This window comes from Columba livia, chromosome Z (genome assembly GCF_036013475.1).
Source record: "Columba livia isolate bColLiv1 breed racing homer chromosome Z, bColLiv1.pat.W.v2, whole genome shotgun sequence".
Lineage (NCBI taxonomy): Eukaryota > Metazoa > Chordata > Aves > Columbiformes > Columbidae > Columba > Columba livia.
In genome coordinates this window covers 52655277-52943634 of record NC_088642.1, presented here as the reverse complement: position 1 = coordinate 52943634, position 288358 = coordinate 52655277, and the positions used below count along the sequence as shown (strand labels likewise).

The 288358-nt window shown below is 41.1% G+C and overlaps 3 protein-coding genes and 4 long non-coding RNA genes across 12 annotated transcripts in view; 2 read left to right on the top strand and 5 right to left on the bottom strand.

Annotated features, from left to right (window-relative positions):
- Nucleotides 1–40607: 40607 nt before the first annotated feature.
- On the bottom strand, nucleotides 40608–69601 carry LOC110363000 (uncharacterized). 2 transcript variants are annotated; one of them, XR_010468941.1, is made up of 4 exons: nucleotides 65880–69601; nucleotides 63785–63976; nucleotides 61403–61544; nucleotides 40608–60869 (listed from the first exon to the last, which is right to left on the bottom strand). It is a non-coding gene; the product is annotated as an uncharacterized LOC110363000 (long non-coding RNA). The 2 variants fall into 2 exon arrangements; XR_010468940.1 differs by having other exon boundaries at nucleotides 40608–61544; nucleotides 65880–69598.
- Nucleotides 69602–72151: 2550 nt separating this feature from the next.
- On the bottom strand, nucleotides 72152–101068 carry LOC110363008 (uncharacterized). Of its 3 annotated transcripts, none has more exons than XR_002420810.2 (6): nucleotides 100067–101068; nucleotides 95457–98928; nucleotides 92221–95320; nucleotides 92001–92106; nucleotides 91594–91733; nucleotides 72152–91474 (listed from the first exon to the last, which is right to left on the bottom strand). It is a non-coding gene; the product is annotated as an uncharacterized LOC110363008 (long non-coding RNA). The 3 variants fall into 3 exon arrangements; XR_010468939.1 differs by having other exon boundaries at nucleotides 95289–95320; XR_010468938.1 differs by having other exon boundaries at nucleotides 92001–95320.
- A 16234-nt stretch (nucleotides 101069–117302) lies between these two features.
- On the bottom strand, nucleotides 117303–143278 carry LOC110363011 (uncharacterized). 2 transcript variants are annotated; one of them, XR_010468937.1, is made up of 4 exons: nucleotides 134762–143278; nucleotides 126086–126240; nucleotides 125633–125967; nucleotides 117303–120452 (listed from the first exon to the last, which is right to left on the bottom strand). It is a non-coding gene; the product is annotated as an uncharacterized LOC110363011 (long non-coding RNA). The 2 variants fall into 2 exon arrangements; XR_010468936.1 differs by lacking the exon at nucleotides 117303–120452 and having other exon boundaries at nucleotides 122256–125967.
- A 70-nt stretch (nucleotides 143279–143348) lies between these two features.
- DAPK1 (death associated protein kinase 1) lies at nucleotides 143349–235424 on the top strand. Of its 2 annotated transcripts, XM_065045831.1 has the most exons (26): nucleotides 143349–143489; nucleotides 143914–144064; nucleotides 187616–187837; nucleotides 197582–197720; nucleotides 198923–199052; nucleotides 199336–199384; nucleotides 199533–199559; nucleotides 199982–200134; nucleotides 200279–200324; nucleotides 201917–202006; nucleotides 203240–203332; nucleotides 204852–204971; nucleotides 206320–206418; nucleotides 207240–207338; nucleotides 208496–208594; nucleotides 210111–210308; nucleotides 211261–211458; nucleotides 214683–214781; nucleotides 218571–218648; nucleotides 221419–221641; nucleotides 223595–223783; nucleotides 225630–225827; nucleotides 227999–228134; nucleotides 230557–230677; nucleotides 232188–232376; nucleotides 233005–235424. In XM_065045831.1, the coding sequence occupies exons 2-26, from the start codon at nucleotides 144003–144005 to the stop codon at nucleotides 234235–234237; spliced, it is 4290 nt and encodes a 1429-aa protein (XP_064901903.1). In that variant the 5' UTR covers nucleotides 143349–143489; nucleotides 143914–144002; the 3' UTR covers nucleotides 234238–235424. The 2 variants fall into 2 exon arrangements, with proteins under 2 accessions (XP_064901903.1, XP_064901904.1); XM_065045832.1 differs by lacking the exon at nucleotides 199533–199559.
- LOC102090484 (uncharacterized) lies at nucleotides 235269–259946 on the bottom strand. The gene is made up of 5 exons (XR_272279.3): nucleotides 259653–259946; nucleotides 254347–254500; nucleotides 253108–253379; nucleotides 249721–249883; nucleotides 235269–244814 (listed from the first exon to the last, which is right to left on the bottom strand). It is a non-coding gene; the product is annotated as an uncharacterized LOC102090484 (long non-coding RNA).
- A 4539-nt stretch (nucleotides 259947–264485) lies between these two features.
- Nucleotides 264486–270004, top strand: CTSL (cathepsin L). Its single transcript, XM_065045830.1, has 8 exons — nucleotides 264486–264692; nucleotides 265139–265274; nucleotides 265630–265752; nucleotides 265838–265993; nucleotides 266306–266530; nucleotides 268068–268236; nucleotides 268617–268734; nucleotides 269580–270004. The coding sequence occupies exons 2-8, from the start codon at nucleotides 265149–265151 to the stop codon at nucleotides 269677–269679; spliced, it is 1017 nt and encodes a 338-aa protein (XP_064901902.1). The 5' UTR covers nucleotides 264486–264692; nucleotides 265139–265148; the 3' UTR covers nucleotides 269680–270004.
- Nucleotides 270005–280701: 10697 nt separating this feature from the next.
- The window catches only part of LOC102090122 (fructose-1,6-bisphosphatase isozyme 2), a 21461-nt gene continuing 13804 nt past the window's right edge, over nucleotides 280702–288358 (bottom strand). Inside the window, exons 6-7 of the mRNA XM_005508042.3 lie at nucleotides 284230–284349; nucleotides 280702–281049 (exon numbers count right to left, since the gene is read on the bottom strand). Coding sequence (XP_005508099.1) covers nucleotides 280855–281049; nucleotides 284230–284349 — 315 coding nt within the window. The 3' untranslated portion in view covers nucleotides 280702–280854. The remainder of the gene's footprint in view (nucleotides 281050–284229; nucleotides 284350–288358) is intronic.

Below are 288358 nucleotides of genomic sequence, written 5' to 3'. Positions count from 1 at the left end.
CTCTTACGGTGTCCTGCAAAAGCAGCTCTAATTTGTGGATCCAGAAGATATTAGGCTGCCTATAAGGGGTAACAGTGACAACAGCTCCTGTGCTACAGGTAGCTGGAAGTATTCTTCACAGTCTGGAGAGCAGTTTTACCATCTTTACTATAAAGAACTGTCCCTGCAACTACTACTGCTGCATGCAAGGTTTATTTCCTCAGGCAAAACAGGACTGAATGTCATGCTTTTAACTTTTAATCTGTTTCATAGGTTTAAATAGATAGGCAAAAAGGATTATTGTAATGAGTAAATACTATAGTCATGATTTCCAAGGTTCCAACTCAGCAAGCCATCCATCATAGCATATGCTCAGTGTCAAGCACATACTAAATTGGAAAAACTGAAGAGTATGGTTTCAGGCTTCACTGAACTAGAGCCTGATTGAGTCAGGATAACAAAAAAACACCTCTTGCCTGGATAAGAAAGTTTCTATTTTTTTTATAAAAATGTCAGTGACAGTAACTTTTCATTAAATTCATATGGTAATATTCCCGAAGATCCCTTCATGAGATACAGATGGATAAGGCCATTCTCTTCTGCCTTTCAGACAGCTTTAAAAATGAACAGATGCTGGTCAGTTATGTGCTTGATAAATGTATTTCATTTTATTTCCTGCCATGCATAAAACTCAGCTAAACCCTATCTGTTCGTTGCATGTTGAGGCAGGGTATGCATCGGTGTATCTGTGTGTATATATTAATGGATAAACTTTATCAGCCTATTTTACATAAAAACAAGAAATGCCCCGGTTTTCAGTTTATATTTCACCTCTCACTTCATGTATTATTTTGCTCTGTTTTTCCCAGTTTCTTTAACAGTATAATTTATTTTTTCTTTCTACATCCTCTCCCTGACTCTCTCTCCATACACCTCCATTACTTACGCTTTCTTCACACCAAAGTTTTCCTTTTTTCCTTTCCCATCCTTCACTGCTACATTATACAAGAATTTTTTTCCTTCTTGTCCAGGCACAAACACCATGTGCATCCTGCAAACACTTAGTCCAGCTTCTGCTGCTCAGCGGTGGTGGTCTCTCCTCTGTCATCACTGGTCACTGAGCTCAATTAAAGGTGTGGAATCCATGAGCAGCTGCAATATACAAGGGAAGGGAAGGGAAGGGAAGGGAAGGGAAGGGAAGGGAAGGGAAGGGAAGGGAAGGGAAGGGAAGGGAAGGGAAGGGAAGGGAAGGGAAGGGAAGGGAAGGGAAGGGAAGGGAAGGGAAGGGAAGGGAAGGGAAGGGAAGGGAAGGGAAGGGAAGGGAAGGGAAGGGAAGGGAAGGGAAGGGAAGGGAAGGGAGGGGAAGGGAAAGGAAGGGGAAGGGAAAGGAAGGGAAGGGAAGGGAGACAACCACTTCAATGGACAAATGTAGCTCTGACTGACTATTTTAAATTTAAGAGTCCCTTAGACAGTACAGCAACAACAGCTAAGGAAGGTGGCACACACTTGTTAAGCTTCTTATGAAAGAAACTGTGGCTTCTTTCTACGCTTCTCCCCTTTCAGCTGCATTCATGCTGTTGGTCCCAAATGTTTGCTCAAGAGGAACCTTAAATATGCTGTAAATCCAGGGTTTCAACAATAAAGTCTGCATCTCTTGGAAATGACCTTTCGACTTTCTCAAATAAGAAAAAGATTTATGATGGAGAATTTCTTGGGCTTGGCCAGGCATTGAGTGTAACATCTGGCCGTATGGAAAATACATGCTGTGAATCTTGAGATGAAGAGTTGGACATTGAGAAAGATTTTGTCCTTAAATGTAACTCACATTTGTCTTCCACTGCTAGCTTAGAATCATCTCATGTTAACAGTACGTAACCTCAAATTCTGAATTTTGCTCTTTAATGAAAGCTACACCTGAGCTTGTAATGTAACTTCTTACCAGTTCTTTAATGCCCAGATAATATTTCTTGGGTATTTTTAGCAGTTTTGCCATCCACGTAAAGTGAAGAGCACACTAGTATATGTAATTATATACAAATCTCACTATATTCATGTTGACTTGGGAACCACTTCCTACTTCAATATTTTTAGGAAAGTTTCCTCTCCTTCAGGATCTCTCTCATGCTCTTCTGAGTCCCTCTCACTCTGTTTTGTACTTCTGTGAGAGGCATTTCCTATCAGAGCGCACAATTTATTTATTCAGGAAAGAAAAGGCCTCTCCTGGTCTTCCAAGCATTGGTAGTGGCCTCTGGTACTCTGTTTCATGGGTTATATGATCAGGTATTGTAATACTTGGGTCTCTATCTTCTAAATGTTTTGAAAATGGGAAAACAACAAACAAACAAGCAAACACTTGAAAAAAAGAATGGTGACTATCTAAGATGTTTAAGATGTCTGCTTTAAAAATGTTTCTCTAGGTTGTATTTGCTACTGGAATACTAGCACCAGCTTTTAAACCAAATAACATTACTGTCCTCCCTCCCTTTTCTTGGAGACTCAAGATCCATTTAACCCACTAAACTGCTAATATATTTTACTAAAACTCTTCTTGTAGGGAAAAAAATGACAACAAAATTGAAACCTCCAAAAACACATTAGCCTAGGGAAACTAAACAATCTTTTGTCTGAGCTAAAAACGTTCTAGAGAGAGTGCGGAGATTTCAGCTTTTAACTGACAGCTATGAGAAGAGTCCATTTTTATCATTTTTTCCAATGATGTACTAATGAGAAGAAACAGTAAAATAAAAATGACTGTGCTTTCACCCTACAAGAAAGCAGCTGGCCTCATTTATTTGATTTATGCTAAGGAAACACCCAGACATCGGCCTGGGACTTTAACAAGAAACAAAAATGCTACTCAAAACCCAAAGGCAGACCTCGCTAGCAGACATCCCTGTTTCCTGCCTCCAGCAGCTCCCCAAAACAAAGCAGATATTCATCCCTGCCAGCAGCCGTCCCTCATGTTCCCCATGGGCAGGTCTCCCGCTGCCCAGCACCACACCTTAGCCCCCACCTGCCATGGCCAAGGCCCTCCACGCATGGCAAGGGATGCACCATCCCCCTGGTCTCAGTGGGAAAACCCTGAAATGTCCCCAAATGGCACCAGTTCCTCTGGACCCCTGGCAGGGTTAGCAGGGGCTCCAAGGGAGAGCAGGGCTGGACCCTGTGGCTGTTTGGGAAGAGTCAGGGAGTGAATGAGTGGCCGGGAATCACCTGAGTGTGGGCAGGGACGAGGAATGAGCCAGGAACTTTCCGGAATATAGAATATATCCATTCCCTTTCTGGATTCTGTGGTCTTAGGCCACTTGTATGTCATCTCTCTGCTGCAGGAATGAGCTTCTCCTCAGCTGCTGTCTGCTCAGCTTTACCAGTGCAAGAGCTGCCTCTGCTGTGTGGTTGTACCAGGTTACCTCCATAGCTGTCACTTCCCACACCCCTCCTTTCTTCGTCGATGTATTTTGGCATTTCCTGAAGCCATTCCTGCTGTGATGCGCCACAGACCCTCCCTTCTCGGTCACACTTTGAATCCCAGTCCAACAAGACTGGGGCTATTGTGGGACCCCAAGCAGGGATGCTGGCCAGCGCTGCATAGTATCCCGTAGCATTAGGCTTGTGATTGCCCGTGTTGTCTGACACAGTGGAACCCACAACTCATACTGGGCCATGAATATCACTGTGAAAATGCTGAATAGTAATACTAATAAACAATAATAATGCAATTTGCCCATAATTTGCAGTACCTGCTCAAACAGGATTTCATGGGAATACTGACTAGGAATCAGCTCAGTTGTCTGTTGAAAAACAAACAAAAAAACCCCAAACCAAAAAACAAACAAACAAAAGCAGGAAAACAAAAACAAAAACAAACACAAAGAAACAAACAAAAAAACTTGATGCTCAAGCTGATCAGCATAGGAAGGCTAAGAAACAGTCAGAACCAAACACACTAATGCTCAGCACGTTGTTCTGCAGCAGAGCAGAAGTGGTGTCTCCAAGGAGCTCAAAGCTTCTCAGTTTCTGTCTTCTGAACTAGCAAGGAATGCTCCCCTGTCCTTCTGTGGCATCCATTTGAGGGTTTTGGCTATGCTGTGCATGATGAATGTTCAGATCATTAGGACAAATTCCTGCATTCTGCATCACTTGGGTGAGGAGTACGTTTTCATCTCAAGGTGTTGTGTTAATGGGTGTATCTGTCACTAACAACACAGTATCATTCTGGATCTTTAAGCTTGAACTCTGTAGATCTTCCATTTCCAATTAGAGTAAACATTGCAGTTTATTTTTGTTCTGACTAATAACATTTTCTTGAATTAACTCTACTCCATTTTGACTAAATGGAGACCTGAAAGGCGTTGTGCAGATTTGTTACTTCAGGAAAGGTTTTGGCCAGGTTCACATCTGAGAACAAGTTGAGACTGAAATTCAGGTTTTGTGGAAGCAACTGCTGTCACAGATTTAATCTCAAAACTTCAGGTGTATCCAAATCCCTTCTGAAGTATTAAAGATCTGACCAAGGCAGCAGATGGGGACTATTGCTTTGGATTTAGACTAAAGGCATAATCTTGGAATTACATGCTCAACACATTTAGTATCAAATAACCCCATTTAGGCCTGACCATAAATCCCAGTTCCAGAGCACAACAACAACTCAGTGAAAGGTCTGGAGTCTCATTTTTTTAATGTGGGCAAGCAGCTGATTCTCCCTCCCTCTCCCCATCTCACATTTTCATTCTCATAAATATTTCCATTCTAGCAGAAATTTTTCCCAGAAAAATCAACCTCATAGCAGACACTCAACATTTCAGCTTGAACTCTTTGGCAAAGTGATAAGTAACTGAAAGCAGTACTTTTTAATGGGAAAAAGTATTGCACAGCAGTCTCTCTACCACTCATTATTTTAATCTGTTTGTCTAGCTGTGGTATTGCCAAGCTGTTTATTACTAGAATATTTAGAGCACTGGCTAAATGTCAATTACTTCCCAAGCCTTGCTGCAAAGATTTAGCAAAATAAAAAGGGAAGGTTCCCTTCCCTCGTGCTTTTTATGTACAGGTTTGTCATCACAGGCAAAGCACCTTGTTAAAGTGGGGATGGAGATGGCCTTTGGGAAGCTCAATAACTCTCAAGAACCCCAAATGATCAATCTGAAACACATTTTTTCTTCTAAAGGTAGAGATATTTTCACTTTTCTTCAATTTTTACACTGACTTTAAGAAAGAGTTGGGTAATACTGTGCTTAATGGTGTTATAGTTACACATGCTAAGACTAGAATAATTGAGACTCCTCCTGTGACTATAATCTGGATTTCCTGGCTGTGTTCCTACAGCTCATGCACTGGTGATGGAATGCGTTACTCACAAACCAATTAGTGCATCTGAATTTATACATCATTATTAATGTCTTTGCTTCATGCCAAAATACATTTGGTGTTTTACAAGGCATGAAAGTGGGCAGTGCCTGGCCTAAGGAAAGGTTGACACACACAGTAGATACGTTGGCTGGAACAAAGCTGCTTTAATGATTGATGGAAAAAGTACTTGAAGGAGAAACAAAGCTTCACTGCTTGCCAGACATAATTAGACAAGAAACACAAGAAAGGCAATTGTGTGTCTAGATTTTAGTGGGTTAGGACCACTCAGAAATAGGTTTTCAGTAGAGGTACCTACGCTTATGTCCACACCAGATCAAGAGAGGTGAATTCAGATGGGGCCTGATGCAGGGGAGAGTTAACAAAAGGATAAGGTAGCAAATCAGTCCCAAGTGAGAAAACAGAGAGGCTGTGGCCTCACAAAAGTCTGAAGTGTACCAAGGCACTGGAAGGCTGAGTGACAGCTGGGGCCCTAAAAAACAACTGGAAAACTGCTGCACATGACATTCAAATGGTGGTTTAAGGTACAGAATAACGTCAACAGAAGAATTCATGGGGAGAAAGAAGGCATGGATTTGTTTAAGGCAGAATCTAGATGGAGGTTTGTCACTCAGATGGTGTGAGGCTCTGGGACAACCTTTCAATGGAATGTGAAAGCAAAAAGGGCACAGGGCTGTGGGATGGAGCCTGGCCAGGTGTGAGGGAAATGGTATGGTGTAGAGCCCAGGGAAGAGGAACCAGATCTGCTGGTTCTCCCAGTGCTATATTACTTTGTAGCAACCTGTGGGAATCACTAACCTGTCAAACCATATTCTCTCGAAGGACAGGGGATATTGTATAAAAGATGTCTAGTTCTGCTCTTCCCAGTTCCAGAAAGACAAGGAACTACTGGAGGGAATCCAGCAGAGGGCTACGAAGATGACAAGGGTACTGGAGCAGCTTTCTTATGAGGAAAGGCTGAGAGCTGAAGAAGACTGAGGGGGATCTTATAACTGTTTATAAATACCTCAAGGGTGGGGGTCAAGAGTATGGGACCAGACTCTTTTCAGTGGTGCCTAACAACAGAATAAGAGACAACGGGCAGAAGCTGAAACACTGGAAGTTCCACCTCAATATGAAGTGAAACTTCTTTACTTTGAGGGTGACAGAGCACTGGAACAGGCTGCCCAGACAGCCTGTTGTGGAGTCTCCTTCCAACCCCAACCATTCTGTGATTCGGTGATACGAAACCTCTGTTTCATGTATTGTATGTGCTGCAGGCAATACATTACATCCAAATTTCAGTGTTTCCATCCTGTGTGCAAAGGGTACAACTCACTGGTTCATCTCATAATACCAGCAAGATTCTAATCCTATTTTTACCCCTAAGATGCAACTTTTTTTATAAACTCTGATTGCCATCATCTCAATTTGCATGTACCAAAGATCTAGTGCCAGTTTGCTAAACTTGAGGGACAGGTCTGAGGCAATCTCTTGGACCTTTTCACCAGGTCTGTTCTGCCTACTGGTGTGTAGTAAGACTCAGGAGTGAGACTAATAACTACCTCTTTCTCTTCTACTTCTTCTGCCTTTGTTGGAGGCATTTAGTCTTTCACAAGACATATGAACTTTGATTTCAGCTGTTGCTTTCTTGCAAGATATAAGAGAAGTTGTATGCCTCGCCTTCCTCCATATTAACCAGGGATGGTTAGTCACAACCTCTCCTTCCATTAGCAGATGGGAAAGAATCTTGTTTTCAAATATTCACCTAAATATTTCATTTACTGTAATTAAACTTTTCTTTCAGTGTCCTTGAAAATCAAATAAATTAGCTGAAGTTACAGCATATACTTTCTTCCTTGTTGCTGGTAAAATGATACCACATCAGCAGAACACACTGTGCTAGAAGCACTCCAGTCCCCTGAGAAACGTTTTCACAGTTATCATAACATGCAGTCAGCACACACGAATGAAGAATGAGGAAAGCTAAACCTAAAGCAACTCCAATATTGTGGCTAGAGAATATATATAAAAATCTCTTCTAAAACATATTGCCTTTGTTTTTACAAAGACCCTTATCCTTTAAGATTACTGGCCAAATAAAATGTCCAAAGTTGTTGTTCTTTTTCTTTTTATTACTGCTTTTGCCAATGAAGACAGATCTACGTCTCATTCTTAGTCACCGAGTAAATGCTGAGTGAGTTGGATCCCTCCATTTTAGCCAGCGAAGGGTGCAACAAGACATGATGTGACCTTGGTCACAAGGCTGTGGAGCATCTCTCAGCTGAATCATTCTTTCTCTTTAAAAAGCATTGGGCAATGCTTTGGGACTCAGTGACCTGCAGGGACACTGATTGAACTGATCTGCTTATGTGGGTGGGAGGGAAGAAGGGCAAGTTTTACAAAAGACAAGTCTGTTAAAAAAAAAAAAAAAAAAGGCAAAGGAAAACCAACAGCCTACCATCCTACTGCAAAATATGCCGGAGGGTTTCAGGGCTTGGCCTCCTGAAGGCCCTGAAATTCTGCTCCAGCCATAAACATGAGAACAAGTCAAGCTCTTCGTGGTTTTGGCTGATCCGAGCCATGTTTAGTCTTACTCTATCTCAATCACTAGCTACCTTTTAAAAATAACATTTTGTGGTTCCAAAACATCTTTAGTTAATCCTTACTTAGTTTGGAAAGGAATTATATTTAGAAGGTTGCACATGTCCATGTGGCTTTGACGGATACTCTCTTTACTGTTCTCATCCATCATAAATTTTCTTGAACTACAATATATAATGCTCCAGCATCAGGCTACCAAACACTGGATTCTAAACTATATGTTTTTTTGCTTTCAGGGGAAACTAGATCCTGTAGTAGACACAAAATACTAAAGTCTTGAAAATATGCCAAGTTGATACATGAATGTTCTTGGATCTTCTCCATAATAGAAGTCAGAGGCATCAGTGCTGCTTACCACGCAACTAAGGAAGAAGAAATAAAAAAACTAAAATATTTCAAAGATCACACCCACAAATGTCTCTGGAAAAAGCCTGACATTTCACATGGAGATGTAGCTGTTCTCTGAAGAACAAGAACTTGGCTTTAATTACTGAATGTAAGGAAAATAGTTTCTGAGATTAGTTTCCAATCCATGGGTAATTGAAATAAATCCTTTAAAATGGTTCATTCCAGGACATCTTCTGCACTCTTTTCTCAAGTGAAATATTAATTTTCATTTCTCATTCCCCTCTCAAATTAGAGCACTCTGAGAGATGGCAAGTCTTGAGAAATCTGGTCTCAAATTCTCTTTTTATGCTTCTTAGGCAAACACTTCTTTATTTCCACTTCACCTTTTAGATATCCCTCTGAATTTTTTAACTAATCACATTATTCCACAACAATATATTTTTAAGCACAGTTGTTATCATTTCTGAAGAGAGAACTTTTCTCTTGTGCAAAGAACACATACGTTGCTTAAGCCTCTCTGAAGATCTTAAAATAGGCTTGCATGATGTGTAGGATAGATGTTATAAGTAGGAGAAAAAACTTAAAGCTGAATGCAACAATGCCATGCTAATCATCTGGGGGTTTCTTTCATTTATATTATGGCTAGAAATGTGTATGGTCCTCTCAAATAACTGCTTTCCAGAAAGGGCCCTGTGGTTGTTGTACATTAAACATAAGAGCTCTCAAACCACGCTGTCACTTCTATGATGATGGCATTTTATGGGAAAGACATAATCACATAAAATGCCATCAGCCAGACCTTTGATTTGTACCTTCACATTGCATTTGTGCTGGAATCAAGTGATTAAACAACACATCTGATTGATCATGTGGATATGTGCTAACGTAGATAGCATGCACACATATGAGGCCACAGAGAGAAAAAAAACCAAACCTGTCTGCACATAAATTTGTGGGGAGCAATATTATAGAAGCCAGACCAAAACCAGCTACAAAAAAGTTTGCAAAAGTTTGGCTCTAAGTATTGTGAGATTTTGTTTCCATAATTTGTTTGAAGAGCAAATTAGAGTGGCCTACACATACAAACGCATAGGCATAATATGCAAAGAGCACAAACCCAAGTCTGTTCTGTGCTGTCTCTGCAATTCAAAACAATTCAGTATTAAATTCCAGAACACATGCAATTACCCAAAACATTAAAACCTCGGGGAAAAAAGTAGAATTCTCAAATTCTCTGGTTTGCGAATTAATTTCCCCTTCTCTTGTTTCCACCAAACAACTGGAACTAAGGAGCAATAAAACTCAGGAACTGTCATTGTAAGGCATTTGAGTTTCTCTGCTGGTATATGATAAGCAGGGGAGAAAGGAGGGAAGAACGATATCAGCAATTTCCAAAGTCATATGCTGTTTCTTATATTATTCAAACGAAGTTAGTTAAATCATTCCCAAGAATGACTTTACACATGGTGCATGGCAGTCACTTCTGCAGAGAAGTGTGATTTGTGCAGCCAGCCATTGTATCCGATGCCACAAGGTTCCGCTGCCTCTGCCCACAGCACCCAGTGCAGAAGCCGTGTGAACAGCACTTCAACCAGCTGCAGCAAGGGGTGCAGACCTAACAGCTAAAATGTGCTTCAGTAAACAGGAACTATGACCTAGCGATTTAATGAAATATCCATAAATATCCATGTCTCAGTGTACATGTAGATTTTTAATATTCTTTATGTATTTATTGCTTTTCTCTAATGAATTAAGATGAGCCCCTGGGGCTTCCATGTTAGCAAGTCTTGCAGCCAGATGCTGGTGCTACTGTAACACCCATCTGAAGTGAATGCTTCTTGAATCAACTTCGCAGTAAAAGTCTAAAATCAGGGGTACTGTCTGTTTTGGCATCTTCTTTATCTCAGTAAGTGGGATTTTTCAGGTGTTAGGCTGCTATCCTTGTAGAAGAGGGCAGCCGAGTTTAGTTCCAAAGTCAGCATATATATTTGGTATTTTCCATTTTTACAGTGCACAGGAAGTTATTGTGCAGCCATTGGATAAGTTGGATTTAGGAGAGGATTTTCATCCTCAAAACATGTACATTCCTGGGCTGTAAAGGACACTTCCACAATGAGTCAGTGGGATACAGAGCCCTTTTGTTTACCAAAGACTGGGAAATCATTTCATCTCAACCAACAGCCTCGTTAGTGACAACATCCTAACTCCTTCTAGCAACCAAATGGTTTTTCACAGCAGGGCTCAGGCAGTAATTTTCTCTAAGGAACCCGCTAATATTTTATCTTGTTAGAGGCCATTCATCTTTACATTTAACCTGCCCCATACAGGAGGTAACACAGAAAATATCTGCAACTGGAACACAGCCAGGTAAGAGGTAAGATGCCTACCTTTCATAGCCATATTTTAATTATGTCCAATTTAGTCAGCTGCTGAAATGCTAGGTGGAAGCACAGGTTAACATGAGTGGATTGCATCCAGGGAGAGCAGATGTGAGAGAAGACTAAAGCCTGACACATCATATCCTTAGCATCACACTTTAAACTCCCAATTTTGCTACTACTGACAACAGCAAAGCCTGCAGAAACATACCTCTGAGTTTCAGCACTATTGAGTCAGAAGGTCTGCATGTAGACGAGGACACTTATTTTGTCTAACGTCATGAAAAGGAGGAGGCGAACAGCACACTTCATGGAGCCAGGACTTGGAGACCATTGAGTGCCACCTGCCTCCATTTTACATGTTGGTGGAAAAGTTCCTGTTCCTAGTGCAAACCCCTGTGCTTAAATCTGGTTATGTCAGGTTTTTTGGGCCTTGCAGCTCAGCAGACACTCTGTCATATCTCCTGTAAAGAAAAGAGTTCCTCAAGAGTGATGAATTTCGATCTAAGGAAGGTGTGACACAAGCAGGGTTACCCATTACCTTCCTGAAGCTTGCTTCGCTTTGATGTCCATTTAAGATCACTCCCCTCCCTCTGAAATGCTGTTATATGTCAAATGTCAGCGACTATCCAGATCTTGATCTTCATTGTATTTGCATTGGAATAATCCCAGAGGGAAGAAAGGGGGAGTGATTTGACAAATGTCAGCAGTAAAAATTAATAACATTTTATCAGAAGTTTTAAAAAAAAATTGCATCAAAAGACAAAAACATGGAGCAGTGGAGGTTTAGTACCAGATAGTGTTCCTTCAGATATGTACACAACACTGCAGCTTGTGATTACACTTTTCTGCAACTTGATTCAGAAATCTGGAAGTAGGCGGCTGAGCTGATGCTTCCCATGAGCCAGGTGAACCAATAAGGACATTTCATTATTCACCTTTCTGCTGTTTCCACCAAATGACAAGAAACCAGAGCTGCTTAAGTGGCCACATGGCCTCCCACAGGTCTGTGCAAATTCATCAGCATTTCTTGAATGGACAGTGATCAAAGCAGAGATTTGCTCCCTTTACACTGAATCAGAGAGGTCAGTCATGGAGAGACATCTGTACTGACATCTGAGCTCAAGTACCAGCAAGCTTGCACCAGCTTTGCTCTCCAGCCACCCAAGCACCGCTAAGCACACCAGTGAGGGACAAGAGCATCCTTGAGCAGGGCTGATACAGCTGCAAAGAAAGAAGCATCTGTGTTGAGGAATCAGTAGGAGCTGAAGGAGAAGGCAGAGCAACCTCAAGAAGGTAGCCAAGAATGGGGAAATGATAATATGGCAGCAATGGGGCCAGCAGGGCATGGGAGGGAGGCAAGACCTGGGGCACAGCAGGGATGCTGGACTTGCTGGACTGTGAAATGAGAGGAGCAGCTGGGCAACCTGGGCCCAGGTCTACTTGTGCAGTTTTAATTCATCTGGGTGGCAGGTGGGTGTTGGTGACAACAGCGTTGCAGGGCCAGTCACAGGACTGGTGAGGTGGTGGCTGGTCTGGCTTAGAAAGAAAAGGGAGAAGCTGCATGGTGTGATATAGCTTTTCCCCAGTCTTACTAACTGTGGAATTATCCATGATCCTTGTGTATCTTTAAAGAGTGAAATGGTTTAATTCAGGGAGAGGGGTTTGTGAGTGATGTGAATTTTGAGGACTGGTATGTGGCAGAGTTTAAAATGTTGTTAATTTATATAATATCAGGAATTAGAATGTAGATCTACATCCATCATAAGCATTCTTTGACTCCTACGTGAACTTGGCTTGTTATTTTTAGATTATTAAGATCAAACCAGTTCTCCAAACACACATATGTATCTGTGCTTACCTAGTCTATACTCAGTTACTGAGCACACTGCAGCACACAGATACTACACATTCCATTATGTATATATGCACTATATGTTATGCTCTATTTTTGTATGAACTCATTCTATAAACATATTTGTACGGGGTGTACACAGCATGTACGTAACTGAATACCAAACAGTATTGCTGAGAGCAAAGAGTCTTTGGGGATTGCACCTGTTTGTACAGGGATATAAATGTTTCTTTCCCAACTTACAGTCTATCCACAGATTGCCATTGAGAATTTGTTCATGATTTTATACTCTGACCACAAAATTGTCGTTCTTTTAATGTGCTCTTGGAAAAAAATCAAGACTATATTGTGGAAAAGAATCTAGACATGGAAATAACTTAGACATCAAAACTATTCCAACTCTCCCACTGAGCACCTCTTTCCTACTTATTCATGTAACCTTTCTCCTACTTAGAGCAGTTTTAAATTAAAACAAAAATGTTACTTTAGGAAGTTATGTACCCTATAGTTGTGGATAAGAATTTATTTTTCTTTTAGATGTCTGGTCACAAAATAGCTCCATTAAGGAAGGTGTCTGCTGAAGCAAATATCGTAAAACATACTCTACATTCTCAAAGTAGTATGTGTTAATAGTATTAGGTGATTATGACCATGGTGAGATGAGCTTTTGAGAGAAATATTTGAGGGCTGCCTCACAGAGGACCTATTATATCCCTGTGTTACCACACCAGCACTCCTGATGAGGCCTTTTGGAGCAACCCAGGACACCAGACTTGGAGAGGAAGAAGTTGCTTCGTAGCCATGGGTACAAGATAATGTAGCCCTTATGTCATGCATCACAGCATAAGAAATGTACTACCTTTTATTAAGATATGAATTAAGATATGAATTATGGGTGTTTCATGTACCTAGCAATTACTGATCCTGTGAAGCCAGTTTCCACTAAGTTTCTGCACCCTGGGAAGAAATTATGAACAAGTCCTCATACAAAGCCTGGCTGTGCTCTCCATGTTTGTGCCTTGCTCTGCATTTATGCACTGGAGGAATGGCAGCCCTGTGCTTGTGACAGTACCCAGACATGAGAGTGCTGGTGCTCAGCAGGACTTGATCCACTTTAACACCCATGCAACTCCCCCAGTCCCACAGACAGGGCAGCAATGCAGACACTGCAGGTAAAGCCCAGCGATTACAGGCTCCACTGCCAAAGGTCATTTTCACCAGACTCACAGTATTCTGGGACACAAAAGAGTGAAGATAGGTATGGCAGAGCTAAATTTAAGTGTTTTCTTCTTCCTAATGCCAGCCTCCCTGTCCTGTCCTCCTTCTGCTATCCACCCAGCCTAGCCTGAGTTCAAGAAAGGTGTACGTAGACAGAGTTCATCTCCTTGCTTGTGCAGTTTCTAGCAAGCTGTTCTTTTATGTAGTTTTATTACAGAAGAAATATCCATGCTACACTAGTAATCAGTAATGCCTTCTGTCTCCCTAAGGAAAAGTTTAGAGAGTAAAAAGTACACACGATGCCTTCTCTCACCTCTCCATGCTCACAGAGGATTTGCAGGGCTAAAACCGCAGAAATTTTGGAGATCCTGGAGTTTAGTCTTTTGCATCTTTCCAGGCCCGTACATTATGACCTGTCAAAAGTCAAGAAAGAATTGCAAATCTGCAGACAATACAATTAGTATCCTTTCAAAATCACCATATTTTCCTAAATTATTTTTGTACTAGCCCATCCCAGGAATCCTCTGTACTTTCCATTGCTGGGTAATGAGCTTGTTTGCTTTCTCTGCAAAGATACTGTGGTTTGATTTTTTTTTTTTTCCTGCTCTCTGAGGCTGGTGTGATATAAGAAATTAAGTCCAGATGAGCCACATTTGTGTTAGAGAAAGCCTATGCATATAGGGAAGCTTTCCATATGTCTGGGCTCCTCTGGGTGAGGATTCCAGTCATGTACATAACCCTGGTGAACGTTGTCAAACCGATAATCCTGTAATACCTGCCAAACCCCTCACAAAGTGAAAACATTGGTCTTTGAACTTGCTGGGTGCCTCTTGCAGCATACTCTTGATCTGCACATAAAGCAGCTGCATTTAAGGGAACACAGTGTCTTGCTGGAAACAGCGCCATGGTAACATACAGGTCTGAGCTCTCTGAAAGGCAGTGAGAGAGAAAGCAAAAGGCAAATGGCATAACAGATGAGAACTCTGAAACAAAATTAAATGTAGAGAAATGTGAAGATGACAGCAATTTTGCTGACAACTGTAGTGCTGCTGGGAAGCTGTCTTCTTGTATTACAGCACAGAGCTAAGCATTACAAATACCAGAAAATACTACTTGGCAGAACACACAGTTCTGTTTATTCATGGATTTATGGATTTTTTTTTTTTTTTTTTTTTTTTTTTACATATTATCCTTGGTGATACTATATCAGATTAAAATGCTCAGGAGCTGATATTTTGCCTACTTACCCTGAGTTTGGTATGATTCCTTTTTCTGAGGTATCCCAAATTCGTCATGGTGTGTCGGAGATGGAATCAGGCCTTCTGGGTATGAAATGCAGGTGAATTTGTGGTGTAAATATTTGTCCTTTACCTAGAATCACAGAATCACAGAATCACAGAATCACAGAATGTTTGGGATTGGAAGGGACCTCAAAAGATCATCTAGTCCAATTCCCCTGCCAAAGCAGGAACACCTAGATGAGTTTACACAGGAAGGTGTCCAGGCAGGTTTTGAACAGCAGAGGGTTTCTCATTAGAATCAAATTAGAATGCAGTGGTCCTCTGGCAATTCATATTCCTATTCTGATGCATTTATTTTCTTCTGCTGATGCCCATTCCTTCTTGTATTCAGTACCACAAAAGTGTTATTTTTCAAATTATATATGTTGCTGCCACAATTAGAGGCCCTGGAGTCTACATGGATTAAAATTCCATGCTGTGAGGTGTTATACACAGTAAGTTACAGTCCTGGTCCCAAAGGGTTTCTAGTCTAAGTTGACATGACAGACAAAGTGGGGAGCATTTTCAAGTGTTTGATATCCACACTGTCTTAGGAGGCTAAAGCTCACTGAAAGGCAACAAACTTGGGACTCTGTTACTTTTTACACTTAAGATTCATTGTATGTGCGCCCTATCCAATTCACATCACATGGCAGAGTAGCAGCTGTCAAAGACCCAAAACTTAAAATCCGTAAAACATTCCGAAGGATTTTAAAACTACTTTGAATGTTACTATAGTAGCTAGTGTGCCTATTTAGTCCTCCAACATCTCATTTGTCACAATCACAGTTTGAAACAGTTGAGTCAGAAAAGCCTTTACTGTACAGTATTTTTTCCATGTTCAATGCGAAAAAAAATTCTTCCTTATATCTAGTCTGAATCTTCCTTCTTTTAGTTTAAAATCATTACCCCTTGTCTTATTGCTACAGGCCCTACTAAAAAGTCTGTTCCCATCTTTCCTACAGGCTCCTCTTATAGTACTGAAAGGCCACAGTAATGTCTTCCCAGAGCCTTCTCTTCTCCAGTCTGAATGATCCCAGCTCTCTCAGCCTGTCCTCGTAGGAAAGTCAATAGTGTATAAAATAAAAGCTGACTTTGCAGAAGTCAGTGCTGCAAAACTTCGCTTTGGAAACAGGCCTCCAACTGCTAACAGCGATAACTCCGCAAAATACAATCCCTGCTTGTACTTGCAGGGCTCACAATTATACTAAGTATATTGTCATCAAATGCAACAAAATGTAACTGAAAATATATGAAAACACATTCAAAATATGGGGTTTTCATACCTTTCATACCTTTAGAGGTACACACCATTAAATGTCAAGTAATATTAAGCAAACAGATAAGCAACATGTTTAGGCAGGATTTTGAATGGCTTCCTGCCACTGCTTTGCCCCTCATCTAGAAAAGCTGCTCGCTAAAAGGCAGCACAAGCAGCCCAGGGCAGGCCTATAGGCACATATCTCATGTCTCATGCTGAAGATCCAGGAAAGTACGCTGTGTTATCAGTACCATGGAATTACTAATTTGTGATTTATCTTTTGTGAAATGATGGTATAAACAAAAAAAAAAAAAAAAACACATGTGAAAGAGGCCAAGTGGCAGTAATGGGAGATTTTAACTACCAGCCATCAACCGGTATATTAGGAGAAGGAAATAAACCGGAGGCTCGTGATGTCTGGTTTTTGACTTAATACAGAGTATACATTAAGTGTAAGAGGCTGGAATAAAGCCCGGGTTGCAGACAAGGGAGAAAAAGGTTTAGGCACAGTCAGGTGGTTGGGAAAATGAGGAAGACATTTTTCTGCATCCAATTTCTTTGAATCTTTGTTATACAAACACAAATGGATGGCACAGTTACCCAATATAATATTAAAACAAAACAAAACCGACAAAAACAAAACAAAAAGCCCCCCACATTTTACCCCATCCACAGCTAAAAGAATAAATTCTTTCTTCCTTCCCTGTGAATGCACTGTGTCTGTTGGCTTGTCCTTTCAGGCAATCAGTGTCTCTCTCTCATTCAATTTTTGCTGATCCAGGTTTCAACATTGCATGTTTTGAAGCAAGACATGGCATACAAGTACCCCACTGGATGATTTCTTACAGAAGTGTTGCATTAGATAGCCAGAATAAATAGAGTGGAATGGGATCAAAGTCAGGCATATATTGACTGTAGCATGGCTACCTAAATGAGAATAAATGTAGGAAGGGTTGTCTAGTAGTTGGAGCTGGAAATCAATCTTTAGGAACCCTGGACTGCATATATGATTTTGCTGCAGTCCTACTTCATGAGTTTAAAATTATGCATCAGCTCTATCCCCTTGTTTACTCTCTCAGACAGAGTGACTGTAATTGCTTTGTAAATTGTTTCACATTATTCAAATACTTTTACTATTATTTGAGTTAATGTGTAGAAAGCTAATGCATGATGAAATCTGTCCTTACAATAAATCATGGCCTCCACACAGACGTATACTATTTCCCACAAGAAAAATTAGTGACACAGCACACACATACATACTCAAAACCCTGGGCAACACTAAAATTCAGAAGGTTCATGCAGGACTCAGTGAGCTGAGAAGACTCTTTCAGTCCTAATTTTTCTGTCATATATTTCCTGTATTTTCTTTAAGTAATTGAAGGTAAGGTTTTCCCTGGGAGTGCAGCTCACTATATATATTGATGACAATTTCAGCTCCAGTGGTATTACATATAAAGAACATGGTGTACGAGTTGGTCTGAAGAACAGTATTTGCCTCAACATTGCCATCAGGGAATTGGAGAACAGATGCCCTGATAGAAAGAACTGTACAAGGACTTGGAGAGAGGCCTGAGAGAAAGGCATTGTACAGGACTCTCTGACCTGGGACCACAGGTAACAATAGCTGCTGTCCAGAAGATGGATTTCACCTGCTGGCTCAGCCAAACTTGCCCCCCCTCCTCCCTGTTACTATGGCCGATGAAGAGGAGCATGCACAGAGGCTCGCAGAGGGTCTTGAGGTCACCCAGTGGACAAGTAAGATAACCCTGACCACGAGACGGTGCAAGCGCAGATGGGTTCTGGCAAGCAAAGAGGGGACTTTTTGGGCCTGCTCAGTTAAGTCTGGATTGCAAAGCAAAGGTGGAAATTGGCCTCAATCCATGGGAGAGGCAGGTGAAGAAGCATATAAGATGATTCCCGACTGAACATTGGACAGATCTCCCCACCAAAGGATCACGGATCACAATGGAGGACTGGCAAGAGGCTGCCTTGGGACCTGGGACCATAGGGACACTTCTGGACCTGTGGTGGTAGCTATTATCCTCTTTCCCCCTTTTTTCTTTCCTTTTTTTCCACTTTCTCTATCGAGTGCCACTTTACAGGCAAAAATAATAAAATATCTCTGTTTGATTGAATTATAACCCCTTGGCGTGTTGGTCACCTTAATTTTGCACTTCGAGATCAAGGTAAACAAACTATCATAAGTCCATCACTGAATGGATCATGATACATGGAATCACAGAATTACAGAATGGTTTGGGTTGGAAGGGACTTTTGAAATCATCCAGTCTAGTCACTAGATCCATCCAACCCTACCTTGAACACTTCCAGTGGTGGGGCATTCACAACTTCTCTGGGCAACCTGTTCCAGTGTCTCACCACCGTCATAACGAAAAATTTCTTCCTTATGTTCAATCTAAACCTACTCTCTTGAGTTTAAAAGACTGTTACCCTTTGTCCTGTCACTATAGGTCTTGCTGAAACATCTTTCTCTGCCTTTCTCACAAGCCCTCCCTGGACCCTTCTTTTCTCCAGGCTGAACAACCCCTACTTTCTTGACCTCTCCTCACAGGAGAGGTGTTCCAGCCCTCTGATAATTTTTGTAGCCCTCCTCTGGACCTGCTCCAAGAGGCCCATGTCCGCCTTATGTTGTGAGTTCTAGAGCTGGATGCAGTAGTCCAGGTGGGGTCTTAGGTAGAGGGGAAGAATCACCTCCCTCAACCTGCTGGCCATGCTGCTTTTGATGCAGCCCAAGATAAAATTTTCTTTCTGGGCTGCAAGTGCACATTGCCAGCTTATGTCCAGTTTCACCCACCAGTATCCCCAAGTAATTCTCCATAGGGCTGCTCTCATTCCCTTCACCCACCAGCCTGTATTGATACCCATGGTTGGCCCAACCCAGCAAAACGTTGCATTTGAACTTGCTGACTTCATGAAGCTCACATGGGCCAGCTCCTCAAGCCTGTCAATGTCTCTTTGGTTGGCAACCCTCCCTATAGTGAATCAAGTGTACCACTCAGCTTTGTGTCACCTGCAAACTTGCTGAGAGTGCACTCAATCCCACTGTGTGTGTCACTGACGAAGCTATTAGTCTCAGTACAAACCCCTGACCACTCATTACTAGTTTCTACTTTGACATTGAGACATTGACTATCAGTCATCCAGCCAGTTCCTTATCCACCTAACAGTCCATGGGTCAAACCCATATCTCTCCAGTTTAGCAGTGAGAATGCTGTGGGTGACCATATCGAAGGCCTTATGGAAGTCTAGATAGATGATAACTTCATCAAGAGACTAGGTATGAGAAGATAGTACAGGGCTCACATATTATTTTGAGTTTATTCATTCTCATTTCTGGAGCAGGACAGAGATTCACTGATACAACCTGCATCTCTTAAAACAGGGATGTCCATACCTTGTTTTCTTGTGTGCTGCTATCAGAGGAAGTAGCAGCAACAGATGCCATGGGGTCTATGCCGCATAGGTGTGTGTATAGGTTGAGGAATATAGTTGCTTGGATTATACATTTCTAAGCCCACCTTTAGTAGCTTCAGGCACAAGTGCTGTTAATACAGTTTCCAAATAATACCTGTTAAAACACGTTGCAGTCTATGGGAAAGAAGGAAATCAGTTGGGTGATCTGTAGAAGCTTGAAACATTGCTGGCTCAGAATAGTGAAGGTGCACTTAAGTGCTCTTAAGTAAAGATTTGCCCTTTTCAAGGCCATCAGCCCAGCTTGACTTTTTTTTTTCCCTCAGGACTGATTAACTGATTATAGGACTGGTACCAGAAAACTCTTTTTCAAGAGCCAACGTTCCTAACTTGATAAAAAATTTCCATATAGACTAGATTTGTTTTTATGTAACAGCTGCATGTCCCAGAATCCAGAGCATGGTGTACAGTATCCAAAGACCAGCTGTAAGGAAGACTCTCAAACTACCTGTTTTCCACATGCTGAACTGTGGAACATGTGGGAAGTCTGTCCTGCACGTCAGTATATCTTGCTGTACCTAGCTCTGCCAGTCCTGGGACTGTAAGGCACAGTCTGTGATTTGGTTCAAGAGCTTGTTTGAACAACTTATAAGCTGCAGATAAAGCAAAGCAGTGGTTCTATTCTTCTATTCCTTCACTTTCCCATTTTTTTTGCACTAGTGGCTGGGTTTCCCAGCTGTGACTTGAACCAAAGAATCCTCAGCAGCCTGGTGCAGTCCTGAAGTCTCCCATGGCTCTTTGTGCTTCACCTCTGTCACTTCTGTCAAGCAAGGGACTCTTCACACTGCTCTGTGTTGTTGGTGGTTGTTTTTAATAAGCACTTTAAAACACCTAAACCTGGGACTACTTGATTTTATTATTGGTAAACAATCTTGGGTCTGGCTTCACAAGCATTACCCTTCCAGGCTGATTACGTTTGTAACAAAGGAACTGACTTCATTTTCTTACACTAGTTACATCTGCACTCACACTGTCAGCAGCTATTAAACATCAATGTTAATCACTTAAAGTTTAATCCACATACTCAGTGTGGCCACTGTGGGTGACATCCTGTACATGGCTATATTTTATGGCTTCTCCCTGGGGAGCTCTCAGGTTAGGCCAAAAAATGCTATTGCTTGATGTTTAACAGCTTGGACATTATTGTGGAGCCTGTAAAACCTCACCCCTGCTGTTATGTGGGTTCTTCAGCAAATCTACGATCAACACATTATAGCTGCAAAACGTTTTTCTCAGTCAAGGTAGTTGTAATCTAAAATAAATACTTAAAGGGAATATTTTGAAGGACTTTTTTCTATAGATGTTCACTTGTGTCACTGGAGCAGTAAAATTGTTTTCACTGGTGTTTTTTGGCTGGCTACCTATAGTAATACAAATGAGAAGACAAAACTGCTGTCTTTGATAGATGCATTCACGTTAATCCTTTGAAAACTGCTAATTCGTATATAGCTCAGAGCTGTAGCATGTCAGCAAAGGAGAAGCACTCAGTGTTAATGTTGCCCCTTGTGATGCTACAGTTAATTACTGTGGGTGGAGTTCTGCTGACCCTTATGCAATTAGTGACTGGCATGACTTTAACCACAAGTTAGGTCCACAAGTTCGTAAGTAGATTAAAAAGAATTCATTTTTGCCCCAGTTCATACCCCTTTCTACTCTGAATTGAAAACCGGAGCAATTTCAGAAATATTTTAGTCATGGTTTGCATAGAGGACAGCAGGCCTTGGTCTAGCAAACTTCCTCTCTGGAGAAACAGAGATTATGTTTTCTCATCACAACTGCATGACTTACATATTAATGACAAATCTGTAAAACCACAGAAAACTCTGCTCGTTGAGCTACCAACAGGCTAGGGAGACATAGTGGAGCAAAACCTAACTGACATGGTACCTGTCAGCTTGATGCAAAACCAACAATAAATCTATCTCACCCCCAGGAAAATGTGATTTGCAAAGCAATGGAAAGTCATATAAGATAGAGGGCCACAAAAAACAAACTGACAAACACTTTTATATAGCATGTCCCTGTCTGTGTAAGATTATGTGCATATTCCATGTGGATACATTTTTTGCACAATGTGGGGCAGGAAGAAAAGTCATGTATGAATACAAAATCTTACATATATACAAACATATACGTAGGCATGTATGCGTGTTCTATATATATGTGTGCAAATGTATGTATACACACATATGCCCAAATTCCTCAGATTTTCATCAGAACGGATAGTGCTGCAACATGGCCAGAAGAATACAGCAGAAGACAGGGTAAGGGCTATAGAAAAGTACTGCCTCAGTGAATACTAGGTACTGCTACCTGACTTACAGAACCAGACTTAGTCTGTTCTGTGCAGTTGCGGGTGTGTTCACCCACACTCAGTGGCAGATTCATAACTGACGGCTGAAACTGCTTGTGTAAAACTGGCAAACTGAAAGAAACAGATAAGAAGAGACATGTCTGAGTTCCCTGAAATGTGCTGCAGAGCATGAGCTTTCTGTGTTTTTCTGGTAACCTGTGTAACGAAGAAGGTATTTCTTCTAAATAGACTCAACAGGGAAACCAATGTCTTGCTGTCTGTTAAAGTCTCTAAGGAGACTGAAATCCTCAGAAAGGGGCAAATTGCTTCATTCCTCACAAGCAACTGCTTCATCACTACCTTAAATGTCACAGCCATTCACTATGCCACTGTTGTGGTAAGTATGCATAGAAAGAAGAGGAAAAAGCCAACACTGCTCTACAATACAGCCCAAGGCATGTTACACCATCACAGGAAGAGACAGAGTTGGAGTACTCCAGCTGCAATCAAAATCACTGGAAACAGCACGGAGCAGCTACCCAGCAGGGCTGGGTTAGCAGAGCAAAACATTTAGCAATACATTTAACTATCATTTCTTCGTACTATTTTTTTTTACCGTCTCCACTGAAAAGTATGAAAATATTGCCATATAAGTAGATCTAATGTGTCCTTCATCTGAGCATAGTACCAGCACCACATTTAATACAGAGAAAATGAAGGCTAAAAGTGACTCTTGGCCCAAATAAAGTCAGTGGGAGCTTTGCCACGGCCTTTAGAGGACCAGCTTGTTACCATAGGTATTCAGCCTGGGTCAGGATAACCCATTCTTATTTATGGACTTTATTCATGAACACATTTTTTTCTTTAGCGGTTAGAGTGTGTTGAAAATACTGACCTTCTGAGCTAAAGAAAAGTGAAAGGGAAAAAAAAAAAGAGAATTAAAGTGATTTGTGTGCATGATAAAAGTGTTTTTCTGCAGTAACACAGCATGAGGTCAACCATTACACAGGTTGCATTTGCCACTTTATATCTCCTGCCAGACGAGTACAATCCAGGGCCTGTTACCCCCGCCTGCAATACTGTTTCATAGTTATGAAGTCATGACAGCTGTGATTGCCAGTGTGGAGAATAAAGTCTGTGGAAAAAGTTTGGATAGGTTCCCACTGCATGCTGGCCAAAAATAAGTTAGCTGGAATTAAAGCATAAGAGGAGAAAGCTAGCAGGGGGAGAAAAGCAAGGGAACCTGCGAACATTTTAGATGAGGACACAGCCTGAGCCACAGCAGCTCCAGGATGAATCCTGGCTCAACTCCCATCTCTGTGGGATCTTGGAACTGATAAAAAGTTAGAGGTGTAACAAGAACCCTTTTTGGCCAAGTGCGTCCTACCTCATGGAAATTGGTACTTCCCATTTCCTGCCTCCCCAGAGACTCACAAGTCATTTGAATTAATTTCACTCCCACCTTAACAATAGCTGCACAAACACACCACCTCGGTCCTTGCACCTGAGGAAACATTTTATAGGATCTATAAACTTACAATGTCCCACTTGAATGTGGTGAGCAGGTGCTAATCAATAATATGTTGCCAACATTTAAACAAGGGATCTGCACAGACACAGTCTCCCTTAGCTGTGACAAACGCCACTGCTCTGTCCCCCTATGGCTTCAAGGCTGTGTTCATTTGCAGAGCAGGATTTTTCTTCTTTCCTTATTTACCATCTGTGGAAAAAACTTCCCTCATGTCTTCCAAACAAAGCAACAATGCTTCGCAAATTAATAGAAAATGTTTCTATTTCATTTGTGAAAAATAACTCAAGGGTATTTAGAAGAATATAGTGTTCAGCACGTACAGGTTGGTTCTGCATGTTGGTGTGGAGATATCCAAGATTGCCAAGATATTTTCTTTTGCACCTGGTAACTTGCATTGAATAGGATCTTCCCACTCACCCCTGGAAGCAGCAAATGTGGTGGCCCAACAAGCATGGTAAAAGCTCCGAGAAAAGGGATCAGACAAAAAAAAAAAAGGACAGGAGGACTAAAACAGAGACCAGCTATTACATTTTGAGTTCAACCAAGACACTTATGACCATATTCAAAGGGAAGGTTGTAGTTCTGCCTGACACAGGGAGAAGAGCTTTGACTCATTCTCACAATGATAATTCAGAAGGGCCTAGTGACGTTTATTTGCATGTCTCAGAAACTATCCCTTGCCTCAAAACCTCATTAGACAGCGATAAAGTTCACTAGCACTGACCCACCACTGACAACAACAGCAATGATTTTTTTATTTTTGTTGTTCCAGCTCATGTGGGAAGAACTCATCTTCCCCTTATTTAGAAATAAACTTTTATATTATGAAACTATCCACTATGTTAACACAGAGGCAGACTCAGACTGTTTGAATTTTCTAATCTTTATTTGTTTATCGCTTTAAAATACTTGAATCCAGAAAAAAAATAAGATTAGAAAATTAAACATGGTGAAAGCCGTATACAAGGGTAAGATTAGAGAAAGAAACATTCCCCTTCTGCCTGTCTTCCCTGAGCAATTGCTTTACCACCCACAGCACCTCCTTCTGGCAATTGCATCAACTCTTGGGAAACAGCTAGTCTACCATCAAAAGACTAGAAAATAAGGAGATCAATGGGAAATTTTAAATACTTGTTAAAAGCTTCTACTTCAATGCCAGTTAACAGTCAGGGGCTCATGCAGGCCTTAAGGACAGGTATTATAAGAAAACATGAACCGCTGCTTGCATTTTGAAACTGTAGACAGCAGGTCAAGTAAAAGTCACTAACAAGGCTGAAGAAGTATTACCAAGGACAAAGTTTGACCCACTCTGTAGCTGTAACTACACAACAGCCATTGAACAGGTAGATACTCTAGAGACAAAGCCAAACTGACCGATGTTAACAAGCTGAAGGATATTTTTACTCGCTTTTGCATCTAAACAATGCATTAAATGCACGTGCCCATACCCCTTTTTTCTCTGCTGCTTTCCTTCACCATTTTTCCTTTGTTTTTTAACTCTGTCCTAGCTCGCACCTTTGGAAGAGAAATGGAGTCCCTGAAGATTTTATTTATTTGTAATTAAGATGATTCTCAGTCTGACAGATCAGACTAAGAAAAAGACTGGAATGTTACTTGCTCTGCAGACCCTTCCTGTTAATCACAGAGATTTGTCCTTGGAATACTTTTTCATTAAAAAAAAATGTCAGTAGTTTGAATACCTTTGATTTACGTGTGACTACTGCTTATCTGAGTCTTTAACATTACAGCAGAAGGAAGTTGGGTTGAAGAGCCAAAGCTATTTTTCCTTGGGGCAGAGGAGAGGGGGTTGGGGTTGAATGAAGTGTAGCCCTTGGTGCTTGTCAAACCCACTTTGTTTTTTCCTGTCTTAGGAGATTTTTTCTGTATCATGGCTGCTCCTCTGCTTCTGGGACTGGTGTTTTCAGAGGGAATTTCCTTACACAGACACATGCAGGCACTGTAAATAGAGGTGAACGTGATCAGTTGCTGTATGCGACATGGTCCAGTTGTATTTACTTAAATTAGAAATCATAGGCGTGCTTTCCCTCCCTTCCTGTTTTCCCATTGATCTCACTTTTGTGCATTGTACTTGCTGCACAGCTGCCTGAACTCCAGGCCAGCATCAGCACTGCAGCTGATCAGCATGTCCTTCCCACTGCCAGATCCTGGTTAGGGTTTGGTTGAACTGCGTAATGCAGCTGAAGTCAATAGATGGATCCAAAAAGTAAGATAAACCTCCTATCTTTTCCTTACATGGTGTTTTCTGGCAGTGTACCAAAACATTAGATCTGCATGTTTGTTGTCATGCATTGTGTGCTGTGGGACTAAAGTCTGTTGTAGATGTGCACAAAGCAATAAGACAAAGAAACAAATAATCCAGGGAAAGGCCATCAAATCAAAAGCAAAAATCCTGCACTCCTTCCTGTGTGAAGGAGAAATGAAATGAACAAAACAATTTTTATTTTCCTCGTCCACCAGAAGGAACCTCCAAACTGACTGGATTTCTATTTGGAGGAAGAAATACCAACACTAATTTATTAATTGTTTGCAATGTCTCTGGAAATGGTGGGCAAATTCCTTCTGCTTTTATTGTCCAGCCCCATGAGGGGTGAAAGGAGTGCAGGAAAGGGCACCAGTTATTGTGACTGGCAATCTGAATGTTATGATATATGCACAAGCAAACAAAAGAAATGCAGAAACATTGAAAAATGGTACAATGGTGACAAGCAGAGCTGGACCCCAGTTTGCTCTGTTTCAATACAGGCTACAGGTTTTACCTGTATTTTAGATCAATGTACAGCCATTACCAGAATTGTGCCCATGTGACTCTCATTTCCAGAGTCATAACTCTCATTTCCAGAATCATGACTCCAGAGTCATGACATAAACCTCCTTTAGAGATTATACTTTCTATGCAAAACTCTAGTGCACTGAAGGAAGACTGAAGTCTTTTTTCCTTTAAAACTGCTAGACAGCAGAGAAGAAAAAGATCCTGTCAGTGTGCTGTGAGCTGTATACTCATTAGTGACTCTGTCCCATGAGCTGCCTTCTCTGGCCCATATCCAGGAAAGCACAAAGTATACATTTAATTTTCAGCATGTGTGTAGAGTCATTAACTGCAAGCACATGCTTACATGCTTTCCTGATTGCTGCTTTTGGTTCTGCTATTTAATATAAAAGGCAGCAGTGGCTTTTAGGGGCTGAGAATGTTTTGGCGGTGACCTAAATGAAAGTGCTGAAACCTTCCCACTACATATAGGAATAGCAAGACAGTAACATTCTGATTGTCATGATACTCCTGCCTGAATACTGTACTTTGAACAAGCTTTGTCAGGCAAACCTCTATCTGTTTGCACACATGTTGATTCATGCTACTAAACTGGGTGGCACGAGGAGAAGGGAAAAACTAACTGGCGTATTTTCAGCAAATTACACACACTTTTCTCACTTCAGACAATGCAGCCATCCTGCAGCTGTAAAGAAGTTACTCTTCCTTAAAGCTGTAGCAGTGTTGTAGTAATATAGCCTAGTCCAATTTCGACCCTGACATCCTCCTGGCTGCCTCCAGGCATGCATCTGCCTTGTCCCGGTTTGGTGTGGGTCTGCCAGGAAGGAAGAACCTTCCTGAGACTGAATTGCTTATTTTGAGACCTTCCTCTGCAACAGTCTCAGTGAGGAGCTCTGCAAACATTATTTCCCCTGTGTCTGTGCCTGCAAGTCACCCTATGGCGAGTCATGTAGGGGAGACATGTGAAGTTAACTCCTGGCTTCAGCAAAATGGCAAAACACAGGAGGAATTAAACTTCATCTCACTTTCACACTTTCGTCGGTGTCATTAAGAAAAGACAGGTTTCTTCTTTGTATGCCTCCTTCTCAAGTTGATACAAGTACATTATTATGCCTACTTCATCTGTGAAAGACCAAGCAGAGACAGTTTAGCCCTATGGCCACACACCAACATGGTGGCAGATGCAGTGGGCTTGTGCCCAAGGTGTTAGACAGTGTTGTGTCATACAGGGTCTGACAGGCACTCAGTAAAGGTGGGTGCCTAAAGCTGCACAGGCTCATCTCCATTTACAGGAGCTGCCCATCCTCTCTCTTTCGTGGGCACTGCAGGTGGGGGCTGCCCAACCCCCAGCAGATTTCGTGCTCACCACTTAGCGATGCTCATGCCAGCAGCTTCTGGGCATGGAAAGGACTGTGCTCAGGGACTGACCTCTCTGGAGAAGATGCTCTGCACTAGCATACTCACTGCCAGCTCTGTCAGAGGGTTGCAGAGCCAGGTAAGTGTAAATTAAGTCATAGGTTTCCTTTCCCCAAAAAGAAATCTAGATTTACCGTGGGGATTTGGAGAAAATTTCAAGGTAGGGCTGAGTTTATAAAACTCGTGCAGAAAATGTCCCAATATTGCAGAAGAAGAGCTATATAAGCACAAAGTTCAAGCTCAGAGGTTGAAGTTCCACAAGCATTTAAACTGTTTTTTTTTTTAACCAACATTATTTGTCTCATGTATGGCATATATACGTTTCAAAGTAACCTCATTTGTACTGTTGTGTAATAAGAAAACATTGCACAGTATTGGAAAAGGAAATAGTGATACACTGTATGTGCCTGGTATCTTTTGAAAGTTCTCTGGAGCAAAAATAGGCACAGGCACTGAGATTTACTAAAATGTGAGTCCTTTTTGAAGAGGCCAACTTTACTAATGAGATGGCCTGAAAACCAGAGACTATCCCTTCTGGCATACATGTATCACTTGAAAGCCAGTAACTTTTGATTATCTCAGTATTCCCAGAAATTACATTAAGCTGAAACACAGCTCCAGTTGACATAAGTGTCAAGTATATATTGGGACCTTTTAATGCTAGAACAATAAGCCGGCTTTATTGCAATGATTATTGGTAATATGAGGGTTGTTCTGGTATTTAGTCATAACTACATAAAATTATTGTTTTTCTGCTGTAATCAATGGCTATGCAGTTAAAAAAGACCAATAATAAATTTGTAAGTAATTAGTGACAAAGATTTCTTTTGTTGTATATAAATGGAGTAAAAGCCTCAGGCTAATTTTACCAGCATGTTCATATGATATCACTTCCTGAAAATACATGAAAGTTGGGTTGTTTTTTTTTGAGAAAAAAGTACATACACAAAGCAGAGGCTGTCCAAGTTCTACAGAAAAAAAATGAGCTCAAGAAATATGCTGGGTTTCTACCTCAGAAACCTGATTTAATATTGAGGTCATTGAGAGAATTCAAGTTAAAATGCTGTTTCTGTCTTTACGCAAGGCTAGAGAGCATTTCTTTTTCAGTGAGTAGCCTGCTTACAGGACCATAATTCAATAGCAATATTTTCTGAGTCACTCCATTGATTTGGCAAGACTTTGTTTTCCCTTTTTTCCACACTGTCATTTTACATAGATTGAAGCCAACTGTGCTCAACCTCTGCTCTAAATTACCAGTAGGCAAATCTGAATCAATTCAGCTGATTTTATAGGCTATTCTACTGAGTTTACAGGCTTCACTCTGAATTCACCCCAGCACAGCCAGATGCAGAATTCGGCCAGTTTTATGTTTGTAGGAAAATGTAATTAAGCATGACAGATGTGTTTACGCTAGAAAAAATTACTGTACTGTAAGAAAGATAGCAAAGATAGTTACACCACTCCTTAAAATCCACAAAGCATTTTTACTATGTTCTAAAATATATTGTGACTTTTTCTGGCTTGTCCAGATACACCACAAATTTTCTGAAGGATTTCTGAGCTTCAGATGAGTTCAGACTTGTGACCGAACTGAAAAGTTTGGGTTGGATTTTTTTTTGTTTGGTTTTGGTTTGTTGTTTTTGTTTTGTTTTGTTTTGTTTTTCCTGGCAGAAGTCTCTCATGTCTTTGGCCAACAAACTTATACTTTCTTTAGGATTCTGGATGGAAATGCCACTAAATTGCTTTTTGCATGGGAAACTCATTTTGTTCTTGCGTATTTGTGCAGAACAGTGTCAAATTTCCTGCTAGCCCTTGAGCTATTCAGAAGAATGTAAGAACCAGCCCTGATCCAACCCCACAATCAAAGTGATGCCATTAAAACTGGCTACAGTGAACTTTTTTCAATTCCTTCTGTACTATCTGGATTTAGCTAGCAACAAAGCATCTGAAATGCTGTGAAGAAGGTTAAGAGGTCTAACAAAATTCAGATGAGATTTCCCATCCATTCCTGTAAAAGCATATGACCTTTTCATGATACTGCTGGACAAAATAAATTAGAGCAAAGATGTGAGAACTCCCAACTTTTAAGTGTGATTCATTGTTAGTTATGAGACCCTATGTTTTCTTCACAGGAGTCATAAAAATATGATTTTGAAATCTTTAGCAATAATACCAAGTGCCTGAATGCCTCATGTCATATTGGCTGGGGTGATAAGGTGAAACATCATTGTGACATTTTTGGGTCACTGAGCCATTCTTCTAAGTAAGATTACAAACTGAAAACATTTTTGCGATGCTTCTGATAAGGAAGATGAACAAGATCCTAACATTTAGTCCAAGGTCTCTTTACATAAATCTTTATTTAACTGCAAAGATAATATTACCCCTCCCAGCATGCACTACAGGTCTGTAAAGGGCAAGAAGGAGGACCCAGGTAACTATAGACTGGTTAGCCTCACCTCCATCCCTGGAAAGGTGATGGAACAACTTATTCTTGGCACCATCTCAAAGCATATCAAGGATAAGAGGGTCATTAGAGGCAGTCAACATGGCTTCACCAAGGGGAAGTTGTGCTTCACCAACCTCATAGCCTTTTATGAGGACATAACGAGGTGAATAGATGATGGCAAAGCAGTGGATGTGATCGACCTTGATTTCAGTAAAACATTTGACACAGTCTCACACAGTATCCTTACAGCTAAACTGAGGAAGTGTGGACTGGACAACCAGGTAGTGAGGTGAACTGCGAACTGGCTAAAGGAAAGAAGCCAGAGAGTTGTGGTCAATGGGGCAGACCCTAGTTGGAGGCCTGTATCTAGTGGAGTGCCTCAAGGGTCAGTACTGGGACCAGTACTATTCAATATGTTCATCAATTATTTGGATGAGGGAATAGAGCGCACTGTCAGCAAGTTTGCTGATGACACCAAGCTGGGAGGAGTGGCTGACATGCCAGAAGGCTGTGCTGCCATCCAGCGGGACCTGGACAGGCTGGAGAAAAATTTAATGAAATATAACAAGGGCAAGTGTAGAGTCTTGCATCTGGGCAGGAACAAACCCAGGTTCCAGTATAAGTTGGAGAGCAGTGTAGGGGAAAGGGACCTGGGGGTCCTGGTGGACAATAGGATGAGCATGAGCCAGCACTGTGCCCTTGTGGCCAGGAAGGCCAATGGCATCCTGGGGTGTATTAGAAGAGGGGTGGTTAGCAGGGGTTCTCCTCCTCCTTTACTTTGCCCTGGTGAGACTGCATCTGGAATATTGTGTCCAGTTCTGGGCTCCTCAGTTCAAGAAGGACAGGGAACTGCTGGAGAGAGTCCAGCGCAGGGCAACAAAGATGATGAAGGGAGTGGAGCATCTCCCTTATGAGGAAAGGCTGAGGGAGCTGGGTCTCTTTAGCTTGCAGGAGACTGAGGGGTGACCTCATTAATGTTTATAAATATGTAAAGGGTGAGTGTCACGAGGATGGAGCCAGGCTCTTCTTGGTGACAACCAATGACAGGACAAGGGGCAGTGGGTACAAACTGGAACACAGGAGGTTCCACTTAAATATGAGAAGGAACTTCTTCTCGGTGAGGGTGACAGAACACTGGAACAGGCTGCCCAGGGAGGTTGTGGAGTCTCCTCCTCTGGAGACATTCAGAACTGACCTGGAAACATTTCTGTGTAACCTCATCTGGGTGGTCCTGCTCTGGGCTCTGGCAGGGGGACTGGACTAGATGATCTTTCAAGGTCCCTTCTGATCCCCAATATTCTGTGATTCTGTGACTACCAGGGGTCTACGGACTGATGTCAAGAAACTGTTGCTCCAAACATTCCATTTACCCAGGTACCTTTCACGAGAATGCTTTCTGGCAATACACCATACACATCTTCAGTTTCTTCTACACTGTTTCCCAAAAAATAAGACCTACCCCAAAAATAAGCCCTAGCATCATTTTTCAGGATTTTTGAAGATGCTAAAGATATAAGCCCTACTCAAAAAAAAACCCCACCTAGTTACAGTTCATTTAAAAAGTCAATTTAAATAGTGTCCAGGTGACATATATGTAAAAAAATAATAAGTTTTGGAGCAAAAATCAGTATAAGACCCTGTCTTATTTTTGGGGAAACAGGGTAGGTGTTTGGATACAGAGCCATGACATAACACAGCAAAGCCATGCTTCTCAACCTAAGTGGTTTTTTACCCTAATTGTCTGAGCTATACATCTCATTTCTGGCCAGAAAATAAAGTATATTATAAAATATAGTAAGACAAATAGAGACAACTTTAAACGTAAGAATGCCCCACTCTTATGTGTCATTCTGAGCACTCACTACTGTAATGGCACAGGTCTACAGCAAATGCTGGAAGAAGTTTTATGGAAAATGACATTAGGAATTAATGACCAGCATGGGTGGAAGTACACTAAATCATGCCCAACATAGAGACAATTACTATGCTTGTAAAGAAGTGGCAAAAACATATTCTAAGTAAAGGAACAGTTCTGGCAGAAGCATCAACTTGCTGGCATAAACACATCTACCCCTAAGGGCTTTGACCATCAAAGTGTGCTTCCAGTCAGAGCTTGCACCCAACATCACACCTCCCTTTATTCTGACTGACACGATTATTTTGGTTTAGGTCTATGATGACTATCACAGAAGGAAAATTTTCACACTCTTTTACAGGCCCTAGTGATTGCTGAGTAGTGCAGAATTTTCAGATGTTGAATGGTAGTAGATGTACAACCATACTCATGACTATATCTGTTTTCTTTATGGCCTTAAACCCCTGTTCATCTGAGTTTTAAAATAAGGATAGATTAAATATTCATATAATTTAATCGCTGCTTCCTGGATACGTTGGAAGGTATTGTGCAATGCTAAAATCAGGTCTCTTGTGATCTCAGAAATAAATTATTACCCTTGCCATTAAGACTCCTGCATGCTGATGGCCAGGTCATCTAGCACACTCAGCCTTGCCACTGAGAAGGTGGCAAGAAATGCTGCAGAAAGAAATGTATAAGAATATCAGAAGAAAGATCTCACTTGACATCTCACAGATAAATACCAGTTTGAAAACTGCTGGCGACTTCAACCGAGCCACAGTTTGTGTTTCTCAAGAGCAAAGAATTCACTTGAGCTGCAAAACCCTCTGGAAAACACTTGACTGTGTAACAGGCGATGGAGTGCAGCCCCTGGCGGGTCTAGCGAAGGGCCGGGAAAGAGAAGGTGCCTCAGCCAGGCCATAGGGCCGGCGTGCCTGCACCAGCCACAAACTGGTGTGTGCAACTGCTGGTTTTCATTAGAGCTGCCGCAGCAATGCCGGGCTCCCACGCTCTGGCAGAGATTGGGGAAGAGAGCTGGGTCAGTGACGCAGTGCCCGGCCAGCACAGGGGTCCCGAGGACATCACTTCTCACTTCTCCAGCTCCCCTGGCCCACTGGAGGCTTCTGAGGCTGCCCGTCTGATTTCTCAGAGAAAAGCAAGAGTTAAATGTTATGAACCACGATTTTGGAGCTTTCACAAATAAATAAAAATAGTATTAACCGAGAAGATTATTTGTTCTGTGTCACATAACGCACTGCCTCCTTCAAATTTTTCAACCCTACTAGTCAAATACCTTACTGGAGCAACAGGAGCCGAGACATGTTTAGAGTTTGCCACCAGCTGCTGCTCTATTTAGTTTCTATCCTAAACTTGTTTTGGCTTCCAACTTTCTGAAGTCTACAAAAAACCCGCAACACCTCAAAAAACAGGCATCTGAGTGGGAGGATTTAAAGTCAAGGTAGATATTTTTCTACCAGTTTTGAATGGTGTTAGGGATTTCCAGAATTGTTTTGTTTTTTTTTTTAATATTTTGTCAGCATGGAGAAAAAAAAATAAACAAAAAGAAAATTAAAGTTAATGGGCACTTCTGGCTGAAATATCACAGTGAATTTCAGTGTTCACTTAACTAATCTTAAACAACGAACACTATTAATGTTTTATTGTGTTGCTTAAATACATTGAAGAGCATCATGCTAGAGAGCTTTGTACCCATGATGAGTAATAATACCAGAGCGGCAGGTTTTCCTCTGGAAAAAACCTGTCAACTCTTTTTCATGTGAAAATGCAATACAAGATATAATAAAATATCTAGGAAGGCGTCATTATGGAAAACTGTGCCAGATTCTGCTGTCTGCCCAGGTGAATTGAGTTTACAGGTCACTTGAGAGGAGCATATGATCAAAGCAACAGCAGATGGTATCTACAAAGTACAAACAGAGCCCTCTCTCTTGGAGGTAGTTTATAGGCAGATCCTAAGTGCTTGGGTGGGTTTTGTGCTTATTGGAGTAGTTTGTTCCTAGGGACCTTATGTATGGCAGAAGGCAGCTAGAGGGGAACAGGCTGCCCAGGGGTGTTGTGGAGTCTCTTACTCTGGAGACATTCAAATCCTGCCTGGACACATTCCTGTGTAACCTCATCTAGGTGTTCCTGCTCCGGCAGGGGGATTGGACTAGATGATCTTTTGAAGTCCCTTCCAATCCCTAGCACGCTGTGATTCTGTGATCTCCATCATCTAGCAACTGCCTAATGACTGCTCAGGAAGATGATGGGTAATGCAGGTGTACAAAATTATCCTCTTGCCATCTTGCTAGCAAATAGGGAGTATGAAAGTCTATTTGCATTGAGAAAGCCATAAAAAGAAATCCAAAGTGGAGTGATAGTGCTGAGGTCATGCTCCGCCTCACTCCCAACTTCAGAAGTTACTGACTTCATAAATGAAAGTGAATATTGAAAATTTAATCTCATCTGTCCCATTCTGATGCCTGCAGCTTCTGCGAAGACAATTTCCACTGCAAGCCTACAGGAAAATCAACAGTAGTGTCTACACGATCCTTCCCTATCTAGGCCACAAGTAAACTAAGTCTAAGTGAAGGGATGGAACACCTTCTAAGGGGAGAAAAGGGTAAAAATACTTCTTTGAATGAGCTGTAATCACCAATGATGCTAAAAAGTATGTGTATTTACCTCTTTGGCATAGCAAAAAAACACATCTTGATCTTGCCTCAATAGTACCTGCTGTTAAAATCTGGTTAAAATTTTCATGAAAGAACCCAAAACTTATTCAGGACAACTGGCCTAAACGAAAGTAAGACAGAAAGGTTAAGAGATTGTACTCCAGTATGCATTCAAAATTCTTTTGAGCTGGTGATGGCATTAAAGGACCTATTTATTAGAGCCACAAGTGAATGCCACAGATTCCTAAGGAGAAAAGTGGAAAGCTTATCAGCTCTTCTCTCTTTAAATTACATTGTGGGGAGATGGGGAGCAGGAATTGTCAAGGGAGCAATGTGAAAGAATAGGCCCTGATCCAGTGTGATATTTTCATCCTTTCACATAACATCTGGGCTCCAGATATCCATTGGTACATGTGAGTGACTGCAGATGCAGTTGCAGAACACAGCAAGCATGCATGGCTTGATCTGGGGAATTTTGGCAAGGGGATCTGGCAGAGCCTAAAACCGTCATGATTTACTGAAAATTCATTTTCAGTCATGACTAATTTCATTTTAAATCAGCAGGATTTTTCTTTAAAGTTTATTGGGTTTAGCCATTGATCCAGAGAAATTTACGTTTCTGCAGGTATTTGTACACTCAGCTTAAATCAATATTTCTTCCTTCCTGTGAGAAAATGTGGCCCATGTGTGTCATTCTAGAAATACTAAAAAGAGGAACTGTCATCAATTTGTCCCTAAATGAACGTGCTCTCACTGAGGCCCTTGCCTTCCTGTGATGGCTAACAGAATGAGTGAGCAATGAATGGTAGCAACTAAGGTATTTAAGAAAAATCACAATTTTTTGTCATGCAGGAAGGGAAAAAATGTATATATTAGAAGATAAATGAGTGAATGAATGTCAGCAACAAAAGATCATTTGCTGGGTAATTTGAAGCTGACTTCTATGAACACCATATTTATGATCTCTCCTATTTCTTGAAAGACAGCCCCTTCTTGCCTCAGTCAGTAAAAAGTTATAATAGTTTTATAAAAACCCTTCAATTTCCTTTAAAACAGGCATAAATGAATACCTGAGAAATACAGTTGCCAAAGGCCAGTAGGATCTCAGTTTGGTAAAATTTTTCACTTCTCTCCATTCTCTTTACGGCACCTCTCTCAGCATTTGGAGATGTGTGTACCTATGTTTGCTCCATGAGCACAGGCTTAGATTAAAACCTGAATGTGTTTCCTCAAGATTGTCTCTGTGTTGAATGGTTTCCGTTTGTGGTGTGATTCACTTGAGCAACAAAGAAGATCCCATGCTACTCAGTTAAAATACCAGTCTGCCATTACGATTTACTGTATCAAGCATCCCACAAGCATCTGTAGAAACAGGCCTGGCATTCATCTTTCATAGGACCACGTGTTTCTTTGCCTACTTATCCAACTCATGTCAGCCCACTCCCACTTGGCCCACAGTGTAAAACAAGAATTAGCACAATAAAGCAAAATCAGTTGCAGATATGACAGTAGCAAGCACAGCTCTTTGCATTTCATGAAGACATGAAATTTCCAATAGAGTTTTCCTAGATTAGTCTCCATTGTCTGAGGTAAAGTAACAAAACAGATTTTGGAACATGCCTATTAACTGCTACCATTAATGCCCCCGGTCTGCGAAGTAAGATATGTGTTTTCTGCTCATTTATTAAGTAGTGTTTTTATGTGATATGCTTCAGCGTCTAATAGGTAACTAATGTATCATGTAGACAACTCGTCCACACTATGCTGTGACATTTATTTTACAGTAATTTAATTATATCATCTGAGAGACATCAACCTGTTGCAGCATCCTTAGAAATTCTGAAGCAAAGGAGTTAGTTAGGAACCACTGCCCTGCACAGCTTTCTAGTCTTTGATACTTGCTATTACATCTGTAGGCTTCCAAATGAACTGGAAGGCTTAGGAATATAATTTGGTGTCCTGAAATTTTTTTAGGAAAACCAGCATGTTTGAACTGTGGTCACAGGACATCCTAGTTCATTTGTCCAAGTTACTTTTTTTCTGAAGTGTAACTGGAAAGAAAGGAAAAAAAAAAATAAATTGCAGCTCTAAGCACAAATGCAGCCACTTAGAAACATATCCGTCCCTGTTCCATACTGTTACTACTAATTTTTACATGAAAACCTGTAAATTACCAGGTACACATAAACCACAGTACAGCTGCTGGCAGAAGTACAGGACTTGCTGCAGCTATAAAAGCAGCCTAGACACATTCAGGTAGAAAATTACAGTTCCTAACCCCTCAAAAGGTGAGTGCAATCCACTCCATACAGGGACCTATGCAAACACTTACAGCACTAGTCTCACATGGGGCCTAGAGGCTTGAGAGGCTTGCTCTGCTCAGGGTCAAAACAGACCTTCTGCCTCTGCATTTGAAGGTTGAAGACATGGTGACCTGAGCATTTCAACCAATTTTGTATTTCATCTGCCATTGGTATCCAATGAGTAGTTTTGACTTGCTGCTTGCAATATATTCTGCGAGGCACTATGGTCTTTGACCTGAGGATGAATACTGCAGACACCATGCTGGAGAAAGACCTCCTTGGTTACTTCATATGCTGACTAAAGAAATCACCTCCTATAAGCCCTATAAATGTTGCAATGTTGTCCTTTCTTTCAGTGGGGGAGACCAGATGTGTGCACAAAGAGCAAATTGGTGCAAAGGGAAGACTCGGCTATTTGCCAGGGATAGCAGAGGGTGCACATCTCTCTTACCGCATCTTTTTTGGTGTGATAATCTGGAGCCAGATCTCCCTGTTACAGCTGGGTAGATCTTGGCAGACAAGTAAAACTGAAACCCCCTCTATCTGCAGCATGAAAAAGGGCTGTGTCTTATCAGCTGGAGGGGTTTCGGAGAAGGTGGTGGAGGGAAATGCAAACAGCACGCCTTCCCACAGCCTCTCAGGCAGCTCCACAGCCTCCCTCCTCTCATCACTCTTTTAAGTCTCTTGGGCCACTGTCCAGTGCATATCTGTCTGCTGCTTAACAAACTCAAGCTGTGGTTTTCAGGCTGATAAATAATTATGCTAATTAACAGGTTGGAGGAAAATGTGATGTTATTTCTGTGGAATGTTCTGAGAGGCTGGAAACACTTAACTGCAAAAACGACATGTGGTGAAATAACCAATGATTTGCTTAAGAAACCCACATCTGGTATGCCTGCTAGAAACAGGGGTTAATAGTCTGTCAGGGGCAGGCGGTGGCAGTGAGTAGCCCTAGGATAAACAAAAAAGCCTTAACGGCAGGAAATGGGCTTGTTCTCCTAGCATAAGCATTTACATTGGCTGCTAACCAGCAAGAGATGTAAAAGGAGATGTTTAGTTTACACTTGGAAAAAAAATAAAGAGAGATGGAAACAAACAGTCTTTTGCATTTTGTGTATCTGTGAAAAGGAATAAGAGCCACTGAGGGTAGCTAACCATGGTAATAATATCTATGCTCCACGCTCCTGGAAAGAGTCATAGACTCAGCACAGTCATAAAAAAGGAGAAGGATTACTTAATTTATTTTTGTATTATTGAAATAACTGTCAGACAATTACACGTATGACTAAGTGACTGCTCTCACCGGAAAAGGGCCGCGGGGGAGGGAGCAGGGAGCAGAAGAAGACAAATCAGAAAACTTGGTTAATTGATCCAGGCTGATATCCCGATTTGTTTTTACAAAAGGATTAACCCTGATTTTCGTTTTGAGGATGAAAAGTCCAAGTGCCACTTGTGATAAGAAGGAAGGCATTCCCACTTGCCACTATGGTAGTCAGGAAAGGAATCTGGACCACAATCACAGGAACCCACCCTTGCATTGGTGTGGCATTGCTGCAGCACCTAAAAGTGCAAAAGAGGAAGCCACATTTTAAGATGGGATGAAATGTAAATAATGTACTCATTTGACGAGATTCAGATGAAGTGCTCTGTGTGTGGCAAGCTGAATCTGTATTTATAGCAGTAAAAGAAACACACAAGACGCTCTGGATACACCAAAGACCATGAATACTACATTGTTGGTTCCTAATTTTGTTTTAAATAAACAGACAATGTTCTACCTTAGGTGCTGTTTTTCTGCTGAAGTGGTGCAACACTTGCAAAGGTTGCTGTTATATCTGAGTTGTATTTTTCACACAAGAAAAGACAACACCTCAGCAGATGTTGGCAGCTTTCTGTTGCACACTGGACTACTTGACATCTCAAGCTAAATTTTCTTTTATAGTCACTTTCAAAGATGTATATTATCTCTTGTCAAAATAAAGAGTTGTGGTCTCTTTCCAGCCCAGAGAAATATGGTAAGTGCACATTATCACCATAACATCTAAGTTGCTTTCTCTTTCACTACATTAGTGCATATTACAGCCTTGCAAATGACAGGCTTTCACAGCCTCATATTTTAGTGTCATGTCTTGTTTTATAGCGACATCATGTTTTCTCTACTGATCCTAGCATACAGTACCAATGTGACCCTGCAGCTCTGCAACATCTCTCACAGCAGCAAGATCTCCTGGCCACATGTTGATCCCTGAGGTGGGAAGCCATGGCAATAAAATGACTCAAAAGCCTCAATTATCAGCAAAAACAACTAGTAGTGCTTAGCTCACATGGATGCAGGTGGTACTACCCATCCTCCACCGCGTGATGTGTTCTGGTCTGAGGCTGTGGCCTCCCATTTGAGAGTTTAATGAATTCTGGTGGTTTTTGATGCTTTTCGTTGAGCACCCAAGAACATAGAAACAGTCTGTCTTCTAGCTCTGCTTCCCTATGAAACAGCAGATCAGAGGAGGTTGCTTCTAGAAAACAACACATGCCAGGGAGAGGCAACCCCAGCGGTGTTTCCACTTGTCCTCATGTTGTGCCCTCAGCTTGCAATACCTACCCATGGGTTCACATATACTTAGGCTGTGCTTTAAACCATCAAGTGAGTAACATGAGGCTAGAATTACTGCAGCCTTCCAGGAGCAGAACCGGAGAGGGGAAATAATAAAATCAGTGCTTGATTTTTTTGCTCCTCTGTGTTCCACTTCAGTCATGTAGATAGAAGTGAGACAGTCCATTTTTTAAAAGAAGACTAGGGCTCATTTGTGAATATGTCACTGTAAGAACATAAATAAAGATAGAGCTACCAGCATGAGGAACTTCTGTTACCAGAGATTGACCTCCTGTGTCTAAATGGCTAGTGATGACATGAAAGAGCAGGTGACAAAAATAAAATATGTTTTAGGAATGGCGATCAAATCTTAACTGAGTTCTTGGAACTTCAGTATGATTTTTCTTATTTTGAATTCTGTTTGAGTTGCCTTTTTGCATATTCCCAGTCCAAGCACACCCATCATCCTTTTTCTAGTAAGAAAAATTCTGTCTGAAGAAGAGGGCAAGAAAAATATGTAACATAAACATTGTTACAGCAGCAGAGCTCAATCATTAAAATTTCAAATTTAGTTGCGTATTTTTCATTGGAAGTATTACTCAAGGAATACAGCTATTCACTACAGGAAAAAAAAACTCATTCAACAAGTAGCTCTACTTGTCTCAGTTTTTCATAGTACTTCCATAAACATGGCAGAATGGTGCTCTAGTGTGATTTGGTGCAAGATTTGCATAGTTTCATATGTCTTCTGCATGACTTGGATGAATTTTGAGTGAACTGATCTGCAAAACTCTTGCGAATCTTCCACAAGCAGCCCTCATGCTCGCAAACAGGACACAAGAACAGTCCTCAAGCTCCACTAAAGTCCCTTGAGCTTGTCCCTATGGGGAGAAGACCCCATGGACAGTTCCGGAGGGGCAACTGCAGCCTTTCTTTTCTCCTGTGAAATACATGTGGGGATGTTTTATTTAGTCCTGTATACAGTGAAGGCAGAGAGCAGCAAGTGAGGACTCACCACCAGACCTTGGCACCCCCAAAGCTTGCCAAGAGTCTAACCAGGGCCCCAGAATCTGACTGCTCACTGTGTTAATTTCTTCCCACCAGCCCTAATTTAGCTAAATTTAGACATATGATCGCGTATCTAGGTTTGGGATCTAAACTGAAATGTTATGAATGTTTTCCCCTCCCTCCCAAGATTACGTAGACTACAACTAACATTTGGATCTAGTTCTAAACATGGGGTGTTCATATCTATTCCAGTTTATCCAAAACTTTGTTGATTTTAAAAAATATTCTACACAAGAAAACAAATAACACCAAAAAAGGCTTTTTTTCCCCAGGTCTAAACATTTACTTCCACAAATTATTTATGCAAGGTTTTGCATAAATAGAAACTTAGTAAGCTTCCAATGTGTTACCAAAACAAACTTTTTCTTCACAATGCACTGTGGTGGAGCATTTGATGAAAATTATAACAATGTCCTTTATTGCTTCTCTTTGGAAAGGTCTTTCCTTCAGGAACGGAATTTACGTGTTTGAAAGAAAAGCGGCAGGAAAAGCAACATTATAGGGACAATCAGGGAAGCTGTTCAAAGGAGTACCAATGTTTTTTCCTAGCAGATGATATGGAAAGCAACCAAACACTGTTGGTTTTAGACTGCATTTTCTTGACATAGATCCCACATTCTCTTCTTCCAAGAGAGATTGTTTTATGCTGGATAACATGAGGTCAAACAGTCTTCTAATATTTTTACAATAACCAACCATGACCATTCGGAGTATTTTTCATCTGCATTAATATCCAGTCTTTTAAAAAGATTCTGGCATGCCTTTGGCCTAAAGAACTTCCTGTGATAATCAGCACCAGAACTGAATTATGCGTTGCTGTCAAAAGCTATTTCTTTAACCAATATCATTTTGCCAGTTTGTTTTAAGGTCATTAACCATTATTCTATTCCTAATATGCCTGAACTTCATTTACAACCACAAAGATCTCATAATTATAAAAGAATAAATGAAAGTGCATTCATGAAAGTACGAAGACTGAGTAGTGGTTTACACAAAAACCTAACCACAGAAGCAGTTACTCGTTTTGGGACAAAATGCTAGTGTGTGTGAGTACATGTAGATATGCACAAAAGTATTTGCATGGGAATATCACTGGGAGGTTTCTTTACCACACTTTTCATATCAAGTCCTTTCACTGCATATCAGTATCTACATGGATGTGAAGTAGGCAACTGCATTTGTTCTATGTGCACCTACTACAAGCACTATTTAAATCACAAAGTTTATTGTTCAAAGGAGGAAAGCATCTTGTGCCTATCCTTTTACACAGTAAGTGCTCCCAATTGTAATCAGAATAAGAGATGTTATGTCTCTGAACAAACCCCAGGTATAGGTGAATGTTCCCACTGATCATTTAAATAATAGTGTTTAACTATGGTGTGATGTGGTGTGATGGTGTGATGATGTGATGGTGTGATGGTGTGATGATTTAATGCTTGCAAAACACCAGGTTTGTGAGTTCTGGTGAGAACTGGAGCTTGACTGTGCTATGGCTTTACTTAAAGCCATGAGGCTGACATGCTGGCTACTCTGTTACACTAAGCATTGTGCCTTCTCTGTACTACTGTGGGAAAGCAATCTGAGCTGCTTCCTTCCTTTTGCTCATTTTGAAGCTTAAAATTAAAAGAGATACTCCCCACGCACAATTACTCTTAACATTAACGTGAATGGCATATGCACCTAACAAGTGAAACTAGATGCCATTCCTTGCATTTGCAGTTTAGGTATTGCGAAAATCATGTTTCCTTATTAAGCTGGATTTTTCAATGTCTAATACTTTAAATAACCTGTTTTCAAAAAGGTTATTTTCATTAATATTTGGCCATGTCATACACCACCATGGGGACATGTAAAATTACTGTCTCCACTCATGTGCAAAGTGTATAAGCAGCTGGTAGAATACTCTACTTCTTTCTCCTGCAGAAGACTGGTTTTAAATTTTAATCATTTTTAAATGGTAGCATTTGGTTATATTTAACGCATATTGAGGGTTACTGGTGAAACAAGGCCAAGAGAAGTAATTACTTAATTTAGATTTTCATTAAAATACTGGTAGCAGCATCAAGTGTATTCTGGTAAAGTTAATATCACAAATGTTCTTAAATCAAGTAGGCACATTTGGGGAAATTATCAGGAATATAAAGGAGCTCAAGCTGAAATCAGAAATTATGGCCCAACATGTTTAGATTGGAAAGTGAGTCCCTCCATTTACCACATCCCAAACATCCACCTGAGTCTTGGCACATCTGGGCAGATCAGAGCACTGTGACACCAGGATGTGACCCTGTTCAAAAAGAGCCTCCTTTATGGGCTGGGGGGAGTTCAGTGCATTAATCATCTCACCCTGGCCTCTGTGCACTGTGACCATTTAAAGCTTTGCCAGGTACCAGCAATGACAATGCTGTGGTCGGTTGTCTTCCTGAAAATGGGCTGAAACTCTTTGAAACAGAATGAAAAACCACACTGATATTCAGCATCTAACCTGGGAATTCAGTAAGGCCTTTTCTCCGAGGCTGGGTGAAAATGAGCCCCAGTGATGGGGGATCCCAAAGGCGGTGGGGTATTCTCTCACATCTGCAGGGCCTGCTTTCTTTCTCGGCCATCTGCTTCCGCCTATACTGCCATGACATTATTGAAATGGCAGTAAAGTTTTGAATGCAGTAAGAATGCGTTTTGTTTTGTTTTCCCCCTGGAACTCCAAAAGTCACAAAAAAATGCAGGTTTTGTGGGGGAGGGAGAGAGAGGGAGTAAATCCCTGGGCAGACATAATCTTTTCGTTAGCCCCTTGAAGCTAAGAGTAAGAGCAGCTGTTGAAAAGTGCAACTGTCTTTTCCATACATGATTAAATATAGTTGAATATCAAGTCCTATCATCAAGGGGTCAGTTAAATGTAATTTCTTTCCGCTCTGCATATATGCACAGAGGGAGCTTAAGTCCTCTCTCATCTGGTTTCTTCATCCTTAAAAGAAACAAAAGCGCACTGTACGGTATTTTCTAATTTGATAGTATCTTTATGGGATTTTAATATCCTCCTTCTTGCCAGCTACAAGCCAGACCAGCAACAACTGCAACTACAGTTATGAGCTGCAGCTGTTTGGGGCCTGTAAAGGTCTATCTACAGCCTGGAAATTTCCAGTCAGTCCAAACACAGGGCAGGATCCAGCACCGTTAGCTGAAGTTCAAACTTCTGCAGGCAAAACATCGTCTACCGCCGTCAAAGTGCTGGCAAAACTGAACCTGCTTAAAGCAAGCAGGCCAACAGTGAAAGGGGTAGGGGCAGCCAGCTGTCGGGTGGAGAAGTATTAGTCACAGAATCACGGCTCCCAGAAGTATTAATCACAGAAACTGCGCTGTCAGCCAGGGAAAATCCCATCTGCAAAAGCTGCTCTGAATGGCCATCGTAATGATTGGCAAGGGGCAGGATGTGCATGACAAGCATGGAGGATTTAGGAGCTCCTCTGCTGGGCAGAGCTGTTCTTTCTCCTCTTCAAGGGGCCAGAAACAGTTTGTGACTAACAGCAATGACAACAAACTTGGGGGAGTCAGAGTAGCTCTTGAAAGATTCAGCCATTATATTCTTTGGTATAGCTTATAATATACATAATATTTGCACAGAATTTACATTACCATAGATACACATTTCCCTGTGAGAAGCTTCAGTTGCTTTGAAAAATAACTCTGATAACCACCAAATTGAGTGAACTGTGTGTTATAACACAGCCTTACATTTTGAGCCTTCTTCTGAAGCTCAGATGCCTCTCTACATCCTTGACATGACAACTATAACACCTCCACATGTTCCCAAAGCTGGGTAGAGAGAAAAGTAACCTTCTTCCTGATTTTTCAGTATTAAAAAAAAAAAAAAAAAAAAAAAAAAAAGTTTAAAACATCTAATCATCTTCAATCACTTCTATCATGAGGGTGTTTTTTTTTTATTATTGCCTGGGTTGTTCATTTCATGAAGCTTTATCACCCTATACAGACCATCTTCAACTCACCCAGTGTGCTGGAAATGCTGGCAAGAGATTAGCTGTTGAGGCTGGCACATTAAAGATTAGGAAAATACAGAAGGTTTAGCCACTTGCTCAGGTGGCTAAAATGTTTCCTGATCTTTGAGACTTAGCTTAGCTTACAGCTCCTACCTCAATATATTATTGATAGTGCAATGTAGTGCAGTAATGCTGGTTGTGTCACCAGGGACAGGTCCATCCTCCCTTGCCTTGGTTGATAATATCTGTACATGCAGTTTTGCTGAAGAATTTGAATCACTGTCTTCTGTTGATGGCTCTCACTTCGCAGTGAAATCAGCTGAAAAAATATTCAGGTAACTTAAGATACAAAGACGAATTTTCATCATGAGGATGAAGCAGCATCATAATTCATTACACTTCATTAAGCCTGATGCTCTTTCTGTCGAATGTAATCTGTACCTGCTCAAAGGGACAGCAGTGAAATTTGATGGTTTTATACTAGATCTGAAAAACACAAATTAATTTTAATTCCATAATACCATTCTGTGGTTACTGTTAAACTTGAAGGAAGGATTATGGGAATGAAAATATGTCATTCTGTAAACCAGAGACCTCAGTCAATAGTATTTTAACATTAAATCTCTGCTTATTCAATGTATTAGAGGTAATGTCTTTGTCAAACAAGCTCTTTTTGCCTGAAGGTTCAGCATTAACACTCCCTTAAGTCTCTTTTAAACACAGGTAGCTCGGCACCCTCATCCACAATAGCTTTCATAATTGCTTGGCTTCACGCGACAAACCATGCCTTTGTTTCTGCCCTTAACCATTCTTTCATCAGCTGCTGCTGTGCACATTAGACAGAACACGTGAGGACAGACAAACAGACTGGAAAAGTGTTTTGTGAAAATATGTTGAGACAGCTGCTGAATTTTAAGGGCTTGTCTGTACCAGGCAAAAAGGTGCAGCAGAGAACCAGATGGTTTCAAATGCGATGCAATCCTTGCAAGTGCTGGTATGGTACACAAGGATGCCTCAGAGTTGTTTGCAGAGATCAGCTGTATGAAAACACTGTGAGGGCATGGCTGCTGTTGCTTCTCCCTCTGTGTCCTGTCCCTGGTTAGTCACATTAGCTGAACTGGGACTGCAGCCCAAGCAGACTTCTCTCTTACTTATTTATTTACTTATGACCCTACCCTGCTCTGTTTCACAGGCACTTGATATCTCTCCCTCCAAAATTTCAAGTTGCTTTTTGCCCATTTGGGTGTAGTGGTTTCATGTAATGGGTCCAGCCAGGTATTCAGCATCCTTTCGTCACTTTCCCAAGCTTCCCTCCATGGGTAGCAGAGAGACTTTGTGGCCTGGAGTGGAAAGGAAATAATGAACACTCATAAATGTTTTCCAGTGGTAAGTCTCTCTGACCCTTTGGGTGGTGACACCCAACAAGACAGGACTGCAGAAGCCACCACTCACTCAGAGCACACCAGGTGAATGAGACGCTGAAGTGTCCACCTAGAAGGTAAGGAAGGGCTCAACATAGGGCCCATACTCTAAATGCCTGGAGCAACAGGGACACTGGCTTGAAGCTCTAAGTGTGGCATTGCTTCATCCTTCATGTCCCTATCACATAGCGATAAACTTTTCAGTTACGTTATAATGACATACTATTTTTCAGGAGGATCCTTCATTGCACAGGTCAAATGAGCACAAGTAATGCTCTTCCAGCCCCAGCTCAAATACTCTGCTGGCTTATAAAACACTAAGAATCCAAGAAAATCCATGAAGAAAGCACCACATATATACACTTTGCCATGATGCAGACAAACAAAACTTTTCACTGGACTTTGATGCCGCTTTCTCATTGTCTCATCTTTTTTCATGCTGATTTTCTAGCAAATTCCAAATTCTGTGAATTATAGAATCATAAAATCTCGGAATTATTTAGGTTGGAAAAGACCTTTAAGATCATTGAGTTCAATTGCAAACCAGACACTGCCAAGTCCACCAGTAAACCATGTCCCTAAGTGCTACATCTACACATCTTTTCAATATCTCCAGGGATGGTGATTCAGCGAGTTCACTGAGCAGCCTATTCCAAAGCCTGGAAATAATTTTCTTTTTCACTATCCCATAGTCATACTTTTCTTCTGAATAGTCTGAATGTTAGAACATCTCCTTTTGAAAAAGCAGGTACATTACAGGATTAACTTCAAAGTACCAAGACACAATTTCCGTGTTGGATCCAAGATCTAGCCATGGAATTCAGTGGATTATACTGGCACATTTTTACTGACTTTATTTTGAATGGGCTCTAAACAAAACTGCTTCAGGCTAAAAACATATTCCAATCTTCTGAAATCAAGAAATGCTGAAATGGAACTCTTGGCCATCTTAAATAAAAGCTCGGAGAACTACTTCAACAACAAATTCAACAACTTAGACCAAAGAGTCCTACTACCAGGCAACAACATCAAATCATATGTTATAAAATCCCTTTTTGAATTGCTAAAATTATTTAAATAAAGAAAGTTTAGCATGTGGTTTCAGACAAAAATATTTATCACCTAGTACTTTTTTGTTGATCAGCATCCAAAACCAGCAGTACAAGCATATCCATAGATCAGATGCATAGGCTTCTATCAATCTGACACTATTCTAGGAGGAAGCATCAAAACATATTTGGTAGAAAATAAATAAAATCTCCTTTAAACAATAACTAGACAGGTTTATCTAGGCGCTTAACACTGGTAAACTAAGTAGTATGGGAATTTAGTTCACAAACTGTCATAAAAGCCTTATCCTAATAAGCAAAGTGGCTGAAGCAGATATCTAAAATAACAGCATATGTCAACACACCATAGTGAGACATGCTATTTTGATTTATACCTTTGATTCCTGCATTATTAGATAAAGTAGAGCATTAAAAAGCATTTTCCTGTTTCTATTGCCAATTAAATTGTTTAACAGAATTTATAAAATGTTTGAAATATTCATTTTAGTAGCTGTTATCTGTTATTGCTCATGCACAATCTAGGAAGGTTAAGAGAGTTTCATGCCAGAGCGTTTTTAGGAGGGGGAAAGTTATTTTTCTATTACTTATAAGTAATGTAAGTTCAGAAGGAGCAGAAAATAATGAATCTGGAATAACAGTTTGTTTAATAGCTGAAAGAACTGGTTCTGGAGCAGTTTTGGTCTAAGATTAGCTTTCCTTTTTTTCTCTGAATCAAAAAGAAAAATTATGTAAGCTAAACCTGAAAGGTAGATATTTCAATCAGAAACATAAGACAATTTATTCTCACATGGATGCTACCAGGTATACCCACGTACACTTCAACTGTGTTTCAAACCATCTACGTGATCTCATTCAACCTATTATAATCCAGCCACATCTCTGGAAATATTAGTAAATAGTTAACTAGTTAACCAAAAGAAATCAGCATATTATTGCATGCAAAAAAAAAAAAAATCATCATTTAAAAAGATGATAGAATATGTGCACATTCATTTGCAGGGTAATTATTATATAGAATTTTTTACAATAAAAAAGGTATATGAAAATAAGTCAATGTCTGAGCTCTTTGCAATGACTTTGGCATGTCCTTCTGTCCCAGGTTTGGCTGGGATAGAGTCAATTTTCTTCTTAGTAGCTGGTATAGTGATTTAGAATGAGAATAATGTTGATAACATGCTGATGTTTTAGTTGTTACTAAGTTGCACAGCCAGGAGAGCTGACCTGAAGTGTCCAAAGGGATATTCCATACCTTATGATGTCATGCTCAGTATATTTTTTGGAGAAAGAAGAAGGAAGGGGGGCATATTTGCAGTGATAGCATTTGTCTTCCCAAGTAACCATGGCTCATGATGGAGCCCTGCTTTTCTGGAGATGGCTGAACACCTGCTGCTGATGGGAAGCAGGAATGAATTCTTTGTTTTCCTTTGTGTGTGTGCTTGTGGCTTTTGCTTTACCTATGAAACTGTCTTTATCTCAATTCACAAGTTTTCTCACTCTTACTCTTCCCATTCTCTCCTCCCCCTTCTCATCAGGGAGGAGTGAGTGAGCAGCTGCATGGGGAGTAGTTGCTGGCTGGGGTTAAACTCTGGCACCTTCTCACTCTTTTCTCCAGCACTCTGCCTTTGGGGCTGTGTTTCTCTTGTACTTTATGTTGTATCTGAGTTACATGGTCTTGCAGTGCACCAGTCATTGTGCAAGTTCCAGTGGCAGAGGCTCGTGCCTCCAGCTACACTCCAGGTACCTGGTACAAAGCATTTAATCTGTCTGTGTAAGTGTCTGGATTAAGATAGCAGGAGGTACCTGCTTTCTTGTCCCATTGCTCCTCCTGGGCTATGCTGGGATGACCCCAGAGGTACCCCGAAAGCTGGTGCAATGGGCTAGCGAGGTGATGAACCTTAACTCTGGCTCCAGGGCTGCACTCTCACACCATCACAGGCACAACTGTGGGGTCATTGCATAGGACAAAAGGAGCAGTGGCAGCGGTTCCTGCAGAATACTGGAGAGAACAAGGATGTTGAAGTTGCTGATGTGTTGTGGTCACAATGATCATGAAGTCTAACCATAAGATATGATAATTTATTGCTGTGCCACCAAACTGCAGCCTTCAAAACTTACTGGATAACTTTTTTTTTTCACTGCTGCTCTCAAGACGGTCACTGTTCAGTGGTGACATCCAGAACACATATCCCAAGTCCTCCCTATCCTGGGTGAACTGCAAGTGAAATATTTCACTGTTTTTGTCTTTTGAGGATTATTATTGGCTCGTCAGGCAGCTCCACAGCATACACAGTGGGACTCTAGCTGCTGTGGTGAACACGCTTCCCGTGTTTGCTGCTCTGGTCCAGTGGGACAGCACAGAGAGGGAAATACACATATTTATATGAACGTTGGCAAGGGTTTCTAATGATGTGTGGATTTTAAATTGGTATAATGACTTCAAACTGTTTGGTGAGCTAACTCAATAGATGCTGCTCTTATTCAAAAAGTAATTGGAAAAGAAAAATACTTAGAAAATAACTCCACTTGGCTAGATGGTGTTAGCTACCCTCGTCTTCTTGTAAACATGCTCTAGGTCAAAGTTGTTTCCCAAGCAGAATGCCCTAATGAAAACAGGCAACAAGTTTGCTGCAACAGACAGGAGAAAAGGAGGTCATCACCATCCTGGACCTGGTGGTTATGACACACCCCGGCACACCACTCCGTCTCTGCCCTGTCCCCAAGATATCCCTGCTTGCTGTCTGCAGGGCACGCAAGAAATCAGCAGCAAAAAAGCACATACGTGCAGTCACATAAACACATAAACACTTTCACTCACAGTAGTGCTCTCATTATCTGGCCATTGGAGGCAGTGAAGGCTGAGACAGGAGAGACGTTACAGGATCCTGTCTGTCTAGTGCATTCACAGTCCACTCAGGCTGGGAATGACTTCCAGATGTCAGCGTGCTGCAAAAGTGCCTCCAGCCAGCAGCCCGAACCCTTATCAATCACACTGGACAACACTGGCACCGAGCGGGAGGAAGTGGTGGCTCATACAGACAGAAAAATAAAAAGTGTATGTGATCTACCTTGAATCCCTGATACGAAATCTTATTTAAATGCCTTTCTGAGAGAAACCACTGTTAAAGGGTTAACTGGTAAATAAAGCAAATGTTTGGATCTTTTTGCGTTGGCTTGATTATGATGTTCCAGTCAGCAGAGATATAAAAGTCTGCATAGACAGTCATTTTGATTTTAAATGGCATGGTTCAGGTTACCTTAACTGCATGTCACAGATCAGCTGAAGCAATGCTGAAATAATCAGTATCCACACCACCAAAAACTTCTGTATGCAGACAACTCCTATTAAGAATTATGTAGGACTTTTTTGCGTGTGTGTAGAAATAACATTCTTGAGGTCACCTCTTTTTTGTGAACAACTTTTTCACACTAGCATTTAGAATCAAGACTGAAATGAATTTTCTGTAAGAAAGATTGCTTTTTTCCACTTCATGTTCAGGTCCTGCCTACTGAAGGAAATAATTTATTCTTCTAGTGATGATCTCCTTGCACCCCATGATTTTTTGAGCACATCTATATAACTGAATTTGCCTCCTAATTTTTCTCCTACAAAACTAGAAATCTCTCCCTTCACTCTCTCTCTTTTTTTTTTTTTGTTTTAAATAGGAACAGCACACAAAACCTTTTCTTTTCTATTTTTTCCCCCCTTAATGTATAGCCCTGCCATAATTTTGAGCCTTTTCTATGCAATACCACAGAGTATAGAGAGATACAGATTCCTCCTTCAATTCACTTGCCCAGTGCTGCTTTTGAGGGATTGATTTATTTTCTTCTGGCAAGTCATTTCAATAATTTACTGTGTTGTTTCTATAATTGTAGGTATACGAACCTATTTGCTGCAGAACGTGTGTCACATTGCAGCTCACACCTGTTTGAACTGGCAAGAAGTGTGCAGTTACACACCTACCCGGGTCAAGCTCTTTGTTGCAAATGTATGCTCATTTTGAGGCTAAGACAAAAGCTTAAGGTATTTAACAACCTGAAGTTGTAAATTGGACATCCTTCAGGATTTTTCAAAAGCACACAGGCATAAATCTCCCACTAGATGTTTATCGGCATCATTAAGCCCCTAAATTACATTATAAACTTGTTGCTTTGGCTTTTTTTTTTTCCTTAGCAAATTACTTACAAAACAGTCCTGCCTTTCCCTGAATGTATTACTTCCAAGTATGCACCAAATGCTTTGGCAGAATTATGTTCATGCTTCAAGCTATTTGGAAAATGTTAATTTAATCTGCTCCCTTTTTGTTATTCATGTGGGCAGCCAGTCACGTAAATCACATGTTATCATTTCTGCCTTCTCACTGGCTGCCTTAATGTCTTTACCAAGAGAATTATGAGCACCAAAGGCAATAAGCAGCAAAGCCCAGGTGATTCACGGCTGATAGGAATTTGAGGATAACGGTTATTCCTGTTAAAATTCACTAAACTTGTAGTTGATCTCAGCATACTTGTGGCTTCCATGTCTTTGCATCTAATGTAGCCCCTGTCTCCACAAATCACAGCTACTGCATGCTTATCCACAGGAGTGTTTGCCAGACACTTTTCTTTTACTCTTGATTGCTTCACCTGACTGATGGTCCAATAAAGCCTGCATTGATGAATCTGGACACTAAAAATTAGTGCCTTATCCTGTGTTTTGGAATTGAAAGAAATATTTAGATGCCTGTGTATACACTTAGGGTCTTAATGACAGACTTACGAGCCTCCTGGTAATTCAGTGTTGAAGTCTAGGGTGTACTGCCTGGACATATATATCAATTAATTCATTTTTATTACCAGATTTAATTTGAAACTGTATTCATTTCTTACTTCTTGAAATTGACCAAGATAATAAAAATTAACTAATATCCAGGCAACAGTTAGGCACAAAGCAGTGTTGACACTTTGTGGTGAGAAAAGCAAATATTTACTTCATTAAAGACCTGCCAAGCTCACAAATTCTGTGAAAACATGAGATTTTAGTGAAGTAAGCAATAGATTTTCTTTCACAAAAATAGCATTCTAGTAATGCTTGGTTTTCATGGGAGCTCTTCACCAGAATTGCAGTATTCTATTTTACAGAGAAAAAGAGTACTTTTGAAGAAGTGCTAGGAATGACTTGTCTCTTTTGACTAAATTGGAAGACGCGCACATACATTTTTGTCTGTCCTGTGGTTTTTCAAAAGACTACATCTATTTTTTAAATGTTCCAGGCTTGGTGCATCATTAAGATAACGAGGGCTCAGCTTCCCCAGCATCATTCCCTAACTCCTCTGGCACAATATCTCCCTTCAAAAGCTTCTGAAACCTTATTCCTCCGCACAAGGAGGCTAGGCGAAGAAGAAAGGTGCTGCTCTCTTTACACTTGTCTGCTGTAACCACATTTTACATCATTCTGCTTTGTTAACTCTTTGCAGACATTGGGGGAGGGGGATATTTTTGTTTAGGGAATTTTTACGTTTTATGACCTTTACCCATCAGATGCAGAATGGCTGACCTCTCTTATACCAGGGAATTTTTATGTTAGAGCAGAAGGGTTTAAGAAAGTGAAGAAAACACAGATTTCTGTTTTCTTATCTATTTGCGATTGTCTGGGTGAACACATCATCTTTCTGACAGAACAACATCACCTATGAAGAGAGTCAAGAGCAGCTGTACAGAGGTAAAAGAGAGACATTAAGGCAAGCCAGGGGAGCAGAAGGGAATTTCATTTGTTCATATTCCTCATTTCCTGTTTCAAATGTTTTTTTAGCCCTTTAAAATTACCAGGCAGACTGCCTCTGCAGATTGGTCAGTTCAGAGCCTCTCTGTAAATCAGGTCCTTCAGGACCACAGTGCAGAAACCTCACTTCAGCCTAATTCAACAGCCGAAAGTTTGGCAAGCGCAGACGCAGCCCCTTTGCCAAGGGTCTGTGGCCCTCATCAAATAAATCACCACCACTAATGGACAGGTGAGGACACTCCCACCTACAAGAGGGTTGTGTCTGAGGAGCAGAGTCCAGGGTCTATTTTAACCCCAGAAAGGCTGGTCAGGCTGGAAGTGGAGATGTGGAGCAGTGTAGTTGGTCCAATGACTTCTGCTGTGGTTTGGGGACTTAAAGAGAGGTTTAGACTCTGACCCTACCTGCCCCACATCACAGACTCCAATGTTACCACTGGATAAGAACAGAAAACATTTTGATGATGATGTGGTGTGCCTGCAGTGACAGCAGAAAGGGAAAATGAAACTCTGCAGTTCCATGTCTCTGCAAAACACAGTGTCTCCCAGTAAATGTACAGACCACTGCTATCTTCCCTATTGCTCACCAGGCCTGAGGAAGAAAACTTTTCTATCCCTGTAAAGTAATGCTCTTGCCAGAGCAGCCAGGTACATGAACAAGCTACATTTTGGCAAGCAGAACTGCAAAATTCGTACCACACTGGCTGCTTCAAGCTACTTTAGTAAAGGCTTACCAGCTTGCCAGCCTCATGGTAAATGCGAGGTGCATATGCTCTTTTTGCCTGAGGAGTAAACATGCCAAATTGCATGCAAGGGGTAAAACAGGTACCATGTAGCAGGGCACATAATAGGCAGATGTGTCCATGAGCCTACAAAGTGAGTCCAGAGTACCCTAAAAATTTGGCTATGTTTGTCTGTTAAAATCAGATCACTTTGATGTGGCCACTCACTGCATTGTAAAGCTGTAGAAAAACAGGCCACTAGCAATGTATACAGAAAACGTTTGGTTCAGTTTCCCTGGCTTTTCTCTACCTGCCTCAGTTCAAATTAGATGATCTCTACAGCTATTGGCTTCATTCCATACCATACTACTGAGCTGCTCTCTAGAGATATTTGTTTCCAAACCTCAAGTTATTTCCTTTAAATTTAACCTAAATTAAGGAGGCAGAGAGGGAAAAGTATGTGGTGGTTTTGTAGCAAAAACACTGTCCATGTTCCAAATTTCCCAAGAGGTTGTTTTTTAATTAAAGTGCAGCAGTTCTGGAGAGGAGAGTAGAAGTGCATAACAAAAGCCCTTCCCCAAACCAGTACCTCATTTATTTTGCTCTTTAGGCCTCTGTAATTCTACAAAAGCCTCTGTTGTATGATAACTGTCCTAGCTGTAAAATCCGCACAGCTGGTTTAGTTGTTTTTTCCTCTAAAGATTGGCTTTTGGAGAGTGACCAGGCCAGCTAAAAAGGACAAAGCAACTCATGAATATGATTTTACAGAAATCTTGGTGGAAGGTGAGTGTGATCCTGCCAGGTTTCTCACAGGCTGGAAGCCTGCAGCAGTTTCACAGGAAACATGGAAAGCCAGCCAGGTCCCTTCTTTCAGCCCCACACAAAGGCACATCTGGCCTTGTCCCAGTCTTTCTGCCCACAGCCCTAACCCTGTGCAATGTCCCAAGAGTGGTCAGTGAAAGCCGCTCACCTTCCCTACCAAAGCACCAAGCAGCATGAATGAGGAGGCAGGTGGAGATGAACACCATTGCCACGTCAGGCAGGTCTCTGACATCCCCTCCAGGAGGGGAGGAAGGAAAGAAGAGCCTTACTCCCTATACTGTTAATGCACTGCTACGAAGAAAACTTCAATGCCTTTACTCAGCTGGCCACTGAAGACCTTCCCTCCTGCTTCTCACCAGCTTGTTTTGCCATCTGTGTAGCAAATACAGGCCTCCAAAGAAAAACAACTTGCAATGTATGTCTACTTAAACTGCTGCTATCATCTACAGAGCTCCTCCTCTGTTTTCATACATATATATGTATCCATTTTTCGGCCGTGTAGTGACTATGGCCTTTATTTTCACCCTGCTCTAACTCCATACCACAGTACAAACTTTTACCATGTAAATGTCTTCAGACCACCATTTCCACTGTCCAACTCACACTGTGAAAGTTTCCCCCCCTCCCCAGCACATCTTAAGGTCACTTTCATCAGTTCAAACACTGATTATTCATTATATGAAGTATCTGAGCTGCTAGCCGATGACAGCCAGGAAACCATAAGCTGCCTTGAGGTTTGTCTTCCTATCAGCTCCTGCAGCTGGGTGATGTGGGATTTTTTTTCTGCCATTGAAACTATTAAGTTGCTGCAGTTTGTTTGGTTTCAGCTTACCATAATTGCTGCCATTTCCACGGCTGATTTGGGCTATATTTGAAGTTGACATACAATACAAAGTGTGCTGCATGTGTAGCTGCTCTCCATGTGTCAAGAAATTAGAGAGGGAGAGTGTGTGTATATGTGCGTGTGTGCATATATATAAACATCTGCCATGTAGCTGTCTTCTACTTACTCATGTCTCTGAGGGGTTTACTCTACCGAAGGCAACTGACTATCTTAACTGCCCTTGCAGTGATAATCATTCAGGTTCCTGCTACTGGGGAAATTAATTTTGGTTGGGTGGGAGCAGACACCACAAGCAGGGGAGAAGTGGGATGACTAGCAGAGGCTATTTAATGTATACGAGTTACAGGCTGCAGGTCTCAAAGATGTCAAACAGAGCTGCATGTGGATGTGCAGCCCTTAGAGTGACATTTGTTCGTGGTCCTGAGACTCTCACTCCTTGAGGCACTGTAATTCAGTGCAGTCTCAGAGCTACTCTTACCACAGGCACCCAGGCCGCCAGATATTTATGGCCCGTGAACCTGGAGGGAACCCTGGCCCAGGAAAGAAAAGGTGATGGCTGTCATGGGAGACGGGGTTGTCCTTCATTGGAGCTGCTGGCATGGGACCTTAGAACAACCAGACAAAAGTCCTTTGTTGAGTGACTTTCGCTGTGTCTCAGGTCCTCATTTGTAACTGAAGATAACAAAGATGCTGCCCATCACTTTTGGCCATGTTTGTGGTGCAGGCTCCTTCGGGGAACGACCCCTTTCTAGTATATGTGAATGCATTACCCAGTGTGACGGTAAGAAGGCACCGATCATAACTGTGTTACATGGTACCTGAAGAGTAAACAGTGAAACATACTGCAGTATGTTTGCACTAATAGAAATGGGACAAATAAAAGTAAGGTGGATTAGGTTTCTTATTTTCCATTAACAAAAATATTTACAGTTCTTCTCTGAGTCTTACCTTCCCTATGCTGACCTGCATGGATGATCATCAGAGTTTGTCCCTTTTAATCTCCAGCAAGTACTCATATGAGGCAGAGAGGATGAAGGAAGCCACAGGCTTTTTTGGAACCATATGAGGACCAGAGGAAGAGAGTGCTCATGGGTGCAAGGACAACTGTTTTCACTGAATCTCTTTTTTTGTTGTTGTTGTTGTCCCCAGCTTTGAGCACACCTGGAAGGCACAGCAGCATATCACACAGCAAAAATAAACTAGATAGGAGATGGAAGGGAGCAGTGTAAAAACATGATACATTGGACTAACTGTAGTGGGTCAACTGGAGGTGGTTTCTCATGTGTGTCTGAAAGCCCTGCCCATGGTAGTGATAGGATGCAGGCTGCCATGTTTTACTTCACACTCTGGTTTCCCTTGTTGGGAAGAAACAGTTATTTCATGGCAAAGAACTTAGCCAGAGGTGGATGCTGCACTGAAATCAGGGGTCTCACTGTCCCAGTGTCAGTGGTGGATGTGCTGAGTGTGAACCCTTGTGCCTGTCACCCTCTAGCCTCACACAGTGCACCAGGGCAGGACTTCTGGTGATTAACATGGCCAGTAGTAGTTCTGCTTAAGTTGACAGCAGCTGTACATAGGTCTCCTCTGTGAGTGTAAAATTACTCAGACTTGGAGTATGAGGAGCAGAGGGCACACGTCCTGGGTGAGTGCTGAAATAGCCCAACACCCTGCCTCCAGCCCTGGCCAAGAGCAGATGCCAGTGGAAGAGCGGAGGAAGAGGACAGGAATACAAGAAACAAGTGGTTATACCTCTGAGGACTGGTCCTGGCCCCTGAGCAACCATGGACACAGAGCTGTGCCATGAATCACAGAACCACAGAATGGTTGGAGTCAGAAGGGACCTCTGGAGATCATCTAGACAAATCCAGCTGCAAAAGCAGGTTCACCTGAACAGGTTGCACACAAATGTGACCAGGGAGGTTTTTAATGTCTCCAGCGTAGAAGACTCCACAACCTCTCTCAGCAGCCTGTTCCAGTGCTCTGGCACCCTCAAAGTAAAGAAGTTTCTCCTCATATTCAGATGGAATGTTCTACATTTCAGTCTATGCCAGTTGCCCCTCATCTTATTGCTGGGCACCACTGAAAAGTTTTTCTCATCCTCTTGATACCCTCCCCTGAGATATTTATAAGCATGAATAAGATCCCCTCTCAGCCTTCTCTTCTCCAGGCAGAACAGATCCAGCTGTCTCAGTCTTTCCTCATAAGGAAGATGCTACAGGCTCCTAATCATCTTTGTGGCTCATCACCTTACTCCCTCCAATAATTCCTTATCCTTCTTAAACTGGAGAGCCCAGGACTGAATGCAGTACTCCAGATGTGGCCTCACCAAGACACAGTAGAAGGGGAGGATGACCTCCCTCAGCCTGCTGGTGACACTCTTCCTAATGCACCCCAGGACACCAAGGACTTGCTGTGGCTTGGGCAGCCGGAGGCTGGAGGCTGAACCCCAGCTCTTCCACAGAGGTGAGCTGTTTTGCATCCCTTTATCCTTTTTTTGATAATTGGGATAATTGGACCTTGGCACCTTGGCCAAGTGTGTGTTTTGAGATCCATGGGTTAAATGCTACATAGGGGCTGAACATTGGTGTATATCACAGTGTACCATCGTATGAGGATGCAAAAACTCAGGGCCTGGCTCCAGACCAGTTCAGATCTCCCAGGTGAATCCACATACTGTGTCACGTATCATCACTCACATGCAAGCCTGTGCCCCTGATCCCACAGATCCCATCCCCTTTCATGCCATCACTCCCTGGTCCTGCATTTCCTTCCCATCTCCAGGCTGCTTGCTGATCCTGCTCCTCCCTGCTGCCCTGCCACATCAGCCACCCCTGCCCCGGCAGCCTATCTGCCCATACTGGCCAGAGACACAACGGGGTGCTGATTACAGGCTGCTTTTTATGTGTGTGAAACCTGAAAAATGGCTAAGCAGCAGTTAATGTAACTGTGTGAGTTTATTTCTGTTTCCAACTATCCTCTGACTCACTGTTTCTCAGGATTTGCTGAGCTGCAGAAGCTTTGCTGATGGACAGGTGTCTTTGGTAGATCAAGGACTTGAGCATAACCACCCCCAGGATGGGGATGGGACCAGTGCTCCCTTGCCTGTCTTCCCCCATGCCAGGTCTCTGCTGACACAGCAGGTACTGGCACCACCTGTCTGTTCAAATTACACTATGGGTGCCAAATGCAGGTGACAGCTACAGCTCTGTCTAACATAAACTCTCCTTGCCAGCATCACCTTTGCCAAATCCTCTTTTTTCCCCACTCAGATAATGATTTACTTCGGCATCTTGTGATATACCACCTGAAGCCCTCCCTACCACCAGAACTGCAGGAGCTAGTCAGGAATGTGATCCATTGCTAAGGATGTATTTTTAAAGCAAAGCAATAGCATATTCTATGTAGAGAAATGATTCAGTTCCTTACTGTAAGCAGCTTTTGTTGAGCTGAATGAAATAACAGGTCACAAAGCCTTTTGTTTTTCAGACCATTCTGCATTTTTGACCCTTTAGTCCCCTGTCCAGGCTAACACATTTTTGGAAACACTACAGAGGGGCTGTAGACACTGTATTTGCTGACGCCAACCATAATCAGAAGCATTTGACAGAAACAACTGCTGGCAGCCACAGTGCTGACTGTGGAAAAGTGTAGTGGATGTAAAGGAGTTGCAGTAACAAAGGCTGAACTAAAACAACAACGAACAACCCCCCATCGCATTTCCAATCAGTCTGCCATTCACAGGAGGCTCTCCGTTGTGCAGCCCTCCTTCCCCACTATGTCCTTACAGAGGTTTCTCCGAGTCTACATGCTCAGGGTTGAAACCTCAGCTGGGCACAGGTTGCACCAGCCAGAACAAGGCTCCTATTAAAGAGGCTGGGGGGCGGCCACCAACCTACGGTGCAGATGTCCTGTAACGAGTCAGATAGCATTCCCACACATCACAGAGAAACGGTGATCTCCAACAGCGTGTCATCTGGGGTTTCTCTGATTTTTTGCTGCTGCTGTTGTTCTTGGCCACATGCTCACCCCTGCTCTGGAGAAGAGCGTGTGGATCTCCCTCCACTGGTAGCACAGCAGATGGTTCATGGTAGCCACAGCCAGAACAAGCTGAGCACAACAGCTAGGTCTAGAAGAGCTTGGCTATTTTGATTTCCTGTTTAAAAAAAATAAAATAAAATATATATTTTCTTTTAATTATTTTTTTTTTCTTTGTTGGGGAGGGAAGAGACGTTTTCTTTGCCTTAGCAGGAAGTGGTTGCAAAAATAAATGAAGATTAAGGAGATTAAACTGGAGGGGACTTTTTCAAGCCATGAAAGGTGAAATACTTAAGAATGCCCTGGCTGAATTTTGTTCCAGAGAGAGCAGGGGATAAGGGATTCAGTTCTTCAGATAGATTCATTTCACTGCTTGTGGCTCTAAAGTCTTTTCATTTAGGGGACAAAAAGAAGAAATAAAGAAATCTGTGTGATGAGGGGAAACAGACTTTGTAAAGTCCTACATCTGAAGAAGCCAAAAGCCACATGTTGAATAGAGGTAGGGCACAAACCATTCCTGCATTGATATATTCATAGTTGTCTGAAGGAAATCCTATACGTCTTCCTACAAATGCCTGTATATTCACCAGTGTTTTCTTCAAGCAGCAGAACCAAAGTAAAATCCATCCAAGCATTAGGATTTTACCACAAAGGCGCTGTTCAAAATAACAGTTTCAATGAATCATCTCAGAGGAATCTACACATTTTTTGATTACCAAGTGCTGGGTTTTTTGCAATTTTTTTTTCTTTTTTTTTTTTTTTACATCTACCTGTGTTAAGAAATGAGCATAATAGGCCCAGAGGAGTGTAAATAAATATAAAATAGTCTGGAGTTACATGTTAGGAGCTAAAAATGAAATCTAGGGCTTACCTCAACCTGGTAACACATGTTAAAACTATGACTGTAACATTAAAATGCGATTTTGTGTTATCTACAAGTTACATAATACAAGCAGAGCAACCTGCAGCAGAGACTTCTGAACAGGGGACAGCAGGGGAGAGAGGTGATGACACACAATCACCAGTAGAGCGTATTTTAAAATTATAAATTAGGATTAGAGAGTGAGTTATGTTGGTGAATGTCTGTTATGGACCATTGGGTCATGAAGAGGCAGATGAGGCCTTCTTTGGTCAACTGGAAGAAGCCTCTTGTCTGCAGGCCATCATCCTCATGTGGAACTTCAGCCACCCCAATAATATTCCAAAGAGTAATGCAGTGGGGCACAACCAATCCAGGAGGCTTCTGGAGTGTGTTGATGTCAGCCTCCTGGCACAGGTGATCGAGGTGCTGATAGATGGAGATACTCTGCTGAACCTCATGCTTACAGGAAGGAAGAGCTGGTTGGGAATGTGAAGGTCGGCAGCAGCGACCATGAGATGACCGCAGTGGAGTGCAGGATCCTGAGAGGAGAGAGCTTCTCAAGAAGTCTGGGTAAGTGATGGGTCAGGGGCATTTAGCAACACACATATAAACACCTGAATTGAGGAATTAAAGGAGATGGAGCTCAGTGGTGCACAGTGACAGAACAGGAGGCAACGCATGCAAACTTAAATGCAGGAAATTTCACTTTAAAAACCCCACTCATTTACAGTTGATCAAACACTGGCAAGGTTTCCCAAAGAGGCTGTGACATCTCAATCTTGAAAATACCAAAATTTGTCTGGAAAAGGCCCTGAGCAGCCTGCTCTGGCTGACCCTGCACCACCAGAGGGGGTTGGACAAGACAAAGTCCAGAAGCGCCTGCCAGCCTCAGACCTTCTGTGACTCTGTAGAAAAAGGTTTCTCAGGAAACCTTTTCCATAGTAAGTCAAGATCTGACTTCCTGGAAGTCAAAAGTTGCATTAAACGGATCTGACTTAAATAACTTTAAATATCATTTATTAAAAGAGCAGAGTTCTGCGGTTTTGCAGGATTGCAGGAATGCAATCTTTACTCACAAAAAACCTCTAGTGAATTCCCATAAATGAACATGTAAAATTGCTTCTTACCATAGCAGAACTGTAAATACCTGAAACAATAAGGTTATACTCATGGTAGAGTTGTTAGAAACTACTGATGGAGGGATATCCTAACGGCTCTGCTCCCAGCCTCTCCCATTTGTATCAGGTTGCTCATTCTCCCTTGAGTAAAGTCTAGTGGCATAGGTTGGGCTGTGGAAAAAAAAATATATTCTTAGTATGAACGACTCAAGAGTAATAGAGTTAAGAGTTTCTGAATTCAGCATGAAAACACATTAGATCAGGAATTGGTGACAAATCCTACTTCTCCAATGTCAGGTGCATTGAGTAATGTCTGGAAAGACTATGATCCTAAAACATGCGTCTGGACATGTCAAACCAGCTTAAATATCCTTTCCATAGTGTGCAAAAATGAAGTGAACTATTCACTTCATTTAAAAAATTCTTCATACCCAAATGAAGCTATTACTTACTGTGTTGTAAACCTTTCCATTTTTAACACGAGTGCTCCCAGCAGCCGTAGTTTGCTTACTATAGCAATAACTTGAGGCAAGAGGCATGAAGCAAACATTTCTTCTTACCTGCTTTTTTAGTGTGACAAAAAGGATTTTTAAACACTGAAGTCAGGACAGTTTCTTTGTGTCTTGATTTGCATTTGTTATATGCTTATGAGAGCACTACTGAATTTTGCATGGGTCAGTGGAGTCTGGACAGCAAATACGGTTTTATTCCCTGGAAGTACCTATACTTGGATGAAAGCTAAGCTATCTTTGATCAAGTGTAGCCTGAGTTGCACTGCAGGTAAAAAAATTGAATTTTGAATTTTACTTCACATCAGTACAAATGACATGGAGAAAACCAACTATGGGCTTCAAGGAGTGTAAATAATTCCCCAGATTTAAAATGTCCCTGTTTGGATATATCAAATGCTCAGCACCTTTTCCATTTGCAGAAGCCATGCTGGCATCTGCCTAGATGGCTTTACCATAACTCCAGGAGATCTCTGGTGCAGCCAGTGCCATTGGAATACATAAGTTTCAAATCAACCTGGATATTCACTTAAGTGTTAACATTAGAATTTTGAGAGTGACTCCTAGAACATCTGTGAATCCAGTCTAAACTGCTTCAGTTTTACTGAGCTGTTTGCATAACTAGAGAAAAAGCAGTTTACAATAGTTCATGTAATTTCAAGAAAAATGGCAGATAAAAACTACAGGCATCTAAGATCATATTTATCCAGATCTGTCTTTCTGACTGCTTTTGTTTTGTTACTTTTTCTAATTTCTTTGTTCTTCTATTCACTGCAAAGTCATCCTGCCAAAAATAAAATCCCCAACCTCCATTCCTCCCCGCAAACAACAAAAATAATTTTCAAGCCACAGGACTAGTAAGCATTTCAATTTAACTGTATGTGGTAGTGGCAACTCTGCAAACTACCGTGTTTTAAAACACCTCAATGCTCTAGAAATAATCTGCAGGTATATCTAGAACACTGCTGCTGCATGAAATTTTTCACACACATCTCATTCTCTCTTCACTCTTCCCCATTTTCTCATTTGTACATTTGTGTAAAGCAGGTTAAGCAACCTCCAAGCATATTAAAAATATATGTGCTCATTTTGGTTCCACCACCTAGAGATTTTTTCTCTCTTTCTGACAGAATGTGAAAGACACAATTCTACCATTCATTTTAATGAAATGTCAAACATTTTTATCTGCAGTAGCTCTTCTCCCCTCCAAAACCAATTTATTTTGCATTTTTGACATATGAAGCAAAGACAAAGCAAAAGCTTGTTGTTGCTATCATGTTTCAATCAACAAGAGGTTTACTGTATTGTCAGTTTCTCAAATGGAAAAAAAATAATTCCAAGCCAAATTTATATGATTTTAAGACTCACTTTTTTTGTGGCTTGCTCTTACTGTTTTAAGCTCTGTTCAAGAAGACTATTTAAATATTTGTCTGTGTGCTTTGAATAGTTCAACCTAGTAAAAATATGATCAATCTTCCTCTCCTGAATCCTTTTTTTTCATTCTCTTCTAGTTTTAAGGTTCAGACTTTTCATCTCATAGCAGTGATAAAAAGCAGGGCATTCCAAAATGTACATGAAATATTGGCGTATACGAAGAAACTAGGTAAAGAGCTTCTGTTCTTCATCACTCCTTACAAGAAGGCTTATATGAAACTGAATGATCACAACAGTACTGAAAAAAAAATGCTGACACAAGATGAGATTAAACTGTGGGATCTGTTTTCATAGACAGACCCGAAAGTCCAAAATGTAACAACTTTCAGAAAGGGCTAGATGCTTATATAAACTTTGAAAACATCAAGGACAAGCATTTGGAAGAGGTATTAAAACATACTCTCCAGAGTTTAAGCAAAACTATTACTATCAGTAATCAAGACGATGCCTTGTCTGCAAGTTTCTTACTTTCATCTGAAGCATCTGGCACTGACAGCTCTCAGATGTGGGATGCTTGACGAGATGGATGATGGATATAATCCAGCATAACAGTCTCCACATTCCAGTTCCACTCTATAGAGGCTACTAGGCATTTTTCTCCTCCATGTAGAACCTAAAATTTGCCCTGACAACCTTCTGCACCACCCTGTCTCATGGCACCTATAACACAAAGCAGATTTTTACAAGCATAGTGTTATAAAGCACAAAGGTGCAATACTAAAAATTAAGTAAATTATTACACCCTTTATACCCTTTTCTTCTTTAAAAGAGATTCTCATTACAAAGAGCAATAGTGAAAAGCAAGGGTTAATTAATCAGGTTTTATTCACCAATACTATATTAAAAATAATTGAAAAATTAGATTCTTTCCAGAGATCCTGGAATCAATGCTTGCAGCAAATATTCTTTCACAAGCAATCCTTTTCTTGTTTGTTTGGGGTTTTTTTGTTGGTTGGTTGGTTGCTTGGTTTTGGTTTGGTTGGTTTGTTTGTTTGTTTGTCTAATAGCGAACATTTTAGAATCAGTATTTTAACCCAACATCAATTTTTAAACTTTAGGCCCTGACTTTCAGCTGATGTGACTCAACATGTCTGTATTTATCTCACCAGAGTCATCACAAACCCGAAGAATCAGTAGGAACCTCCAAAGGTGCCTGGACCCTGTCCCACCTGAATGACTGAAGAACATAATTCCCAACATGTGCTTGTCTGAGCTCTTTTTAAAGATGAAACGCCCACCCATGATTTCACCCTCACACACCAGGTGTCTCGGTGCCTCTTCCATTGCTTTACAGTCCTTGACATCCCCCTGAGTTACAGAAAAGCCAGGTCTGGGGCAGAGCAGCAGTGGATTTATCTGAGGCTGCAATGCTTTTTGACAGCCTAATAAATGTTTCCTTGCCTGTTTTAGTGATGCCAATATTTCCTAATCCTTTAATAGAACTGTGTAAAAAAAAAACAAAAAACAAACAAACCTAAATATTCCATTTTCTGAAGAACATCTGGAATGATTCTAAAATTTAAATACAATCTTGGTAAACTTAATTGAAAGCCTTGCCTTCTCCAGTGACACATGCTTTCTGTCTGCTGCAAAAGAAAAGGTGGAAGTCTCTCACAATACAGTGTTATTCACAGACCTCCAGATCTGGCTGATCCTGTCCTCAGTAATATTACACACATCAGGACGCAGATCAACTATAAAGCATTCCTTAGGACAATGGCTGCGACGAGCAGCTGCTTTTTAAATAGAAAATTAAGGTTATTCCAGACTTTCCCTCAGACATACAGTAACGAGTCACTTAGCACTGCATGGCAGGGAGGCAGGCGGTTATGTGAGATGCCTGGGAGAGCAAGAGAGTACATTATAATGCTGGGAATTTGAAAAATGCCTCAGAGATAAAACAGAGGCTACACACACATAGAAACAGGCAGTTGTGAAGTAAATTTCACTATTATTTACCAGGGAGGAGACAGCTCTCCACAGCTCTGTGGGAATGGGCTCCACAACCTGTGAACATTAGGGGCGGACAGAATGTCATGGGTGTCACTGCAATGCAGGGACCCTTCTGCCCTCGGGACCATTTGCTCAGTTCCAGTTAAGTTGTACATTTTGATGTCTTTTACATTAGTGCTTTAGGGAGGGTCAGAAGGGCACTGCCACTTCCCACCCCTTGATTCACCACGGCAAGGGCAGTCCCAGAGGGCACCAGCTGGTTTCTTTTGGGTTAAAACTAGACCAGCAGATGCATCCCAGGAGGTCATCTAATGCAGTCCAGCCACTCCACTACACCTTGTCTGAAGCAAAATCCCCCACGGACATAGCCAGTGGGCTCCTGCACTCTAGTTTCATTTGGCTGGTCTGATCTTCCCATGTTGCAGTACTTGCAGCTGCTGGAATTTTGTCACCTGCAACAATCCAGGCAGGTAATGTGAACTTACAGAAGACTTCGGTGGACAAAAGACTAGTCCTCATTCACCATTATCAGCACTGATTGCTACAACTTCAGAAGCATCACAAACCAAGACACAAGAAAGATGAGTAATGACATATTTTTGCTACTTACAAGTGATCCATACTTTCCCATTGACTGATCTCCAAGGGAGGCTTGTGCTGTTTCGCAGCCTGCAGTGTGGTGCAGTTAAAAAGTACATTTTAGCCATCACCTCAGAAACGTTCCCTTTTGCTCTTTTAGGCAGACAGTGTGATTGAACCAGATGTGTGTGGTAGACCCTACTTCGAGCAGAGGCTGTACTGTGTGACAACCTGCAGTATCCTTCCCTCTTCTGCAGTGCAAAGAATAAGTTTTACTTCTGTTTCTCCTGGCATCATTTTAGTGGGTCTTGTGCAATAGCCCAACATTGTTGCTATGGTTTTCCAACATTGCACGGAGGTTCTTCAATTTTAAAACCATGTCGTCATTTATGAAAACAACAGATCCTTTTATACTTTGCCATAATATGTTTCACATTTTCTTTTACATGCATGTGCCTTAAAAAACAATTCAGTACCAAGCATATATCAGCTGTCAGTATCCATTTAAAGATATCCTGCTTGAGAATATCAGGATGTGCATGGTACAGTATATTTAGACAAAAAACATCCATATCCTTTACACAAGAATCATTTGTGGTCTCTCTTTTTTTTTCACCCCATTTTCCTCTTCCCTCCCAAAATACAGACCATAGGGTGCATATCTAGTTACTCACTGCTACACAAAGGTAAACTCTGCATTTCCTCCCCAAGCACCTGGAAGCTGGCCAGCCCAACCAGGGCTCCAGCTGAACCAACGGCAGAAAAGCTGAATAAACCAATCACAACAGGAAATAATAAAGAGGAAGTCCATGTCTATCAGTATTAATTGTAAGGGCGTTGTTTTTAGGAAAGGAAACCAACGAGCTGGACAAAGAGAAGCACAGTGGTGCAGACACCTGCCAAGGCATTGGCCAGCAGCTGGCAAAGCCCTGTGGTGGGAAAGCAGAGCATGGGGAAGGACGGACCCTGCCTCCGGGTGAGCACAGTGGCTGGTGATGGCACTCTTTGTCATTCCCAGATGTTAATGTTGTAGCCCACCACCACTACATCTCTCAATGACAGGCAAGTATACCCCTGGCTTTCATCAGAAAGGGGCCAACACACACCCTTCCTTCCAAGGTCCCCCCACTGAAGCAGAAACAATGACCAGAAATATCTCTGCTGCAAACGGATTGCTTTACATCTATCCTTTTCAAAACTGCAGCGAGCCACGGGCATAGAGAAGCGCTCCTTTAATTTTTCTTCACTCTGCATCCTCTGAGGGAAGAGTGCCAAGGCAGCCTATACCAGTCCACATCTTGCTGCAGATGGTCACAGGGCTGCTGCTTGGTGTCGGCTGAGAGCAGCAACAGGTGCATGGGACACTGAGGAACTGGGCAGGGAGAAGCTATCCCAGTTTCAGCTACCCAAGACACAGGGACAACAGTGAAAACTGGGTAAAGACCTGGCCCAAATCACTGACAGGGATAAATGCAAATCGGACAGTGCATCTTGCTGGGGCAGAATGAGGATGCTGTGCCCTTTCCTCAGCATCTGTGAAACCATTCAGCCCAAAATGAGAAAAAACTTTAATATGTCTGTGTTTCCATGGTTGCATCTTTTTAACTATAAACACTTCATGCTTTAAAGATTTAAGGAATGACCACGTTACACTGACAGTCTTCTTTTAAGGAAACCCCGTAAAATACCAGTAAGTTTAGTTCTGCCTAGCTGTTTTGTTGCTACTTTGAAACAGGCCGTAAGCTCTACTGAACAGTCATTGTCTTATCTCCCACAGGGCCTGACATAAAAATGGAGTCATCACAAAAATAAATTATGGATTATTTTTGCAGAAAATATGTCAGTTATGTACCCTTGCAATCAGTTCCATTAGGGTTTCATACTCCCTTTACCCCTTGATTTCTCCCTGCCTCCCTCCCTCTTTTCAAGAGAAACTTTAAAAGCAGTAAATGGCAGGATTCCAGGGGTTATGTTACTGCCAAAAAATAATTTAAAAAACAAAAGAGAGACACTGCAAGCTAAAAAAAAAAAAAAAAAAAGAGTGGGAAATGCATTCCCTCTGCATCTGGGACCTTAGATCTTGGCAGAATAGCTGATGGTATTTTACCTTGAAAATGGCTTTCCATCTTCTCCCTCCTGTCTACCAGACATGGCCAACTGCACTAAGCTTTTCCATTTTCCTACTACAAGAAGAGACATAAAACTTCACTTCTGCAACTGCAGCTTGCTGGTTTGTAAGGAAGAGATCCAACCTACTGTAAAATCTGGTTCACACACTCTTCCTAGGCTTCACATGCTATTCATTTACGGTAGTGAGATTGTGGCTAAGCAGTGATGTGGAAAACTAGCTTTTAAGAAGATTTTGGGGGGGAAAAAAAAAAAAGGATCTGTTTACAGGAGCGTTGCTTCTGCCACTGCGTAGTTGAGTGGATACTTTCAACAAAATTACTGTTGTTTATTTTTACAGCCTTGTCCTCACATCCTCTAAAAACTGTTGACTTTCACGGCAGCACTCTGGGACAGGCGTAAAACAAGTAGGCGGGAGTTAGCCCCAGCCATAGCCTGAGCTGAGCCTGGGAAAGGCCGGGCATGCCAGGGCAGACCACTCCCTAACATCATTAGCAACAACTCATTGCAGAAATGTTTTATACCCTTGCTGACCTTCTCTGACTCTTTTCCAGCTCTGCTGCACCCTTTGCAATGTGAAAGAACTAAAACAATTGGAACACTTATGGATTTAACTGAATGGCAAAATGATGCTGTTTGTTTTCTCCTCTAATAACTGCTACTATTTTATATGCTTCAACAGTCACTGTTGAGTACCGAGATGATATTTTCATGGATCTGTTGTGTACCCACTGTTTTAGTCGAGTTGTAATGGTCAGCCCAGAAATCAACATCTAACAGGTTACTTTATGATCATTTTTTTCCCAGATTTGCATCACTTTATTTCTATCTACCTTGAATGCCATTCATCAGATCCTTCTATAGCTCTTTACAGCTGTCCTTCATCTTTGCTGGTTTGAGTAATTCAGTTTCAGCAGCAAAGTTTTTTATCTTGCTGCTCACTGAACAAAAAGAGTGCCACCACAAATCACCACTTAATCCCCCTGCTCACCTCACTATGTTCCAAGAATTGGTGATTTATTCATATGTTCCATTTTTTTACCCTTTATCAAGTTTTTATCCATGTAAGCATCTTCTTTATTATGTTGGGTTTCTTTCAAGCTTTTGGTGAAAAAGTCTGCCAAAAGCCTCTGGAAATCTAACAATAACTGGCCAATGGGATGACTCTTATCCATGTGTCTCTAAGCCTCTTTTAAGAATGCTATCAGATTTGTATGGCCAAGCTTCCTTTTACAAAGACCATGTTCACCCTCCCCAAACTGCGGATTACTCAAGCACCAACCAGTTTTATTAAGCATGCCTCACTGGCAAATCTTGCCATGTTCTACGAAAGGCTAAGAAATCAACAGGCCTTTGACCACACATTCAAGTTTGATAAATCTAGAGATTTCCAAATCCAGAGCTGAGAACAAGGGCCAAGGCTGGTATCCTCGTGGGAAAGTCCTCTTGGTTTAACCTCTTCTGTACTTCCAGATGAGTCTCTAAATGCTTCCTACCTCTCCCATGGCTCTCCAGCACAGACAGGAGGGGTGGCTGGACAAGAGGTCCCAGGCTATTTAAGGGGCCAGCTCTACCCAGCAACTTGCAGAATGAACAGCAAAGCATTTTCATTATGATCTCCTTGAGAAATGCATCCTGGAAGCAAAACCAAAATCCAGCTGTCAAACTCTGCATTGGTACTCTCCAGATAAATCTAAGATGTAGCCTCATGTAGCATTATTGAAATAGTATTGCATATTGAAATGGTATTGAAATAGTCTAATCAACAGTGACATTGCAAAGGTTGCATCACAATGCACTTAGGAGTAATTAAATGCAAAATGGGACCTGGATTTCTACTTGATTTTCTTGGAGTACAAGCAGCTGTTTAGGTTGTCCATAAATGGCCAGCAAACCTCGTCAAAGTCAGCAATGTTTCTCCTATGACCAACAGCTGCAGATTGACACTCAGAAGTTATTAATATTTACTCATTATTTACATTATGGCTGTCTCTAAGACCCCACCTGAAAATCAGAAATCAGGTCCCCATCATTTTCACTCCTGGTTAAAAAAAAAAATAAATAAGAGACAGTGTGTTTGCCTGGAAGAGCTCAAATACACACTTACCATGGCGACACATTTGCTTCATGTCTCTGAGAGATATTTTATGTACTGTGTTTTCATATTTGTTCCTGACTTGCCACAAGTGTCTCTCTATATGACAATACATCATGTCTCTGTTTTCCCTCAGGATCTTAATAATGTAAAACTTTTTAGGTGTGTTTGGTTTTTATCCAAAATTTTCCTTTAATACATTTTTTCCAACTCTCAGATGCATAATTAAATCCACCTTAATAATAAAAGGCACTCAGTCTTTTTTTTTTTTTTTTGTTTCAGCTGAAGCATACAAAACAAGGATTTAACTCTTCAGTAGCACACTTGGCTTCTTGAGGATGTATTTGTAATGCATCAGCTTTCCAACTCAAATAGGACACAGCTCAAATTTCTGTGGAATATGTCTTTACATAGCAACAAGCAAATATTTTCTGTCAGTGAAAGAAGAGTGGATACAACGAAAACAAATGAAAACTGAGCCCTGACTCGACTCCACCAACTTGCAGATTTCTTCCCTGAATCCACCTACTAATAAAAAAGAACCAGACTAGTTGAATGCCTCCAAAGAGCATTTTCTGACAGTGGCTGAGCTGCAGAACTAGAACAAGACTGAGCTTTTCCAAAGGGTGCTCCTGATGTTAAACTCTGAATGTCTGAGGTCATTGTATCGATCCTGCACTTTTAGCACTTCTGAAAAACTTTTGTAAATACCAAAATACAGAGAAGTAACATAAAATGTAGACACCCATCTTCCAAACTGGCTACATGGGATATTAATCTTTCAGAAAGATCTGAATTCCCTTCTTTTTTTTTCTTGAATTCTCTGTGCCACCGTTTCTGTCTCCTCTGTCTCCATCAAGTCTTTCCCCATGGTGGCTGCATCTGTGAGCCAGGGGGTCGGCACTCTTACATGCACTGCAAGGTCTCAGCCTTTCCACCCTTCTCACCTGGGAGCCGGGACATTTCCAAAGCCACAATGGCCCTTCTCTCCCTTCGCTTCCACCATCGGTCTCAAAAGTGACATCCTGATAGTTTCTGGGGAAAGCAGCTGTTCCAGGACGTCACTCCCACGAGGGAGGCACTGCCTCGGCCAACTCTGCCAAGCCCTTTGAGGATCCTGGAGATTAACACTGAGACATTGAATACGACTTCATATTTCACAGGGAGCCAACATAATGAGTAACAAACCGCAACGACACTTACTTGGCAACCGATGTTGCCCAAATGGAAGGCTGCTCCACACAAAAGCTCTTTCCATGTGGCAATGCTTATTTCTAAGCATAATTCATACCGCTACCTGGGGGCACAGCACTGGTGTGCAGCACCAGTCTCTGGGTAAGAGGGGGCACCAGCAACCACAGCTGGAGGAGAGCCTGGAGGAATTTCCTGCTGTTGCTGCCCTGAGTCCCTTAGCAGCAGATTGCAGGAGGTGTCTGCAGCCCAAAGAAATAAATTGGGGGAAAAAAAAAGTAAATATGGTCATCGTGTCTGGCATGTCTTCACAGTGTTCTCCTTCTTCCATCTGTGTTACTTTCCTTTCTCCAGCATTACCGACAGCCAGGTGCTGGTCCCAACTGTGTGAGAGGAAATGAAAGTTGTGTGTCCTCTATTTTAAGAACATGGTCACCCAGACATGGCAAAGCATTTTCCTAAATGTAATTGTAATGGAGCACACTGGTTTTTAGCTATTCCTCCACTTATACTTGAAGAGCATTTGGGTTACATTCTCTGCTCCAACTACTGATTACTGAGTATTTTAAGATACAGTGATTACATTACACAGCATTTTCTGTACACACGCCCAGGCTTACAGTGAAAAGACCCTTGAAAATTATCTCCCCTACCATCCTCCCCTTGAATTCTGCAGCATTTTTCTTCAAAACAAGTGACAAACCCATTTATTCATGGTCACACTGATACGGGGGGGGAAGAAAACTGGCCATAGTATAGCTGCCTTTCTTTGAAATTTATTTCAGTGGTATTCACACTACCTGTGCATAAAAAAGAAAGATGTAAAATAGAGAAATCACAGGATGCCTAATGAAGCCCTTCTAGCATATATAAAATCAGAAGTGCTGGACTCTTGCACAATTTTTATTTTATGTCACAAACCACAAAGCAGAGTTTTCCCCTGTAAATTCACAAAGGAAGGATGGACAATTAACTATACAAAAAAGTGACAAAGGTCAACATCAACAACACCCAGAAGAAAAAACAGAAAAGCCGCAGCAGGACTGGCTGGCTGTCCCAAGCATAATATATCTGAAAGGGAGAAGCAGTCCTAAAGAGAAGATGACCTGGGATGACACATTTCATTTTATATGCCTGATTCCCCAGGCATTTCAAAACAACTTAGACACTGCTACCAGCATGTCTTTAATCCTGTCAGCAATAGTTTGCCTGCCTATCATTTGCTTTCATAGAATTAAACATGTTACAAATGGTCCCCTCTACCTTTGCTCCTGTGAGTTTTGTTTTTAATGCCATAAGTGCCTCTTGCAGATTTGTAGCACAAGCATCTGCACACGCATTAAGGTGTGGTATAACCACCTTAAAAGTGCTTCCTGTTTATATGCCTTTTTATTTTCCAGTGATATTGCCAACCAAGCATCAAAGAGCAGAGATAAAAACCTCTGCTCCTTGAATTCCTGGTGTATTCCTCCCTGCCTCATTACACACACTGTTGAAGGACATGATAAAGCTGAGCTGACCTGCTTCAGTCTCATCCATCAGCACAGGCACAACTGGAAACAAGCCCTCCTGGAGCAATGTCAGCACTTTCATTGACAGCAAGTGTAAACTAAACAAGGGCAAAAGGCAAAACACCAGAAAGTCCTATTTGGTGTCTGAGAAACCTCTTTGCCTCACTCTTTTAGCCCTCATGTGATGCAGTTGTCAGCAGTAAGCAACAGTGCATGCTGAAAAACAGAGTGCCCATACACCCACTACGCCATGTGCCTGTGTCAGCATTTACAGAACAGTTATTTTATGCACTGGTGGTGGAGACATGCAAAAGGTTTGAGAGCTGGGCTAGATTCTCATCTGGCATTATTGTTTGACGTAAACAGATAGGCACTGCTGAGCATCAGCTGAATCCAGGACATGGCAATACTTCAAATAAGGGATGCAAACACAAAGGCTTTCTCGCTTTCCTACACAAATATAAACAAGCATTAGTGCCTTTACTTTTCACTTGTTTAATACTCTTTCATAAAAATGATACTATCCATCCTACACAGTCCTTCACAGCAAGACAAATCCCCAGGGGAGAAGACTTTTCTCAGTGGTTTTGGCTCCGTGTACAGGTTTTTCCAAAGCACAGGAACCCATGTGGTGGTCCAGGTGTTGGGGTCCTGGAGGCGTCTGTATTCACCCTAGCGGTAAAGAATAAGGAAGGGAGAAAGCAAAGTCAGTAGATGTATTTGAGGCTCTGTAGGTTCAGTTCGCTCCTCAGGCCAGGTTTGTCTCTGTAATCTATCTGGGCACCTGCCCAGATGAGTTTGCCAGGGTGGCAGGGGTGTGAGGGGTAGATAGGGTCTTTTCTCCTAAGCAGCCTTACTCCCCAGGTTAGCTGGGAACCCCCTATGGACCAGAGCTAGTCTTGTACCAAGCTGGAAGGGGACACCATCACTCCATTGCACCCTTCCATGCAATGAGGCAGAAATCTACCTACCGTGAGGTAGATTTCCTGTGGTGTAGAATATTCATTTTGTTGGTCTTAATGGACACCATTTCATTCTCGATGAGACTTCCCCCCTCATGCTCAATTGAGATGATACTGATATGGTCAACACAAAGTAGATGCATGTATCTTCTAAAATCTCACCACCAGCACACATAACAATTAACTAGGGCAAAGCTGGGCTGTTTTCATCTGATACGAACTCATAACTCAGCAAGTTTTCAGGGTCAGCTTCAAGTTTTGCCCAGCCCTGTAGTCAGCCCTAGCCAGATTTCCAAACACCATCATTTGCAGGCACAGAGTGCATTTTTCAGATGGGTGAGGCTGAGGCAAATGCAAATGTAAGCAGATATGATGAAGATGTCCAATCGCAACTGTGGCTGTGTTGCGGAATGCTATCTGTACTGTGCAACCAGGAAAATACATATAAAACCAGCACGTAAACACATAGAAACCAAATGAAATTGTCAAGGAGTACATTTCAAAGGCCATCTGCTCTGGGTAGGCAACCAGTGTAACCAAAAGCTGACTACTGTATTTGTTAAACAAAATGAACCACAAGTGATAAATGGGGAGAAATCCATAATTTCATTGAATCACACTCGACAGTACTCAGAGTGTGTTACCGTAACTCTACTCCTTTCAATTCTGACAGCCAAGTTTTATTCACTACAGGCACAGACTGCAGATTCAAAAGGAGAACTCTGTTGTGACAAATTATTTCTGACTTTGGGAAATACATTGAGCTACAACTGTTGCACTGAAGTCACAGCCACTTACACGACAATTCTGCTACTTTATCTTCTAATTCCAGGGAGAGGGGAGTACTTAAGCCAGTGAGTGCATTCTTGTAAACTGCAAAGCCAGTGCAAATTACACAGTGAAGTCTGGAGAGGGGCATAACTTGTTTCACAAATAAATAAACAAACAACATTCTGTTCTCTCTGTGGCTGCTAGAGTTATTATGAAAGTCCAAAAACAACAGTGATGCTTTTTACCATAAAATTATAAGGCAAGAAAATGGATTTAGACAACAGCAAGCATCTTAATTGTATGTTTGTAAACTTACAGGCAAGCTTTTATTTGACAACAGCTTTAGTTCAAATACCATAGCTCATAGAAAGCCCACATTCTCTTTTCCCTTGTCTCCTTCCTTCCATTCTTCTCCCAGCGACATACCATCAGATAAAGCTGTGCTTACCAGGAGGGCTGAAATACATGGCAAAATTTCGCAAAAGCCATCACTCCACACGAATTTCGACACTTGGATCATTTACTGGGATGATAATGTGTCAAAGTATCATGGCAATACTCCAGCACAGTCCTCATACAGTCATGAGATTTCCAATAACAGAGTTTCTTCAAACTTCTCGTTTAAGAAGGACACATATTAAAGAAATAAATAAAGAGGTAATTTGGGTCAAAAAAATAATGCCTTGTAATTTCTACTTCATATCCTAAGGGAATTTCTTCCTTTTAAAGATGTTTCTGCAATTCGTTATATAAGGAATAGCTAATAATTTTCTTCACCTTCTCCAGGCCACTCCGTCAGCTCAAAAGAATACAAAAATTGCTCTGCTCATTAAAAAAAAAAAAAAAATTACAGATTAAAACTTCCTTCAACTTGACAGCTTGTATAAATATTATCAGTCCCTGTTCCCTGTTACCTGCATTTCAGCTTGAGAAAACCTTCACTTCCTCTGAAAAATTAAAAGGTTATTTATGTCAAATTCCAATTTTAGAGAACAGAAACTTCAGGAGAACCAGAAGCTGGTCACCATCTGCCGAGTGTTCAATACTCGTAGACATCATCTGTTAACACATGCTTAACTTCCATGTGTTTGTTGCGTTGCACGTAGCTATTGACATGATGTTTCCTTTGTAACACTTTTGAACTATGTGGATTTTCATAAATCAAACACCAACCCATCAGAGAGAACAGAATTACTTATGACAAAAAGAAAGCATCTCTTGATGTAAGCAGACTACAGAAGGTAGGAGGTCTGATGTTCAGCTGATATTTAGATGTCAACTTTAGTATGATTTTGGTTGCCGTCCAACATTTAGGTGAAAACAGATAATACTAAATATAAATAAGTACCTATGTTGGAAACCAGCAGCTTAGCAGTGATAAAGAAACACTTCATCTAGCTGCATGACAAAAAAAAAAATGGAGAAGGAAAAATAATTACTACACCACATGGGAAAAGAAAAGAGGATTCCTCTCCACAGTCAGATTAAGTAATATCAGACCATGGCAGGATTTCTCTTATCCCATCAGCCATCAGAAGTGTCTTGTTCCATTAAGGCAGTGGATGATAAATCTGAATTCTTACTGAAGAACTGGAAAGGACACAGGAGTCCCTTATGTTTCAAGAAGGCTCATGTGTATAATTTCAAATAATACAGAAAAGTCACCAAGGTCACCATTGGCAAGTCCAGGTTAAGAGAAGTAACCATTCATCACCTTAAAAGCAATAATTACTCAGGCAAAGGTTGTTGGTTGGAATCCTCAATAATCTGGTGTTTTGCATGGATGCAAACTGCTCTCTCCGAGCTTCATCTCCTGGAAAGACCAAGAGCTTTTCCTGAAGTTATTATTAGATTTTTGAAATATAGGGCTGGTGGGCTCAAAAGTAAGCTTCAGGTGCAAATGTGAAATGAGAAGAGTATCTTGAGTTTGCAACTCAGTAAAGCACTTTGAAATTTTATGTTATTTATGACTGAAAAGTAATTCAGGGAATTTCATATTCCTGATAAGGTAAAGGATCTAGGGGAAATTAGAGAACAAGCCTTACGCTATACTGCATGGACAACATTTTCTGGGAATGACTGATAAATGAAATGGCTACATATGATGCATGCTCATGGTATTTTACACTTCCTGCGGCTGATGATAACACAGAAGTTGAGAAAGCCAGCTAGCCTAGGCAAACCAGGAAAATAGGTCAGACTTAGTCAAAAGTAATCAGAATGCTTTGCTCCACAACACTGAAATGCAAATTTCACACTCTGAGCTTTTTCATGACATCCTAGGTGTTACCCACTGCTATTTCTAACCATATATGAACCTCCAATACAGCCTGAGACTGCATCAAATTATGGGAAAAGTCTGCCTCATCCACCTGCAGCTCTTAAACCTACTGTTAGCTCGCTGCCACTCCCTGCCTTGGTGAAGGGAAAAAATAATTCTGCGTCAGTTCCTCCTGGGCTGGGATCCAGAGTCTGGGTGCAGCTTTGAAGGGGCAAATGCACACAGCTGCAAGGGACAGGTCTGAATACAGTTTTCTCATCTCTCTTTCACAGGCATTTATAATTACACACACCCCCCCACTTCAAAGACACAAGGATAGGTACAGTGGCACAACTGCACAGAGCAACTCCTAATGATCATCAGTCAGTATGGTGGCTTGTGCTTTTGGTATCAGTACACCCAAAGCTATGACCTCACCACTGAGAAATTTTAGGTCTCCTTTCCTACAGGAGAGAAGACAATTTAAGCCAAGGAGGCCTCAATAGCTAACCTCAGGACAAAGTTTTTAAGAAAAACAATTCAATTCCTCAAAAGCCTGATTTTCCCCCCGCTTCATGGCAACTTCTGACCTCATGTCTGGAGGTGATGGATGAGGTGAGACAGAGCCATGGGAGAAGACCTGAGGATAGCTGCCAGCGTGTTACAGCTAGCAGTCATTAACAGGCAAGGTTTCCTCAGAGGGAAATAAGAATTATTTCAAATCAAGAAAAATAAACACCAGAAGAATCAGCTGCACAGAGTGGCTCATGTAAAATATGAATGTGGCCAAAGTTTGCAAGTCCAACGGGAATCCAACTTTGTGAGCTTACCACAGAAAAATGCAGGTCCCAGCCTTGAGCTCTTACAAAAGCGCTAAAATGAAAGAGTAGAGCCCTTCCTAAACATACAGAGAAAACTGCATAAATGATTGCAGCCCACAGCTTGCCAGGCAGTTGCCCAGTACCAAGATGCTGACCGATAGCTACCTATCTGCAGCGCGTTCTTTATTTGTCCGGCACAGGGAGCAGAGAAGGCAGGAAAAGTAAAATGTGTTCACTGGCAGATGCTAAAGTGAGACTCTGGTACACAGAAAAGAAATCCCTCCTGGTGTTTGTTTTGGCACTCATAGTTTCAGCAGACACTATTACAATCCCATCCACATGCAAATCAAAACTGCAGCTACACATATTATTAAAACTCCAGGGCTGATTGCTTTCCATGTAGCAGTGTTCCTAGCGTTAGCAGAAACACAAGCAAACCTGTTCCGTTAGCAAAGATTTTTGTTTTGTTTTGTTTTCTCATTAAAAAATACAATAGCATTTTCTCTGACTAGAGCAAGCCGGTTGGTTTCAATCAAGGGGAAGAACAGAGGCCTTCTGAACGATAGTGCTGGGTATTCGAAGTTGAAGTCCCAGATCTTTAATCCCCAGGCACTGGAGCCTCACCACCTCATTGCCCAGACCTTGCAGAAGTGAGCAGGGTGCCTGGGAGAGGCAGATGACCCTGGCCTAGCATTAGAGCAGCACCCCACAATAAGGCTTCTTGAAAATGCTGCTGAACCACAGTCAGCTAATTCTCTGCACAAGAACAGTAGATACAGGGGTGAGAGTAGCTTGCCTAGATACTCCAAAACCAGTTTTGTGTATATTAGAGTGAAGTGGCACCACAGGCACATATTTCTGCAGCTTCTTGGTGGCTGAGATCTCTGGTTATCCGTGCTACTTCCAATCCACAAGTACCAGCTCATTGACACTGATGAAGGCTATGGATGCATCCCAACTGCAGGCCTACCTAGCTCTTGGCAAATCCCTGTGGGACCTCACTCTGAACCTCTACGTTTCCCCATGCCATGGAGGTGGGGCAGAGAATTTTCCAGAAGTGCAGAAAAGTCTCCTTTCAGCTTTGCACAATCCACCTGCCCCAGCCCTCCTCCCAGACACAGGTAGCAACGCTAACAGACAGCAGTTTTTCCTACAAGTCCTCCAGCATACAGAGCCCTCTGCTCACAGCAAGAGCTGCTGACCTTGGACCCTAGAAATAGCCATTGCATGTAAAGCACACAGCTCACTTACGAGCCCTGTTATTTACACTGTCATGCTGCCTTTCTTTCATCTCACTTAAAATATGCCTTGTTGGCTGATTATCCTGGAATATCACATGCGGTGTGGTGTTAGTGAAACAGTGGCATAAAAGAATAATATTCGTCACACGTGAATGAAAAAAATCACAGTCTTTCTTGGTCAAAGTAACCCCAATGTTTATTTACCAATGTCAAACACTATAATAAAGTGCTGCTTTTCTCCTGAAACATTTTCTACACTTTGTGTATACAGTACTGGGCACATGTTTTATTTTACATGCCTTGAAGCCAGAGTGTGTTGTGTTATTTTATGTTTTGATAGCCCGTAGTGCTAAAATGAGAGCAAGTAATTGGTCTACATGTGTTAGTGTATCCACAGAGAGCTCAGTCTTTCTCTTATGAATGGAAAGGTCAAAATCAGAACCAGTGACTCAGGATTTTTTATTCTTTTGGCCTGTAATTGGTAAGAAGAACTCAAAACACTCATCTCTCACTTGTGCAAATAAAAGCTGCTTTTGGAAAATGTATTTACTCATGTCTGTTTCAAATAGTGAATGGCCCAACTACCTCCTCAGCAGGTGTTCAAGCTGACAACATGAGCTGGCAAAATCTGCGATCCTTCTACTGATCACAGTGGAATACCTTTGATCTCCACTAGCTGAGCAGCTGCCTTATGAACTAAAACAAACTGCAAAATCCCAGGCATAATATTTTTGCAAAACTGATGCCACCCATAACATTGTTTATGGTTTACATGGTTTATATGTTTATTATACAAGTAATTATATTTTCTATTTTCCATACCAAATGTGCATGCTTATTCTCCTTTCAAAGTGCTATCTAGAACATTTGGAGACCACTGTGTATTGATTAATTTTTCAAACATGACACCTTCAGGACGACATATGACAAATTACTTCTGACTTTTCAAAATGAATCGCCTTGCCCAATGAAATTGTCCAAGTCTGTACCCTCTCCTGGTCTGACTGTACATTGTCCTTTACATCAATGTCAAATAAGCACAAATGCAGTCATCAAGACTTGGGAACACTTAGAACAGTCTTGATATTTGTATATCTTGATGCATCATTTGCTTTACCATTGCCCTTCTCTTTGCTTTGGAGCCACTTGTGATTTGCACTTGAAACAAACCATGCAACCAGTTCTACAGGCACAGTTGTGTTCCCTGTGCACACACCATCAGCTGACACCAACAGCCATTGAAGAACAGATCCAAGCTCTGCTGAACCAACAATACACATGTCTCCACTGGTTTTGCAGACACAGTTTCATGCTCATAGCTGTATGCATGCATTTCACCTCTCTCACTGAGTAATGTGTTACCCAGCTGTTTGCTCTGGAGGAAGCAGATTCGGCAGTTTTTCACTCTGTATTGCTGGACCTGGTCCCAGCTGAGATTTTTCACTTGCTAGTGCACTGATATCTGCTTTACTTTAGGAAATCTTCTGCAGGTATCACTGAGAGCCAAGATCCTTTTTGCACAGGGAAGTCTGGGAGTAGGTATATAAATCTGACAAACAGCTTCCCTTTGTACTCCCCGAATGCTGTGATTTACTGTCACTTTCTTACTCACAAGAACTTTAAAAGACAAATATAAGAAAGGAACAACTGTTCCACATTAATCACTGACCAGAACTAAATATTTTAAAAATCATACCACTACAAAATGGTAATTTTTTTTTGTTTTTTGTCAATCTAATGGAAAAGTTTGCTGAAGAGCTATCTCTGTTGATGCTTTACACCCAATACACCTCCCAGTCCCCTACTAATAAAGAAACAAACAAAACAAAACACACACACCCCGCCACACACGCACACACACAGCCCCCACCAAACAGAACCCTACAAGTCCAGCAATCTCTTTAGGAACAGAGATCCAAAAAGTTTTAGGCTTGTTAGAAATAATCATACGAGCACTACCTCAGTCTACCCAGTATTTTTTTTTCCAGCACAATTGCAGAGTTTCCAAAGGAATACAGCAATGAAAATATTTCCATGTAATAGGATTGACATAAGTAGTTAAAATTTCCTGTACTACCTACCCATAGGTATTAAAAATAAAACCAGACAATTTCTTTGCAGGTGGCAAAGGAACTGGTTTATATTTGTCCAATCTTGCTAAAATACATGTTGCAAATATTTATTAAAAACTATTAATTATTTGTGTTTTCTCATTAGCCCCTTCTGCTCCTGTCAATGTATGCGTAAAGGCATTTTCTCTCAAAACAGAAGAAGATTTTTGCTTTCCCATCAGTTTTCTTCCTACAATATTTTATAATAACAGGCACAGCACCCACATGACCTCATTTCAAGCTACCTAAAAGCATTTGGAAAGGTTTATGTCTTTAACTGTGCTGAGGTGCCTGGTTTGGCAGAGAGGGTTTCACGTGAGAGGAAGAATTCTTTTTACAAATTTAAAATGAAAATGGTTTTGTACTTTAGAGAGCTAAAGAAAGCAGAGCTGTTCATTTCCATATTTCTCCCTTTAAAAAATCATTAAATGGATGACATATTTTACAGTGGAGTTGGTCTGGTCATAACATGGCCAAACGTATAGGAATATTTTCATAATACAATTAAAATAGCCAGGTTGGAAGAATATAGAGCTTTTCCTGACCTAAAATTAAACTGGGACACATTCAAGAACTTTTATTTTTTACTTCCACAGATGCCAAAACAAATAACAATAGGACACTACTAATCCATCTTGTCGAGCTGTTCCTGACTCGTGGAACTGCCTGTTCCAGTCCTTCAAATAAAGACGCAATTAACCTGTGTTTAACAACAAACCTTTTTGATGGATGGCTCCCAGGACAGCCTATGCTGTTGTTCAGTGGCACTGGGAGTAAAAACACCAGGGGCACTTCCCGGGTAAGTCACAGCATATCCTGAGCCCAGCATGGGTTCTCCTTACATACAGGCCCTCCAAGACCACCGTACCAGAAAGACGACCAGGACCAAGGCATGTCTGCACCTCCTACAGGGCCTCTTGAGGTCCTATTTCCCAACAGGGCTTCCCAGTGTTTTGATTTCTCCTTGTAATTACTTCAGCCCTGCAAAGTGCCACTAGACAGTATTGCCTAACCATATGAAGACCCTCTAAATCAAATCCTAATCCACATGGGGGGCAGTCACTACTGCCACAGTCTGGGTTTCATGACCCTCATGTTATCATGGCACCACCGTTTGCTTTTTTCTTTCTCATTCTCTTCACCTTTGAAAACCAACCAACCAAGCAATCTAAACTGTATACTGGGGACTTCCCACGTGGAGCAGGACTGATGCACCTCTTCTCCGGCATTTGCCCAGCAGGTTTCTGGGCACAGCGGGGCTTAGGGGCGATGCCACTGCCCTCCAAAAGCCAAGTCGTCCAACCTAAAAACTCTGCCCAAGTCCACTCGCAGCCTGCATTTCCCTCTGGCTAGAAGAGCCCTATAGCACACAAACCAAAGCCACGCTGCTGAGCCCGCCTACCTCCCCCACTGCTGCACCTTAGTGTTGCTTACAAATGTTTCCCCTTGTCCTTTAACTGTTGAAATCTCTGCCTGTGGGGGAAGGGGGAAATCCTCACCTTCCTAACTCAGCCATAACCAACCAGACTCCCTTTCAAAACGGATTTCTTCAGACTACAAAGCTCTGTGCATTTCACCTGACTAATGATATCGGAAATCAGCATGCAGCGTCCCCTGCAGCATAATCCCCGCGGCACAACTCCTGCTTCCCGCTGCGCCTGTCTCCTCACTGACCCTCATGGTGACAACGAGCTAGGCGAAATAATGAACCTTAAACAAGGAGGGGAGAAAAAAAGCACAAAACCAGGAGTGATCCCACTTAGTGGTCTGTTTGTTCTCTGAGGTTCAAGTGTACTAGGAAAAGCGGAGAACTGCAAAGAAAGGAGGGAGGAGGAAGAAGAAAAGAGGATAGGAGGGGAAGACAAGGTGCCAGAGACCAATAAAGCTTACTCTACCCAAATATATCTTGTCAGAATTGTTCTCATGGGCAGAGTAAGCCGATAGAGAAGGAAACTTTCAGTTAGATGGTTAGGAAAGACAGCTTTAAATTATTTTACCTAAAATAATTTCTTCCTTCTTAATGTTCAAAATGAAGTGCACAAATTCTACTGTAAATAAGAAGGAAGTTGACAGGAAACTAACTTACAAGCCAGATTTATAGAAATCTCCTAGCATGACAAAACAACATAAAATAAATCAGTGGCATGGAGAGTTCAAGACAGTAACAAGATTTCTGACAGTGCTATGTGTGAAAGCAATCCCAGTAACAGAGGCATTCCAGACCCATACAAAAATTCAGTTATTGTTAGTAGCATTGAAAACCCAGAAATATGCAGTACAACTTCATCTTATAGGTGAGAAAATGCCAGACACAAATTTCTCTTCTATCACAAGCAAATATTTTCCATTTCACAAAAAAAAAAAAAAAAAATCATAATCCGAGGAGGTTAAACAGCTACTAAAACAAGTCACTTAAAAAACCAAACCAACAAACAAAAAAACCACACACACACAAAAACAAGCAAACAAAAAACAAATGAACAAAAATGCTCAAACGAGGACCAACAGATAGCCAGACAAATGTCAGTGGGTGCTGGGCTGGGACAGCAGAGTAGAGCAGTGGTGGGAGGAGGCATCGACATTACATGGGGCTGGCGATTCTCAACATCAAATTACGAAGAAAAGGGAGGCACTGGTGCTGCCAGCCTCAGGGGTCACACTACTACATTGCTGGCACCAAAGCTGATGCCAAATTTATACTACACTTACCAAGGAACAGCCAAAGTAGGAAGCGTGTAATAAAGCGTCAGCCTAAGTGGAAGTGAGGTTTTTCACAAACTATTAACAATACTGGCAAAGAAATGTAAAGAAACATAGCAGTAAAATACAGTACTGAAATAAAATTTGGGCTAACACAAGATAATGACAAGAAAAGCTTGCCACTGAATTTGGATCACTTGGCAAGGAACATGCAAAACACAATGTTTAATTAAAGAAAGCCAGCTGTAGGCTAATCCATCTAGGAATAAAATTAGGCAGAGGCCATAGAGAGAGGATGGGGAGTCTACTCTGGAAGTAGCAGCTGAAAAAGGTTTGAGCTCCTGATGGCTAATAAAGTGAATGTGGCTTTCCAGTTCAACACTGTGGTCAACAAGTGTGATCCCTGGATATGCTAAATGAGGGGATTTTGACAAGAATCAGAGCAGTCTCTGCTGGCCCTGTAATATATGTAACATTCAATACTAAAGGCAAATGGTGTCTCCCTTATTGACAGAAAAATCCAAATTATCTGAGGGAAATTTTGACATAAAATTAATATAGACTACATAATTTTCATATACTGAAAACAGACAGCCCTATCTGCAGAGCTTTTAAATTGACATTGGTCTTTCACTCTCATGCTGCTATCCCACAAGTTGAGGGGCTGGCTCATATCTGCAGTACAGAATCTTTTCATAGATCAGAAATAATATATGAGTTACAGGGACATCTTAAAATACTTCAGCAAGGATCTGGGATGAAAGGATTGACATGTAAGGAAGCAGTAAAACAATGAAATATTAATATGTTGGCTAAGAGATTACAAGGAGAGCAGGACATAAAGCCACCTATAAAAAAGTTGGAAGAGTTTAAGTGCAATAGCAGAAACCTTATTTTGGAAAATGCAAAAGCAGGTAAAGAGAAAAGTGAGAAAGGAAAAGTCAAGTTTCTTATCAGGAAATATAACTTATCCAAACTATGAAAGTCATTAAATTGGTGTATCTACTGACCACATGAAAGATACATTTAAAACTAGACAAGTAGGAATACATGGCAACAAACAGGCAGAAGTTATTGGAAAAACAGACAGGGGACTACAACCCTCCCTACCCCCCAATTTCTCTATCATATGATCCTATGAATAATTAGGTCAGATGTAAATTTGGTTATATGTACACTGGGGATGGATAAATAGGCCAAGACTCAGACTACATATAGGGACAACTGAGATTTTAGGAACAGATTTCCAGGCAAGCAGAAACCTGTGCAAACTACAACAGGACTAAAAAACCCCAAGAAATTAAATGAGAAGAGCCTCTTATTGAAAGAAGAATGTAGAAGTTACAGCTGCAGCTACCACAAAGGAAGGCAGGAGGAGGGAAGCAGAAGGGAGGTCAGACACCTTCATGTACCAAGCACATCCAAGATAAGGAAGAAAATTAATACCCAAGGTGATAAGAAGAGTATGTAAACATAACATGAAAATCAAGTCTGCTGACTCTAGCCTTTGAGAGAGTAATGGTGTAACCTGCAAATAAGGTATGAGAGAGGGAAGTGTTAGGCGTGATACCTCAGGGAACAGAGAGAGCTGAGCAGATGAACGGTTGCATCTTCTGGGGCACAGCTTCTTCTCCTCCCTGCCACACCAGGAGCTGGCTCTGTGCCCAGTAAAGCTCCCCTCACCAGGGTTCTCCAGTGGCTTTGCTGAAAAAACATGAGGCTGCTGTGGCCTTTGCACACATGGGGTTGCTGTGTCAGGAATGAAGTCCCTTGCTGACACCAAATCACACCAATAAAGTACTGTGCAGCCTGCAGCGAATCAACTGAGTGCTAATCCCCATTCTGGAGCACGGTTTCAGCGCTAGGTGCTTCTCAGGCCTCACATGCAGGAAAAGCAAGATTTTTCTACTCATCCAGAGCATTCCTTGTGCTTCAGAAGGCAGTATTTCATTGTCACATGGACAGTTTCTGTGAGACAATGAGAACAGAAGGAAGCTCTAATGATGTACCTCTGATACTAGGTAAAATGGTCAGAATAGGAGGAACTTTCTATCTGGAGACAGGGCTTGGGTAGTGACCACAGAGCAGATGCTGACAGTCACAGCACAATGACAATCATCTTGAGTGCTGTAGGTATTAAGTCCATATCAAGACACTGCTCTAAAGTATAGGAGTTGACTGGTCTGCATGGCCATGGCCAGTCTAATGTCCTTGAGAGCTTTGCTGTGAGAATCAAGCATTTACTGTGTCATCTCCAAATGCTCAGGATGCCTTTTCACTGTCAGGGAATGATAAATGCAGAATAATCATTCCCTTTGCCAATGCTGTGCAGAGGTTAAAAGTGAGGTAAAACACAAGCCAAGCAGAGCCATCAGCCACTAAGCACTACAAAAGTTTGCAAAAAACCTACTCGTTGGAGCTGTGGTGTCTTAAATAGTTCTTGGTTAAGCCACAACAAATAGATATCTCTGAATAACCATTTTCTTAATAGCTTATTATAGTCTCCCATGTAGCTTTCTAAAACATCTTCTGGAAAATGACACACATTTCACAAGTATTTCCAAATCCTGATACCCTTAGTTCAGAAAATGGAACCTAGCTTCTCTGCTGATAAAGCAAAATGAAAGCTGTGAACCTCCTCTCACAAAAGCTGATAATTTGGGTCAATCTATGCTGTGAGAGATTTGTGGCATATTGACCATTGTTCAGCTAAGAAAACATTTTCAAAAATAGTGTCAAAGGCAAGGTGTTCAAAAGCACTTAGTTCTCTTTGAAGTCGATGTCCAATCTTCTTCTAATCCTACAGATCTCAAAGATTCCCTTCCCTGGCATTTATTTAATCTGATAAGTATGTCATGTGGAAAGCAAATACCTTTCACAGAACACACTGTATGTATTTTGCCAATTAACACACCCCCATCACCATTAAATGGTCCAAACAGGTCAAATTTGGTCCAAAATATCCTTCATCAGAAACACAGTACTCCCGAGTCTGCATTTCAGACAGTGTAATCACACACATCTTTGCAAAGAGGAAACTAAATATTACCCATGACAGATTATCAGTCCCAGAGGAACACAAAAGAAGACTTTGTCCTATGAGCCATGTGTCACTTGTATGTCATTTTACTTACTCTGTACCACAACACACAAAAAAGTAAGAACTTTCAATTTTAAAAAATGAAATAATTACACATAGCTTTTGTGATAAGAGATTAAATGCTTCTAGTATGTTTTGCAGGATGGATCACTGAACTTTAAACAAAAATTGTGAGCTTGTGAATGCAAACATAAAGTAAACTGAAGAATACAATTACCCAGTGACAGATTCCCCATCTAAAACGAAATGAGCATGCTTAAAATGGCTGGGTTTGCAGGGCATGTATTAGCTCCAAAATAACTTTCAGAGTCACTACAGCCTATCTGCAAAATAGACAAGAGACAGCTAACAGCTTAAACATTTTCTAGAGAATTCACAAGTAAATAAAACCAACAAAAAACACAGAGCAGCATGCAGAGGGAATGAAACAGGGAAGCTAGAATTTTGAAGAAAGACAGAGAAACCTAAACAAGGAGAGGGAAAAAAAATCCCAGTGCTATCAGAGCAAAAATCTCAGTGGATGAGGAAATTAGAATACGGGGGTGGAATGAGAAATTTCAGTCAACACAAAACATCCAAAGCATTGTATTAAGAAATGCCTCAAAAACGCACCAGCCCCACTATAAAAAATAATGAGCACAGAATGCTGGATTACCCAAAACCAAACCATGGAACCAGACATCATAATAACAAACCCCTCTCACTACAGCAAAGCCACAACTTCTATAAATTGTCCTACATCAAAAAATGGTACAGGTCTGTTCCTACAGATTTCATGAAAAAATGCCTTCCTTCTCTAACACAGGTTAAGTGTCTTGAGGCAAAGTAGAAGCACCACTCTTGCAAATCAAACAGCTGTTTAACATTGCGTTTTAACAGAAAAGAAGGCAGAACAAAGACCAAAACCATAGTAAAAACTATTCAATTCAGTTGTGCAAAACTTTAGCAAAATTCGTACCACAGTTTCCATATCTCTAAGATTATTTTTCAAGGGAGGAAGGAGAAAAACAACATACCAGCTGAAAAGCTTTACTCACAAAATAACAGAAAAAAATACACAAAGCAACAGCTAAGGGCACAACAGAGTTATATGCCATCAATATTCCTGCAAAGCAGGTTGGACTTTACTACCTTGATTTCTACACACAGACAATAAAACTTGCTTTAGCTCATCGGCCGTTCTCCCTGGGGAAGAAATTAATTTCAATGAATACAAATTCATTTTAAATGGTCTCATTATTTAAACTGGGTTTTGGATCATAGAATATGTCTCTGTGAAAAAGCTCTGCTTCTCTTTTATTTGAAATGTTCATGGAGTCTTGGCACTGAAAAACTTGGTATAAGGAGGCACTAGTTCTTCTGTAGTTAAGGTGATTATTTCCTTTATAAGGCATTATTGATTAATATTTTTTCCAATCTCAGTCATCTCTAAAATATCTGAGATTAATTTGTGAAGAATCTTGTGTAGGTGACAAAGTTTTGGACAGAAAACACAGTGATGGGGACACTGGTTAATTCCATGCACTAAGACTTGACAGAATGAGCTAAAACGGAGTGCACGCAACATGTCAGTGCCTATCTCCTTGTCCATCCCAATAACCAGTTCAATAACACCTGAAAAGGTTTCACCAACAAGAGCATGAAGAACTTGAAAGGTATCACTCTCACTAACAAGAGGTCAAGTAAAGCAGTATGAAGCCTTGAAGATTTCAGGGAAGGAATCAATGGGTAAAGAAGGTAGTTGTCTCTACCACAAAGACTCTCAGTATACCATCACACCTATTAAGATTGTCAACCTACTATGAGCAACAGATCTTTGTAAGTAAGCACTCTATCAGCCTTTTATTAATCAGCTCATTGGCATAAGCAGTCCTATTACAGACCTCCTCTAGACTATAATCCCAGATAAATTCCAGGGGGAGAGAAGAAAATGAAGCAGTGTTACCCCAGAGCTCTAGGAAGCATCTTGAGGAAGAAAAGGGATTTATTTTAAACAAATCACACCTAGTAAAGCCAAGACTTTCAAAAATTGACACATATAGACCATGTCTGAGGACCCAAATATATATCCTGATTTTCAAAAGAGCTGAGAATCCACCGGTAGGTATTAACATAAAAGGATATACTGGGTGTTCAGTCCTTCGGAAATCAAATCAATGCTGGATGTTCAGCTGATCCTACAGGCCAGCAATAGTTGATATTCTGTGTAATGATGGTGGTTGTCTTTTCTTGCTTCTGTATCACAATGTCAGAACAGGTAGGTTGGTTTAACTCCAAATGCACAAGTACAGTGTGGAGTCTGCACCTGAATGTGCCAAGCAACAGGACAATGCTGCCCGCTTAGGCAAAATCAACTCTTGTCTTCCTTGGGAGTCTTCCCGTGGTTTGCACATTTGAACAAGGCAAAAAGGAGTATCAAAGACCTATCATGGGAGATAAAGTTATCCACCATGATTGCAAATAACAGCAGTCACGAGGCTGTTACTTCTTCACATACAGGTATGAGACAAAGTGGAGAAAAGGTCCTCAACTTTCAGACACCATGGCCAGCACTGCTAGTACAGTACACTGGGGCAGTTAGTTGCATTGAGCCTGACTCTTGGCTAATTACACATGCCGAGTGGCATTCCCAGGCATAGAATGGGAATCAAACAGACCACTTCTGCAATAGTCAAGAGCATACAAAGAGTCTCTTGGAAATGGTCCCTGGGTCTTTTGAGCTGCCAGGCTGTGTCCAGGGAGAACATTAGTTGCAGCGGGCCAAATCTATGGCAAGGAAGGCTCTAACATTCTCTGACCACAAGTAACCTCCCGGTGGCTGGGAAAATTGCAGGCATGCCTGAATTTCATAGCATAGACACAGTTAATCGAGTCTGTCTAGGCTGTTCTTGAGGCACTGCAATTTGGTAATGGCAGGTGTACATGGACACAAAAGTGCGAATAGGCTGTAAAGACAGCCTGTAGCTCAGGAACAGTAATGCAAGTTCTTTTGGAGTCAGACAGAATGGCAATTCCTGTCCATATTCATCAGTAATAGAGAGACCTGCTCCGGACATTTTAATGGTCTCCTTTCACAGAGAATTCAGGAACTTCTCTCTCTCTTCTAGCCTTGGACTTCATGAATCTTCTTAATACTTTTGAGAAAAAAATGTCTGGTGTTATAGCCAAGCCAAAGACTCTCCAGAGTCTTATCTGTTTTGACGATAATCTGTGGCACAGGATCATGCTGAACATATTATCCACATCAATCAAAGTACAGAGACATAATTAAACTAGAAATAACAGTATATTCAGAGTGATTCCATTTGCTGGTAATGAAAAATGTGTGTTATATGGAATGAGAAAGCAGGGAGTAGCAGTGATTAAAAATAAAAAGGATTCAAATTTGTGCAAATGGACTTTTACATCTGGAAAATCCTAGTTCCATAATGAAAGTTGTTTCTTGCACTGAGTTTTCAAACCAATGTCCAGGCTAAATAGTGCCTGGACTAAAGTAAAGCATCTTTTAGGGTGCTCCATCTGCCCAAGACTACAGACAGTGCTCTCAGTTCTCTTCCTAATACTAGCGACTGCCACGCAGACTGCCCTGAGCAGACAGTGGCAATGGCATGTCTGAAAGCCAGAGTATGCTCTCCACTAATGACACAAGGATGTCTCATCTAGTATTTGTTAGTCAACTTGTAGAGGAAAATTTTGAATCCTACACAGTCTCCATAGATCTCCCCGGATATTCCTCAAAAGAATGAATATCAAACATGGTACCATCTTTTCCTCCTCAGGCTCTGTTCATCAGTGAGATTTGGTTTACTTTTTTCAAAGTCAGGTAAAAGATTTGAGCTAGAGAATAGGTAGATCAAGCAGACCTGTAAAAGTGACTTGTGCAAGTACTTCTAAATGCTAATCCAAGTTGAAAAGAGAGAAATAACTCTCATAAATGCATTTACTTCTGCTTGAATTTTTTAAGTAGCATCTTCACCCCACTGTTTTGTAAATATGCACACATGCACATACTTGCTTAATCCTGTCATCACAGCCATCTCGTCACAGCTGTGAAAAGAGCCAAACAGGTTTCACTCTTTCTCAATATTTATCAGCACTTAAATTGCCATCTAAATCCCAATTACTTAGTTTTTATGACTGATATTGATAAAGGGGGCAGAAAGAACACAACAGGCTCTCCAGCACTCTGCTTGAGTTCACAGGGCTGCCAGTACAGGAGAAAATATTCTTGAGCTGTTGAGAAAATTGGTGGCCCAGCCACTGCTGGAGGATTCCAGTCTTTAAGTCCCACAGTGAGCAAGGCTTTCAGAGCTTTAAATATGTTCTACTAGTTGTTGTGAAGCACTTGTGCTGAAGGAGGCTTACTCTGGGCTACACAGCCTCCTCAAGCAATGTTAAAAATCTTACGTTTCTCATACAGAAGGAGCCACTCTGACTCTTTTTAATCTGAGCCCAGGCCTCAAAAAAACAGTCTTGCTCTCTGTGAGAAACACCAGCCTCTTCTGATATTGGAAGTTAAACCTCAGTAATCAGTAAGGAGTTAAACTGAAGCAGGAGGATACTTCCAAGATAAACCAGTGTTTATTGGATGTCTGGATTCAAAAAGCCAAATCTTCAGTCAGCTGCTTGACATTTCCAAAATCCAAAGCATGTCGTATGTGTGTTTCTATCTCCTTCCTGCTCTTTGCTGCCCATTCAGTTGTGCGATAGTATTCAGTGGTGGTTGTAGAAGCACACTGGAAAACAGAATGCAAAAATTATCTTAATTTAGAGATAGCCTCTTCTATGACACCAGCCTCAACGAAGGGGCATCAAACTCCAGGGAACAACAGAAGTCTCAGATCAAAATCATTACCATTGAAGCCAGACACCCTGAGTCTTTCTGTGTCTCTCTGTGTTTCTAACTCCTTTCATCTTCTTAAGCATCTTCTTCAATTGCTTGGTTTCCAGGAGGCCAGTTTGCCCATGGCCACTATAGTGTTGCAATGCATGAGTCTGGCACATGTTAACCAGAAAAAAAAGAAAAAAGGAATTTTTCATACAAAGTGCTAAAAGTTTTGGATATCAAGCTTGGTAAAACTGACAGAAAAATATTTAACCGTAAGTACATTTGTTCTATGGCATTTTGCAGCCATATCCCAACATCCACAAAAGCCCAAGGATTGATTCTAAGAGAAGAGACTCCAAAACGACAAGGAGAACAAAGGAGAACAAAGTCAATATTTTTTTAGTTGTGTCCCCTTACCCATAAGCTACTCTTACCTGTATGTTGGGGATGATGTTGGTGCAGCACGGGAACATAAAATGGATGTACCACCTGTTTGTGACATTGAGTCCTTGTATTAAAAACCCTCTCTGCTGTGATAGCCTGGGGAAAGATGAAATCTCATTGATCCTCCAGTTGTCCACTATTCAGTGGCTTTTCTCCAGCTGCAGCTTTTTCCTTACTCTTTATCTCCTTTCTCAGAAACTTTTTACTTACAAGAACAGAGTGTCCAGGTTCAATAGGATTGTTGTCAAATTATCCATCATCCTGGGAGGGGCTAATGAGTGAATAAGATCGTGTTCACTCAGATGTGTAAGATCTTATGAATAAAGAAACAGTACTCAAGATCTGTATCTTAAATGGTCCTGTTTATTCAGCTAAAAACTGGCTCACATTCTTAATTGAATTTAACATTTATACACAAGTGCAACAGAGAGACATATGCCACATTAAGGACCTCGACAATAACTGATTGCATTCACAACTCCATGAGGTCTTTGCTTTGCTTGGTCTAGTAAAATAATAAGCTTTGTTTATTTTCCTGTGTGGAATCAAGAGATAAATGTTGTAGCATCATCTCTGTCATCAAGGCATGGCTGTCAGGGATTCATCCTCTAAATAACACAATCTGACCCGTAAGAATGCGTCTATAGGCCCACTGCTGGCATGAGCACACTGTTTGACCTTTCCTGTGCAGAATGTAGCAATTTATACAGTAATGATTTTCATGAACAACTGTGCTATGGGTTAGCAGAGGTATTCACTTACTCATCTTTCAAACTTTGGCTGCTGGGCTGGAAATTCCCAAATGCATATGTCAATATTTTTTTTTATCTGATAAAGCCAAGATAGTTGGCATTAACATGGTGTTTTTCTTACTACTATCAATGTAAAACACTTCCCTAGAACTGGAAATGGACATGGTACACTACAGTCCTAGGAAAAAAAAAAAAACAAAACACATGTTCCCTGCTCTGGGAGAACTGGAAATTGAAGTCATGCATGACACATACATGACACATTTTGGCCAGTATTGGTTCACTTCTCAGAGCACTCCAGAAACACTGTTTATCAGCCTTCTGGTTACTTGTTTAAGTATCTTCCCAAGGCGAGACTTAATTCAAAAGCTGGAGACTATTAACACATTATTCTCTGCAGCAACATCTTCCAATATCTGTGGCTTTCAGTCATCAGAACAAAGTCACACATCCTCTGGTCATGAAATAACAGCTTCAGGATCACATATACAACCCATCCAACTGCAACAGAGCCACCCATCTCAATCTCAGGCACTCATTTAGATTTTAAGTTGATTCTTCTCCTCAGTTCTACACTTTTGGTACAAGAAAACAAACTATTACATAAAAGACAAACAATTGGGCTATTTCTTTTTTTTTGAGAATCTAAGATTTCTCTGCAGTTTCTGCTTTTGACTTAGACAACTGATTCTTCAGGCTATGAAATAGCTGCCACATTTAACATGAATGGCATTTGGCTGGCAAAGAGTGCATTACTCACAAATGCCTAATACACTGGGCATATTGTGTTTGTGCCATCTGGGAGAGTAAACAGTGACAGGAAATAAGTACAAACAGGTGTTAATGTTAGCCCCTTAAGGGTCATTAATGAAGTATAGCAACTGACAGCACTGAAAAAGCCCCCACACAAGTCCTGGCACCTTGAATGGAGAAGGTAGGATCCCAGTGAGTGTGAGAGTGTATTAATTTGTCACACACACAAAAAATCTGTTCCTGATTGCATCTCCTCTACATGACCTCCTTTATCCTCTTGCCACACCACGTAATTCAGCTGAGCTCCTCTTGAATGCTCGTTCCTTTTCCTCTTTCAGGCCTCAAGCTTTTTCCTTACCCCAGCCAGCCAAGACAAACATAATCCTGAAATATCACTCTTTCTCAGAAAGCCTACCACCCTCTGAAGACAACTGCACATCTTCATGCATTCCTAAGAAAAGAAATTCTGTCTCAGTTCTTCTTTAGACATTTTCAGAGCCATTTCTGTCTTCACCAAAATAAACAGCCTCTGGCTTCAAGTATTATAAGTGATCTGAATCACAGTACGTCACTGTTTGCCCAGTGCACCTCCAAGGTTACTTCCTCCATTCCAGAAGACACCTGAGAAAGGGTGTCGGACAGTGACACTGTCTGCCTTTACAACAGTATCACACAAATCCAGACTAGGGAAGGTCCATTCTACCACGGAGAAACGCAACACATACCCTGAGACAGTCTCACAGGTGAATCTGGCCTGATACATAACCAGTCACATTCTTTTGAAAACACCAAAGCAGAATGTGTGGAGTATTGCCCTTTATCGTCACAAAAGCTCACTAAATTTCCAAAGCAATGTAAATATTTACACAAGGTCACCCAGGAAAAGAATTAACAATTTGTAGTAAACAATGAAACAAAATAGACTGATCTCCAGCCACTTCCCTACTCTCTGTCCCATCCTATGCAAAAAGAGGACCTTTCCCAAAAGGCCTGTTTTCAAACCAACGTCACCTGGCTAATATGCAGAGTTAACAGCACCTCAGAGGAACCTAAGACAGACAGAAAAGACATACAAGGAAGAAGAGGTTATGGGGCCCATATCTTCAGAAGGGGGACACTAAACAATGAGTTTCACATTGCAGAACTTCAGACTCTTTCTAATTCAGGCAAGTAGTGTTAAAAAGAATACTGGTGGGCATGTAAATTCAGCTATTCACTAATAACAAAGCTTAATTGCTGAATAGACTAAGTGTTTCCAAAGATTCTCATTGATTTTGGCTGGTGTTCAGGATTGGGAAAGTGAGAATGTTTTAAAGGCCAGAATATAGTTCCGTTTCTTTATGTCTTTGTTAAAAGGATACCTGGAACAGAGTCACAGATATATTTACCCAATACAAGAGATGGCCATAAAATAGAGAAATGTAACAACAGCTTGCAGAGAACTGCTGTCATTGTTTAACCCTGCAGAGCTATGTACAACACTCCACACCTGCAATCTTTTGGCTTTACACCAGTTTGCGTCAAAGCCCCACAGGATCAGAGATGCAGCCAGGCCAAATTCTATTTTGAAACGAAAGAAAGTAAAAACAGTTGGAGTGCATTTGGCTTATTCAGGGGAGTCAATAGAGTTGTGCCTGTAAAGACTGTAGCCTCAAACCTCCAGGAGCTGGCCAGTACGAAATGCTTGTTGTCACTTGAACTGAAACAGATGCACACTTTTTTTGCACTGGCCATTTTTTGAACTTAAGTACTTACAAACTATTAGGTCCTTACCTTTCTGTAAAACTGCAGCTTACCTTTCAGTTCTTCATTAATTATAAGCAGGGGAAAAGAAAAAAAAAAAAAGGAAAAAAAGAAAAAGAAATTAAAAGGGGAAAAAAAAAACAGAACTTATAGGAAATTGAATAAGCATTTAAAGACAGAAATCTGTTTAAATCTTACCATTGCCGTAGCTAAGAAAACTCTGATACCTGGTTTACTTCCTCTTTAAACAAGGTAAGATTTATCCTGCATCAGTCTTTTGGTTTTCTTCAGTTGATCTTAGAACCTCTTCTCCCTCTCCAAATCTGTATTAAACTGAGCAAAATCAAACACACTGCAGTCTAAAAACTTCAGTTAGGAGCTAAGAATATAAGGTCATTGAAACGTGGCCCCTTCATGCATATGCTATCCTGCTGGCTTTAAGTACATGAGTACATCCTATTTTTCCAAACAGCCTCTGCAAAATTCTGGGTGGAAGACAGTCAGTGTGGGAGTGTAGGAAAGCTCTGAAGTAAATAAGGCTGCTGTTTCCAGAATCCCTGAATTATCTGTTGCTCAATCTGGAGGTTTCATAGGAAATAAGGTAAGGGAAGGAATGCCTGCACATCACAAATCTGGAGTGCTTCACTTTGGAGTGTCAAATTTCTTTTAATGTTATTAACTTTGCTCTTTTACTGCAAAAATAGAAATTCCAGGCCATACAGATTCTCAGTTTGGGCTAAAAGAGCACTTGCTGATGCTTGTGAATTGTTAAACCGGGTAAGCCAGTGAAGGAAAATATGAAACATATTTTGCCAGTGGATTTGACAGCTCTTTTCTGGCCATGGAGGAAGACACTGATTGGAAATCCTACATTCAACTCCAGGTTCTGGCAGGAGACATTTTCTACCTGGGGAATGGTCCTTTAACAAGCTCTTTATGCTGCTTTGCCCTGATGCTCTCCCTTTTTCCAGTAGCAGTGACAACTATCCTGTCCCAGTCTACCACCTCTTTTAGTATCTTATCTGGAAAAGGCCCTCCACATACACAGTGGGCACAAGTACTGGAAGATGCTCATCCTGGAACTAAGTATTCTCTGCCATTCTCTGGGCCTGACAGCAGCGTACAGGGCAGCTGGAGTGAGAGAGGATGCAGCACCCTCACTGCAACTGAGATCTCTTGGCTAAAAATAGCTTTGTGTTCTGAAAAAGCTTTTAATGAGCACATATAAATCAAGCTTTTTCAAATGTTCTAACCTGGCCAGATGGAGGTACAGTCATGCAGGCTAGAAAAACCTTCAGCTGGAAAAAGCAGTCTCTGTGCCACATCAAAAACCTTTCTACAGAGCACGCAGCTCTTCTTAACAATAAAAAAGGATTTGTTTATCATCCTGAACATATTCCGAGAAATGACAGCACTGTTTGAGCTTGAACTTTAGATATGTATCAGCCCAAAGCAGATATGTAACATGGAAAATTTCGCCTCTGAAAGATGTTAAGTTTTTGGCAAGTGAAAACAGTGTCTCATAGAACAGCGGCAGGCATCTTGGCAGTATAATGTAGCTGAAGAAACTACTGTTCAAAAAAAAGCTTTGTTACAACTTGCCACTGAAAAAGTTTGTGTAATGTATGTTTCAATGAAAATTGTGACACACACTTTAAAATGTATAGGTAAAACCGTCAACAATTGGATACCAGAATATATACATTAAAGTAAGTTTAAGCACAGAAATAATGATAGTTGGCCTTTACAAATTAAGCCTTATATATGTTGAATGCAAAGATAAGAGATCACCAGGCTCATTGTGCACATTAATCAAGTGGTCCACTGGCAATGTGCCCTGTTTTCATCAATGTTTTGCAATATACTGTCTGCAGCTTTAATACATAATACTCTTTCACACAGATCTAAAATGAGGGATCTCTCCTATAAAGCAACATAGATTCCTTGTGCAGAATTTGCACTTGATTTCTCAAACAAGGATTAACCATCTCTCTTCTCAGCAAATGTGGCCATCTTGTTTCACTTAGTAAAAATTTGAAAGCCACTAGAAAACTTTTATCCATTGCAGAATTGCAATTAATTTCCTTGATATAATGTATTATGTGTCCTCCAGAGTACATTTACACAAATATCTAGTAATTATTTTAAACTAGCTAGGTGAGCACTGGTTAGAAACCAGGTCTAGACACATCAATTGAGATCTCATACCCAAACTGCCTGAAATCCTGCCTTATAACCAAGACAAAAAGACTGGACTTTCTTTGTTATTTTGTAATTTGGGGATGTTCAAGCTAGATTCACCAGTGAGGCTCAACAAAATCAAAGACCTATCATTTTGTGAAGCAGCAGTCCCTTTTTTTTTTATGAGAGTCAAGGAGTCAAAGTAGACAGAGAATTCAAGAAAGGGCAGAAAGGCCTGCAAGGGCTGATTTACTTGAGAAGCTGGAAGGAACTTGCTTCTTGTGACCTGTAGCTGGTGAATCAATGATTCAAGTAAAAGTAGCCTAATTCTCCCCAATAACTAAGACAGTAGTAAATTCTAAAGGAATGAGAGTAACTTATTTAGGGTGGTACAAAATGGTATAGATAGGAGTCACTGGCAATTGCCTCAGAAATGCCAGCAGTTTATGGGCATAGGAACCGGACATTATCTTCTTGTCAGAGAGCTGAACTGTCATGGTATAATGTAGACAAAAGCATGTGTTGGCATAATGTAGAGAAGTTAGATCCACTATCAAATGTGTTGTTTCTTCTCAATCATAAAGTAGAGGACACCGGTAACTATCACACACCACTTGCTTGTAAGATGTGTTATCCTGGCTCCTGCATTAGGCTGCCCTGTACACAGAGCTTCACACTGAAGGAAGCCCTTTTAGATGGTGTAGTCCACAGCTGTCATCTAAAACCCTGAGGTCACACTACTTCATATGCTGAGGGACGAAGTCCTGGACAGCCAGCCTTCTGCAGTCCTGCACCCAGTCAAAGAACACTAACATTCACTTATAAATAACAATAACATGACATGAGCACAGTTGAAAAACTTGAAAACTAATCCAGATACATGAAATTGCAATTAGAACAGGACCCTTATTGTTCAGGGAGGCTGAGTGCCTGGAAAAAGAAATGTGAAGTATTCTGTTTAAATTCTGTCCTTAGTTAACAATGCCACCTGGACAAAAGTTTAGCTAAATCAAACAGACTAAAGAAACATCTGTATTCGGCAGCAGTACATCCAGAATATGCCAACAGCACCACGTTGTGGATTAATAGTGATTGCTCTGTAAACTCATAAGGTGGCTTCCCAAGCCTCAAATCAACCATGGTAGAAACAGAAATGTAAATACCTCTCTCTATATATATATATACATATATATATCGTTGAATTAGACCAATTTAGTGTTATCAATTGTATAAATTTAGCACACAAGAAGTTAATTAACTACCTTACCTTTACAGTAGTGTAACTGAGACTATAAATTGGCTTGCTTAGTTCAGGTATGCCCTCTATTAATTCCACATACATAATTTCCTTTAGCATCAGTGAGACAGGATACATGTGCTGAATTCAGAACAGATGCTTTACACTGCACCAAAATGGGAACTTGACTCTCTGAATGGCATCTGTAGCTTTCATTAGTGGTAGCTGCAGCAGAATCCATGAGAGGCATTTCTGGGAGAAATCAGAAAATGTAAATAGTTAAGCCAATTTTCACCTGAATTCCTTGGGGTGCAAAACCAGGCTACAAAGAGCTTTGCTTCCTGCTCTGTCAAGAAATCAGGGATGAGGCCTAGAGATGAAACTGCAACAACATGAGCAACTACAAGATCTCCTGTGTAGACTGACTGTCCCCTATGATAGCCTGCTGGCTGGAATCATTAGTGAGTTGAGATGAAGGTTCCAGCCAATAATCCCACCTGATAGAGCTCAGTGGGATATACGAAATATTTCCTACTTCCCCAACTCTTGCTACACCAGCTTCAAGCAGTGAGTCCATCACAAATGAGTGCAGGGCGGTGTGATGGTATGCTGCAGTCTCTCTGAATCCCATGGGGCATTTTGCCAGAAAAATAAGGCATTAAGGTTACCACTTGCACGATGCTCAACTGCAGTTCATAACGCTCAATTACCTTAATAACCCAGGGTATGATTCTATACCATTTGAGGCGCACTGTTACCTTCTGAGGTCCCAAAATCACATCAAATATGACAGCAAGGAAAACCCATTATAACACTAGATCATGTGGCTTATTAGTTTCTGCCCTTAAGTTAGAAGGAAATAGACAAATGAAAAAAACAAAACAAACAAAAAATCACAAAATATAAACCAAAACAAACACCACCACCACCCCCCACAGAACCAAAACACATTTGATTCTGGTTTCAGTTTGGAGGAGAGTGGCCACCTCTTCTATTTCAGCTTGTCTCTGTTCCTCTGATACAAAAATAAAGTTACACTAGGTCTCACGCCCCATAAGCATCTCTCCTGTTACGATACAACTGCAAGCCTGGGCAGTAAATCAAAGAGACAAAATACCTTGCTGTGACTGTGAATACTTACAGAATATTGGCAGCTCTCATCAATGTTAGTGTTTGATCCAAGTTTTTCCAAGAAATTATCTCTATTTGCTTTACTCCGCACTTTAAGGTAAAAGTTGCTAAGAATTTTTCCTAGTCTGTGAGGAGAAATATCTAGGAGGGGGAAAGAAACCCAGAGGAATTTTTTTTTTTTGCCGTCTTCATCAGGCAAGCAGATTATTCTGCTCCTTGGCCTATTTACTGTTTCCCCAAGTGCAAACATGAAGCTTACCTTTAGCTCTCATGTAAAACCTGAAGACAGAATCTTCTACATCGGGACATTCACAGAATCATAGAATGTCCTGAGATGGAAGGGACCCACAAGGATCTTTGAGTCCAACTCCTTTCCCTGCAGATGACAACCTCACAGTTCAGACCATGTGTATGAGGGTGTTGTCCAGTCTCTTCTTGAACACTGTCAGGCTTGGGGCTGTGACACCTCCCTGGGGAGCCTGTTCCAGTGCTCCACCACCCTCTGGGCGAAGAATCTTTTCCTAATGTCCAACCTAAACCTCCGTGGCTCATCTTTCTGCCATTCCCTTGGGTCCTGTCACTGGTCACTAAAATAAGATCACATCTGGAATACTGTGTCCAGTTCTGGGCCCCTCAGTTCAAGAAGGACAGGGAACTGCTGGAGACAGTCCAGTGCAGGGCAACAAAGATGATTAAGGGAGTGGAGCATCTCCCTTATGAGGAAAGGCTGAGGGAGCTGGGTCTCTTTAGCTTGGAGGAGACTGAGGGGTGACCTCATTAATGTTCATAAATATGTAAAGGGTGAGTGTCATGAGGATGGAGCCAGGCTCTTCTTGGTGACAACCAATGGTAGGACAAGGGGCAATGGGTACAAACTGGAACACAGGAGGTTCCATTTAAATCTGAGAAGAAATTTCAGTGAGGGTGACAGAACACTGGAACAGGCTGCCCAGGGGGGTTGTGGAATCTCCTTCTCTGGAGACATTCAAAACCCACCTCAACACATTCCTGTGTAGCCTCATCTGGGTGTCCCTGCTCCGGCAGGGGGATTGGACTAGGTGATCTTTCGAGGTCTCTTCCAATCCCTGACATTCTGTGATTCTCTGAAGAGAACAGATGAACTCCTGCCCCTCCTCCTCCCCTTGTCAGGAAGCTGTAGCCGCCATGAGGTATCGCCTCAGTCTCCTCTACCAACCTACGCACTCCCTTTAGTCATCTTATTTTCAACGCATCCTTCCCATCTCTTTCACCAGCAACGTGTCTGCGGCACCACAGGAGCGGACTCGCTCCGGGCGGCCCTCACGGGGGCGGCGGGGGGAGAGGAGGGGGCAGCCGCCCCCTCCTCTCCCCCCGCCGCCCCCGTGAGGGCCGCCCGGAGCGCCCTTGGCACCTCGGCTGGCCACACAACCGTTCTTCATCTCCTGCTACGTGTTAGCGAAACCTGCGCCCCTGTCAGCAGGGGATATGGGCGCCCATGCAAGAAGCACCACCGCCTCTCCAGCAGCTGCCCGCCGCCATTTTAAACGCCCGCGGGATGAGCGGCGGAGGCTGCCCCCCTGTGGCAGAGGTGCCCTCGCATAGGGGCAGAGCAGCGGTTAGCGGCTGCGATGGTCGGGGTTTTTTTGTTCCAAGTAGTTCTGTCTTGGTAGTTAAGGTGAAGTGAAACGCTTTAATGGTTGGGTGTGAAGGCAGCAGTGAGCTCTTCAAGCCCGGTTGCCTGAGAAGGGCAGCGCTTCTGGCGGGAGCGCTGCTGACGCCTTTGGCGTTCTCGGCGGTTTTCTCTTCTCTTTATAAAAGAGGCGACAAGGGAAAGAGCATGTAAGATCCCAGCTTTCTGAACTTCTCCATGTAAATCACCCTCCAGGTTGTTCTGGTCGTCTGAACTCCCTCCTAAGGACGAAGACAAGAAAAAAATTATGCTAGTGTAGTCAAGAGTCTAATTTCCTCCTCTTTCCATGAGGCACACAGCTCAAAACAGATTAGTTTCTGTTTCTGCAGGTTTGTTGTGTTATAGCAATGTGTTGAGTTATATTTGGGAAGATCTGTGAAGAACAGTGTGGGATAAGACACCTGCACTCCTGAGATAAATGGATTTTTTTTAATGGGACTTCGTCAAGATGACAATAAATCGTTCATTAACCTGGCCAACTATAATTAAATGCAGTGGCCAGTTGTTCTTTGGTATCAAAGGAAAGAGCGTTAATAAGTCAGTGAAACCCATCTTCTCTCTCTATTAAGGTGTTTTGTGTTTTGGTTTGGGGTGGGTGGATCATTTTGTTTTGTTTTCCCAGAGAGTTTTTTACTGTAGTTTCTGTATGACATACAGGTAATGCGTAAGCCATCTGTTCAAGCAAACATCAGCCCAGTGAAAATTCACGGTAATGTTTTAGGCATCATCCGAGTTATAAACTTAACAAATTATGAATCTGAATTTAACATTGCTATTAAAGTTTAGCAATTCCTAGCCATTAGCAAAGCACCTGTTGTGCTGCTTTAAAAGTATGTGCAAATGCAAGGCAGACCAGCAAAGAGTTTCTTGTTGGTGTACAACTTAACAGTGTCTAGGCTAGAAAGATTTAAGCAGCCTGTTTCAGTGAATCAGTTTCAGTGAATGGCTCAACCAAGTAATCTTGAAACCTTATCTGTAATTTCCAACTCATATCCCTCTTACTTTGTCTTCCCCTGCAGTTCAGGTTCCTCCCTTGCTTTCACTATCATAACCCTGAGTATATTTTATGCAAGTTTCCACAGCAGCATTTCTTTACAGTTGCTAATTAAAGATCCCTCTGAATAAAGCCTTCTGCTTGCACAGTTAGAGTGCCCCTGTGAAAAGCCCCTTTTGTGGGTGACCATCTTCTTGTGGGCCACAACAAAGACAAGGCACTGCAGAAAAAACACTCAGTTTTACTTTGTAGCCACTTGGTTTGCCTCTGTCTCAAATTAAGTGGCTGGATTACATTAGCACTCCTCATTTTCCAAGTATAACCCTCTAGTGGGGTGAGTGGGTCTGTCAGAGAGTAAAACTACAGCACACTCTCACAGCAGCCTTTGGCAATGAAGCAGACAATGAAGAGTGGTCCTAAGAGGTGCCAGCTGATTAGGGGTGAGATAGAACTCAGGTGACTGGGAATATAATTGCTGTCTGCACCCCAGCGTTCTGAAGTACTAGCATTCCTATTGCACATTATTAAGAAACAGGCCCAGAGTGATCCTTGCATTGGTAAACTGTAAATCAAACACCGTTAAGGTTGCTTGATTTGCCTGAAAAAAAAATAAAAATTCTAACCCATGTGGTTTGTTTACCTGATAATCATTTCCTGAAGACTATTTCTTGTCCTGCCTATGCTTAAACTTTCCCCTGTATGACTGGTCACCTTATTATGCCAACATCTGCATCAATAGCGGAGAGGCCGTGTCCATCTGAGTGCATGTGCTTGTGTCCCTGCTAGAGCGGCTGAATTTTCTCCAGGGATGCACTGCCCTTGAAAACAGTGCCACAGCAGTGTACTGTCGGAGACCGTACTGCGTACTGAGACACTACTGAAATCCAAGGCTTACATCTGTAGAGTTGTATGGATCAATACTTTATGCTTGTAGCAGGAGTGTCATAGAAACAAGTTGCTGTGGAGATACCCCAGATTCTCTGACAAGCGTTCACCCGTGGAGCGGCTCCTTCGGAACCCTCCTGAGAACAATTCTCTGCTTCTGTTGCCATCATTCTTCATGTCTTGCTTACAGAAGTTAATGTGGGTATAGCACAGTCAGTACTGCAGCCTTCATTCATCCCAAAGGCAATCATCTCTGTATTCTCTTTGAGTAAATCTCCAGGGATGCATAAGTTCATCATAATTTACATTCACTCTTGAACAGCATCCCTGTAGGGTTATTGGAATTGCATGTTATACTATTTGAGTCATCTTAGCTCTAGCTGAAGGCCACAAAACTCAAAAGTTTGCTTGATATCAGCTCTTGGCCTTCCTGCCTTGTGTCAAATTTTGCTGTTAAATATATCAATGTAAAACAACTTTCGGCTACAAGTGAATTATGCTTCTCATACTCTGATCTAACGAAGAACAAGCATGGACATACGCATTTTTTTGTCATGTCCTCTGTATATAAGTAACATTTTGGACAAGAAGACTCATGCATGTGGAATATAAACTCCTCTGGCTTTGTTTTTATTTTCAGTGTGAGTACTCATGCTGCAGTGATTTGATTTTGGCATATGGCTGCAGGATATTCTTTAATATAATTCAAGTCAATGAAGATCCTGGAGTAAATTCAATTGTAGTAGGACCAGGCTTTGAACAATGTCACTCTGCAGGTGAGGTGACAGAATAAAAGGCATTTTTGTAGAGCCAGAAGCAAGCAGTCCAATCCATGAGTCTGCATACTGAACACTCTGACCCCACTAACAAACAATATCACTGGCAGAAATCAACCTGGATTATTTTTCCATGCAGAAAATTAATGAGAAAATCATAAGCCTGCTGACAGACAATCTGTGAAGAATGAGAATGGTGAAGCACATCATATTAATTATTCAATATAAACTGTTCACCCTGCTTTTCCAGAAGGCACTGTCTTCTGCCTTCTGTCTTCTTTTTTGCTCTGCCTGCACCAACCTCAAGTCCTGGCTGCACAATGGTGCAACTGACTCCGCTGAAGCCTTTTCCAGCCACGTCAGCTTATTACATTCACAGTGTAATATTCAGCATCCTCATAGTTCAGCAATTTTTGTGCTTATATCGTGTCTACAAAGGCAAGATGCTGAGGAATATGAAAAATAGAAGAGCACAACTGTGGGACAGGGAGGGTGCAAGGAGCAGGCTCACCTGTAGATCTACAAAACCAGTAGGAAGATGAAGCTGGCCAAGAATCATGGATTATGATCAGACAGTTCTTTTAAACCCATACATGTGTCCCAGGAATTTCAAGGGAATAACCTGTGTGATTATGCTTTTACACGCAATTAAGGGTGGATTGGATTCTTAAATTTCTGCATAATCCAATAAAGAAAAACAATCAAAAGCTTTGATAAATCCCCTGCATTACAAGAAATCTTGCAGCCTAGCTGATTTACGCAAAAAGCCCCTTGCAATGACTGATGCTCATGTTTCATAAGTGTTCCCTAAAGGCCATTATTAATGAGCAGAGAGTTCAGCACAGGCAGATGAGAGACTCACAGTGTGGAGCTGTTTTTCTGAAAAATCTTGCATGATTATTTCTCCCCTTGACCATTTAATATGACTGACCCAGTCATCTCTCTGTTGCTGTGTGTCCTTGCCTCCTTGCCCTTCTCAGCCATGCACGATGTGGAACAGTATATGAGCTGACAGCAAACCTAGATGGATGTCTCTCCACTAGCATTGTTTGAATGAGCTGCTTCAGCCATAAGACTTCTGTTTGTCTGTCAGCAACAGACACTGTAAGTATACATACTTCTGTGCTCTTACTACACTTCATGCTGCAATTTCATGGCCTATGGTTAAAAATAATATGCTCTCCTTTCAGTGAAGCCAGTCAGCCCTTAGTCCTGAGTCTGCATATTGCAAGAGAAGCTCTGCCTTGAATGTGATTGCTACTTGTGCCAGGAGAAATACCAGTGTACACTGTAATTGCAAAAGTGACAGATTGCTTTGTGCTGAACAAAGTCCTCCTCCACGTTGCTAGCTGTGTGCCAGGTGTGTTTAAAATTACTACAAGTTGTGGTGTTTGGGTTTTTTTTATCTCAGAGGTTCTAAATCTTTGAATAAAAATAGCAGTTATAAAGTGGCCATATTGATTTCTCAAGTGATACCACACTTTCAAAAAGGGATTCCTCAGACTATTTCCATGTTTCCAGGCAACCTTGCTGAGGAGAAAGAAAAATTAAACATTGTGCTAACAGATTGACCTATAACTTTGACAGCTATTTTTAAAAAATGTAAATCTGAATTACTGTGCCCAACAGCTTCATTCAAAATCTATGATCTCAGCTACTATAAAAGTTTACTTCATTGGAAGTGAAGGCACGAGTAGATTCAGTCTGGAGAGCACAAAATTGCTGACATTTAGTTCCATTTTAATTTCCGATTTAGTGTCTGTCTTCTACAGACACTTTGGAGTTAAACCCCTGTACAAGTGTGATCAGTCACGAGTGGGGACAGGGGAACAGCTATGAATCCAGTGTCTAGATCAAACAGAAGTCCCTATTCCCTCCAACACAGGAGGAACAAACATCAGTAGATGGTTCACTACATCCACAGGAGTTTGTTTCCTGGGAAACTTACTCTTTCATTCTTCTTAGATTGAACTGTTTCCTTCTGCCTGCTGGCTTCCTCCCCTAATTTTTTTGCTGTGCATACACAGCTTGCCAAATAATCCCCTAATTCCTTTTGGAATGAGAAAGCCCTTCTGCCTGTTGCCTTAGTTGGTGGTCTTATTGTTTCAGCTCTGTCCCTGTCACTGTGTAAAGTCCTGTAATTGTTCTTTGTGCTGAACTGGAAATATGACTGCTTAACATATGTTATAACCGCGTCTGTGATTATGAGCTGACATAGGTCATTGTTAACACTGGCCAGAAGGATGCTTATACTTCAGACCTGAAGAGTAAATATTTGTGGGTAACTAAGTTTGAGCCCAGCCAGCCAGCACCAGTTCCTGACCTGTCTCAGGGGCCAGGCAGGGCAAAACAGGAATCAGGAACCCTAGTTAAGGCTAGGCTCTTCCCAGCATTGATACAACTAGAACATTGTCTCAAACAACAGTATTAGCTATTACACTATACTGTCCTATATCAAAAATGTAATATTGACACATAATGAAATATTTTTTTCTGATGAGCACTCGATCAAAAAAAATCATCTGGAATACTATTTGTTGTACTGGAGTGTGGGTCTCAAGCATAGCTGATCAGCACCAAAAACAGTGAGTCTGATTCTGTTCCTTCTGCCCTGATGGCAAAATTCCCATTAAGTAAACCCTAGGTGATTTAATTAGCACCCGATGAAAATTCGTATCTGCTCCATCTTGATCTGCATAACTTCTAAGTCTAGCTAAGGAATGGTAAGATAATTACTGAATGCGAATGTGCTAATAACGGTGCTGCTTGGGAGCAGATGTCAGTGAAGATACACTTCACAAATCTCTGTAGATCTGTTTCTGGTAATGTCATGATACAATTTTTTATCCCTGTTTTTTGTTTGTTGTGGCAAAATTCCTCAGCTTTTCAGGATTTCAATATCTTACCTTTACGTGTTAGCAGAAATCTGCCTTTGGCGTATTGGATACCAGTTGTGCCCTATTATATGTATCATGCTTTGGTAGACATAGCTGCAGGGCCTCCACACTGAATAATACTTCAGAAAATAAAATAATCTTATTCCTGAATTATTATCTTCTCTGATCCGTGGCAGTGGATGATAAGAGGATGTACAGGTCTCCTCTTCCCTCTCCTGTGATGTGACAGCTTACAGCTGCAGGTCCTGACACTCAGGTGGGTGCCTCGGTTGCTCGTGTGCCAGGATACTCCATTCACAATGGTCCCTTAGCTGGTGGTATTTGAAGCTGCTCCTGGGATCACATCTCTCCTAATATATTTTAGCTGATGTTGTGGTTTAACTCCAGCCTGCAAATAGAACTATGGCCACTGCTTGCTCACCCTCTCCCCTCCCTAAATGAGATGAGGGAGAGAATCAAAAGGGAAGGGAGAAACTTGTGGGCTGAGATAAGAACAGTTTAATAAGACAAGAAAAAAAAAAAAAAACAAACAAAAACAAACAAACAAACAAACAAACCTATATAAGTCATACACAGGCAATAGTTAATGAAATCTGGTCCCATGCAGCTGATCGCAGCAGAACAGAGATCTGGACCGCAGTTTGCACTCAAACACAATCACACCAAACAGCCAGTCCTGGAAAAGAAAGCACACTTATCTCAAACACCAATCCCAAAAAAGAGCAAAAAGGCAAAAGTCCAAAACAGCAAAAGGCAAAAAAATCCCCTGCAAAATGGCAGACGAGTGAACTAACACAGAACTAGGAACTGCCAAGCTGAAAAAGCCATCTCCAGCTATATTCCAAGCATGATGCTAATGGTAAGGAATATCTGCTTGGCCAGGCTGAATGTCAATCTAGGTGCTGTCCCACTATTCTCCCTCCCAGCTGCTATTTGAACCTGCAGCTGGAAAGCTGAAAAAATCCTTGGTCTCCTTGGCAGCAGCCAAAACATCAGTGAGTTCTTGCATTCTTTTCATACCAACTCCAAAACATAGTCTGGCTACTGGAAAGAAAAGCATAGGAAGTTGAGATAACATTAGTATGTTATCACATTATTCTCATACTAAATCCAAAACAAAAGACCATGATAGTTATTACTACTAAAAAGAAAATATTCTAACTACTATGAAGAAAAATAACTTGTTCCCTGCTATACCAGCATAGCTGAGAATCTGACTTACATTTTTTTTCACCTCCTTTTTCTCTGTTCATGAATAGCCTGTTTGTAGTATCAGAGTGTGGCAACACCTTGATCTTTCTTTTCTCTTTCCCCCTACCTTATGGAAACTGAATTAATGTAATTGCTTCCAAGTAACACAATGAATGAATGTGTAATATGACGATCATAAAAAGGAACGTGCTTTTCATTATTCCAAGAGAGAAACACAGATTTATCTTTTAGCCCTGGATAATTTAAACCACTTAAAATAAGGGTCAATTTGGTGGCTATGAAAGCTGTAATTATTCTACCCTCTGATAAAAGGGATATACCAGACTGTTGAGTTGGCTGGATGGCTGCGTGTTAAGACTTACCACACATCATTAATGAAAGCAGAACAGGAGTATAAGCTACATGTTGGGGGAGGTACTTTGGAAGAGTCTTTTCAAAGGACAGGTTATCTACTAAGACAAGAGCAGCAATACTTTTGGTGCTTTTTAATAGTACTGTTTATATAATTATCAGAACATTAATTCAGGAATGAGCGTTCTTGCTTAAGTGGCAAGGCAGGATGAGCATCTGATGTCCATGAGTTATCTGGATATGTGGCACAGAAAGCCCTCTGATTAATCATAGCAGAATATTAAATGTCCTTCATAAAAAGCTGTGCTTTCATGTGAGCATGGAAAAGTGGGATAACATATTTGTGCCTTATATGAAGTCAAGATCAATGATGATCATCTTCTTTCCTAGGTTGAAATAGAAACTGTGAATCTCTTAATTGCTTTTAATACTGGGCAAAAGGTTTTACATTTTTTATAAAACCATAGAAGCTTTCCAAACCATTTTAATTGCATAATAGTTCTGTTTCAGTAGTTATCATTTTAATTTTCAAAACATAAAAATAACTTGTGAAGAGCTGGAAGTGCAAAAATAGGCTTTGCTACTTAATACTAGTGCTCCCATGGAGAAGAAAATTTGGTCTGCAACATGCACAAGACAGCCGTAAGACATTAACACAGAGACTGAAAAGGTGAGAGAGATATTTCCAGTCTGTGGAAATTCCTTTTCATACATTTGGTATTAACTCATACAGGCATGTAAGTAGAAGCCAAGGCCTCTCTCACCTCTAAGTTTTGATTTTAGCATGTACAGCCTCACTTTAGATATATATGAGGTTGGTCCGCAATTAAACACATAAACAATGGCCTTAACTTTCCAAGGCTCCCTTTTAATGCCAGTGGAAGACACTCGTGTCTCCTAAATATGAGTCCAAATGTGTAGGAAGTTCAGCAGTCCAGTGGTACCCAGGACAGATGTTATCCAGGCAGGCTGAGTGCTGGAAGGCCTCTGAACCACTCCCTGAGCAACGCTTTGTTTAGACAGACTTCTTCATTTTGGAAAAGTACAGACATAGTATTGAATTTGCGGTGAAGATACTTCAGGTGGGCCTGTTTCCAATAACTATTTTGATGTATGTAGGAAAATAGTTTTGTTCATCCACTCTGCTGTCTCTATCAGTAATAAAGAGGCTGGTGGGTGGCAGAGCAGCACATTGCAGGGCAGGAACCAAGCAACACGGGCAAAGAACAGACAAGCTCAGGCTGAGGCAGAAGTCCCACAGAATCACAGAATGGTTGGGGTTGGAAGGGACCTCTGCAGATTATCTAGTCCAACCCACTTGCTATAGCAGGTTCACCTAGAGTAGATTGCACAGGAATGTGTCCAGGTGGGTTTTGAATGTCTCCAGAAGAGGAGACTCCACCGCCTCCCTAGGCAGCCTGTTCCCACACGAAACATGATTCTTAAGTGCATCTGTGTGTTTGGGATTCAGAGAAAATGGTACTTTGCCCTGAGCATCTAGTTTATTTCATCATTATTCTGAACAGGCTGCTTTAGTTTTAAGTAAATTATTTTTTAAAACATAACTTGTGATTTTAAAATAATGTTTTCCTTTCATGTCTTACCTGCTTAATGAGACAAAAGATAGGCATAATAGTAGATTTCCTGAGATTCTGAGACAGAAAAATACTGTGAGATACTATGTTGGCTATGTCTTCTGAGGACTTATTGTGTACAGCATAGCATGAAGCACTTTCACTGGGAGACTTTGTGTCCAGTCTTAGTTTTGCATGCTGAGTATAGCAGATTGAAGGTTTTCCACAGAATTTTTCTGTCACTGGAGCATTAGGTATTAAACTAAGCCCCGATTTCCCTGAAATAAATTCAATTTCTGTGTTAAACACTGAAAATACTAGCTCTTAGACACTCTCATCTGTATAATTGCAGGAGGAATATTTTAATGGACATCCACATTTTTCCTTGGTACAAAAACCCTGTTCTGGTTTTAAACCTTAAAATATAAGAGGTTCTTTCATATCTTTGTCACAGGCAGCTGAGTTTCTGCACCTCCCAATTTCTGTGGAAAATATGAGCTTGAGTCATAGTCTATGTCTTTTTCTTTCCTTCTCTTGCTTAAAGACTTTTTAGTTGTTCTTCCTACTCTTCTTTATCCTGCAATATGTGGTACCTGGCAGGGTGCTTTAGTAGCAGAGAGGAAGAAGTTCAGCAGAAAGACTGAACTGGATGCATGTAACAGTCTACAGTGCTTTTTAAGGGAGTAAGAAAAAGCATCTTTCCATAAATAAAAAAGATCATTTAACTGAGAAGTTTATTCTATCTTGAAGGGAAATCAGTATTTAAGGAAGGAACAGAGCTACATTTCTGTGGGGTGGAGCTCTGACATTGTACTGTATGCTTCAAAAATGTGTTTACAAGATGTTTCTGTACAAAAATGCCCATGAAGAACAGTTACTTTACCTTGCACTAGCCCTGTACACAATTGCAGTATGCAGGCTGCAGCCCTTAAAGCAAGAATGCCCAGATGCATGTGGAAAATGCTACAGAAATTCCATTTGTCAACATAAATCATCAGAGAAAATATGTCTTATTAAAACAATTTCAGTAATGCTAAATGACTTTTTCCAAAGGTTCATTTCTCGAGGTTGTTTCAAAAGCCATTAAACAAGGATACTCTTTTTCTCTCCCAGTGCTGGAAACTGTAAATTTCCAGTAAGCCATGCATTGAGAAATCCACTTAGAGAGATCATCAGGAGCAAAATACACAGGTGTTCTTGGACAGCAGCCTTGCCATGCAAGTACCGGTGCTATATATTTAGGTTGAACTGCAAAATGGAATTTCTAGTTTCACTGAAGTTCTTCAAAAATATCAGAATGATATTTGGAAACAGATTTTCTGGTTTTGATATAAACAAGAATTATATATCAGAAAGGAACCAGCAAAATAACAAGAAAAAAGCTTATAAAAACCCTAGAGATAATAGGAACAAACTGTGTGTGTATCACATCACATATCCTTTCATATTATATTATACTATATTAATTATCTGAAAGCAGACTCTGAACCATATGACCTTGCCAACTGCCTACAGTTAGAGATGCAATTACTCAACTCAGTGATCATTTTGAGAGCAGAACAGCTATAGGAGATCCTGTACAAAATAATAGATATTAATGACAAAAAAGGGGATGATTTAACAGACATACTTTGATGTTCTTGCCTGGGCAATACGAATCAAATGCAATAAGGTATGGCTGATTCATTTCCAAGGGAAGGATGCAGTCTTAGAGATCTGCAGCAAAGTTTGTATTTTGAAACCAAGAATTCCCAAATTTATGTAGCTGCAGCTGAAGACACCTCACTAATCCAGTAACCTGGATCTTACTTGCTGGAATTGTCATGCTTTTCCCTTTAAAGAAGTTGTAGTTAATGAAATTAGACTTTGACCTTCAATATTCCACTTACATTAAAGATTCCTCAAAGTCCTATGGGGAGGAAGGCACAATTTATTGGATAAAAACCTACATGGTCTGATTTGCAGTTCATCTAAAGAATTTCATGCCACCCACTTTCACACCGTAACAACACAGCGTACCTTGCAACAAAGCACATAGACTATAAAATGAAGCCAGAAAAAACAACAACGCTACCTAAAAATATGCATGTATTGAGGAGTGTGGGCCCACTGAAAAGACTGACATAACAGAAACATGCCCCTCCAGTAATCTCATGGCTTAAAAATTACTTGCATAACATCAGCTGCCATTGCCAATGGCAAAGAAATGTTACCACGACATTTCAGTTGTCCTTTTTTATTCTTATTCTTATTCTTTATTCTTATTCTTATTCTTATTCTTATTCTTATCTTATTGCCTTTAGGCCATTTAAGAAGCCTTCAGTATAAGTTAAACAAAAACAAGCTTTGGCCCATATAATAGCAGACAGCACTTTGTAAATGTTGCACAAATATTCTTTTATTAACCCATACAGCAGACTTCAGAGGCAAGTAATTACTTGTATCATTTGATGTTCCAGAATCTGCAGTATCTGAGAAGGACATTTTAATTCCTAGCTGAGGACTTTGGTCTCTGCTTTGCAGATTCACAGTTGTATATCCAGTTTGTCAAGGCTAGAGGTGCTCATACAAGAATTCTACACATTAATTCTCAGAAACTTAAGGAAATTTTGCATGTAAATCACCAAATGAGTGTGCAAGGCTGCTTACGACTGGGTTTAAGTCTAGATTGTGATACACAAGATACGAACACCAGCATTCCTATAGCATTTTCGTGTTTATTTCAATGTCTTTCTCAGCTGACAAGCATTTTAGCCCATATTTTGCAAATGGGCAAAAGAGCTCTGTTTCTCCAATAAATGGCAATTATTGGTGGTGTTTCTAAAAGAGGAAAAGTATCAGCTATAATAGTCTAAAATGCTCTTCATCTTGATTTGTAACCCTTATCCTCAGCATATACAGCTCTTCTTTTCACCTTCCCTGTGCTCTGTCGTGTGAAGAGAATAAGCGAAACTATCTTTATGTTTCACGAAATTTGCAGTTAGCTTTCCCAAGGCAGTTGGCTAGCCAGTATGGAATATTAAAAAGAAACCACCATGTGACACACAAAACAGTTTCAATAGCTTTTGTCAGCTGTGGAACAGGCTGTGACTAAAGTTTACTGCAGAGATCCTGTTGAAGGACTGGCAGAAAGTTTTTCTTTGGAGCTGGGCAGCAAGATTACAAGTGACACAACCACAGCGGAGCAGTTTACCATTTTGGTAACTGTTTCAAACCTGAGTTAGGTTTCACTTTGTTAAAACAAGCCTTGTTTACATCTCTAGTATTACATAAAATTGGCCAGGGACCATTCTCTGGCCTTGAGGACCAGAGGCGTGGCTTGGCTTAAATCCTTACAGCTAAGCCCTCTTATTTTTCAGAGTTGTTTATCTTCATCTGTACAGCCCCTTGAGAACATTTAATGTCCTATGGTTATTCCGAGGCATGCCAAGATACTGCTTTGGAAAGAGCTAGCTGGTGGCAGCCAGAACCATGTTGTGGATCTCAGACCAATGTTCATTCTAGACACACATGCGCCAGCCTTGTTATGTGTGCTGAATCTGGCATAACCTTTTTGACCCAGATCACACTCTGTAAGTGAATATAGTATATAGAGCTGATGCAGTATATATAGTGAATATAATATATAGTTCTCTTTTTTATCCTTTTGTTAAAATATTTTAAAGTGTAAGGTAAAAAACTAAGCCTGAGAAGGAGCGACATCTACTAATCTTTCCGTTTGTAACCTTTACAGTCAGACTGAAGGTCATAAAACTGGCAGCAATGGCTTTTCAAAGTATCTCCCCAGGGTAGGAGCTATTTGGCTTTAAAGAGCAAAAGTGGATAACTTCCCCTGTTAAAAAAACCTCAGGGCAATCTTGCACAATTTTGATGTGTTAAACCAGAATTTTGTGGACACATACAAGCTTTCAGATGGGGGTATGAGTACCTGTGTAATAAATTCTACCCTTCAGAAAATGGGCATGTTTCCCTCACCTTTTGCAGATCCTTAGAAATAGTCCCTAGGTCTTCAAGGTTAAAAAAGTCTTATAGGACTAGACTAGACGAGACTAGACTAGACCAGACCAGACTAAGGATAGGATAGCATAGCATAGCATAGCATAGCATAGAATGAATAGAATAGAATAGAATAGAATAGAATAGAATAGAATAGAATAGAATAGAATAGAATAGAATAGAATAGAATGGAATAGAATGGAATAGAATGGAATAGAATAGAATAGAATAGAATAGAATAGAATAGAATAGAATAGAATAGAATAGAATAGAATAGAATAGAATAGAATAGAATAGAATAGAATAGAATAGAATAGAATATTTCCATTGGAAGGGACCTACAATGATCATCTGGTCCAACTGCCTGACCAATTCAGGGCTGACCAAAAGTTAAAGCGTATTATGAAGGTCATTTTCCAAATGCTACTTCAACACTGACAGGCTTGGTCCATCACCCACCTCTCTAGGAAGCCTGCTCCGGTGTTTGAGCACCCTCTAGGTAAGGAAATGCTTCCTCATGTCCAGTGTAACCCTCCCTGGCACAGCTTTGAACCCTTCCCACACATCCTGTCACTGTATCCCAGGGAGAAGAGCTCAGCACCTCCTTCTCCACGTCTCCTCCTCAGGAAGCTGTGGAGAGCAATGAGATTGTCCCTCAGCTGCCTTTTCTCCAAACTAGACAAACCCAAAGCTCTCAGTGCTCCTCACAGTTCATACCTGTCAGCCCTTCCACCAGCTTTGTTCCCCTCCTCTGGACACATTCAAGGACCTTCACATCTTCTTATTCTGTGGTGCCCAGAACAGCACACAGTTCTCAATGTGAGGCTGAACCAATGCTGAATATATCAGGATAATCAACTCTCTTGTCTGGCTGGTTACACTGTGTTTGATGCCCCCAGGATGCAGTTTGCCCTCCTGGCTGCCAGGGCACAGGGTCTCCCTCGTTGGCTTTCTCAGCAGCACCTTCAAGCAGGAAGAAAGAACAGTGAGAAACGAGAACCTCCTCCAAGTGCAAGAGCACAAGAGCCGATCTTGTGGAAGATGAAGTTCAGTTCGCGAGCAATGTTGTACCAGTGCTGACTGGTATTGAGCTGCTGCCAACCAGCACTCCCAGGTCCCTTTCTGCAAGGCTGCTCTCCAGCCATTCCTCTCCCAATTTGTACTTGTGCCTGGCATCACTCCACCCTATGTGCAGAATCTGGCATTTGGTCTTGTTAAATCTGATCCCATTAATCATTGACCAGTGCTCCAGTCTAATAGTTCCCGCTACAAGGTCTCTTGTCCGTGAAGAGTGTCAACAGCACCTCCAGTTTTGTGTTGTCAGCAAATTTGCTAATGATGCATTCAACTCCTGCATCCAGGTCATTGGTAAACCTGTTGAACAGGACTGACCCCAGAACTGAGCCCGGAGGAACATTTCTGGTGACTGGTCACCAGCCAGATGTAGCCCTATTGACAGCTACCCCTGGAGCCCTGCCATTCAGCCAGTTCTTCACCTAGTGCACCATGTACCTGCTCATCCCACAGCTGCACAACTTGTCTGGAAGCATGCTGTGAGGGACAGTATCAAAGGCATTACAATCAAACCATTTGAAGGGCTAGGAATATATGACTACATTGGACTGACTTTTCAAACATATTTTTCTGAATTAGCAAAACAAAGAAATCCTCATGATTCATCATCCATCATGTTTAGTTAGGTGTTCTTCCTGACGTTGTGCTGGGAGCAGGGTCTGGCAATATTTTTCTCAAGGTGCTTAGCTTTGATATTTTTTTCTCAAGGAGCTGTTTAATATCTGGCTGCCCTTTCTTGTTTTTCTTGTATATTACTGACCAAACAGATGCTCTGAGCCAATCTGAACACTCAGACAGATTTTGTTGGTGTTGATTCTGAGAGGAGAGATGGTGTATGTCTGTATGATTCAAGAACAAACAGGAGTTGATTTGATCTCAGGCATTAACTAAGGCACTGTGAGAACTGCTGAAACACAGGACTCCAGAGCATGTCTCTGTAGGAAATAAAAAAGCCTTCACCAATTATGTAATAGAAATGGCTTTTCAACACTAGCAGTGGACTTCCTTCATCAGCACTGTTCTCCATGCTTCCTTTGCATTTCTGATCAAGCTGTCAGAAAGCAGCAGGTTTATTTAATATTTTCCCTTCAGAATAAGATTCCTGTTTTCCTATGTACTATTTTCCCTTCAGAATAAGATTCCTGTTTTCCTATGTACTCCTATGTACTGCAAAACAAATTCCCTGATTGAAGGTACGAGATGATTAAGCTACTCACGAAAGAAGGGCCTAAAAGCATAAATAGCACCTTTTGTTGTGTCACTCTGACCAACATAGTAAAAGCTTCTGGCAATATAAATTTCAATAAACTACCAAGGCACCTGGTATATTCCATTATATTTAAAAGAGCCATCATTCTCCACAGTGAAACAGACAGATGAAAAATTGTTTCAGAAAAGAAGTTCAAGACATTTTTCAATGCCTTTGGTGTCTGCTCCAGAGTCCCATTGCAAGGATTATGCTAAACAGGCACAGTAAAACCCTGAGAAAGAGAACACAAGATCAAGCTCAGTCTTCATACAGAAAATAATGGCAACTCTGCACCAGCAATTCAAGAAACTATGCATGCCATTAAAATAAGGCATTCCATAATGTTTGACTTTTGCTGATCTGTTCTCCCTCTTTGCTAGGGCTATTGTAACAGAAGCTCATAAATATTTGAAGTATTGCTCTTTTACCAGTTTTTCCACAGTTTTCTCTTTGTAACCTAAGTTCTTATGATATTCAGGTCCTCTGTCATGAGATATGCCACATGCCTGGAGAGGAAGAGCAACACAGCAGCCTTGGCCCAGCACTTTCTAGTGGAGCCCATGTGAGCATAGCTCCTGATCGGCCTTCCATGGCTGCAAAGCAGTGTGTGTTGTGGTCCCCTGTTGCCCAGGGTAGCCAGGCTGCCCTGTTGATGTTCTGCTGCATTTGGCAGCATCCACAGAACAGGAAAAAGAGTGTGACTCTGCAATTACCAGAATTACTCTGGCCGAGGCAGCAAATATTTCTGTTTATCTGCACCTTTCCAGAAATCAGCTGGTGTTCACATGGGGTACAGGGAACCTTGTACATCATAAAAGGCAAGGTCCTGGACATGGAGACAGCTTCAGAAGTACAGAATATGGAACAGGAAATATGGGGAATGGAGGAAGAGGTGCATGCATGGTATTGAAGTCATGGTTTAGGGCAAGGCAGGAAATTGTGGGTGAGTGTATGGGGTCTGAGACCAAATGCTTAGTTTGGAAAGATGCAGCATATGTAGCTAGGGATGATAGTATTTGCTTTTTTTCACAAATATCTGTGCAAGTTACATGCCTTAGCAGCAAGGGTTGTTTGTCAGCAGGGAAGTAGCCCTTGAAAGGATTTTGCTCCCGTGAGGTTTTGTCTAACCTTTCTCCCATTGTTGTGGGCAATGACCCAAATCAGGAGAGATGATGAGCACTGCAGCATGACGCCCTCTAAAATCACAGCTATTTAATGAGAAAGTAGTCTACAAAATGCAAAAATAGAATAGTGACAGTACAAGTAGAAAGTAAAGCAGTGTCCTTTAATCTATCTGGATATGACTACATGCTCAAGCTACATGTTCTGCAGAAAAAGCAATTTATACCATGTAAAGCAGAAGCACTTATGTTGAAAGCAAATTATTTGTATGGCTTTCATCTCTCTGCAACATCAGACCTTTCTTGCACTTTTATCACCTTACTCTTCTGAATTACTTTCTGTCCAGTAGGGTTTTTCCAGAGCAGATCTGTCATAATAACATTTTGTATTGACGTGTACAAAGAATTTCATTTTCATTATAATATCTCTTGAAGGCAAAGCACACACAATGATGTATTTTTTTCCTTTTGCCTGCGTTTTTTAGCAATGAATAAAATGCTAGACACAAGTATGACACTGGTAAATCTTTAAGGGAGAAATTCCTAACCCAGTGAACATCTTAGTCCTTGCATCCATCTATTAAACAATGAAGTATGACATGTGTGGTAGCTTGTGGTTGGAATTCTATGTAGAAGAAAACCTCTTGTAGAATATTACACAGAAATTTCCAGGTAAAATATAGGAGCTTGTAATTCTGTGACTTTTTTTTTAAAGCAATCAAGCCAAAATACCTAGCCAAGAGACAGGCAAATGTGTGCCTGAACCAAGTGGTCACTCTAAAAATGGAAAAGTTAAAACTGGGCCAGAATGCAAAGTTAAGTGGTGAAAAGGCACAACGGTAGTTACTGTTACCATGGTTTCTGCTCAACTCTGAAGGGAAGCTCTCACAAGGCCTTCACACCTCCAGGCACGTTGTGTCAGGACAGTCAGGGAACTGCTATAACTCTTGGGACACTGCCAGCCAGAAGCCTCTGACACCTTGGTTTCTGCTCTCTCTCCCATCTTGTAAAATTACACATTTCCTATGGCCTATTTCCTATGGCCTGCTGCCGGTGTTGATATCATTAGGGGAGAACTACCGTCCTCAGAAGTGCCACGTGACGACTGACAATGTGCTTTGCCTTCTGTTGTTGTTTTATGTGCATCTTCTTTGCTTTATGAAGGAGAGATAAATGGCTCCTACAGCAGTTTGCAATAATCCGTGCTAGCGTACAACAACCTCCAAGGAAGGACAGGACCAAAAATCAAGAGCAGACCTCAGCTAGCCTTCCAGAAAAAAAAAAAAGGCACAGTCCAGTGTTTAATTTCTAATGTGAAGTGTAACGCCTGTGTTGTGAGCTGGGTGAGTGGGGACAGAGCCCAGTGAGGGTTCCCTCTGCTAACAGAGACCCGCACAGGGACATCCACCCAGCCAAGCACCTTTAACAGGCTTGAGGAGCACATTGTAAAAGCTGGATTGTGTGCCCTTGTTTCCAGCATGTCCACATTTCCAGCCTGGTTTGTAGTCAGCCTGCTCGGATCTCTCTGCACGGCCCTTCCTGCAGCTCAGGGAGGTGGGGGCAGGTTGTGGCTCCTCTCTGGTATCCTTCAGCTTCCTCAAATGTGCACAGACTGTTTTGCTGGGCTGAGTTCTACGTTTGGCTATTTGTAATTTTGGCTTTCTGGCCTTTCAGAGAAAAGGCTGGAAGGTCTGGGGTGTTTCAGTTATACAGTCCCTCTGAGTTTTTTAGGAGAAGATTATTCTTACCATCTTACCTGCTTGGTTTTTTTTTTTTTTTTCCTGGAGTCAGCATTCTCTGGCAATATTAATAAAGTGAAAACACTTCTCTTCCCACATCTTAACAAAGTCTGATTTCAAAATATGGCCTTGTTACAAGCAAATGCCTTCCAGAATGCAAGCTACTAGCAAACACAAGTTAGAGCAATGGGAATCAGACCAGTTTTTAGAGCCAGAGCTTCCAAACTTCAGTTCTTGTGGCACTGCTTCCTGGAAAATAGGCAGAGTGAGCACCACATAACAGAGTTAATTTGTAGCACAGCACCTTTTATTTAACATTATACTTCAATGAAAATGTTCATTAGCAAGCCACATGCAAATGCTTCTTTGCATGCTAGTGAAAGGCTGAGTAGTTTTTGAGGAGAATTTAGGTGGGTAGGCAGGCAGAGTTTACTACCCAGTCAGATCCCTAATGCTGCTCCATCTCTAAATGTAGATGGGAGAGAACTGCAGGGTCTATTTCATGGCTGTTAGTAAAGCATGGCAGGAAACAGAGGATCCTCTTGTCTTATGGTATTAGCATGTAAAGTTGAGTAGGTTCCTTGCAATGGAATTTTTTTTTAATCACAAATGCTCACTTACAATTTTCCAGCCTTTTTTTTTTTTTTTTTTTCTTCTCAGTATAGGCAAAAAGCATCCTGGGGGCAAAGTAAATTTCCCCAGCATCTTGGCTGACAAAACAGATACTCCATTATAAAATGAGATCCCGAAAGGGAGTGGTTCTCTACATATTGATTGCCACAAATACTGTTCCAAATATGCTGGTTACAACCATCACCGTCTCCTCTCTTAAAGACAAGGAAAGCAAGTAAGAGAATATTTACTTGGTAACCTCTGATAACTCTGCAGGCTGCAGGATGGTGGCTGAGGAAGCAGGACATGGGACAGTGACAAATACAGCAAGAATTCTTGAAAGAGAAGGATGGCAATAGCAGAAGAGCTGGTCCTGTCCTATGTAATACCACGCTGTGTTTGTCAGCATACATTGCTGGACCACTGGTGTCTGCACAGCTGCTGATGTATTTCTCTTCTTGGCCTTGCACAGGGAACAAACTTGGCTCTCGAACTTCTGTAAGAATAAGAAAAAATGTCTCTGTCTGTGTATCTTAAAATAAACTGATCCCTTTGATTATGGTAGAAGATGTTGTTTCCAGGAGGAAGAAAATAAGATGTCTTGCTTATTTTATAACTGAAGATCTGTGATAATAAGGAAATACAAACAGCTCTAAGTGGGCCCTAATATGCTATTACATTTTTTGAAAAATGACTATGTATGAAATTCACTATCATTTTAATTGAAAGACAGTATTTTTCCTGACAGCTGCTGCACTATATGTACTTGCAGATCAAAATAAACCCATGTTCTCGGGTTAAAAGATTCTACTAGCTTCATTTTTCATGAAAAATTATCTTACCTCAACAGGAAACAAAAAAAAATCTCTTGAATGTGTCACTTTTTGATATCAAACTGTGTTGAAAAATCTCAGTGGACAATATTTGAACCTATGTAAAATGCCCATACTAGCTTTTTTTTTTTTAAAAAAAAAAAAAAACAACCTGCAACTTGTGCTTCCCTGTAGAGATTTATGTGCAGCAAATCTCAAAAAACAGAAGGAAATAAGTATGCCTAAATACTAGCTCAGATACAGTACTATTCTGTTTCTAGTGTGATGATTAGAATGCCAGAATAAAAGCATTTACTTAATTTGATAGGAGTATTGACTATCAATGTAGAGGGCACAACATAGGAAACAGAAGCAGCATTTGGCTGTGTAACTCATTCTTACTCAAATATCCTTCTGGAAAAAGGAATAATCAGTAACTCAGAGGAGAATGTCAATTGTTCGAAGGTAAATTAACTCAGCCTCAGTCCCTTATAGTTTTAAAAGCAAGCTTGACACAATTAATTAAATATTCACGCTCCAAAGCAAGGACTTGTGAAGAGAGTTGAAGGAATGCATGCCAATGAACACTAATGGAATTCAAAGCATTTTCTCTGATAGAAACTGTTAATCCTACCATCTTTAATGGCAGGGTTATAAACAGAGACAGAATTGCGCAGCTGGTACCTTATGATAACAGACAGACTGAATGATGGAGGATCAGATAACCTCCATTTGTAGAAGGGAGGCCCAAAAGTGAAGAAAAGTAAAAAACTACCTCGTGTCTTTCTAGTAACCGTGCTTTCAAAGAGAAACCTTAACGCTGATGGTTGCAGAGACTGTTTGGAGCCCAAAAGAGAAGGTGCAGAGAGTTGATGCTGCACATATTTTCTTCCCGCTAACAGACAGTGTCCACAAGACAGGTAAGGACCAAAGGATCAAAGGGCTTATTCTCTCAGTTCCTCATACAGGAAGGAGGCAACAAGAACTGCTTACTGGGAGAAGGGAGAAGGAGGCAGAGTGAATAGAAAATGTTGTAGGTCTAGAGAGAAATAGCTCTTCCTCAGTTGAAGAAGTACTTTAAAGCATGGGATGAGGAGTATTTTGGACCCCTGGTCTTTTGCATCCTTCTCGCCTTTTAATGCCTGGAGATCAGAGCACTGTCCATGTCCAGTGAGCTCTGATTCAGGCAAAATCTCAGAATCTTACTGCTATTTAGGATTTTCTGAATTCAAGCAGTACAAAATAAAACAGTACTTATGTAAGAGTTTTCCAGTTTTACATTAGGATTATTAATGAAATGTTCTATTTACTAAAAGTAGCAACTATAGGGCAATAATCTGCCACTCAGTAGAGATCAACATGACTCTGTCCTTGTGTTTTGTTTCTATTCATTTACTCTGACTTCCACACAGGAAAAAGTGTAAAGGCTTTCTTATTTCAGGTACCCATGTTCTTCCATTGTATTTATACAATGAAATGCATAGAAAGACAGTATTCAAAAATTCATTTACTTGCAAATAACACTCAGTATGTTTAGGAAGATCCAACATAAGCAGATAATAACTGATCATAACTGTCTAGTTTATTACATTAGTCTACTAAATAGTCATTCTATCCTGACAGTAGGCAGGCTGTTGTATCCATATGTTTTCAATACGTAAGAATATAACTGAAATCATACCTGAATTGAATCCTGTTTTATTGTGAACTATTTCTGTCATATTCACCAACCGTTGCTTTAGATTTTGGAAATAAATACTCAGCATGAAATTATAGCACGAAATAATCACACAAAAGTTGCCACTTCACAATCGTCCAACCACTGTTTTCCAACTTTTGCATCAACAATACTGTCTGTTTTGGACTTATGTATGTTTTTTGTGTATTTCATGTACTTTCAGAACAGCTGAGCGCCATTAACATGCACCTTTTCATAAACCTGTACAGCAAACCAGTGAAGAAAATAACAGCTCTGAATCTCTAAGATAAATCCTCGCTCAAGAATATCTGGGACTTGTCCTGGACAGTTTGTGCACATGCTTTGCTGTCCAGCTATCCCTTTTCTGCCTGTTAAGTCTGCAGTGGGATCCACAGTTACTTTGCACTGCAGAGGTCATTGGCTAAGGAAGCAAACACTTTGTGAGACCTGCTCAGATAGTCAGCCTTAAACCAACTCTCAGCTTTGGACTTGTGGCAGAAGATTTTCTCTCTTGTCTTTGTCAGGACCTGTGAGGAGGAGGAATGCTAGTTACCCTGCTGTACTTTGCTTCTTGGGCATTTTTAGGGTAACAAATACCTCCTGCCACACAACCAACTGGATGTACAGGGCAGCAGGCTTGCTTTTCGAGGCTGTGACTCCCATCCCTTCCCTCCAGGGAGGCTCGGAAGTGCCTGTTTGCAAGCAACACGCAAGGCAAGTTTTTTGCAGAAGCCCTCACCGACCTAGCAGTGCAGCTCTGCTGGTCGAGGTTAACCCTACATGATCAAATGTATAATAATTTGCAGAAAAGCAAGTCTTGTTCTACCTTCATTTTTGCCTTAAGCTACCAAACAAGAACTCATGCAGAGTTCTTTTAGAAATAGGGAACAGTTTTTCATAAAAGACATGCCTCAATATGTCAGAAGATCTTAGAAAATGGCAAGTGAGCAGTTTATTTCTGCCTGCCTACATAAAAGACCTGCACTCAGTGCTGTGCCTGACATTCTTTCAGACCTGTACAAGCACCATGGTGGTTTGTTTTTTTGTTTTTTTTCTTTCTTATCAAAGGAAGCACAAATTCAACACCAGGTTTTAAGCTGTGGGCTTTAGGCCATGACAATTTTTGAAACATACTGAGAATTGTAACAACAAAAAAGATTATCCCTTATCCTTCTGCAAACCTGAGTTGAAGTCTTTCCCTAGGCTACAAGCAAACATGAACATGGGGCTCTGATCCTGTTTTTCCTCTTTTGCATACATCACAGAGCTGTTGCAAACTAGCATGACTTGCAACTTCTGTCAAAGGGACCAAAAGCCAGAAAAGAAAGGCAGTTTGTAAAGGGCAGGATTCAGCTGTAGTGAAATGCCCTGGGGAAGGGAAAGTGGGCATGGAGGGCAAAAGTATAGTAGAAGGGACATACAAAGTAGTTGCTTGTTCTGTGCCTTCCGTCATAAATGTTTAGTCCTTTTCACATAACCAGTTTCACAGAGGTTGTATTTTTTAATACTTCAGTCAACATCCAAATCTGTCCTGGCAGCAAATACTGCAAACTGCTTTGGATTACAGAAATTACAGAAAACTTACTTTCAAATTCTGCCTGGTAGCATTTAACTATTCCAAATATGAAAACATGTGACAAACATGAAACCATCTGGACACTAAAAGAAACTTGTTAGCAATTTGCCTGAGAGCATCAATGCTTAGCCTTGATTCTTTATGTTCTGGGCAAACTACAGGGTTAGGACTCATGTCTGGCCATGCAGAAGCTATTTGTGCATCAAATTGGATGTGCACTGCTTCATAAGTGACACCAGCATTTTGAAAAGAAAAGGGAAAAAAGCTGCTAGATTATGCATTCTGCAATTTATTTGACTCTTGGTTTCATGTTCTGGAAAAATCTAAACTTGAGAATATGCATGTAACTATTAGGCCCAATACTCAAACCTTTTCAGGTTTTCATGTCCCAGCTGATTTCAGTTACACACCTGAAATACACTGGAATGGGAATCCACAAGTCACAAGAGCAGAATAGTTCTGAAGAGTTGTAAATGGTATTTGATAAGGAGTAAATGGTATTTGATGGGAAGTTTAAAGGGAAGAAAAAAATGCCATAGTAAGAAATTTTTAGCCATTTGCCCACCACCAGAACTTTCCCTCTCACAATCTTACACCCGTCAGTAGAGAACAGGCTGAGCTCATGGGAATGGCTCTTCTCCTTATTTCTTACCCACCAAGGTGGATTAAAGGCTGCTAGAAATATGTTTCACTCTTTTGTAACATTGTGTTTCTTTGTAAGTAACCGCTGGTGTTGCCATGGGGATGGTATACAATGGTGAATGAGAGTAAAGGAGATCCTTAGATCCAAAAGTAAAATCTCTTACTAATGTATCCATCACAAGTTTGAAAAACATGCTGTGCCTTTCCCCATCACTACCACTTGTCTCTCTTTCCTGTAAAAATGCAAACCAACTGCAGGATTGCATCTTGGGTCAATAGTGAAGACAGAATATGCTAAGTATTTTATTTAAAAGGCTGTTACCATGAACTGAGTAAACAAATCTGATGGTATAACACTAGAAGCAACAGACGGGAGCAGGAAGACCCAGTTGCTGGAGAAACAACCGCTTTCTTCATATTGTGCAATCACATCAAGACACACCTGGGGTATCATTTCTTGGAAGTCAAACCAACTGCTGGCCATGATGGGAGGATGGGAATCATGTGCCCCAACCACCACCAACAAACCTTTGTCAGCCTGGGGGCCAACGCCAAGCACAAACACTTTCATTGAAGATCTCTCCTTCCCTGGCTGTTAGGTCTTCAGACTGTTTTGCCACCTGGCTGAACTCAGCCGGGAAAAATATATAAATAACCCAGACATAGAACAAAGCAGCATCTAGCAATACACAGACATGTGCAGGGGTTTGAGCAAACCTCTAAACAAAGTCAATAGATCTCAGTGTCACTACAGCCCGAACAGCTAATTGTGTCTTATTTTCCATTGCACACATTTAAATAGGTCCTACACTTCCCTGTAGGCACTCCTCAGTCACTGATTGTTTCCCCAGCAGGAAGCAGAACCTTTGTGGCATACATATTATCTGTGTTTACACAGTCACACAACTTAATTACTGACCACAACAGCATTTCTTTCAACTGACTACCTTTCTTACATGCATTCCCCTTCTCCAGCAGGATGGTTTATGCATTATGTGTATTAAGACGTCTTCTGCCAGCCTGGGACACAGGACTTCTTGAGCTTGGATAGTGAGAGGCTAATGAGTGGCCCACAGTTTCCTAGGGTGTCAGTTTCCTTTCCACCTCCTCAGAAGCAAATACATATGTCTCAAATCATCTCCATGGAAGACTGTTCCGTTGCCCTTTCCCACTTCTCTGCTTCTTGTATCACATAGTTGTCAGCACAGAAGGGTACAGTGCCATCCCCCATGATTCTGTGAAGTTCAGATCCATCAAAAGATAACAGAGCGTTGGAAGTCTGCTGTAAATAGAAAGGCACTGAGTTCACTGCTAGTGAATAACTCCACAGTTGTAAAGTATTTGTCCCAAAACAACAACTAAGATTAGCTTTCACAGGAGGAAAGAACAGGGTGACTCACCATTGAAAGGCAAAGGTACTAATCAAAGGCAACTTCAGCAGCGCTGAATGCAGTTTCCTCAGCAAACGGTATTCTTTCCTGCTGGGAGAGAAGTATAGAGCCTAACATGCTCCACCTCATTTGGAAGTGAACTGCATCTCCCAGCCTGCGTTACACTGAAAGTAGAAGAAAATACAATGTAAAAAGTGTAGTCCAACTGAAAGGAGAAGGAAGCAGCAGCTGTGTGTTGGAATAAAGGATATAAGCTGTCTAACAGATACCTGTGGTGGTAGTTCCCCCTTACTTCTAAGTACCCTGAACCAAATGACGGAAAAACTTTACTTATCAAGCCTAACTACAGGGAGAAATGCTCTGCTCCAACAGCCCTGTGAATAGGCATCAGGGGTCTGTCACCAGCAAACCTTCTCCTACAGGTTAGAAGGCCGTCACAGCCTCCAGGTCTAGAAACAGAAAACAACCACAGTCTCATCCTGGAAAAGAAAGACCTTTGCAGCTCTGTCCTTTCCACTTCCTCATCCTACCTAATGAATGAAAGCAGATACTTGTTTTCATGAGGCAAGGCTTGTCAGCTCTTTTCATAAGTGTCAAAAATACATGAATTATTTCTGTTATTGCAGCCTTTAGCTACATTCTCCCCTAGCAACTGCTCACAACAATCAAGAAGGGCAAATGTCTGAATTAGAAAGAACAGGAGAGGACATCACCATTCTTTTTTCCTTACAGAAGGTCTACTGGGGCCTTTTAAGACCTACGTAGGAGGCTCTGCTGAGGAGAGTGATGTCAGAGTTGAACCCTGGCAACCATGGGTACTACTTCTGTTATTGTATTCTTTTATCCAGAATCTATACAGGAAGGTGCTCTCTCTTTTATGTTCTGCAAACTGGATGGTGTTGTGGAAACACCAGAAGTAACCTTCTATGTCAAGAACATCGGGTTGGCTGTTGTTCTTTTCTCTTCTTATGCTGGAGAGGCCAAATTCATTCTTATATGAACGCTAACATGAAAACATGAGGTTTGATGTTCTGATTAATTAATGAATGCTGAACTGAGATTGATCTTTGTGTCCTTTACAACTATATCTGAGGCAAGGAATTCCCCAAAACCAATTTTGCTGTCAAAACATGTATAACCACTATGGAAATCTGCCTTATTTGATGGATTTGTTTTTGTTACCAGCTTCCTGGATACCATATACTTTGTTCATGAGACAAAATTTTTTCCATGGTCCCACCATGTGAATATCACCAGTATAAGCACCTGTTCATCTGCTTTTCGTTTATCTGACAGTGGCGTTGCTCCTGTGTTTCCCGTTAGATTCATAAGTAACCAGCTGCTACAGTGTGCCCTCAATCTGTGGTCAAGGACACCAGCTTCATATGAAGCAAATAGGGTTTCCAGAGCTGTAAACACATTATACCTTCAGAGTGACTGTCAAATATCAGGAGAAAAAAAGGTCAGGTATATAGTACTGTTGAGCACTGTCAGGTCACTCTAATGAGCCCTGTTAACAGATGAAATCAGAGATCAGGAATTCATCATTATCTTCTGGAAATAATGACTGGAACAGCAGGATTAAAATAGGAAAGGACACAACATGCTTTGTATGAGGTTTTTCCCAGAAAATCTGGACAGATGCCCTCAGTCTTTTTTCTAATGTCTAATGTCGCTGAAAAGAGGAAGAGGATCACAGCCAAAGCATCAGGTTCCTTGACAGACCAAGGGCAGTTTGTAACTGATGGTCTAAGGCTGGAGGAAGGAAGCACGGGGCTGTACCAGGCTGCAGCTCTGCCCTGGACTGCAGGAGGGACCAGGCAGCTCACTGAGCCCCAGCTGAGACAGAAATAGCCTCTAGCAACTGAAAATTGGAGGGTATGGGAAACTGAGCAAGACGAAGAGAGTCAAATGGGGTAAGAGAGAGGTAAGACCAAATACACTATAGAAATAAAAGAAGAAAGGATAACATGAAAGAGACTTATACTGTATTAGGCTCCTCTAGATAGTGCACTTGTAATTCCAGAGTGAAGAAATGCCAGCCAAGTCAGCAGGAACACATATAACTCCCTGGAAGACTTCTGCCACTTTTACCAGTTCCTCAGGATGTCCCTACCTTGTTGAGGAATAAGAAAGGTAGTTCAGACTGTAAGGAACTACAGCTAACCTGCCACAGCTATCTACAATATTTAATAAATACAACTGATGCAGTAGATATAACAGACACCCCCATGTAGGTAAAATTGCGTGAGCAAAATGTTTCTTTTAGCAGTTTCGCATTGAGGTGAGGGGGAAAGAACTGTGGAAAAAACAGAGCTGTGACCACACCAGAGTGCTCAGCAGTGAAGTATGTTGGTATTTCCCTGGAAGCAAAACACTCAGACACAATCACTGCGTTACTCACATCTCTGGCCTCTCTGTTAACACCACAAATGAAAGTGTCAAGTGTGGAGGTGGCTTGCACACTATATAATGCCAGGACTAAAGTTTAACTTCCTATAGGCCAGCTGGCCTGAAATCCTTAAACTGAGGTTAATGCATGCATATGTGGAGCCACCACCCATCTGTGCACAGGAATGCATAGGGCAATCTTTCTTGTAGCACTGACAAGAACATATATATTTGTCTCTGGGTTCTGTAGTTGTGGCCTTTTTTCTTTTTTCCACCTAGAATGATACTGCGTGATCTTCATCTTTACAGTTCATTTCTGAAATCTTGTGATTTAGCACTAATGTCTGCAGTATCAAATGTAGGTTCTTGTCAAAAGGCTGTATTTTGATTCAAGACTACGAATGTTCAAGTTCCCAGCAACCACAAAATATTCTTCATCCAGAGAAAGATGCACAAATGTCTCTGAGGTTCTTCTATATTTATAGGAATTTTTGCTTGGTAAGGTTATGAGCTTTTAAGTTAGCTTTGTCTTTGCAGTAGGATTTGTGTTGCCATAGATCAGAACCAGTAACTTACATTTTAAAATGCTCTACTGGCTTATGAAATCTTATAAGATACTTGATGTAATACTCAAGATAGTCACTCAGCCCTTCCTTTATTTTAGAGAAGTCACCATGTTTTTATTGGCCTATACAGATCTTCATGAGTTTAATGTATGTTCTTCATTCTCAGGCCAATACCATCTAACTGCAGTGGCTTTAAGAACTGGTTATTTTCAGTTTTGAAAAAATGCATGAACTAATACCAATGACAGTAGAGAAAATGAAATAAGTAGGAATGTATGGCTAGCAAGTCCTGTTCTGCTTGGTCATAATGATGATGCACTCTTTCTCTCCTTGTTCTCTTCTCTGTGCAATATTTGACACTATGGTAGATTATCTTTTCACAGAAAAACTGTTAATGAAAGCATTTTCTCTTGCACAGAAGTTTCAGGGCCAAATGGAAACAATAGCTTGAGCAAAAGTTATAAGCCCAAAGACTTGCACTGCAGTTATTCTTCTACATGTCATTGTCTTTCTGTGTTCCTGCACAAGAGCAAATGCCAGCACCACCTTCTTTGTGTTTACTTGTCAAAGCAGAGGGCAAAAAAGCCTCATTACATGAATCTCATCCCTTTGCTTGCTTGGTGGGTCTGGTTTGGACTCAAGTCTCCGTTCCTTAATCCTACTGCAAATGGTAATGAAGGAGGGAGGAAGTGGGGCCTGGTGAGAAGTGTGTAGATGTAAAGGCACCTTCTCCAACCTGAGAAGACGGCAGTGAGCATAAGCAAAGTAAATCACTTATCGTCAGGCACTGAAGGAATTTGTGTTCTCCTGAGCCACCTCCTTTTCAGCGGTGCATGCAGTGTGACCTGGTGAGCATAAAGAGGAAGGCCAGCCACGCAGCATTACTCTGCGCAAGCACAGTAACTCCTTAAATTCTTTATTAGAAAAGCACACTTGGGAAGGATTGTTTTAAGTGATATTTCTTTGTTTTCTGTGCTATTGAAAAACTAAGCATTTTCATTATTAAAACTGCATAGATGTCAGAAAACTCAGTGTGTGCTAATGCCTGTACAGGCACCTGGCACAAAGCAGTCCCCGACACAAAGGACCCAGTACAAAAGGAGAGGATCCTTCCCCAGTAACTTTCGCTGGAGCTGGTGGGACTGTTTCTGCAGTCCTTCTCTTCACTGCAGTGAAGAGTGGAATGGCAGGCCCCATGCTAGCAGCATATTTTATATAAACAAGTCACAGAGGAGCAAAGATCGTGATTCATGGAGGTTGCTATGATACCTTAGTGGGGTAGATTCAGTGTCATTCATAGGAGCACAATCCCTGAATGTACAGTAGGATTTCCTTCTGCAGCCCACAGGCAGAGACAATTCCAGCACTTACACTGCGGTATGTATTAAAACCCACCAATCTAATAATATGTCCATTTGCTGACCCCTAAACAGCACCCAATGCTGCAGTAGTGTAGCTGTGTCATATAGTGTGGAATATATTGCTGTTTGGAGTTTGAAATAAGAGTAAGGATCTCATTTTTTTTCTTCTTTCTACCAGGGTAAAGCTGCAATGAATCCCCCCCATTACAGCAGCAGTGCTGGGCAAGTGCACCACCATAATGGAATTCAGGTTTTGGATTGCCTTGTGGTCCCAGAGGAATGCGAGCTATGTAAGGCAGACTAAATTATAACTTCTAGTAGTCTAAGATATGGATGGTGCTTTCTAACCCTTAGGGCCTACTTCCAGTGCCCCAGTAGCTCAAAAACTAGCATTTATGGGAAATTCCTATGGATTTTAGTAGAGAATGACAAGCTTTCTATAGAATGCTTAGAACAACCCAGAGATCATTACAACAGGTATGTAATTCTCCATTAAAACCTATTAGCTCCTAAATTTACCTGAAATCTTGCTGACTTCTTCCCTGTTCAATTCAATAAGGCTTTTCCATAGAAAAATCCTGCACCTTTGTTGCAGCCTACACAGATACAAGACAGAGTAAGTCTGTATTGTTTAACAGGAGGTGAAATTGCTGCTTTTCCTTTCTGGTATATACAAGGTGGGAAGTCTCTGCTGCATAAATTCCAACCATTTGATATGGAACAAAAGTCAGTTCATAATAAACACAGCTTGTTTCAAAAAAGCATCATTGTAAGTTAGGCTTAACTAATAGGAAACTAAAAGTACTCCACAGTATTCACAGAGTTCTCTCCAATAACTATCAGCCTTTGAAGAATACAGAGGGTAGATTTATGCCTGCCATAAAATTATTGCTTAGGGTAGGTAGGTAATAAGCAGTTGAATTTAGCTTCTGGTCATTAGCATTTTAAAAAAAAAAAAAAAAAAAAAGAGGAAAAACCATTCTAGAAAAAAACAGTATGAAGTTACTGTCCAAATACACAGAAAAGCCGTGTTCATTTTAAGCTCCATTACCAACACAAAGGGACAGAAGAAGCTGCCACCCCGCTGCCGCTGGCAGTGATGCCAAGGCTACAGATCACTTCATAGGGGCCAGAGGGCTTGTGAACAGGAAAACTGGTAGTGGTGTTGTGTAAACAAGAAGAGCAAAGAAATATGGAAGATAGACACCAGGCCAAAAAGAAGCACAAGATTGCCCCTGTTCTTTAGGCAGCAAGAGCTCTGAGACTGATTTTCACTACTTTGGTGTCACAAAAATAAAATTCAGTCACTCTCTGTCCAGATATAAGTGTTGTGGTTTCTGTAAGCAGAAATTATGTGGTGGAAGCTTGTCTCCTGGACAGAGTCCTTTGACTGCAAATTGTTAATTTATAGGCAAGACACTTGAGGAGAAAAGCAAAGACTGATCTCGGAAAATTTCTCAGCACCACTGCTCTTTACATATGGATCTGCCAGCCAGAGTGCCACATCTCAGTAAGACTTCTGAAGCTGACTTCCCTGCTTCCCCTCTCTTCTCATCTCAGAACACCCAACACATGCTAAGGTTTGTTTGCAGCCTTGTTTGACAGCAAAGATGAGGAACTGGATGCTGCAGAACTAAGGTCAATGCCAACCATATTGCAACAGAGGTCCCCAACCAGCTTCCCAAAATGGTCCAAAGGTGAACAACGCCTGGCCACCTACTTTCCTATACACATATGCTAAATATAGTCAAAGTATGGGACAAGAGTTTTTCAGCACCTTCCAGTCTAGTAGGTGCTTCTAAACAGAATTTTAAATAGAACAGCATCCTTGTCTCCTCCTGTCTGCACATCGGAGGGAAACGCCCTTAGGTTCCCCTCTCTGTATTTACCTTGTCTTCTGTCAAAATGAGTCCCTGATTCTCTTTCATTTCTTCTCTGTTTCTTGTTTTAATTTTGAGTTTGGTTGGTTTGTGTTTTGAGCAAATTAGTCATACAGAGAGATATTGCTTTGTTTGATTCAATGCCTCTTGCTGTAGTCATGCTGCCTGTCTTCACTAAATTTGTAATTTGGCTATCGATGTTATTGATGTTTCCAGAGGTTTTGTGCATGCAGCTCAGGGTATCTCACCGCAGCAGAGATCTCTTTGGCAAGTATAATATGTCAGAAACAAGGTGTGAAAAAATTAATTTTAATATCATATGAAAAGCCTGCAGATATTGTAAAATACATGATCAATATAGTGGAAAAAAAATGTAATTGTGCCTGCTGTAGAGCTAAAGTAGTGTAAACAGGAGTGTGTAATTGAAATGAACATCATGTCTGAGCAGAGAAACAGCAAATGTGATTACCATAGTGCAAGCGTTAGGAAAGCGGGGTGGCATGAACCCTAAAAGAACAAAATAAGCATGTCTTGAGGGTAAACAGAGGAGCAGATCTCGGGTACGAGCTAATCCTTGGCTAATCAAGCTAGTAAAACCCGAAGAGAGAAAGAAACTGAGAACTGGTCACTATTCCTTGTACCAGCAGCTTGCCTCCCGCAGACTCAAACTGGTGATGCCAGGGGTTTGGCAGGCGACGCTGGCATGGAGCCACACAGCATTCATCTGGCTCCTGGATTGCTGTTTTGGCCTTCTGACGAAAGCCCTTACTTCTTCCTGCAGAGGGTTGAGTAGCACTGCTCCTTCATTTAATGTTACTGCCGAGCTTAAACCTTTCTCACACAGAAAATGTAGAAGATTGCTTCCTCGATCACCGATTCACCAGCCCAAGCCACTGCAGTTCCCAAAGTGAAACGCTGCAGGCGGAGTGTCTTGTAATGGCCATCAAAACCTACTTCAGTGGCTTTAAGTAAAAGTAATTATTTTCACTAATTCTTTGTTTACATGGAATAGAAAATGGTGTGGACTGAATTCTGACCTCAGTTACACCTTGTTAAACCTGGAGAACAGTTTAATATCTGTAAACGGAATTCAAGTGTGGTCTGTAGACTGAACACACCACAAGGATTTTTGCTGTGACTTCACACCAAGCCAATAAAGCTAACACAACAAGACTTTATTTCATTTAGGGGAAACGTCTGTGGGCCACAAACACTTATTTTTCATGCTTACAAACACTTCAGTAATAACACAAATGAATAAAATACAAGCAAAAAGGATAAAACGTTTGTTAAAAATCATATTTCTGCTTTTGTAATACTTTTGTATTGAACACTATTTAAAAAAAAAATAAAATCTGTTCTTTGTTGCCATAGCAATAGATTCCCAGGGTGAAATTATATCATACTGCCTTTCTTCTAGGTTTCTGCAATGTGCAATCACCACCCACTCTCCTTCATTACCGTCAATAATCAGCAAACCCTCCCCACCCCCAGCCTCTATTCATCTGCATGTTTTGGGATAGAGGATGTAATCGTTATTGTTTTGACAGGCATAGGGAAGGAGAGTGAATTCTCAGCGTGCTGAGGAAGCACAGGAGGTGCTGTACGAACTGCCTCCAGCCCAGTCCCAGTCCCAGTCCCAGTCCCAGTCCCCTCCAACGAGTTCCGTGAGCGCTCGTGCACCCGCAGCCCCGCACCTCTCCCGCATGCGTGCGGATGCCGGTGCCAGCAACACAACACTGCACAGCAATCTGCTGGGAGGGGTGGGAGCAAGCACCCACGCTAGCCTGGCATTGCCAAGGCCATGTCCAGTTTGAAGGATGAACCCTGATTTCCTGAAGTAAAATGCTATTGCAATAACTCAGTGTGCCACCTCACCCTTGCACCACAACCACTTCAAAGAGAACACCTCTGCAGTAGATTGACAGCCCAAGCTGAGCTCGCAGAACACGCACCATGGTCTGAAGAACACAGTGTAATGTAGTTTAACAGGCTCGTACCAACACACACACACAAAAAAAACACACCAAAAAAACAAACAAACAAACAAAACCACACAAAAAAAACCAACCAAACAATAACAAAACACACAAACAACCCAAAAAATCCTGGCCTCCGTGTAATTATTCTGAAATAATGTACAGTTACCACTCTCTTGCTGAGTATCTAGCCCTGCATTTAGTTATGTGGATATTTCTCCAAGGTTAAATTCACACATGCTTTTTTAACACTACATCCCCAAAATCAAAGTAACTAATAATTCATGTTAAACACTCACCTTGTTTTAGTTATCCCGGTCCCATTGCTTTAGAGGACCGGGCCAATTTATTCTATTGATTTACACTAGCTGAAGAATTAGCCATGGATAACTTTATGACATCTAACATTACTGAAGATTTTTCTCTTTATTTGAAATAGAGGCTAGTGTTCTCTATTGTTTCTCCACATCCTCACCACTTAGAAAAAGCAATGCAACGGCAGACCTACCAAGAGCACTGAAGGTACACGAGCTTCCTCCTCCTTCACTTCCAGTTCTTTTTCTTCAGCACTGCTTTTGCTCCAGAGTCAGAGGTCCCTGTCACACGGCTGAGCCACCAACCCACCCACCCCCCTTGCTGAGATTCGGAGCTGCCTCTCCCCTTGAGCAACATTCACCAGGTTTTCAATAGTGATTTCTAGTTTCTAATCTGAATTGCTTGGTAAGTCTTTGTTGTTCTTTCCCACATCCTGACTACATCTTTCTCTCCTTAGCCAGCTTGTATAATATTTTTGTTTTCTAAATATTGGTATTCTTTTGCAGAATAAAAATTGTTTTTTCTAATAAAAATAGAAGTTTCTACTTGGCTAAACACAATGTACTGGAGGGAAAAAAGTGGTTTGCACAGTATTATGCATTAGGTCTTTCCAACAGCATGATAGCTGAAAGTCTAACGAAAAAAAGACCTGCATGACAAACTCTTTCTCCTTGCCTGTCAGTTAAATTAGCTACTAAATACGGTTTCAGGTACAAGACACGTCATTGTTAATGCATGCCTTTGTTAATTCAGGAACACGATGTTTTGAATGCTTACTGCCCATTTACTAATTCTTTATGGATACAGCAGTATCTGTTTAAGCAATATGCATATAAATACTGTATCTTTTTTGTAATGTGAATATGAATTAATCATTATGCTACTTTTATGAGGAGAATACTAAAATAACGCTCTGTATTTTAATGGACAAACCCGTGCTACTCTGTCTTAAAGTCAGAAGACTCTGGATTTGAAAAGCAGTCCCTTTATTTAAGCATTTAATTAAGAATTTCACCCTTTGTTCTGCAGCGTGCTGCATGCTTGGGTGCTCACTTGGCAGAGTAATTACCAATTCTCCAGCCTGCACCTATATGAGCAGTTGTCTGCTCCACTAGATTCAGAGTACACAACGCTGTGTCTGGCACCTGGACCTCCAGATCTGCTTTGCCAAATCTCAGCTATGGGTTCCTGCAAGAATTTTCCATCCTAATGGCTGACTGTGGCAATCACTAAGAAAAAATGCATTGTTTTTTGGCAATGACAGCAGTAGCACCACTTGTCACACCTGTTCTGTTTGTGGCTGATGAGCCTCGAGGGTATTTGGAGAAGGAAGGTCCTTGACTCAGGATGTAAAATCCTACTGGGACAGTTGAGCACACAGGCATACAGCAGCCTGCTTTTCATTTGAAAATCACACAGTAGTAAAATAATCACCAAAACACAGAACAAATAACCTATCCATCCTTGTAGCTGAACTCATTAAGTAACTTGTTCAGATTTATCTGTTATAAAATAATAAATCAATTGAAGGGATACAATATGAAATGAATTTAAGGCATACTGGGAGGGATTAATTCAGCTGGGAAAATGGATTCTACACCCCTTTTAACATACTCTGCATTATACTACTTGTGAAGTGCTTGCTGTTTGCTGTCCCCATCACAGTTGCATCCTGCCTTGCTTTGGAAATTACTATTTTGGCCCAGAGCCCTTCCTCCACCATGTTTACTCCCAACAAAGATGTGCTGTCAGGGCAACTGTCACAACTCCCTTATCCTCAGCAGGCTATTGTAGCCATCCATAGCAAGGTGGAACTTACTTAGGTTTTGTTACCTTAAGCTAACAAAGAAACTAGGGGAAATAAAGGGAGGGCCAGGGAACCAAAATTCAGCAGGCAATGGCTAAGCATCACAACCATTGCTCTTCACACCCGCTGAAGTTAGAGATCAACCTCAGAAACTGGCATTTCATCAGGACAGTTTTTTCTATATACCACAGGGAACTTCAAGCGACCGGATTACAATACTTGAACAATATACAGTATCTCTTAATCAGCCAGCCAAGATTAAGTGTCACTTACACAACAGAAGCCTCTTGTACTTTTTTCCATGACGTTGAGCTTGATGAATCCACCAGTTTGCTAAAGCTTAGTTATGCTCCTACCTATCTGCATGGCATGCACACAGAAGCACTCTGCAGGATCTGTGTGTTGTGGGCAGTACCTGGGCAAAGGGATCATATGCAAAGGAACGTGAGCACAAACCTCAAATTTCTCTGCAGAAATTACAGCACAAATGTTTCATTGCTTGCTGTATGTGTAGGCAAGATAGGCAGATGGAATGTATGTGCATGAAACATGCCAAACATGATTACTCTATCTTGCAAACACCCCGATGACAACTCCATGCAGACGTACTTAGAGGTTCATGCTTAGGGATGTTTTGGTTTTGGAAATGCCCAAATACACTGAGTAAATGCTGCAGAACAGTCAAACAGACCTTTTAGACCTTTTTTTTTTTTTTTTTTTTAATATGGTAATGATTTCACACATAGGCATTTCAACAACAGCTGGAGAGTGCTACTCTCTTAACACTCCCCCTGTATCTGGTCAGGGTGCCAGGCAGCTGATAAGTTCATCCCATCTCATTATTTTCAGACTGCTGCTCTTGGTTCCCCAGTATTTTGAGGAACCTGTATCATGTACTAATCCAACAAAAGAAATCTCCTACACTTTCACCTTTAAATATCTCCTGCTGTATCTGTTCTGGTTTAGCACAAGTCAAGACTTGCACTATGAACTATTCTCCTACAAAAACTATGATAGGCACATGCAAGCACCAGTATGAAGACAGAGTTTTGGGTCAGCACACTGTACAGATTTTGAGATTCCCTTGGTAAATGTTCTTTCAGAACAGCAGATGCTACAATGCTCACTGTAGTAATGAGATATTTAATGTGGACTCCCCACCACTGTATCTGGCATGCCATAACTACTGAGACACCCTCAAAGGGAAGACCATCACATAGGTGTCTTGGCTCATGGGCGCTGACAGAGGCAGTCTTAGGGACTAACTGGAACAAGGAGTTAAGCGTTAGGATACTGTGCAATTCAGACTGATCCCGCAGACATCCTGCATGTACAGTTCAGTCATATTTAGCTAAAAAGAAAAAATTCCTGCCATAATTAATGGCTTTGGGGTTAAATGCTGTATCCAGCCTGCACTTCCAATGCCTTATCTGAAAAATGATTACACTAAATACTACTCAGCATGTATTTCTAAGGATAAAGCTATGACTGCCATATTACTGTACCATGCCAAAGGAATTTGAACCCACAAGTGGCTTTGCCAGGCAGCGAGCCAAGGCCAAGTGTCAGCAAGAACGTTTCCCTTCTAACAGCTGACATCGGCAGGGAAGCGGTGCGAGAGGTTTGGCTGATTACAGCACCAAAAGATGCTGCCACAGGCGCTGTCCCACCAGCCTCCTCTGCCCTACGCGTGGTTTCCTCTAAAGCTGGTTCTCATCCTGGCAAGTGCAGTGAGTGCCTGTTCCACGTCTACAGGCATAATTACTTAACAACCCTCACTGCCACTGAGGTGTAGCAAAGGATAATTAAAGCAACTGATGTTTGCAAAGCTTTTGGGGAGTGTTTAATGAAAGTCGTTATATAAATTTAATTACTCTTATCAACTTTTTTCCTTTTATATACCCACTTTGATTTTTTTTGTTTGCCTTATGATTCAGGTTGTAGAGCATCTCTTAGGAAAAGAAAAAAGAAGAAATAGACATAAAGACAGGACAGCAAGTGCTACCTCATCCTGTCATAAATTACCTCTGGAAGCTTACTAATCTGAGTAAATACGTTTTCATAGTATCATATATTACTGATAGGTCTGCTGAACTTTTACATTTCAAAGCTGAGCAATGGGAATTCTAGTGCATATTGTGCAAGAACATGATGCAAAGCCTGTTGTTTTATGATAGTAAATGTTATAAATTGTTATTATTAATCATGCATATCACAATACTGAGAACTCAGTCAAGTTCAAAGTTTATAGCACAATATACTGTACAAATAAGGCTTTCAGTTTCCCTGGAAAACTTTTGAAGTAGTTTGAAAATTACCAAGGACTTCCAGCAAGTGCTTTCTTCATTTCTTCTTTCAAATGTAGGTTTGGAGTATTCTTTGGTCTGACTGAAGCAAATTAACCAAACATGCTATTACATATTTGATTGGTTTTGTTTTCACAGAAAGCCAAATTCTTTGAGCCCAGAATTCAAAATCAAAAATCCAAAGGACTTTCTCATGCTACTTTAGAATACATATTTTGTCTCCTGGATTATACATTGTTATATGCAACATAAAGATATTTTATATTATTAGAAGTAATATTTTAACTAAATGTAAAAAATTACACATTTACCTTACTGAAATGACATGTTAACAAAATCTTTGTCAAAATGTTTTGACTTGAAGTAAACCTTCTTTTACAGAGAGAAACAGTTCTGCTAAAAATGTAATCATTTGCAGTTTGTCTTCTACTAAATAAGTACACAATAACACAAAGACCAAATCTACATGAGCAACTAGTTACAGGAAATCTAAGTCAAAGAGATGTAATTGATATTTAATTCTGATTGTGGTTAGTGGTTATCCGTACACCGTTTGTCAGAGGATTTCATAATCTTAATTCTGCTGCAGGGAAAGACTGATCCACTGTAGATCCTGTGCACTGAGTCTCCTTTTCCCATTGACTGCTTGACCTCTCCAGTGGAGTAGAGCTGCCTTGCGAGGGCATTGTCACAGAAGGAAAGGCATATGGCTTCATAACCCAGACTCCAGAAGTGCTGTGCCCATGCCTCTGGCTTTGGGCTTTGATTCAGGGAGATGCTGAAACATACGTGTTTAAGCCTCCACATCATTCAGAGAATCTGCTGTTCACTGGTCCAAGTCAGGCACTCAATAGCCTTGACAAATAGAGGCTTCATGGGGCATGTACATAATATGGGCCCCTGATGAATAAACACATGAACTGGCAGATTCTAGATTAGCTGTACCTCTCTTAGAGGAATTAAACACGTTTTGTTTTTTGTTGGTTTTGTCTGTGGGGTTTCTTCTGGGGGGAGGTTGTGTGTGTGGTTTTTTTTGGTTTTGTTTCATGATGAACTGACATAAATACCTAGAGAATGTAAGAGGCACTAGTCTTTCTGTGGTGCTTTCAGAAGAGCGATGCTGGTAATTTTCCATAAATTTGACTTCTATGCGGCTTCCTAACACAGCAATTAAATGAACTTTAATAATTTTTAACACAATAGTGAGGGTTTTTATTGATTTAAATGCTAAGGAACAATTTTTCCAGCCTGCAAAATTTACTCTGCACCAGTTAGTCTAGTGACAGTGCTTAAAGTATTGTCTTGTGAAGCTACAGATCCTGCCTCCTTTCTTTGTCAGCAGCTTCAGGCCTTTGTGAAAGAAATCGATGGATTCAGTCTATTTTCTGAGGGATATGTTCCCTAACCACAGAAGTCACTGGCAAATCTGGAGCTCCTTCTATAGGAAAAATGCTTTGCGTTTACCAAAACTGAGTGGCTCTGTGACACTAATGGTTACACTCCCGTCCTGGTGTCATCCTTCGTTGTCTCTGATAGATATAGAAGAGCAGCTTTCAGGGGCACAAGGCAAATTAGCCTTGTGAGAAAATAAACTAGCTATGAAAAACCTATGAATCAGCACAGAGAACATCACACACAACCCATGAAATTGCTTTCATAGTCATATTACAAAAAAAAATATGCTCTCTTAAAGAGAAAACTATCCACAGAAGAAATAATAGCCAGCATAAGGTAATTCATTTTCTTTGCCATAATTTGTATCTTGCATTATCAGGAGAGATACCTTACCTGCATGACAGAAACAAACTAGACAGTAATCTTGAAAACATTTATCCTGATACATTACACTTAATATGCTTCCTTGTCTATTAACTTTATGTAGAAACGGCTGTGCATACTCAGTAGCAAAGTGGCTGAAGAGTGCTATAAATCACTTGAGCTGCAGAAATAATGTAGCTTTCCTTTCACTTAACACCGCTTAGGAATACAGATGTTTTCTGCAACTTTGTAATATTTATTGAGAAACAGAATGCTTGTTTTTCTACATAGCAAAATATACATGAACCACTTGACATCGTAAGCTGCCAGGCACCAATCACTCTTTTGAAAACACATTTGTTGTTATTAATCTTGCTTCTGATCCTGTTTCACACTGAAATAATCTTACTGACATCAGTATAACTCCTGATTTACAACAGTATAAGTAATGGGTTACACTCACTTTATTTTGTGTTATGTTACAATAAACAAAAACCAGCTTGAAATCACAGAAACACGAAATCATGGAGATTTTGCTACTGAGTTTACTGGAGTTGGATTTCATTCAATGTGCTATCAAACCTGTAAACATAAACCACAACTACAATTGCTGAATCACAACCGACAGGAATTTAAAATTATTTTTCCCATTCACGACGCGTGTGATCCAACACCATTGACATGGAAGTTAATGAGCAATTTGAAAGCATAGCAACGGGGCTGGGTTTTCACCCGGAGTAAATGTTCCCAGACTGCAAGACGAGTGCCACCGGGAGGAGGCAAGCCCTTTCAAAGTGGACTGCATCAAACACAACCAGTTGAATATTTCTCTGAATGAACAGGAATGGTGCTTCAGCTGGCAAACGTCTTCTTTTGCACCAATATGTGCCATGGCACACTGCGGCTGTCTTGAGTGGAGCGTGAGTCCTCCTCATGCCCACAACATGGTGACATGTGTTGCTGCTGCACACAAGGGCATTCAAACACAACTCCCAGGTCCACCGAGGGGCCTGAGCAACAAAATTCTGGCATCCCAGACCTAGATAGACAGGTGGCAGGAGCAAGACTTCTCCCTTCTGATACAGTCAGCAAATGAAAGGGAAAATAGAAATATTTTAAGTAATGCAATTTTCTGTTGACCCTATGCATCTCGGTAATTATCTCAGTTATGCTGTAATGATTCCAATGTGCGCCTGCTCTTACTTGAATCAATAATGAGATTTCAATTGCTTCAGCTAAAGCAGGGCTGGGTCATAAAGAGTAATTCTGAACTGCATGTTTGAGAAACGCTTGCAGTGCAAAACACATACAACAGATGTTTCTCTTGTATGAGCTCAGGACCATCATAAAAATACCAAAACAAAGAAGGGAAAACATCTGAAGGTCAAGCAAGGTTAGAGTGTTTCAAATTTCATGGGCTGGATCCAGCAATTGTCCTCATTTCCAGCAAAGGAACCAAAATGAACTTTTGAACCTGTATCCAGCATTTGTTAAAAACCTTGAGCTATGTTGAAAATCCAACAACCTAGAAGTGTGTGAGCCATGACTTTGAAAACCTGAGATAAATACGTAGAAGATGGGCTGAAGACAAGGCACAGCATCATACCCCTGCATGTCTGGCTATAAATCAGGTACTGACAGACGCACAGTTCTGACTGTAACTCGGTCTGAGGAGACACAACCATGCCGCCCTCTTTGAAGATGGCTTTATATAACTTCACATCCAGCCATCCATTCAAATTCTCCCCATTACACAGATGACATCAGTGGAGGTACAAAACTTTCTGACACTTGCCCAAGGTGACACCATGATTCACTCTGAAAATTTCAGGGCTTCTGTACTTCTTGCCCTGTACCCGAAGAAGACCAGGCTCCCTCAAGTGCTAAATCAAGTAGGCGTAAAATCATACAACTGCTTTGAACTTCTTTTCACCTTTGATGAGCAATTCTCTTTCTGAGACACCTCAGAATTTAAAAGCTGTTCTGTTATCATGTACTCACTTGAACCTGAACAACACGGATAGGGGGAAAGTAGAGCAACTAGGAAAAATCTTGTTTCCAAAATGTAAGCAGTGGCTGAAGCTCCAACTTGGCATGGGACCAATACTACTGAAAACATCGCTTACTGGGAAAGCAGAACCTGAGCAGCAGCACATGCGGAAACAGGAAACGTTAAACCAAATAAAAGGTGCAACACTCTGCAGAAACAGAATCACAGAATGTCAGGGATTGGAAAGGACCTCGCAAGATCATCTCGTCCAATCCCCCCGCCCGAGCAGGAACAGCTAGATGAGGTTACACATTAATTAACAACTTAAGATACTTTGTATTTTTAAATAAATGATCATCATTGTTCGCTGGTGCTAAGAGAATACCTGCAAACTCTATTTCATCGCTTACTTCGAGAAGCGCCCGCAAGCACGGCCGGTGCCCGGGGCTTCCCGCGGCGGACACGCTCCCGTGGGGCCGGGAGCGCCTGCTGCGCCCGGGGCAGCACGTCCGCACGGCTGCAGCGGCCCCAGGCACCCGCCGCTGCCCATGGGGCCCAAGGCAGGTCCTGCCGTAGCGGACGCGGGGCCTGCGGCGGGTGCCGGTGCTGAGCGCCGCCGCCCCGCTCTGTCCCGCAGAGGCCGCTTTTTGGCAGAGCAGGGCGCCAGCGGCGGGGCAGGCGAGCAGGGGCCGCCCGTCCCCGGGCTGCCCGCAGCCCCGTTTCACCCTGCCGCGGGCCGCGGGGAAGGCGCGGGCGGCGGGAGCGCGCACAATGGCGGCGCCGGGACACGCCCCAGGCCCGCTGCCGGGCGGGGCGGGGCGCACCTGGCGGCGGCGGCCGGCGGCGGGGCAGGGCCGGGGCAGAGCCGGGCCGGGGCAGAGCCGGGCGGGCCGCGGCGGAGGGCGGGGGGTGGCGGGCGGCTTCCCATTGGCCGGGCGGCGGAGCCCCGCGCGGCGGCGTCGCGCAGTGCCTGCGCGCCGGCCGGGAGCGGCCGCGGCGCTGTCGCCGCCTCACAGGTCGCGGAGTGTCCGCGGCGCCGCGGCGGCAGCTGCAGCAGCGGGTGAGGGGCGGGGGACGAGGGACGAGAGAGCGGGCGGGGGGAGCGGCCCCACGCGGGGGGAGGAATCCCCGGCTCGGCATCCTGCCCTCGCTCGGGGTCAGGTGCGGGGATGCCAGGGGGCTCTTGCCGCAGCCCCGGCGGCCCGTCCCGGTTCACCGGGCAACGGAGCCACGGAGGAATGCGGCGGGTGGGCGGCTGGGCGCTGGCGGCCGTGACGGCGACTGGGCGGCGGTACGGCTGCCGGGGAAGGGGCGGGGGGCGCCGCTTTCTTCTCCCGCCGCCCGGGCGGGGGCAGGGAGGCGCCCTCCGGCCCGCGGTGCCGCTTCCTCCGCGGGGGGAAGGGCGAGGGGCGGCCGCGGCAGCAGCAGCAGGGGGGACGCCGCCCGACCGCGGCACCGGGCGTTCATCTCCGCGCTCCTTCCAGGGCGCGCAGCCGAGCGCCGGGCGGCTCCGGGGCGCTGGTGATGAGGGCGCCGAGCAGGGACTGAAGCCGGCGGCGGCGAGGCGGCAACCATGACGGTGTTCAGGCAGGAGAACCTGGAGGAGCACTACGAGACGGGCGAGGACCTCGGCAGGTGGGTGCGGGCCGGCGGCGGGTTTGGGCGGGAGGAGCCGCCGCCGCTGGAGATGCCCCCGCGTTGCCTTTCCACCCCTCCGAGGGGCCCGAAGACGGGAAAGGGAGTTGGGTTTTAAGCTACGGCGTGTTTGCGCTTTTAATACGGGTCTGAGGGGGTTGTGGATTTGGGCGGTTCCGAACTGGTACCTTCTCGGCGTGGTGCTCGTCCGGGTGTGGTGCGGCGGTACCTGCTGCTCCGGGCCGCGGCGGATGGGAACGCCGGCTGCTGCAACCGGGCGGGTAATTGAGAACGTGGTGCGTTTGTAGGACAGAAGTTTGCTTTGTGTTGGTGCCGAGGGGTTCCGTTATGTGTTACGTGTCGGTTTTGCTTTGGTAACACGATCAAAGAAGTGGGAGAAACTCTGTGTTTCGCCAGTGGCCAAGATCGCTGTCGGAGCTGCAGTCGGCTCGGGGATGTGTTTCAGGCGCTGCAGATGAAGTGCTGCCTGCTTGAACCTTGGTTCTTGAGTGCTGTGTGGTGATCTCTTCCGACCTCAAGCTTGTTTTTTTAGTGCTTTCCGTGTTTTAAACCTGTTAGTTTAACACTGAATTGTGTTATGTGCGAGTCCTTTTATCTTTCTTCTCCCTCTTTACAGGGGAATCTGATGGCATTTGAGCACACCAGTATGGCAGAATCCTTTTCTAGTGTTCATCTCGGCAATTTCAAAGCTTAGGATCAGTGTTTAATTACCACAGCGCAGTGTATGTGGGGCAAATCATCTCATGTCTACTTGGGTGTCCCTTTCTGTTGAAGGGTCCTGTAGCAGAAAGCATTGTAAACATGTTACTGTCATAGACAGGAACTTAAAAATACAACACTGTTTCTTATTAAAAAAAAAAACCAACACATTATCAGAAAGTTTATTGGGCTGTGTTTAAAATAAACTTTGCACCATTTATGTACAAGCTTGTTGCCATTACTCTTACAGGTACGTGATGGATGTATTATTTTCACTTAGTGTTCTGGGTTGGCTTTCTCATACATCTGGAATGACAGGCTGTGTTGGACAGTGAAGTTACGTTAACTTATTGGATGTCTTGTAAGAAAGACATGTTATCATGCTAAACTCTCAAGTTTAGGTTGTGTGGTCTAAATATTTTGTTTGGACGCATAAAATTGTTGGATTTGATTTCCATTCTTTTAGGCAACAACATGTAAAGTGTTCTGAAATTCAGTTGTAGGTTTCTGGATTCTTCAACAGAGAACTATACTTGTGCTTATGGACAATGATATGTGATTTACTTATAGGAAAAAATACAGATCTAGAAGTCACCTGTTGTGTTGGGTTTTTTTTAAGGTTCTTCAGGGAGAAGATGATGTTAGTATGGTAATTTAGAAAGTGTTAAGGTTTATATAATCTCTCTTGTATTTATTTTAAAGGGTCAACGCAGTGTTAGGTCCCCAGTACGTATTTGTGAAATAGAACAATTGCCCCTAGACCAATTACATGCGAAATATTTAAATATATGGGGATTTTTCTGAACAAACGAGCTTTGGAAGTCACATGTTAGCTTCAGAACACTGTAGTGAAGACCAAGGGTTTCATTTTTACAGTACAGGGAAGTGCAAACACTGAATAATGTTATATAGTAAAAAACACCAAAGGAAAAAAAAATCAAATTGCCAGAACATTAAGGAGTGGAGTTCAGTAAAAACCAGATATATTAATGTGATCAGTTACAGACAAAGTATTACAGTACAGAGTTTGTTTTTATTCATCTTAATGCTATGTAAACTTGGCATGCAATCTAAACCTATAACATTTTAAGAATTTAAAAGCGTTGATTTTTTTCTTGGGAAAAAAAAAAAAAGTAGAGAAAACTGGATGGTAAAACATCGTGAAATGTTTGTCAGGGCTTTTGCTTTAAAAATGGAATGCAGTTATTTAAAAGGGCCAAAGCTTTCACTTCAGCATCACTTTGAGAAAACAGGATTATGCCACTGCCAATTGTTGCCATAAAAGCATAAGAGTAAGCAAATCTCTGGATAGTTGTTGTATGGTTTAGTTCAGTGGTGGTTTTAACATCTTTTTAAGTTTAAAATCTCCAGGGTTGATAAAATACTCTCTTGTAAATCCCATCACTTTCCATTCCTCTTTTACCCCTTAGGTAGGTTTCTCACCGTTGTGTTTGCATATAAATGTAGTTGCAAATGACAACCCTGAGGCTCAAACTCAGAAAGCAGTGAATATTTAAAACACCTTTGACTTTAATTTTTTTTGTGTTTATTTGGGAACCTGAACTGTGATTTAATACTTTAGGTAAGTAATGATGAAAGGTTTCATTTTGCAAAGTAAAATTATTTTTCCCCTTCTTAGGGAATAATGCGTCTATTTCCTGTTACTTAGCTGCAGCTGTGCGGCAAACAAGCTCAATAAATGAACAGATTATTTTTTATTGACAGAGCAGTGTGTGTGAATAAATCCTGAAGTTCCTAGGCCAACCTGCCTTTTGAGAAGACTCAGTAAAGATGCAAATACTCAGAAATCTTAATAATCTTACTATTTTCCCTTGTAAATGATTTAGCGCTCTTTATTACCTTATAATCTGTCAGTAACAGGAATAACAAATTGTTTGAATAAGAAAGTGGTCTAAGAAAGGTTTATTGCAGAAAGACAACTTTGGGTTGTGTAAATGAAAGTTTTGTTTAAAACCGATAAAGGTGGTTTAAATATTGCTTAACATAAAACCTAGACTCGTTGGAAACAAGGAGAAGGGATAACGGTGTGCCTGGGCTGAAAAAAAATGCACTTCTTCTTTTTCTGGTGTTTCACAGTGCTTTTGCACAAGAAGTAACAAATAGTCCTCATGTTTTTACCAAAATGTTTCATTCCATTCTTTGGTTTGTTTTGATTTACGCTTGGGGAGAATAAGAAAAAAGGAACTTGGGATTGTGAATACTGACAGGATCACCCTTATTTGTCTTGCCTGTATGTGATATCTTCTGACACATTCATGGCTGATCAGGTTGGTTTATCTTAAGCTTTTGTACCAAAACAGTCTTGTAGTACTTGTGGATCAAATGTTGTTTTCAACACAGAACATACAAGAAGATTCTGCTCTTGATCATCATGCACTTTGCACTGCATACATGTTTTTCTCTGCCTTACGTTTTTCAAGTGATGTGTATTACTTACATTGTTCAGATGCAGCCTACGTGCAGATGTGTTAAGGAATCACCTAACCATGAAATTTCAAGGGGTGGTAGAGATCATAATGAAAGAGCAACAAATCTATTAAAGCTATTTTGTTCGTTTTCATTCTGCCTGCAGTTGCAGGTGGTGTGACTGTGCATTTTAAATACCCTGCTGCAGTGCGTTTACTTCAGTCCGCCCAAAAGACGGGAATTCAGGTTCATTAGTATTAAAAACCTCACCACGGTGAGCACGCAAGTAAAGAGCTTGGAAACAGATCAAACTAATCAAAATATTTTTTCACCCTTCTGTGACTGGCCTTTCTCGAGAGTTGCCACAGTACTGTGAGAAATGCAGCATTGCTTAAATGATTACGGGGAGAGGTACCCAAACAAAGCTATGATATAGATACATACTGTGTCTGTTTGTATGAACTGAAGGGATTTAGTTCCTGTTCTTACAAACAGCTCCCTAACCCCATTTGTTGTTTTGTTTATTTCTTCAAACTTTTATGGGCTTTCTACAATATTTTCGGATTGTTGAAATAAAGTTTTATAATTGAAGAATGGTATTTGCATTGCACTGTGGTTTGCAATTTTTAGATACCTGCTGATGCAAAAAGTAGGAAGAGGTATCTAACAATTTTAAACTTCAAGCTTATTTGGACCTGTTTGACTCAACAGGGAAAAACTTGCAACTGGTTGAATAAAAGCTGTGATGAATCTTGTCAGTTTTGGAAACCGGTCTTTTTCTGTTTGGTAGCTCACTAAGCAGAGACGCTAACAGTAAAAAGCAGTAAGTTAACCTTGCTATCTAAGATATCTAATCGCTTTATCAGTTGTGAGAGAAAAATGCATAGGGAAACATGCTGAAGATACTGATAAGAAAGAAGAAGGAGTTGTGCCAATGTGTATTTACAATCTGAAAAATGTTCTTTTACCTTTGAGTGTTTACTGAAATGAGACTTTTTTTTTTTCCACCCCAGACACTGGAAACTGATTTCTGTAGTAAGCAGGGAGTACGTAGGCAGCACATATATATATATATATATGTATATATTATATATATATACATATATATATATATATGTGCACACGTTATTCACGTATCAGTTTTCAGAAATGCTGCTTTTTAGAACTGCGAAGGCTGTCCATCATCTGTCCACACATTTGCAACTGTAACTACATTGTGCTTCTGTCTTGGGAGGAAGATAAAAGCCATGAACAAAAAATACTTGGATGGCAACTAGAATTTTACCTTTGTGGCACTTTGCAGGCTTGACAGCCTAAAGTAATCTTGCTGGCTAGCCGATGTACTAAAATTTGTGTGAGTGTTGTCAAGTTCTGTGGTGAGATCTATAAGATGTGAAATTCTTTTGAGGTGATACTTCCTTTCAAAATGGTCACATTTAAAACCCCTGCCAACAGTCTTTATTAATGTTTTAATGTAACACTTTTTACTATGAATTATCAGATTAGAAAGTCGTATGGGGGAGGAAGGAACAGTGTGAAAGATGGTCTGGTAGGGCTAAAAGTATTGCATGTAAGGTATCAAATTTTTAACTGTGATACACTGAAATTTCCAGTTTTTGTTTCCCTTGCCTCATCTCCATTGCTCCATTAAAAGGCATGTGTTAACCTTTTTCATATAGAGATAAAATGGTTGAGCACTGAAGATATAGAAGGTGCAAACCTCTGTGGTAGCAGTTCCTGCGTTATTTGTACCAGCAGAACAATAAATACTGCAAGTACGGAACTCACTGTTTCTATAACTACATGTATGCAAATTCCATTAGGACATGATAATTAATTACAGTAAGCTGAGATTTTCAGGGACAAGGACCTGGGAAGGAACCCTGAAAATGCTGGCCACAAAGTCACTGTTTGAGCAGGAAACTTTGTTGGTTGGTGGCTTTGTGTGCTTTTTTTTTTCTTTTTTCCCCCCCCAGAGTTGAAAGTAATGAAATTCAGATATAGCAAAGAACCCTTTCTGTGCTGTTTGTTAGCAATGTAAATGTTGTTTCAGTTGTGTCCGCTCTCAGAGAAGTTGGTTATTCCATGCTTGTTCTGTAAGTCCTGGCCCTGGCGGTTGCGTGGGTACTGAAAAAGGTCTCTTAACTGAAAAGCATGGTGGGAGGAATTATTCTTCTGTCTCTCAAGTCATTTTACCTCCCAGCCGTGCCTCAAAATGCCTCCTTTTTGAAACGCACAATAACCTGCAAGCTGCTGATTGCGCAGGCTGCAAGAGGCTGTCACCACACAGTGCCACTGGTGACAATTACTGCCTTATAAAATGTGCTGAGAGGTGCGCCGCATGTAAAGCACAAGGGGTGCAGATGTTTTTTGGGTATAACTGCTTGGTCCTGCGTAGTTTTATTTCTCACTCTGGGGGAGAATAATGCCTGCTTTGTAGGTCTTTTAAAACGATGTGTAATTAAAACTAGAGCTTGCTGATTATTCTGTGCCTTTAGTTTAAATGCATAGATCTTTGTAAATCTAAACTCATCAGGAAGCAGATAAAAATGCTCGTCTTTGATTTCCCTTCCAGCCAGGCTCAGTAAGGCATGCTCAGTACTGGAGCTGCTATATTAGGGGTGTGTTGAAACTTTAATTCCATCTTTCCATGCTTTGCTTCTTTGTTTGTAGATTTTTTTGGTTTTTTGTTTTTGTTTGTTTGTTTGTTTTTGCGTGGGGTTTTCTTGTTGTTTGTTTTTTTTTTTTGGTGTTTTTTTTTTTTTCCTTCCCATTATCTCCCTTTACAGATGTTAAAATATGTCACTTGTTCTGCTGGAGCTGTGCATACTGGACAGAAACTGGCCCCTTTAGCTTAGGAAAAGGGAGGCCAAGGCTGCGTTTTTATGAGAGCTGTGTGCCAAGCTCAGTCCACGCTGTTGGCTGAAAGGAGCCGGAAGACTTTCCTCTGCTGTTTCTGTATATAGTGCTGTTGGTTGGTTTTGTTTTCTGATGCAGCGGTGCTGTCAAAGGGAAAAATATACACCTTATATCTAATTTATGGCAGCAGTGCACACTGAGATCAGCTGAAAGTAGTGTGAAATCTCAGCCTGTGTGCAGTTATGATTGCCTCCATAAATCGGCCTCAAGTCAAATATATAGGAGGGACACAGATAAAGAGTCACATTACTACAAAGGCCGAAGACCATAAACTGACAACAAGGAAGTTAAGGTGGAAATTGGGAGAACGATGGATGATGCAGTTGTTCTAGAATAACCTTGATGAATTGTCGTTCCAGTTGATCACAGGCATTCAACGGCGTATCAGTTTTTGGAGGAAATTGCGTATTTCCTGTGAGACCCACAGCTGGGCTTAACAGCTGGGTGTCCTGTTTTTAACTGGCTTGATTGTCGAACCTGTGCGACTTGTTGGTACAAATTTATGTTCTGAAGAGAGTGTGCCAGTTAAAGAAGTGGCTCGGTGGTTTCTGTTTCCTGGATGGTAGTGGCTTGCCCAGGAGCTCTGTCTCAAATAAGGCTGTTGTTTCTCAAACTGTATTTTTACCCCACTGCAGGAAGACAGGTGACACAAAGGAGGATTATCCAGCACACCTGAAAAGCATTCATCAAATTACCGCGCAGTGCAGTAGATCCTATTTAACCATCCCTATTTCGTGGCTGAGCTAGGCAGAAGCTGAAAGAAGTGAGGACAAAGCCTAAAGATTTTCAAGCCTAAACTATTTCATTGTGTGTCTTCATTATGCAATGAATTTTGGAGTGACATAAATGGTGTGAAATTTAGTAGAACAGGGCACAAGGGGCTGTGCGAAGGAGTCTAGCATGGGTGGTTTCGTTAAACTCTGAGATCTCATCACTTAGGGGGTGACACAGCACAAGTGGAACCTGCACATGTTTTGGCCAGTTGTTGGGCAGCATTCCTGTTATGGAGCAGGCTAATAGCAGAGACGAATTACAGAGGCAGGCATCTTCCTATTATCTTCTGCAGTATGTTGCTATGTCTTCCTTTACACAATACTCACAGTGCTCATCCCTCCAATTCAAAGAGATTGGAACTGTTTAAAGTGAAGAAGTGATGCCAAGGTGGTGAAGCTGTGGGAAGAAGCTTTTTAAGAGAGGAGACTTAACACTTATGTTCACAGATACATCTGCAGGCTGGAAGTAGAAAGGTTTCTTGCCTCCAGAAGAGTGAACTTAGGGACTTGTCTTTGAAATGAAGCCAATGTGAACAGGGAACCTAAATTGTATCAAGACTGAGTTGTAAAATTAAAGGAAAGGGTTGCATGCTACTGTCCTGGAGAAGGAGGAAGCCGGTAAGGATACACTCACTGTAAATACCTTTGATCCATTTTAACTCTCTCAGAGCTTCCAGGCATACTTTAGTCCTTGAGGATGTTGTCATTTTGTACTAAAGGGATTATATTTTTAGTGTGTTTGGTGGGCTATTTGGTTGTGGCACACATGGATGCTGGGAACAGTGTCTTGTAACAGATGCGTTTCACCCAAATCCAGAATAGTTCACATGGTTTAAGATTGCATTAAAACAATGAGTAATTCACATGATGGCCTGCAATGTTATACTCTTGGTTTTGATGCTTTATTTCCTTCCCCTTATTCCTTCTCGATTACACAAGCAGATGTGACAGAGTTTCTGCTTCAAGAGGCAACATTGCTCAGGAGGAAACATCATTGCAGGGCTGCCTGGACTATGTGCATGTGTTGACCACCAGCAGCAGGGCCCTCGCAGTGCAGTGGTGGACCAGTCTTTACTGGAGCAAGTCCTCCCCAGTACCATCTGCCTGCAGGTGCGAGTCCATTTGTTTGTTAGGAAGCTTAGATGGTCTTCCCTGTATGTTAACATAAAGAAAAATATCTCTTACTGGGTGGTCACAAACATAAGAGGACATATCCAAAGTTTGGATATGTCACAATCAGTGCAAATTATAATTATGGGTACAACATGATTGAAGTGTATAGTTAAATTGAATTTTGTGTTAAACTATGCAGAGGAGTGAGCCTTCGGAAAGGAAAATGATTGCTTTGGGCAGCAACGTTCTGTCTATGTGCTTCTTGCTGAAGTAGGGTGCTAAGTTAGCCTGTAAACAAACTGGCGTACTGGAAATATTTGATTTCCACTTTATTTGTGAGCAATTATGCTGTGTTTCTAAGTCTTCACGAGTCACTTGAGCCTTGCTTTCTGTCTGGTATGTAGACAGGCCTCTGGGCTCTTGTGTCTTTTCTTGGTGTTCTCTCAAGTATCAGTAAGTAGTTGTTGAGGTACTGGGTAGATGTGCCTGTAGAAGTGTTTGCTGAGTACCTGCTCATGTGCCATGGGAACTGCCAGTGGAGAGACGTTTTCCCCAGGTCACACAGTCTGTTGAGGCTGTGGTCGTTTGAAATTGTTATTCTTACAGGACACAGAAAAGACGTTCATTTTCTGGAGGCTTTGACTTAGCTGTCTTGTGATTACATAGAAGCGGTCTCTCTATCTCTTATTTCTCTGTTTTCTGAAATTTTTAGTCTTGCTGTCTACAGCTTAAGAGGATTTGGTTTCATTGCTGAGATGGTCCTTCGTAATCCTGTATCTCTAAATGAGACTAAGAAAGCCAGTGCTTAAAACTTAGAATCTTATGTACTTTGTGTGTCATGTGTTATTTGGTACTGCCCTTACTTTGCCTAGTTATGTAGGCATAACTAGGTGGAGCTAACTTTTATGTTGATAATATTGTATTCTATTCTGGCATGGTTTACACCTAAATTGTTCTGCCAAGTTTAACAGAGTTTGAGGTGTGGGCTTTTTTCCTCTTCATCCACAGAGGAAAATAATAGTGCGTGTTTTACTTGAGTCTAACAAAGTTGTGGCTAACAACTCAGCACTTTCAACAAAACTGGCTGTTTATGATTTCCTAAGGAGACTGTTTTTCATGGGAGTTTTTACATGGGTGTCTTGGATAGCAATACATTTTAGCTTTCTTTTGATATCTTTCTTCTTGCTGACTCTGATTCCTTTGTTGGGACACTTGTCTCCTGTTATGTTTAATGAAGATGATGTAGATGTAATCCCAGGGATGGATATTTCACCTTGTCACATTCTGCTTTCTTTACCTTTTTTTGTTTGTGTGTGTGTGTTGGTGTTTTTTGATTGATTGGTTTGGGGAGAGGCGGGTCCTGCTAGCATGTATTTCAAACACTTTGGTGTGGTAGTTAGGACTTGTTTGGTATATTATCTGTCTGGCATTATTTCCTGATCTCCATGAGCACGGCCGCCTGCGCAGAACTACTGTTGATTCCTTGGGGAAGGAAAGCACATCAGGGAATGGCTTAGTTCCTTATGTCTCATCTTTTCTCATTGCTTTTTATTTGAAAGGGCCTTCGGATACTATTTACTTCACATTCCTGCCTAAAAGAAGGATTGCTTTTCCTTCTTTTGTCGCCAGTTATAACATTAACTGGAGGACGAACCATTCCAAATTATATCTTACACAGCTGGTCCGGTTGTGCTGGGTGCTGGCCCGAGGCGCCAGCCCGCGCAGTAGCGCCTGTGTGCTCGGTGCCGGGCAGGGGTGGCTGGCTGGGACCATATGGAAGAGCTGCTCTGAACTGGGATGCAAAACCTGACTGTCCATCCACCCTGGACAACAAGACTGGTGACTGCACAGTCTGAGTATGTTTTCCCGCGGCCGCAGCCGTGGGGTAGCCAGACAAGCCGTCCTTTGCGGGGAGGTCATAGGGTGCACCATGGCATAATTTTTATTAAAGTGCTCTAAATTCCTAAGTGCCCAAGCTTGTCTGCAAGAGTGAGTAGTTGTGAATAAAGGCTGAAGAGCTGGGGAAGCAGACAATTATTTGGCTGTGAGTAGCAGTTCGTAAAACCACGAAGTATATGGACAGTTGCTAAGGCGCTTGGTATGAGATTTATGTATGTCATACAAACTGTGCTTTGTTTGTAATGCTGCGTCTTCTTAAAAAGCTGTCTCTGGTCAAGGGAAAGCAGTATTTTCATCACTGGCTCAATCTTTCTGGCTTAAATCATGTGTTTATAGATTGTATTGCTTGGTGAATTTCTCATGTATTTAGCTAGCATCAAATTAATAATTGGAGGACGAAAACCTGGGAATTTCCTCACACAAAAAGTGACTTTGCTGTCTTCTATGGAGTACAAGCTTAAGGTTGTACGTTTCTCCATGTGCTCCGGTACTGGAAGGTTAGTGAGATGCTTGTGGACTTCACAGTGATTGTTCATACCTGATGGGAAGTAATGAAGTGTGGTGAAATCCATTCCACATCTTTAACCGTATCGTTTCTTGGGAAAGCTGAATCACGACTAGTTTGGGGCTCTGCTTCTGCTTTTCAGTGGTTAGATTTTACCCTTTTTCTAGCAAGTGTTTGATGAATACTCCATTACCACATTAAATGTTTTTTCTAATATACTGAAAAAGCAACATTTTCTTCCATTAGCATCATTTAATGTGTCTAACAGGTGCAGCTGTGCTGTGAATGTCATACATTTGTGTATTTTTATTTGTGGCCATTCAATGTAGTTATTTTCCAGAGTGGCAATCTGCATAGAAATGCTGCCTAGAGGCACACTGTTATTGCTTATTAAGATCATAGGTCATATGCTGTAAAACAGGGAGGTTCTGAAAAGGTGAAATAAAGAGAAGTTGCTCATTATGATGAAAGAGTGAATGGCATAACTGAGATCTGATAAGCATTATCACTGGACTCTTCCTCCACAAGCTGAAGAACAAACACCCTCTTTGAGTGTGCTGCAGAAGAGAAGCAGAAAGCTCAAAACATTCTATTTATGAAACATAGCAAAACCAGTCTCTGGCATTACCAAAACTGAATGTTTGTTCTGTTCTTTTGTTTTAATATTCAGCCCAGACTCCTGGTTTAAGAATTTTGAGCAAGTGGTAACGGAGCTTTTATGTTCAGTTCTGAGTCAGATGTACATCACATACATCTTTTAACATTTAGCAAGACTGGCTTGTGATTTAATGTTAATTGCTGAGCTGGTTCACGAATCTCGTGAAAAGCCCAAATGAAGGGGAAAATGAAGTACTAAAGAACAACAGAAGCATTAAGACTCGAACTCTGACATTAAGTACTGACATGGTATATTATGTTCTTTATTTATATGGGTATGTACTTAGGCATTGATCATTAAGTACCTATGCGTGCAAGCTGCTTTTTAGTACTGTAAATGGCAATAAGGGTAGCACTTGCCTTGAAAATCTGCATTTCTCTGCATTACCCCACCTTCTTTCTGGCTTTTTCTTTTCCATCATAGATGTAGTTATTACTTGAACTGTTTACAAGTGTGAGCACTCTGCTATTCATATTATAAAATGTTTTCTGAAAAGGCTTTAGCAGATGTAGATGTGTACAGACCAAATGGTTTTCAGCAAGCTCCAGCCCAAGCATCATTAATAGGAAATGGCTGGCATCCAGCTGCCTTGGAAGTTTCACAGCCATACGTATTCCCCCAGCTTATAAAATAAATACCACTACATCTCAGCACAGACTTCACGTTGGTATTTCAGACCACCCTATCTATGAGTAGACTTCTGTGTGAAGCATTTTCTTGAGTAATTGCTTGAGTAAATAGGATAATACCTAGTTCTTCGCATTCTGTAGTTTCATCATCACTTAAGTGCTTGTGTTGAGGGACTTGGAGCATGGGACCTTTTCACGTTTTCACTTTTTTGTTGTTATTGTTTTTACCATCTCCACGTTTTACAGGGATGATATATGTGTGTATAGACTGAGTTAACTTTCATGCTGGTTGTGTACATCTTATGTTTGTCACAATATAACTGACACCACATAGGTGTATTGACAAAGGACCAGCTCCAAAGTCCTCTAGAGCAGGTTACTACCTTTCCCCTTTTGTTGCAGTGTTATCAATGCACAGGTCAAAGCTCAGTTACTTGGAAGTGTTCCTAGCAGGGGATCCACAGAATACCAAGGTTTGGTCAATCTAACACTATACCTGTGTGTTTTGTGACCTGTGGAGAGACAGCGAGAATGTGAAAGTGTGGTTGAGCACTGCTGTCGCCTATCTGCTAGGAAGGGAAGAGCTCTTGAGCTTTGCAGTATGGCTTAGTTTTGTATTAAAAATACAAGTTAAAAAAAGAAAAAAAAGGGAGATTGAACGTACCATGGAGAAGACTGTGTACAAATTTAAGCGTTCAAACTGTATGCATAATACCTGTACACTTAGGCCATCTCACTGAAAAGTAATCATATGGTAAAATGAGTTTTCAACAAGGACTTATGAAAAACTTTTTCTCTCTCAAGAAGTGAGGAGTTTTACAGCTCTTAAAGAGACCAAGTCATAGCACTTAGATGTTATGCTTTTGCTTACAAAGGAAGAGCCAACAGCTTTCCCTTCCCTCCCCCAATAATGTTGTAATTGCTGTTCCTGCCTAGGCAATAACTGCATCAGAGAGCAGGAAAAAAAAATAGCGTCTGGCCATTGCTCAGCCTCTTGTATAAAGTTTCAGTGATGTTGATAACTTGCATTTCTTGTCTCGTCTACTGGCACAGTGACAAGCACGCATGTCTGGTGTTACCCGGACTGTACGAGTGAATGCTGGATAGATAATATGAAACTGAAGACAGAGCTGAATTGTTTATATACACACAGGAAGCAGGGAAGGTTTTGTCTGTGCCTGTCTGGTGTTTGCCTCTCACCCAACTATTCTAACCATTCAAAGCACTATAAAATGCAGGAAAGAGAATTTAGTTCTTCGGCTATTTTCAGACTTAAATATTTCGGTCAACTTCCTATAGCAATCTGTAAAATTGTTAGTATGTCTTTGTTTTGTGTAATTTGTGGGTTTTCAGGAGGAAATCCAACAGCAGCTAGGAAACACTGATGTTCTTCCTTGCACCATACTCTGCGTACTATTAACTTCAATAATCCTTAAAAAATTCACACTTGATGCTGAAGTTCTTTCTTATTAGCAAGTGAATTTTACTGTCACTACGCTATTCCATAGGCTAGAATGGATCATGAAACCTTCAGTAAAGCTTCCAGCTCTTTCAGTGTGCCTTCTCTTCTGAACATCTGCTGCCAGCATAGGCCCAGAGTACTTTATTCATTCAAATTTGCATTCCAAAACCCAGATCTGAATAGGAGAAAAAAATCTGACATCAGAATTCCTGCTCATGCAAGAGAAATTGTTTTTTAAAAAAATCAGAATTACAGAACTCTCTAAAAGCATGGAATATCTCTTTGTTCTGGTTAACAGCAACAAAAATCTGCTTATTTTCCAGACTATTAAGCCACATCAATCCATTGATAAAAGTGTAATTCAGAGTGAACAAGACAGTACTGGTGAGCACATTGATGTACAGTAGTTCCTTTTTTTTCCTATTTGCAGCTTGTATCTTGGAACAACATTTTTTCTATTTGTACACCGATGCTAGTTTTTCAGAGCCAAGAATGTTTCTTTCATACACTATAAAAGTTCCAGCAATGGTGCAACCGTTCTGGCAAGGGCTTTGTACATGCTTAAGAATTTAAATAAATCGTTCTACTTCTTTTCTGCCTCATCTCCTCTCCTGCAAGCTTTCATTCCTTGACCTTCAGCTGCACTATAACTAATTTTCAAGAGCACGATTTGACCTAATTGCTTAGCAGAGTATGATCGTGGAGAAATCACATATATTGTCTGCTAACCCTGTGATCATAACTTGTTTAAATTCATGTGCTCCTTTGAGAGAAGGCGACCACATTGATGGAAGGAAGGGTGGTGTGCTGGCACTCTCTGAGGAGGATTTAGCAGCTAGCTACAAGATCTCTCCTTTCTCTTTCTTCCGTTGTCTGAAATCCCATTGTTAGTGCCATCTTTTCTTCTTGAAAACCCTTATGCTTCATGCTGCATGGCACTTAAGAAAGAAGGCAGCAACTCTTGAATCTGTGCCTGGTTGAATCATGAATCCGTATTTTCTCCAAATGAAAAGTACCTGGTTGTGCATTCCTGCATGTTGGTCCTTAAAAGGCTTATGTGCAGGCACAGCGGAAATTCTAAATGCTTTGATGATTTGGAAACAGTTAAATGGTAAGAGACCGTAAGACAAAGTGAAGAGGAGATGCAGTGGTATCTGTTAAGTCCTTTGTACTGGAAAACTTCAAAGCATAGCAACAAGCAGAAGTGGTGGGAAGAGAGGGAGCACAACTGGCTCCTGTCCGTGTGGTGCCTTCCTTACCTGCACGTCGCTGAAACCTTCAGCCATCTTTTCAGTACTGGTGGCACTTTCTCTCTGGCTATCAGGGCCATCTCTAAAAAAACCCCAAAGCCATAGGCTGCCTCAGAGCAAATCCTTCATCTGTTGAAACCTGCGTTTCCTGCTACTGTTGGTCACAGTGATGAATGTGGGTCTGCACTGTGAAAACTCTTAACATGCTTCTCGTTCAAGCTGAGCATAATGGCAACATAAATGAGAGTCAAGTCAAGAGATGTTTTCTCTGACTCCTTTGTGAGGCAGATGGAAGTAAGTTCTGAATTCCTTGCATGTGTCTACTGGTACTGAAACAAGTCCCAAATTAAGCGGAGATGGAGGAGTTTTTCTAGCCTATGGAATAGTGTAGTGACAGTAAATTTCACTTGCTAATAAGAAAGAACTTCAGCATCAAGTGTGAATTTTTTAAGGATTATTGAAGTTAATAGTACGCAGAGTATGGTGCAAGGAAGAACATCAGTGTTTCCTAGCTGCTGTTGGATTCCATAGCTAAATAAGTTAATTGTGAGCTATTAATTTTTAAGTTTTCAGGGAGGACCAATTGTGCACCTGTAGCAGACTTCTCTATCATTGTGCATCTCCTGCTGAATTCAGAGCTTGTCTGTTCCAGCGTTTGGTAGTATCTTTCACGCTTTATGCCTCGAGAAAGAAAGCTGAGGTGGGGGAGCTCTTCTGACTGTCATTTTCAGTTAAAAATTGGAAAGCAAACTACATTGATTTTTTTTTTGTTGTTGTTGTTTGTTTGTGTTCCAGTATTAGTAATCCCATTTTTTCTGTCTTTTTTTGTAACTACTTTAAATATATATATTGAGGGTGGGAGGGAAGGTGACTGATCCTTCAGATGTCACACGTGAACTGTATGCCATGTGTTGTGAAGGATGCATTTCAAATTAATATTCTTTTTATGCAATTTTATGGGCCTGTAATTTATACTGTAAGGTTTTACAGCCCAAGATCCTTGACTATACAACCTTAAGCCCTCCTGTATTAGGTAGGTCTTTTGGAGGTAATGAGAGTTAAAGGTAAATGAGAATATATTTGTGTGGGATCTTACTCATTTTTTTCTTAAAAACAAGGGTGGAGGGGAAGAGGAAAAAGACTTGGTGTGGCTGTTTGTGGGGACATACAGGATGTATGGTCTTTGGGTTCCTGTACTTGTTTTTTCTTCCATTTTTACCCCACACATAGATTGTGTTATAATTGGCATGTTTCAAGAGGTCTTGTGTTTAGTCAGCTGCATAAAATGGCTTAATAATAAAGTTCTGTTCCCTCACCCAATTCTCTTTCTCATTTTGGGGGATTATGAATTTTTTAAAGCCTTTGAAGCTGTCCCATTCGAATGCAGCTTTCTTATATCTACTTTTCTTATATCTACTATATCTATAACATCACTATGTTATCTTTAATAACGTTTATGTGCTTTTTGTGCATTCTCAAGAATGATAAACTCTGCTGACAAAAGAGGTACTGCACAGAAACAGTTTCTTAGCTACAGCTGAAACACTGGAATAAATAAGATAATGTGATGCTTCTTGAACTGAGAATTGAATCCATTCTTTAGGTAAAGGGATGAGCTTTATGAATATGGTACTTAATATCACTCTGGTGGTTATAAAATGTGCATGCATGTGTTTGGGTGGCAGGTACCTGCATGGAGGTAGCAGATAATGCACATTTTTCACATGCACCAGGTAGCCTTATGCTGGAGAGCAGGTTTACTCTGGTTTTACAGTAGGTGTATGTGATGGCTGTGTGCTTGTGCAGTGTGGAACAGGGCGCTTGCTCTGACAAAACCGAAGCAGAGCTGTAAGTGTTGGGTGCTGCTGCCCCCCTCACCTTTTCAATCGCTTCCCCGTGTTTCAAGGCTGCACAAAGAGATGCTAGTTAATCTTTGGAAAGCTTAGACCAGGTTGTTAAGTATATTTGACAGCTTGTTTATATGTGTAGTTTTGTTTGGATCAATTGTTTTCTACCCTTTCTTCTCCATTCTCTTTCTTCCTCATTGTATCAAGGTTCAGTTGCTTCTGTATGCTGTCAGAAACAACACATCACTGCATTCTGGCCTATGTCTTGGCTGTTATCTTGGTTTCCATTTGTTTTGTTTGTCTTCCACACTTTGCCAGCTAGTGTCTTGCTTCCTGCTGCCTGTTGGATTTTTTTTTTCCTTGATTTTATCTCCAAGTCTCAAAATTTACCATGCTGTGCTTATTCACTTAAACATGCAGAAGTTCGCATTTTTCAGGATATTCGTAGTCATAAAAGGATGGCAACGTCTTCAGTTTCAGTCTACAAGTGTCTCCATTTGTGATCTGCTCTTTGCCTTTGTCCAGCATCCTGACTGTACCATCTGCCTCAGAGAGTTGTCTTGTGTGGTTCCAGGCTCACCTTGATACATGGTGAACTCTCATAAATCGTTTTTTCTGGGTTTTTTTTAGGGTAGTCATGGCCATTTTGGCAGTATGTTACTGGAATACTATTACTTTGGCTTAAAAAGCTGTTAAAACAACAGTGATGCTGGGATCATTAGTATCAGAAGACATCTTACAGTGAATTCTTGCATCCATCTTAGTTAACATTGCTAATTTTTAGGATTTATCTTGCTTATGCATATGTAACTCCGATAGAAAGTTTCATTGCTCTGTAGCCATTTAGATTTGTTTATTCTGAAAATCATGTGGTAACTTTTTTTTAAATAGGGTAAGAAGATGTTGAGAAAAGAATTAACATAATTGTCTTAACATTTTTTATCTTCAGGTACTTTTGAGAGGCCATTGAAGGTCAGTTTACTGTCTCTTGCTATTTTCAATAGCTGCATAGCTTTCAAGCTCATTTTTAGGTGTTTAAGATGTGCAGTCTTTTGCGTTTTATGTTAGAGGAGGTTACTCTGCATGTGGTTGAAGAACTCTTTCACAGATGGGTCTGTAGTGTGGCCTAATTATCTGATTATAATGAAGCAACTATTGAATTAATCTCTTTCTTTGAAGACACCAAAGTTGGTCCTGTATACAGTCTCACTGTTGTCCGTACCAAACTTCCTGCTGAAATTCCCAAGACCCCAGGCTGCACAACAATACTTTTCTGGGACAAGAAAACTGCGTAGTTAACAACTAGATATTTGTTATGTTATGCATTTCTGCTGGGTTTTAGGTTACAGGGACAAATGTAGGTTTTGACCATTCTCCTCACTTGAAGTGGGGCCTCCACAGCCATAGCAATGTGACCCTTTTGTTTTCTGTGGAATTTGGATATAGTTTGCCAGCAGTGAAAGCTGCTGAAAATGTTTGATATTAACTGCACTTCTTAACATATGTAGTTTGGTGCTACTGCTGGAAAGTTAGTCTAGCAAAGTGCAGTGTTTTCAATTCTGTCCTCTCAGCCTTATAATTCAGTGAGGAAGTCATCTGCAGGGAAAATTTTCAGACCTCTTTGGGGGTTTTTTGGTCTGTATTAATTCAAAACAGTAAGCTTATATTTCGTTTTAGGTAATCCATATCTTTAAATGCCCTACATAAAAATAAAATTTGATGTTTCCAAAATAGTATCCCAAATGTAATGAAGTAGCTATAACTTATTTCAGTTTTATTTCTTAATCTGACAGTAATTAATTTTCTGTAGTCGGAAGAAACTGAGCACTATGGAATAGTACTGGAGCTTCTGACTGAACCCATGTAACTCTTAGTAAATCACTCGTTAGTCACATCATATCGCATGACAAAAAAATCTCACCTTTGGCTTCGGGGGAGCTCATATGCCACCTCCAAAATATTTCCTCTGACTTCTCTGTCTAGAGTCAATGCTTAGGATATGACTGGCCAAGCAGAAGACTTGTGTTAGAGGTTTTGCTATGATGAATGAAAACTGAGAAGAAAATGAGAACTCCATAAGTATTTGTAAGCAACCTTTTCTTGTTGGTTTGTTGGTTTTTTTAATAGTATAAAATAAGCTGAAAACAATATTGGATATATGTATGTTCTCGTCTGCCTACTTTTCCAAGGTCTCTTCTGCCTCTTTTAATCTCTTCTGCCTCTTTTAAAGTACTGTCTTTCCAAGTCTAGTTGCAGGGTACAGGGCAATGTTGGCTTGACAAATTTCAGCTCACTGTTACTTCATCCTAGAACTTGTGGTAGCACTTTCCTCCATGACTTGTGTGAACACTTTTCTTAAAAACTGTCTTTTAAACCAGATCATTGGGCATTAATGGTTAGAAGTAAATTGTGATTTTTATAAGATCAGTTGAAGAAGAGGTGTGACAACAGGAACAAGTAGTTGGGCGTGCAGGTGGATAGATAAGGTGTACAAAAACATTTTTGCACCAGTTTCACCATGAGACAGAGGAGGAACATGTTGGACACCCCTTCTGCAGTCCTGTATGCTGCAGAATTGTCGCTGTGCTAGCAGTCCAGCCCAACAGACATGTAAAGTGTATGATGTTACTGTGAAGATTAAACTGAATTATGGAAAAATACTATGATGGGAAGATGATGATAAATTGCATAGACTAGTTTCCTGTTGTTGTTCTTCATAGTACTGCTTTTTAAACTAATTTTATGTCCTCTCCTGATTTACTGAAGATGTTTGTTTAATGTGTGGCCTACATAAACTCTAACTTTGGAGCAGAGCTTTAGAAGTCAAAACAGCTACTGCTTGCCCTGCTTTCATCTTTGGAGTTCCAGTGTTGGCCTGTTTTGTGTTGCCTTGGTGGTGCTGACTGAAGGTTATTTCTTCTGCTGGTTATGTGGCAGACAAGGAAAAGAGTTACAGCATTATAGCACAAAAAATCATGTGAGGCTAGAAAAAGAGTGACTATTTCTTGGTAGTGGTCTTGTTTCCACGTGGTTGTGGGTTTTCTGTAACATCTTCAGAAGAGGGCTGTGTCCCTTGTGCTCACTATAATTCCATTACCCTTTTGTTCTTGTGGTCATGAGAAATCTATGCAGAAACACAGCTATTGCTAGCGGTAGCATCTATAGCCTGCTGAGCAAAGATCACGTCTTTCACGTGGGTGCAGCTTCAAGCCATTCTTGTCATCTGGTTTCATCTTATCGTCACTTTCTCACTGTCTTCATTCAGCACCACTGTGAAATGTTTGTGTGCAGGGTTGTTTACAGCTGCGTGGTAAATTTTCAGCTTCCTGTAAAACTGCTGCTGCATTGCATCTTCCAAAAGGACATGGATTTTTGAGGAACCTTTTGTTGAAAGGGGTTTGTACTTGCTGTGAAGACAGTTTGTGTCTGCATCTGCGGCAAAAGTTGTGTCTGGACACTTGCAGCAATGCCTGTGCTTTTCCTGTTCACTGCCAAGTGTAAGCCTGAAACTCACACACCTATCAGGATTTCACCTTGTTTACTCAAATATTCTTTGAGACAAAGCTCGAGATAAACTTCCTCGGATGCTGAAGGGGTTTTTATTTCTGTGCTTTGAGAAAGCTTTCAAAAAGAGCAATAAATATCTTAGGTTGAACCTAGTGAGTGCATTGGGAGTGACAGTGAATTTAAGTCTTGGAGGTGTTATAAAGAGGTGAGGCTCACTGGTGTGTCTGTTGTTGTTGCCAAGGTCATGAAAAGCAATTTGGAAGCTTTTCTGAGTCTTTGGCTGTGATTGTACAGTTCCAGATGGGAAGGTGTTTGGGGATTCCGTGTTCATTTGACAAGACTTCCGTGTCAAGCCTACAAGTTGATTTTTGACTGCCAACCCCACAGTAGTTGCTGTGTGCTATGGCAGCTGAGCTCTGCTCTCGGTCTCTGTCACCACCAACATGCTGTCACTTCAGCTACGTTCCTGCCAGCTAGAAAGCCTTACAATTACTCGTGGAGTAACACCTGTGCAAACTCCTTAATTGCAAGAAAAAATTCACCAGTGTCACTCTAGGAAAAAGAAAGAGAGCTGTCTTTATTTGGCAAGCTAGTGCTTTTCTACTTCTGGCAATCCTTCTTAGTTTTGACTTTCTTTTTATTTCCGTAAAACTCGTGTTGCTACTGGCACATTGTTGGTGTTCAGCTGTGAGGAAGCTGTGACACCAAACCAGCTCTTGCTGAGAGTATGAGAGAAACACCTGACCTGTGCGGGAAGGTAGACTTGACATAAAATTGTTTCTCTGCCAATGCAAACTTGGGTGCCACCACATTTTCTGGATAGGCTTACCAACACCATGGCTGGCTTTCGTTAATTTTTTTGTGACTGCTGAGGAGTGTGCCGCATGTATTTGCTCATATCTTGGCACAGTGGATGTACTGTACAGGTTTCCATAACAAAGCAGTGACAGTCCATCCAGAATGCTGTTTGCACACCGTCACTCTTGCCTTGACATGTGAGGCGTTTCACCCCCAAGCATGAGACAGCTGAAGAAGATACCAAGACTTTCTGGGCTTGATCTCTTTGGGCAAATGTGGTTTGGTTTTTGGCCCCATACTCTTGAACTACATAGCGATAGAGTGTGGCTATTAGAAACGACGCATACCAGGACGCAGACAGAAATTCACGCAGAGGCAGAGATCTTGTTCGGGAAGGAGAGCAGAGCCTGGCCAAGCTGAGAGCTGACCTCGGCCTAGGCTACCTTCTTTATGCACCATTGACAATTTATAGGATTTACAGGTACGGGCCTGGACTAAGATGTTTACAAAAAGGTGCTCTTCCACTAATTGTCATTAAGAACGCACTAAACTCATGTGATGTTTGTCTCTCTTGTTTTTCTACTCATTCACAGACCAGGCCCAAGGACATTCACACATCCCATGCACTTGGGGGCGGTTGTCTGGCCTGAGATACCATTCTCACGAGTCTGGGCTATAACTTTTTACAATTACAAGAAACGTACTTCAAAGTAATCTCTCCAAGGCCCTTATATATTATTATGTTAGTATTATGTCTTTGACCATCCAGATGGTCATGTTAGTATTGATCTTCCTTTATCATCCAGGTGGCTGGAACCGCACATCTTGCTTTCCCACATTTTACTTTCCAACAATAGAGGGATTGTCCCTGTTGTGCGAGGTGCATGCTGCCCCAGGGCCAAGGGCCACAGTCTCACCAGAGCAGCCATGCCAGTGGAGAGCTGCCCATGGGACACACACTGCATTCCCCAGTGCTCTCTGTGGTCACCCTAGCACGAGGGAGCAATTTGGGGCCAGTACCAACCCCATCTGTGTGCCACCTCCTTGCTGCTGGTGGAGGGGCCTGCTGCAGGACCCCCAGGGGTGACACTGGCTCCCGCAGCTCTCCATCCACACCGAAAAAGGGCAGCATTTTCTGGCATCCAGCGTTTTGGCACTTGGTGAAATTGACTGAGCAGCCAAAGCAGTTTTGGGAACACTGTGGGATAGAGGGATAGCAGGCCTCTGATTTGAAAGGGAGAGTTTTGCACCCTGAGCAACTGAGAAGCAGAAACACGAGGTTTTCCTGAGGCGGGTTGCTGAGATGGCATGAATAGGGAGGGAGCCATCCTACGAAACACTGGGCTGTCCCCCAGGTTCACAGATCTGCACTCAAGTGCTGACCTATGGGGCAGCCACTGCTGCGTTCCCTGTCTGGGCATGAGACCTTTACGGGAGGTTAAACAAGAAAATGCTGCTCACCAGACTCTGCCTCTGGCAGCACAGGTTTTCTTGCCAAGTACAAGAAGGCCATCTTAAAAGACCTCTTTCCCCACAACAAAAAAGGACAATTAAAATTTGTTTTTCTTCATCAAACTATTCTGCAAGGTCAGCTGTAGCAAATGCACCACCACACTGATCTCTTGCTCTCTTGTGGTTCCTCATTGACACTTTTTCCCCTTGTAAAGAGCTGAGAGAAGCCCCCCATCAGAGCGATTTTTCTTTGTCTGACACTATAACATGAAAAGAACAAAATGAAGCATGACACTGGGGGAGAGTGCATTGTGCTGGCCTTCCTGAGACAATTTGTATTCAGCTGAGGAGCTGGTGGCAGGAAGGGCAGGCTGCGTTCAGCTCCACGGCATGGGGATACGTGCACAGAGCTGTCGAGGTGCGTGGTCATCAGACATAAGGCTTTTTACAGATTCGTGCTTCTGTGAAAGAACAATAGCAGTCCCTGCTACAAGAAACCAGTCAGTGCTAAAGAAACCTTATTCCTTGTAACATTTCAAGTAGATGCAACTTATGCAGATGAACGCTGCTCTATGACAGAAAAAAGGAAGTAAATGCGTAAATGGAATGCATTCTGGAGGCCAAAATAAAATGCCTCTGTGAACTGGCTTTGCAAAAATCAGTTTCAGCTCTGCTTTCAATACCAGAGCGTGAATCATTTCTGTCTGTTTCCTTGGGGAATACACCTTCGTCAAGATGGCAATAGATACAAGAAAGATTCAGGAATTAGTGTTGTGTAATATTTGAAGTCTTTACTTGAAAAGTCTGTATCTAGAAAATCAAAGATCAAAGTAAGCTGTGGCTTGTGAACTGAAATACTTCAGGATTGTCTGTCATTTTTTCCATGTGCAAAAATTTGTAGTAACTAGAACAAATATATCTTCCATAACGCAGGCTGTCTCTTGAGGGCAACTAGTTGTATTAGAATACCATGTAATACAGAAACATCTGACCAGAACTTTCCAAGGAGAGCTTTGATGCAGAGTTCAAAATTAATCAAAAGCTCTTCGTACCCCTCCAGCATGTCAAGAGCACTCCTCCCTAAGCTTGTGAAATCTGTTAAAGAGTTAGCACTTTTGGGAAGTTAATTTCTTGTGGTATTTTTGAGGAAGTCATGGCAGAAAATACCTCTTGAAGGATGGAGGGAGAAGTGCTGTGCAGAGAAGGTTCATTGGAAATGCTGAAATGCCGCTGGGCGACTGGTTCTGCTTTTTCCCAGGGCCCTGCCTGTGTTCAGCTGGGATGCAGGGAGGCCCCAAGTAGAGGTGAGATGGGGAACTGAATCTGCGAGCCCACTGCTGGTGGTAGCAGTGGGGAAGAAGCACAAATGCCCTACGTGCTTGTTTGTAACTCTGCAGAGCAGAGCACAGCTGAGGGATGGACTCGGATACTTCTCTCTGTCAGGGTGCTACCGTCTCTTTTGCCAGCTTGAACTGGACAATACCAGCTTTCTGGAAGAGTACTCTTGTTAAAGCTTCGTTTACAAAGTCATTTGTGAATTCAAAAATAGTTGCTTTATTTTGGGGCTGTGTTTAGACATGCTTCATCCCTTAACCAGGTGTCCCCAGGTTATACCACTTGTTTTATTTCTGATGTAGCATTGCATATCTATAATACATAAAGCAAGAGGGTGGAGAGGGGCAAGGCCAGGTTATGTATGACTGTTTCCAGTTCTGCAGTGCAAAGGTCTGCAGAAATGCCTCTTGATTAAGACCATAATTTCTAAAATGTTTCCTGCAGTTTGCTCACTCCTTTGCTCTCAGCTGTTGTAGCTGAAGAAAGGATTTCAAGTGCAGCTTGCAGTTACTGTTATGCTGATGTCCGTGCAACTGCACTTTTATTCTGATGTCTAGCTATTCATCTGCGTAGAAAGAGCTGCGTCATTGAAAGATGGAACTGATGCATGTGAGTCTTTTGTAGACTGGCTGAATTATTGTAGAAAGTGAAACTTTTGCAGTGCAATGTTAGTGATTATAAATACACAACTGCTTTGAATAGCAAATCTCCTGGCATCCTGTTACTTAAAAACAAACTTAGAAAAAAGCTCTCCATTTTGGCACAGCAGCTGAATTTCAAGAAGCAAATCTTTTTAGTAATGCTGATATGGAGTTGGAACTCTTCTTTTTTCCTTTTTGTTCCCCCCCCCCCATTGTATTCTTGTTGTTGATATTAATTGAGCATACTGCTTGTATTAAGTTGAATATATGCACTGCATATCTTAAAACAGTCTCTGACTTTTCCTTCAATGTAATAGTTTTCATAGCTTTCACAAAGATCATCGAAGTAGGCATGTGGACTTTGGACTGCTTCAAAATACTGGGTGCTGAAGTAAGAAATCGAGCTGTTATTGGGTCAGAGCTTACAGGAGCGGGTTTCTGTGTGCTGCATCCACTTGCAGATGCGTGGCTGAAGTAGAGGAGGTGTTCCACACCTGGAGAAGATCACTGAGAGATAGCTACTGCTTGGAACAGGTGGCTGCCTGCACTGACATTGCCTTGCAGCATGGCCTCAGTCCTGCTGTGCACAAGCAAGGTGCTTTCTCTAGCAAATTTAAGCTTAGGAGCTGTGCAGTAGATAAGTATTTCATCCCAAGTCCAACTTGGAGTGAAAGTAAGGCACCACTTGCCAACTCTAGGAACCTTAGCCCATAAGTAAGTTGTATTAATATTAGAAGCATGAAAGAGCCCCAGATCATGGGTTTGGTGTAAGTTCTGGCTGTTACAGAGTACTGCTGTCTCCAGAGATTTAGTTCAGATGACCTTAAATCTGGATCCCTACATCTTGCCTAATCTTCCTTAAGGCACAGTAATTTTTCTACCTACATGGAGTAAAATACAGATTTAAAGCATTTGGAAAAACATGCATTTTTAAAAATGAGCTGGTTTATATGAGGTATAAAGCTATAACATGATGACATATCTAGAAATCACTTAATCCATTTCTCTGTTTCAGAAGAAGATTAACTCAACTGCCTATAAGTGTAGAAAAAATGTTTACGCTCAGCATAGCAGCACTAACACTGAAAATGAAGCTTTTAATGCTCTTTTCTTAACTAAATGCATATTGCTGGCTTTTTCGTGATGGGTCAAATTAAGTGCCTGTAGGCAGAAAACATGTTAGAAATCGTGCAAGGAAAGAGATGTTTTTTGAGAGGAATTGGATGCTTTTAAGAATGTGAAACACTTTTAGACAATTTAAGAGAGCCCACAGATGAATAAAATGATGATGCACCTGATTCTGTTATTAATTTGATACAAGCTTTTTAATTTTTAGGGATCTTTTGTTATTTCTCATTTTTAGGTTCTGTAAAAGTTAGCCAATCAGACCTCCAAAGACTTGACGTTTTTTTCTCTTTTCTCAAATTCTGTCTGTAAGTCTGACTGGAATCCTCGTTCTTGTTCCACGGGGAGCACTCGTGCAAATAAAATGCACACTTAACCTGAGCCTGTGTAATTATTCAGCAGTCATGCTCCAAATTTGGAGTCTCTAGTGCTGCACAACAGCACTTTCAAATCCTACCAAGGGGGGAAAACACTGTTTTTAATGAAGGGAGCAAAGCAGCTGGTTTTGTCACCAGCGGTTTTCATCCATTGCTTTGGCAAGTACACTGTGATTGTTTTTGTAGCACAATATTCTAAACCGAAATATTTCCATGTTGAACAAAACCAATACCAAAATAACAAAAAGCAGCTATCTGTTCGGCATATTTCTATGTTTCCACAGAAAAATGCATAGATTGAGTTGCTAGTTCACAGGTTTTGTTTCCCCTGGAAGGAAGGGGGTTGGAGAGTTTTGTGTTACGTTAGAGAGTCATGGAGGTTTGTGTACAAATGGTTAAAAAAAAAAAAAGCTTGTCACCGTTTTATCCATCCAGCTATTGAATCAGTACTGTGCACTCAAATTTGTCTCCAGCCCTTTCTGTCTTTGGAGTAACTTCTAAAAAATATCTAGATGCTGTAAGTTAGAGCTATATGCAGTAACCCAAATAAAAATTAATGTGCTGTGTTTTCAGATAATTATTCTGTGTAGTTCAGTTATGGTGAGACTGTTGATACCAATACCTAGAATGATTGGGAGCGAGAAAGAAAGGAAATAAAATACCTGAAGAAAACCAATAGAAATTATGTTTACATCTTTGGAAGAGTAGTGGATTGAAACTGGGAAAGAGATGTGCAACTTCATGCATAACAGAATTCCTGGAAGTGAAACATCTTGTCAAATACAGGAACTTCAGATGGTTTGTACTTCAAATGGGGCAATACTTAAAAATGGACTGTCCTGGGCCCAAAAGCAAATGCATGGGTAAATGTCCAAGAATTTCCTACTGAAATACCATTCCCTAAGGAACAGAATTTTTTTTTTGTGCATGTGAGATGGGGAGGAGGGAAGAATACAAGGGTGGCCGGGAAGGCAGATACTTTCTATATTGATGCTGGTTATGTAGCAGGATTTGTAAATTAATCCTTTTGCCAATGCTGCAGATTGATGGGTAACCACATGATGTACCATCTGCCACTTAGCTGTTAAGTTAAATTTAGATTGTTGTGCATATATGTTTTTATTTTTTATTCCTTAAAACAATTGTTGCAAGTGTTATTCAGCTGTCCAAATAAACGAGTAAATAGCTTTGAAAGATTTGTATTTTTTAATGAGGTATGTAGCAACTTTAAATATATAACTTACATTTTACTCCTTATTCCTTTGTTTACATTATAGTAAAGAATTTGAGACAGTGTTTTGACTTGAACATAGTATGAGTGCACCTGTTTCATACATCCGTAGTTGAAAACTTAGTAATTTCTGACTAGTTGTTTCTCCCTATGTAATAAGTAAGCTCTACTGAATGTTAAAGGTACTTGCAAAGTGTGAATGCCATGTGCGGGGTGCAGCTTTCTGTTTCATCCAGAAAGGAAAGATAATGGTCAGGGTTGTTTTTTTTTCTTTTCCCAGGTGTGTTTCTTCATTGTGCTTTGCCATTTTATTGCAAAGGTAAGCTAGGCAAGTTGGAAAGAAACAAAGTGTTGTGCTCAGGGCTCAGTATTATGCAGCAAGAGGGTGTTTGGAGAGGGGTGTCTCTTCTAGGGGAGACTTTGTGGGGAGTGCTGGTTAATTTCTTTAATTGTGCCTCAGGAAGAGGCCTGAGTACCTGGCCATCCCACTGGAGTCAAGTGAATATGTAAGGACAGGGAAAAGCAATAAAGAAGTGAACAGAGTTGGAAGGAGTGAGGAGGAATTTGTAGTTTTCCCAAGTTATGGGCACCGTGGCTTAAATGGCTGGATCTAGTGAAGTACAGGAGAGGTGGACTGGAGACTGCTGAGGCTGGAGACTAAGGTGGAGATCTTAAACATCTGGATTTGAGGGTGCTCAGTGAGGAAAATAAATACAGTGTGCTGAGAGTTGTGAAAATAAGGAGCAAGAATGAGAAGAACACCTTTCAAATATATTAAAAGCGTGCAGCGAATGGGATGAAGAGTACTAAAGGTGGTAAAGAATAGAGATGAAAAGCCTATGAATCCATGCAACTGATTAAAATTAAATTAATCAGTATTTAAAAAAATGCGAAAGGCAAACAAGCAGCGTTTCGTGTGCATTGCGAAACTTTGGCCAAGAAAGACTTGGAGCAACACAGCCAAACGAGCGGTGCACGTTGCACGGCGTTGCCACAGCGGGCCACCCGGTGACAGCGAGCCTCGTTAATCAGATGTGTTGTAACCAGGAAATCAATTCATGGTTGGGGTGAAAGAAAGGAAAAGAGGATGAGTAGTAGGAGTTGCCATGCTCCGAACTCTCTTAAATATTCGACTTGTCAGTTTTGTTGCTCCTGCCGTTATTCCTAGTCAGGATGTGGAGTAAATTCATGAGGCGGTTGCAGCTCTATGTTTAAAGCCATGAAAGGTTTTATTCAAAGGTCTTGACTAGAAAGCAGACACAGTATTAAATTTAATAAATGGGAGCTATTTGCAGGAGTCTTCAAGTGTTTCCCAAAATGGTTGTACAGGTAAAAAGTTTGAAGACTTCTGTGTGAGTGCTTAAATCTTCCAATGTATCCATCAGTATTAAGTTGACACATTTACACATGTTTTGTATGAGATTGTTCTGCATCATATCTCGATCATAAAATAGTGATTTAATGTGTGGGTTTTTTTCAGTTATTTTTCATTTGAATTGTGCAAATCCATCTTTTATTTGCTATGAAAAAGAAAATTATAAGGGTTATTTTAATTTAGTTAATTAATTAATTTAAGAAATTGAACACAGCCTGGGAAAGCAGAAATTAATTTTACAATTACCTAAACTGAGGGAAATTGAGTCACAATTTTTTTTTCCCTTAAAAAAGATGAAAAATCAATAGTCTTAAATTCAGCTTATCATTTTTAGTGTAGGATATAGAAACACACAACTTAGGCAGCTTCAGAGGTTAAGCTTAAGGACTGTGCAGAGGCTTTAAGATGTATCTTTCTTACAGAGCATTTTCTTCTGAGCAGGCAGCTTTTGAAGGACTTACTGAAAGCTCTGTTACACCACTGAGTTATCTGCCAATTTGAGTTTACGGATGTTAACTATTATGTCAAGTCCTGTGTGTACTTTTTTATTTAATGTTTTTAAACAGTGATGAAATGCTGTGATAAGCTTTGACAGTGCCTCACAATTATATGCTTTGTGTGGCAGTTGAGTTTAGATAATAAATATTTGTTGAAGTATTGTATATACAGGAGACTCCTGTTTGGTTTGTACAGAGCTTTCAGTTCTTTGTTGTAATTCCCATATTCTTCTTCCTCATTATTTTGAATTAACACCGATGGTATCTTCAGACAGAGACAAATTCTTGTTCAGTTCAGATAAAGTCACCAGAGGTGATGTTCTTAGTGTGATTTGTTTGTGTTAAATTTGTCATACATGTTTCTGTTTTAATGCTTGGTTATAACTTAATATATATGCCTTTATTTTGGGTAATTAAAATGTTCTTGAACAACATTTACTTTTTCCTATACAGTAATGTGTGAAGCATCATGACTCAAGTACTTACCTAAACTTCCCTTTAAAGTGGTGAAGTAAACCAGAGTTCAGTTAAATCTAACTAAATATTGAGGAGGCAGACTACGTAAGGAAAATTCTGTTTCATACAGAACCTATGCTGTTTGTTGGTTTTATTTTCCTTTTTTTTTTTTCCCCAAGTGTTTTCATAACAGTTTTCACATTTAATCACACAATAAAGCTTCTCTGACTTTGCTTTTCGTAATTCCTTCCACTCTCCTCCCCTCTCCGAGGTCATATGCCAGCACTCGGGAGTCGCGCATAGCAGATTTATTTGCAGCTTCATGGGGGAAACCTGGCATTACCCAGTCAGAACACATTTTGCACGCTGAAATCCTGTTCTGTTGAGAGCCCTGACTTGAAACAAAGCCTTCCTTAAAGGGAAAAAATATAAAGGCGCTCTCCTGGGATAAGAGAGGGTGCAGATGAGAATGTTGCAGGCTTTTTGCCTCTTGATTTCTTATTCAGGGTGCTGTTTCTACTTAAACCCATTTCAAGGACAGAAACTAAATTATTGCTTACAAAGATAGAATATGTCAAATATCTATCTACTCACTCCATGGTATACTGTATATAAAACAAATTATGAGCAAAATACCATGCAGTAGCATTTTATTTTTGTATCTTTTTTTACAATGCTCTTGTTATGTATAGAGAGATACTGACATATTTATACGTACACAGAGAGTGGGTGAAAGCATTTACCTGTATTACAAGTAAACAGGAAAGAAAGAGCTGTTTTGGTGGTGGTTTTTTTTTTTTTAACTAGTCATTTGTTCAACCTGACAAAATGAAGCCTAATGAGCACAAGATTACGTTTTTTTCTAAACTTGTTGTTTCTAAATGTGAACAGTTCTTCAGTCATTTGCAGTTTAAGTTTATAGTCAGATAGTTGGCATGTAGGACCCACTTCATCTCTGCGTGATGAGTTAATAAGTGCCTTTCAGCCCAGCAAATGTATGCACAGGTGAGTGCACGCGTGTATGCTCCAGCAGTTTAACTTGCTTGGCATTAACTATGTTGGAAAAACTTTGTAATTGTTCTGTGAGTAGAATAGGAAAATCCCAAGCAGGTCAGCCCCTTTCCTTTAGGTGAGGGTGTTTGGGAAGGGCGATGGGAAGGTCTGCTGGTGTGCTGGGTCTTTCAACATGTGGGTACAGGATGCTAAAAACATTCCAAATCTGGCTGTGTTTTCTTCATCCCCTTTGAGCCAGCCAGAGTCATCTGATTAATCTGCTCGTGCTTAACAGTAATTACTGTTCTGGGCAGCTGTGTTCAGTGAGATGCGATCTTGACTGAATCTGTACATGGATAATATTAGGTCTGTGCAGTGGTCTGCCAAGTGGCCGCTTGCCTTTCTAAATGTATGGCCGAGAAGGTGATGTAATACTATAATAAGCGATGTAATACTATAATCAACTGGAATCACGAAGACACCTTGTAGTGTAATCTTCCGTTCAGTACTGGATACACATGCATACCTGTACACAGGCAAAGAAGTAGTCTTCTCTGTTTCCACCTTTCTAATCCATCATGCCATGTAATTATTCCTCTGTTGGTTTTTTTTTTTTTTCACATGTGATTCGAAGCATGTATGCATAAACAGTAAACAATGTGGTATCTTTCTTGTGCTCTGTCATAGATAAAGTTCTTAATAATGCTGTTACGTCCTCCCTGAGGACTAGTGGCTCCTCTGGGACTGAAAAGTCACTTTTCTGTAAGCTTAGTAAACATCTAGAGAAGTCTGTTAGCAACCTAATGAAATGGCAGAAAGCAGCAGAGCAACAGAGACCTTCAGTTTCATCGGCATAATGTGCTGAGGTTGACAGCATGAGAGCACTTCTGCAGGACATAAATACATAGCTGAAATGCAGAGCGAGTTGCTTTTAAAATAACCAAAAAACAAAAATATGAGGCATGAGCTTATGGGGAGAAAGAGCAGATTGGACAAATTCCCTACTTCTGTGATTCTTCACTTTGTGGCCCATCCTGAAACCTGATTTCAGTTATACAAAGTTGTGGTAGGTACTTAAATCTGTGCATATGTTTAAAAAGTTAACTTAGCCCACCTACTTCTTAAAGTGTTTGAAACCACAGATTCTGACTGCTTCATCTTGTGATACCATTTGTTATAGATACTCTCATATATATTCCATACTCTTATATATATTTCATTAATAATTTTACAGTTATATTGTTCAAACTGTATGTGAATAGGTAGTACAGCAGAGGTTTTGGTTCATTTATACAGACAAAACATGATATCTAATAATGCAGCATTTTTTCTCACGGGAAGTATTTCATGGAGTAATAATCCAGATTATTCTGAAAGGGTTTTTCTTTTTTAAATATTACGTAAGGAAAGAAGGCTTTTTATACTTTGGATGTTTTGTTAAAATAAGTATTTGCTGTATTTATTCTTAAAGATAATCAAACTCTTTTATCACATACATTGAGTCACTATATTGGGATCAGGACAATTCTGAAACTTGGTAATTTAGATGTGACTTAGATGGTCTAAGTCACAAATTAGGAAAGAGTTTAAGAGACACAGAGTTCATAAGTGTATGAACACATCCATGCGTAACAAAGAACCCAGGAGTTAGGAAATAGCAGTTGTCAGTACATTCGTTTGTCTTTGCTTTATAAATCTGTCTGATATTCCCTTCTGCTCCCCATTCCTTGCAGTCCTTGCTCTTTTTGGCTTTGCTGCTTTTCCAAAATACTTCTAAGGAAGGTGTATCAGTATACATTTTACTGATGGGTATAAATTCCAACTTGATTTAAACTCTGTACGTGTTGGAAATGTACTACACAGTTGCATAATGTGTGTTACTCTTCTTGTTTTGTACTTTTAGCTCTGTACTATTCATGGTCAAGTTGAATTAAGTCCTTGTACTTGTTTTTGTGTATTAGTAGTTGTTGAAAAAGGCCACTCCTAACAGTGAACTCTGATGCACCATCAGATTTCAGCTGGCTTGTTCTCCTAGTTAAAAGCTGTTTCTCATTTAACTCCTCTTTTGCCTTTTTCCTTTATTACTGCTTTTTCTGTGTGTCTCCCAAAGTTACTACTTCAATTGTGCTATGGCCAGCGTGCCCTTTCCTAAAACAGTTATTGATGTGCAGCTGAAACATGTTTATGGTGATCGATAGGCTTCAGGTGCTTGCAGCTCTTTCTTCTACTGAGGAATTAGCTGCTGTTCCTTCATGTCACAGCGCGGTCACATACTTTGAGTGCTGCCGCTTAGACTCTCTGCGGACAATGAAAATGTTTCTCCACCATCGCCACAAAGGAGACAGCTCCACTGTCAACTGGGAGATGTGTGTCTGTGTCACCACTTGAAGTGTAAACTTGTTACTTGCGTTGAAAACTTTTCCAGAGCTGTTTAAAAATAAATAGCCTAATCATCTATCTAGGATCTGTGTGTCCTTCAGCTACAGCTGTCCTGCAATGTTCTCATCTTCTTCATGTTGTTTCCCATTTATTTTCAAAGCTCTCCAGTACTTGGAGGGCTTGCAGCTACACAATACTTCTGGCATTCTCTCAGCATCTGTCCTGGAGAACTAAATGTTGCAGGTCAAGGGAAGGAGCACAAAATTTGTGAGCACTATACAAGTATTGCTGACTTTTAGAACCTAAATAAATGTAGTGTGAGCTTATCAGTCAGTCCTGCTTTCATTCCCTGTTGGCCTGTGCTCTTAGGTTAACTGCAAAATTAAAAATATGGTTTGGGGAAAGGGCACTTCTGTTCTCTAATGTGCCCTGTGCAGGGAAAAGATGTGCAAGCATGCTTAGAAAAAAATCTGCCTGGCAAGATACCTTGTCTTGGAGTATCCTGGTTCCTTGTCTTGGAGTATCCTGGTTTCTTTATCTGTCACTATAGATGAAGATTTTTCTTTGCAGGTGTAATGCTGGTAGCTAGTGCTACAGCTGCTGTTCTGTGGAATGGTTTATATTTTGAGCATGGTACACATGAAACACTAGTGCTGCCCAGTCACATCTGCATGGAGTGCTCTATTAACCATGGCTTACCCCACCCTGCTAATGCTGGTAATAGCTTATCTCCTCAATGTAAGTGTAATGGTGTGTGGTAGTGACTCCCAGCTCTGGTACTGTAAGCATTATACATGCAAGAGAAGATCTCAAGTGCTTCATGAAATTACTGTCTTTTGCAAGACCATAAACAGGGAGAGAGGAAGGAGGGGAAAGAGGTTGCCTCCAATTTGTCATTGCAACTGAAAGGCAAATGAAGTTTCGCGTGATTTGGAAGGTGAAGAGGAACTTAAGGTAGCTATAACCCTTCACAGGTTGTTGAGAGGTCACTTAGGTACTGCTGCTTCACCAGGAGGTTTTGTGAGGGTTAACTTTATTAGCGGAAGAGGCTCAGATACCCCTTGATGACAGGCAGCAGTATGTGGGTGATGATGGTGACTGATGGAGCTAACTGTACAAGATAGGGCTGGGGGTGGAAATCACCTGCTCAGTTGGCCTTCCCCACTGCAGATCTCTTGTGGAAAGACAGAGGTGTCCACAGTCTGCTTTTTGGGGGGGGAGACAAATGGCTTTGTGGCTCAATTGCAGTTTGTTTCACTGGCTAATCTAATAGTACTATGTAAGGTTTTGTTGTGTGGTTTTTTTTCTTCTTTTTTCCCCTCTTGGATTAGTGTAATTTTAAAAAGGAAAGCAGTCAAACAAAAATAGTAAAAGCAGTTGTGTACCTTAATAAATTTTCAGAGTTCAGAAATTTTTAAAACAGAAAGTGCCGAAGTGTCAGAGACATACCAAGACATCTTATTACTCTGATGTCGGCATGCTGTTTTCCCTGTTCCTATCCCTGCTCCCATTAAACTTTCTTTTGAATATAGTCCTTGAAAGATGGCATGGAGAATTTCCCTGTTCTTGCTCTGTTGTGGCAATAAATACTAGAAAATTGGTCTCTGCAGGTTACTTGATGTTAGAGAGGCACCCCAAAAGTCAATTTAGACAGGTGATAAGTTCCCAACAGATTTTATTCTAACCAGAACTGTTTAGCAGAGAACCAGCTAGAAATAGGGTTTATCCAGAATTATTTAGCACTCCAACACATGGTAAAAGACAGGTTCAGATACCAGTTAGGAGTTCAGTTATTACGCAGTGATTCAAACGTAAGGAAGCAGATTCCCAAAACCCTGGAGTGATTATTCCAAATGTGCATCTTTTCACTCTTACAAAGTGAGGTCTCTCAAGGGTGCCCAGAAGATCACTTATGAGTTCGTCAAGGTGCTTCAGTCCTCAAGGGATGTTCCTTAGGTGGCCAGTCTAAGGAGGAGAATCTTTGACTGCAGACCCACTGCTTTGAGGAGGACCAACTGAATGGGGGCCTCTGGCGGGCTCCATTCAATCTGGTGGCCTAGTTCAGTCTGAGCTGCGGTAATTTACGGTAGTGGTCCAGGAACTTCTCTCAACCAAGGCATTTCAGTGGTCCATGGCTCTGTCCATTGACCTGTGGGCCATCAGCCTAGAAGTTCCTGTTGCTTTCAGGGCATGGCAGGAGCAGGGGGTGACAATAGAGGAGGGGGCCAGTGCTTCTGCTACACATCCACCTCATGACCACAGCCACTACTGAGCTGATCTCTTTGGAGTGGTGATGTAGTCATGACTTGCCTTCAAAGTTTGAAGGGAGCACAGTTTCAGTGAGTCTTACTGCCCACTGCAAATCATCATTTCTCACTTATCTTCCAACTATTACACATACTATCAGTCATCAATAATACAATATCAATCAATAGTTAATCAACAATAGAATTATAACAGCAAACACCAACGCCTATAGGAAGCATCATCCTGTGGTTGTAGAAGGCTGGTTGTCCCTCTAGACAAGGAAAAACCCAACACATAAAAACTTTCCCCAACTAGTTAGTCCCCAGTGTGATAACAATTGCTTCTGAAACCTTTGCTTCTGTCTTCATTGTGTTAATTTGGTCCTGCAGTGGCACTGATACAGTTGAGATGTGGACGCATCTCTTTTCTATTGACACGTCCAAGACTTTGCATAATCATGTAATTGCATCTGGCTACTACTGGTTCTTCTACCACATTTATGCTATTATTCTGCATTATCTCTTGCAACACATTAAATAGCTCCTCAGCATGGATACATTTGAAGGCAAAGATTCCTTGTCCAGTTTGATATGTTGTCACTTTCAGAAGAGAAGAGATTTGAGTCATAGCAGTACTGACAAAAACAGAGGTAGTATGATTTTACACAATTCCATTTATGGCTGTACAAGGTTAGTTCTGTATCTGTAAGTTCCATTATGTCAGAACCCAGTTCATTACCATCACTGTGCACATTAATAACCTTAAACTTGTTTCAGTGGTTGTCTGAGAGTTTCTTTATCTGGACAGTTACAATAGCTACCTATGACTTCTTCAGAAAACCATGTCATCTCTGGATTTGGCAATTAATATTTCCAGCCTTCGCTGCAGTATCAGGGCTTTTGTCGTACTTCAGCATGTCTGTGTTTGCTGCTGTCACCACTGCTAGGAGGAGTGTTGAAGGGTGATCCATTTCTCTATTATTCTGTTACAAAACACAAAACTTGCCTTGGGCTTTGAAACAAGCCTTTAGGTCAAAAGTCTTAGATTATCTACCGGACACTAATGTGGTGAGTTTTCCCACTCCATTCCAGAGCTTCCTAGGCATATAAGCCTCTGGGTTTTGTCAGGGTCATTGGCACAAAGCTGACAGAGGGCGGCTTTGCCATAACAGGTTGTCCCACGTGTATTTTTAGTAGAGGCTGATCCTTTTCTGTGTGTGTGTTTTCTCCAGTACCCCGATGTGCCCAATGTGTTGCAACTCTGCTTTGCTATGTGTTGTCTGTTCCTTCTCAACAGCAGATAGGGCATCACTTGGTGCTGCAACAGATCCCACTATCCTCCAAGCCCTTAGGAATTTAGTTTCCAGCCCAGGACCCTGGCATTTGCAAGATGGAATGAATATCTAATTCATTTTTTGTCAATAGGTTCCAGATAATCTCAGCTACCTGCCCAACCTGTTCCTTATTGTCTCTGCCCACCAAGATGTCATCCATATATTGATATATGTGAACGCCCCAGGTTATTTTCATGGTGTTGAGTAGTGGAACTAGCGTGTTGTGGGCAATAGGGGGAGAGTGTCTGTACCGTTGTGTGAGCTGGTTGAAAGTGTATTGTGACCCTTCCCAGGTAAAGGCAGACTGGGGTTTGCCTACCTCCCTTAGGGGAATAATGGAAAACGTAACTTTGACATCTCAGGCAGCCATGCACGGATGCGGTTGCTGCTTGTGCTGCAGTCACCACTGAAGTTATGTTTGGGACAGCAGCTTTTAGGGGTGCAGTGTTACTATTCAGTTCTCGATAATTGATAGTTAAGCACCACCACCCATTGGGCTTGCAAACTGGCCTAGTCGGAGACCTATGCGGAGAATGGGTGCAGCTTCTTGTCTGTCTTTTTATCAAGATCGTTAATGATATCTGTAATGCCCCATTTTGCTGCATTTGGCAGGGGTGTATTGTGGAGTGCAGGTTGTTTTGAATAGCGGCAATCCAGGGGCAAACTGAAAAATCCTGATGATCCTGATGCCCTTGTTGGGCTGCAGACATGTGGGAGCAAACTGCAAAGTCCTAAAACCAGCAGCTTCTTCAGTCTGTAGCAGCATGGGAGCGAACTGCAAGATCCTAATCTGAGTAACTTCCATTCTGCAACTCCTGTATTAATACAAAAAAAGCCCACCTCTCTTTGTCAATGGACCACTGGCAAGAATTTACCACGCGGAATGGGTGGCCCATGTCCCAACCTGTGGCTTCTAGTTTAACTCATTTTGTTCCCCCTGCAGAAGCGTGAAAGGGTCAAGTTCCCCCTTCTGAGGGTCACCGGGGGGCAATTCATTCCCTCCTGGGTCGTAAATTTGACCGAGGTCTACCTCGAGGAGAGGTTAAAGCTCCCGAGGCAGGGGACGACGATTGCTGGTGCTTCCTCTGTATTCCCAGGAGCAGGGGGCGCCATCCATGCAGCAGCACTTGGGGTACCCCTAAGGCTAATGCTTCACACTACAGGTTACCTGGCTCCGGGCTGCTGGTCCAGTCTGACCAGCCATGCAAGGGTTCAGGTACCCAGGACGGGGATTGCCACCCAGCGTGGAGCTCGCAGCCGGGCTGCTGGATTCTGCTACCCCTGTCTGTGCCACCCGCATCATCCCATTACTTTGCACGCCCGTGGGGAATTATATTAAATTATGCCCCTGCCCTTATGAGCATGTGCACGTGCACAGGTGGATTTTGTATGCACCAGCACGATCTCAGTCCTTTGTTCCAACATGTCTGCCCTGTCCCTCTTTGCATTTCTGCCTTTACCTGGTCTGTCTCTGCTTGTCTGTTAGAATTATCCTGTTCCAGTTGCTCATGGTATTAATACAAGTCCCATGCCTGTTCTAAACAAACACAAAGGACAGCACAAGTAGTTGTGACCACACTTGGATCAGACCATCTTTATTTCACCCATTGTATACAGGGAAGGAAGGTTTACAGCTTCGACTCCACAATTTCTTAATTTTTTTACATTCAGCCAACTATTCCAATTCAAATGTCATAGAGGGACCCTGAAAGTCAGTTTAAACAGGCAATAAGCTCCAAACAGGCTTCATTCTAACCAGAACTGTTGGGTGGAGAACCAACTAGAAACAGGGTTTATCCAAAACTATTCAGAACTCTGACGACATTGTAAAATACAGGTTCAGATGCTGGTTTTCAGTTTGGTTGCTACACAGCCGATTCAAACTCAAGTCATCAGATCTGAAAACTAGTCTAGAGTGACGATTCCAAGTCACATCTTCCCACTCCTACAAAGTGGGGTCTCTCAAGGTGTACTGTCCCACTCAGTGGAGTGAGGGCAGAGTTAACTTTTAAATACTCGGTGCTGGAACCGAGAGTAATGACAATTACTTGAGAATTTAAATTAAATCATGAATTTACTTGAAACTCGGCAGAATTACAGTGAATAGTAGCTTGGCTAAAGTTTGTAACTATATCATAAAACTTAACAAGACATCAACAACAAAACTCACAACAATAGTACCCTTATGTTCCCAAAATAAAGTTAGAAAGAGAGAGAGATAGATTAAGATATCAGAAAAGAGAGGTAAGATTTCACAACTCCAAAGGTCAGTCGATCCAGCAACGATCTCTGCACTTCTCAAGGTGGCTGGTGCGATGAAACTTCATACAATGCCGCACACCTGGTGTCCCAAGTGAGAAGGTTTTTTTAAACTTTAGTTCATTTGGTAGGAGAGGGCAGCTCATTTCCTCCCTCTGCTCACTCCTCACACTAATTAAGGAGATTGTTCCAGAAATTGGTCATTGATTCCAGAAGTGAGTTGATTGGTCCTCTAAGGGTAACTGGTGATTTGTGGTTTCTGCTACCACCAGGTCAGTGATCGCTCCATGACCCTGCTTTTATGCAAGCCCAATTAATGAGGTAGGCCTCAAGGAAGAGATACTGTTAATTCCTTTATCTCAAAGATTGATGCCTTTGTTTTGTAAATAGTAAGTAGGCCCCAAGGAAAAGATACCATCCTGCCTCCGCAGCACTTATCTCTCCCTCCCTGGCAGGAGTTGCAAGACCAGCTCTTTAAGACGTAACAAGGTGCACACCGTGTCCATCACACAGGGGGGGTACCCAGGTAATTGCTTACCAATAAGGGAAGGTCTCTCAGTCCTCAGGCAACATGCCTTAGATGGCTAGTCTAAGGAGAAGAGTCTTCCACTGCAGACCCACTGCTGTGAGGAAGACCAACTCAATGGTGGCCTCTGGTGGGCCCTATTTGTACCCTAGTTCAATCTGAGCAGCAGTAATTTATGGTAGTGGTCCAGAAACTTCTCTCAGCCAAGGCATTTAATTGGTCCAGGGCCCTGTCTGGTGACCAAGGGGTACATGCATAACCACAGTGGTCCATCAGCCCAGAAGTCCCTGTTGCTTTTGGGGCAGGGGAGTGCATCTGCCCCACTTGAGTGTGTGTGTGTCCAGCTTGGGCTTCTTTTGGAGGGTTCTTTGGAGGGTTCTTTGGGTAAGAGTTTCATTTCAAACAGAAGGAGCTAGCTGGTGCACAGCACTGGGAGCTGAGAAGAATACAGGGTATCTGTCACCCCTAATCCCTGTTATCATCCTTCTGGAAGAAAATGAAAGGACTTTTTGGTTTTTTTTCCCTTTGATTCTAAAATGTCAGTCTCTGCCAGTGAGTTTTGGGATCCTAAGCCAGGACTGATAAAAAGTGGAGTATAGGAGCTTCATTGGTGATTCCATCACCTCTCTGCATAACTTTTACATATACATATATATCTATGTATTGTGGCATGTGTCATCTTATGATTTAAAAAAAAAGATGGAGAAATGTGATGATTAGGTAATGGGATAAGCATTTTTTCTGAAGCAAGTCTGAAAGATCACTGGATGTGGTGATATCATGTCAATTGTCCTAAAAAGCATGTATTTAGGATAGTAATTATCTGCTAGTTGAGTAAGAATTACAAGATCACAAAACGAATTACTGTTATTAGCAGAAGTATTTGTTCTCACATCAAGCTGTCATCCTGCTGTTTAATATGATTCTGCCATGTGGAAAAAAACTAATGTCAGATACTTTATTAAGTCTGAGTTTATGATTTACCTTTTTTTTCAGTGTCTTCTAAAATGGCAATAATTATTTTGACCCCACTCACTTTAAATCAAACCTACAAAAGCAAGAGAACTTAAAAACCTAAGGGGCTTTTCTGGCTTTGAGGATACTGCATAAATGAGTTTGGGATCTGAAACTATAGGATCTGTGAGAGAATATTACTGGATATCAATGTGTTAGCCCATACAGAGCTGGCCTACAAGAGCTCTTTACTGCAGTTCTACGAGTTAAAGCCTGGTAAACACCCTTTTATTTACACCTCGCCCCTGCTTTTAGAACAGGAGTTTAACAGAGTTGTAAGATGGTGTGGCTTAGGGATCTGAGGCACAGAATAGCCCCTTTGATTGCAGCTTAGGTGTGATCTGCCTGTACAGCATTTAATAACAAACAGCTAATTGTGGGGTTATGCACTGAGTACTGCAACAGCAACAATAAGAAGGTTTTTTGGTGTATAACTGACACATACTCTAGATACCTGTTAGTTGATAACTTTCTTGCAGTCTTGAGCAATGTCAAAGATTTCTGGAGCCTGAGATCGTAATAAGCCATGGATGGGACCAATCTATGAAGTCAGGTGGTTTTAAACAACGTCTTCTAATAACACTTCCATATTGAGTTGTGATAGATAAGGTCGTCTTTCAAACAGGTGGTTGTAGTTGGAGAAAAAAGTAGAAGACTGAAAAAATTAAGCTACATAGCTCAGATGAGGAGGTGAGAGATCTACTTGTCTTACCTGGTTCCCTTTGTTTCAGTCAGCCTAGTGCTGTAACGTCATAGTTGACCCATTGGCAAAATCAGATTACACAGCCTTAGCCTTCAAGACATTGGAAGCAGCAAGTGGCTTTGAGGAATAGTGTGATTCAAATACAGATAATACTGTGGAAAAATTTCATTTAGAAATGTGACTAAAATTCAGAGAAGTGCTAAGGGAAAATATCTATTCTGGGCTAAAGATGAGAAGTTCAAATATCAGAGTTTACCAAAAGCCAACAATTCTCAGTGAAACTCCTAATCCTAGCAAACTTCTATAATTAAAACCTCTTGGGTATCAAAATGTATCGTATGTTGCTGTACTTCAGAGTTACTTTACAGTCCCAGCCTCTCCAGAGCTGATTTTAGTCTTTTGGTTTTTGTTGCTTTTTTTGGTCTTTGGGGTTTTGTTGCAGTTTGTTTTGGTTTGCATTGTGCATTTTGTTTTGTTTTTAAATGAAGTGGTAGCTTTTGCCAAACTTACAAGGTGAGCATCAATAAGAAAGTGGTTACCCACGTACCAGTCAGGCCCATGGATGAATTATGAGCAGAAATATTTCTCTTACTCTATCAGGCAGTTTAGGTTTCCAGTCTGGAAGCCAGACAGGTGACCAAAAGGCAAGCAATGGCTTTGTACTTCCTTCTGGTGCGTGAACTTGCATAGCTGTTCAGAGTTGTGGCAATGCCACAGAGTCTGTGTGCTGCCTGACTTTGCAGTTTCCCTGGGACTGTGAACTTTTGGAAAAGCTGATTGCTCTTTAAATAAAGCTGAATATCTCTCTGGACATCTGCGTGTTGTGGGGAAGAGAGTGAGAACGTCACTCCTTTTCACCTCTGTCAGGCAAGGGCCAGAAGACGCTGTTTGCACCTCTCTGCAGCAGTGCGAATGCCTGGGTGCATGCTTCGCTCTGGCTGGCTGTCCCACCGTGCAGAACTGTTCAGGCCTTGGAGATCACGCTGTAGAGTTGAACTGAACCAGGCAGAGGGGCTGATGTACCTTGTCTAGCCCTCTGCTGCCAGTTTAGGATAACACAGATCTTCCAGATGTCTTGTGCCTTATCTGCCAGTCCCATATGAATGTCTTTGGTATCCAAGAGCATCTGAGATAGCAGTAGGTGACCAAGTTTAGGCAACTGAAGAAGGTCTTCCAGCCTGTGTCTGATGGGGAGTAGGATGTGGTCCAGCCTACAGCTCTGCTCTCTCCACTGCAGTTAGTAATAACAACATGTTGGGCCCTGTCTGGTGACCTTGACAGCTTTGTGCAGAGTAGCGAGTGGTGGGTGGGAATTTGAGGCAAGGGGTTTTTTTTCATGCAATATCAAGTCATGTCACAAGTTCTTAATGCAATTTCATGAAATAATGAAGAATGAAACTTAAATGGCAATCATGACATTGAAATCCAACCTCAAAACTTAAAAGACTGGTGCCTGCTTCTCTCAGTTTACTTCTCTTGCTGCCTGTGGCTTCATTCAGAGGTGTACCAGCTCATGGTGGCTATTCTAGAGTCCCTTTCTAGGAGTCCTTAGGAGAGGATCCATCTCTGCCCTGTCTTCTGAAGGTGACAGTCATTTAGCCCTGCCCAACTGCATGTCCCTGTTCAAGACAATTTACCACTCAGGTTTCTGTGTGGGGTCAGCATAGTAATTGTGGCAGCAGTAACCCAACAGTGTAAAGTATTCCTAGCTGATCATCCCTCTAAATTCAAAAATCATGAGTATGGTTTTCCCTTACAGCATTTTATTATCTTTGTTTGTTGCATAACACTGTTGCTGATCAGTTATCATCTTCTATTTTCTGTCTGTCATGCATTCCTTAATTACTTAATTACTTTGTTGGTGTATTTGGCACATGTTCATTCTCAAGTAATAAAGTAGTATTGTGCATTGAGTTCATGCATGAGATGTGTAGCTTTGAGTGATTCCCACTTGGCACTTTGTTATTATGTGATGCCCTTTTTGTGGGTGATGCATCTTCCTATTGATCTCTCCGTCAGTTGTAATTAATTAACCAGTAGTACAGGTTGGCCTCTCTTCCAGGTACTGGGTAGAATTACATGTGCCTACATGTTAAATTGCTGTGTAGATAGTCAAGCCTATTAGGCTTAGCTTTGATTTGACCGCTATTCTGTGTCTACTTTAGAGGACACCACTTATGCAGTTAACAGAATAGGCTAAGATCAGAAAATTTTTGCATAGGTATCATTCTCTATTTCTGCGAATTCTTCATACAGTGAAATAAACCAAGAACAGAATTGCTAGAGAATCCTCCTCAAGAGATGTGAAAAACTTAAACGGAAAACTCTGCAGTATATACAAATTATTTCTTCAACTCAGCATTAATTTCCTGGAGATTTCTGATCTGAGTCGGTGTGTACATCTGGTAGCCACAGCCTTATACGTCAACGATAACGTACTGGAGTCAGCAGCTTCCTGGAGTTTCTTCTGGTTTATAACACAGTCACAGGATTTTCTTCCTCAGTGCCTCTGTATTTTTTTCACTTTCAAACTCATTCTGCTTAGCAAGATGATACAATAACTTTAATTCTTTTTATGACTGTATTTAGTTAGTGCTTTAAAAACCAAAGCAGTGTCTTGAAACCCAATGTTGTTTTAAAACTTCTAAAAAAACAAACTTGAGGATAGAATAATGTCAATATTGATAGATCATGTAGATTGGAAGAAAATAAGGTTTGTCTATCCTGCAGAACAACAACAAAAAAAAACCTTCAGCATTCATACAGAAGGAGAAATCCCCGAGCACATATTTGTCCAAAATCCATTGCTCTACACAGGTGTTATCTTTTACTTATGGATATGCTTAAAAGCTGTATGTATGTACATTTGTGTGATGTAAAAGCTGTTTCTAAACTTACCTTTTCTGCCTCCGCTATGTTTCTCTTCAGGTATTATTCTATGTTGCCTAAAAAGCAGTGATGTACTTTAGCAGAGTTGATAATTCAGAGGTACAGCTGTTTTCCCCCAGCGTGCTAGATAGAGGCTACTCTTAACTCTAAACTTCCTTGAACTGAATACTCATCTTTATTCTTTCTCTCCTTTCTTTTTTTCTTCTTTTCAGTGGGCAGTTTGCAGTAGTGAAAAAATGCCGTGAGAAAAGCACCGGTCAACAATTTGCAGCAAAATTCATCAAGAAACGGAGAACGAAATCAAGCCGGCGTGGAGTGAGCCGGGAAGATATCGAGCGCGAAGTTGGCATACTGAAAGAGATTCGACATCCTAATGTGATCACCCTGCATGATGTTTATGAGAACAAAACTGATGTCATTCTTATTCTGGAACTGTAAGTAGCTCTAGAGACCTGAGAAGGAGTAACAGAATGTTTGTTTGTTTGTTTTTTAAGAAATAGACAGTTTCTCTGAGGGTGATTTAATGTCTGTTGTTTAACCACCCCAAAAGGAGATAGATAATAGCCTGAGAATTCTTTAAGTCAGAGTTGTAACTTCCTGATTTCTACACATATTTTTCACTGTAAATGCGCTACAAAGGTTAAAAAAAAAAAATCCAGCTTATTTAGGAATTTTTTCCTCCTTGTTACTTTAAACACTGTTGATGTTATTGGTCCAGAAGAATAGCCTGGAGCTAGATAAACTGGTTTTAAAAGAAGAGCAGAGGGAAACAGAGATTATAAGTGGAGTTCAGTGAATTTTTCTGTCTTATATGTTGGTGAAAAGTAGAGTAGCATCACTGAATGCCTTTTCTCTTTTTTTAACCCACGTAACAGAGAACAGAATTTTCCCAGTTCTGTCCTGTTGAACTGTAAATAACTTTCATATCCTTGTTTTAGTTCACATTTTTCATCCAAGGTTAATGCTAATGGATTGAGGTAAATATGTCGGCAGAAAATACTTCTGCATTGTTTCAAATCTGACTTCAAGTTCCTCAAAGGTTGCAGGTTTACAGTTTAAGCATTACACACATTATAGTTTGGTAGCATCTGCTGGTGGGACGTGCATGTCTTTACATCGTTTGCATGCCTGGCACTGTATGTTGCCATACTTGCTCTGTATGAGTTATATGTGCTGTGTGCTTTAGAATGAATATTTTGTGCAAACAGATGATTTGGTACCAGAATGCTGGGCAACACTTTTGTCATTTCCTTGCCTGTTTTTGTGATTTTTCTTATGTAGTTTATGTCTTCCTGTATGCTAGCTTTCGTAAGTGATATTTCCACTTACCTTATAAGGTTACTTTAGTGTTGCATGCTTTCAGTAACATGTAGTTTACAGTATAGAGTGAAATGAAAACTGGGAAGTAGCTTTTGGAGTTTCATCTTCTCCATGGTTTATACATGCACAACACTGCTGTGTTACGTTACAACATACTTTTACACTCCTTAGTCCAGCACGTGATGGTTTACTGTAATATTGTAGTCTGAGTTGGGTTGTTTTTAGTTCTAGAAGTATACACTTACAATAGTTTGTCAGCTTTGGATAACTTAAGCTAATATTGTTTTTAAAAAAGCTAAATGATCATCCTTTATGAAGTAAAGCTTCATTAAATTCCTGTCAGAGTATCTGCTACTCCTGGTTTTTGTTCAGAACTGTTTAAACTTGTCGTGAATACACAGCAAAGTTACTGTGATGCTGCTTTCTCTCGCCATTTGGTACTAGCTCTCACATCCTTCCTGTCCATGACCTTACTGTCAGCGTATTGCTGCTTCTGCAGTGCTTGCTTCCTGCTCTGTAATTGCTGCAGACTAAGTCAGGCTGGTGTCTGGACTTGAAAGCTGGACAGTGGTGGGAGGAATGGACTCATTTGCCCCCTTGGACATGGGATAGGAGCCCTTTTGGCAGCAAGATTGCTGTGTGTGTCTGTGTGTACCCACTAACATTCATCAAACGGAAGCAGATAATCCTTGTGACAGTGTGTTTTAGTGTTTTTATTATAAGCTCAGCAAACGACTTGTGTTCCAGTGTGGCTAATTGTTTTGCCCATGTCATTTCAGTTGGAGATTTTTTTTTCTTTTTTTTTTTTCACTTTTCCAAACTGCTCTGCAAATCTTACAAGTCAAAGCAGCACTGTTTGGGGTGTCACAAAGATAATACATTTATTTAGTTAAAGGGCAGAAGATTAAAAGATGACATGTTAGCAATCCCTTTGTAAACGGAATAAACTAATTACTGTAAAGTCTCGTAATTCTCAAAATCACTGTGATATTATGTAAAGCTATTGTAGAGGCAAAAGATAGGGGTTTTAATCACATGCTTAGACACTTAAATATGTAATCCCTTTTTTCTGATGTTCTGATATTCACATTTTTGCCTAGGGAGCTACTCCCTTGACATTCTTTTTTTCTTACAGAAGAATTTCAAACAAACAAAAAGAAAGCTGAAAGCTCATAAAATAACCTGTTTTGCTGTCCTCAGAATCCATACCAAGTGACCATTTTACTTTCTGTTTAGAACATAGCACTTTTCCTGGGACTTGCGTTCCTTTATGACTGCAAGATGAGGCAGTACACCCCATACAGACAGGGGTTTGTGTAACTTAATTTTTCCAGCATTTAGAAAACTAAAAATCAACATTCCAGCTATGTATGAGAAATTCATAACAAAACAAAAACCCAGAAGAAGCACTGATTTTGTATTAGTAAGCAAGTGTATTAACACAAGCAGTGGTGAGGAAGAGTATCTCTGGTTTCTCTTCTTGACAGAAGCTGCATCCCACAGGTGTCCAGCCACTACAGCTGCCCCTCTGCCTGCCAGATTTTACCATTCTGAGTCTCAGGGCAACGGCGTCTGTTGCCTGTTCACTATTGATTTTTCTCTCTTGGTTCAGCAAGAGGTTTGCAGTACTGCATGCAGCTTCCTAAACATTTTTTTGCGTTATCAATCAGCTGTTTCTCAGAGGTGAACCACAGACTGCAGAAGCCTTCAGTTAATTCCCCTGCAGCAAATGCTATGCCAGCCAGCAATGTATTCAAGGTGGTGATTTGTATGCGGTAATATGTGGGTAGTTAGCTAATTAATGCAGTGGCAAGGTCCTCACAACACTGAGTGCAAATCAAAGCTGCTTATTAGGTGTTTGGAGGTTTTTCCCTCAACTACTTTGTGTCAGGAAACTGACCTACAAAAAGAAAAAAAAAAATTACAAACCCTTTAATTTCTGAAACTTTAAAAATAAAATGCTTCCTTAAAATATTGAGCAGTCACACACAAGCATGACGTATCCTTGAAGAGCCTTACTTTATTACAGGCTTTTGGTATATTTAGAGAAATCAGGCATATTTTCGTATTTCTAGGTCTTTCTTAGTGGCAAGTGTCTCCTTGGTTTGGAAATAACCTTTGAAATTCCCACTCTCTGGACTCTTTCTTCATCTTGCAAAGAATGCTGTGTAAGAATGTTCATTCTTACATATGAACTGGAAGACACTGCCTCTTCCTCATCTAACTTAAAACTCTAACAGTTTGGTTTTGGAGTTTTTTCCTCCTATCACACAAATAATTAGTCAGAATTTTATAGTGCTTTTTTTCTAGCTGCAGCAAAGTCTGTTTTAGATGTTAATAATGCTGAGCTATTCTCAGTGAACTCTGCTGAAGCCATCATTTTATCAGACTTCACAGACTAGAAAAGAGACGCCTCTGTCACGCAGTGATAATTATTTTCTTTCCTCAGGCATGTTTTGCACCTACTTGTTTCCTGCTTTGCTGGCATTGGATACATAATCTCTGTCTCTTCTGTTTTGTTTTTCCTTCCACTTTATTACGTCTTAGTTGAGACTGCAGACCTACAAAATATACTCAGTGTATGGTACTTTGTAAAGCCTTGGTTATGGTTTCTCAACACAGCTGCAGAGAATAAATACCCTTATCCTAAATTATATAGTAGTTCCTTAGAATGCTCGAAAGTAATGCAGATGGTCTTGCCTTCTAAAATAGCTTGTTAGCAATAGCTGACTCTTTTCAGTGGGAAGCTATGGCTGGAATTAACTTTTCGTAATTTTCTCTGCAAAAAACATACCTTCATTTCTGCATTAGAAAGCTTAATTGAAGACCATTAGCTCTTGTAGCATAGTTCTGAGTGATTAATATCTGTTTTTAATTTTTTTTTTTTTTTTTAAAGGAGAAGAAAGCTTTGAAAGTCTTAGCTCAGAAAGACAGGAAAGACATGCATTAAATACTAGGTTTTATGGTTTTTTAAAAGTTAGTTTCTGTGTACATCCTTTAAAACTTAGTCCTGTGCATCCCAGTGTCTCAGAGAGAGTTGCCACCTTATTGGTACCTTCATAATAATAAGCAAAACAGAACAAAGCAAGGAGAGGATGATAGACCCTTGTACAAAAATTCCGAGGATGTCATGAGTTGCTCATTGAAAAGTAGATAAGAGCGTTATCAATGGTGAACTCTTCAAACTCCTGTCTTGTCGGGGAGTTAATTTCATTCTTTACATATATAATAGCCTGGTTTTCAGAGAAGCTTGAAATCTGCACAAAGTTTCTTCAATTTTTAGTTGTCTTTTGATAAAAATAGCTCTGAGAATCTTGTTAAATTTACCTGTAAGTCATAAGGAAGTTGTTCTCGAGTGACCTTGTACTGAATTTTGAAAGGAGGATTGAATCTTTGGTGCTTACAGGGATGTAACAGCAGGTACATCAGATCTGCAGTGCTAAGTTGTAGATGCTGTGCCACCTTTTGAGTTCGAAACTACACAGTTCATAAAGGCTATGAAATGAAGTGGATGTAAAACCCCTTAACCTTAAATAAAACAGAAGTAGCAATGTTTCAGTCTAGTCTTTGGTTGACAACTTCTGTTTTGAAATAATGCGAGGAATCATTTGACAAGAGACATTTGACCACAGAAACCTTAGGGAAAATACTTCTTTTGCAAGTTGACAGAAGAAATGTTTGTATTAGAGAAGGATTCAGATAATTTATCAAACTGAATCTGCTTTATCAAATTGAATAAATTGGTTCTGCAATTCTTCTTTGACTTTACTAGTTAATGTTTTTTGGAAATCTAAGCAAGGTAAATTATACCCTGTAAGCTTCAACTTACTAGGTTAAGATTCTTCTAACAAGGTGTTTGGGCTTAGGTTTTGGAGTTTGTGGTTTTTTAACATAATCAGAAATCCTTAGATAATCATTAATGATAATTTAGATTAATCTGTTACAATATAAGCAGTGTGATCAACATGGCGTGTGACTGAGTCATTACAAGGTGACCACACGGACTTTGAAGGTTAATTGGCTCTAAGTTCCCTGTGTAGGTTCCCATAATGACTTCCTCTGAGATCTGGTGATCAGTTCCATTTCACGGTTAAGCATAGTTAAGAAAGCCTGGCAACTTGCAAAAGCACGATGCAAAAATCCTTTTTCCACAGGTGTGATGTGTTTTCTTTCCCAAAGGGAGATATGTGGGTTGCAGATGCATCTGTCAGCCTGCCTTTGGGAAGTCTGGGAAATGGTTTTATCGCTACTGCTTTTTATAAGGAATAATGCAGTAGACCTGAAGCTTTATTTTACTGTATGACTTTGGGAAAGCTAGCACCTCAGCCTAGAAATATCAAGGAGGCAACACATACCAGCTTTGCTCTTAGTGAAAATGTTTATACAAAATATTTCTAAAAATGTGTGCTCTGCTATTTGAAAGCAATATAAAATGTAGTCATGTTGTGACACTGAAAATGTATTTACTTAGCCCTTATGATTTTCTGTGTTGTACTAGAGTCAATAAAATAATGTGTCCTTTAGGGTTAATATGTGACCTCCATCAGCCACAAATTATTATTTTATTGAGCAAAATATTTGTACAACCTATTATGACTGTAAAACTTTGACTTAGTTTAAAGGTAAACAGAAAGGTTTTATACAGGAACATTAAATAATTAGTGCTTTAAAAGAAAATGGTATGTGAAGTCAAACATAGAGGCTTTGCAGCTGTAAAGGAATTTAGCTGTGTATCATGGTTTAGCCCCAGCCAGCAACTAGAACCACAGTCACTTTGTCACTCCTCCCTTCCCTGATGGGATGGGGGAAAGAATTGGGAAAAACGAGGTGAAACTCGTGGGTCGGGGTAAAACCAGTTTAACAGAACAGCGAAGAAAGATGTAAACAACGACAATAATAACAGCAGAAGAATATACGAAGTGAGGGATATACCATGTAATCAGTCGCCAACCTGGAAAACTGATACCCAGTCCACTCCCAAGCAGCATTCATGAGCATCAGTCCTGTGCAGCTGATCCTGAAAGAGCAGAGACCCGGACTGCACTTTGCAGTCGAACACAATCATGCCAAACAGCTGGTCCTGGAAAAAAAAAAAAGAGAAAAAATCGGAAAAGCCATCTCGGGCTGTATACTGAGCATGACCGTAATGGTAGGGAATAGCTCATTGGCCAACCTGGGTGTCAGTCTGGGTGCTGTCCTACTATTCTCCCTCCCAGGTTCTATGCACACCTGCAGCTGGAAAGTTGAAAAAGTCTTTGGTCTCCTTGCCAACAGCCAAAACATCAGTGAGTCCTCATACTCTTTTCATACCAACTTCACAGCCAGGAAGCTGAATGGAAGGAATCTCTCTGCTTCCAGAAGATACTAGTTACAGATACCCAGAAGTGCTCTACAGAAGAAACAGCGGTGCTTGGTGAACCTCTTGCTCTTCCTTCCTTCAGGAGACAATCTGTATCCAGCCTGTTAGACACTGGCTGCCTGGGCCCCTCAGCAGACCCAAAAGGCAGACTGGGGTTGATTTTGCACAGCTCTGGAAACACACACGATGATCTGGTTTCTGCCAGATTGCAACAGGGTTTGTGCACCAGCAACCCCAAAACTAACTTAAAAACAAGGCTGGGACATTGTAATGGAGATAGAACCAATGTACTTCTTGGGAGCAGGTGATGTTCAAAAAGATGAGCTGTAGAAGCTGATGTATGGAGTTCTCTGCCCCTTCTGCTCTCAGTGTGTGAGAGGGGATATGCACAGGTTCGTTGGTGGAATGGGCCTTTTGGTTTGGCTTCTGACGCCACCTCTGAACAGTACTATGGGACAGTAAAAGATGCGGTGTTTACTGTGGGACTGTGTTATCCTGGCTGAGGCACAGGGCTAGCATTGAAAACCAAACAGCATTTTAAGAGATTTGTGAAGACTTCATTAGCTTGCCCTCTATTACTTGCTTGGAGTAATTGCCTTGCAGTGATACCATAATTTTCTCTGTACCCGTTGTGGTACAGCTTAATACGAGACCTGTCAGAGTCAGCAGTAAGGTACACAGCCTTCTGACGAGCATGAAGAGGAGGCTAAGAAACATGGCCTGCATTACTGAGCTCCCGTGGGGACGTGAGTCACAGCCCTTCTCATTTTGGAAGGGCACTGGAGGCCACCTGAAGCAGAGGGACCTTTCCAGGAAGCCAGGCTTGTGCTTGCCAGCCATGGCAGTGCCCAGAGGCAGAACATGGGGTTCTGAGCTTACCCCTGCAGCTGACCTGGTACCAACAGGAGAAACCGTAATGTCCTAGTCTTGAGGTGAACCCCCACAGGATCTCACTCTAGGCAGTTAGGGGTGAGGTGTCTAATGTAAAGGGGCACACTAAAATCCCATAGACCAGAGGTACAGCTGCTTCTGGAACAAAGCTTGGAGTGTGTTATTAATACATCCAGTCCCTGCTCGCCCACCTACTCCTTAAGCAAGGGCTGCCAAGTCACTTAGGGCGACAGTACTTAAGCACACACTGCTTTGGAAAAATCTACCATGTTTGCTAATTAACATCCAATTGTAAGAAAATTATGCACTTTTTTTTTTAACCCATTAGCTTCTCTGGACCTCAGTTTCAAGATTTGCCAGTACTAGGTGTATATCATAGAATGTCCTGAGTTGGAAGGGACTCACAAGGATCATCATATGACAACTCCACAGTTCACACCAAATGTCTGAGGGCATTGTCCACTCTCTTCTTGAATACTGGTAGGCTTAAGTATATTATGTATGAAATGCAAGTAGCATTTTATTTCATGCTATTGTAAGGCCTATGATATAAAAGAAATCTCACTACAACTAACCTGTGGCAAAGACAAGAGGATATTACTCAGCAGTGCTGGAGAAGAGCTGTATACAATCTCATGCAATTAACTATTCACAAATGTGACATCTTTGAGTTGCATAAAAACACATGTACATCAAACTTGTAATTTCATGCGGTCTAAGCTTTCAGGGTATGAAATTGCACAAAATGGAATGATTGCAGATAAGAAGCTGCTAAAGATGAAGAGGCTGTTTCTGTTTTACACAAATATAGATACATTTCTTTGTTAGATATCTCAAAAATAAGTAAATTTGCCAACTAAATCTTTCTTTTGAATCTAAAAGAAACGTGTAATCAATGCTGGAGTTCATAGATGACAAGTGACTTTCACAGAGGCTGTGTATCTTTAGGATGCCAACAAGACTAAGAGCAAGCTGTAGCCACTGTAGAACATACCTGTACCTGCGTGATGCTGCCTCAGTCTGTTTCAGACTGCAGAGTGGGCAGCAGCATTTCAAGTTGGCACTGCGAAAAGTGCAGGCTCTGCGCACCTCTGTTACACGTGTGATGTCTGATGAACACTTTCCACATCAGCAGGTACTTTCTTTCACTGTTTCACAGCGTGAGTGATCTGCTTGAAAAGCAGACAGGAAAACTGTGTGTTTGGTGTCGTCTTCCAGCCGCTTCCTCAGCCAAGGGTCTGGCCCACTGGCTCACCAGACTGTGCCAGCTGTCCCAGGGCCAAACCATGTGGAGTGGGTAAAGGTGCTGGGTTTCGCTGGGTTTTGCTGCCAGGGCTGGGAAGGGAGCTGGGGTGAGCCTGTCTGTTCTGCTGGCAAGGCTGCACCCTGGTTAACAGCCTCCTGGCAACCGCAGCAAACATCCACGTGGAAACACATGAAAACAAGTTCTGTGTCATGGGAAAGGCCCTTAGCCCCGTAGCTGGAAATAAAGAGAAATGCCACCATTGCATCACCATCCACGTTTCTGTCCTTCATTGTGAAGTGCTGCAGAGGTACAGACCTTAGCTTGAAAACACTTTGTTATTTTTTCCATCAGAATATGCACGTGTATAAATTTGTAAAATGTTTCTGCCCAGCCTCTATAAAATAATGAACTGCATTTAATCTTTAGGAATTTCATTTTAGTGTCTCTGCAACAACAACAGAAATGACCTCTTCCTCCCATTCTATAATTCTTATATCTAATGGCACTTTGTTTCAATAGTTGCTTTCAAGCAGAAGATATTACAACATAAATAATACCCAAAACAATACTCTCATTATCATCTAGGCAGCTCAGTGAAAGCTCCAAGGACTCATTAAAATACACTTTTTATGCAATTTGCATTACCATAATGCAGATTAAGTGTCTTGAAAAGTAGACATTATAAACAAGTCAAATGTATTTCCAGAAATTTACCCAGACTGTTTAGGTATTGTTATATGTCAATCCCTTTAGTTTTCATAATCAGAACTTTAAATAGTATTTTCCATGCGGAAAGGCAACATAAATTAGGGTGTAATTCCAGATTTATTTTTTTTTTTTTTTTTTTTTATATATATGCAATGCAAAATATGGGGGATAATATGACCACCTCTGTGGTCTCTAAGACATTTCTAGGTAATAATGCTGCTTTTATAAACAGGAAAAACAGTTCGCTGCAGTGGACAGTCATCTCAATATATGTCCTTAAACTGAGAGGAGATGATTGGTTGTGTTTTAAGAATAGCTGTAGTTTGTGTTGCCTGTTCACTTCAGTATCTCTTTTTCTGTTGACAACTATCATCACTCCTGCCAGACTGCTGACTGAGCTGAGAAAAGGGTTGTCTTCAATTTCTCTGCCTCAAATGCACAAGTCTAGTTGTGCTTACGTACCTTCCTCGTTTCTTTCCTCTCTCCTTTCTGCCTGTGCAACTAAAACACATGCTGGAAATAGTCTGAAGTACACTGGTGGCTTTTCCTAGTAGCAAATGGGTTATAATGTATAGAGTACAAATATAACATACATGCTGAAGGAACCTGTTGGTTAAAGCAAGCTCATCAATAACTCTGCTTCTGCTTTCCAAGTGTTGCAGGTGGAGAGCTCTTCGACTTCTTGGCTGAGAAGGAATCTCTCACGGAGGAGGAAGCCACAGAATTTCTCAAACAGATACTTAATGGTGTTCAGTATCTCCACTCTCTGCAAATTGCCCACTTTGATCTTAAGGTGTGTTGAGCAGATAAAAACTTCGACAACTGTAAGCAACATCCATTAAAGTCCTTTGTAACATCAGCCACAAATCTGCCACCATGCAGATCTTGGCCATAGCTCTGTTTTGCTAGCTTGTGTAGACAGGACAGAGCTTAGATCCCATCTGCTTTTAATGTAAGATTCTTTGTGGAAAATGGCAACTTCTGATGAAATTAAACCAGGCAATCTTGAAATAAATATTATGATTATGATTTTATGGAATGTGAGTGGGACTTGGATGAAATGTTCTGGAGAGGGTGCCTTTTTTCAACCTGTTTGTTTTGGTTTTTTTTCCTGTTGTACATATTTTATGTTCACATTAACATTATTTATAGGTACTAAATTTAAACTGTACACTGTTAAGTACAAAGACTCTTGTAGAGGAAACAGAGCAGATAATGTCTTATTCTTTTTTTGCTTTTGGAACGTTTTTGTTTGTTTTTTAGAAAAACTGTTCATTGTGTCCTTTTGGTAATGAAAAGAGAGCTTTTGTATCTAAACTCAGTTATTGCTTTTTAATGTTTCGGTTGCAAAATGTTTTCCTCTGTAAGATCTTTTTTTCAGGGGCAGGCAGCTGAACATGCCCTGAAGTCTGCTCAAGTCAGCAGCTATATCTATAATAGGAAAAGGAAGCATAATTATTATAATGCGATGCAGTTCTGAAAGAGGTGTTGTGTCCTGGGGATGAGGTAGGGAAGGGAATGTTTTTCAGTGTAAGCATACATTTTCCAGTCTTATCCTCATTACCTACAGTAATATATTTGGTGATTGTATGACAGTCAGCAAGGGAAAATAATTATGAATCTAGTAAGAAATACATTTCCTACACTATGAAATGTAAATTTTTGCTAGTGTTCTTATAATAAAACAAAACATGCTGAATACCAAGAATATGTGAATTGAAGTATCCGGCAAGAATTAAAGTATGCAGAACAATAGAAGTACACAATTGAAATGTAGGGAACAAAGGAAGAAAATTAAATCCTAATTTACTATAGTTAATTTTTAGTGCATGTTAGCTCATAATAGGAAAAGACAAGACTTTTATGCTGAAGACGCAATTCAAGTGGCTTAAGAAGGTAAAGAGGAGTGTTCAGTGTTAAAGAATGCTGGTATGTGTCAGACATTTCATATCTATGTATAATCTCTTTTTCTCTCTCCCTTCCTCCTTGTCAAAGCCTGAAAACATAATGTTGTTGGACAGGAATGTACCAAAGCCTCGAATCAAGATTATTGACTTTGGTTTAGCACACAAAATTGACTTCGGAAATGAATTCAAAAATATCTTCGGAACGCCAGAGTTTGTTGGTGAGAAAACTGTTGTTTCTTCAAATTATTCTTTCTCAGTCTGCGAAACAGTGTATGTGGCTGAGCTTGGTTTGACTGAGTTAGAGATTATGTAGTTTGCGTGTAATTCAAAACATTTTGAAATTTAAGTAAGCAATTTATAGCTTTCCGTTCCAAGTTAAGACTTACATTAAGGTGTTTTTGTCTATCAGCATCTTAGCTTATTATCTCTGACATATATAGGCTCAGAATGACATAGGTCTGTTCTTTGACTAGGTACTGACCTTCCTGCTTTCTCCTTTAGCTCCTGAAATAGTAAATTATGAGCCTCTTGGTCTTGAAGCAGATATGTGGTAAGTTATTGGATCTTACTTGAAATAAATACCTCAAAATTATTCTTAGGTTCTAACCTTTTTTTTTTCTCTCCTCTCTCTCCCTCCATCTGTTTCTCTTCCCTTTCTCTGATGCCCCCCTTTTTTTTGTTTCCCCTCTTCACTCCAGGAGCATTGGTGTAATAACTTACATTCTGTAAGTACCAAAATCTATGGGTGATTCTTACAAATGCTGGTTTTTTTAATACTGATTCTATCTTCTGGGTTTTTGGTGGTGCCCGTACAAGTCAAACCATTTTGATTGCATATCATGATTCAGGTTGAATGATCATAAAAACAGTAGTATAATTATTGACAGAATGGCCATTAATGAAGATTTAGATAGCATGGGAAGCTGTCTTCAAAGCTGTAGGTTATTTTCCACAGTGGCTTTATCTTAATCAATATTCTCTGAAATTACAGCAAAGCTTTTTGCCCTGCTAGATCACTTCTTCATGAAAGTGTGCTTGCAGTCTTAAAGCACAAAAGAAAAATGTTCACTTTCTGCTGTTACTTGATCAGAGAGGGTTGAAACAGCAGTTTTACAACATGTAATGAGAGGAATATTCTGTCTTGCAGTCTGAGTGGTGCATCACCATTTCTTGGAGAAACCAAACAGGAAACATTAGCAAATGTGTCTGCCGTGAATTACGAATTCGAAGAAGAGTTCTTCAGTAATACTAGTGCCCTAGCTAAAGATTTTATACGAAGACTTCTAGTAAAGGATCCAAAGTGAGTTGTTTCGCTTGTGTATGCATTGTTGCAGCCTGTGTCTCTAGTATTTCAAAATACGTGATATTTTGAGATGTTAGTTTAAGAAACATATAGCAGTATGTATTTTTTACTATCTGAAATAGTTCTTTTATTCTATTAAAGGAAGAGAATGACTATCCAAGACAGTTTGCTGCATCCTTGGATCAAGGTTAGCATGTAATTCATTCTCTGTCTTGTTTTTAATCATTCTTCATTTCATACTTAGCTTTCACTTTTCAAGTTCCTTAACAAGGAAAACTGGCATATTTGTTTAATCTAACTTACTGTTTTGGAAAGCTGTCTGTATGAAAACTAACACATGCAGAATGTGGACTTCATTAACATATCCTCTGTACGAGTCAGCAATAAGGAAGTAGCCCAATATTGAGATTAAAACCATGCTCAGGCAGAGAAGCTAATCTCCAGGGAGCATTGGACTGATGAAGATACATTCTTTGAACCCAGACCAATTTTCTATCACATTTTTAATCTTCTTATTTAGGTTGGAAAAAAGGGTCATCTCCATCCCATCCTTCCTCTTTAGACTGAAGAAATCAGTTGATGCGGGGTGGTGGTCTACTTCTTCTTTCAGTGTCCCACCGTGTTTGGTTTGGATTGAGCTGTTGTGGTGCTACTAGGTTGAGAGGGAGCAATTCCATATTGTATTCTGATGCTGAATAGTAAATCTCTTCAGTGGCCTTGATTCCCTGGGTCTTGGGAATGCACAGTGGGTATTTGATCCCATTCCACTTCCCAGAGAACCAGTTAGCAGAATATTTATCCATGCCACAGCTGTTCCAGTTCACAGCAGAATATTTATCCATGCCACATCCTAGGTCAGGCATTTCTACACCAATAGGCCAAAGTACAAATTTGACTGGAAGAAGTATTGATACCTGGTGTGCTTTGCTGACCTTTTGATGCGGTAATCTTAAACTGTTGAAAAATGCTTAACATGTTGAAATGATCTTTTTAAACCATTGAAGCAATCATTGTCCAAGTTTGTCTCCCAGGGACCAAGGTCTTCGCTCGTGCAACAAGCCGTGTTGTTTTGTACAGTGTTATGTTCCTTTATATCTTAACTTTGGGGGCATTCTCCCCCCTACCCCACTGGTCATATGCACTTTTCCTCCTTCCCATCACTACTTTTACCAGCATTTCTCCATAAAAATTACTTCAAGTGTGGGGTCAGATAATGTAATGTAATGTAATGCTATAAGCCACTGGTAACTGATGCTTAGTATTAGCCTATGTGAAAGTTCAAAGGGTGCAGCCTTACGGCCTGCTGCACGGGCAGGGGTTTGTGAGTTTCTGTGATTCCAAAAGCAGTCCAGCTGATTACACTGAGCCTGAAATGAGCCTGTTTGGCTGCATTTAAAATCAGCCAGGAAATACTCCTAGAAGACAGGACTTCTCCAATGCCTCCACCACAGGGAGTTGAAGAACAAAGCTGAATGTTCTCTTGGCTTTTTTGTTTAAAATGAAAAAAAATATTTTAGTGTTGCATGAAATAGTCTAAGGTCTGATTTCCTTTAGGGCATTTTCTCAGTAAATTCTACCTGTATGGCCCACTAGGCTGTAAATGTTAAAATCATGCTTAAAATTACTTTATTATTACAGTATGACTAGAGTACTATTATACTATTATAATGTAACTGGAAGTCATCACTGAAGGACAGTCATACAGGAAGATGCTTTATGAAGGTTCTGGTAGTAATTGTGGGATATTTCACAACAGCTTTATTTTTTTTTTGCACATAGCCTAAAGACACCCAGCAAGCACTTAGCAGAAAAGCGTCTGCAGTGAATATGGAGAAATTCAAAAAGTTTGCAGCACGACGAAAATGGAAAGTAAGTCATTCAATACTTCTACAAAACATTGGTGGCACACAAATTCAGTAGCGTTACCTGCTCCATGGAAACATCGGTGCCTCTGTCATTTGGAATAAATTAGGTGCTTGAGTATGGCAGTATTGGAGGCTTCTTCGTTAGTGATCTGCATACAAATGCTTGTGCATAGATTGTTTGTTTTTATGCATCTAGCTGTATGCTGTCATCATCTGTCCTGGCAATGTTTCAGAGAAAAGGCATTTCTGAGTGTAGGTACATGTACAGGAATGCCAGTAAATCAAACATTCCTTAAGTGGGCCTCGCAGAATTGACTCTTCCAGTAGTTAATGCCAACACTCCACAGAGTAGGAAGGAAACAGTAGTCTCTTTTGCAAAGGATTTCTGGTCCGAGACTACCGAACTGTTTAGAAGGCTGGGATCACTTAATCTTTCTGGAACTGGGGCAAGGTATTAACTGAAAGCTTTGATCTGTGCAAGGAGCCATCAAGATGGTTATCGCTCCTCCTTCAGTGTGCATGTTGGGGAATTCACACTGAAGCTTAGCAAGGGCAGTGCTGCGATATGAGGAATCTATTTATCATGAGCTGAAAGGCGAGACAACAAAAGTCACTACTACTAGAAAAGTTTTGTTCATTGCCAAGAAATAGGATGATTTTGCTAAGCTGTGGACCGAGGCACAGAATACACAGCTATGCAGTACAATTTCTTTGCTGCAGGTTAGTGTTCATTAGGTGAACATCTATGGTATTAGCAAAATTTAAGTACTAGTCTGCTGTCCTAGAATGAAATGCTGAGTCTAGGAATTTCTTAAACTGTTTTGTAACATGTCATTTAAAGGAATGCTGTCAGCTAATGTACACTCAGTTCAGGTTTTCTGTGTGTATATGCTTTAAATTATGTATGTTTAAATGTTTTCAATGCAAACAACAGCACATAATACAAATCTGGTTTGCTTTGTATTTGAACAGCTTGGTGAAATAGTAGCAATCCAAAAATGTTATGTAGCTTTGCTTAGTACGTATGAATAGCCTATTTGGATTATAAATGTTAAAAGAGATTGAAGGTTCGAATGCAATATAAAAAAGAGATGGAGAGTATTGAAGACAAACACCGATTTGTTTTGCTAATATGACAGTATTCCTTTAAAATCACGGCAACAGCATCTTGTCACAAGTATTCTGGTTTGATTTTTTTTTCTTTACATATAGCTTTTTTCTTTTTATTTTAAAAAAGCAATCAGTACGCTTGATATCCTTGTGCCAAAGATTATCAAGATCTTTCTTGTCCAGAAGTAACATGAGCGTCGCTAGGAGTGATGATACTCTGGTAAGTGTGTATTTACATGCTTAGAATGCTTTACTACATCTGAAATGATTCTAACAGAAATATTGGACTATGGAAAATGGGCATCACTAATTTCGTAAGGCACCAGGGATCAGTTATCCATAGCCTGATCTTCTGCATGACACGAACCTTGAAATGTAATTTATTAATTACCATGGTGAAGCTGATAGCTTGTTCCAGAAAGCTGTCTATCTTGGTTTTGAAGTGTGATTCAGGAGGATTTTTTGTACTGTAGCTATTATAATGTGAAAAAGTTGCTTCTGAATTTCTCATGGCTCTCTGTAGTGTAAAATAATAATGCATTTTTTAACAGAATATTCAAAATCATTGAGATCCTGTTAGATCTGATGAATGCCAGACAGTAGTATCACAACAAGCAGTTGTTTAAGGAAGAAATTTTAAAGTTGGCCAGTATTCAGTTTGTGGTATTATATGTGTCTACTAGATTTAAGTAATCAAGAGCAATTGCTGTATGCTTTGTAATTACAAGTGCTTGTAAATCCAAAAGCATTCTTATTTAGCTTATTCTCCAGGTTTTAGTATACGCTTCACAAATTCCCTGTGATCAGCAAAGTAGGTATGTTAATATGTTTAGAGCCGAGTAACATCACCTTTTCTGTACAGTAATAGGCTCAAACTTCAAAAATTCTGTAAAGCCCTTTTTATCCATATTACCTGCCCTCAGTCCATCCTGTGCAACTCTGCACTCCTGTTTCCACTTACCCTCCTCTTACTGTTTTGCTCCTATGCTCTTTGTTCTCTTGGTCTCTCCCTCCTTTTCCTGCTTCCCAAATCACAGCTGCAAGTATGCCTTTTAACACTGGACCAGCATTTCACACCAGTGTTGCACCAGCAAGGATTGTACTCATGTTAATGTTTTAAAAAATCTGAAACCTTGAGAGAGAGGAGGTGGGAATGATCTGAAAATTTAGCTCACTGAATTTCTGTTCTTTCACATTTTAGCGCATGAGAGAAAAATAAAGTTACACCTGCAAAGGCATCTAGGCTCATTACATATGTTCTAGATTTTAACTGGTCCACTCGAATAGAAGGAAGTTTGGTCCAAATTACATCTACTGTGTCCTATTCCTGGATGGTGTGAAACTTGATACTCCAATTTGGGTTCTTTGATGTTCACATATATGTATGAAATTAGTTTCATTTCATGCAAGTATCGCATCTATTGAAAGTCTTAGGAGGAAAAAGAAAATATATCTAATAAAATAAACCTGTTTGCACCCTCAGTGTATAATGGGTTTATGTGTAAGAAGAGGGAAGTATATTGTGCTAGAAGAAGTGCAGGGGTCTTTGGTGTGGGTTTTCAAATAATATGCATATGTGTTAACCGTATGCTTCATGAAGGATTACAGTTTGCAGCTGAAGCACTCTAAAAGACTGACAATTTTACTTTAAATTTTTTTTTAGATGTCTTGGCAGCTGTTGAGATAAGGATTTTTTCTTTGAAGATAACAATTTTTCTTCTTTCTCCTTTAATTACAAGGATGAAGAAGATTCTTTTGTGATGAAAGCTATTATTCATGCCATCAATGATGACAATGTTCCTGGGTTACAGCACCTTCTGGGATCTCTGACAAATTACGATGTCAATCAACCCAACAAGGTAGTGTGGGTCTATGTTGAGGTGCGTGGGGGACTAGCTATCACCCTGTTGAAAAGAGCAATGTGGTTGTAAAATAGAAATGTAACACCTGAAATGAGAAGACAAGTGGATGCAAAATAATTCTGCCTTTCTTTAGGAGAGGTTTTAATGTGTTCTGTGTTCAGGCTTCTCAAACTACCTGAAAATGGAGCCCAACATGTTGTGGGGCTTTTGTGTCTTCTTTTTTTGCCTAGGCCTTCGAAAAACTATTAATCAAATTTATCGTCAAGAGCTGTGGTTTATCAGCCTTTGCTTTTGTTTGCAGTTGTTTTTTTCTTGTGGCAGATAAGGATGGCAGAATAAGTAGGAATAAACAGACTGCCAAAACTGACTTTTCAGAGCACTGTTAGAAACAAAAGTCCCATCTTGCAGAAGCTGGTTATGTAAACATGAAGTTAGATGGTGTAGTTCATTTTCATAATGAAATTACTTGCCTACTAGAGCATTTCAGTGCACTGCTGCTGAAGTTCTATTGCTGGTTCTGCTGTTTAACCTTGGATAAATAATCTCTGCTCTAATTTTTCACTCTTTTGTATATTTATATTGACTTTCATTATAAAGTATAGGATGTTTCAAAAAGATGGACCCAATTTGAAATCACTATATACAAATTCAACTATTGTCTCAGTGTTGTCCTTACAGCATGTGGAGAGCACACAGAGCTTTTATAAAAAGGTTACTAAAACCTGGTAACTCATTAAACTGTCTGTAGATTTTTGTATAATTGTAATGTGTTGCCATCATGAAATTGGATCCATTTTTTTTAAAATACCCTGTACTTTGGGAAATATTAATTAAGAGCATTATGAAAGTAAAGAATCTCTTATTTTACTGTGGTGAATCTTGAACCTTCCAAGAAATCCCTGTAGTTTTTGTTATAATGGTGCAGTTCTGTTTAACTTCCCCATATGAGGATGGTGGCTTGTGTCATTGAGGTGTTGCAACAAACACTTTATGTAACCTGGCTTAAAATGTAGATATAAAGAAATTGCAAAGGGGAACATCCTTGCCAAACTGGGCTAATGAGAGATTAACGTTAATAGCCCTAATTTTAAAAGCATGCCTTTAGTGTGTGGTGTATCATTCATTAAATGTGAATTCACCTCAAAAATATGGACAATTACTGTGCAATAAATTTCTTTGGACAAAGGGACAAATTAATCTCTATATCATATTCCCTGAAGGCTTAATTAGAAACTGGAAGTCCAGAGTCAGTCCCTCTGGCATCAATGCCTGTCTTCTATTCCACTCTCTTTTCTTAATCCTTCAAAAATTAAATGTATCGTTCTTGCTTGTGTTTCATTGTTAGCATGGTACACCTCCCCTGCTGATTGCTGCTGGCTGTGGAAACATTCAGATGCTTCAGTTGCTTTTAAAGCGTGGTTCCCGTATTGATGTTCAAGATAAGGTCAGTGTTCCGCTTTATCACCATTCTGAATAATTTTTTCAGTACAGTTAGCAGAGGAGAAGCAGTTCAGACCAAGTTTTATTGGAAATGAAAAAATCTGGGCTGTAGAGCCCATTTTCTGTCTTCCACAGCAAAAAGATAAAAGCAATTAATTAATAATGTCATTTATTACCAGTGCAGATTTTGATCACTTTATTAGCTGAAGTAATTTGAATGATACTAATCTTAAAATGTAATTCGTGCTTAGAAAATTGCCTCAATTAGTTCGAATTAGTGATTGCCCTAGAACACAGTAGAGAACTTTCTTTAATATGGAATGCTAAATGTACATTTTAATGATAGGGAATCGTAGAATCAGAATGTTACAAATAGAACTCATATGTGATGGAGGGTGTGCTTTGCAATAAGTTTTTTTTCCAAATGTGTTCTAACAATCTGGGGTTCATTTAGAGCAAACTTGGAAGTACTTTCTGCTTCTGTGTCTAAGAGATGGTAAAGTAAGCAGCAGAAGGGTTTTCATCTCAGGACTGTTCTTTCCAAAAAACTCCCTTACCAAGGGGAAGAGGATTATTCTTGCAGACAGTTAGTGATCTTGTTAATCATCTTTGTGTAGAGAGGTTTTTTGTTGTCGTTGTTGGTATGTGGGATTGTAGAACCAATTTTAAGGGTTTTCTTTTTAAAAAAGGTAAATATGTACATATATGCTTGAGTAGTTGTTCAATATATCTGTGTACATCTAAGTGCATATATTCCTCAGCTGAAAATCTAGAATTAGGATTCTGTATTGATCAATAACATCTGTAATCCCATATTTTTGGCAGGCTGGATCTAATGCAATCTATTGGGCTTCTCGACATGGTCATGTAGAAACGCTGAAATTTCTCAGTGACAATAAATGTCCTTTGGATGTTAAGGATAAGGTAAGAAAAAATATTTTAATTTTTCATACAGGGAACCTTTTTTTATAACTTCATCTTAGAAAAGATAGAGGTTTTTCAATTTAAATGGTTTTCAGCCGTGCCATAATTCCAAGTTTGTGACTGGATTTAGTGTGGTTGTATAAGCTGACATATAGTGCTGTGATAACACAGCTTTAAAGTAGCTGGGTGTACTGATTATTTTCCTGACAAATGTTAACCGCGCGTGCATATTAAATGTGGTGAGTACATGGTGGGTAGGTGGGGAAGTACAAATCTAAATTAATTTTCACTTGAAGATGAGATTTCTCATTGGAACTCAGGTTAAAATCGTGATTCTGTTTTTTCATTCCTCTTGATTGAACATCACTTTTGCCTGACAAGTAAATTTGACTGTTATTGAGTATAATGAAGCCTAACAATTTATAGCTGATGAGCACTTACCTTGTCTCTATCAGTGTTACTTGAGCAACATCTGCCCTAGAAACTAGTTGCTGTTAAAATCTCATACTGTAGTGGTTTTTTTATCCTAGCCAAAGTTCCAGTACAGAGGCAGTTATGCTTGTGAAATACACTTTGCTTTATTGAGGGAACTAGTGCAAGGCGACGCACATGAGCAGAAGTAGTGTTCAACTCACGATAGGGCTGCTAGGAAAGAGGTTACTCTCTTAATAAAAATACCATTTATTTTTCATATAATTTCAACAGAAGGTTGCAAATAATAACATGTAATCACCAAAATATGTCAGGATATACCAAGGTGTTAGGCCAACTACTTACATTTGTGTGCACAGGGTGCTGGAGGGTATGGAAATAGTGTAAATAGAAATAGGACATCAGTTTCAACAGTGGCTGCACACGCCGCTGCCTCCTCGTATTGCTCAGGAATCCCATTGTGTCTGTGACCTGGAACAAACTAAGTAGGAACACAAGTTCTGAAAAAGGAAGGTCTTTGAAGACATAGCTTGTCAGGTGGTGGTTTGTCTGTCACGTTCAGCTGTGGTTGGTACATGGGAGATCTCTGTTGACCGCAGCTGTGCTGCCAGGTTGTGGGGAGGGAGGAGACCCCTTGCAGCACACAGGCATTCATGCTGTACACAGTGGCAAGTATCTTGGGGGGACATACGGAATTACACCAGCATATTCTTCTGTAATTGCAGTCTGGGGAGACCGCTCTCCACGTCGCAGCTCGATATGGGCATGTGGATGTGGTTCAGTTTCTCTGTAACATTGGATCCAATCCAGACTTTCAAGACAAGGTGAGTCATGGGCACTCTCTTTTGCTTCAATACCTAAGGCTTTAGTATGAGTGGTCAAAACTCTTCGTGTTGCCTTGCAGCCTCTGGCATGTTTGCATTTGAAAAAGTAGCAGAATTATGGAGGTTTCGATACCTCTTAATAGATGAAGACTATGCAAAAAAAAGTGTGCCATGAACCAACTACTGTTATAAAACACAGGTTCTCTTGAAAATGAAAGCTTTAAGATGAAGAAACTCAACATCACAAAGGTATGGGTGGTGGTATATGCTCGATGAGTTCAGCTAAAGGTTTTTATTAGTTTTTGCCTTGACGTCATCTTGGGTTTAGTCATCACAGGATTTTTCTGAAGTGTTAAGCACTCATTTTTGGAAATGAGAGGAGGGCTCAAGAGGGCTTCTTTAGAGCTCTGAACTCTTGTAAGAAAACAGGAAAGAAAAGGCTTAACACGAAAAAAAAATCCATTTGACCCAAATTTAACTGTGTGTGTGGGTTCCACAAGCCTTCCCAAGTGCTGCATCCTTTAGGACTACCTTTATATTGTTCGAGCAGCAGCAGGCTGAGGGACCACAGGACGTGCTATTTGACTATTTCTTTTTCCTCAGTTTTTACAGAAATCTTGAATACAGTCCAAGTGCTCTGATATTATAATATTAGCATGGATTGTCTCCTGGTGTGTATTTGCCAGGTACAGAAAGGTATCCCATTTCTCAGACTCTGACAGAATTACTTTTTTGGTGGGTTTTAATCTTCTCTGCTTTTCAGTGGGCTACTTTCAATGGTGTATTTTTGTAAAACATTCGACTTCCTTAATGATGTTCCACATAACTGTTACAAAGTGCAAGGAGATTGAAGGTTAATATTTTGAAGCCCCCTGGGTTCAAGCAAAAAGCAAATTAGAACTCCAGTCATAACTAAACTCAAAATGGTTGCCATTTCAAAGGTTTGTTGTGTTATGCATTTAAAGGGCTTGAGTTTTTAAGTACCCAGGTCACTGCCTATACTCCTGACTCATTAGGATGTGTCTTTTGAACATGGTAGTCAGAGTGATCTGCCTCAAACTGCAAGTCTAGTGGGATATGCATCTCCTTGGTGAGCGATCTGTTTTAAATACTGGATTAGTCCCTCAGCACACAGTATGCAGAAGATGCATGTGAATAAGGATTCAGTTTTCAGGTGAGAGAACCAAGGTAGTTAGCTTCAAGAGCATGGAGGCATTTAAACTAAGGTTGCTGACATCCAAGGTGTTTGTTGGTAGTTAGTTTTATGGTGAGAAATACTGACTCTCAGGATCCAGGTAATGCTGAAAATTTAGTGCTTGGTGTATTGGCTTGAGTTATCCTTGCTTTGAGAATGTCAGTATTAGAAATCACAACATCTTTTTAAAGGGCTTACCTCGTAGACTGTCTTCTCTTCCTTCATGTCATCTTTCTGTCTTTCTAAGTTAAGCTGGGGAATTCTTCCTCCTGGCGTTTGGTTCAGGTCTGTTGTTTTTTGTTTTTATTTCCCATTTGATAGGAAGAAGAAACCCCACTGCACTGTGCTGCTTGGCATGGCTACTACTCTGTTGCCAAAGCACTCTGTGAAGCAGGTTGCAATGTGAACATTAAAAACAAAGAAGGGGAGACTCCGCTCCTGACAGCTTCTGCTAGGGGTTACCACGATATTGTCGAATGCTTGGCGGAACACGGGGCTGACCTTGATGCAACAGACAAGGTTAGTTTGATTTGGTTTTAATCACAAATTACATCCAGAGATCATAGGTGTCACAGAGCCGTATCTCTGAATTGCTTCATTTGAATGCTGCAAGCCAGCATTGTTTCCATGATGTGGGTTTTCTGAGCAGTTCACACAGAGGCTATTTATGACACCAGTAAGTCTTTACAATTGCCCACAGATTATTCTTCCACATTTGGGTTTTTGCTGATTCATTACCACCTTATCAATTATCACCTTATGAGTAACACTATATGAAAATGTCAGGAACATTGGGTTCTGTAATTGGCAGCAAAGTATTAACTTCAAAGAAAAAGGATAAATTTGCTGTTTGCCTTTGATTCTTACGGGTTTGATAAATCACACCTATTTCCACCTATTTCTGTTTTATGGCTTGGACTTCTGGTATGCTTGTCCTTTTAGCCACCTTTATTGCTGATAGTTACTAAATAGTTATTAAAGCAAATTCAGAAAAATACTTTCACTTCTAAAAGAGTTAAATTGTTTTCTTCCAGTCACATTGTCTCTTTAAATTGTTCCACAAAGACAGAAAGCTCAGTCTCTGAAGTTACTGGTCACTGAACAGATTGCATGAATTTTGCATCACTGACTTCTGTCAATAAACACTAGAGAAGTTTACACTATGCAGCTGGTTGTTAGAGTTGTTCACTCTCCCACCTGCTAGGGAAGTCATCAGTAGAGAATGTGTATTTACATTTCATCCATTCCACTGCAAAGCCCAGTGGCTTAACAGAAATTTGCTTTCATCCCATAGCTGATTTGTTCTGACAAATACTGTGCATCTCCCTGCCTCCACCCTCAAAATAAAGATAGAAAACATTGTGATTCTTGAGGCAAGGAGATGCACCCGTTTACATGAAATGATTGTGACTCTGCAACATGCTTTGATGTTTAGCATTTTTGTATCTCACAAGTTATCTTGTGATTTCAGGATGGTCATATAGCCCTCCACCTTGCTGTGCGAAGATGTCAAATAGAAGTAGTTAAAACTCTCATCAGTCAAGGATGTTTTGTAGATTTCCAAGACAGACATGGCAACACCCCCTTGCACGTGGCCTGCAAAGATGGGAATGTTCCTATTGTGATGGCACTCTGTGAAGCAAGTTGTAATTTGGACGTCACTAATAAGGTAAATGGAATACGGGTACTGAACTACTTTGTTTAATAGCTCACCTGTTGGTCAGATGACCTTTTCCAGTTCTCTGGTATGAAAAATGTGTTTCCTTTTTTTACCTCTTGGAGTGGCCAAAGGCGAAGTATTAAATGACTCACCTCACAAATTTACCTGTTTCAGTTGAATAGTGGTTAAAGATACATGAAGAAAGAGCCCAAGTGAATTTTGCCACTCAAATCTAATGTTGACATATATGCCAACGTTCTTCCCTAGCTGTATAGATTTGCTTTTTGCGGATTACATCGAGGCACTGAACAACAGGTGAAATGCATTGCTGCTGGCCTTGGTTTGATGTGATTTAGTAACAGTGATTTATATACAGAAGTGAAGACTGGTACATTTTTGTGAAAAATCTGCTTTGAATTCTTCCAAATTATGTGGAAAGATCTGCACTGTCATCTAACAAGGGATTTAACTCAACTGCAGATTTTATTCTCTGTTATAAAAATAAGTGTCATATTGGCTGGTTTATGTTGATCGTCATTGAGTTGACTTATTAAAATAAATCCCAATCAATCATTTATCTCAAAGTAGAATAGCTTTAATTTATCTAATAAACAAAGTGTCACTGGCAGGGTACAGGAAACCTCAGAATGAAAATGTTAAATGTAAAATTATTTTCAAAAGTTGAAGTCAGCAATCTGAGTAAGATGCTTTTTGGGAGCCTTCTCATTGATCATCATTTCACAGACACGTGAGAATTGCAGAAACACTTGGTAAACGTTATAACCCTAGAAATGTTGATTCCAGTACATACCATTGGGTTACTGCTAAAAATGTGAACTGTCCAAAATTGTTGTAAGTGCTTTTCCAAAGAGAATGTGTAATAGCCGGTCTGTAAACTTTGACATACTGGTGCCATGTTTGCTTCTTCTGTTGTGCTAGTGCTGCAGTGTATGAGATAATCAAATGTGACGCTTTACAGGTTTAACATTCTGGCTTACCTCCTAGAGGTCTTTAAGAGAAAAGTAAGCTGTTTCAGGAAACTTTGCTTTGGTTAGTTTGAACAGGTTAAGTTCAGCCTTCAGGTTCTGCTGACAGGCAGTGGGTCTTAGGGTTGATATTTAGCTCTGAGGGTCTTTCTCTGCCCTACTTAATTTTTGTATACTACAAACTTTAGACTTTATTCATAGGAGTATTTAGGTTGCTATCTGCAGCGTGTTTCATTTAGGTGTTCTAGCTTCTTTGTTTTTTCTGGAAGAGTACATATGCTGGCAATAACACTTCGAATTAACACTTTGATTAATTACCAAAGCACTGACCTTCCCAGTAGTAGCCACCTGAAGAAAGTTGTGAGGCTTTTTGTCTTGAGGGTTGTCCAGTGCAATCAGTTTTTATTTTAATAATTAAAATCATCAGGTGCCAAGTGAAAAAACTTGCAATAATGAGCTCCCCAGTCCTTCCTCTGACGTTAAACCTCATTGACTAGGCAATTAAATCCAGATCCACAGATAAGAATGCATTTTAAGGAAGGTGAGTTAAAGCAGCACAAGTTTGGTGTTAGCATCTCTCTTCATAATGGAGAGTTCTGTGGCCACAGAAGCTGTGGTTAAAGTCTGTGTCCCATTATTTTTTTAGGAGTCATTTATACTAAAGTGATTTTTAGAATGTTCTTTATCTGAAAGGGTCTAATAAAATAAAGAATCTCTAATTCTGCTGGTCCTCTTCAGCCCTGTAATGGAAGTGCGTTAACACAACAGCTTATCCTTGGTACTCACATCTGGCGTTGTCCCACATATACATAATACGAATTGGAGGCACCATTTATTTCTTCCACAGACTGCAGTAGATTATACACATTTATTTAGAATCATAGAATCACACAATCATTTTGGTTGGAAAAGACGCTCAAGATCATGAAGTCCAAGTGTAAACCTAACACTGCCAAGTCCACCACTAAACCATGTCCCTAAGTGCCACATCTGCACACCTTTTAAATACGTCCTGGGATGATGACTCCACACTTCCCTGGGCAGCCTGTTCCAATGCCTGACAACCCTTTCCATGAAGAAATTTTTCCTCATATCCAACATAAACCTCCCCTGGTGCAACTTGAGGCCATTTCCTCTTGTCCTATCACTTGCTACTTGGGAGGAGAGACCAACACCCTCCATGCTACAGCCTCCTGTCAAGTAGTTGCAGACAGTGATAAGGTCTCCCCTCAGCCTCCTTTTCTCCCGGCTCAACAGCCCCAGCTCCCTCAGCCGCTCCTCATCAGACTTGTGCTCCAGACACTTCACCAGCTTCATTGCTTCTCTCTGAACTCTCTCCAGCACCTCAGTGTCTTTCCTGGGGGGCGATCACTGCCCTGGTCCTGCTGGCTGCACTATCCCTGATACACAACAGGATGCTACTTACATTGAAGTGTAGAGTTTTGAGGCGCTGGGACATCTTTTCAGTTTCCAGCTGTCTGAAAGTTAGCTTTGCTTTCAAATACTCTTTCATTAAATAATTTTGTGAGTTTGCTTCTGAACGTAGGACTGAAATGGGGGGAGCGGTACTGAAAGCATGAAAATATGCGAAGTAAGAGTAAGAGGAGTTGCAAACAGAGAATACATAGTAGTGCTATTTACAACAGTAGCTCTGATCATGGAAGAGAAGAAGTGGATGCCATGAGGACCTGTTGTCAGTGGAAATATTCAGGGGGAAAAGCAAAAATTGGGAAGCAATACTTACAGGACTTGCCCTGTGTCACTGAAAGCACAGATTCTTTCAGGCTGACTTACTGCATTCGTCCCTTTCATTCCTTTGGTGGAAGGGAGGAGACTGCAGATGCATAATCTTCAGCAATACTTAGATTGAAATAGAATCCAGAGCTTTAAAGGTTAAGGACTTAGTGTTGCTTAACTGGTTCATATTTAATTAAGCAAAATGCAATTAAATTTATTGGTAATTAGAAAGACATTCTCAAATATAGCCAAAAAACTTTAAAAGATTCCTCCACAGTTGTTGGGGATTTTCCTATAAAATTGTACCCCATTTTTTAAGTAGTTGATCTAGCCTTTGTTTTTAAATGAGGTTTAAGCACTTGTGCTTAAGCTGTAATCAAAAGTATTTTTTCTTACGGTTTTTGCAAGACCTTTGCTTATATGTAATTGTACAATAAGTTTGATTATCAGTCATGAAATTTGGAGTGAAGTTCTTTGGCTAACATGATGACACTTTTTTCCCCATGCTAGTATGGAAGAACACCTTTACATCTGGCAGCAAACAACGGCATTCTTGATGTTGTCCGGTTCCTGTGTCTTACTGGTGCCAATGTAGAAGCTTTAACCTGTGTAAGTATTGAGAGACACTGTTAGGCTTCTTGCTTCTTTGATGTATGATAGTAGGAAACTAATTCATCTCTTAGAGGAGAAGGAAAAAAGGAGAATTGTTTAATATAATTACATTTTGAAATTTAAGAAAAAAAAATGCTAGGCTGTTGTATGTCCATAGCGTGAAAAACATTCCCTGTTGTCCACTTGTTCCCTTCTTACAATTGCATTTGAAACTGATTAGAGCACAGTACAGCTACCACTTCATCTACAATTAAGAATTTCTTCAGCCAAGAACTACTGGTAGTGCTGTGCTTTCTGTAGACGCAGTGCACCACTGTCATTAAGATGCACGTCATTTCACATCACATAAAGTTACCATACAAATGTATCGTACATATCTTAAATATTTTTCTTGCTTTCAGGGAATTAAAAAGCTTTGTTTTCATTGTGGGAGATCTGTGGGTGCATGGATGAGTGAACTAGCATGCAACTGTCCTTGTAAAACAAATAATTTATGACAGATCAGTCAGCACCACTGCCTCCAGTTAGCACCACTGAAGGTATTTTTCCTTCTCACTAAGGTGAGAAATGTCCTTATCCCAGCTGGCATATCCACAGCAGGAATGAAGTGTTTTTTGCTATGCACACCTCATACATACATTATAGGCATCATACACACCATTACCTGTGTTTTATTTTCAGATGCATTGAATCAGTTTACATTGCTATCACCACAACAAATGCATTTTCTCAGAAGTAACTATTTCTCTGTTGAAATTATGTTCTTATTAGATTTTAGTTGAGTCCAAGTTTTTCAAAGCTCTTCCTTACAAGGTATCCCTGAGATGGCTGAAATGGAGGGAAGTAGGAGAAAACTTCTGTTTCATTTTCTTTACCCATTTGATAGAAAATATGAACATTTTTGTTGTTTTTCTGTACATTTAGCACTGTGTTTTTTTCCACTGTGAATCTCATGCAACAGGAGGCCTGAACAAGCTTAGCATCTAAAAATGACTTTTTGATAACTACTGGATTGCAGATTGCTGTGTCCCCTGTTGGTAATAAAGAAATATGCATGCAGTGGACTTTGTGGGAAGTTCTAGAGATTTTTGTTTGTCACCTGGTTTAGTCTTTAGTCCCTTTTTTTTTTTTTTTTTTTTTTTTTCCCTCTATGTCCCATTGTGTATCCATATTTTCAGTACTACGTATTCTAGAGATAAGATAGAACAAATAGGTGATGGGACAGTTCTGGAGCTGTGTCTCTTCTTTTACACTATGATGGCTTTGTTGGTATAATTACCTTCGTGGACACTGTCCTTCCAACATAAAAGTACTTTTTATCCCTTTAGTTTAGACGAGTTTGAAGGAGATATTGAAGTAAATTATGCTGATACTAAATCTGGCAAACTGAATGTACATAACTATCCATTACTCTGGCTGTGTTGTGGCAGAGAGGAGGGAAAAGGAGAAAGACAGGAAGTGAATGTGGTGATTTTAAAAGCATTTCAGTTTTGCATTAGTTTGCTAGGTCCATTTTAAGCTGTTCTGAAAAGTCTTATTAACAGCTCTTTCTGAGCCACTGCAGTAGAGTTAATTACCTTTTTCTTCTCTCTGAATGCAATTTCTTAGGAGCTAACTTTTTCAGCACTGTTCAGTAACTGGGCTGCAGTATGATTTCCCTGCCTCCTGCCCAGGCTAAAATACATTTTATGACTAGTTTGATTTTTAATTTGATTGGACGAATGTTATTAAGTGACCTTAGGAAGCCTTGTGTTCTGGGCATATACAATCATTTCCAGTGTTTGAATATTCCCCAGAAATTATGTTGTACTCACATTCTTGGCTTCTCCTCACAGAAGTTCCTAAAATTGTACCAAGTTCAAAATTGTCAGATTGCTAAAAAATGTTGAATGATGATGCTTGCAAATGGCCACTTAAACTCATGACCAGCTCTTGCAGGCACAGCTGTCTGATTTGCAAAGAAGGATCCAGTCAGCAATTGCCACAAAATACTACCACCAGGTGTGAAGTATGCTTTCATGGATCCTATAACCAAGCCCTTTTCAAATACCAGCTATGCTTACACACTGCCATTCCAGTGTATAGATACCCTGTACTTTTCAAGAAGGCTTGAATAGGAAAATAGCTTACTGAAACTAATTTTCTATATTGCTTGTGTATACAAATTATATTACTTGTGCTCTACAGTTCTGCAGTGGACATCCAGAGAATTAAAAAGCCTCATCTTCTTCACAGTTTTGGACAAAAAAGGGAACTTTGTTCTGTTAATATCTTTTTCATGGAAGCAAATGCTTTTTCTACTTGTTCTCTCAATCAATAAATTGATCTTCCAGATCTGAGCCTAATTTTCAACAGACATGTGAGCTGAGCTGCTAGCATGTGTCAATTGTCAACATTTCAAAATGCTTTTTTGGGGGTAGATTGACCTAGAGTTCTTTCTGCTGTACTTGGTGCTTGTTGCTAATGCTCTGGAGTATCCTTTACCTACTCACAGGCCTTTCTGCCTGTCATGTTTACTGTGTGGTCTGACGACCATGGACTTCAACAATGATGCTTGTCAGGCAACACCCTTGCTGTGGTATTGCTCCATCAGGGAAGGTGAGCTCGGACCGGGGAGCAGACAAGAAGACAAAGCAGTGACATTGTCTTCACCAACGAGGGCCTGGTCCCACAGTACCCAAGCAAGGCAAGCAGGGCAGATCCAGTGATGGCCACCAGCTTCAGCCAAGAGTCTGGGTCACCAGACAACTCCATAACAATTAAGCAGGTCTGAGGTTAAGTCGAAGTCAGGAATTGGGCTCGCTGACCATGATCAGCCAAGGGTATAGTGATAGTGAGTCAAGTCCATAGTGAAGAAACAGATTCAAGGAAGTCAGGGACCTGTTCAGTGGGATATATGGCCACATGGAGGCATGTAGCTGCAATATTGCTCAGGTGAGGACCAAAGACAAAGTAGGTGTGCTGGCCCTAACCTCCCAATCCCAGTTAATCCGAAGTTCTTGCTGTATGAGAAGAGTGGTCTCCTGGCTGGGCAGCTAGCCTGCCATCAGGAGAACTGCTGGAATACTTCTAGTGCTTCTTGGCTTCTATAGGTGGACACTCCATTGTCAAAGATATTTATTTCATATGTAGGGATAATAATTACAGAAACCTCAGGGACAACTTAAGACAATGCAGGTTACACATGAAAAGCTAGTAAAATCAAAGATAGAAACTCAAGAAAAATGTATTAGTTTTCCAGTGCTACTTCTTAACAAGAGAAAGGTCTTACTGAGGGAGCAAAAGAAGCAAAGTGTTCATAAATTAGTTGCCTGTTACCAAAATATAAAACAATAGCATTAATGTTGTAAGAGTGAAAGTAGTGAGCAATTTTTCTTTCAGACTGTTTAATAGTAAACTGCTGACCTGTGAAACATGGGTAATTGAATGGCAAGACCAGAATGCTGAAGGCAGCTTTGCTTCTTTTATATTTGCTGATGCAATTTAAACCACATCCCTTACAATGTTCTTGCTTTCTGGAAACCTCCAGTGGCTCACACGTCACTGTCATTCTTTATCCGTTAATAAACAACAGTTACCTGCTGTTCATGTGAGTGAATATGCTGATGTGTCCCCATTTTGTGAACTGTTTAAACTTCTAGATCTGTTCAGCATGTAATAGCTAGCAATTACTTGCATCTGACGGCAATTCTGTTACTGCCTTGAGCAGCTGAGCTGTGTTGCACATGAGTTTTTTTATTGTGGGCAAAAGGAAGGAATTGCTGCTAAAAATTTGTGTTTTAACAGGATGGGAAAACAGCAGAAGATCTCGCCAGAGCAGAGCAGCATGAACATGTAGCCAGTCTGCTTGCAAGACTTAAAAAGGTTGGGAATACATTAATTTTAACTGAGGTGTTTGTGTTTTTAAGGTGCCAAGAAAAGTTTGATCATGGAAAATCGTACAATAAGATATTCATCAAAGCCATTCTAAATAGCTGTAGCAAAAGTAGTGGAATGCTGGAATGACATCTTTCCCCATCCCTGTCCCTCCCTCTTCATTTTTAGGATGAAATAATGCCCTCAGTTAAAGCTATTATGTACATATTAGGAAAAATGGCTAATCCTGTCTGCAGCATTGATTTATTTTATCCTGTCTCTGACAATGCCTAGCAAAGTATTTAGGAGAAACTGGAAAGTAAACTATTAAGAATTAGTGCATCCCACAAGAGGACTTAATTCCTCACCATCACCATTTTATTTAGACTGAGGTTATGAAGTATGAGGGATTTGTGCCTCTTCTGGAAACTGTAATACCACGTGGCATAGTTACCTAAGTTCTCAGTGTCTTTTTCTAATTCTGCTATTTCAGTATCTCCAAATCCCCTTACAACCAGAACACAAAGCTGATCTGGTCTTGTTGTAAGGCAGCAAATCTGACACATCTGATATGCATTGATTATTCTGGATAGGCAGCATCACTCCTGCCACGAAGGTTCAGGAACCACTTGCCTGGAGAATCCAGGTAGCAAGCAGATAAAACAGTCTTGTTTTAACTATGCTAATGGGTCTGTGGAAAACTGAAATAAATGACCACTTAGGAGCTGCAATAGAATATGGTGTGTACCAGACATTTCCAAGGTAAAGTAGAATCATGTCCTTTAGTCATTCAGTGAATCTATAATTGTAAGATTGTGAAATGTATTGGTGAAGATGTCAGAAAGTGCCAGAGTTCTGATTTCCTTTGCAATGGTATCTTTTATAAATGTTTGTTGTAGCAGGTTCTGTTTGCACAATTATATCCCTATACCAAACCCTTGCCTCTTCCTGTACGCAGGTGGATAAATTTGTGTTTTAGTCATTATATAAATACGGAATTAATATGAATTGACCTAGAACAAAAGGGAGGAGATCAGATAAATCTCTTCTGAAAGAGATGTTAGTAGATGTAGCTGTCTTCTTGATAGCAGAGTCTACTTAATTATTGAAGACCTGACTATATATGTGGGGAAACTGTATGACAATTATATACTTCATCAGAGTATAGTTTGCAACTGAGAATCTGATGACTTGAAATTAATGAACTACATCGAACCATTGAAAATATTGTAATACTGCTCAAAATAGTCAATATCATCTAGCAGAGAACGTACCTGACGCTTGTTTTATTTTCAATATCTGTGGAGGGTTTTGTCCCTTATAGGACACACATGAAGAATGTCCTGTCATAGTGACTCTTGGAAAGGATTCAGTATGAGCTATGAGGGTGTGCAGTATTTACATTGTGACTAACTTATTTAATAAATGCCTGTTAGTGAGGAAGGAACTAAATTATATGCGCTACTATTTGTGTCAAATTTCTCAGCTTAATTGCTGCATGCTTATAATTTGGGGGGGCTGTAGGTGCTCATTCAATGACTCATCCTACATTTTAAACTCAGTACAAATGTAGAACACATCTACTCTCTCATCTCCAAATGAGGGAATGAAGGCTGAAGCTACTGCCTTTGCCCTTCCACCTTTCTGCTATCTCCATGTTTCCTTAAAACAGGTCTTTCTGTGGTGAGAGACTTGATAGTTTGCTGCCCAGCACTGCATCCCTTTGTTGAGTTGATCTTCCAAACTCAGCTTGTGTGGGAAATAAGAGCATCCATGTCTGATTGCCTCTTATTGGGCAAAGGGTAAAGACAGATTTTATTTGTTCATTTTCAATTCTGTTTCCGGCTGGAAGAGAAGGAGTATCCTTCAGATACCACAAGACACACAAGATACAGAGGGGTAATGTGGGAGCCCAAGGTGGAAAGCTTTTCTGTAGGAGATGTGATTGGGTTTGAGGAAGGCCTGTGTAGGAGGGTGACACTGCAGCTGTGGAAGAGACAGTGAATGCACACAGGGCGAACTGTGAGAGGAAAAATAAGTAGGGAGGCAGATCTATTTAGGCCTGAGAGTAAAGAGGGAAACCAGCCTGGAGGGTGTACACTTGTAGTAGAGGGGTAGAAAAATGGAAAGTGGATAGTACGCGAGAAGTATTTAAAGGTAAAAAAGAGTAATTGCGTGGGGAAAGGAGAGGCAAGAGTGATTTGGGAGAAGCAGTATTTATCTTGCAAAGAACTGAAGTGGAAATAAAGAGAACTTGGTGGAGGGAATGGGAAGAGTACAATTCTCCTAAATACAAGAATTACAGAAAAGTTAACATGAAGGAGGGAAATGCGCATTGAGTTTTCAGATTGCTCAGGTGGTAGCCATCACTGCAAAATTCTTAAATGCTGCATGTATATTATATAGAATTCTGGATATTGCTTATGCTGCTGTGACTGACAGGTAAGGAGAATTGCTACTGAAAAAGGCTAGCTTTTCCACCTTTGCTCTCTCCATCAGAGGTCAAAATGATCCCATTCACTGATATTGAGCCTGAAGTCACATTGACTTCCATGAGACTCAAGGTGGCTCTAGAGAGCAAGCAGTCAGCTGTGCCTTGTCTGCCTGTCCATTCCCTTCTGCCAGTAGCTGATAACTTGAATGATGAGGCAGATGAAGGAGCTAATCCACATGAACACCAACCTGACAAGAAAGAGTTATCTAAACCTTAGGTTTTGAGTTTGCTGTGAGGCAGAATTTCCCTGCCACATGATAATTTCTTCTTCGCTTTGAATTTTAGGATACGCACCGGGGGCTTTTCATCCAGCAGCTGCGGCACACGCAGAATCCACAGCCTCGGATCAAACTGAAGCTGTTCGGATACTCTGGTGCTGGGAAGACAACCCTTGTGGAGTCTCTCAAGTGTGGCTTGATACGAAGCTTTTTCCGAAGACGTAGGCCTAGACTTTCCTCAACAAACTCAACCAGATTTCCCCCATCTCCTTTGTCTTCCAAACCTTCAGGTATGTCTTCAAAGATGTAACATTTGAATGAGAAAACATTTTCCTCGTAATCTGTGTAGCTCCTGAGGAAGAGCTGTTGGGTACACTAGAAAAGGCAGGACAGGCTTAGTTTGTAAGAAACCAAAGCAAAGCAGAGAGGGTATTTTTCTGTGCGCAGGCTCGTGCCTAAAATAAGAGCGGAGAAAAACATGGGTGTGGAGGGTGTAGGAGTAGGTTTTGTTTACTCATATGCTGCATAAGTGAACTTGGACAGTGGAGGACAGGACTTCTGAACAGTGTCGTTTATTTTTCACAAGAAGTCCTAGGCTAGAAATGCCACTGTCGTTGTCAGATTCTACTATCATGATTTTGGGGTTTGTTTTTTCACACAAGCTAACTCATCACTTTCAGAAGCTCAACTTTAAACTGATGTTTAGAAGCAGCCTTACTACTTAAGTTTTAGGTGGGGTCAGGATTACCTTTTTATTTAGAAACATTTGGATATTACTTGCAGGTTTAGGTGTCCTTCGTTTTTTAGTAATGTCAGAACATGGCTAGTAGTAGAATTCATGTCTGCTTTCTCTCTAGTCACCTTACAAAGGTACAAGATACTTGGGGAGTGACTTGACAAGAGATACCTGGCACAGGGATTGTTATTGCAGTTGCTCTTCACCTAGAACAAGGGGCTCACATCTGTGACAAAAGAATAAAGAAATTTACTACAAGAACCATTGATTTATTTATCTTACATTACTGTGCCACACAAGGGGAGATAAGTCACTCAAGGCACTACCTGGAGGCAGGTGCAAGAAGGTTTTGACTAAAGACAGGTTTGGGTGTTTTTTCATATATATTGTTGGTATTATAACCAGAGGATAGGTGTTATGGGTTAATACCATCATAAAATCAGACAGGACTGCCAGTCATATTGGCAAATAATTATAGAAATAATGATGATTTTGAAGCATGCACTTGAAAATAGCTTACCTAGGTATAAAGCCAGAAACTTGTGCAGTTCTATGCAAACAAAGCCAGCATGGCGTTGTTTTAAACTTTTAATTTTTGGGGTTTTTTTTGTTTCAGTATCTGTTCTTTTTGGATGAAAATCAGCGTATAACATGTAAATAATGTTGTGAGTTGAATGACATAATCAGATAAACATTTAAACCAGTACAGTTTGGTCTAAACTTGATTATGTGCTGAGGATTGTTTAAATTCTGTAAAAACAAGTGTGTCAAGTCACTGTGTTTTTATTTACAAGAGTCTAAAAATTTAAATATTGCACCAGAATATCAAACATGATAGTTTTACAGCTGACAAGTAGTTTCTTACTGTATTAGAACCCAAATATTGGACTTCAGCTTCTAGTGGAGGAAAGAAGTGTTTACTTTCTCCACTAGATGGTGCAAGTGCATTAAAAACCCTTTCATTTCTCTTGTAGGGAATCTGAATCACACATGAACTAAACAGATTGCTTATTAGAAAAATAATTTTGATTATGGGCCTGCTCTTCTCCCCCACCTCACGAGAAACAGTTGTTTCACAGTGATGTTTTTATCCTTACGTACAAGAATCAATTGTATGAAAATGTAGTATTTCCATGCCAATAAAAATAACCATGCTATAAAAACACAGCTCTTAGCTAAAAAAGCAGTATATCTTTGCCACATTGAAGAACTTTAACTAATGAAAGCTTTCATTCCCAAATAATACATTTATCTTCTCTGCTTCTGACCCAGAGATATATCTGCTAAAAGGCAAGAAGTGCTAGATAGGGTCACTCTAATTAATTTTCGTTTTCATCATTCAGAATAAGGATGTAGTTGTGTATGCTCACAGCTTGGTAGTCATCTCCTTTCTTTGAAAGCAGTTTGGTTTTCTTAATCAGCTTTTACACCTTGCATACTTATTCTGAAGTGACCGGGTTGTGATTTTCATACAGTTTGTAATCTCATTTTCCTTTCCCTGACCCAGTTTCAGTGAGCATTACGAATCTTTATCCTGGTTGTGAGAATGTCAGCGTGAGAAGCCGTAGTATGATGTTTGAGCCAGGCCTGACCAAAGGGGTGTTAGAAGCTTTCGTTTCACCTGCTCATCACTCTCACTTCTCTGCTGATGACCAGTCCACCAAGGCCATTGACATTCAAAATGCCTACTTGCACGGTAAGCAGAGCCCTGGGACGGCATGCCTTAATGCTGCGGGACAGTTAACGCTATGCTGCTTGTTTCTAAAAATAAATTTTTAAAAATCTGACTTAATATGGTAGAGAATCCAGCACTGGTGGGGTTTGGTTTGTTTGAGCAGAAAGTAAATCTGCATGAGGTTCTGTACCTGTGATACACATAGGAATCACATGTGTCAGATCCTTACAATATCACATATAAATGCTCTTGAGATGAGTAAGTGGGACAGGAGGAAAGAGGGATTTGGTATAATAGGGGTGAGTTGGCAGACTGGCTGCTAGCATGAAGGCTCCTTCACCTATACCGTGTGGTGTTTGGCAGTCTTATCAGATTTAATCTATTCTCCTCTACCCAAGTGTCTGCACCATGTAAGTGGTTCCCAGCTGTATGAAGGACCTACCATTCTCACCCCATGACATGGCTGGAGCATGTTTGGTGAGTCCTGGAGCTCATCGAACATGATGACTGGAACTTCTGACTTAGTTTTGTCTTTTTGAAAGGAAGCTAACTGCTTTGCACTTGAAACAAGTTAGCAATAAGAAGGGTCAGTCAGGAGAAGTTGTCACAAGTACATATGTGGTGTTTGACTATGAAGACCATATAAAATGGTGTATATACACCACCAGGCATCCTAATAGCTATATATATAGTTATATATATATATACATACATATATATACATATATATATATATATATATGTATATATATATTAAGGTCTCTCCCAGTAGGATCCCTTCTTAATACAGAAAATGTTTTGCATACCTTCGCTGCAATCTTGAGGCCAAGTTAGGATTAATCAAGATTTTACTTTATAGAGAAAAACCTGTTTATGAATGCAGTATATGCATACCAGCACATGCAGTGACAACCATTTGTCCTAGATGCTGAAGGGTTTGGCATGTAGCTAAAGCTGCTTGTTTCTTCAGGCTTATTTCCTCTTTTAGTGTAATTTGAAACCAAGTCAGATTCTGCAGTGAAACAGAGTTGTGCAACAGACTGTCAGAAGAGGTTTCTTTTCTTTTTCTGTCCTGTCTTGATATAGAAGGAAAGTGTGCATATGGGTGTACTCTAAATAGCTGTACTCATAAGAGCAAGTTTGAGGTTTCTGGCTTCTTTTCTTCTAGAAGTCTGAGGTGCATCTTAATCAGCATTCATTTAAATAGAGGTAGTACAAGTACATCAGACTTGCCCTAATCAGATGGTGAGTCTGGGAAGTGCCATACAGTGCAACACACTCATACTCTTCTCACCTGAAGCTAAAGGACATGGCAAAAAAGCAGCGGGGTGCTGCTGGAATCATTAACGTGCTGATTCTTCAGTCCTGATTTAACAATGTGATGTGAATGATACAATTCTGTAAAGCAAAGTGGCTTCTTTGAGAACACCCTTCAGCTGTTTTTAATACCAGTGGTGGTGAGTTAAGGAGAAAAATTAATAAAAATGTTGAGGTTTTACGGGTAAGCAGGAAAAGAATGGAGGACGTTATTGTTGTTTTTCAAGGAAATTAGAGGATCTGTTGCTGTTGTGCAAGGCAAAGGCCAATTTAATGTGTAAAGCTGTATGCATTTGACACACAGGTGCTCCCTTGTGGCATCCACCTGGATGTCCTGGAGAAGTGAATGTGAGAGAGGAACAACAGATTCTGAGGACCCAACTTCTCTTTATTCATGATTGCATTTTCAGTCTTGTTTTCTCCTATGCATAAAGGTTATTTTTGTGAAGTTTAAATCAAATTAACTTATTTGTTTGTCTTTCCGTGGTGGAAAGATGCTTTGTGCTTACTGACGAAGTGTGATCTCTTCATCTGTTTGTCTGTTTTTCAGGAGTTGGTGATTTCAGCATCTGGGAATTCTCTGGGAATCCTGTATATTTCTGCTGTTACGATTATTTTGCTGCGAATGATCCCACTGCAATTCACATAGTACTTTTTAGTCTTGAGGAGCCTTATGAAATCCAGTTAAACCAAGTGACCTTTTGGCTTAGTTTCCTGAAATCATTAGTGCCAGTTGAGGATCCAATAGGTATGTTCTTCTGCCTGTTAATGTTCTTGTGTTTCTCTGCAACTTTGTACATCCCCTGTGTTGAGTGCTGTTATGTGTCTTCATCCTCATGCATTCAAACAAACTACACAGGGTTTCTTAGAGAAAGGGAATTTTATCTGTGGAACAAGTCTGAAGAGCTGTACACACCACTTAGTCCAACTGGAAAGGGTCATGATGTACAGCGCATCCTCTTGTGGCACTGGGATTTACATCTGTAAATGGCAGATGAAGTTTTTTGTCAGATAAGCTGCATGGAAAAGTGTTTCAAAGGGTTGGATGCATTTAAAAACAGGTTTAGACACACTGCTTAAATTGTGCTTATGTCTAACCCCATTTAACAGTTTGCCAGCATAAATTAGTCTTGTCAGTAAAAACAGGACGGAATGATTTTGTGCAGTGACATTATCTCTCTGTGCATGCCACTTCAATATGTTTAACCAGAGCTGTATTTGAACTTCAGACATATTAACCTTTGGTACATCAGGGTGCACAAAAAAATTAGTAAATTTCACTTTGTATATTCTCAGATTTTGCACAGATTTTAAGTAAGTTTGCTTGTTTTATATTCAAGCTTTCTAACTGAAAGTCACTTGGCAGGCAAACAATTTACATACCTTTTTTTCATTAAAAGGTCTATAGATCTAGGTGTAGATACCATGTAACTTGTTCGTGTTTGTAGCTGATCCTTGGTCTGCAGACCGTGACCGTTTCATGGGTGAACCACGCTCTGACACATCTTAGTGCTGTCAACTGAAATGTTATTCCAGCCAGTGGATCTAACTCAGCATTCATGGACATTTATAATGCTGCTAGGGACTCACCAGATGAGCATATCCAATACTTACATAGTGCATGGAGTATTTTCCCTCTCTTTTTGTCTGCTCGATTCTATATGCCTTATCTCAGCCAGATAATGATGAGCCAAGGCCTTCAGTTTGCACTTAAGGCATCTGCATGTCTTTCATTTTCCATTTTAGGTCAAATCACAAGGCTAACAATGTGAGCATTTGGATCTAACCAACATGAAATTTCTTCTGGAAGTAAAAGCACAGAAATTTGCATTAAAGTATCAAGGCTGAAAATCAGGCTGATTTGCAATGGCTGAAAGCATTTCGTGGCTCCTCAGTCAAGCAAGGACACTTAGTTCTTGATTTGACCAAGTTAGAATTTGAGTTAATTGTTCTTCTTGCTGATCTAGTTATCAGCATTATTTAAATAATTTACTTAAATTAGTGTATATACTGGTCAGCTCAGTTTTGTACTATTACAAATATCTCAAGTAATACGTAGTAACTTATTTAGCAGAAAACTTAAACTTTTGGCATTTCCAGTCATTTTGGTTTAAGTCCTTCAGCTGCCAAAAAAAAACAAATATTACTACCTTGAAATATTTACCTTGAAGTGCTATGCAGAGATTTGGGAAGATGTGGCATTTTATGAATGAATCAAGATTCTTTAGCTCTTAATTGTTGATAACTTCAGTGACGTAAGCATATTTCTCCCATGTGATGTTTCATCAGGCAAAAGCAGCAGGATTATATGTACTGTCTTCTTAAAAAACAGTCTGACAATGTCTCCTCTTTTCTGGAAGATCGGTTTGAGAAAAGATTGAAAAGTGTGTGTTCCGTACTGTCACCTCATTCATGCCATTTGTATCTTTTTTTCTCATTCTTTTTCATGGTTTCTGCCAGGCTTTCCTACTTAACTCTCACCTAAGTGAGAGGTCATTGTTTGTGTAAGTACTGCAAAATAGCATTCATACCACCATATGAATGTTCTAGACATTTTGTGTTCCTCTGCTTTGCACCTGTAGTATTAAGGACCATCCAAAGATAATGAGAAACCCTTTTAAGATGCTGTTATTTGCAACTGGTTTTTCTCACGCTGTTATAGTTTGTAGTTAATAGATATATCATTAGTGTTCTTGATTAATTTTTTGTTAAAACAATGAAGTGATGTAATATCGATGTATGTGGTGATAATAATCAAGGTGTATAAGCACAGTATGGCTATGCTTAGAGTTGGTAAATGCACTGCAAAAGGAATTGGTATGAAGAATGTAAAATGTACTGCTGCTTTCCTGGCTCGGTAAGACAGCCGTCTCCGCAGGCTTGTCTCTTAGTAATGGAGTGCTCTTGTTTCTCTTCTAGCATTTGGTGGAAAGCTGAAAAGTCCCCTGCGTGTCGTTTTGGTCGCCACACATGCTGACATAGTGAATCTTCCTCGCCCTGTTGGAGAGTTTTGGTATGACAAAGACATGTCCTTGTTGAAAGAAATCAGGAACAGGTGAGTGGGGAGTTTATTTATACATGTCAGTTGGAAAGAGGAAGTGCTAAAAGACATAGAAATCAGTAAAAGGTTTTTATGTGGCTTAAGTTTTATGATATTGTGATATATTGAGTATGTTCAGCAAGCTTATATTATGGAAGAATTGCAAAAAATTACAAATATTACAGTTAGCAAGGTAAATTTGAGAGCAGCTACACTGAGGGATATGGGACAGGCAAAGAGTAAAGTCAAGACCCTGAATTTTAAGAAAACAAACCTCCATCTCTTCAAGGAGTTAGTCAGTACAACCCCCTAGGAAAGGGACAAAGGAGCAGATCTGACAGATCTAAAAAGATATTTTCCATCGAGCGCAAGAGCTCTCGATCCCCAGGTGTAAGAAATGGGGTAAGGAGGGCAAGAGGCAAACATGGCTGAGTGGAGACCTGCTGGTCAAACTAAGGAGCAAGAAGGAAATGCACAGGCGGTGGAAGCAGGGACAGATGTCCTGGGAAGAGCATAGAGACACTGCCCGGTTGTGCAGAGATGGGGTCGGGAAGGCCAAGGTGCAGCTGGAGCTGAACTTGGCAAGGGACACAAAGAATGACAAGAAGGGCTTCTACAGGTGTGTCAACCAGAAAAGGTCAAAGGAAGCGTAACCCCCAAGATGAGCACGACTGGAAAGCTGGTAACGACAAATGAGGAGAAGGCTGAGGTACTTGGTAAGATCTTTGCCTCAGTCTTCACTGGCAAGCTCTCTTCCCACACCTTTCCAGTGGATGAACTACAAGAGAGGGACCAGGGGAGCAAAGTCCCTCCCAATGTAAGAGAAGATCAGGTTTGTGACCAGCTGAGGAACCTGAACACATATAAGTCTATGGGACCTGATCATACACATCCCAGAGTCCTGAGGCAATTGGCTGATGTAGTTGCCAAGCCATGCTCCATGATATTTGAAAAGTCAGGGCAGTCAGGTGAAGTCCCTGGTGACTGAAAAGAGGGAAACATGGCAACCATTTTTAAAAAGGGTAGAAAGGAGGACACTGGGAACTACTGACCTGTCCACCCCACTCTGTGCCTGGGAAGATCAGGGAACAGATCCTCCTAGAAGCTGTGCTAAGGCACATGAAGGATAGGGAGGTGATTTGAGACAGCATGATGGCTTCACCAAGGGGAAGTCCTGCCTGACCAACCTAGTGGCCTTCTACGATGGAGTAACTACATCAGTGGACAAAGGAAGAGCTATGGATGATATCTATCTGGACTTCTGTAAAGCCTTTGACATGGTCCCCCACAATATCCTTCTCTCTAAATTGGAGAGGTATGGATTTGATGGGTGGACTGTTTAGTGGTTGATGAACTGGCTGATTCGTCACACCCAGAGAGCAGCAGTCAATGGCAAAATGTCTGAGTGGACACCAGTGACAAGTGGTGTCCCTCAGGGGTCCATACTGGGGCGAGTACTGTTTAATAACTTCATCAATGACACAGTGGGATCAAGTGAACCCTCAGCAAGTTTGTGGATGACACCAAGCTGAGTGGTGCAGTTGACATGCCCGAGGAACAGGGTGCCATCCAGAGGGACCTGGACAAGCTCAAGAGGTGGGCCCATGCAAACCTCATGAGGTTCAACAAGGCCAAGTGCAAGGTCCTGTACCTGGGTTGGGGGAACCCCCAGTATCAATACAGGCTGGGGGATGAAAGGATTGAGAGCAGCCCTGTGGAGAAGGACTGGGGGGCACTAGTAGATGAAAAATTGAACGTGAGCCAGCAATGTGCACTTGCAGACCAGAAGGCCAATTGTATCCTGGGCTGCATCAAAAGAAGTGTGACCAAGTGGTCAAGGGAGGTGATTCTGCCTCTCTCCTATGAGGACAGGCTGAGAGAGTTGTGGTTGTTCAGCCTGCAAAAGGCTCCAGGGAGACCTTATTGCAGCCTTTCAATACTTAAAAGGGGCCTATGAGAAAGATGGGGACAGACTTTTTAGCAGGGCCTGTTACGACAGGACAAGGGGTGGTGGTTTTAAACTAAAGGAGGGGAGATTCATTCTAGACATGAGGAAGATATTTTTTATTATAAGGGTGAAGAAACACTGGCCCAGGTTGCCCAGAGAGGTGGTAGGTGCCCCATTTCTGGAAACATCCAAGGCCAGGCTGGATGGAGCTCTGAGCAACCTGATCTAGTTGAAGATGTCCCTCCTCATGGCACTGGGGTTGGATGAGATGAACTTTGAAGGTCCCTTCCAACCCAAACTATTCTATGATTCTGTGATTCTGTACTGTCTGTCGTAGTAAAACATCATAGCATAATCAGTAGTTAAACTTCTTCATTATTCCTTGAAGAAAAATACCTCTTGTGTTATTTAAGACTGAAGTACAGCTGGATTAAGAAACAAAACCGGATTTGGGACCAAGTAAATAATTTCTTACCTTTTCTCTTTTAGATTTGGAAATGATCTGCAGATTTCAGACAAGTTATTTGTCTTAGATGCTGGAGCATCTGGGTCTAAAGACATGAAGCTTCTCCGAAATCACTTGCAAGAAATAAGAAGCCAGATAATTTCTGTAAGTAATGTCCAATGGTCTGGTTTGGGCCAGCAAAAATGTGAAAATTGTGTGTAGTAATTTACTGTAAATTTAGCACTTATATTGTGAAACCTAAAGAAGCAAGTGGTATATCAATTTTTTGGGAGCATGCATGACAGACCTGGTGATAAACAAACTCCTGACATCAAAGATTCAGTCAGCATTTTCAAAATTTTAAGTATTTCGCACAGGCCACCAAAATGATTTCTCTTGAAAGGAAACAGTTTGAGAATTTCAGTTCAAAGGTACAGTTTTGTATTTTGAATTGACAGTAATTGGATTCCCGTGTTGACCCTTTGTTTTTTTTATTTTTAATCCTTTTTTATCAATGTGTTATTACAGAGAAATGGAATATATTTCAGGCAAATAAGTTGTTCGTTGAAAGAACACCAGAGTAGAACAGTTCCCTCAACTGTTAGAAAGATAATTCCCGATGTAGATCTGTGAACTGATTATCTGTTCACTTTTTATTGCAGTTTTTTACTGAGAAATATATGCTTGGAGTTGCATTTATGTGCATAGGTATATGTATATGAGACTAAAGGTAAAACAGGCATGGTTTGATGTCATCAGCATCAATCTACAAGACCTCCATACTGGGGGTGACCCAAGTCAAGTTGTTTTGTAGCCTGTGCGACATAGATTTACATCTCTTCATACCAAAGGCCCTCTTACTTGTGTGACGTACCAGCAAGACTTTCTGCAGCTACTTTTTTTTTTTAATGAATTAAAAGTGAATTTATTACTGAGTTCATTCTATAGGATGAGGAAAATGTTTTGGTTTTATAAAAAATTCAGCCTATTTTACATTCCAGACGGTCTCCTGATTGAATAAGCTTTTCTCCTCTGGCAAAACTATCATAGCCGTGGTCACCAGCTCAAAATTTAGAGAATTTTGAGAATGAGTAAGAATTGTGTGCTGTGGCTTGAGAGTTTAGGATGAAGACATCAGTGATGTCGAAGACAATCAACAGACAAAAGTACCATCGTTACCACTTCTCTGGTACTCTGTTGTCCCACTTGTTGAAGTAAATTGTACAGATATTGATGAGTACAGATTTTAGTTAAATGCTGATAATATCTGGAATAAAGTTTAATTTCTAGATGCATGAAGTCAATTGGTACGTCTTGCAGTCACTGTTTCAGGTGGTCAACACATTTGACAAGGCAGGGTTATATAAACCCAGATTTGTTCCACATGTCAGGATTCCCTTGGTAATCACGGCGATCTTTGGAAAATCTGCTTATATCAGTGAAAAAGTTGTTTCTGGAATTCACTTCATGAAGAAAAGTTAGATCTTACAGCGAGTAAATGCTAGATGGAAGAGTAAGGGTCCGTCACATGTGAAACTCTTTACATGTGAATGTACATCATGAATGCATTAGACCTTGTAATCTCCATTCAAACAAACCAACCAAAAAACGCAACAGTGCCATTATTCTCAGCAGAGCAGAATTACAAATGAATGTTTTCTGTGTTTTTTTTAAGACTTGCCCAGCTATGACTCACCTGTGTGAAAAAATAATCTCCACACTGCCTTCATGGAGAAAAATGAATGGACCCAACCAGCTGATGTCCTTGCAGCAGTTTGTGTACGATGTACAGGAACAGCTTAATCCCCTAGCAAGTGAAGATGATCTACGGCATATTGCACAGCAGTTGCATAGCATAGGAGAAGTAAGTGTTTCTATCTGAATTGCATACCTTTGTTACCATGGCACTACTTTCATAAAGTATTGCTTAATTAGGGATTTAAGCAAGTGCCTGCAGTTACTTTTTTTTCTCCTCCCTCGTAGTCTTGTCATAAGAAGAAGGGACTGATTAATAAAGTTTTTTGTTATCTTTATTGTCTAGTGGCTCCTATTTCATTCAAGATTATTTCTTTGAGATAGGAAAAATTAGTTTATTGCTATACTTGTAGGAATATAAGATACCCAGAAAGGACAAGTATGCTATCATCTTCATATGAGAAATTTGTGTGTATTCACACAGAAATTTCTGTGTATTCATCAGAAATGGCATAATAGAATAGCAACTTTGCATAAATAGCTTGCTAAATAGCTTGCAGGGCATGGCTGGGATTTACAGCTGTTGGGCTTTAATGGCTTTGTTAGTGGTGGAAATCAAGAACAAGATCTGCTCTTTGTTCTGAATGCTTGCAAGAAATTAAAATGCACTGTTTGTTTTTTTCTCTTGTCAGCAGTGTTAATTAAATTATTGTTTTGGTAAGTTAGGAAGGAAAGAACATGGGATGTCATTGTGTACTTCATGAGATGTAAATAGTAACTTTCTTATTTATAAACAGATTAACATTATGCAGAGTGAAACTGTCCAAGATGTTGTGCTTCTGGATCCTCGCTGGCTCTGTTCAAATGTCCTTGGAAAAATCCTGTCTGTAGAGAACCCAAAAGCCCTGCATCACTATAGAGGTCGGTACACCATAGACGACATCCAGCGTCTGGTGACAGATAGTGATGTGGAAGAACTGATACAGATTTTGGATGCCATGGATATTTGTGCAAGGGACCTTAGCAGTGGAGCAATGGTGGATATTCCTGCTCTCATAAAGACTGACAATCTCCACAGGTCTTGGACAGATGAGGAGGATGAGGTGATGATTTATGGTGGCGTTAGAATCGTTCCTGTGGAACATCTTACCCCATTTCCTTGTGGAATTTTTCATAAAGTTCAGGTGAATCTCTGCAGGTGGATTCATCAGCAAAGCACAGAGGGAGATGCTGATATACGTCTGTGGGTAAATGGATCAAAGATTATGAATCGTGGAACTGAGCTTTTAGTGCTGCTGGTCAACCATGGTCAGGGTATAGAGGTTCAAGTTAGAGGACTGGAAACAGAGAGGATCAAGTGCTGCTTACTCCTGGATTCTGTATGCAGCACTATCGATAATTTAATGGCCACAACCTTACCAGGCCTTCTGACTGGGAAATACTACCTTAGTCCTCAGCAGCTGAGGGAACATCATGAACCAGTGATGGTATACCAGCCTAGAGACTTTTTCCGTGCACAGAGTCAAAAGGAGACATCACTGACCAACACTATGGGGGGATATAAAGAGAGCTTTAGCAGCATACTGTGTTTTGGGTGTCTTGATGTCTACTCCCAGGGAAGCCTAGGGATGGATATTCATGTTTCTGATCTGAATCTGCTTACCAGAAGAAAACTAAGTCGACTTCTGGATCCACCTGATCCTATGGGCAAAGATTGGTGCCTTCTGGCCATGAACCTGGGCCTCCCTGATCTTGTTGCAAAGTACAATACAAATAATGGAACACAAAATGACTTTATCTCAAGCCCAGTCCATGCTCTTCTGCAGGAGTGGAGTAATGCTCCTGAGAGCACTGTAGGTATCCTAATGTCTAAGCTGAGGGAATTGGGTCGCAGAGATGCAGCAGACTTTTTACTGAAAGCATCTTCTGTATTCAAAATAAATTTAGATGCTAATGGTCAAGAGGCATATGCTTCCAGTTGCAACAGTGGCACATCTTACAACTCGATTAGCTCTGTAGTGTCACGGTAAGAGCAGGTGTTTTGCATGGACATCTTTTCAAACTGCAGAAACGACAAAACGATACCATACAGGAGTTTCTGTGCGTTTTCACATATGGGGTTTTACACCAAGGGATCTTTATCCTTCTCCAGCACCACCTTTTTGTGCATAAACTTTCTACTTCTAACTGTGAATTGTTGCTCTTTATCTATTAAAAAGGCTGGTGTACTTCTCGTGTTTTAAAATTATTCCTGATACATAATGTGCTGCTTAATAATGCCATTTTAACTGGAAAGTCTTAACTTTTGGATTACGTACTGCAACTGTTTTATAAAATATTTAGATTCTCCCTATAAAAGGCAGGGGGAGAGGAGTAGCACATATTACCTGAAATGTGTGTTTCTTACACTTATTTTTTTTTCTTTGCATTGTGTCCTCTGGTTAATTTTTTTAAAATATATTTGTAAGGAGAGAAACCCACCATTTGTGGTCAATCTGACTGAATTTAAACCCAGTTTATAGCTGAAAAAGCGAGTGCCTTTTGCAGAAGGGAGGGTGCAGCTGATTTGAATGACCCTGCTGGAGTTACAAGAACATGCTACCTCTGTTTCACTTAAATTGTCTGCATGCTTATTGCAAGTGGTGCTTGCCTTTTAATTTTTCCTGCACTTCTAAGACATTGGTGATGACTCACGCAGAGCATTCTTGTGCCAGTAATATGGGTATAGACATGTGATACCTAATCAGCTTCAATTACAGTCAAATCATAATGTGAAAAATCTCTTAAACTTGCCAATTATCATGCTTCATTATTTCCATGCACCTCAGGTAAAAGTTCATATCATTATAGAGTTCAAAAAACAAAAGTGTTGAATACTGCAGAATAATATTGTATAGCTGTCAGTTGTAATTTGTGTATAACAAAGGTTTTCTACTATTAGATCCTGCATTACTTACTTCCTGTACTTGAAAACTTTGATGGGGATAAAAACAAAAAGGAAGCAAGGTTTCTTGCAGTGATAATTTTAAAATTGATATGAGGGAATATGACCCTTTCTCTGTTTAAAAAAAAAAAAAAAGCATGTAATTTTAATGGTGCGATGTGTGTTTGTTTATATATATTGTATGTACATATATTAATACTATTTTTTTCCTTAATCTTACAATGTAGTAAAATTTTAAACAATTTTTCTACAAATAAACTGTTGCTTGTTGCATCCTTGTCATTAATATTCTATACCTGAAAAACACCAAAACTTCCCTTTTCCATATGGTTGCAATCATGGAGAGGCAGTGCCTGGCTTCTGAAGTTCTGGGAACCTCCTGTTTCACTTCAGGAGGATTTCTCAGTATGCTGCAAGAATATTTATCTGTTTACTGCAGAGGTGGTCCCGCTGCAGCAGAGGGATTTGCATTCATTCACAACCGGCAAGCCAAAGCAGTTTTCTACGTAGTTTTTTCCACAGCAGAGGCAAGACTGGCATTGGGAATCCTCCAGATGATGCTGTGCTGCAGAGGGGAGAACGCTGCCTTAGAGCCCGTGCTGGGTAATGGTCCTTTGCGTTGACAGTCACCTCCCCTTGTCACACGAGGACTTGTGCTGCTGCTGCTGTTGCTGCTGCTTGTTTGAACCCCCAGTGTCCCTCACAGGTGGCTGCGCAATCTCTGCACAGCACTCCATGCAGGCAGCGCTGCTCAGCGCCTCCTCTCTGCGTGTGTGCTGCAAAGCAATTAAGCAGACTCTTCTCTAAAATGCCAGTTGCCTTTTCCCACTCTCTTTCTTTGCATATTTTACCCTTGTTTTATTAAATCTTGCCCTGGGCATCGCTGGGCTCCTTTGTTAAATATTTTTTAGAAGTCTAGTCCTTAGTGAGAAGTGTAGTTGATGAGCGGTCCTACCCTGACGTGTCTCTGCTCTGATATTCTGCCTCTGATGAACCAAATTCTGTGTCTCCCACTGCTGCTTGAAGTTGCTCAGCGAGGAGCCCGGATTTGCCTGTGTTATTTCATGGCCACCACCACACTTCACCCTCTAAGCCGTGGAGGTGAAACTTTCTGGGTTTCTAGCTGGTTTCTTCAGGGCTGTTCCTCAGGCATCAAACTCGGAGTCACCTTCACTCAGTTTGTGCAACTGCAGTGGAGAGGGACTTGGTATCACAAGTCCTGTGAGACCAGGGGCTCCTGTGAGGTGCTTTTCCCATGCAGGGCTGTCAGTGGTGTCTGTGTGGGATTTAATTCACCAGGGTGCTGCTTGTGGTGGAGTGGCAAGATTTTGAGATACCAGGTAGCTCCTCCCCGGCCTGCCTCCTCAAATGCTTTATGTGTGCTCAAGATGCATGATTCACCTAACCAACATTGATGTAACAGTATTTTTCTTTGGCTTTTTTTGTTTGTTTTGGTTTGGTTTGGTTTTGGTTTGAGGTTTCGGGGAGGGGGTGTGTGTTTTTTTCTCTTGTTTTTTTCTCTTTTTTTTTTTTCCTTTTTTTCTTTTTTCTTTTTTACTCCCAACAGCATGTTCCTGACAATTCTCTACTTCCATTTACTGTAGAATGCAGCCCTGGGTGTACAAATTACTTAGCAGATACTATGACGGATCTTTGGCAGTCACAGCCTATTGCATCGTTTACAGTTTTCATGGCAATAGGTTCAGGAAAGTGAATCACAGTCATAGGATAGTCTTGGATTGCTTTCCTATAAATCATATGCCACTGAAAAACAAAGCAAACCAAAAGGTTGTCCTAAATGACAATTTTGACCCAAAAATGGCTAGCAAAGTGATACAAGCGGACATCACTTCAGTTGCTTCACTTCTATTGATTTCCTGTTTTGTTTTGTGAATGTAACTAGGAGCAGAGCTTTATTCCACTTTTTTAGAACTGTGTTTAAAATGCACTGATCCTGCCTGACTCACTCCAGAAACGGAGGAAATGCCAAGTCTTTGCAAGAACAAAGAAGTTTAGCCATAAATGTAAATTATGTACAGTTTGTGCAAGGAACATGCTAAGCTCAGCTGCTGCCATTGAAATAAGTGGAGCTGGATACTAACCATTAGGAGGCTCTTCATTGTGCTTCTTGCAGCTTCAGAGCAGACCTTCTGAAACATCATTTTGAGGATAACTCAGATTAGCCCCAGCGTTCATTTTGTCCTCAAAATCCATAATGCAGACAAACTGAAGCTTGCAGCACAGTTGCTCAAGGCCAAGGTACATTACAGATGATCTTGAGTTTAAAAATGTTACATTACAGACACCTGGACTCAAATTCTGGAGAAATTTTCTGAAGAAGATAGGGAGGAAGCAAACAATTTGGTGCAAACCATTTTTCCAAGTCTTTTCTCTCTGGCATGCAGCAGCATCCATAGGATGGGAAAGTGCTTCACATGCTCTTTGTATGAGGTTTTACTGGTTTTAATCTCTGTGGAAGTTTTGCTTCTGACCTGACTGGTGAGTTTGGAAAGGCACAAGAGATCAGTGGCTATGTGCAAATGGTTTTGAGGATGGTACAAGAAGGGCATCCAGAGGTGACCTTAGGTGGAGCTGGATCTATGTGATTCTTCTTGCCTTAAGAGGATGTAAACTGGAGACAGCCACAGGTTTTGGGATCCTTGTTATTCAGGAGATTGAGAAACAGTTATGAAACTATAGGGGTTTAGCAACTCCCAAGTGTCAAAAGACTGACAGTGCAAAGCGGCTTAGAAAGGAGTCAGAGCACCATCTCCTAAATGGTCAGGTTTCTAGAGAGAGCGGCGGTGAAGCTGTCAGAGCTGGCTGTGCTGGAGCCAGCCCTGGGGTCTAAACCTGTGCTGGGTGCGTGGCCCACTCCAAGGAGAAGTCACCTGTTAGTGCATTGCAACCTTTGTATTCCATTCCATTGTTTAAAACAGTCACCTCGATTTCAATCCCATCACTGTTCCAGCTTTGCTAATGAAACAGAGGAGTAATACCCAAGTCGTAACTCCAAACAAATCAAGTGTGCTGCTGGCTGAAACCTCTCCTTTGGCCAGAAGAGATGTAGCAGTGCAGCGTCTTCTTTGAAGGTGGCCTTAAAGCACTATGTAGAATATTAAAATTTATTTCTATTTGTCTTTTCGTTTGTTAAATTCTGTCCAGTGGGTCACAGCATTAAACAGAAACACAGATTCACTCCCATCCTTTCAGTCTTTGTCTGACTTGCAAAACAAGGAAGTGGGTAGAAAAGAGGAAGAAAATGAGTTTTAACAATGCCCGAGGTACTTAGTTACAGTCAAGCCACTGGGACTTTGCAGGTAGAAGTGTTTGGGTCTCCAAAAGTCCAATGAGCTGTAGATAGAAGAGGACTGATGGTATTCCTCTGTGTAGCTATGCTGTTTATCATAACAAGCTTTACAGGAACAGTAGGGTGAGCAGATGATGCTGCTTCAAAGCCAGGTGAGGATCTCAGTGGACCTGCTTCAGGTTTGCATTAACCAAGTTGATTTAGCATATCTGCACTAGCCAGAATAGCCTGGGTGAGGCCCAGATCCAAAATGTGCATATTTAAAGATCGTTCTTCAGGATTCAACTGGGCTGCTGAGTCAGTTGGATGTGCTTCAAAATTCACAGCCCTGCCCTGAGACACGGCAAACCTAGCCTGTCTTGCCAAAACTCTGGGTCCTGCTGTCACTAAGTGGAGGTCACCTACACACGGGCATGAGTGCGTAAGGGCTGGGTGGGAGAGACATCAGCACGTGGTGCACGGAGAGGGGAGAGTAAAGTTGTGCTTTGCAAAACTGTTCTCAGAGGAACATGGGAGAGAAGGCAGGGCTCTTGCATCAGGGGAGTTAGACTGCTGATGTGCTGTTTGTTAAAACATCACATGTGCGTGACTCTTTTGAGTCACTGTGGGCTTCACTTTTTGAGCTGGTCATTGCGTTGTAAACTCTGCAACTTCAGCCTGGCCACAAAGAAGCATACTTTTATCATTAGATTCTGGTTTTCCTTAGAAATTAAGTAGACTCATTTGCACACCCCTACACAGGACTGCTTATAAGCCAAAATACATGTAGCAGAGTGAATCAGTTAAGCAAAGGGTGTGCAGAGAAAAGAGTTATCTGCTGGGAACATTGGGATAACAACTGCAAATCCTGCTATCACTAAATTTACCTACAAAGCACTACAACTTTGTAGCATTGACGTATTTTTTTAGTTCTTTCTGTTGGTTGCAAATGTGGAAAAAAAAATCTGCAGAGTGCTGAGTGCAACCAAGTGCTGCTAAGTGAAAGCTCTTAGTACTATGGAAAACAGAAGGTCTTGAATTTTGTGCTGAAGGCAATGTGTCAGTGCACACGAAAGCCAGAGCCAAACCCAGATGAGTTGCAGGACAGAACCAGGTCCTACTTTCTTGAGCCTATAGTATGTATTATTTCGTCATTCCTAAAGTACATATTGGCAGAAGAAGCAGGAAAGAGATTACTTTGGAGGTGTTCCCACCCCCTACAGGCTTTCCTAGTTAGGGTCAGATTTGTTGATTTGGTTATATATGAGGAGTTAAACCACCGTCCTCTACAACCAAAACACTTAGAATCAAAACTTTCTGCAGACCCCTGGGGATTGTGCTGACAGCCGGAGAATGTTGTAGCAGTGAGCCTGGAAATCATGGAAGGGGGTGAGTCACCGTGACCAAATTAGCAACAGATAGGATGGGCTAAAATTCCTGGGTTGCTCACAGTCAGAAGGAAATATCGCTTGCAGCTGTCAGACCTGGCAGTCAAGGGCCAGCTAAGGTCTTGGAGGAAGCCTGAGGCCTGCAGCACACCTGCAGTACCTGTCTGCTTATAGAGTGTTTAAACTGATGGATTAATACAGTTTCCATGTGTGCTTCAGGAAGTTAATCGAGGCCCAGAGCTTGGAAGTGCTACCAAGGAGACTTTCCGACCTTTTTGTCCCAGGTACTATTAGCTGGCTGAGAAATGCTTTGTGAGAAATGCTTTGCTGCCTTCTCAGGAAAGTACAAGAAGGAACCTAATCCACTGGTGTCAGTTTGGATGTACAGAATGGGTGTAAAGAATGAGCACAAAGCCACCAAGTGACCTCCCCATTTGCAATTCATTCTCCAAGGACCAATGTTTGTTTGTACTCAATGAAATCGGGAGAGCATCTTCCCAAGAGTGGCAGAAGGTCAGGGTGTGTTACAGGATGAACCATTTCCCCAGCTGTGACTTCATGCTACGCAGTTACCTTATTTCTTACTATCATGGCTAGGAAAGCTCTGCAGGAACTGCAGTAGCCACGAAAGAAAGGTCTAAGTCACAAGGAGAAATTCTGGCTTGCTTTGTATATTTTACTCCACTAAGGATATTCAGTAATTCAAATAGTCCAGTCTTCCATAGTAGTGCAGTAGTTTCATAACGCCCCTACCAGACGCACCTCTCTGATTTAAGTCACTCACATCAGGACAAAGTGCTGCATCCCTGACCTGAAATGCTGTCTGCAGCGCCAGGCAAGCCGGCTGTTTGTGGAGGAAGAGCACAGGTCAAAGCCAGTAGACATGGTGGCTCCTCTCGCTGGCCAGATAGATCTGTATTTTTGTTATAGTCACAGGGCGTCTCTCTACTGTCAGTAACACCGTGTTCCTGACTACACCACAATTCAGCTGTGCAGTGTGGATGGTGATCTCTCTGAATTTCTTGTGGCATTAGCAGCAAACACATGTATTAAGAAGAGCAGTGGGGAGACTGTCTTTTCTTTATGGTGTGGCTGACTTGAAGCATCATTCACATTCCACCTGCGATCTCAGGAAGAGGCATTGTGGGCACCTTTAACTCAGGTTTGACATTCGTGTGTGTTTGTACAAAGCACTGCACCACTGCATTAAGCGGTAAGGAATTCTTGCCTCATGCCCTGTTTGTTCTGCTCCACTTTTATATTCTCAGAAGTGAAGCTGGTTTCTATAAAAGTGCTGGAAAACACTTGTTTTCAGCAAGCGTTTATCATCTCCATGTCTGGTCCACATTGTTTCTAGGATATGGTTTCAATGAAACTTCTAAAAGAAAAAATTTCCTTGATGGAGAAACAAACCCTTTGGCAGCAATTTTCCGTTCATTGAAGCTACTAATAGAGACTGCCGCTGTTACTTGACTGGTAAGTGAAGTAACATGCAAATTGTTTCTGCCATTAAAAGAACTAGTCTCAAAACCTGATGGAAGAACCTTCTTTAATCCACTATCAGTCTGTAGCCAAAAATCCTTGTTATGCATCTACACGGTAACTACCACAGCAGAGTCATGACTTCTGTACACCTCAGCATAATAGATAGAAATGAATGATGGCTGTCCCCCCTAACAGGTGGTTAGAGACTTGGTGCAAAAAGAATTGTGGTTTTTGCATTGTTGAAATTTGCCATTTGATATTGGAAACATTCTTAAATAAATGTGCTTATCTTATACATCATTTTAATGCGCTTTTCTTGCTTTATGTTTTTTTTGCTACTGACTTATTACATGCTGTTATTTTGTATTTATTTTAGACTACAGAAATTATGTTAGACAAAAAGCAAATTCAAGCGATTTTCTTATTTGAGTTCAAAATGTGTCATAAAGCAGCGGAGACAACTGGCAACATCAACAACACATTTGGCCCAGGAACTGCTAACAAACATACAGTGCAGTGGTGGTTCAATAAGTTTTGCAAAGGAGATGAGAGCCTTGAAGAGGAGTGTAGTAGCCAGCCGATGGAAGCTGACAATGACCAACGGAGAGCAATCATCTAAGCTGATCCTCTTACAACTGCACGAGAAGCGGCCAAAGAACTCAATGTCAACCATTCTATGGTCATGCAGCATTTGAAGCAAATTGGAAAGGTGAAAAAGCTCAATAAGGGAGTGCCTCATGAGCTGCCTGAAATTTAAAAAAAGAAAAAATATAGTTTTGAAGTGTCATCTTCTTCTACGGAACAACAGTGAACCATTTCTCAATCACATTGTGACATGTGATGAAAAGTGCATTTTATACGACAACTGGTGATGACTAGTTCAGTGGTTGGATCGAGAAGAAACCCCAAAGCAGTTCCCAAAGCCAAATTTGTACCAAAAAAATGTCATGGTCACTGTTTAGTGATCTGCTGCTGGCCTGATCCACTACAGCTTTCTGAATCCCAGCGAAACCATTACATCTGAGACGGACGCTCAGCAAATCAATGAGATGCACCAAAACCTGAAATGCCTGCAGGCAGCATCTGTCAACAGAAAAGGCCCAGTTCTTCTCCATGACAAAGCCTGACCGTACATCACACAACCAGCGCTTCCAAAGTTGAATGAATTTGGCTACAAAGTTTTGCCTCATCCACCATATGCACCTGACCTCTCATCAACTGACTACCAGTTCTTCAAGTGTCTCGACAATTTTTTGCAGGGAAAACACTTCCACAATCAACAGGATGCAGAAAACGCTTCCCAAGAGTTTGCCATATCCCAGAGCACAGATTTTTAAGCTACAGGAATAAAAAAACTTATTTCTCATTGGCAAAAATGTGTTGATTGTAATGGTTCCTATTTTGACTAATAAAGATCTGTTTGAGCCTAGTTATAATGATTTAAAATTAATGATCCAAAACTGCAATTACTTTTGCACCTGCCTAATAGATCCACGCATGCTCAGTAGATGTGAAACTTGTGGTTCTTTCTATTGGTGGTCAGACCTACAAGCACCACTTACACCATTGCAACCTTGTTGTTAATATCCATCAGGCCTAGAGCCACATTTTGTCTAAATTGAAATCAAGATTTTCCTTTATAGCTTGGAGGAACTGACCTGCAGACCTGGTCTCAGTCTTACTCAAAGGCTTGCATGTCTCTGCTTATCCTTTTACTCGTGTTATCTGCCTGCAACTCTACATGTTTATCCATCTGAGGTAAGCCTCAAAACATAAGGTGTGCAAACAGCACAAGCAATGATTTTGAGAAGCTTTAAGATCAGCTATAAGACCAGTAAAGTCATTTCAGTTGCAAAACCAAGCTGGTTTAATTCTCTTTTTGCAACTGCGAAGTAAAATAATTTGTCTTTTTTGAATACAGGGAAAATTGCAGACTCTAGAAAGCTTGTAGTGTAAGAGATATGGGCTATATTCTGAAATACAACTATTAAGAAATTGACCTGAAATTGCTCACTGGAAACATCCAAGAGCACTGTCTCTCTCGAAGCAGGAGTCTGATGTCTCTCTCCTCTGCTTGGTAGAAATGTTTCTTGTCTTTGCCCAGCAGAAGGGTCTCTACATTGGACAACTGTTGGTCAACAGCATAACCAGCAGATACGTTCATCTCTTCACAAACATTATTATCACATGTGGCTCTGGGTCACTATCAATGCTTGAGGGTGCTCCCCAACACTTAAAAATCTCAGCTGGAGACATATTGTGCAGGTGCACATTTTTGTCATTCAGACAAGGCCTCCATTAGTACTACCAACAACAGCAACTTCTTGATGTTGCCATCAGGCAGGGTGTGGTGGTAGGTCATTAAACCGCCTCTGCCACTTAGTTTTCATCTGACACATGCTTAATTGTGAGGATGTCCTTCCTCTTGGCCTTTGAATCAGTCCTACTGTTGATGAGGGATGTTGTCCGAATTATGTTACAGTAAAAGTTATTTACAGCCATAGTGTTATGGTAGAGCCAGGTTCAGATTCTTGACACGTTGTCTCCTCATGTTTCCCAGCATTAGCCAGAGGTGGCACCATCTTTTTCATGACAGGAAGAGATGTGGTAGTTGTGGCCTAGGGACTGTCCTGGACTCCCCTGTGAAGAGATGAGGCCTACAGTGTAAGCCATAAGTGAGAGAGATTTTACTGAGTGTTGTCACCTTGGGCTATTTCTGTTAATTATATGAAAGGGGACTGGTGATGACAGTAGAATAGAAATGTAAAAAATAATGACATCTGTGAAATCAGTGGCTTCTTGACCTTGTCCTATGGTTGTGGATGTTGAGTACAGCTGTTGATTGAAGATGCAGTGTTCAAAAGCCAGGGACTGAAAACAGAGGCTAGAGTCAAAAAAAGGTTGGCATTCTTGCACAAGGAACAAGTTTCACAAGCTATCTGGCTTTGCAGTATCACGAATAGCTATAGTCCTTTATTAGTCCACTGAGGCAACAAAATTCAGGGACGACTTCAGGTATGACAAGCCAGATGTGGTCCTCCTAACCTCTGCTACCTCGAGCCTATCTGTCACTGCCAGCTCTGAGGAGCCAAGTAAATTAAATATTAGAGGGAATGGGAATGTAATAATTAAGTGTTGAAAAAAGACAGATTAGAAAGTCTATTGATGGCATTCACCTTTGCAAAACATCTACACTGCTTGCTGTAGGGACCAGAAACAGTTTTTTAAAACAGCAGCAGGAGACAGTGACAAATCCTCTGCATTACCCTCTGTGACACAAATAGGGTCATAGGAGAGAGAGGTCCTGGTTCATCCGTAGTCATAGTAAACAAGAGTGCACCTGAGAAATAAGATTAAACACTTTCAAAAGCCAGTCCATGTTCTGGTACATGTTCCTGGAGAGCCCCGTACGTCCAGTTCTGGCAGAGCCCATTTGCATCAATTGCGAGAGGGAGTCCAATTCTGCCAGCTTCGTAAGTGCCGTGTTCAGCTTTATCTAAGCTGTATTGGAAAAGAAACACGGTAGAGGTTAGCGGGAAACAGTAAACAAACTCCATGTGCAGCAGCTAATGTAACTACGTGTTTGCGGCAGAGAGAGATGAGCAGGTGCTCTCTTGGCTGATGGCCACAGCTCAAAGCCTTAATCCAAGTATTTTGGTCAGGAGGCTGCTGGCAACTGCTAACCAAATCTGTCCAAGGCTGACACCTCCTATTTATGGGTAGTTGGTGCATGCAGGTGGTGCATATGTGTTTGTAACTGCACCCAGGACAGCTGATGGGAGTTAGATGAGCTGCTGCAACAACTTCTGTGCTTTGCTTTGTATTCTTTTTATCTTTAATCTAGAATATTTTTGCAACAATGGAGAGATATATAAACAAAGAATTTGTGTACATAAGGTACACAAATGATGCACCTTGATGCTGGCTGGTCTGCACCGCTGCTCAGTTGGACACAGAAGAGACGTGGTAACCAAGTTCTGTTATGCCTCAAATCAGCACTCTGGTCTTGACAATGCAAGATTTGATGATGCATTTTCCTAAGTATTATAAGCTAATCTAAAGCTGTGTTCCTCTGAAAGGGGAAGTCCTGCCCTCTCCACCCTTGCACTGCAGCCTTCTGGGCTTGCACTGGCACCCATGTGATTGTATGCTCAGCCAGTTCAGCTCACTTATCCAGCAGGAAGCCATCACTTTGTGTTGTAGGCTTTATCTGCAGCCTTAGGAGCTTGCTGCTGTGTCTTAGAGCAGGAATGAGAAGTCACAGGTGAGGGGAAGGGCTAGGCTGCCTTTTTTCACCAGTAATGCTTGTTCAAATCCACCTCAGCTACTTGAGAAACCACACCCATAAGTAGTTTCAAACACTGTAAAGATTTGACTTCATTATTTGTTTTAGTTAAAAGCATTTTCACAAGCTCTGATAAAACTCTGGACAGATGTCAGTGGCCCTTGGCAGAAAAGATGCTTTTAAAAGATTGCACTAAGCTAAAATAGTAGTTTACCCGCTTCTACAGAATAAGCAAGGATCCCAAAGGCCAAAACACCAGCAAACAGGAGATGTCAGAGCCTCTGCCCTGGGGGGTGTTTTACGAGGAAAGCCAGCCCTGAGGAATGACTACAGCTGCTCTTCTGTGGAGGGGAGGCCAGTACTGCAAATGCAATGCTGTGGGATGGAGTGAGCACTCCTCACCAATGGCCATCCCTGAAGTACTGACAATTGCCATTTTACTCCTGTGAGTGAATGAAGAATGCTAACCGTAGCCCTTTCCTTCTCTCCTCAGCTTCCCTTAGAGTTCAACTAATTCTAATGCATCTGGTGATGAAGGCAAGGTTAGTACTGAAGCATTCAAAAGGGATTCCTGTGGCATTGCTGAAGTTGCAGAGTTTATCCTTGACTCAGTCCTCTGCGGTGTGCAAGCAGATCATAGCGCTGCCCTGCCTGCGAGTGCTGGGCTGAGGCTCAGCACAGGGCATGTTCCTGAAAGCGGCTGAAGTCTCAGTGCCGTGGGAGCTGCATGCCTGCAGATGGCCATTGCTTTTGCTAAACTCCTTAGAGTTGTGCAGGGCATACTGCAGTCCCACAGCACTACCACAGAGATGCAGACGTGGGCCGTACCACCCTGGCTCAGTGGGACCTGGGCATTACATGCCATAACTAAACAAATGCTAGGGGGAGAGAGGCTAGCTGGAGATGTGGATGGTAAAACATAGGACATGAAGAAAAAATACAGTACTACTTGCCATTAAACATTTATGAGTAAAACCCATTTGTGTGTCATCTGACCCCTTTAATTTCTTGCATTATACCCAGCAGACATTTTTAGTCTACTGGAATTTTTATGCGTTGTTTTCCCTTCAGCCAGAAGAGATAAAAAAATATGGTTTTACAGATACGCAGCAGCTGCTGTAAATACTGCTTCATAAAAAACATAATGAGCAAATTGAATTAAAAATCAAAACACTGTTACAAAGCAAGGCTCAATGTTCTGTTTCTTGCACACCAAATATTACCATTGAGTTCAGGACCTGAGTCTAGATCACTCTGCCTGGGAAAGCACTAAAAAAACAAACCAACAACCAATGCTGATTCTGTAAATTAATTGTGAAGCACTTTGCCTAATAGTTCAACAAGCACTGACAAATTTACAGGATGGTCTCTGATCCTGCTTCTGAAGATCAGCATTCATTTAATCCATTCTGCACCCTCAAAGCAGCGAAGACTGTTGTGCTTTGCCCGACACACGGCACAGGTTGTGCGCAGGGGCCACAGTACCGGACCAGCCTTCCTAGGATGGCACCACCCCAAGGGCTAGAGCAGAGGACAACTTGCTCCCCAGTGCCAGGTCAGCTGTGACCAAGGATTAGGGTATTGCTTTTGGACAGTGAGTTCCCCAGGTATTGCAGTTGGATACCAGACTCTGGACAGCATCACAGCTAAAACATTCCATAGATTTGGGTGAGTTTTCCCCAAGTGGTCCATGTTTTCTCAGTAAAGAAGTTACAGTGTCTCTCCTCTCGCCCCCCAATCCTGCTTGTAGGGAAGAGAGTTTTCCTTGTGTTACAGCATCAGCTGAAGATACACCAGTCATGCAGCTTCCTCTCGGCTCTCCTCGACCTGTGGTGTTTTCTGCATTGGCACTCAATGATTGTAAAGGTTTGCAGATTGGGATGGTCGCACTGCCTGTGAACGGGAGATGATGTCCCTTTGTGCAACTTCCAGAGTCTACCTGTCTCTAAGTAGCCTGTATATGTAATAAAAGGGAGTACAGAAAGCTGTTTCTGGTTCTATTTACCTGTAGGTTTTTGTCTTTTATTTATTAGGTGTGGAAAAAGTAATTAATTTAGCAGGGCTTTGGGAATCTGTATTTGTAAATTATTTTTCTCTTCATTTACAAAGCAAATGTAAGAACCCATGAACATAAATAAGTAGGAAGGACTGGGCTGTGCTACAGAGTTTAGTTTAGGACAAGCAATGAATCTGTCATTGCTTCAGGTGTGGATAACACTGGCTTTCACACGCTCGGTTCCAAAGTGCAGAGGTACAAACCTCACCTTTTCAGCAGGAGAAAAAAAATACACTGGCTAGGATCTGAGATACATCTTCCTTGACTTAGGAGACTGAAATTCATCTACCTTGTCTGAAGTGGAAATGAAAAGAAACAAAAACTCCTTCAAGTGAAAAAATCAGGTGAGAAGGGCAAAATGTCAGCAAGAAGTTTTCCCACAGGAAGTAGTTCTTCCAGACTTTAGTATTTGAACAAACTGGTGGGTTTTTATTATTTTTTTCTTTTTTTTTTTTTTTTTTTCCCTAAGTGTTTAAGGTTGTTTTGTTTAAGCTGTTCAAAACTAGCTCTGGTAGTTGAGTACAAGGAAAAAAACAACAAGAGAACACATGTAGTGGTAAACAGAGGAGTCATCCACTCAACCTGTATAAAGATTTTTCACTGCACTTTCCAGTATTTTAAGCACTCGTAGGAAAAAACACAAAAAACACTGAATACCCTTGAGGACTGATCTGAGAAGTCTGTTCATTGGGAATTTTGTTGGAAGCAAAGATCTTCTTAGAGGAAATAATCTTTGGACACTTCCCTTCCCAAACTCATTTTCTCTTGGTAATACAGGCAGTGAGACAGGCATTTTCACTAACGTGATATTTAGCAGGGGTCTGAATGAAGGAGTGGGAGTGCAGTCCCATACTCGGAAGCCTCCATGCTGTGTTTCTGTAGAGAAATGGGACCCTGATTTTTTTGGTTCCCTGAGAAGAGCTGTTTTTCCAGTGTTATCACATGCAGGTCTTTAAGGTGCTCACAGGAATATCATGAGTTTCTAAAAGCAGATACCCAAGCTGCCTTCTGACAGCATCAACAACCAGGCAGTGACCATCTCTGGCCTCTTCCCAGCTGTAAGAGTTTGCTTATCAGTAGCGCTGAGAGAATAACAGGCATGTCTCTCAGCAAGGACTGCTGTAAGGAGGCTGCCAGGAGGTGCCTGCAGCCTACAGACACAGAGGCAGACGCTGTGGCCGGCAATCTAGCACAGACACAGATAAGAAAGTTCAGACTTGTCAACAAGAAGGAGCAGGAGGTGGTGTAAGGGACTTTCTGAGGGCATCCTCAAAGAGCTCTCATGTGACATGATACACACCAGTAAGAGTGCAATGTAACTGTCATTACCACATTAAAGAGAAAAAAGGCTGCAAGAGTACAACTTTGCAAACCCCTGTTGGTCGTGATTCAATTATAAGCAAGCTGCACCTTGCAGAGTTAAGATGCTCCAGCCACCTCTTACACAAAGTTAATGCAGTCCCAGAGCCAGGAGCACCCCCATTGCTTATTGTCTCATTCTTAAATGTTAGAATAGTATTTGATGTATCCTAAAAGTCACCCAGACTAAAACTGCAGGTGCTGCACTTCAGTGTGAATCATAGCATAAGTATCGCCACAGTCACGGCTCACCACAAGCAGGTTTATTTCAAAATGACTGTTGCAACATTCCTGCTTTGTTTGGTTGTTTTACAATCCTTCCTCAACTCCTGTCAGCACACTTGTCTCTGGGAGGTGAGAGAGAGGGTCTCATCTCACCCCTGGTCACCCTTGGAGGCACAATCTGTTCAGTTCACCTGTAAAAGAAGGTGAGGGGTCTCTCATCTGACCATTCTGCAAGATAAACAACTGTGGTGATTTCACATGGTCAGGTTTTTTCGCAACATAACCACATATCTATTACATCCAATTTCCTGCACAGCCTGTGTGTGATGCATTGTAGTAAAATAAGGGGAGGTGTCAGGTGCAGGGAGATACTCGAATGCACCGCTGCATTGACCTAAGTCTCTGCCTGGAGACATTGCATTGCACAACCATCAAAACACAGACCACAATGTGCCCAGACCCCTTGTCCTCCCCTCACTGACCTCCGTCTGTCTGTGCAGGGGCTCCTGTAGAAGTACAAAGGGCAGTGCTGCAGGAGTTCTGTGCCTGAGCAGGAGGGACGTATCTCTCATCAGAGGACCTACAGTCATTTCACTGTCCCTTTGCAACATGATGTCTTCAGCCTATGTCAGCCAGGGTAAGAATCTGTTAAACGGGAGCACAAATCAAAAAATGATGTACATTGTGACCTATTTATTGGGAAAAAGACTATGTCAACCCAAGCTACTGCCAGAACTTGTTTAATTGCATAGCTGCTAGCCAAATAACTCGTGTGGACACTGGAGTTTGAAGTCACCGAGCTAGTAGGGCCCTACTCAACACACTCTGTATACGTCTGTAAAATGCCTGGCTTGACGGGACTGTACTTAGGCACATGGTACTCCTGCAGCAACAAAGAGTCTGGGAGTTGTTTCATCTTTCAAAGGGAAAGCATAATGCCCTACTTTCTCCAGCACTCTAAGTACTCCATCCACACCTGCTCTGCTCAGGGTCCATGCTGAAGGCAGCCCTGTAGAGAAGTCTTGTCCTCCACACTATTTGCTGCCTCATGCTGTCCTTTCAGTTACTCTCTCCATGTTGACAGACAGCTGGGCTTTTCTGACAGGGGAAACAACTTGAAATGTAAGAAAACAAGAGTTTGCAAGGATATTTGCAGCACAGCAGATGACTTATTTAGTCAAATAGGGAAAAAGAAAAAAAAATGAAACACATCTATTCCAGCCTGAGGAAGCTCAGAAGAAAACAAGTCCTTCAACTGACAAAAGAAAACAAGTCCTTCAACTGACAAAAGAAAACAAGTCCTTCAACTGACAAAAGAAAACTCTATGGAGGCTATAGAAGAAGATAGTACATAAAGTAAGGCTCAAAGACAAGTGAAAAAAAGGCTGTAACAAGGTCCATGTAAAACAGCAGCTCTGAGCTTCTGTTCTCACCTTGCCTACTGCCATGTGATGTAAGCAAGCACTAACCTGTTCTGAGTGGCATTGCTTCATCAATTCTACCTAAAGAAAATGCTCAGTTCATAATGCTCAGAGCCTTTTCCTCCCTGCAAATAACTTCAGAGGGAAGAAAACCAGGAGGGTTTGGAATACAGAGTGAGGAGCATCCCTACAGCATAAAACGCGTTGTCCACAAACAGCAACGCCACCAACATTGATTCACCACATTCAAGCCCTCACTTTGGACTCTTTGGACACTGGATGTTTGTAACTATTAAATATTGTTGTAACACTTGTACAGGTTGGAAAAAAACACTAGTGATTCTTATACTCTGTTGCAGAGAGTAACACCTGCAAAAACTGCTGCACAAACTCAACAGCGGCTTTGGGGCAGGGAGAAAATTTCTTCTCACTAGTTCCACTTGGTCTCCATAGCATACAATACGCTTACACAACTGGTAGGAAGTTGCTAATTTCTCAAGTTAGGTGTTTCCACAGAAAAAAAAAAGTCAGGTTACTCTCCATCTAGTCGTCTGAAAAATACCATCTTAAATTACATGCTGTTCAAAACACTCATTCTTCAGTAAGACTGAGTATGTGTGCCCTGTAATTAGTTTTTACTTTGCAGTGTTCATAAAATTTAGTACTACAGTGCTGAAAAAAAAAAAACAGAGGCACTGCATTACTAGTGGACAAAAGACTTAGTGTTGTCAGCTATTCCTTGAGCAAAAAGAATTCATTTCGCCATCCCACAGAAGAAGACAGTTAGGTATTTAGGGCTCAACCCTGCAAACATTTAAATGTGTGTGTAGTTTATTCATGTGAGTGAATTCACAGAATTTTATGAAATCACCTTTGTGGATAATATTACAGGGCATGTTTTTTCACTGTCTTAGGAACTGGGATGGCTGGATGTTTAGAAGTGGCAGTGTTCTGGTTTTAAAATTCATATTAAAGAATGGATTCTTCATGTAATATGTTGAGCTTTAGTGCTAATCCTTCCAGTGTAACTGCTTTTCTAAGATGTTTGGTTAGAAAAATTATTGATGTTTATTCGCATTGTTCTCATTGTTGGTTTCTGCTAAATTGTCAAATCACCCTTGGCACTCAGAGGGTGTTCAACCTTTACAGTGATTTCACTTACCCCAAGACTTCACATAATCAAAACCAGTCAAATGGAAAACCAAAACTCATCCCGCCTTTGCCTCCTCCTTTGTCTGCAATCTGCCTGCCTGCCATGCCAAGGCTCAGTCTTCCTAGCCAAGAAAACTGCACTGCCCTTTTCCTTCAAGATGCTTCAGTTTCTTTACAAAATAAGCACAGGTAGAAATGTGTTCCCTCTGGTTCTTTATAGCTACACTTCATCATTTCAATAATCTGTCTGTCTTCAGTAATGACACAGAGGCAGCACTGGGATCTTCTGCAAGCAAACGAGAGAACCAGCTGTGGAGTCAGCTGGGCAACATAGATTCTCATTATCGCTGGATCTCTCTTCTGTCTCCTTTTCCTCCTTTCTTCTTCATAACTCTTCCCATCCCCGATGAGGAAGAGAGAGGTGTGCCTCAGACAGTCTGGAGCTGTGCCTGCTCAGATTGGAGAGCACCAGCAGCTGCTGAGCACTATTTTCTGGTAGCTGTGGTCTGCCTGGCTTTCCCCCAGTGGAGCCTTGCTTTGCTTTTCTTCTCTCCTACCAAACTGCCACCTTCCAGGCAGGTCAGAGATTTCTCTTCCCTTTCACACCTCACTTGCAATGACCAATGTGCTCCAAAAGATACAGGAGGAGGGAAACAGACACACAGATGATGCGATGCCCTAGGTCTCATACTCTTAGGGGGAAAAAGCACAAAAGGTACCGATGGTCTGACTAAGGGAGAATGTCTGCATTGCCTACCTAGTAAAATTCTTACAGATGCTCTTTGAGTTCAGCCTACGTAAGGATGCAGAACAAGGCACTGTGCACTTTGCTGTGGTTGACACAAAACTGCTTATTTTCTTGTCTTTCTGAAACAGGAAAATGGAAAAAACTAGTTGTGTTGAATTTCTGTTTGCACCTTCTGTTCATAAGAAGATCCTGCTTTGTGTCGCACTCAGCAATTTAGTGAGAAAAACACTGGGGTTTGTAACTTCAAAAAGCTGTTGAAGAAATGAGGTAACCCTGGCTGTTCCCAGAACCAGTGGGAGGGAGGAACGAAATGGAAACTTGGGGGAAAAACAACGGGCAACAGGCAGGTGAATGATGCAGGTGCACGACTGCAAGTACAAAACCAAAGGCAAGGAGAAGGTTGTCCAGGAACTTGAGGATAAACTGTTCTCCTATGATATGTCTCACCTACTCAGCATTCAAAAAGAGCCAGCCACAGCCCCACTATCTGCAGTCTTATCAGAAGAAAAAAAACACTGAACACTGCAGATGGGTTTCTAAGAATGTACCTTTGCTGTAGAATGTGAGAACAGGTAATGAGCATCCTTCTGACTTCCTCTGCTTGAGGAGAAGAACAGCAATGGCACAGCCAAGACCTCACTGGACTGTGATATTTCCATTCTGTTGTTTCCTCCTCCTGGCCTGTAGTGAATTCAGGATGCAGAATTCCATCTGAGCTAATGAATTACAAATCCTGTTGGTGATTTCTTGTAGTCTTTCCAACGTTTTGCATGAAACAAATGGTTCTGGGACTTTTTCAAATATCATGTTAAGATTTTACCTTAAAAAAAAAAGAAAAAAAAAAGAAAAATAAAAATCAGCTTAATTGCCTTTCATCTTCTGCCCCTAAAGTTTAGGCAACCTTGCAGTGACACATAAACCAACTTGGCAGCACAAGGTATTTGTCTCTGCATCAAGGCTTTAGCTAGGACAATAGATAGGAAAGCTGTGTGGAGATTTTATAGAGACACAAGTCCCAAATTATTTTCATGATTGATCCCCTAATCCTTCACAGAACTTAATTAACAAAGCACTGTTAGTTAATGTTCATGGAAGAGGAAGGCATTTTACGTGGACTTGTGCAAAGCATTTGACACTGTCCTGCACAACATCCTTGTCTCTATATTAGAGAGATATGGATTTGCTGGATGAACCACTCTGTGGATAAGGAATTGCCTGGATGGTTGCACTCAAAGACTTGTGGTCAATGGCTTCATGTCCAAGCAGAGACCAGTGATGAATGGCGTTCCTCAGGGGTCGGTATTGGCACCAGCACTGTTTTAACATCTTTCTCAGTGACATGGACAGTGGGATCAGGTGCACCCTCAGCAAGTGTGCCAATGACACCAAGCTGTGTGGTGCAGTCACCACACTGGGTGCCATCCAGAGGGACCTTGACAGATTTGATAAGTTGGCCTATGCAACCCTCATCAAGTTCAACAAGGCCAAGTGCAAGGTCCTGCATATGAGTCAGGGCAATCCCAAGCACAAATACAAGCTGGGCAGAGAACTGATTGAGAGCAGCTCTGAGGAGAAGGATTTGGGGGTGTTGGTTGATGAGAAGCTCAACATGACCTGTCAATGTGCACTTGCAGCCCAGAAAGCCAACCCGATCCTGGGGTGCATCAAAAGAAGCATGATCAGCAGGTCAAGGGAAGTGACTCTCCTCCTCTGCTCTGCTTCCATGAGAGTCCACCTGGAGTAGCGCATCCGGCTCTGGAGTCCTCAGTGCAGAAAAAGACATTCACCTGTTGGAGAGGATCCATAGAAGGGCCACAACGATGATCAGGGGCTGGAGCACCTCTCCTGTGAAGACAGGTCAAGACAGTTGCGCTTGTTCAGGCTGGAGAGGAGAACACTCCAGGGAGACGTTATAACAGCCATCCAGTACCTAAAGGGGACCTACAAGAAAGACGGAGAGGGACTTTTTACAATGGCATGTAGTGATAGGACAAAAGGTAATGGCTTTAAACTGAAAGATAGTAGGTTGAGATCAGATATTAGGAATAAATTCTTCACCATGAGGGCGGTGAGGCACTGGAACAGGCTCCCAGAGAAGCTGTGGATGCCCTATCACTGTAAGTGTTCAAGACCAGGCTGGATGGGGCTTTGAGCAACCTGGTCTAGTGGAAAATTTCCCTGACCATGGCAGGGGGGTTGGACTAAATCAGGTCCATTCCAACCCAAACCATTCTATGATTCTGTAACTCAATGATTCTACGATTCTGTAATTCAATCAATGGAAGGCATTATATTTAGTAGCGATATTACTACAGTGAGGTATTTTATTATCTTCTTTTTCTTTGTTCTGTTTATCTTCAGTCAAGATTTAGCCAAAAACATACAATGTGCATTAACACAGTATCTAGGGTGGTTGCTGCCCTCTGCTTCTCTCAAACAGTAGTGATAAGGTAAGGCGGACACTTAACGAAACTGAGTTTTACAGAGTGAATGGTCTTGCTGATAAAGGTTGGGTGCAGGAGGGAGAAAGAGCTTATTTTTGCTCTATTTTGTTTTGAGGAAGCTGAGGCATAAAAGACCACTAGAAAGGACTACCAACTGACCTGATGGGTGGAAGAGAAAAAGCCAGGGAAAATGTTAAGAACTCTCACGGATTCTACTTAAGCCAACTACCAGTCACTTCTGGCAACTCTGTCCTTTGTTTGTCTTCATTTTCACTCTGCAAGAGGAGCCCTCAGCACACAACCTGTCACATGAGGAAAGGTTAAGGGACAGACAACTGGCGGCAGAAGGGCCTCTGGCTGAGGAAGAGGACTTCTGCCTAGCCAAGGTTACCACAGAAGGAGCAAACAACCTTGACGGCGCTGGGGATGTATGGGATCATCTGCAAGCCACAAAATCCTCCCCAAGCCCGAGTGAAAAGGGCATGTTCTGGCCAGAGCTTGCATGTTGTGCTAGCCATTCTGGTATCATTTCAAAACATGTGCATACCAATTCCTGTTGAAAAGCAAGCACAGAAAGCCAGCCAGTTATCTGAGTCTGAAGTTTCTAAACTATTTTTTAAAGAAAATCTGAACCTACCAGCCTTTTTTTGATAGGTCTTTAGAAGTTGATTTAATGTTTTCAGTCTCCTTCAGACAAAACAGGCAACTGAAGACTTGAATACTGGGCAATGAGCAGTGTTTTATGTAGTTTTTAAATGTAGCCAAAGACAGAAAGAGGTTTGGTCCAGTCTCAGCTTGACTTTGTCAGTTCTGCTTGGCTTTCCTTTCAGTGAGAAGCAAAGAAGAGGAGGGGAAACCAGCTTTCTAGGTGGAATGAGAAATCTTTCTAGCCAGCCCAATTAATTCTAATCCGGTATTTTAAGGAGCATTTTAATGGAAATGGCTGTAGTATACTAAATGCAGAACATTGTATACAATACACAAAACTGTGTGATGTTATATTTGTTACAGATATGTTATTTCATTAAACAATTATTGATAATAAAAAACCTAAAAATACTCTTCTTGCTAGGAAAAAAAGAGTAATTAGAAAAATATTTTAACATTTATTAATATGTTGACATCTGCCACTGTACATACAGTCAAAATAGTCACAAAATAAGGTTTTATAGGTAAACTCTAGACTGCTAGTGTGTTCAATCTTCCATATATTTCTTCCTTTCTTTCTCCCTTTCTTCCCTTCTGTCTGTCTCCATCACACTATTTGGGAATTAACCTTTCACAGCCAGGCTGTGAATGTACCTAGTTGTAGATCTGAGTGGTAGGACTGAGGACCTGTGTAGATTTGCACTGAAACCTGCAGCAAGGAAAGCCTCTGTCAGCAGAGATGGCAGCTGGAGCCACCTGCATTCACCCAGGCAAACCAGTTCCCACGGAGCAGAGGAGGGACACTTCAGCCAGCAGCTCCTGTGCCTCTCCAGCATGTCTGCCCCAGCCACTGCCAACTAAAGCAAGCCAAAAAGAGCCAAAACTATGTTTTGAACATGTATTTGCTTAGTCAAATACAAAATCATTTAAAAAAAAAAAACAAAAACATTAACCGTTGGAGAGGAAAGAGCCAGTGCTGTGTGTGGATTCCAGCATGTGCTCAGCTGTCTGCTCCTGCTGCTCATGGCAGGCATTTGGGATCGGTGTCAGGGGGCAGAAGCCAACCCAGGCACACAGGGCAACGGGGTTTCAACACCAACTTGCCAGAAGTGGGAAAAGGTCATATTTTTGCATTAAATCATGGGTTATTGTAGGAAATCAGTTGTTTGCAAGCCAGTGTGCAAGGTATAGCTTACTTGGCTGACGCCTGAGTCTCTGACTTGCAGCAATACTGCTCAAGGAAAGAGGAATCTGCAAGTAAAGGACACTGGCATGTGAATGGTGAGACTTGAACTTGAGCAGGTCCGAATCTTATGCAGCCTGGCCACAGTCCAGCACAGCTGCACGCTACCGTAGGCACCACAGCAATCACCCCACACCAACCTGCTTTGCTAGCACTGTGTGACCCCAAACCAGCAGATCACCCACTGTAAAAGCAGACAGAGACGCAGGTGATAGGGATGAGAAATGATTGTATGCACGTTGTGTCAGTCACACACCGTGCACTTCTGCAAGTCTAAGGGTAAGGCCTAGCAAAATCCCTGTGGATGTTCCCATATGGTGCAAGAGGAAGTTGCATAAGCTTATAGCTGCTCATGGGCCAAGTCTGAGAAGCAGCACTTGGTTCTCAGCTCTGCAGCTGCTGTGCTATGTCTGGCCTTGTTGTGGAGTCCAAGACACTCCTGCAATGTGAAACAGTTTCCTAAAATATCTTGTTTGATGCTGGCCACTGACTGAACCAGCTTCGTCTCGCATCCAGACAACTGTCCCCTTGTGCACGCTCACTATCAGTGCCCCATGAGGAGCCAGCACAGAAGCCCTTTTCCTTCTGCTGTGCTGTCCTGAAGCTTCAGTGTGCACAATTAGGGTGCTCCATGGGTTGAGGGTGATCAAAGAGGAAAAGATCAAAGGAAATTCTGCTCTACTGATGGTGAGAAGATTCCAAACAAGCAGCTCCTTGGTGGCCAGAAAGGTCCTACAAAAGACCTGCTGTAGTGTGTGTCTGCTACAGTGATTAAAGAGTTATTAAAACATTTGAAATCATTATGTAAATCTGACAGCAATTACCGGCATCCTCGTGTTCAATGGGTGAGTGTGCTCCAACTGGCTCTCAGAGACAGGCCAGGCAATGCATATTGCACTTATTTATGCCACATCTGTTCTTATTCCCAAAATGAGCTAATCTTTGCATTTATTTTGATTAGCAGCAGAAGAAAAAAGATGCATTATGATTTACCATGACTAGCCTCTGTTTTGGAAGAGCCTAGAGTGATATATCCACAGGGGAGTCATTTGATTTCAGTGGCCACAAGAGCATAGTACTGCCTCTTTTTGCTTCAGTCTTCTCATTTGTAAAGCAGGAATAACAGCAGTTGTGACCCACCACTGTTCTTATCCAAAAAGCACATGCACTCCTCTCTTTTTCCTCTTACCTGATTTCCAGGAAAACAAACTTTAAACCAGTATGTGATTGTTTCAATTGCCCCTCTCCTCTTCTGCAAGCAGCTTTTGTTTAACCTTCCCTCACATGATCTGTTAATGAAGCCCAGCCTGTGACTTCAAGGTTTAAAAATAATTCCTCATATCACTCTCAGACTCTATCATAGGAAATGCTTTCCAGCATGTCAGCTTGCCCTTTAGACACCACTGCTCCAAGAACAACAGGAGACAGACAAACAGGTTTTTTTTTCATGCTCTGCAACTGTTTACAACAGCTTGAACAAGCACCAACATTGCACTCAAGCACTCTGAGATTTATACTTCTCTGAACTTTGTTACGGTTTCCGTTTCAAAACAGAAATGTTGGGTCATTGTTTTTTTAAATCAAAATGTGATTTCAAATATCAAATAATATATTGAATACTCCCCAAAGCCTTTTTTTAGTTCTGTTAAAATACCTTCACAGTAATCTCTGGGGTAGAGATGGGCAGTGAAAAAACTGGCCTTGGTCAGAGGAACGTCACAATACAGGCAGGATTTGCAACTTCCAACTTGTTACAACAGAATGTTAAATTAAGAGATTCAGGCAATAGTAACTACTTTTGTGTGAAAAATGAAAAAAATTCCGTTTTAGTATGAGGAAAAACACCACCAATGTCATTTAAATTTTAGAAAAACATCAATATAATGTGGAAATTATTCTATATTCATGAACATCTGCATCAGCAATTTAACATTATACTTCCCCATGTCCACCTACATTTCCCCAAGTTAGCTTTTAAAATCACAAATCTCCCAAAACTCAGAAATTACTATCCACCAGAAATCAGGAGGAGACACTGAGTAAAGAATGAGGAATCTATCAAATTGAGGTTTGAAATGTTAAGGATGTGAGTTAGACCATGATCAAAGCTTCAAAGCTGACTTCAAGTATGACTCAGTACTTAGCCTCTCTAAAAAAAAAAATACAAGTTAAGGTAAAAGAAAAAAAGAAATCAAAACAACTCATTTTTTCCATGCGTACAAATAAAACCAAACCAAACCAAAAACAAACAAAAAAAACCCACCTCATCAGAAAACCTCACAGGAAAATAATATTGCTTTTGGGAAAACCTAACCCTGAAGTGGCAGTGATAGGAGGACCCCCACCCCCATCTTTCTTGCAAAGCAAGCAACCCCTTGCATCATCCCCAGCTCCTGTGACCAGGTGAGACATTGAGATGCAAACGAAGCTGCCTTTGCTTTGTGGGTCAGCAGAGAAGCTGGAATGCAGTTTCTTATCAGACATTTGGGTGAGGAAATGATGGTTCTGGGAGATCACAAGACTGCTGAAAACAAAGAGATGTTTCAGAAAGCTTGTATCACTGCTCCCCAGCCATTTCCCAAGTCTTCAGAAAACTCACAGAACCCTGTCTGTGTTCCCTTGAAGCAGATGCTGCTTCCTTTTCTAAACTAATAATAAGGCAACTAACTTCAGTGTGGGTGCTCCAGCTGAAGCACGGTTTGAATCTGATATTTTACTAGGGAGAATCCAAAACAAAGATTCTTAAGTGGGTACTTACAAATGTCGTTAATTTCAGAAGGACATCATGAACTCCAGAGCCACCTCAGGTCTTTGGTGAGGAATAGCCAGGTTGTGGAGCAAGTCTGGTTACTTTTCATGGAGCTGCAAGGAAGAAGAGAAATGGCTCATGGATTTTTGGTAGCCTTTTTACCAGCCACATTCAAATCAAGTTAGGTTAAAAATATCTGCAGTTCCTAAAACTTCTCTGAAACTGACAATCAACTTAGCATTGAAGTGAGTAGCATTTCTTAAGATGAAATAGGGATATCCATTCTATAATTGTCTTTTCACAACCTTGTAGCTTTCTGACACAGTCACTCCGGTGTCGGAAATTTAGTGTGCTTTTTTTCTGTAAGGAGAAATCTTTACCGTAAACTAGAAGAACAACATGATTATTTTTCTGAAAAAACAAAACAAAAAGAAAGTTGACCTAGTTTTTTTTGAAGTTTCATTTTCCTACATGCAAATGGCTCTGGCATTTCTGACACATAAATCAGACTCTGGCATGTAAAATCAGCGTAGTGCTCTCTGAAATAGACATGTGCTTTTCTAAACTGGATCAGTGTTTGGCTGAACAGAAATTCATATTTGACTTTTTTTTTTGTACCATTTAATAAAAGTTGGTCAGTGAAAATCTGCTATGAAATGCAGTAACTTGCATTTGAGGGTAGATGACACTTTAAGATACTCCTTGACTAAGACCATGCTGCTATAGAAGCCCAGTCTTAAGCCATGGTGTAGTAACGTAAAAACCAGAGTTAAGCCAGAGGACTTTAACACAGCATAAACGTGTTCACAGCCAGGCCCTTTTAAGGAAGCCAGCTCAGCTCTTTCTATTCCAGGAACAAAGATTCTGAATTTAGTCTTCATAGTTGTGCAAAAATCAATGTTTGGCTAAATAAAATGTCCTTCCTTTCCTGTTTTGAGAAATGGCACCCAAACAAATTGCTTGGTTTTACTTCAGGAAGCATCACAGCATGTGGGTTACCCTGAGACAGCTGATCTGCTTGTGCCACACCCTTGTCACACTTAAACTTGACATAGCTTATTCTGTTTACATTGCACAGATATTTCTGATACATTGCCAGCTTGCTGTAGCTTTGCAAGTCAACTACAATTAAACAGGAGCTTTGCTTTTCTGATTTCTGTGTCTTTTCATCTGGCAGATACAGGTTGGCCCTTTCCTCTGTGCATTTTTACCAGGAGATCAAAGGAGAAAAAGGATTTAAAAGTACAAAACAAGTTTCAGAAATTCAGGATTCAATTAAGTAGAGTGGTTCTGGAGGGGCAGGATTGTGCTGCCTATCTCCTGGGCTGTGCAGCGGCAGGTGATTTTCATATTGATGAGACACTTCTCTGGAGATCAATGCTGAGTTCACTCCTCCAACTGCAGAGGCAACATACTGCTATGCAAGTTCTTGGGACTATTGAGAAATGCTTGGCCTCTGTCACCTGGAAACTTGTAGGGCCAGATAGCTACAGGGAGGTTGGCAAACTTTTGGCTGTTGCAATGAAAACATGACCAGTTATTAAAAGTTGTTGTTCCCATGTCTTAGAAGAGTGGTATGCCTTTGGCAAAACAGTTGGAGTTTGCATATATAGAGTTCCTCAAAAGCTGTTTTTTCCAAAGCTATTTGGGAAGTTACCCTCCAAAAATGAGGTATTAATGGACAAGGGTTTTCTTCCTTCAAAGTTCTGATCTTTAGGTTACTTAGGTTAGTATGGCTATCTAGATCTCTTCTGGACTGAATGGCATGGCTTCAGTTGAGCTTTTAAGCAGAGGAAGGAACTGAAGGAGCTCTTGATTTCACCTTTTCTCTCTGCTAACCTTGAAGGAATTCTCTGCACATAAGACCCCCACACAGTTTCTAGTCCCCAGAGAGATGTCTTCAACAGAGCAAAGATTGGTGTGGCTGCAGCAGGGCATCACAAGGTTGCACAGTTCGATGGAAAATTATTTCTAGCAGTATCTACCCAGGCATTACTGCTAACTGCTGCCGCTGAACCTCTTCACTTCAGCACGCCACCACCATGTTGGGCTCGCAGTTTGGCATGTGAATACATCATGGTGTGAACACAGGAGCAGTAGGAACAGTCCTGGGACACAGGGGTGTCTCGTGCCTGTGCAGTATGGCATTTTTACCCTGACCAAGGTCGCTAATAGTCTCTGTAGCACAACCGGCAGTCTTCACAGTGACGTCAATATAATACAGCTCTTGAAAAGGAAATTTTCATCCGGGAGTTGGAGGTAGTCCTAGGCGAGTCTCCTATCACAGGTTTCTAAATGGCACTCTTGTGATGACCAGGTTTTGACCATAGTTGATTTCTCTTGCACATGTTTATGTTTCTGCACCTGGGCTCCTACACTTCCTTCCCAAAATACTGGGAAGCTGATAATGTCCACATAACTGTCATGACTCAGTGCAAGCAAAAAGTCAATGTGCTGAAGGTGAAAGTTTTCTGGTCTCCTTCAAGAATTTCAACAAATTCTCAGTTAACATTTCCCTATGTACAGTAATTAAATAAACTTGTAGGGTGAACTGATCTTCTTAGTAAAAATGGCACCTGGTGTTTCTGTGTGTGTACATGCAACAAGACTATTCACGAGTAGAAGTAACACAGTGGTAGCACATGCTAGCTGACTACATGGTGACTTCCCCAAAGAGACAGGACCTCAGACCATTTAGAAAAGCATTGGTTTGGCTTGGTGCATCTCAGGGTGCATTACAGAGCAGCAGATGTGATTTATGGTGCAAGATCTTCTGTAATTTTGATCTTAACTCCTGTCAAGCCAGCTTAACATCTTGCCCTTTTAATATAGAAGTTCTCATCCATAATTCATTGAGAACTTAATTGTAGCCTCAGCCTCTCAATGCTCAGCTGATACCAGATACAGTTACAGAAACAAAACTAACATAAATAGTACTGAGATGTCCCATTGCACAGAAAGTATCAGCAAAAAGCTGCTAAGTAAAAACTTTCCGAATCCCACAGAACTCAAAAAAACCACACCCACTCCCCAAAAAAAAACACAAAACCAACCAAACAAAACCAACTATATCATCAAACTATATGAAGTTCATCTAACTCTCATGAGGTATTTCTATGTGAGTTGTTTAGGTAGTGAAAAGTTTCATGGTGGAAGGATACAAATGCGCAGTCTTACTCAGTGCATGCATTTTCATTTTCATTTACAAATAAGGAAATGGCTTCTTTCCCTTGGAAAAGGCTGAGTTTGGAACTGTTGTTTGACAACTGGAAGTATAAACAATTGAACAGAAAGTACAAGGCTATCTAGCTTCGTGATAGCCTTGTACACGCACACACACACATAGTATTGATTGTTGCAGTGCATGTCACACTCTTTCACACTCTTCTTCCTTTCAGAAGGTGTTTCCATGATGGTGTATGTATGGTCGGTCAGCCACTAGCCATATAACAACTTAAGGCAAAAGAAGAACTTCCAGAAACTTCAGCCACAAACACCACCAGTAAAAAACACCACCACCACCACACACACAAAAAACGCAACTAAATATTAAAATGCTGAGCAAGTATTTCCTAAAATTTGTAATGCATCCAGTGTGCTTTTGCTGCAGTCCTGTTTTGAAAAAGTCCTTTGCATGTTTTACAATCCTGCGCAAACTGGCAAGGCTGCACATGTATAAACTATCCTGACAGATCAATCCTAGGTGTTCATATGCAAGCTTTTACTAAAGTAGTTTAGCTTTAAAATGCCTTATTTTCTCAGATGTTTACAAAGCTTGCTTATGATTATTGACTAACCAAGGAGCACCATTGTTGTGTGTATTTACAGAGTTTTTCTGGAAGCAGTACACTAGTTCAGCGGCAGGAGGTTTGCACAGGTACTTCGAAAAGACAAGACAACCCATCTGACTTCTCTTTATGTATTTGGCTATGTGGGGCTTCCTCAGGCCAAAGACTGCTCCTGGGATAATCTGGTTAAGCAAACATGTCTTGCTTGTTTTAACGACACACTGTGTGTCTTAAGACATCAAAAAAGGGAGAAGCACGTATCATATGATTTCTTCCCTTTTACTGTTGTGCAACAGTCTACAAACCCTGTTTTCTACTCTAAAAATGTGCTTTCACGTTTGCAAGCTAAAGCCATTAGTGATGCTGGCTTTAGAGTTAAGAGTTAAAGAGTTTAAGAGAAACCTCACCTAGGTCTTAAAGTTATCCTACTACTGGAGGCAAGTTCTCTGTTAAAAATCAAAGTCTGTCTACTCCTGGTCAGATGCAGACCAAGTCTGTGTGTAAATCTTTTAATATCTCACCTGTGCTGCAGCTCTTGGTGTCACAGTGTTTTCCAGTAGATACTACAGGATGCTATGCATAAAGACACTAGCCACACTGGTTGGTAAAATCTGCTGCTCTTACCAGGTTCAGGTCCAAACGCAGGAAAAAGCAGTTTTCAGATATTAAATTACAGGGGAATAAGAGAGACGGTCGTGGAAATGTTTCTTGTCCCAGTGTAAGCATCGTGACCCTGCCCAGTGGGAGATGCTCCCTTGGCCCCGACCCGGCCTGATCGAGAGCCCTCTTTTTGCTCCAGATTTTGTTTTCCTTTAGTCTGCCAGTTGCCAGCTTTAAGTTCTCCCTAGGTTAAATTCCAGCCGGCTTAGCGCGCTGCCGCTATCTCCAACCTGCCTGCACTCACAATAAACATTTAGACAAACATTGCCCAACATAGCGGCTCCGCCGGTGCGGGCTGCCCCCAGGGCGGCCCCACATCGTCTTCGGGAGCTGCGGCCGCCGGCGCTGCGGGGGCTGGAGCGTGGGGCGGCGAGTCCGACGCCCCCCCGGTGGGCGCTGGCAGCCCCAGGGCGCGAAGCGGCCCAGCCAGACCCCCGCCCTCCGCCGCGGCCCGGGCGCTGGCGGGAGGCGCGGCCCGGGCTGCGCGGCCGCCAATCGCGGCGGCGAGGCGGGCACGGCCGCGGCGGCTATAAGAGGGGCCGCGGGGACCGAACGCCGTCGGGTCAGGGAGACGGAGGAGGCTCAGAGAGCTCTTACCGAGGTGAGCACGGCACGGCGGGGGCTGCGAGGCGGGAGAGCGCGGGGGCGGGCGGGCCTCGGCCCCGTCTTTGCCGTGTGGCGGAGCGGCTCCCGCCGGGAAGGCGCCGCCATTCCAGCCGCTTCCCCGGGAGGCTGCTGGCCGCCCTCGCCCCGCCACTCGAGCTTGTTTACATTGGCGGCTGGAGGCCCCGCTCCGCGGAGGGGGACGGGCAGGCGCCGGGTCGGTCCACGGGGCCCGCCGGGAAGGGCTCTGCGGGACTGGGGGCGCTCAGTCACCTCGGGGGGCTTAGGGGTGTGCGGCTTGCCCTTTCCCTCTTGCGATCGGCTTGTGGAGGAGCGGGGATACGAGCTGTATCCCGGCAGACGAGCTCGTCTCGAGTCTGTCAGGGCACGGGGCGGCCTGTCCGCGCCTGTCGCCGCCTGACCCTGCTCCTCCGCTCCCGGCAGATCCGCCAGCATGAACCCGCGTCTGACCGCGCTGTGCCTCTGCCTGGGGCTGGCCTGGGGCGCTCCCAGGGCAGATCCCGAGCTGGACGGGCACTGGCAGCTCTGGAAGTCGTGGCACAACAAGGACTACCATGAGGTGAGCTGCCCGCGATACGTGCTGGGCTCAGCAAGCGCTGAGCGCACTCGGCTGGGCCCTGCCAGCTGAGTCATGTCTGCTTGTTTTAATGCTGGCTATGGTCTGCACTTGGAAAGGATAGTCACCCCCTCTCCCATGGTCCCTTTCCTGCCCTTTTGCATCGACTGGGCTGTACTGTACTCCGTGGTTTTGTTAAAAGGGTGGCAGAAAGACCATCTCTTGAACAGTGTTCATACTTCCCATTTGAGTAGCCTACGTTTTCCTGACTATACAAGTCTTAACAAAGCGCATTATCCTGCAAGTGTAGTTTGTTTGATCTGCCTCCTTGAAGTATGTTTTTTTTCTGGTTCTTCAGAGAGAGGAAAGCTGGAGGAGAGTGGTGTGGGAGAAAAATCTGAAAATGATTGAACTTCATAATCTGGACCACACGTTAGGAAAACACAGCTACAAGTTGGGAATGAATCAGTTTGGTGACATGGTATGTAAACAGACCTGAAACATGCTGTGCTAAACAGCGGTGTGTAATAGATGGTGACTGCATGTCTTTAATTTTTTTTTTTCAGACGACTGAGGAGTTCAGACAGCTGATGAATGGCTATGCGCACAAGAAGTCAGAAAGGAAATACAGAGGATCCCAGTTTCTTGAGCCCAGCTTCCTGGAAGCACCACGATCAGTAGACTGGAGAGAGAAGGGATATGTAACTCCAGTTAAAGACCAGGTATTCTCTGATAGTGGATTTTTATTCAGTTATAGGTCCAGTTTCTTGAAGGCTACCTGCAGTTCCACAGAGGAGAAACACTGTGGATTTGTTTAGTAAAGCCTAGTGCTAGTTTGATAAAATACCTGTACCACTTCAGGATTTTTTAGGCATTTAGTACAGAACTCCTAAGAACTCAAAATACTGTAGTACCTTCACTTGTACATGCTTCAAGCGTGGAACTGAAGTTGGTCTTGTGGCTTTTGTGTTTTGCTTGTTTAGATCGGTGGCCTCATCCGTCTGAATTTGTAACTTGTGATTTTGTTTCTTCAGGGTCAGTGTGGCTCATGCTGGGCTTTCAGCACAACGGGAGCTCTTGAAGGGCAGCACTTCAGAAAAACTGGCAAGCTTGTTTCACTGAGTGAACAGAATTTGGTGGACTGCTCTCGCCCTGAAGGGAATCAAGGCTGCAATGGTGGTCTCATGGACCAGGCATTCCAGTATGTGCAGGATAATGGGGGAATTGACTCAGAGGAATCCTACCCATACACTGCAAAGGTACTGAACTTGTATTGCAGGTGTCACGTCTTCCGTGGACTAACCTATGTGTTGGGAAACATACCTAGAAAGGAAAATGTATAAGTAGCGATCAGTAAGTCTGTTCTTCCTGTTGCATCTTTCTTAAGAAAACTGGAATGACTGCTAGCCCCAGTAGAAGTTGCATACTGCACTGGTGTTTGAGGTCAAAATCTTACCAGACCAGTTGGAAAAACTCGAGCAAATATTTTTGTTCTTCCATGTCACTGCTGCCCTCCTGTCATATGTCATGCCTCATCTTGCTTGACTCAGCAAATGAGGACCAAGCCCTTGTCAACAGTGCTACTTAGTTATAGGGGTGCCATTCAGCTTCCCATAACTGAGCTGTTATGGACTTGCTACCCATTGACCAGCTAATTCTTGCAGCTAGTGTGATGATTTTTTTATGGTAGTTGTCAGCAGTGCTTCTGAGTTCTATTTCTTGACTAGATGTGCATAAATGCAGATAATGGACAGCTTTCTAAAATACCTCTAATAATCTGTAAGAAGTTAACAGACATAAGAGGACAAAACAGCAGTGATTACTGTGGTATCATTTGAGAGCCTATGGCTTGTGGTTTTCACCACTTGAAGTTCTGTTTGCTATAGAGTATCTTTCCTTGCAGCTTATTTTGTGTTGTTGGAATGTGCAATAGCAATGCCATTTGTTGTGAGCAATGTAGAAGCCTTTGATTTGGGGTTCCTGTTCACCTGCATCCCTGTAAATTCTTTTTTTTTTTTCTTTTCAAATCTTGGCTCTTTGGAAGATCTAGGTTGATTATAGAAAGTGCCAAACTTGTTGAGTACACAAAGTAAGCAGCTGAGGTGTGCTCTGTGCTCTTTTAGTTGGGGGGAGGAGGCAGCTTCAGTACTGCACTTATCTACAGAGGTAAGGGAAGGATGAGCTTACTTAGGTCTGTTCCAGTTTGACATGTCCTGACTTTCAAACTAGACCTCTCTCCTGAGGTTAATGCCTGTGGCACAAAAAAAAAAGTATAATGTGAAGAAGCACAAAATACATTAATGCGATATGTAAAGTCATATAATACAAAATACGAACTTCCAAGTTATTCTGTACAGTTTTTTAAACTATGGGAGGCTAAAATTCTAGATTTCAAGTGCTTTCTCACTGAGAAGTTTCTGGATTGCTTTGTAATTAATGAATACTTGGCTCTCTTCCATTGCCTGTTAATGCATTCTGGGCTTCTTTCCTCCCTGAAAAGAGATTTGTCCTGCTCGCCAAAGAAGGCAGGGTCCCAGGATGTGGTAGTCCTTTGCATCCCAATAAAGCTTTCCTTTAGGGACCCACTCTCCTTTGCTTTTTCTGTACCTTTAAGAAACTCAAAAGCAGGTTCTGTGATCTCCCTCAGCTCTTTTCCTTTCAAAGCACAGCTGAAGCAATTGGATCCTCTTCAGTCCCTTGCTTTTAAGGCAGCAAAGTAACAATGCGTGGTAGTTCCTGTGCTCACCTGTGTGTTAAGTGGAAAACTATGTAATAACTGCAGTTTTCTTTGCCTAGGATGATGAAGACTGTCGCTACAAGGCAGAGTACAATGCTGCTAATGACACTGGCTTTGTTGACATCCCTCAAGGACATGAAAGAGCACTCATGAAAGCAGTGGCAGCTGTGGGTCCTGTGTCAGTTGCTATTGATGCAGGTCACTCTTCGTTTCAGTTCTATCAATCAGGTGGGGATTGATAACTTTTTTTTTTGAATACTCAGTATTCATTACCCTTCAATTTGATAGGTGGAAAAAACCTACAACAAATGAACACAAACAAAACAAACACACAAAAAAAACCCCAAACAAACAAAAAGCCCCAAAAAACTGTGTGATATAGAACATAATTAGGAGTCCTTTTAATTTTAGTCCAGGTTCTTCACATTTAGTACTTTTGCATATGTGTGTATTTGTTCTTCAGTTTCTGCCATGTTACACCTCACTTGTGATTCCTTTCTCTGACTCTCAGGACGATGTGCAAGATTTAATTTAACATAAAGTTTCTGGTGAGGGAGAATGGTTTCCTGCAGATGAGCGTGTTCACGTATAAACTTTTGCTTCTGCAGGTATCTACTATGAGCCAGACTGCAGCAGCGAAGACCTGGACCATGGTGTTCTGGTTGTGGGTTATGGCTTTGAGGGGGAAGATGTAGATGGGAAGAAATACTGGATTGTTAAGAACAGGTAAGATTTCTCTTTGCCTTGTAGCTTTTGAGGGCAGGGAGATAGGAAGGTAGTTTGTCACCTGTAGTGGGGGGTGGGGAGACAAGAGTAATTGAAGTCTTTTGATGGAAAATATGGAGACTGTTCTCTGATTGTATTGTATGATAAAAGTTAAACCCAACTCATGCTGCTGGCAGCCTAGTAGACTAGGCCCAGAGCAGTGAACACTAGATGATACTATTTTTTTAGTTAATTCAAGGGAGCTTTGTACTGGAGCAGCCCATGAAGATAGTAGATGTTAAAGTGGTGGAGCAGAGGGGAAAGGAAACCAGGGAAGCCAGGTTGTGGGAGTGTAATGGGTTTTTTTTTGTTTGTTTTGTTTGTTTTTTGGTTTTGTTTTTTTTTAAGCAGAGTGCTGTTCACTTGTGTGAAATAGGGTAACACTGGAATTTTAAACATGGTATTGCCTCCTATGCTGGAGGGAAAATAATAAATTAATGCCAAAGGGCACATCACATGAGTTTGTCTCATGTTCTCTGCATTACTGGGGAACCACCCTTAAATGCTTTGAAGTTTTGGTCCTCCCTTGGCTGGGAGCAGTGTCTGAGCTTCAGGCACCTATAATCCAGGGTTGCACATCAAGATTTTCAGAGTGAGAGGATGGCTGCACCCTTTATTTCTGTAGGCTTGGGGTGCCTTTTCTGTAACATGCATTTAATTACTGGAAAGCACTTCAGTTTGGCTGCAGCTATCTTGGTTTCTCTCCACAAATGTGGAAGGCAGCAGTTTTCAATGCAAACAGTTCTTTCAGGGGGTAAATAAGTCTCTTCTGAATATGGAAACAAGCCCTTTACTTCTGTTTTCAGCTGGGGCGAGAAGTGGGGTGACAAAGGATATATCTACATGGCCAAGGACAGGAAGAACCACTGTGGAATAGCAACAGCTGCTAGCTATCCACTCGTATAATTTGAAGACTGAACATTTCAGTACAAGATGGGGATTTAAACTGAATGACCAAACCGATGTTCACACATGTGGTAGATTTACATCCTTTAAAAGCCAACTTGATTTATTTTTTTTTTTAAACTTCTGAAATATGTTTTACATGTTGGTGACATGCCACTTGCTTTAAATTAATGTAAATGTTGGTATGTAAACAGCTTGTAATATTGCTACCTTATGACTGCTTAATCTATTAGCTTCTTCTTTGTATTTTTTCCTTTTTTTTTTAATTGCAATGTGCCCAAAGATTTACTTTTTAAATAAACACCTAAATTCTAGCGTGTATAGATGACTTGGCTTTTTGGTCTGTTTTTTTCCACTTGAAACTTTTATCAAATAGGCATCCTAAATTATATTACTAACTGAAGCTTAATATGTATGCCTCTTTTCATTAGTTGCTAAAATGCAACTCTACCTGGGAATGGCTAAGATCTGTTACAAAATGAAATGCAGTGTTTGTGACACAACTAATTTAAAATGAGAAGTGTAAAGATGTGTTTATTGGCTGAAGTAGAAGCAACTGAAAATCTGACCTTCATTCTTTAAAGCTACTTGCTCCCCAGAATGTGTCTGTAAGTGAATTTTTGGCTTAGTCCTGTGATCCAGGGGCAATACCCTCTCTGCTGCTTGGTACTCCGTAACAAAGATCTTTAGTCTTTTCATGTGCTACATGCAGCATCTGATCTCTACTCAGCATAGCCCACTTAATGTTTTCCTCCTATAGTAGCTTTTGCTGGAGAAAAAGGAATGCTCTTGGTATGGAAAGTGAAGTTGGGTCAGTCTGTTAATCCCTGGATACTCGATGGCTGACTGTACTTTACTCGCCCCTCTACCCCCCACCCTTGCCTTTGGGCTGGAGGGATAGGAAGGTAGTTCTGCAGCTGAACTAGCACCGGCTCAGAGTTTATAGACACAGAAGTTTTTATGCACAGTATCTTTCTGAGTCTGATAGCCATACATGCAAGGGAACACTTTGACTAGAAGTTACAAAAGCTGGATTTCCTTGTTGGAGATAAGTCCAAGCTTGCATTTCATAAACATTTTTTTGAAAGAAAACCAAGATGAGGTTACTAGAATAACCAAAACTCAACTATAGTTCAGTTGAGTCTGTTCATGTGCTGCTTATGGATAAATTCTTTTAACCTGAATTTCCTGACAAACTCTTCTTCTAAAGGAAGCGCCTCACTCATTCCAGTGGCCATTTCACAAGCCACAAAGCAGAAATACCGGTTAGAATTTAGCTATTAAGGTGACTTGCTAAGCCTGTTATGGAGAGCATCCACACTGCTTGGAGGAAGTGAATGTGGAGCTCAACTGGTGGTCCTCTAAAGGCATATGTTCAGAAGGAAGTGACAGTAGTCTGTACGTTCAAAATGGAAGGCAAGGTGATATTGCTGCCAGGGAAATGACTACATAAGCTCCTTGTGCCATAGCTGCTTTTTGTTCTCGCTGCCCAAGGGAGAGACCTGTCTCTCTAAACAGTTTTGAATCCTGGAAGATGACATTACTGTGAGCTTAAGGTGTTACTGGTTTTCTGTATTGATTAAAACAAGACAGTGAGAATATCCAGTGCGGGGTCAGACTGGTACAAAGCCTGCTGGGACTTGAACTGCAGCAAAAAATGGGCAGCTGGGAAAGGTGTTTGGTTACGAAGGCCAAGGTTAATAAAAGTTGCTGGGAAAACAAGATACTTTTTATGAACAGATAGGAAATAACTTTCCAATGCGTATGAATGGGAATGTAGCTCACAAAAGAGATACAAGCCTCTGACTTTTTCAGAAATAAGATGTGATAACACAGCTGTTTGTGTGCAATAAAACTTGCTGACTTTTGTGGCTGAGCATCCTCTCTGAGTGAAATATTGAGAAGGGGAGAGGGTGAGTCAGGTCATGCAGATAACTTAGTATTTACACAGTCTTCTTGAGTAACAGCTTCACCCTGAATTGCCTTACATGACACTGTAAACATTAAAATTTTGTGCAAGTTGCAGCTAGGCACACCAGTAGAAATTTAAAACCTGTTATACTTCAAGAATTATATTAGATCTGGTTCTGTGATTCTGCTGCAGCAGCCCTATCTTCTATAGAGCTGTTTCTTCTTTACTTTAGAAATACTACTAGTAAGGATCGAATTATTCCACAGTGGTAAATGTCCTGTTGTGGGAAGCGTCATCTCCAAAGCTGTTCCTTTGTGAAGACAGAGCAAATGCATGTTATGCATGTGCGCACAAAAAGCTCCTGAGTAATTCCCAGGAAAGCTGTGAGTGATTAAAGCTTTTCGTGACTGCATTCCACTGTTTTTTTCCAAGCGTTCTTTGGTTTTATATTCCTGCTCATAGCTGATGTTGCACTTATTACAAGATGTATTATATTTAAAGATACTAGTGAACATGTATTTTCAGTAAATATACGATCTATACTGTCCTGTTTAGGCCCTGCCTAAATTACAGCTACTGGTTTTGTTATTGGGGCTTATGCATATCTAAATATGTGATTTGGGCACTATGTTTTACACGTGGTAGATGGCAATTCTGTACAGTGATAATGCTCTGCAGTCATTGCTTGCTTTCATTGTGAAAATGAGCAGTTTATTTAAATTTAGGAAGAAAAAAGGTTTTGCATTTGGTTTGTGTGTGCTGGTGCTTCTTAAATCGGCTGTGGTTGTCCTAAAGGTCTCGTAAGAATAACTGTTTCTTTGACCTGCCTGGTGAATAATGCTATTTATCAGTAGTTGTCATGAGTTTCTAAAGACAAGTACTCTTGAGGCAAGGAAAACCATGAAATGAAATTATTCCATTTACACGTGAAGCACTTCCTTTTTAAATTCCAGTGAGAAATTAATTTAACTGTCATGTAGGAAACTTTCTTTTCCCTTTAAAAAGTTATTTTCTCATCCTATCTGTGACTGCAAAGTGGAATGGAATTTTGTGTGTTTGTTTTTTAATGTGTGTTGTTTGTCATCTTTGCTAATGTTAAATCAATTTCTGAAGATTAACACTGGAATAATAAGCTCATTATCCCCCTACACAATCCATGCAGGAAAGTAATTTTCAAAATATTTTGAAGGGCTACAATGACAAAATATTTGTCATCCTACTCTGTTGTAACCTTACAGGGAAGCAAACGTGACGAGTTGCATCAGTGAAGTTTTACTAAAGTGAAAGATTGACTGGTAGTCTGCATAAGGGCACCCAGCAAACACATAATTCTGAGACAACTGGAGGTGTAGGAAAGTGGGAATATCCACTTCAAAAAAACAAGACAATGAAGGCTAGCTTCTGAACATCAGTTATGCAGTATTAACTATTTAATTAATCTCCTTGATGAAATAAAAAGTCCTGCTGTGTATCTCTTAAGCTTAAATGAATTAACCAGTTTTTACGTATTAGAGATTAACTGTGATTTCTGGCTGTTAACCAAGGAACTGAGCATACCCCAATGGCTGTGATGATGTACATCGATACTTCTGCTTTCTAGTTCTCTTTGCAGTTTATGAAGGTATATATGGCAGATTGAGAGTCCATTTTTAATTGCAGTCCATCCCAATACCCTTCCCTCTTGTTGGGAAGTCATAGCAGGAAACACTAAGACTTAAATAATATACTGTTTTGAAAGGAGGATTGTTTAAGATGAATTACTAATGGAGATAGTTTTTGTCATACTGTAATCAGGGCTTTATCGAATCATTAGTGAAATTTCGGGCAAGTACAGGGGAACCTAAAGCATTTGGAAGAAAGGATATCATCAGATGGAAAATTTCATTAAAAAAAAAATTCAATTTACAAAACCAAACCCAGATGACATTCAGTAAGGCTCATCTGAAAACAGAAAAGGAGCCCAATTTGAAACTTCACTTTGGGGTGGAGGAGACTTGGCCACATGGTGCAGACCTGATCCATGGACTGATTAAATGTGTTAGAGGCCTCAGATGAAGCCACCTTCATTTGCATTCACAGGGAACGTGACTATGCTGTATTTCTTCTTTTCATGCTAAGGTGTATGGAAATTTATTGTCTGGTATTCTTAAAATTTGACTTCTGCAGCAGTTTTTGTTTCCATCATGCTAGTGTCTGTTGAAGAGCTACTGCCAGCCTTTATGAGTAAAGGGGTAAAGAAAACATGAAAGCAGGCATTTATGAAATATATACTGGGTTCTTTTTAAAATGCTTCTTCCTCGTTATATTCACTTACAGTTCTCATCATCTCCATGAGATCAAAAACCTGCTCCCAAGTAAAATCTAATAGCGTTTTCCCATAACGTGATCCTGGGAAACACGTTTTAGAAGTGTCAGTGTGTGTTGTTAGGTGTAGTGCTGCAGCTCCCTTACCTTCTGCAGTCCTTCTGGTTTGGGAAGAAGGGGTCAAAGATGGAGTAAGTCAAAGAACGAGCTATTCCCTTCCCCAGCCACCTTCAGAAGATGGTGGTGGGCAAGGCTGGCTTTGTGAGGGCCTGCAGGGCAAGATTGGTTGGGCTGAGATCTGGGCAAGGAGGAGGTGATTTTCCAGCCTGGTGAGGATTGTGCATATGTTTAGTGACATCTGACCCACTTTGGACATTCATTTGGAAGTAGCTATGTATTTCAAAGTCTATGTTAATGTGTGTTCCTCCAGGGTGAGCATGGCTTAGGTGTGCTCTCCTGGGGTGCCACCAAGGGTCCTCTGAAGCTATTACAGCTATTACTTTATGTGTCTGCTAGGGAAAATGTCCTAAATTCTGATTTTAATGATGAAGTTGATTTTTTTTTTTTTTTTTTTTTTTAATTACTAATGATATCTTCCTGCACAGCATGAATGCAGTGGCATAGAACTGATTAAAATAAATGCTGGGCTGTTAGGCACAAACCAGCTTAGGGTGTCTGGGAAGCTGGTGCTGAAACAGGATGTTGAGAACTCCTTGAGACTGTAGCACATCTTGGAACACACTTGCTTTTGCTAAAAATCCAAAAATCAAATGAAATAAATGTGGCTTCAGAGCTACTGAGTCACAGGTGGTTTTTCCCACTTAGAAAGGAAGTACATATCTAAATGGTATCTCTGTAATATATTGTTTTATGAGGCTGGTAACAAGTCACAGAAAAAAACCTAGATAGTGTTGCCCACAGAGCTCTCTGAACAGTTCATTGCTGCATATACAGGTGCCCAGTTTTGCAAGATACGCACATGACCAAGCGCATACCGCAAGCTTTTACCACAACAGCACAGCAATGCAAGCATTGTGAATGCCGGTTCTTCTCAATAGCCCTCTTAACATTCCTTCTGCTCAGCCGTATTCACTAGGATTGCACTTTGCTTTCCTCATTCAAGCATGAAGTGCTGGCTGACAGCAGGGGATTTTTTGGCATAGGAAATATATACTGAAAACATCAACTGTGATGTGAAATTGCATTGGCTTTTGGATATTTATGATAATACTATCCTGTAGTTGAAAGAAACTTCAGTGTTTGTATAGAAAATAAAATGCCTTGTGCAAAGGTTGAGAATAAATACTGCTGCCGTTTTGCTATTAGTTGCTCGCTAGTCACAGGAAAAATTGAAGGGGATCTGTGTTTTCTGATTCAGTGCTTTTGTGAGATCTGATCACATTTCTCTCACAACATAATAGAGCATTTCAAAAGCAAACTTGTGGTCGCTGGGATTATTATGAAGTGGTTGCAGTATTTCCAGGCATTTGAACAAACTTTGTAGTCCCCTTTTGTTAGGTGCTGTGTAAACCAAAAAGCAAGAGGTTTTTAATCTGAACTGACAGACAGCTGAGGAACGGGAGAGGAAAAAACGCGAGAGCAGCAAGGCCGCCTGCCAGAGGCTGTGCAGCTGATGAGCAGCTGTGCGCGTACGTCTGAGAGAGGGCTGGCCTCCTCCTCTGGCTTTGTTTTCTCCCACTGTAGCTCCAACAGAGCTGAAAGGTGAACATCCCTGCTTTTTCCTTCTACTGAGTTTAAATTTCAGGTCTGTATTCGCCTGCATGGCCCTTTACATTCCATTTACCCTCCCCGCTTTCTTTTCGTTTGAGCTGTCTCCTTTTTCTCTTCCTGTGCTGGAATAATAAATCACACCGGGTTGTTAAAAGAGGGAGAAAATTGACCATGCAGGAGCAAAACAGGAAACCGGGCAATCGGAAGGGCAAAGTCCAGATGGTGCATCACCAGGTGCGTAAGCGCTGGGCACGCCAGTCTCTCCCAGTTGTGCTTTTGGCAGCACGTGATCTCGAGGCCGGTGCTGCAGCAGCTGGGTGTGGGGAGAAGGTGATTTATTTCTTTCCTGGGCATGTGCTGACAGCGCATTTGGGTGTAACGCTGGATTGATGAGACACCACGAACGGTTGTGCCCTGGGCTGGGATTTGGCTGGCCTCACACATTTAGCCCGAGCAGAGCTGACCAGGTGATTGAGCAGATGTGTTGCCTCCTCTGTGGAAGCATCTCTTCAAAAGTGATAAAATATTCACAGGGTGATCTGCTCAGCAGCTGACAAGAACGCTTATGCCAAGCTCCATTTATTGATGTGTGAGTACATAGCTGTCCCGGCCAACACCCGCTGCAAGCTGCGACACCAAACTCCCTTCATCAGTTGTAGTGGCCAGAATGGCAAAAGCTGCCTCCAGTAATCCGCTCAGCTCCTGATGAACAGGATCCTGCAACACTATGATGCAAATAATTGCATCAGTTGAGAGCAACCCCCCCGCGCTGCCCCAGGCAGATCTCAGTGGGAAACCTATCTGTTATCTCTCTCCACAAGGTAATAAAATCAGTTCAGTGGCATCAGATCACATGCTTGGTTTGAGTGTTTAATTTTTGTTGTCTGAAACCACATCTGTATTTGCAGAAAGCTGGGAACAAAACCTGAAAGTGTTTTCAGTAGCAATGCATGAGGTTTGTGTGTATTGTCTATGATGACATGAAGCCTCAATAGTAGGGACTGTCTCCTCAAAACTTGCGGGGCTCTGTACTTCTGGGTAACTGTTTGTGTGCAGATCCTCTCTGTGTTCATTTTGTTCATCGCTTTACTCATATCTGGGCCTTTCATATCTGGAAAATTGATACATTTATCTTTGGAGTCTTGCAGGATTTAATGATTTTATCATCTTTCCTTTTGTTAATCTCTCTCCTCTGTTCCCCTCACTACCAACCACCCTTTTGTCACAAGGAGCCTAACTGGGTAGTGTAATCCATGTAAACTAAGAGCTCTTTCTTTTACTTTGTCTGTAATTAGCCTGGAGGGTACTGCTTCTATTTTACAAATTAAGAAAAGTCTTGCCTGATTTTTCCAGAAATACGAGTTGGCTTTATTAAGAAACTAACAAAACTCCCTGTGTGTACATTTTGTGGAGAACAGAATGATGCACAGACTTTGTATTTGGACGCTCAAAGACACCTTTGACCCGACACTTGCAACAGCATCTCCGCGCCAGCTGCTTTGCTTTCTCAGGGCAGGGTGAGCCCCCGCGGCAGAGGGCCCGTGCCCAGCTCCCCGCGGGGCTGGTGGGCAGCCTGCCAGCCCCAACCTGTTCTCTCATCCCTCGTCTTGTGACTGCAGTCACAAGGCCAGCTCTCTGCGACTGGCTCTTCAGGCTAACTTCATTTCCAGACAAGGTAATTAGCGAGCAGCTCCTCGTTTATTAGAGACTGGTGGGGTTTCTGTGTTTTCTTGTGTTGTTGGGTACCACCGGGTTTAGGTAGTTTGCTTTTATTTTACTTCTGAAATAGGTGCTAAGGTGCCTTGAGATAGGAAATAAGAATTGGGTTTCGCAACAAGTGGGAAACCAGTGCTTTAAGAACAGTCATGTTTGTTACATACCTGGTACAATACAACTGGTACGCTTTCCTTTCCACATCCTTCTCTACAAGTAATAGGAAATCAAGCTCATGTTGGTTTACATATAATTTTATGTCAAGAAACCAGTAAATACTGATACAAAGGCACACATGTGAACTAATATTTGAACACATATCTGTTCCTTCATGTACTTGATGTTTCCAGGTATTTGCAATTTTGTATCATTCTGATGAGTATCTGAGGAACAATATCAGGCATCACCTTCTTCTGTAAGTGGAGGCAGAGTCTGTCGTGAGCGCTGGTCCACGCCAGCTTCCCTGCTCCTCCCAGTGGCACTGACAGCAGCTCATGGTTTGTCCCCTTCCTTGTCACTCCAACCACTAATTACGGCCTCTGGATTCTTAAAAAAAAAATAAAAAAACCACAAACAAACAAAAACAACTACTACATCTTCTTTTCTCAGCTGTCTGAATGCCCTCAGATGCCCTGGCAGCTGACAGTGGATGGAAATTGTGGCCCGGTATCATGAGGGCTTCATAGTTGGTAACCACTCCACCACAGACACCCTGTGGTTTGTGTCAGAGAGCTCCCAAGATATGGTCTGAACTGGTATCACTCTGGGAAGGGAAAGTTTAGACTCTGTCCCGAGGGTTTAAGAAGCACTCTGTAGAGCAATCTGGTCGCAGGATTGTGCTAAATGTAGCAGAGGACATTTAAGTACGTAGGAAAACAGTGTCAGCGCAGTAGTTCAAAATGGGACTCTGCCAAAGAACATCCAGTGTTCACACCGGAGAAAGTCACTGCTTTCTTAATCTGTGTTGGGGGTTTGCATGGGTTGTTTATACAGGGAAGATACTGATCTCTTTATAGATACCAGACACCCAGCAGCCCACAGACTGTGGGTGTTATCATTTAAGCATCAACGGGCACCCAAACTGGAGTTGTTTGTGAGGTTGGTGACCCAGCACCAGCTCCTTTAACAGATACTTCTGGTGAAAAAAAAACTAGACAACATACTGAACCAAACCAAACCAAAAAAACCCCAACCCAAACCAACCAACCGATCAAACAAAACAACCCACGACACACAAAAAAACACCACAAAAGCAAGAACATAAAAGAAACCCCACTGCACCCAAACCACACCATGGGAAGACTAGCAGCTGGGTTTATATGCAGATTTTGCTGTGAAATCATACTTAAATGAACGCGAATAAGGTGTTGTTATGCTGGCGGTAGGGCAGTGAGTGCCTGACACATTGCAGTACACAGGTATGTAACTGCCAGCACAGGAACACAGGTCTTAGTCGCTAGGGTGTGTATACCCACCACAATGCAAACTTTCTTTCCACATGTCCCTATAAAGTGGTTGTTTTTAGAGGCCCTGTAGTTACGTTGGGGAGTACCAAGTGCCTGTTGTTGCTCTGTTCTTGATCATCTCCATTGGCCCTTTGGCAACAGGACCAGGTTACAAGAGATGTTTCTTCTGATATAGTACTGGCATAGTTAGCTTACTAGACTAGCCTCAAATTATGCTAGTTTTTAGGTTTCTGATTTTAAAAGTGCAATAGAGTTTCTCAATAAATTGGTGACAACAACTGCTTGTGTTCTTATATGGAGATTGTGGGAGAGAGAGAGTGACTATATATGTACAAAATATATGTATAATCATATACATATATATATATGCACACATACACTGTGTATATATTTTGTTTGCAGGAAAACTGATGTACTAGCTTTCATAGTCAGAGTGCGCAATTGCATTCTCCAGCATAAAATTGCCTATTACCTAAACCCTCACATTTTTTTCTGCTTCCTCTTCATTCTCCAGTATTTAAGCATTGCTTGTGTTTTGTTGTTGATTGCAGAGACTGGAGAAGCACATGACAAGGAACAGAATAAGCAAGTACACACTGTACTTTCTGATCCTAAGCAGTTGTCACTATTACAGCTTTAAAGAGTGCCAGATACAGACTTGCAGAAAGAGTGCTTTGATACCTGAAGCAGTACTGAAATCACATCCTCACCCCTGAGATAACAATACCTAAGGGTAAATACCTGTCCTGTATAATTTTCTGTCAGCCTTTATTTAGCCTGTCTTTTCTTTATGAATAACAGAACACGGTTGTAAGTTTAAAGATAACCATTGGAGTTTCCTAGTAGGAGTATTTTTAACTCCTGTCTGTGTCCTAATGTAATTCACAGAATGTTTTTAATAAAGTCTTGTACCAGCGTGGCTGGGGGCATGGGCAGGGGTGAAAACGAGCAAACAGGACAGGAGTTGCTTTATGGCAAGAAATTTGCCAAAAGAAACGTCCATATAATGAGACAGAAGGGCTAGAAGGGGATCAGGGTGTCTAATACTTGAAGTGATGTAAAACCCAGTTTTCACACCCTTATCACTTAACATATCACACATTTGTTGTAATTAGTGATTTTTGCACTCTGTGGTCAATGAGTGCCTACTTGTTTTAGAGCTGATTCCTGATCTCCTTAGGTACTGTCAAGTCTGAGATTTGGTACTAAGGCACCAACAGGACAGGTGTGCTGGAGGTGGCAAGGAACAGCAGTGCAGCCTGTATAAAAGGACAAGCGTCCTTCTGAAATGAGAACCTTCCCAAGTAAAAGAAAATGGGGGCATAATTGTGGCATCGTGGCAATTCCTCATCTTCTGTTGCAGAGAACAGTGGATACATGGGGAATACACCTAAATAGAGTGTCATATCTGTAGTAATATTTTATTGTAATTTGTGCCATTGCATATTACCTGTCTGTAAATAACACAAGGCATTTTCTTATTCTTATGAGAATTTAAATCCCCTGGCAACATTGCAGCCTTTTCATCTTTATTAATTATCCAAGACATATGTAATTTTGGTGCTTAAAAACACTGTTTCAGACAGCACGAGACTTTTGGTCTTCTCAGGGCTGACAAGATAAAAACACCTGCAACAAAAACCTCTGCCAGAAAATCCAGATAATGGAATTGTGAGTGTTGATGTGAAAACCCTTTCTCAAACAATTCCAACTGTGTAATATCAGGTGTAAAGCCTCGGATCAAATTGGGGTACTGACACAATCCACTACTTTTTATTGATATTATGTAAAGTAAGTCACTTTTGTTTAATAATCAGGCCTCTGTCTCTAACTTTGCACTGCATAAATCAGAGTTAAATGACTTTTACATTTGTCCGCATGCAGAAAATAAACTTCTGTTTTTCCCATCAGCTGTTCTCATTATTTTTCTTGTTCTCATAAAGTGAGATTTTACTGAGAGACGGGTGCTAATTGCTAGAATCCGCCATCTTGAAAGGGTTTTTCCTGTAGAGTGAAGATGGATGATCAAGGTCTAATAGGGAAAAGCCTTTAGCTGCTCTTCTGGTGTTTCTGTACACAAGCAAGGTATTCTTGCACGTCATCCGGAGAACCAAGGATAAGAGGGACTCTCTGGTGAATACTCTCGGGTTTCACATCCAACACTGCCTCAGTCCCTGTAGTTGCCATCCCACCTGCCTGCTCAATGATGTAAGCCATAGGGTTGCACTCGTAGAGAAGTCGGAGCTAGAAAGAAAGAGAGACCACATGATTGATTGCTTTTGGGGGAAATTACACCAAAAGGCTTTCCAGAACCTAGCCTTCTTTTTGTGATTTTGGAAAATTTTGTACTGATCATCAATTTTCCGAAGTTATCACTGTCTTTCTATCAGCCTCTTCTTCCCTCTCCTTCTTTCACCTTCCTTCATACCCTCTGTTTTGAGGAAGAGTATATTGACCCTGCTGCATCCAAGCGTCACCACCATCGTTTCCAAGCTGACGTGCTGAAATTCAGTAGCAGTGAAGCTATATTTTGTCGAAAATGTCAAAAGTAGCTGTTGGGCCCACAGACATCAGCAAAACAGTTAAGCCAGCTAAGTTAACAGTACCAGGAAAGAAAAGCCGCGCACAGGCTTCACGTGTTACCTCAAAGCTTGGGGTAATCGCATTGTGTTTGGTCAGGATATTTTGGAGTTTGAAACTTGATGCTCCCAGTTTCACATTTCAGGATTTGATTGCAGCCTTCAGAAATGTGAGTATGTATCAGTGGCCTGAACTCACCTAGATAGTGACTTTGTTTTCAGAAGTAACTGCAGTAATTAGTAAACGCAAATTTTCCCTTTTGGCATGGAGGTACTTTCAGTTTGGGCTTTGGTACCTGTTCACATCTTTAAAATTGTTACCTCTGGGGTGCCTGCATTCCAGTGGAATGCAAACTCATTTGGGACAGGTGCCAAAAGTTTGTGTGTTTAAAAGGACGTAGGTAATAGCTTGTTATCTTTCAACAGATATTATATCTGTGGGTTTAGTTGAATCTTTGGCAGTCTATGAAGAGCTCATGTATGACAATGTTAGTACAGATTGTTTTCAAAGACCTTTTCATATGTGCAAAACAGAGGATGTTTTCTGGGGAAAAGGAAGTGTAACAGAATGAAATCATATCCAGAGATGAAGAAATGGGTCAGACACAGAACTTTACTACCCATCATTCCTTTATCATACTGTTTGTGACAAAAACATGATATATTACAAACTTAAATACTATGTATTACCTTCATTCTTATCTTTAAAGCCAACTGAAGTACTGCTTTTGCTACAAGGACTCCATCTGACTGGCAAAATAGGACCAATAGCCTTTGTTCTCCTTAGTGCATGGCCAGAAAACAGCAGTGGTACCACTGTGGAACCACATATTGAATTTTTTGTTGTTTAAGGGTGACTGGATGGCTTAAGAAAAGCAGTTTTCCTTCAAGCAGTTGTGCAGTTGCAGTTAGGGGTTTTCAGATGGGTTAAACATTTTTTGCCTAGTAGGGAACTATAAGCCAGAAATTCATAAAAATATTATTTAACATATCTGATTTGTAAAAAAAAGGATCTATTTGTGGCTGATTCTGCACTGCTTATTGAGCATTTTGTTCTCATTTTTTTTTAAACATAAAGAAGGTGGTCCAAGTGCTAGGGCCTACATGCATGTCATTTGCATTTGCTCTAAAGCCTTTAGATCAATTCCAGTGACGTTTGCTTCCTCTCGGCTCTCTGTCCAAGTGCATAGACTGCATTTCAGAGGGATGATGATCAGGGCATCTGCCACAAAGGCATTATCTCTGCCACAAGAAGAGGTTTATGTGTAAAGAACTGTGTATACCTGTACTCTGAGAGGGAAAGAAGAATGTTTTATTTGTAATGATCATACAGTTTTGTTTCTTTCATTACCCTCTCTTCTATGGTAGCACAAGCCAGACCAACTCAACAGTCTAACTCATGCAGAAATCTTGATTTCTATAAAATTCTATAGTACTTTGTACATTTGTTATTTTATCCTGTTTCTCATCTTTTCAACAATAGTTTAACACGGATTTCAAAACAAAAAGTCTAATCTGAAGAGACCAGTCAGCAATGCCACTTTCCCACACACAGCAAATTCTTTTTTTGTCTCTTGCTCTGATATACAAACAGATCCACACTGTTTAATGGGGTTTTTGTTGGTTTTGTTGGTTTCTGGTTGGGGGAGGGGGTGTGGTGTGTTTGTTTTGTTGTTGTTTGTTTGATTGATTTTTCCTAGGATGCTGTATCAGACATTTACATCAAATTTGCCTGCATAAATGTGCTGACATTTTCTGTCTGGTATTCTGAAGAGACTTCTCTTCTGTTCTCCTCATTACCCACACCCCTTGGACCTGCTCTTATTATGATAAATACATGCTCACCAGGATGGAAACAGTAGTTCTCAGGCCCTGAAGAACTGTAGACATGAGGGTGTTCTGATACCAGTGTGGGAGATGAGGCAAGTAGTTTTCTGAGGACAAATTCCTGCCCATACCAGCCAAAGATACAGAACAGAAGCTTTTAAGTATGGTCTTTGAGTGAGAGCACCATGACCAATCTATTATGCATGGAACAAATCATAGCCTAAGCATGACCTGCAGGTGGTCCACAGATCAGCTGGATAATCAGATCTCTTTTAAAACATACTTGTTCAGAAGTTTGATAATAAGTGTATCTGATGCTGCAGGAGAAAAGTTGAAGTTGACTATGATGGTCCAGCAGACTCGGGGACTCACTGCGTTGCATTGCACTGCATTGAATCAAGGTGTGTTTTGTACAGGTGTCCAAACAGGAAATCATCTTTTCCAAGAGTACTGATCTCAGCATGCATGAAACTCACCTTCAACTGACGGAGTCTTTCAGATCATTTAGTAGATGCCAGTGTTTGCAGGGCTGGTGACAGTAAGCTCAGTACACATTGGAAACAGTAGACAGGTAAACTTGGTTGTCTAACATTGAACAAAACCCTGTCTGGAGCTCAGCATTTGCACTCTAGTTGCCAGTGTAAAGCGCAGAGGTCTTCCTTAGGCCTGTGCATGGACACATCTACCAGCTGTGCATGGGTATCTCAACAGGTTTCTATGGTACTGAAATACTTCTCTTTAGAAAAATGAATAAAGCTCTTGGCTGCAGTGAAAGCCATTTGATTAGTTTGTAATATAAAAGCACACAGGAAAATTTCTGGCCTAAACTGGCAAATGCCTAAAATTCCTTGCCTAAATTCTGTTGCTGACTATCATACTCATCAATAATTTTCTCCAGAGATGGAAAAATTATTACCTGTTTATATATCTAAAGTATTCTTTTACAGCTCCAGGAAAAAAAAAAAAAAAAAATTATGAGGTTGACTAAGTTCATGAGAGAGTAAATCTAATGATTTACCTTTCCTTTAGGACTCTTCTGATTAGCAGGATACATGAAGATCCCACCATACATCAACGTACGGTGAACATCAGCTACCATGGAGCCCACATACCTGGCACCATATGGGGAACTGCCATCCTGAAAAACATAGAACAAAACATTATATCTACCAGGCTAGACAGCTGGTAGCAATAAATCTGCTTAAATCAATGTCTGTTTGTGGACACTGTAAGTTGTAACGCAGCCTGAAGCTCAGCTTTTTGTAAGACGTTAAGGGTCATCTATGGGGTTCTAAAATAAGCACTTTAAAGAGCTGCATTCACAGCATGCAAACCAGGGTGCCTGTAATATAAGTGCACAGTTTGGTATCAACCCCCAGCGTGTGAAAAAGTAAGGGCTGCAAAGAGTGAGTGAAAGGTTCTTCATATTATCAGAACAAGGTACCCATTTGGTTGCTGATCCTTTCGTGGTTCCTGATCCCAGGCATGAGGAGCAATGTCACTTTTCACTACACATCCAGGAGATTCCCAGAGGATGCCAGCTTTTTCTTTCTTCATTAACTTTGTCAGGTTGAGAAATTGGTTATAGCATTCATTCTGCAGCTTATTTTGGGAGACAGCCATTTATTCATGAACGTAGTTTTTCTTGCTCTCAGCTTAGGAATTGATGATGTTAAAGGAGAGGTCATTTTAGTGAGAGCAATAGGGAAGTATTCATATCGGTTTCCTAGAAAGGTTTACTGGTCATAAAAGTGGTAAGGTAGGAAATACAGAAGATAAGTAAGGTGTCTGGCATAATTAGAAGCTAAAGACACCAAATAAGCTCCACCTGAGAAAAGCCATGTGTCACCATTCTTTTAAGAAGGAGAGATACACAATGCAAATGGAAACTGAAGGAAGGCTTTTTGAAAGCTACCATGCCAAGAAGTCTGTTGATCTTTTGTCATCTCTCACTATCTTCAGTGAAGCAGAGGAGGAATTTTCACCTCCCCAGAATATCACTGGAGACTGGTACTTAATGTGTATTTAATACACATATATATTTGAGTGTTGCCATGCTACGTTTGAAAAGACTTCTGCTTGCTCTTCCTGTCTGGATCAGTTATCTAATAAAATACCTTGGTGCTTTCATCAAAGCTCGCTTTGTGCTGATACTAGACCCAGAGAAATATGCAGGTAACTTGTTCAGCATTGCCAGCTGTGCAACCTTCAGGCACCATGAGTTACCCTTCCCAGCAAAACTGTGAGCTTAGGTGGGAGAAAAAAATCCTCAAATGGGAGGAAAAAACACAGATAAAAACATCATTCTATTTGGAAATCACTTTTTCAAACATTTCTGTGCAACTGTGAAATTTTGATATATACTTTTTTTTTTTTTCTTTAATGGGAAGGTATTCTTATTTAATTGCACAATATAATGCAACACAATGTTAGTAAGTGGAGTTTAAAGCCACTAAGTATAAGACTTAGATATTTGATACAGCTGGCAGTAAAATTGGAACAGAGAACTGCTCCAGCCTAAGTAGTAACCTTTATTCAACTGTACTTGTACTGTTTCCCATGATTCTTCTTGTACACATTAAAAGAACTATTGAAAATTATAAGGAAAACAATACAAAGTGTGAAGGACATGATGGATAAGACACTGCCTGGAGATTTTCTATTTAGTTTTGTTTTAAACCTGGCCTTTTTACTTCCAGACACAACTGATCAATACTTTTAAATATTAGATCCCTTATTTTTCATGGCTTACCCTCAAACAATTACATATTTAGACTTCAAATGATAGCTTCTCCATCTCACAGCTTTTGGCACTTGTGATTTTGCAACTGCAAAAATTTGAGGTGAGAAAAAAACACCTTAAGAGGTGTTCAAGAGAGACCAAAGCAACTTCACCGTTTAAGAAAACACTGTTTCCAGGGAAAGATGTGATTACCATCTAGAATAAACTTTAAAAATAAAATCAAAGGAATACCTCTCTTTTATGCTTTCAGAAGATGATGAAGCAAGTCTTAAGAAAAGTTTGTTAAACATTAAGAAAAGTCATAGCATATCAATCATAAGCAGGCCCTGAAACAGGCTGCTAAGGACCATTATCAAATACGGAGTCTGAATCCACATGTACAAACTTTATTAACCATGAGCTGCACAGCTGAGCCACCTGTGTACAACTCATCAGAAATGTTTTGGATGTGCTGGATTTCTTATTTGTGTGCAGGTCATTTACACAACTTCCGTGTACATGGGACAGTCTTATGCGAAGCTGATAAGATGCCACTGACAATTTTAGTTGCTTCTTATCCTTATAGAAATTCACCTGCCAGAAACACAATGCAGGGAAAAAATACAGAAGATAAATTCTTCCATTCTGGTACAGTTATCACTTGAACCACAGACTGAAATAAGTTTTTCACCGCCCTTAGCATCCAGCCACCTGCATGAAAGGAATAAATAGTCTTCTTAGTTACTAGAAATGTTACTTCTTGTTTCTCCAGTTTGGTCACCCATGCTTTTCTCTTACAGATGAGAAAATTAATAGGTGTTGCATGTCTGATGGCATATTGCCCAGCCTTTCACTTCAAACAAAATAACAGAGCATGCTTGCTAGGGAAATTAATCCCAAGTTCTGAGCAATACCAAACTGTGTGTTTGCCCAGTAAGCACTTCACACTGGTTCGGTTGATGCTAATGAAAGAGTTGCAGAACGTTGATGTTTCCTTGTTCAGCATCTGTGGTGTTTGAATACACTTGTGATTGCTCTTACTGTCACCCTGTGTACTGCATTTCTTTGCTTAACCACAGAGGAACAAAAATAGCTCATAACAGATAGGTCCTATGATTTTTCTTTTCAGAACATGATGGAAAGCACTTCTTTATTCTACTGATTTCTGACGGCTAAGTTCCTCCACAACAGAACAGACCATGTTTTTCTTGCATAACTATGATGACTAGAAGAGTGGGGAGAAGGAAGTCTTTTCTACAGACTACACCAGCAACATCCTGCATCTGTCTCGTCACATACAGTTATGGTGACAAAAGCACAGTAGTTTTATTGACTTTTGTATGTCACTCAGGCACAGATGGGCTGGCTGGCAGAAAAAATGCTTCATGCTGAAATACGCTGTTGTGATAAGTTTTTGATGGCATTGCTAAGAGAAGTCCTTAACCAAAGAGTCTCCATTGCATGGCTCTCAATCAATGAGCTGTGATGAGACTCAGCTTCTCTTATGGTGGTAGGAAGTGAAGATAAAGTGAAGTAGGACAGTACCCACAGCATGTTTCTGAGTTCTACCATCAGTGAACCAGTGCCAGCTAGAGGCCAGGGCCCCGCAGGCATTACCAGAGGAAGAACCCACTGTGGGAAGGAATTAGGTAGAATCTGTGCAGAAACAGTTCCTGATTCAGCAGTGCCCATTATACAGTGCAGACTGCAGTAAACGTTGCGTGACAGGCAGTCTCACAAACAGAAGCTTGTTCTTCAAGCTAGTTAAGCAGCAGGAGATTTCATGATGCTTAACAAAAAATTAGCTTTACACTGGACTCTCATTCCAGAAGAGATGTGTCTAGACAAAGATTTCCCACTAGGATCCATGTAATAATGGTAGCAGGTTTACAGCTGTCCTGCAGAACAGCAGCACTTTTCCAGTGCTTTTAATTGATAATTGATGCCTTAAGTGAATGGTGGTTCACAAGAAACTTTGAGGGTCAACATGGCTTTGTAGTCCAAACTGTCTGATTTGGGATCCTGTTCTTAGATAGTAAGGAAAAATCTCTCCTCTCCACATAAACAGTTGACTTGTGATGTTTGGTCATCAATGCTAGTGATACAGAACATGGGACATTGTGGACAACATCCTACTTTGTTCGCCTGTTTTATTTTTAAATTTTCAGTTTTCTGTGGCGATGTTAGAGAGTCATCTGAACAGCATGTTGACCAAGAGCCACATGAAGGAGGAAAAAGAGGTAGGATCAAAGGGAGAAGTGATAAAAAAGTTATAAGTGGCTGAAATTAATGCCTAGTCTCTTGGTTTCTAGTGGCCAGAAGGCCATAGGGTAAGAGTCGTCTGCCTGGGTAAGATGTCCCCTGTGCTCCACATGTCAGCTGCCCTTCAAGTCGCAGGCAGAAAGTATCCATGCCTTTCTGCATG

Excerpts from the sequence above, each read along its gene's own strand:
- DAPK1 (XM_065045831.1), top strand. The coding sequence starts at position 144,003 with ATGACGGTGTTCAGGCAGGAGAACCTGGAGGAGCACTACGAGACGGGC. Across the intron at positions 211,459-214,682 it reads ATTTGGACGTCACTAATAAG|TATGGAAGAACACCTTTACA; the intron begins GTAAATGGAATA and ends TCCCCATGCTAG. Across the intron at positions 221,642-223,594 it reads TTTGTCTTCCAAACCTTCAG|TTTCAGTGAGCATTACGAAT; the intron begins GTATGTCTTCAA and ends TCCCTGACCCAG.
- CTSL (XM_065045830.1), top strand. The coding sequence starts at position 265,149 with ATGAACCCGCGTCTGACCGCGCTGTGCCTCTGCCTGGGGCTGGCCTGG. Across the intron at positions 265,994-266,305 it reads TAACTCCAGTTAAAGACCAG|GGTCAGTGTGGCTCATGCTG; the intron begins GTATTCTCTGAT and ends TTGTTTCTTCAG. Across the intron at positions 268,735-269,579 it reads TACTGGATTGTTAAGAACAG|CTGGGGCGAGAAGTGGGGTG; the intron begins GTAAGATTTCTC and ends TTCTGTTTTCAG.